Here is a 260,568-nt window from a genome sequence, read left to right on the forward strand (position 1 = left end):
GGAGTGAGTACAGCGAGGTTTTGGGTCGGGGGGAAGAAATCTGTTTGCTCTGATAATAAGGTAAGCCTGTAAATTGGAAGGAATGCCCAAGGGGTAGCTTTGATCTGCTTTCTGCTCTTGAACTAGGTGGGGTTGATGTGGGTTGTGCTCCTGAGCCCTGTACCTGCTGCTGCCCCGTCGCCTAAATCTAGTCTTTTTAAACCCATATTGTTCTGTGTGACAACTAAATGAGCCACTGTATTAACAGCAAGAGTTACATGGAGGCAGAGACTAACTTATTAGTTAATAGGATGGGAACAATGGTAGGTGTCAGACAGTTACCACCTTCTAGATCTTTCAGGTTTAATTGAACCATTAGTGATTGCCTCATTGGTTGCTTTAAAAGGGGGGGGGGGGAAATCCACCATTGTAAATGTGAAGTCACAATGTCACCTCCTGAAGTGTCAGTATGTAATATTTTATATGACAAACTTTCAATTATTCATCTAAAGAATGGCTACATTTCAAGCACTTTTGTTTTGGGGATGGATCACACCTTTTCGTGATGAAAGCCTTCCTGTTAAGTTTGACTTAGACTGGTAACAAACTCAGACTCACTGAGCTCCCTGCTACTGATAATGGTAGAAGGCAATCTGAACATCTCATGCTAGGTGACAAGGGAACCAGCCTGACTTAATACGGCGATCCCATATTAAAAGGATAGGCAATTGACTGTGTGTGTGTTTCCTATTCAAGTATGCCACGGTTAGCTTTTTTTTTTTTTCCCTGCTAATTTGTTACTGTTGTGTTTCTACACAAGGTTTGGTGTGAGAGCCTTCTTTATTCCGTGGGGGAAAACTGTAGCTGTTCATTTAACCTCTAAAAACAGAAATTTTACTTTTCAGGCTAAAGCTGAAAAGGGCAATGTTATTCCATTTCACTATTTCCTTTGGATTGATTGGCTCCCTTTCCTGCCTTTAGGGATCTGCCTGAAATCCAGGCAACTGTAATTATTACAAGGCTTTGGGGAGAAATCAGCAGTGGCAGTGGCGATAACCATAGAGAAAATAAAAAAGTACATTTTGCCTTTTATGTAGATTTTTGATTTGTTGTGTGTGAAGAAAGGTTTGAAGTAAGAGTCAGGATGGAAATCAGTTTCAAAGGTGACAGCAGCTGCTGGGTCTTTTTTATTGTTCTGGGGGTTGATTCCATGTCTTGTGTACCAAAATGTGTCTAAAATTAATTGAGAAAATACTACAAAAATGTACCTTTTTTAAGATTTTTTTTTTAAAATGTGGACCGTTTTTAAGTGTTTATTGATCTCCAACCAGGGATCAAATCCACACTCCCTGCAATGGAAGGTGAAGTCTTAACCACTAGACCACCAGGGAAGTCCCCTTATATGTGCCTTTGGGGGCAGAGGGGAATCTTCAGACTTAGAAGCTGTACTAGATCTTAAAGATTTCCTGATTCAACTACAAATGAGCTTAAAACGACACTCAAGATAGCTTCCCAGAGTTCCCCAGATTAGTGAGTGTCAGGCTACACTGGATGTCTTGACACCAAGTCCAGTTCTGTTTCCCCCAGATCATGTTTAGATACCCTGCTGTGCTTTGCCTCGAGGGGAAATACACAAGGTCCCAAAGTGGGCCGCCTTTGAATAAGCAACAGCTAATACAAGGCTGAAATGACCCATGCGATGCCGATGCCAGGAATCAAAGGGTGAGCTCAGTAGACCAACTGTGCACACAACCCCTGTCCTTTCCTCACCCCCGTCACTGCATCCACCAGCATTTACCACCTTTCTATAGGGAGGATTTTTTGCACGAGGGGATACGTCCCCATTCTCGTGAAGCTTCTCTTTAGGGAACTCTATCCTGAGGATGGAGATGAAAATCCCAGGGGTCTTGCCTTTCCCCAGGGGGAATAGAGACACTGCTGGCCTTTCACATCTTGGGGGGGGGGATCCTACATCTGCCCTTTCCGTGTCTGTATTTTCTGCTTTGCAATCTTCTATGCCTAAGGTATTAACATTTAAAAAAAAAATTCACTTCTAAGAGTTTTCGAGATAGAACCTGGAAGGTGTGCGAAACTTCTCCTTCTGGACTGCTTATTCTGCCAGCTTCCCTTACCTCTTATGGCTGCTGTAGCCATTTGACTTTTCTGCTGGGCAGGTAGTAGTAATTTGGGGGGTCCCTAATTAGATTCCAGCCGCTCAATTCCCTGGTTCATTTACCCTGAACCCCCTTCAAATTGAATTGGTTTTTTTCTTCCTCACTGCCAACCCAAGCAGGAGTGGATCCTGGGGAATTACAGAGAAATAACAGCCTTTTTCTCCCCTTCCCCAGCCTCTGACTCATGCGCCTGCCCTTTTGTGCCGCTCTTCCATTATGCCTTCCCAACCACATGCTCCGCGCCTTCTGCTTAAGCTGTCTGAACTCGTTTCCTCCATGAACCATCGTGATGTACAACACGTACAGTCCCAGGGCCAGATGAATGGTTTTCCATTAGAAGTACACTGTGCCATCTGGGGCACCTGGGAAGATAATGCCACAAAGACGCCCCCATCTTTCAAACACTCGGAGGGAAAGATTTCTACCGCTCTGCCCAGCTCGCTTTGACTACTGCAATAGAACGTGCTGCTGCTGGAAACCTGCGTTTTCTCTCCCTTCCTCTTTCCCTGCAGCATCTCAGGGCACTGTGTGACTTGGGTCGGGGGTTGAGGGGGGTGGGGAGGTTGGTCTTAAAATGCAATTCTGTGCACACCTAAAGGAAACACACAATGACAGTGTGAATTGTCAACACAGATAAAAAGGTTCTTCCATTAAAGCAATCAGGTGAAATACTTGCTTTTAAAAGGGGGCTTAAAGAACAAGAGGACTGTTTGGTTTTAAAAGAGCCAGGCCTTTTCCCTGGGCCACAAAATTAGCGTTTGTTGATTTTAGCACGTTTGTTATTTCTTCTGTGACTGAAAGTGATTGGTGGGGAGAAATCTCGGTTTCATCACAAGTCTCCTTAACTGATTTCTTGTGTGTGCGCGCGTGCCTGTGTGCACCTCTCTTTCTTTGAAAGCCTGTTAAGACAATGCAGTTGCCTGAAAAAAAAAAAAAATCCTGATTAGTATTCTGCATAAGGTACAGTCTTCATTGCAGTAGATATATAAAATCTATCTTCACTTTCACCACCTGTCACCTGAGAATTTTAGAATGATCTAGCTTTGAGATTGCAGGAAGCAGCCTTTTTGATTCTCATCTTTGCTCGCTCCCCCCACACCACCACCACCCCCCACCCCTGCCTTTTGTCATTGGCACTGCATCTACAGTGAACTCCAGTCCATTTTTATTCCTTTGTCAAATGCTTTTATTCACGGGAAACTGAAGGCACATGTTTACTATGGGATAGAAATAGAAACACAATAAAAAACCAGTTTGATAGATGATCTAGCCTATTCTTCACACTTCCCTGTTGTTTTATTGATTTACAGAACACAAAGACTAATCCAAATTTACATTGCTTGTATTTCCCCTGATCTCAGAGGACTTGTTCCCCTTTGCTCAGATAAACCAAGCCAATTTTGTCTTTGTATCCAGTAGCCTCTGTGACAGTCGAATAGCCTGTCAACTAATCAATGTATGCGGCAAAAACTAATTTTTACTTTAAACAAATATCCGAATATTGTGTTGACACAATTAAATGATTTCTGCGTTCTCCCATATATCTGACACACACCCCAGGGAGCAGGTAAGAGCTATGGCTGAAATCACGCACACGTGCTCCTGCATCAAATTAAATATTTTCCCCTTAATCCTACCACCAGCAGCTGTTAGGTACCGCGGCTTATTGCATATGGCCTACATAATGAGACCGATCCAGGCGGTTCCGGCTTCTCCACTGAATGCTGAGTAGCTGTCTTCCCCCCAAGGACATGAAGAGTTACTGCTATTGAAAGAAGTTCTCATGCCGGATGAAGTGTCTGGGCATACACGTTTGGAGATGAGGGAAGAAAGCATTTAAAGCCGGAGCTTCTCCCTTGATTAAAATGAAAGGGATTGGCACTCTGCAAAGACTTGAATGAAACTGGCAAAGTCCCCAGAGTTATGGCAGGATGAAGAGGGAGACAGGGTAGGTACGGCAAGCAAGGAAATCTTTGCTCTCCTCGAAACCTGTCAGAAAATTAGGTCAACATGATTTTGTGTTTTAATGAAATAACTTAAGGGTAAGCCTGAGACTTGGAGGCCGCTAAGACTTTTATGCTAGAGTGGCTTGTCATGCTTGACGTAATGTCTGGCTCCGTATGAGAGGGGTATCGAAGCTAATGTTCTCCATGGCTAATCGGCCTTTAGCTGCTCCTGTCCTTTTAAGTTCTCAGTAGCTGGAGCATCAATATGGATGTGCCTGTCTCTCACAGTCTAAACACGGGGCAGGCTGCACATCATCATTTCAATTGTCAAAACAGATGAAAGGATTTCTGATACTCCAATTAAACGAACTTGGAAAAATCATTTTAAAGTATGCTCCATAAAATAACCTGAATGTTAAAACACCAGAACCTTCCAACCGTTTCCTCCGGCTGTGTCATTAGCATCCCCTGCTGCCCTCCACCTCCCACCACACACATACACACAGCCCTTATCTGATTTGATTACTTTTAGAATGAATTTGGTTTTGAACATGAAAGCTGAGGAAGCTAAATTGGAAGAATAATGGCTTGGCATTTTATGTCATTTGGTTGAAATTGCAGGTGTGGGAGTCAGGCCTGCTTCTCCGACTCATGCTTGGCTATTTCCCCTTTAATTTACCGAATTTGAAATGGATTGCCGCTTCCAAATTACACTACGCTTAAGGGACTTGCAAAGAATGCTTGTGATTTAGGATCCTACAGTATTGCCTTGATGAAAAATTATGCAGGCACACTCACTGCCCTACAAGAAAACTACTTCTTGTAAAACAAGAGTATTTGACAAACACCAGGAAGCTGAAGATGATAAAACACATTCTAAGCCCCTTTTCTTATTAATCAAGAGGGGGGACTGTGTTAATGGCAGCCTGAGGGATTGAATAGAAAAGAATCAATGCAAGAGGGTATATGACAGAGGATCAAGGTGGTCAGAAAGAGTAATAATCATTGTATGGATGACTGTATTAAAATTCTCTCATTTGAAGCCACAGAGGTTAAGAGATAGTTTTTAAAAACCAGGATTGCAATTGCTTTCAAGTACCCAAAGTAATTTTCATTACAAACAACACTGGTATTTCCAAGTGGAAGGGGCATCTTTGATGAATGAGCAATACACATCTTTATCAGTATTACGTTCCTAAAGGAGATACATACTTTAATTCCAAAGTTTGGCTTTGTATTCTAGCTTTTGTTCATCTAGTTTAGTATTAATCTGTTTCTGTAAAGTTGATACTTGAGAAATAATGCATACTTTACATGGTCCAGAGACAAATGTGAGGTTGAATATTTCAGGTTTCAAATGACTACTTCAAGCCTGAGTATCCTCTTTAAGCAACTGTGTTCATCCCTCTGCCACTCATCATGTGCCCGAAACATTCCCAAGAGACAGGGAAATGAGGTGTGTGTTAAACATCCAAATATGGTCCAGAATATGGTCCATCTTACTGATATGCAAAGTACTGGTGAAAAGAGGGCATATTCTGCTCTTTGTGGGTAGAGTATTCCATAAAGGTCATTAGGTTAAGTTCAATAATATTTCTCAAGCCTCCTGTATCCTTGCTGGTTATTGACCTACTTGTAGTACCAGTGACTGTAAGAGGAGATTTTAGGTCTCTGAGAGTAATTGTGGACTTTATTTAATCCTTAGTTCTACCAGTTTCTGATTTCTATATTCTTCGGGGTCTGTGCTATGCATTTAGGAAATTTCCTTAGTGAACGGACCCTTTTGTCAACATGTAATGCGCTGCTTTATTCCTGGTTCTTAATTTTGAAATCTACATTTTTTCCATGTGGCTTTTTTAGATGAGGGTTTGCATGGAGTTTTTTCTATAGTTTCAGTTTCAATATAGCATTATAATTAAAGTGAATTTTTGTAGACAGCTTATACATAGTTTGATTTTATCTTTTAAATGCAATCTGACAATCTCTTTTAATTGGTGCCTTTAGACCATTTATATTCAAGCTGATGTATGTCGTTGATATATTTGTATTTGTCTATTCTTTCATCATTTTGTTTGTCTGTTCCCTCTGAATTTTTTTCTCTTCTTTCTCTTTCTTATCCTCTTTTAGGTTACTTAAATATTTTTAGTATCTCATTTAATTCCTCCATTAACATTTTGACTGTATCTTTTAATATTATTTTATTTGTTGCTCTATAATTCACATACTTAATTTTCTAGTCTACTTATAACTCACATTTTACCACTTCAAGTAAAATGTAGACAGTGCCTTACAACCATATATGTCCCATTCGCCCTTTCTTTGTTGTAGTTTTCGTATATATTATATCTGCATACATTAAACCTTCAGGTTTCAAATGACTAAGTCAAGCCTGAGCATCCTCTTTAAGCAACTGTGTTCATCCCTCTGCCAAGAATCACATATATTATAAAGAACATAATAGAAGAAAATAATCTTTTATATTTACCCACATATTAACACTTCTGTTGCTCTTCCTTTACTCCTAAAGCTCTGAGTTTTCCCTCTGATGCCACTTCTGTTCAGCCTGATAAACTCCCTGTAGCATTTCTTTTACAGCAGGTCTGATGGTGACAAATTCTATTAGTTTTCCTTCGTGTGATAATTTCTCCTTCATTCCTGGAGGATCCTTTTGCTGAATATGGAATTCTGGATTGATAGGCTTTTTTTGATCTGGTTGTTTGCCTTCTGTTTTCATCACTTAAAATATAATATTTCTACTGTTTTCTAGTGATTTCTGATGAGAAATCTGCAGCTATTTCTATCACTTCCTTGTACGTAATCTATTGTTTTTTCTGGCTACTTTCAGGACTTTTTCTTGATATTTGGTTTTGCCTCAGTTTGATTATGATGTCTCTGAGCATGATTTTCTTTGTGTTTATCCTGTTCAGGGTTCATCTTTGTGTTTACCCTGTTTCAGGTTCATTGAATTTCTTGAATCTGTAGGTTTGTGTCAGCAGTGTACTGTTCTATGATTCATTAGGAAAATTACCTTTATAGCTATTGTTGCTCTTCTAATTGGGAAGAAAACTGATAGTGTATTTCTGATACTAAATTTAAAAAATTGGCCCAGATGAAAGACATACTGAAGATGAGAAGTACAGTTTTTACTTTTTAAAAGATAAAGGACACAACCAAAGAATCCGTCTTCAGTCATGTGAATTTTAAAAACATGTTATTATGAAGACGTTAGGTACAGAGTTAAAAAGATCATCAGGAGTCAGCATGAATTCATTTCAGAAAAATCATATCAGATAAATGTAATTTCTTTTTTAGATAGACTTATTCGACTGTAAATTGGGAAATTGATTACAAGTAACATTTTTCAGCAGGGCAGAGGGTCAGATCTTCCATGCTATTCCTTTGGGCAAAAGGGAAACCTTTAGAGAGAGTATTACTGTTATTGGATGCATCATAACTGGTTTGACAACTACCAAAGTGTCCTAAATAGTCAATTGATTTCATACCTGGAAAGCTATTTCTTATGCATCCATCATGACTTCAATTTTAAAGCCATGATTGGGTGAAATTTTAAAGCTGAAAGTTGTAACAAATATTGTGGATGACTGAATCAAGATCTAAAGTAGTAACATTTACCACTTGATACCAAGATCTATAATAATAACATTTGGCAAAAACACACCAGGCAGTTTTCTAGAGCTGGGAACTGAAGCTAATGTGTAACTCCTCAAATTACCCAAACTCTTAGCAGGATTCAGTAGAATACAGTAGTGATCATTTACTCTTTCTTGGTACTCTCTTCCATCCCAGGATACCATTCTCTCATGGTTCCTCTCCTATCCCACTGATCTCTCATTTTTGGTCTCCACTGCTATTTCTTCCCAATTTTGGAGGGCCTGAATCCCAGGGAAGGGGGAGCCTGGTGGGCTGCAGTCCATGAGGTTGCTAAGAGTCAGACATGACTGAGCGACTTCACTTTGACTTTTCACTTTCATGCATTGGAGAAGGACATGGCAACCCAATCCAGTGTTCTTGCCTGGAGAATCCCAGGGACGGGGGAGCCTGGTGGGCTGCCGTCTCTGGGGTCGCACAGAGTTGGACACGACTGAAGTGACTTAGCAGCAGCAGCAGCAAGGAGACACTCTTTTTCTTCTCATTCTCTAGGAAACTTTCCGAGTTCCATAACTTATACACATCTGTAGTTTTGAGCATCCAGTGTCACACTTTCAGTCTAGACCTTTCTCCTGAACTCCTGGCATATGTATGTTTTGTTTTTGTTTGTTTTTACTGCCTACTTGACATTACCGTTCATTGTCTTAGTAGGCATTTCAACTTAACATATCTAAAACAGAATCCTGGATGCCAACCTTCTGCTTATTATCAGATTTCTCCTCCTGCAGCCTTCCTAATTCACTAAATGGTACCTCTGCTCTTTTAACTGTCCTTCAAAAGATAATTCCTAAATAATAGACATTTCATCCCCTATTAACAGAGGAAAGTGAGACTCAAGTGAAAGGTCTTTGTAAAAGATTACATAGGCATTAATAAGTAGTGTCAGGGTCAAACATGAACTCATCTGATGCTCATTCATCCCCAGATATTTCCCATTTTAATAAGATTACACTGAAGTTTTGTGCTCATGTCAACAAAATAAGTGTTTTTTAATCTGTGAATATAATTCATAATATAATTTAAAAATGCTTACTCCTTGAAAGAAAAGCTATGACAAACCTAGACAGCATATTAAAAAGCAGAGACATTACTTTGCTGACAAAGGTCTGTATAGTCAAAGCTATAGTTTTTCCAGTAGTCATGTATGGATGTGAGGGTTGAACCAAAAAGAAGGCTGAGCTCTGAAGAATCAATGCTTTCAAACTGTGGTGTTGGAGAAGATTCTTGAGAGTCCCTTGGACAGCAAGGAGATCAAATTAGTCAATCCTAAAGGAAATCAGTCCTGAATATTCATTGGAAGAACTGATGCTGAAGCTGAAACTCCAGTGCTTTGGCCACCGAATGTGAAGAGCTGACTCATTTAGAAAAGACCCTGAACTGGGAAGGGTTGAAGGCAGGAGGAGAAAGGGATGACAGAGGATGAGATGGTTGGAATGCAGGACAACAGAGTTTAAGCAAACTCTGGGAGATAGTGAAGGACAGGGAAGCCTGGTGTGTTGCAGTCCATGGGGTCACAAGGAGTCAGAACTGAGAGACTGAACAAAATGAATATAATTCAGGAAACCACTGGCCTGTAGCAGCAGCCTCTGATAAAGGACTTGGTTAAGTAACCATGTCTTCCCATAGGAGGTAGCTGCCGGCACAGGATACTTTAATTCTTGGCTGCATTATTTGAAGAGTAGTCTTTAGGTTGATGGGGTTGCCAGTTCACTATACTTTGTACTTGTGAGAACAGATTTGCAGTATTCAGTTTTATTCTGGGGACAGCATAACTAGAAAGAGATGACAAATAAAAGTCATTCAGTGAGAAGGCATCAGGATGATAAGTTCAAAGTCACAACTAAAGAGGAATTCTTCAAGGTCTGGAGATAATATGGCCTGGCAGATGCTCTTTTTAGCTCTGTATTTCAGTTCTATTTAATAAACAGAATGAAGTCCTACTATGTGTCAACTGGACACTGTCACAAGCACTGATAATACAAAGATTAAAAATCATGGTCCTTGCTTTCATTATCAATGAATAGGTATAGCAGTTACAGAGAGATAGAAAGATTTGTCCTTTACATTGAGCCAAAATCTAATGGAATTATTCAAGGATGAAATGAGGTAGCCTTTTGCCATCACTAAAGATATTCAAGCACATGCTGGAAGTCTACTTGGTGTAGGAAGAAGGCTGTGGAATTAAATTAACCATTGTATGAGTGATCGAACTGCAGGACCTTTAAGCACTTCCAACCCTGAGATGCTATGATTCTTTCATCTGTGCTATCTCTGTCCTTTAATACCATAAATAATTGAGACATAACTGCAAAAAATTGCATTTACATGGCAAATGTAAATCATCCACTTGCTTGGGCAAGACTTGTTCATTCTCTTTTAAGCTCACATCATTTTGTGTGTCTTTCTTCTGTCCTAGAGAAGATTATAGGAATCATAAGCTAAAACAGGTACACGTATGAAAGTTAGAAATGAAAGGGGTTCAAATTTATGAACATCTGTATATGTTTATTTTTGTATTCTAATTGCATCTTATAGAACCCACTTTAAAAATATATAGATAAAGGATAAACCTAAGCTTCTTGGAAAATATCATTTTAAGTTTATGTGACAATAAGCGAGGATCCAGTGTAATTTTAGCGTTTAATTTTATGCCACTGAATGATCACTGCGCTCTGATCATAGCCATCTCTAGTGGTGTTGTCATCATTCGAGCAGCAGGTGAGTCTGTTTCTTTGTATGCATTTTATAAGTTAAGACATTCCGTATGTTGATTTGATCAGGTGGGAAAGAAGCGTAAGAGCAAACTGACAGAAGAGTTTTGAAAAGAATGTGGCAGAATTTGATCAGTTTCCATGGTTTTGTAAGAACAAAGGAAAATGCTCAGATTTGAAGTTTTGAAAAAAAAAATGATAAAGGCAAGAAGAGAAGGGCCAGGGAACTTATTAATTCAAGATACATCTTCAACTGTTTTGAATATGATCATTCTAATAAGCCACATATGTAGTTTCAGATCCTGGTATGCATTATTTCACAAGGCGTTTTACAATGGCTGCATTACTTTTTAAATGGTCTCTTGGCTGAGAGAGGTGACAGAGCTTCGGAATAAATTCAGGCCAAGGTACTTGCACAATGATTCGAAACTGAGCAACAGCCAAGTGCAAATATATATGCATGACTGAGCAGCTTCTATATGCTGCTACTTACGATTTCATATAACTCCAAGAACAGTTCTTGGAAGTTGGTGTTGCTATGCAGTTTTACACATGAAAACATGTAATCAGCATGCCACGCCTATGTTGTTTGATTTCAGCTCTGCTGCTTTTTCTGTAGAATCCATGATGGCAAATCGTGGCATAGATTGAGAGTCAATTTAATTATTGGGGTATTTTACATCTCCTGATACATAGGCAAACAAAAGTAGCCATGTTGCTGCAAAGGTAGAAAACAAACAAAAAAGTGACCAACCAGTCAAACTGCCTGCCCCTGAAGAAAATGTAGAGTCCAGTTCTTAGTCTTCTCTCTAGGGTGTTCTGGGTTTTAGCCCACAGGCCAACATCGTTGCTGGGTTTCAGTGCGAAAGGTTGGTTATTAGGTTGTGAGCTAGGTTGAACTGGGCAGGAACACATCACACACCAAAAGCTCCTTTGAAGAATCTAAAATTGGATTTGGACTCAGGCCAAAAGTGACAGACAGGGATAGCTAAGCACTGTTTAATACAAAATGAAAATGCAGATCCCTTGTTAAGATGGCTCAGATGGTAAAGAACCTGCCTACAATGCAGGAGGCAAGCGTTCAATCCCTGGGTCTGGAAGAGCCCCTGGAAAAGGAAATGGCAACCCTCTCCTCTATTTGTGCCTGGAAAGTCCCATGGACAGAGGATCCTGGAGGGCTACAGCCCATGGGGTGGCAAAGAGTAGGGCATGGCTCAGTGACTGCCACTTTTCCTTTGTTAAAAAATTAGGAAAGAAGCGTCATTAAAAGAACTAAGTACAAAGATTTTTCTTTTCTTCTGTGGTCAGTCTCTTGTCATAGTATTTTTATTAACTATTTAGTGGTGTTCTAAGTTTAAAAAAATAAAATGTTAAATGTAAAATTTAAAAAATAAAATGTTAAATGTAAAATGTAAAATTCATACTGATAATGTATCTTTATATTGTACAATGGCAATTTAAATGCAAATATAAGGGCATTTAACTCTTATGCAGAATCACTGAAACTACACAGTTCATATATGCCTGTATATTTTGTTCTTACCAGAAGAGTAGAAACTAACTCAACTGTTCTTATTTCACTTCTTTCTTTACTCACATTTGACCCGTACTCCCTAGCTTGCCCCTCTTAATGAACAGAGGACTGATAGGCAAAGGGACTATTTCATAAAGGAATGTTTATCTTTTCCTTTTCTTCTAAGTCATCAGTTTCAGTGTAAATTGTTGGCTGAAATAGGGAAATAACATGAGTAAGGATTTGATAGGTCTCCTTGGTCATTTGTGTTTCTTATTAAATACCATTGTGTTCTTTCTGTGTTCAAAGCAAATTTTGATCCTAACAGAAAGTATGGTTTCTTGGGGGATGTTGGCATCCCTGCTTACTTAGCTACAGATATAACACAATTACCTTGTACTTGCTTTGAGATCCATTGAACTTCCATGCCTTGTGGGTCTACTGGAATTCTGCACTCATGAATGCTACATGCTGGTGGGGACAGCAAGGAAGAGTAGTGCGGGTGCGTATGGGATGGATTTCCTGTGTCCATAAACATGCTCCATTATCCCATCAAACTTCACTCACACAAGTTCAAAGATAAAATCACTAAGAATTTCAAGATGGCAATGATGGAGCACTAACCCAAATACACAGGACCCTTCCAAGCACTAGACTCCGTGTGACTTCTCTGACTGCACAGTTAGGAACCTGGCCTTCATAGCTGACAAATTTAGAAGAAAGCCTGAAGTTTTTAGTACTTGGTAAGATGGAGTTCTTGTTGTTGTTCAGTTGCTCAGTTGTGTCCAGTTCTTTGTGACCCTATGGACTGCAGCACACCAGGCTTCCCTGTCCTTCACTAACTCCTGGAGTTTGTTCAAACTCATGCCCATTGAGTCGATGATACCATCCAACCATCTCATCCTAGGTCACCCCCTTCTCCTCCTGCCCCCAGTCTTTCCCAGCAGCAGGGTTTTTTCCAATGAGTTGGCTCTTTGCATCAGACAGCCAAAGTATTGGAGCTTCAGCATCAGTCCTTCCAATGAATATTCAGGATTGATTTCCTTTAGGATTGACTGGTTTGATCTCCTTGCTGTCCAAGGAACTCCCAAGTGTATTCTCCAAAACCACAGTTTGAACGTATCAATCCTTTGGTGCTCAGCCTTCTTTATGATCCAACTATCACATCTGTACATAACTACTAGAAAAACTATAGCTTTGACTATACAGACCTTTGTTGGCAAAGATGGAGCTGTGTCTCTAAAGATTATCTCTACCCATGACTACAACTCTAGACTGGTTAAAATACCAACACCAGCTACCTAAGGACAGAAGTGTAAACAATAGCAGGTGGATGGAGGAGGAAAGTCTAACATGAAAAACAATTGCTAAGGCAGCTCTGAGTTGCCTTCCCCACCAACTCCTTTATTTTGCAGTTTTGCCCCAAGAGCAGGCCAAATCAGGGAACTGTGCAGTGGGTTTGGGCAGCAAAATCTTTGAGAGCAACCAGTCATTCTGACTAGAGGACAGAAACAAGGGGTTCTTGTCCTGCCAGCCTTAGAGAGTGGGTAAAATCTGGTTTTTCCTCTCTTTTTTTCTTGTCTCTCCTGAGCCTGCTCCAAGGTGAGCTCCAGCCACAGATCCGCACTGCGGCGGTAGCAGTGGCAGCCCCACTGGCGCCTAAAACCTGAAGGAAAACTCATCCTTCTGAACTGGAATAAGCAGGAGAATGTCCTTGTTTGTAGGAAATATATACTAAAGTGTTTGAGGGTGATAGGGCATCATGTTGGCAGTGACTCGGCCTGTATTTATTTTTGCATTTATCTATGTACATGGAAAATCTGAGTTCACCTGGATGCATCCAATTGCAATCCAGTACTACATGGCTTATTCTGGTGTTCTCTTTTTCTTTGTTACTTCCTTCTTCAATGGTGAGAAACATAGTTCCCATTGGCTTTGATACATTGACTCCTTTGATTAATCCCTCTGTAATGCCCTGCTCACCCTGTCCAGTTTATGATGTCTTCACCTGGAAGTCCTCCTCACCCATTCATCCTCCAACACTCCATGACAGTTATCGTTTCGAACCTTCCCTTTCTCATTCTCAAGGGCTACAACACCCAGCTCTAGGAAATTATGCATCCCCCCATGACTAGCAGCATGGCTAGTCCCACCTAACAGTTTTGGGTTAAATTTTCCAGGAAAGGAGAGAATAATTTTCAAACATCCTCTAGCTTTTTTTTTGTCTTCAGGATGTAGATATCTATGAAGGTGAAAGTCCCTCAGTCATGTCCGACTCTTTGCAACCCTATGGACTATACAAGTCCATGGAATTCTCTAGGCTAGAATACTGGAGTGGGTACCCTTTCCCTTCTCCAGGGGATCTTCCTGACCCAGGAATAGAACCTGGGTCTCCTGCATTGCAGGCAGATTCTTTACCGGCTGAGCTATATACAAGTACATAATTTCTCTGGTTGCTTTATACAGACTCACTGAATTTACCAAAATATTCCAAGAACCTAGGAAAGTGCCCCAAATGTAATACACACTCAAAAATAGTTGTTGATTCAATTAGTATTGCCATGACCTGACTTTCGTGTTAGCCTCTGCCTCATGTCTAGATTTTTAAGCTCTATGATCTATACTCGATAGCACACACATAGCTTGCTATGTGCCCCTTATTCTCTTAAGAGCTTTCCATGAGTTAATTTATTTAATCCACACAACAGCCTATGAGATATGGACCACTAACATTCCTATTTTACCAACAAATTTTCAAGGCAAAGAGAGGTTACATAAATTGCCCAGTATCGCTTAACTAGTAAATGGTGGGGTTAGGATTTGAACCCAGGCTGGAGTTAGAATCCATGTTCTTAACTACTACGTGAATAACTATGGCTTTATTTCTCTCTTCCATCCCAGGTTGCTCCACTACGCTTTCTATTCACGCAGTAGCTTTTGAATATTTATGTAAATCACATGGCTGTTGGACTTCAGTGCTGACACTGGATATGAATTTCATGTGGCTCCCGGGTTATGATCATCTTGTCTTGCTTAGTATCTGGTGGCACAATCTCTCTGGCTTAGTTAAAACTCAGAAACCACAAGTAAAACCACCACTGAAAGCACTGGGTTTGCTGGGATGGCAAATGCTTCTCAGTATGCTAGTACTTGCCCTGTCAACCCCTGTAGTAGCCCCAGGATGATACCCGCTTTGAGACAGGATTTAATAGGACTTGGGCTTCCCTCATAGCTCAGTTGGTAAAGAATCTGCCTGCAATGCAGGAGATCCCGGTTCAATTCCTGGGTCAGGAAGATCCCCTGGAGAAGGGATAGACTACCCATTCCAGTATTCTTCAGCTTCCCTTGTGGCTCAGCTGGTGAAGAATCCGCCCTCAATGCAGGAGACCGGGGTTCGATCCCTGGATTGGGAAGATCCCCTGGAGAAGGGAAAGGCTACCCACTCCAGTATTCTGGCTTACTAATGGGCTTATTTATAGCTAATAGGGTGTACATGTCAACTAGTGCTTTTGACATGAGTATCGGATCATCACTTCTTTGTGACACCTATTTATTCTTTTATATTTGCATCTCAATTTTGTCTTATGTGTCATTCATTAGGCCTTCAGTATTGGTTGCAACTCCCTTTCCAGTATTTTTTCATCTAAAATAACTGGATATTTTTAACCCTATTATTCTTTGGTGGGGGTATCATTCATAATTCCTTCCACAGTAATGGCTAACCACTTAATTCTGGGAGTGTTCCTCTATATCTTAAAGTTGTTTTGATGATCTCAACTAGGAATTCCCATTCTAATGATATATAACCAGTGTAGCCCCCAAACCTGTTATTTCTAATGTCTATATTCTTCTTTTAGTCAAAATCCCAGGCACCATTTGCAATTAGGAATGAATGGAACTCCTGTTTCCCTAAGACTTTCATTTTCATGCCCAGGACTTTCAAGTTCCTAGTAACTCATCCTACATCTTCTTTGGAAGCATTAGTTGATTTCTGTGTAGTATTTGGTACCAAACATACAGTGGGATGTGTTTCACAGAATTTTTTGTTATATGCCAGATGCATATATAGACCCTTAGCAAACCACCCTGTTCCTCAAAATGTGATTTTCTTTAATTACCCTAAGTCATTTCTGTCTAGAGCTAGGTGTAGTTTTGTCTAGTTACCCTTGAGAATTCTTATTGTTATGAACATCTTCCCTAACACGTGAACACATGCTTGGGGAGACATTATTTTCTGCCCTGGGGCCTGGTCTAGATACAGCGCATAGGAGTTCTCATCAAGCTTGGACACATTGGCTAGAGGAGGGTTGCTGAGAGGCAGCATCTTCCAGAGATGAAACAAAAAGCAAAGGAGACCAACAGACGAAATTTGTCAGCAGGAAAGGGACAGACAAGACCGGGGGAAAGCCAGATCACAGCTGAGATGAGCAGAGGGTGGGAGGAGTTGTCTGAGACCCCCCACAGTGGTGTTATCAGGAGCCCACAGGCTCTCCAGATGAAGACAGGATGGTTGCTGTTCAAGCTGCGGACCCAGTGTGGGCGCTGATCGTGTGGCTTCTAGGGTGCCGAGCTCTTCCCTTTTTGCTTTCTGTGGCCATGTCACTCTACTCTCCAGGCTCCGACTGATTTCTCTCCATTTCCTCACTGTGGTGTCATGGTACATGGGCACTTGAAGGAAACTTTAATATTTTCTTCTGCCTCGAAAAGAGTTCCTGTGGCTTAATCCCGACCAGCTCCTTTGAGAACACAGTGGCCCTCTGCACAGAATGCAGCTCGTGGAGGTCTGTCTGCCCTCTTCCTCCCTTGCTCACTTCATCCACAGCCTTCCTCTTGAAGCACGCCTCCTGACCCAGTTCACACTCACTCCCATCTTCTGATGTTATTACTTTCCATTTCTGACCTCTTTCCCTCCCTCGGGCCTCGGTACTGTCTTTCTAGCTACAAACTTTGGTTCTTTTCTTGACTCTAGTTTTTCTCCAGTGTCACTGCCTCCAGCAGTAAACAGTCATTCGGGTCAGCCCCACCCCAGAGACCATCCGCTGGCACAGCTCCTGTGGCCTGTTGTTCAGGGAACCTGCTTGAACCTTCCATATGGAATCCAGCTGCCACTTTCTTACTGAGAAATCTGTCATCTCACAGTGGTTGGAGAGAGGGACTCAGCTACAGCATTCACCATTCTCGTGGCAGCTGTTTGCCTCTGGCAAAAAAGAGACAAATTGAGCACACTTTCTGCAGGCCACTGAAATGGACCTCTTTGGCTTCTGCACCTTTGTGTTACCAAGTGGAATTATGTTTTTCTTTCCTGGTTCCTTTAATGGACTTACAGAAAACTAGCTGTATAGTACAATGCTCTTGTACCCTTGCTCCCTTAAAGAGTTAGCTTTAAAAATTTTCTTCTTCATAATGTCTCTCATTCCTTTTTCTCTTATACAGGGACAATTTAAGGTGGAAAATGTCAGCCAATTTCCAGTTATCTTTAGCCTGCTGGTGCATTTCAGCAGGCCCTATATTGTCTTTTATCAACAATGCAAAAAAAAAAAAAAATCTGAATGATCTTGGAACTGCATAGATAATCCACAGTATTTATTTTCCATTTAGTGTTTCATTTTTTTTTCCAACTCATTTTCCATCTAAATGGTGAACAAGAGACAAAGAGGAAGTACTTAGCTTTTACTTCACTTCCCATCTCATTTATAATAGTAGATAGCAAGAGAGATAAGCAGGATGTGTGAATTTATTCAAGGCTTCTCCTATGTATTAGAGACAAACCTAATAACCAGGTTCAGAGTTGAGAGAACAGTGTCTGATTTCTAGTTCATGGCCTGGTGGGGGATGGGGACCTACACACAATAAACCACAACATAAATATTGAGAGAGGAGCATTTTAAGGAGCATTCCATTTATGTGGAATATTTAAAGCTACCTAAGGGAGAAGAGGGCTTAGGGGAAGGGCTTCTCACAAGAGCCTGAGAAGCGATGATGCCTGTGCTGAGTCACTTAAGGATTAGGAGGGTTGACCAGATAGAGAAGGATGTTGATTTCAGGTAGAGGGACCAGCACTGAAAGGGTGGGAGGCAAGAAAAACTGAGAACCATGCTGCATTGAAGGAAATTGGATATGTCTGGAGTATGGGGGATGTGGAAGTGCTGAAAAGGAGTGAGGAAGGAAAGAAGAAAGTGTAGGGCTCGGTCACAGGAAGCCTTATATGTCTGCCTATGCAATCTGAGCTATAGGAGGTGGGCTGGAAAGCCACTGATGAAATTGAAGCCATAGAAGGGCATTGTGACATTTATGCTTTCAAAGAGAATTTTGGCTCCAGTGTAGCTGATGGTTTAGAATGGGACAAGACTAGAGGCAAGAATATGATCATTAAATTCATACAGGGAAAAGTACTAAGGGTCTGAATTAAGGCAGAAGCAATGAAAATTAAAAGGAAAGAACTGAGGAAGGTTAGGGGGCTATCGCTGAAAGAATATGGTCCTATTCTGCTTATGTAAGGGTGACAGAGATGAAGAAATATAGAATAATTACCAGGTTTATTTTTTCTGTTTAAGTAACTGGATGGACTTTGTAATAATAGAGGGATTGTATTGTGGAAAAAAAAAAAAAGCTGACATTTATTGAGCACTTCCTAAGAGCTAAGCAGTTTATGTATATTGCCTCACTTTATCTTTAACACTTTGGAGTAGGTACTATTACACATGTTTTACAAATGGGAAAATGCCACGGAAAAGGCAAGTTTCTTTTCCAGGATCACACAAATAGGTGGCCATATTGGGATTTGAATACAGGTATGAATGCCTCCAGAATTTGGGGTTGGTGCACTGTCATATTTTGTGCATAGGAGATGGATTCCATTCAGGGAAGAGGTGATGAGTCCTGTTTGGGATATGCAGGTGGATTTCTAGTAGGCAGTTGTGATGTGGGTCTGAAGGTCGAGTGAGTGATTTGAGCTGGAGATTGTTATCGAGGGAAGGAGACAGACAACAAGGAGTTCACTGAATTATCCAAACCATGACCCACCGTGCTCCTTGGATTCCTGTCTTCGTTACTCCATGAAAGAAGAAAGAGAGAATCATCTTGAGCGAGGTCAGACCAGGCTGCCACAGTCGGCCCTTTACCCTCAACCCAGCTCATCACTGTGCCTCAGTGACAGGAGCGGGTTAAATTTGCTCCACTTTCTCTTTTCCTTATGATGATTCTTATCATGAGAACATTAATCTTGTGCTATTTTCTGTTTTCATTACAATCTTTGTCACACAAGTGGAGCCTCAGAATGTTAATGCCTCATATCTTCTATGAAGGATAGTAGAATTCTCCATTGCTTTGACCTTTCCAATGTTCTGTATTTCGATTGGGTCTGGAAGTTGATGATTAATGATAATTACAATAATTACACCAAGGGACTCGAAATATAAATTACCAAATGTTCAAAGGAAGCCACTTGAAACCTTTAATAGAATCTTGAACAATCTCTGTCCAAATGTTCCCACTTCCTCTGTCAGACATCCCTCGGTGAGTAGGTTGGGAGAGATTCAGCCTAGGTTGCAGCCGGAAGAATAAAAGAGCTGTGATTTGTGAGCCGTGTTTTAGTTATATGAAGGGGGGGAAAAAGAAATCAATTTTTAAATCAATAGAATGGCCCTTCGCCCAAACAGCTTTGCTTAACAAAGAGTGAGCATTCCATAAAACAAGACGTCGCTTTTGATTCAGACCATTAACTACGATCCCCATTAGGCGGGAGGTGCCATGAGGAAAGGGGATATTTACTTGTCTCCTCTGCTCTGGTTTCTGGGCTTTAATTTTAGGGAGGTGTAGCTTTCCGGTATGGAGGGGTCAGGACTCCATGCAGCCTTTGCACGTTTGTCCACAGATGACACCCAAACTTAGCACCAGTGTTAGCACAATCATATTCTATGTGAGCCTTGGCAGTGGGCAAGATGCAGATTTCCTGAGGCTTTCATATTTTAAAACAAGTAGTACAAACACTCCACTCCAGTGTTCTTGCCTGGAGAATCCCAGGGACGGGGGAGCCTGGTGGGCTGCCGTCTATGGGGTCGCACAGAGTCAGACACGACTGAAGCGACTTAGCAGCAGCAGCAGCAGTAAGAACACTGGGATGAGGATTTCATTCTGAGACCTCTGGCTATTTTCTCCCTGCTGCAGTAAATTTTGCCTTATTTTGTGGTACCAGTGGGATCTATAGAGTATCTCAGTTTTTATCCAGAGGGTTGGAGGGGTTGCCATCATGCTAGGCTTCCAAAGGGAAGAATTTATGGTGACAAGACATCTGTGGGTAGGTTGCTATGGAGTGTATTCTTACATGATGATAGGATGGGAAGAACTGTCTCTTCCTGCAGCTTTGACACACTTACTTGAATACAGGTATCGTGACTGCTTTTGACTGTGTCAGTATTTGTGTTATAGCGTGTGTGTGCTCAGTCAGGTCTGACTCCTTGTGACCCCATGAATTGGGGCCCACCAAGCTCTTCCATCCATTGGATTTCCCAGGCAAGAATAGTGGAGTGGGTTGCCATTCCCTTCTCCAGGGTGTCTTCCTGACCCAGGGATTGAACTCAACATCTCTTGCATCTCCTGCATTGGCAGAAGGATTCTTTACCACTTGCGCCACCTGGGAAATCCAAGGTGTTACATTATACACTAGGTCTAATTAGCCTTAGCCAGATTCTTGGCATTTAGAAGTGTGTGTATTGAGAATGATGTAGGAGAGGAGAGGGATATCTCGGGGAGAGTGATGGGCAGTCCTTACAGCGTTGTTCTCCAGACATGTATTGGACACTGAAAGTTTTCATGGAGGTCAGAATTGACCGAAACTGAGTGCTAATGTGAGAGCATTTGCAACAGGCAAGGTGCAGATATCCTGAGTTCTGTTGAGTTTTTGAATAAAAATAGTAAAAGTTATATAGCCCCAGATGGACCTTCTGGCTAGTAGACAGCAGCCCTCCTCCTTCTTTTTGCTCTGGGATCTCCAGGGTCCTGAGAGCACCATGGGTATTGCCAGAAGCACACCATGATGGTCACTTGGAAGGTTCTCGGGTCCAGATAGGCAGACCCCTATTCAACTAATAGCTATGGTACCTTGGGGTGTTTCCTTTTTCCAGAAGATCCTATCAGATCCCCAAGGTTTTTAATGAATCAGCCTGGCGCACACGGAGGCAGTTTAAGGTAATACCTAACCTGTAAGAAGTAGTCATAAAAATCATGGTGCTGGACCTGTATGTGCACGTGTGCGTCCGTGTGTGATTGTATGCATATTTCTGCTTACCTTAAAATTTCCCCTTTGGGAGGTGCCATGCTTCTTTTCGGCTTACATTACACCCTAGAAGATATAGGTAGGAACAGGAGTTTTAATCCGGGATCTGAACTGGACTGTGTTATCTTTGTTATCACTTCTGTTCTGAGCTAGGCTTTAATTGCAGAAACAGAGTCTCAGAAGAATAACATGAACTCCATCTTGATGCCAATCAGTTAATAAATCAGTCCGGAAGCATTCGGTATGTTCTTCTCTTCAAGTGAGGTACGCTTTCTTGAGCTTTTTGTGCTGCAGAGATACTCAGAGCTTGTAGACATGAACTCAAGAAAATTCAAACTGCGACAAGCTGATCTTGTAACCTGGGCAGTTACTACTATATTAAAGTGCATCCTGATTGTTTGGAAAGCACAATGCTTTTGATCAGCGATTGAGGCCATGTTTTGGGGGTCAAGTATCTCATTACACTTGTATTTTCTTCCCAATGAATTTATACCTTTATTTTAGTCTGCTGGTTGTTTTTTCTGGCTTGTTATTATAGCCTATTATTGCAGCCTTAAAAATAACTCCTATTTCTACTCCCAGAAGTTAAAAGAAACATTCCTAAAAAAAAAAAAAATCTAATGAAAAAGTTAATATACTAGTTTCCCAATTTGTGTGAATGCAGAGTGTATATATGTGTGTGTTGAGAGAGTTAGTTAATATATATTTGTACCTGAACTGAAGAGTGACTGAAGCCATATTCTCTTGTCTTAGCAAAGTAGAGAAAGAGGATTCAGATGCACAACGTAAAAAGGATCAGTACCAGAAGGATTAAATGGCAATACTGAGCAGTATACAAGTATGAACCAGTGCAAGGGCCACAAGCCAATTATTGTTTGGAGGCCGCCTAATGAGTCTGGAAAACTACCCAACTTCTAAGGTTCTATAACTGCCTCACTTAGCTTTGATTTTTATAAATACTCACATTCGTTCCAACCCCTGTCTCCGCTCCCGTTAGTAATATCAGTCAATTTATATATGTGTTGTGGGAAGTAATTAATTTAGATTCCCTGAACATCTGCTGGTCTCTAGATGGACTTGAACTGAAATTAAAATCATTGAGTCATTCACCCCACAAATATTTACTGAGCATACTGGGGCCAGTGCAGGCTGTTAGAGGCTCCCTCAGCAACCAGAGGTTCTCTGAGAGACGAAACACTCAAGAGAATGGGAAAAGGAACGAAAAGCCATTTGAAGCAGGCCCCAGAGAATTCACTCGTCTCTTCCTTTGTGACTATTACTGTTCCTAAGACTCTGATCCACGAGGGCACCTACATTCCTAGCTTGAATTTGAGACTGGCTTCTCTGGGTTTGTCTCTCCTTTGCTTGTCCGCCTCTCGTTTCTGGATTCATTCCTCCTCCAGCTACTGTGTGTTTCTGTTTAGACCTATTTGATTTCCTGACTCGCTACTCTAGGCAGGCCAGCTTCAAGCCCTACCTTCCACGTCTTCATCTTAATATGTGGACATTGACCCGGAATTGGAAGGAAATAAGACAAAGTCTCCCATTATCAAGGAGCTCTAGACCAGGAACTTTTAATCATACAACGGGACGGACTCACATTCTAAGTGAGAGAGAAACAGCCTGGCCTGGATGTCCTTAGCTTGTTCAGAGGTCGTGTCAATTTCAGTGTTCCTGAAAGATTCAGTGGCTTCTTCCACTGTGCCCCTGTGACAGTCCGTGCTGATGGTGTTTGGGCGTGACCGCGGTCCCTTGCTGGGCATAGACTAAGCTAAATGGGGCAAGAGGATGAACTAGTTTCCAATTCTGGCTCTCCGCAACTCTGCTCTCACTCTTTCCTGTCCATATCCTGCAGGGTGTGATAATCACTTGCTGATCGATTTCAACATCTTTTGGTGCTGAGTGAAAGCACTTGTAATCCATTACAGTCACGAGGATTCTATTGGTGTTCCATTGCAGCAGACTCTGAATGATACCCTACCATGAAATAGTTAATCCAGCTGTCGAAATAGCCCCTCTTAGACTGAGATGAACTGACTCATTGTGTTTCCTGGTTTTTTCTTTCACATGCGCTGGTGCATCAATCACGCTGAAGTCCCTGTTTTAAATGATTACCACATGTCAGTGCCGGTGTCCTACTCGTATAAGTGATATCCACATTTACCTGTATTGGAATGTTTCAAATTTACAGAAGTTACGCCATGTGTGCATTTTGTGCGACAGTTGTGGTTTGTGGGCCCATAACAAATATGAAATAGTCACCGTCACCAGTGAATCCTCCAGACCTAAGTTTGTAAATGAAACATTGACCTTCCAGATTCACATATTTTATTCATTTCTGGAGCTCCTGATAACTTACTTCTTCCGTGGCATTCCTTAGTAAGTGCATTCACTTTGTGATTCCTCTGAAGGCTGAAAACTCAAAATATTGAGCAAACTGAGAAGTCAGAGCCCCTCGTTCTCTCGATCATTAATCACTGGCTGGGTGTGTGTGTCAGAACTCTGTGCTGCTCTGATTTCGCTCCTCTGCCCTTCGGGCAGAAACCTCGTCTTATTTGTGTCTCCTGGAGCACCCAGTACACTGCCGGAGCTCCATAAATAATTAATCTCGCCAATAATAATGGGAAGCAGAGGCTTCCAAGAGCCTTCCTCTTCCCCGTTCTGTGAAACTGGTGTTATGGTATTTTGACTATCAAAACAATGATTAAGCAGCTTTGGCACATTTTATGTTTGGGCTAAATGCGATTTTGCTAATGCACCATCTCATTGCTCCCTCCCCCAACACTCGTATTTTAATGATTCTAATTAATATTGTAATATTTCTTGAATAATTCATGTTTTTAAACAAGAAAGGCTGGCATAAATTTATGTCAATCTGTTTGTGTATTGCAGCGCTGTGCATAACAAACAAACACAGTCTGCTTCCCTCGGAGACTCGGAGACTCGCGGGGAGAGGCAACGGAAAAGCAGCATCTGAATAGGGGGCTGGAATTCAAGTTCATCCCCAGAAGGGAGAGGTGCCCCCAGGTGCCTTCTGAGGTTCCCAGACACCATGATCTTTGCTATCACCCCCTTATCAGGTCATCTTTTCTCCTGGCAGGTGCCCAAGGCCCATCACACAGAATCCTCCTCTCCTCCCTCCCTAGCTGTTCCCTGACCCCATGTCCCCTCTGTCTTCTCACTGCCTCTCTGGAGACTGCTCAGGGTAGGCACAGACGGTAATCTGATAGGCTAGTCAGGGCTAAGTGGCTAACAGTTGGGAGTCGGCTTATTCATTTAGCTGACAAGTATTTAATGGGCACCTGCTGCCTGCTTGGAACTGTACAAAGCCTGAGGGCACCATACAAGTTAGTTATTGGGTCATCTTGGCCAAGTAACCCAATGGTTCCTTTACTGGGGCTCCTGAAGAATCCACTAGGGATGCTCTGGAAGGCTAAGGGGGATTTTTTTTTTTAAGGCTTTAAAACCCACTTCTGTACAGCTGCTGGAAGGAAAGGTTTTAGCAGAAGAGCTGGGTGCCATACTGCCCCTGCCAGCCCTCCTCTGAACTTCACACGGTGGCGATTTCTTTTCCTTAGTCCTTCTTCAGGACTAAGTTTCACATTCTATTAAATTTCAGCATAAAATTGCTCAGAGATCTGGAAGCAGGAAGCCACTTTCGTACAGTACTTTCTCTCAGGTTTGGGGAAGCCTGCTGCTTTAGAGAGTTGTTTCCATTGGATATCAGCTGTCAAGTGATGTTTATTTCCCCCTTCTTCCTTGGGGCTGGAGAAAAGTGTTTAATATCTATCATTTCTGCCTGCAGTGTAGCACTACGATTGCTGTGCTGACCCTGTGGCTGGGGCCATTAATGCGTGCCATTGTTAATTAGCAGCCAGTGGAATACCCAAGCCAGTGACATGGTTCACTGAGATGGATGCAGTTGTTTTGATTGCATTGCTATTGTTAGGCAAACCATCATTTGTACTAATGATTTCCAAGTTGATAGCAAAAAGGTAGGTGGGAAGTGACTTAATTTGATGCCCCCCCTACACACACACACACACACACACACACACACACACACACACACACACACACACACACAGAGGCAATAGCACCTGAATTTAGTGAGGCTTTTATAAAGACCGATTGCCATTAACTGATCATATCAAGGTACGGAGTGTTGGTGCCGATGTATCCAGTATCATCCTCCACCAGTGGAGAGGATGTTATCTGCCCTCCGATGGCCTGCAGGTGGCGTCTATGGACACAGCCAGCCTGCAGACAGAGGAGGTGCCCAGTGACGCTGGAAAGGGGAGTTGAAAGTAAATGCAAAGTAGGAAGAAGATGCTGCTGGCAGGAAGAGAAGAAAGTTGGTTTGTCTCTGCCTGGAGGGCATAGGAAGTCAGGATGGAACTGAGAAGATGGTTAAATCTTCTGGAGGGAAGTTGAGTGTCTTAACAACTTTGAAAATTTTCAGAATGCACGCTGTCTTTCTTGTCTGCTTCATGTCCTCTTGACATTTGGGTAGAATGTTGCTGCATCCAACCCATAAGGCTAGGATTAAGAATGGACATCTCCCTAAAACTAGACTGGAGCCAGAAACCTACGCCTCTAAGCTCAGTTATCCATCAACATGAATGGACAGTTTTTATATGTGTCTTTATCCAGGTACTTCCTGTCCTCAGCCTTTACATTCAGGGATTCTTCCAAACTTGTGTCTTCAAACTCTGTTGCCCTTCTCTCTCACTTCTGGCATTCAGCAGTCTGAGAAGCTGTCACAGATCAACTTCACTGCTAGGAAACACCTAAATTTGCACCCATTTTCCTCCTGTTCCAGACCATTACTACCTCCAGGGTTTTGGAATCTTTGGGGCTATGCTCCTTTTGCCATTTTTTCTCTGTCCTGGATCTTTAGCCTTCCAGTTTCATTGGTCTCTCTCAAGTTTCTCTTATTATAATAGAAAAACCTTAATGTTACCTTCTGTGGTCTTTGAGCTAGAAGCCTATATCTTCCCTTCCCTTCATAGGTAAGTTCTTTGAAATACCAATCTAGAATGAATATCTCCACTAGAGATATTCTTACTTTACATCCTTTCCTCTGTTCCCGTCACTCCACTAACCTGCCAGCAAAGACCACAACCAGCCTTCTTGTAACCATAGTAGGTGATGGATGTTCAGTTCTCATCTGAACTGGCTTCTCAGTGAAATGTCACAGAGATCAGGTTCTTTCTTCATTTGGGTCGGTTTCCATGACAGTTCTCTCTCTTATCTTATGCCTCTGGTGATACCTTCTCAGGCTTGTTTGTGAGATGTCCATTCTATACCCATCACGTAGAGTTTGGAGTCCTCAGGGGCTCCTTCTGTCGCTCCCTTGTGTTTTTCATCCTTGTGGTCTTTCAGAGAAATCTTACCCAAGGTTTTCATTACCACATAAAAAGCTGGCATTGCACCCTCTGGCCGCCTCCCTACCCTCTTTTAAGACCTCTGATTCTCTTCGTAAGCACAAGACTTTTTCATCACAACTCCACATATTCTCCTCTGACTCAGTATATTCAAAACCAATCATTCTTTTCTCAGAGCCTAAAACCTGATCTTCCTTCTATATTGCCTGTCTAAGGACTGACAACCATCTGCCCAACTGTTCCAGCTAGAAACCTGGCCCTATCTTCTCTCTTACCCTCCCTCATCATCCCAGGATATATTAATAACTAAGTCCTCTGGACTCTGTAGTTCATCGTCGCCTTCACTGTCACTGCTCTAATTTGCATCCTCCTCATTGTAAAATGATTTTTCTAACTTGTACGCCATTTTCCTGCTCAGAATTCTTGAATTCTTTCCGATTTTCCCCAAGTTAATAGATGTTGGGTCCTTTTGACCTCTCCAGCCCCGCTCCCCACCATTCTGCCTCCCATATGGCACACCACACCAAGCTACTGGCTAAGATTCTGACTGATGCCAGAGTTTCATTTCTCCACACATCTGGGCCACGCTGGATCTACTGTCTGAATGCCCCGTTCCTGGTCAGCTCCTATCTTTCCATATTCCAGCTAAAATGCTACCTTCTCTATCAAGCTTTCCATGACCCCACAGGGAAGATGGAATGTTCTTTCTGTGTTTTATTCTCCTCAAACTCCGGGGTATGGTTTCCTTTTGTTTTATGCATCTTTCTACCTACTGGACTTAAAGCATCTTGAAGGAATGAATCTTTCTTTTTATATTTGTAACACCTGTTCACTGCCTAGCACAGTATAAATCCTAAGTAAATGTTTGTTGGAGTTATGTAACTATTCCACCCCTCCCTCCAAGTCACGCTGTGTTTTCATCAGACCTGAATTCACATTTTATTAAGATAAGAACAAAATCACCTATGATTCCCAGATATAGAATGCTGGGTTGTGGTTCTGTCCTTGTAACTTAAAAGGTATGTTAGCTGGGAGAGAATATTTGATCTTTCTGGTCCTCAGATAGGGGAGAGAGAGCATAAGATCAAGGTTTTCCTCCCAAGGAGACCAGGGTTTCTTGAAGGGAAGGAGGAGGTTGAGGATGAGGGACTCTGGGCCCTTCTTCCTTCTTTGTTTCAAAGAGCAGCTTCACTTTCATCAATTTTATATATTATGATCCCATGTAGAATTTTCTTTAAACCAAAGATTCTACTGCTAAAATACAATTTGGAAACCACTTCACAGGGTTATCTCTAATTCTCCTCTAGCTGAAAAAAATATATTTCTGTGGTTCTGTGAGCTGCATAGTAATATTGGCCTGACAAAGCACATCACCCAGCAGCACAATGGAAATGCATTACCTAATCTTTGTACAAACATTCTATTTTATAGGTTTCTACATAAAAGAGGAGGGGGGGAAGGGGCAAGGGTGTAAAGACAGAGAGGGGAGCAAAGAGGAGGGAAGGCGGACATGGGAGGAGGTCAGTGGAAGGAAGGGCAAAGAGAAAAGGTGAATTAAAGGCAGGCAGAGGAGTCCATCGCTCTTGCACTCCACGAGCATCTGCCGTGGAGACAGCATGCATCTCAGATCACAGATGAGCCACGAGAAGTGCGCCTGCTCCTTCAAAACGAAGCCTTCTCACAGTGCTGAGTGTCAGTCTCGGATTCAAAGGTGCACATTTTTATGCTGCACAGACCCCACAAAAGCCAACAGCGTCCTTTAGTGTTCAAAGGTGGTTCTCTTCCAGAGCTGGAAGGCAGACTGTGTTGGACTTCGAAAGACTGCTGGTCTCTAAAATGATGCCATGTGAACTGTGTTTTACGTGAAGTTTAAGGGGTGTTCAATTTCCTGCATAGAACTGAACAAAATACAACTCCATGGTATGACAGGTCTGATGGGAGTTGTATAGTTTTCTGTGTTATCATGAATCACCATGAATCTTTTCTATTCAGAAGCTGCTTTACATGTAAACTAGGACAATGTTTATTCACTTAGTGTAATAGTGATTGGGATAAACAATGCAGAATGTGGTGGAGGAGGTGCATAATATGGGACCAGAGCAGAAGCTGCAGATAGCTCTGAGTGTCTGCGCTGATTTACATCATTACACTGAAATGCAAGAAGGAATGTTGACTCTAAAGAAAATCAAGTATATTAAAATGCATTTTAGAGTCATAGACAAAATAAGCCTGAAATCTACATTATGTTTAAATGTCTTCGATAGAAAAGATAGAAATTCTGCCTAATCATAGATTTGAGGGGAAAAGAAATACATCTAGATACTGAACAACTGAAAAGGAAGCACTAAAGGATTTTATAATACAGAAGTATTTGTACTCAAGAAGTACATCCCATTGAAAATGTCATATTAAGTTGAATTGCCCTTAGACTTTTAAAAATAATGTGAAGGTTGGCTGTAATTTTGGTATGGGAAATAGCCTGTTTTTAGCAAACTTATTTTAAAGCCAAAGTCTATTGCACACCTTTCTGAGGTTTCTCTCAGTCTTTAAAGGACTTACACGCTGTCAGTTTCAGTCGAGGTGTGGACTTATTAACACTGACCTTGGAAAGAGCCAGAATAGTTAAACAAAAGCAGATTTGAAATTTACTATTTTGCTCTGTAAAAGCTGTCAACTAAGCAAGTGATTGGGTATCAAATTCCATTAGTGCATCTTATCACCTAAAGTCTTCAGAATGTTAACATACCCCAAGCCATAAGGTCAATCAAGGGAAGACTTTCCAGAAGCAGAAAACCAATGTAAATTTTGTGGTACATAAATCCAGCTTCTCTTGCAAACAGGACACTACGCCAGATACTCATTTCTCTTATTTTTTTTTTAATTGGCAAAAGCCACATTTCAGAACTTTGATTTGCACAAAGCTAATGTGACCCAAAAGGACTAAGCTGGGCAGCATAGGAGAACGCATGTAGGTGAAGTGGCGGGGTCGGGGGCGGGAGGGGGGGCGGGGTCCACATTGTACTTAACCCTCAACAAGTCCATCGCACTTGGTTTCTTATGGTGAAGAAGGCACGTCGGTTTCTCATGAGTACACAGACCCTGTCCTAAGCATTGTCTGTGTGGTTGCTCCTGGGGATTGAGGTCAGGACATGCCATCCTTCCTGTTTCCTGCCTTCAAGGCATTGTGTGTACCATCATTCAGTCCACTTCAAATATCATCTCTCTCTGTTTGCTCAAACCTTGCCTTTGCTTCCTTCAATATCTTAATAATGACCCAGGTTGCTGGAATATTTCCCAAATTATGCTTTAGATTATGTTACTTCTGTCTAGTCCAGTGTACACTTACCTGCTTTCTCAGCACATGAGTTTCTTTGTAAAATAATCACTATCAGATTGTCTGTCTCTGAAGGTTGAACATGGGTTGTTTTACACATTATATATATATATATATATGTTTGCTATTATGTTTGTGCTGCAAATTCCACTGTGTGAGGAACTTTTCTAGGACAGGCATCTTTTGTTTCTTTTAGCTAGGCAGAATGTACAATGGATAGAGCATGACATGGGGGTTCTAGCTACCCTAGATAACTCAGATCACAAATCTCTATGTCCTCAAATTAGTTCCAGTCTAGAAGAGGTCTCTTTGCCTTCTCAAAGTACTTGGTATTTTCTTTCAAAACATTTATCACTGGTGTGACTTTATATTTACTTGCATATTATTGAGCGATGTCTGTCTGTCTGATTATACTCATAGCACCATGAAAGCAAAGACCGCAATTGTTTTATTATTTTAATCCATTCTATATTACAGATCCTGGCACACAGTAAGTGTAAAATAAAATTAAAATTGAAAATGTAAAATAAAGATTTCCTTTACCATTTCATACTTTTCTATGAACTCATGGGGCAGTATGTAGTCAAGACTATTCGGTAAAATATTTCTGAACAAACATCAGCGCCTACTGAGTCATTCAGAAGTTTGGAGTTTGAAGATTACCACAGAGAAACAAATTTACAGAGTTTATTTTAAATTTTCAGATGGTTCCCAATATATGAAGCCCTCAGGGAAGTGGGACAGGGCCAAGGAGTGAGGTGCAGCAGTAAGAGAAAGTCATTAGGACCAGGAGGTGTGAAGAATGGGATGTGACATGCGGCGCGTCACTCTTGCTTGAGGGAGCCATCTCAGATCACATGTGCGACATGGTGTTTAATTGTGAGTGTTAAGTTTTAAAAGCGATGTTAAACTAGAATATGATATGAAGACAGTAAAATCTGCAAATGTCATTGAGGAATGTTTGGAAAAAATATTTTTAAAGAATTAGGGTTGGTGGACAGGTCTAATTGTCTCCAACTTGTAAAAGAGTTAATACAAAAGTAGGATTAGTCTTTTCTATGGTCCCTAAAGCAGAATGAGAAACAATCCATGGTAGTTAAACTGAGTAGCTAGAACTGGCTGAGGATTGAAGTGAACCTTATAACACAATGAACTTGTTTGGTTGGTGTTTCCCCAGGGTCTGGGCTGGCATCTCCTGTTGCACTGGGAGCAGTGCCAGCCTAGAAGGGAGACTGGGCTGGAGCCCTGTGGCACCTGGGTGGAGTCCTGCTTTTGGCACTCGACACCTTGGATGGCAGTCACTGAACCTGCCAATACTTAAATCATACTCATCTGTAAAATGGGGGAAAAAGTACCACCTCTGTCACAAGGTGCTGTGAAGATGTAATATGATAATTTACAGAAAGTGGAAAAGCATTTGATGAATTTATAAACTATCCTAGACTAAATGAGCATGAGACATTATTAAATGAAGATAAATCAGTATTTTCCCTTAGACTTCAAATTTTCATTGTTATATACATAAAACCCTGGTATTTCATTTTTCCCTTCTATAAGCCTTTGATTCAGTCCATTCCATCCCCAACCTAAGCCACCATATACACCCAGACACTTGGGGGAAATGTTTCTTTAAAATATCACATTCTGTATTCCAAATGCACAAAATATCAACCTGTGCTAGAAACAGTGTTATGTGTATTCCAAATTATTTCCTAGTGCCCACTCTGGGCATCGAGGTAGACTTGGGATTATGATTATATTTTGGTCAATGGAATATGAACAGTAGTAATGTGTGCCATTTCCGGACTTGTTTATACACTTGGCTCATTACCCGTGCTTTGTATCATTCTGTTTTGGGAATCTTGGAGGCTGGGTGTTAAGATGACAGTACAGCAATATAGAAAGGGACTAGATCCCTGAGTCTCTATTTGGAGGGCCGTCCCCACAGAGGGCCACCTGAGACACATCAGACTATGACTTGAAATAAGAATTAAAACTTTGTATTACATCTCTGAGATTTCAATTTTATTCATTTATTTGCCACAGAATAACCTACTTTATCTTGACTAATACAGAACTTAGTACCAAAAAAAAAAAAAAAAAGAACCCAAAGTGGCTAAAACAAAAACCTAAAACATAAGATACTGGTTTTAGTGTTCAAAGGGCTTGATGTGAGTATTTAGCATTCTTATGATCTACTCCATGCCTAGCCCCATCCTGGGTCACATAATCATTTTTAGCCCCTCAGTTATTGAGGTTAAAGGGAGACTATAATTAATGATAAATAGCATTTATTGAACCCATAGTTCAGGTTATGGACTGTATAGTACATGCATGACCTTAATTAATCCTCACAACTTGCAATGGAGACACTGTTATTTTGCCTAGTTACAGATAAAGAAATTGAAAACTAGAGGAAGTACAGCCTCCATGTTATTCAATCCACAATGGGGTACCTGGAAAGTTGAGTTTTATTCATTCTAAATTGTCTAGGAATAGGCAAGAAGAATATGTTAAGAGGAAGCATCTATTAACCCAGGCTACAACTTAATATAGTAAATTGGAAAGGGGTAGAACTCACCAGAAAGTTATTATCTCAGTTAAGTCATAGGTACAGTACTTGGACATGTTTCAAACTGGAGAAGAAAAAAAATCATAAACACACACACACATACAATTAAAACATAATAGAAGCCTCCAAATGATACATCAGAACACAGGTAGTTAAAGTATGGGCCCCAAAGTGGAACACACAGGATTTAGGGAGAATAGGCTTAGCTATAGTTCTGGTTTTGGGGCTAGAACTGTGCTGTCCAATATAGTAACCATTTGTACATATTTATCCAGAGAACTTGAAATGTGTCCAGTTTTAGTTGTGAGGTGCTGTAAGGGTAAAATACACACCAGATGTTGAAGACTTAGTACAAAAATATAAACTATATCATTAAATCTGTTTAACGTGGCCAATATAAAATTTAAAGTTACATCTATGGCTCACTCTTATGGTTCACATTTTATTTCTGTTGGACAGTAGTGAGCAAAAGTGTTAGGAATTGGGCAAGCCAAAGTAAACTGCAAAGAGTGTTCTAGAAATAGTTCAGATTTTAATGAAGGTGATACTTTGGATCAGTTACAGAGAAATTTTTCTGAAATCCTTATTTGATTTGCTCTCTTGGTGTATTCTTCTTGAGCACCTTTCCTGGTCTCTAGTTGTAGAAACTTTGTCAGATCTTCTTATAAATAATGCACTTGCCTAAAAAGGAGAGCTCCCTCAACCCCCGAAGTAGCTATGGCCAGACCAGTGCTTCTTAAATATAAAGTACAAAAAAATTATGAGAGTGGGAGGAGGTCTTGTTAAACCAACGCTGAGACTCAGATATTAAGTCTGGGAAGGGGCCTGAGATGATGCCAAGTGTTCAGGTCTGAGGTCCAGGCACAAAGAAGCAAGAGGCAAGGACGCATTAGACCTACCAGACTCAAAATTTGGGAACAAAAAAGAGAGGTGAAGTGATTGTCATAAAGTCAGAGAGATCCCACTATCCTCGATTAGCTTACTCCTCTTGATTGAGCTGTATCTAGAGAAGGTGAAATGAACAGGCCACAGCACAACTAATCTGCTCAATTCTACTGTTGCAAAGATTGATGGAGACCATTCTATGATCAATTTGGTCATGACACCAGGTATCAGTCATGAGCATGACTGAAATGAATGGAATCACTTTACTCCAATCTGCTTTGCTTTTATTGTGTAAATTTAGCTGATCCTGATGGCTTGGGGACAGGGAAATCAGTGATACACCTAAGTCTACTAACCTTGTTGAGATAATTTTTGAACAAAAAATCAGCATATACATGCATATTAGTTATTATAAGAGAATTTGCCAGGTTTACTCATGTTCTCTTCTCAGAGGATGTACTTCCTTTCTGTTGAGGTTAGAAAATATCATAGTATTTGCAAAAATGAAATTTTGTTATAGTGGAATTAGTCTTCTAATTTGTGAAATCAGCTCAAAAAATAATTTCTCAAGGAGAGTCAAGGAAAATGTTTGGAGCAATTATATAATATTCAGTATAAGTTTATAATCTCCCAAAATGGCTACTTGGAAAAAGAGTCCTATGTGATTTTGTAACTTTTTAAATATTTTAAAATCTCATTAATTAAGTCTTTATACTGCTTTGCAACATCAAGTGTGGATATAGAGGCATAGTCAATCATGTCATATCGAGAAAATAAATTTTGCATGACACTTTGGAGTTTTTGAAGTTCTCTGGATAGAAACTTTAAATTCCTGTGACCTTGAGTCTCATTTTCTGTCACTCATAACATGAAATTACTTCTCTGTTGATTCTTTTTCTTGTTATGCCTGCAGTGGCCTCCTTATTTGAATTCAGATCTGGTTCAAAACATTGGCTGCTACTTTGACCCACACTGACATTTCAAAGGCTGAAGAATAATTAGTGAAATAAAAACCTCATAATTACTTTCTAACACACACCCACACAAAGCCTTTTGTTGAGCTGGCAGAATGGATTGGGATTTTTGTTGTGTTGTGTTTTGTTCTAAATGATTGAGCATGGAACTAAAGTGAAGTGACAGACATTTCTTGAATGCACAAAATGATCTGAAAGCTTAAGATACTCAGTGTTTCACCTAACAGTGTTGAAATCTTACTCAAGAATCAACTTCATTTAATATCCAATTTTAAACTTGAACTTGAACAAGAAAGCTTTCTTTGGAAATAACTTTAGGATGGCATATGATATCACGTTAATACAATAGTCTGGTAAATTTTGTTTGTTGTCTTTTGTCTAGGTTGGAGATGACAAAAGAGTGAATTATTCTGATTCAGATAGTAAGATATGGCTCCAGCTTCTAGGAAAATGTTTCCTATGGTGTAAACATAATGCCTGTGTGTGTCCTGCACCTACTCTTTCCTTTCAATCTGATTTGTTGGTTGGGTTTAGGCTTGTGCACATGGATCTATCCATATTTGTTGTAAGAATGAGATCTTGCTTGTACCTCACTTCCTCAGCCCAAAGAAGAGAAAAATCAGATATTCATTGCCTACTGTGGGTTGGATCCCACATGAAAAGATTCATCATTGGGTCTTTGTGGTCCACATGCTATTCTATAGAAAAAAAAAATACTATTCTGAATGCTAGGGAATTATTAAAAAATCTCCTAGTACTGCTGTTCATCTCTTGGTCAAGCAGTCTGTTCTGTTATTCTTTGTAGTATAGGCTATGTGTTATTTTGTTTTAGATTATTTTTTATTGCTGTTGCTTATACTATTCTCAGAATCCTTGATTGGAGAATCCCAGGGACAAAGGAACCTGGAGGGCTGCAGTCCCTGGGGTCACACAGAGTGGGACATGACTGAAGCAGCTTAGCACATAAGCACACATTCTATTTTCAGAGCACCTTTATAATAATAGCTAATGTAACCAATATGTCGAACATACACATACTTCTGTAAGCAAAACACAATCTAAAGTGGTATTTCTCAAAGACTTTTCTCTTAGGACCCTTTATACTGTTACAATGACCCCAAATACTTTTTGTTTGTGTGTTATATATATATACTGATTCAGAAATTAAAATTGAGGAATTTAAAACAACACACATACATGGTAACAAAATGATATATTTTTATAAAAATATTTTTGAAAACAAAAGAAATAGAATGTAATTGTTTTACATGTTTGCAATTTTTTTTTTAATACTTGATAGAAGATGCCTGGAAGATATAATAGGTCTAGCCTCAGGAAAATTCTACTGCATGGGATAAGAAGACAGGAAAAACAAATCACGTCTTAGTGTTATTTTGAAAATAGTTTTGACCTCGTGGACTCTCTGTAAGTGTCTTGACTCCAGGTGTCCTCAGATCACACTTTGATAACTCCTGATCTGAAGAGGACACTGAGTGTGTGACTGAAAAACTGTATTAAAAGCTCAGGAAGATTTTAAGTGGTGCCTCAGGGGGAAAAAAAAATCCTTTAAGAATGTTAAGGCTGTGCTTCATGAATCCCCTCATTAAACAATAGGGCTGCCATGAATATTAAATATGTTGGTCTACAGGAACTTTCTAAGAATCTCAAGGTAGTGAAGGACTGATTATATGGATTTTGTCTAGCGGACTGAAGTCAATAGCTTTATAGGAAGCCCATAGGTTTTTTAAAGAGAATTATACCGTGATAAACAATGAGACATGGGTTTGGTCCCTGGGTTGGGAAGATCCCCTGGAAGCGGGCCTGGCAACCCATTCCAGTATTTTTGCCTGGAAAATCCCAAGGACAGAGGAATAGTGGGTTCACCCAGTCACAAAGAGTCAGATATGGCTGAAGCAACTTAGCAAGCACACAAACATTGTCATCTTGAAGTTAAAAGGATAGAGAATACAAAATGAAGAGAGGCCTTTGAACCTCTGAACTGCTATAGGTGGGAAGCAGACTGAGAAAAAATATTTGTTTACAAATACTGGCCATTTCTCAGGAAAAAAAAGAATACTCAGAGGGTAGAAAAACAGCCCAGAGGGCAGAGCTGTATCATTCCCTGGCCCACCCCTAACACAGAAACTGCCCAGACCTGCCTTGCTAGATTTCAGAATTGTTAAGAACCAGTGACTTCTGTGCATTTCCTGCTTTCTCCTCCTTGAGCGGTCCTACAGCAGTCCTCTTGTGCCTCCTGCGTTCGGGGTATGTGTGTGCGGATGCTTGCACATGTGCAGATATCTTGTGTCTTTAGTTCATAGATACTGAGATTGAGGAAGACTCCATTCAGGGAGCAAAAGAACCATAGTCAGTCAAGGAGCCCCATTTTTATCTAGATCTTATTTATATAATGAGAACTAGAAAGACTTGCTGTAACGGAATGAGACTTTTGTAGACTTCAGGAGTGGGTCAGTATGTTTGTGTGTGGGGGTGACATGAATCGTGAGACCATGAGACAGACTGTGGTAGGCAGCCTCCAAGTTTATTCTCATAAATCTTGCCTCTAGGTCTTCATTCTTCTGTGTCTGTCTTCTCACATTTGATTAGAACTAGTTCTGTTAATATAGGACCAATAGAATATGCTGGGAGAGTCAGTATGTTTTCTGAGGCTAGGATATAATAGGAGTTGAAGTTTCATCCTTGGTGATCTTAGAGCTCTCACTCTGGGTGAAGCCAGCTACTCTGTGGATAGGCTCTGAGCAATCTGCTAGTCCTGTGAGCAAAGTAGATCTGAAATGGAGATTATCCAGCTCAAACTTTCAGTTGATTGCAGCTCAAGCCGACATCTGACTGAGTGTCCTTAGATACCCTAACCCAAAACTTTCAGCTTAGCTACTCCCAAATTTCTTAAAGCCAATGAATATTTATCGTTATTTTGGACATTAAGTTGTGGTGTGGTTTTTTTTTTAAGTAGTAATAGGTAATTTGCACACAGATCAGACCCAAACACTTCTTCTGTAATGTGGAACATGAAGCAGGAATATTGACTGCAGTGGTTATAATTCCTGCAGCACAGCACAGAAATTTGAAGGGAATGCTTGTATCTTTCTCTGCAAAGAATCAAAGCCCCACCTCAATAATTGTACAAATATCCAGGGTTAGGAATCTTACCAAGCCTTTTGAATTTTGGGGGACTTAATTTATTCATCTTGAAAATTAAGAACAGTGATTACATGATTTCAAAAGATCCTTCAGAATCTGAAAATATTAGGTTATGTAAATCTACTTCAACACATCAAAAACCATTCTTAGAATATCTCTGGCATTTTTTCCCCTTGTGGGATTTGGTATTATTTTTTTTAAGTGTTAACTTTAATGAAATTTCTAACATTCTCTACAAGGTCATACTCAAACTATCATCTGTTAATGTGCCTTCTTTCTTCTCTAAGTGTCAAAAATATTACTGATGCAAAAGTCTCACTGTCCATTTGTGGTGTGTAAGAAACCTACATCTTCATTCATTTTATGAAATCCATGCTAAAGGAACCCTTCTTGGTTGTATATTATCACAGCACTCTTGTATTAATCCATCTTTCTCAGTTCCCCCTAGTGTACTGCCCTCTTGATTTCTCAGTGGTAGGGTCCATTTGAGACTCTTCAAGCTGACTGGCTATAAATGCTTCCACAAAGATCTATTTCTCTGTACAGGCCCCATAGATAATTCAGCTTCAGAATTCATACTTTTGCTATACAAAATACAGACTATCACAAAGATTTCCTTTATGCTTAAGGATAAAATGCTATGGTCTTAGTCTTCAAAATGGCATACCTCAAATAAAATGAATGTGCTTTCTCAGAACCATCCTCAACCAAATTTAATTTTAATCTTATAAGTTACCAGGACAGAGGGCTCTCCTTGCACGGGCCCCATCAGCCCGGGACCAGCTAGAGCAGTGTGTGGGGCTGCAGACGGAGAGCTGGCCCCTATAATTTCTACATGAGCTACCATATCTTATGTCAGCTTTTCATCTCTCATCAATTGAAACCTTATACTTATATCCAATATAAGTACAGATATCTTTCCACCAGTTAAGAACTGAAAATACAGTATGTCACCAAATATTTTAATTAAAAAAAAGACAGCTTGACATTTCAGTTGCATATTTCATCAGACCTGGAATTGTTATCTGTTTGAAAATATACTGCAAACCAGCTAAATGTTGTAGAGTAAGACATTATAAATTTAATAAGAACTTTTGGTTGGAAGAATATATGGTTAATTCCAGCATTGTTATATTAATATTTATAATTGATATATAACATTATAAGTTATTAATTTGAAATAAACCAGCTGGTTTATCCCAAATTATTCATGGCATTTATTATCTTTGTTAAACTTTTACTCAATGATTGGTAAATTGTGAAGGTAATTTGAGCATTTAAAAATTTTCTGCCTTTATATAGCAAGGAAAGGTAATGAAGAGAAACTACTGTCCTTTCATATTAGGATCTCTTTAATTCAGCAATAAATATTCACCAAAGTGCATGCTATCTTGAGATAAGGTCATTTTGACCATCTATTCCATTAAAAATATGTTTATTTTACTTACAGGTGTCATCCATTAGGACAGGCAATTGACGTTTCAGCTACTGGTCTTTGTCAAGGAAGTAGGACTTACTTTTAATGGAATGGAAGTTTCTAAATGACCCAATCTCAAGCAGCATGCACTCTGGTGAATTTTTATTTATTATAAACTAGTCAGCTGAAAATGCAATTTGTGCTGTAGGAGATGATCTGGTTATTTATGAATAGCATTATATCAGTTGTGTTCATCTAATTGGAAAAAAAATCTTTGAGGCACTTAGAAAATCATGCAGGCATTCAACAGTTTAAGTTTCTTTCTTATTTTTTTTCCTTTCGTAATGCTGTTTTTATCCTGCCCCATTCTGTCTTTGACCTCTTATTTTGCCTCTATTTTTTCACTCTTTCTTTATTAAATTTAAATTATTATTTTTTCTTTCTGTCCTGAAAAATTCAACAAGTTATAATATACACACATTTCCCTTGTACCTCTGTCTCTCCCTGTTTTCTCCTCCTTCCCCCAGTGTCTCCTTCCCTCTTCTCTCTCTATCACGTTGGACAAGCAACTTATCCAGTGGCTCCAGGGAGAAAGTGACAACACCTTTTAAAGAGTGAGCTGGCTCTCAGTCCAAAGAAATATAGAGGCAATATCTCTGCAAAAGAATGAGGAAAAGCTCTATTATTCTACAACCCTTAGAGCACTGAGTAATATTTTAATCTCAACATTTCACATTCCATTGATTTTGATGACAGTGTGACAATGTAATGTCCAGAGTTGAATTTTTCCATGCTACTTAAAATGAAACTAATAGCTGACTTTACCAACTTTTCCTCACACAATAGCAATTTGGTAGCAATCTTATCTCATGCGTCATAATGAATTGGCAGTCAATGGCTATTTTGAGTTCTGTAAAAACACTAAAATGAACTTTCTCTGTACTACGGTAACATAAAGTCGTGATACAAACAATTCCAAAATCTCAATGGCATAACACAATCAGAATCTATTTCTTTAGTAACACGACACATACCTTTTTCTTTCTCACTGTAGCTTGGCTGGGGGCTTTGGCCATTGTAATTACTCAGGGGCTCAGGCTAGGGGAAGCTCTTTGTCAACATGCTGCTGCTGCTAAGTTGCTTCGGTCATGTCCAACTCTGTGCGACCCTATAGATGGCAGCCCACCAGGCTCCGCCGTCAACATGCACTTCCATTATTTCTGTGGTGATACACAGTGTGCTCGCTCTTATATCTTTTATTTTTGTTCATGTTTCATGAGCCAAAGGGGATCACATGCCCTCACCAAACTTCACGTGGGTGGGGAAATATAGTCTTTCTAGGAGCCCCAGAAGAGGTAAGAACAGAAGCATTTATGCATTGGCCCCATTCACTACACAGGATTTGAACAAACTCATGGAGTCACTGGGATCAAGGATTGTAGGTTCAGATGTCACCGCCCCATTGGAAGGGTCCACTCTTACATGGCCGCACTTTGCGTTATGGGTGCTGGGTCACATGCTGTTAGGTAGCAGCAGTGGCTGGAGAGGAACACCTCGGAATGTCCAGAGTATTAGTTCAAAGTGAAACACATATCTGTGAAGTCATCACAAGCTGGCACCCATCTTTGCTTTGTTTTTAATGCTGTAACCTTTATGTTTTACATCAGATTAATATAGTTCCTTCTTTAAGTGCCAGGTCCTTTTGTTACTTGGAGAACGCAATGGCACCCCACTCCAGTACTCTTTTGCCTGGAAAATCCCATGGACGGAGGAGCCTGGCAGGCTTCAGTCAATGGGGTGGCTAAGAGTCGGACACAACTGAGCAACTTCACTTTCACTTTTCACTTTTCACTTTCATGCATTGGAGAAGGAAATGGCAACCCACTCCAGGGTTCTTGCCTGGAGGATCCCAGGGACAGGGGAGCCTAGTGGGCTGCCGTCTATGGGGTCGCACAGAGTCGGACACGACTGAAGCGACTTCGCAGCAGCAGCAGCCTTTTGTTATTTCTTTTGTTTTTGTTAATCCTGTGAGAAGAACAGCAAGTTCATATGGCATGAGAGAAATAGATAAGATAGAAACTTATCATTACCAGATGCAAAGGTATTGCATATTTACTGTTGAAATTACTTCCAACACTTTATATTTTAAACTATCATGAAAATTGATTTTTTTCTATTATCTATTTGGATTGGATAGTGCTGGCAGAAAGAGAGCATGTTTATGTATATTTACATTGTAGCAATCCAATCATGAGATACAAAGCTTTATCTCTCTAGGTTTTCAACACAGAAAATTATATCGCTTTAAATTTTCACACCTACTTTCTGATATCTATACTTACTGATTTTGTTTCATCTCATTACATCAGCCCAAATTTCCAAAACTAAGTTAAATAAAGATCAGCTACTGAACATATTTACCTTGTTCTTGCTTTTAATTAAAATGCTACTAGGACTTCTCCAAAATGAGTGCTGTAGGGTTTTTTCCTGTTTTCTCTCATTTTTGAATTCTTTAAAATATCATTAACTATACTAAATTTTTCAAGTGTTTTTGTAAGACATTTGATTTGTCTTATGTGGACCATAAATTTGATATATACCATTGATTTTTATTCCTTATCAAATATTTTTATTTTCCTTTCATTTCTTACAAAAATCTTATTTTTGCTTTCACCTAGTATTAGACTATTGGATACTTTGAATTGGAATTTTATGTGCTTGTGTTTAATCTGGGATATTTACTTATAAGTTATTTTTGTGATATTTTGGTAAGATTGTAGTATGGGAGAACTAGCCTTGGTAATTTGTGAGGAACAATATATTATGTAAAGCCAGTGAATTAGTACCATTTCTATCGCATACAGAAATCTAAAATAGATAAAGAAGGTTAAAGATAGTTCTCTAAAACCAATAGTTCTCAGAACCAAGAGCCTGCCAATGTCTTTTCAATTGAATGTAATATAATCCGAACACTAAGGGAAAATACATCTTCAACTTTAGATTTAACCCAAAGCCATGCTTTTAATTGAGTATGGAGATGCCTTTCAAAACATACATCTCACAACATTTCTCTTGAAAGGAAAATAAGCCACAGTTTTACTTTGCTTCTGATTCTTGTAGAACTAGAGTAAACTAATTCTGATGAGTATGTCTAATTAACAATCTGATTTTGACAATATTCCTGGCCAGAGTTTACTCAGTCACGATGCATTCAGTCAGCTTTAGATGCCAGCAGGGTGCTAGGTTGTAGGTAGAAGACTGAGGGGCCAGTGAAAGAAAGTTGTTCTTCACTCCAATCATGAAATTCCCCAATTATAGGGCCAGACCCTTCTGAGACATGCTCACCTGGGAGCTCAGTGGTAAAGAATCTGTCTGCCAATGAAGGAGACATGAGAGGTGTTGGTTCAATCCCTGGGTCAGGAAGATCCCCTGGAGGAGGGCATGACAACCTACTCCAGTATTCTTGCCTGGAGAATCCCATGGACAGAGAGGATCCTGGCAGACTAGAGTCCATGGGGTCACAAAGAGTTGGACACAACTGAAGTGACTTAGCACACACTTCTGAGAAAGAATAGGAGTAGTGTCAGTATTTTTAAAACAGCTCTAAAGTTATTAGAAAAATAACTGGTTTCAAAAGAGACCACTATACTGGGAATCCGTAGAAGTCAATTTCAGCTGACTCTCCATTTCAAATGATTGGAGGAGAGTCAGTGGGACCTCTGAATTGAAAGGACAGAGATTCTTCAGCTTCACTGTACAATAGAATCAGCTGAGGGCCTTATACAGTTTCAGATGCCCAGATCTCACCATGAATCAATTAATTTAGAGTATGTTGGAAAAGTACTTGCATGTCTTTATCTAGTGGCAGGAGAAGGGGGTAACAGAGAATAAGATGGTTGGATGGCATCACTGACTCAATGGGCATGAGTTTGAGCAAACTCCAAGAGCTAGAGAAGGACAGGGAAGCCTGGCATGCTGCAATCCATGGGGTGACAAAGAGTCAGATACAACTTAGCAACTGAACAACAACAAGGAGAAAGAAAACAGCCATGATCTTTGCATTATTCCAACTTCATGATCTGGGGGTCATGTCTTTTTATATAATTATGTGTTCTCACATAGAATGTGATACAGTAAACACTCAATAAGGCACTAGTTCCTCAGCTTTGATGCCTATCAGAATCATCTGGAAAGATAATACAGCATACAAAGCCCAGGCTTGCTGAAATAGGATGCAGTCAAGGTCTTTGTATTTTCATCAAATTCTTCAGGTGACTCTGCTACTCACCAGAGTTTAAGAACCACTATCATCAGATATTACTCATCACATCACGTATGCAAGTCTTACTAGTTTCAGAAAGCTATGCAAGATTGCAAGTAAAATAAATAGTGATAAATAAATAAATATAGATATGCATATTAAAATATTACACTAGGCTTTCTTAAATTGTGCTCTATGGGACACAAGTTTTGGGAGCAGTTAATATGGGAAAGAGTCGGACACAACTAAGTGACTGAACTGAATTGAATATGGAAAAAGCAAGAGAGTTCCAGAAAAACATCTATTTCTGCTTTATTGACTATGCCAAAGCCTTTGACTGTGTGGGTCACAATAAACTGTGGAAAATTCTGAGAGAGATGGGAATACCAGAGCACCTGACCTGCCTCTTGAGAAACCTGTATGCAGGTCAGGAAGCAACAGTTAGAACTGGACATGGAACAACAGACTAGTTCCAAATAGGAAAAGGAGTACGTCAAGGCTGTATATTGTCACCCTGCTTATTTAACTTCTATGCAGAGTACATCATGAGAAATGCTGGGCTGGAAGAAGCACAAGCTGGAATCAAGATTGCCGGTAGAAATATCAATAACCTCAGATATGCAGATGACACCACCCTTATGGCAGAAAGTGAAGAGGAGCTAAAAGCCTCTTGATGAAAGTGAAAGAGGAGAGTGAAAAAGCTGGCTTAAAGCTCCACATTCAGAAAACGAAGATCATGGCATCTGGTCCCATCACTTCATGGGAAATAGATGGGAAACAGTGGAAACAGTGTCAGACTTTATTATTGGGGGCTCCAAAATCACTGCAGATGGTGACTGTAGCCATGAAATTAAAAGACACTTACTCCTTGGAAGAAAAGTTATGACCAACCTAGATAGCATATTCAAAAGCAGAGACATTACTTTGCCGACTAAGGTCCATCTAGTCAAGGCTATGGTTTTTCCATTGGTTATGTATGGATGTGAGAGTTGGGAGTGTGAAGAAAGCTGAGCGCCGAAGAATAAGACTCTTGAGAGTCCCTTGGACTGCAAGGAGATCCAACCAGTCCATTCTGAAGGAGATCAGCCCTGGGTGTTCTTTGGAGGGAATAATGCTAAAGCTGAAACTCCAGTACTTTGGCCACCTCATGCGAAGAGTTGACTCATTGGAAAAGACTCTGATGCTGGGAGGGATTGAGGGCAGGAGGAGATGGGGATGACAGAGGATGAGATGGCTGGATGGCATCACCGACTCAATGGACGTGAGTTTGGGTGAACTCTGGGAGTTGGTGATGGACAGGGAGGCCTGGCATGCTGCAATTCATAGGGTCGCAAAGAGTTGGACACGACTGTGTGACTGAACTGAACTGAATATATGTTCTGTGGCTAAAATGCATGGCTGAAACATTTTAGAGATGCCACAGTCCAGACCTGTTTTTTGAATATTGGTAGTTCTCAATAGCATATAAAAAGCTTCAAGAAATCCTAAAATAATAAAAATTAACTAAATAATCTTACTTTCTTAACTTATGTAAACTTAAGTTTAAATAACTCTGGTTACTATTATCTTTACTGAAGGTCTATTAACATTCCCAGGACACGAGTTTGAGAAGCATCAGTGTAATAAAGACAAGTGAAATACTATTTAAGAATACCCCCCTTTTTTAAAGATATGTGGTCATTCTCATTATACATGGACATAAAAATGTAATGGAGTAATGAAATATTAGCAAATAGAAAGTTCATAATAAAGAGACATATTAAGAAGAATAAGGATTTTATTGAAATGCGTAGTCGTGATGCAGGGACAGAATACATAAGAGTGAAGAGGATAGTGAGATATGTACCTTCCAAGATTTTAATGAGATTCATGAAGTGTTCCATGTAATAAGACGTATATGTTAAAAATCTGTAATGAAGTGAATATGTGAGATAGTTTAATGAGCTGTCTCAGGAAGTGTCCTGTAAGATGGGCATCCTTCAGGGCTGAAATGAGATGGGTGAAAGGAAAAGTGTAATGAGCTGGTCACATAAAGGAGAGGCCGTATAATTAGATGTATAAAAGAAGGAAGGGAGAGTATATAAATTTTCCAAATATGTAAGATATAATGGGAACTAGGTTTTAATGTAATAAGATGCAGAAATGAAATGACAATGAAATACAAAAATGGAATGGTGTAATGAGATATGTAAGGACTGTGTAATGAGATGTGCATGTTTAAGGGGTATAATGAGATGCAAGATGGGAAAGGTGTAATGAGATGAGCGCGTTAAATAATCTAATGAGGGGCATGAAGGAAATGATGTCATGTCACATGAAAATTGAAGAAAGTAATGAGATGTGCATTTTAAGGACTGTAATAAAATGGATAAAAGAAACTAAGGAGAATGAAGAGATGGAGAAGTCAAATCCTATTATTATAATGTGAAAAAGGAACAAAAAGTAATGTGAGGAAGTGGGCACACCCACCATTTCTAAGACCATACTCTTCTGTGTACTTATTTTGAGCTGACAAGTATTTTGGCCAACCACATACTAAGCACTTTCTGTGGGAATGTAAATGTATATGTGATTCCTGCTCTCAAGGGCCCATGGAGACATACAGGTGTATACAAACCAAGCAGTATCTCATAATTATTAATTTGACATATTAATTTCATAATTTCAAATATTATGAAAGTTAATAAAAATTATTTTGGATCAGAATATTTTACATGTCTTCAGAATCAAATGTCCTCTTGTGGTCCTTCAAGTTTATAATTCTACTAGTATTCATTTCTCCCTTCCTTGATCCCTGGGTTTTCTCTCTACACTATTAATATCTATTCTTACCTAAATAGATCTTAACGTATTTTTGTCTCATTCATATATCCCATCCTCAAAGTAGACTATTCTATTCTAATCTCTCTTCAGCTTAAAAGCAAAACGGAACTTTTACAGTACTTTGGACTGTATCACTATACATCATAGTCTGGTGAGTAATGGATAGTAATTATCTTCCTGTGTGCTCCACCTTGTCAGTGCTAGATCTAATTCAACTTTCTTTTACCCACTGAGACTAAAACTTTTGCACAGTAGGTGCTTATTCAGTAAATCTTGAGTGAACGTATGATTAGGCAGACTCTATTCATGAAGATAAATAAGTAGATTCTTAAGATTGGTCCATTACATTACATTGAAGTTATAATCAACCCACTTGGAGAGAAGCCTCTCTCACAAAATCAGAATTACTCAACATGAAAGAAAGAAATACTTTCATATGAGTTTGCCGAGGGGATTTGGTTTTACCATAAAGACACTGACCCCTGTATGAGCATGCCTTGCCTTGTTTTTCACCAGACATCTGTTTGCTTCATTTACAAGCACTTCAGTGTTTTCAGGAACTCAAGTGCTGTTTTAATCAGTCTTGGAAGGAAATCACGGTGCGATTCATTACTGAACTCATCAACCTAAGGAACCATTGTTTCAGATGTCATCCTTGAGTGTTCTTCATTATAAGATGGCCTTCACATGATAACAAGCCCAGACAGAACTACATTGATCTAACTTTTTATTTTAGTATGTTCTATATCTAACTCACCTGGGAGGCTTGCAAGAAAATCCTGTTCAATTATTTACAAACTGCATGCAGCTGTGAGGTGCATATTGCAGTAATCCCGATCATTTATATAGGATTTCCACCCCCACAGACCATGTGTATGATGAAATAACATTCATAAGTGACCAAAGCCCCAGAAACAGCTACAGATCACAACACATGAAGCATATATTTGTTGTCAGCTGGATGAAAAAAATTCATCCTCACTCCATCAGTACGCAGATCTGTTTTCTCTCGCTGATTCTCTCAGCAGAAACATGCTGGCTAGCTTTGGTATTCATGACTTCAGAATTCCTCTAAAAATCTAGATACTGTTTTTCCAATTGTTCTCAGTTTTCCCTCTCTACCCTTATTCTCCTTGATCTTTCTGTTAATACTGATGACATTTGTCAAATGCTTCTCCAACCAACCTTTTCCTTTGCAGGCCATTTCTCTCTTGCTCTGGACAGATTGATCCTCTGTCCCTACCATAGAGTGGTTTATTTCCTCCCATCACATTGAAGAGCAGCTGCAGCATTGTAAATTCTGTGAACCATACGTTGATTCCCCTGCTCATTTTACTCTCCCTGTCTGACCTTGACCCACTGCATTATCCCAGGCATCCCTGGAGATGTACATTCTGACTACTGTGGTACTTCATGTAAATAGCGTTCTCTCCGCTGTGAGTATAGATGATATTCCATCCCTTCACTTGCAAACAATCAATGGGCCTGATCCACTTAAATAAGGAGCCATCTTGGCTGACCTGCCCTCCAAACCCTAAATCCATTAGCTTGTGTGTTTTAGAAAACAATTTCATTCTCGGAGCAAGCAGGGTCAGTTTAATTCTCAGACTCTTGCCACACCTAGATCTCTAGGTGCTTGTCATCTCACTCTTCATATAGGATAGTCATTTATGGAGCATCCTTTAGGTAGAACAAGTTTAGCTTTCTGACTGCCTAATTTCAAACTTTAACCCCTATAATAATGATAACACGTCTGCCAAATTTTCAATATACTATCATTACTTTTACTGTAGCTTTGGTTACTGATGTCTTATCACATGTCCCTTATACAAGCTCATTACTTAGTAATTTGCCTAATTTCCAGTTCCTCAAGGAATGGAACTCTGACCTTGAACCCTTAGAATCAGCTGAAAACACTTGTTAATGCTGTTTGCTATATATATATGTAAATATATATTTTAAAAATTTGTATTGGAGTATAGTTGATCTACAATGTTATGTTAGTTTCAGATGTACAAAAAAAGAATCAGTTATACATATATGTATCTCCACGCTTTTTCTAGATTATTTTCCCATATAGGCCATTGCAGAGTATTGAGTAGAGTTCCCTGTCCTATACAGTAGGTCCCTATTAGTTATCTATGTTATATATAGAAGTGTGTATGCTGCTAAGTCGCTTCAGTCGTGTCTGACTCTGTGCGACCCCATAGAAGGCAGCCCACCAGGCTCCCCTGTCTCTGGGATTCTCCAGGCAAGAATACTGGAGTGGGTTGCCATTTCCTCCTCCAATAGAAGTGTGTGTATGTTGCTATATATTTTAAATACCACAGTGTTATGTATCCCTGTGCTAACCCTTTGATAAGATACCTTGTTCTTCTTGGAAAGTTTTTAAAAACAATTTTAAAATATTTTCAGAGAAGTTTAGCTGGGGAAAATCACTGTTGCAACTTGAGTTAATGGCCTGAAAAATCAAGTGATGAAACACAAAAGGAAAAGACAAAGAATTATAAACCTTATGGGGAAAATAAGATGCCCTCAAAAGAGATACAGGACAATTACTATATCAACAATTGTGTCCCAGGAATAAATGGGGTAACAGATGGAAGGAATGGAATAATTAAATAATTATAGAAGAAAATTTCCCCTGAGCTAAATATAGAATTGAAATAATATATATTTTAAAGGTTAGAAAGTAGAGTTAAACTTCTATCTTCATTTAAATGTTTCAAATTCCTAGGAAATGGATAGAGCAGAGTATTTTAAACTGTTAAAGTACTGTGCTCAATATACTAGCAAATTTGGAAAACTCAGCAGTGACCGCAGGACTGGAAAAGGTCAGTTTTCATTCCAATCCCAAAGAAGGGCAATGCCAAAGAATGTTCAAACTACCACACAATTTCACTCATTTCACCTGCTAGCAATAATGCTCAAAATTCTTCAAGCTAGGATTCAACAGTACATGAACCGAGAACTTCCAGAGGTACAAGCTGGATTTAGAAAAGGTAGAGTAACCAGAGATCAGATTGCCAGCATCCACTGGATCACAGAAAAACAAAGAAATTACAGAAAAACATCTACTTCTGCTTCTTTGACTACACTAAAGCCTTTGACTATGTGGATCAAAACTATTGAAAATTCTTAAAGAGATGGGAATACCAGGCCACCTGACCTGCCTCCTGCGAAACCTGAATGCACATCAAGAAGCAACAGTTAGAACTGGACATGGAACAACAGACTGGTTCCAAACTGGGAAAGAAGTTATGTCAAGGCTGTATATTATCATCCTGCTTATGTAACTTATATGCAGAGCACATCATGCAAAATGCCAGGCTGGATGAAGCACAAGCTGGAATCAAGATTGCCGGGAGAAATATCAATAACCTCAGATATGCAGATGATACCACCATTATGGCAGAAAGCAAAGAGGAACTGAAGAGCCTCTTGATGAAAGTGAAAGAGGAGAGTTAAAAACCTGGCTTAAAACTCAACATTCGAAAAAGTAAAATCATGGCATCTGGTCCTATCACTTCATGGCAAATAGATAGGGAAACAATGGAAACAGTGACAGACTTTATTTTTGGGGCTCCAAAATCACTGCCGATGGTGACTGCAGTCATGAAATTAAAAGACACTTGCTCTTTGGAAGGAAAGCTATGACTAGCCTAGACAGCATATTAAAAAGCAGAGACTTTGCCGACTAAGGTCCATACAGTCAAAGCTATGGTTTTCCCAGTAGTCATGTATGGATGTGAGGATTGGACCATAAAGGCTGAGTAATGAAGAATTGATGCTTTTGAACTGTGGTGTTGGAGAAGACTCTTGAGAGTCCCTTGGACTTGCAAGGAGATCCAACCAGTTAATCCTAAAGGAAATCAGTCCTAAAAATTCATTGGAAGGACTGATGTTGAAGCTCCAATACTTTGCCACCTGATGCAAAAAGCTGACTCACTGGAAAAGACCCTGATGCTGGCAAAGATTTAAGGCAAGAGAAGAGGATGACAGAGGATGAGATGGTTGGATGGCATCACTGACTCAACGGTCATGAGTTTGAGCAAACACCGGGAGATGGCGAAGGACAGGAAGCCTGGCATGTTGCACTCCATGTGGTTGCAAAGAGTCGAACACAACTGAGTGACTGAGCAACAACAAAGCTTGCTAAAGATACTTAATATATACCAAAACACAAACGTTATAGACTGTGATCAGATGCCTATTTGCCGTGTGGACAAATTCCACTTTGCTCTTCCATCTGTGTTTCTAGGGATGTATACCTACACAGTGTACATACATTTTCACACTGCTTATGGGCAAATTTCTGTAGCTCAATATTATGATGCTCTCTTGCCCACAGATTTCAGCCATGTTCTTGAATACCAGTCATTTTTCCCCATATGCATAAATCTTTCTTGCTTATCTTTTAATTAGTTCATAGCCTGAACAGGTGTAGGAGATCTACTGTTTATCAAATCTTTTATTAGAGAAAGAAAATGTGAACAATTCTAAATCAATGTGAAGTATAACCAACAATAGTAGACAATATCTAATTTTTGCTACTTAGAAACGACAATTAAAATACTAGAAAAATAGCATGTACTTTATGAAGACAGTAATTGTTATTACTGTGCAATCTAGTTGCAGTATTTGGGAGGTGCGACACGCTCTTTGGCTTCCCTGGTAGCTCAGTGGTAAAGAACCCACCTGCCAGTGCAGGAGACATGGGTTCAATCTTTGAGTAGGGAAGATCCCGTGGAGAAGGAAATGGCAACCCACTCCAGTATTCTTGCCTGGGAAATCCCATGGACAGAGGAGCCTGTGGTCTGTAGTCCATAGGGTCACAAAAGCATCCAACATGACTTAGCAACTAAACAACAACAAACAATAAACTGTTTAAATCTAGAAATTGTTTACTTGGCATGTTAAAATGTAAAGGCAAATACCTTAAAAATAGAAGCAGAATATTTAACTTCCAAACTAGTATAGGAATATTTTAAGATGAAAACAACAAAGATATTAATTTATTGAAAAGAGTAAGAAGAGAAAAAGTATAGAAAACCTAAGACAATATGGTAGAAATTAATCCAAGCAAATAGGTCATCCTGGTCAATGTACAACTGTGAAAGTGAAAATGGCTCAGTAGTGTCCAACTCTTGTGACCCCGTGGGCTATACAGTCCATGGAATTCTCCAGACCAGAATACTGGAGTGGGTATCCTTTCCTTTCTCCAGGGGATCTTCCCAACCCAGGTATCGAACCCAGGTCTCCCACATTGCAGGCACATTCTTTACCAGCTAAGCGTCAAGGGAAGCCCAAACTTTCAGGTAAAAGATGATTTTCAAATTGAATAAAAATCCTATAAAATCTAGCTAATGCTGTTTATAAGGGATCAACTTCAGAACAATAAGAAAGATTGAACTAGATGAGATGAAATCAATATATGCCAGACACATACTATTCAAAGAAAACTGGTAATAGTAGTCTCAGACAAAGTAGATTCCATGGCAAAAAAAAAAAAAAGTATTATGAAGATAAATAGGATCACTGCATATTGGTGAAATATGGAAGATATAGTGACTCTAAAATTGTATATACTTCAGTTCAGTCGCTCAGTCGTGTCCGACTCTTTGCGACCCCTACTCAAGTATATAAAAATTTTACAAAATCACAAGAAAACAATAAATACACCATCATAGTAAATGATTAAAACATTTCTTTCATTAGTTGACGTATAGAGGAGCCCCAAATTAGTAAAAGTGAAGATGATTTAAACTATAAGATTAATACGCTTGACCTAAGGATATTTAGACCAGCTGGTATTGCCTCCTTTACAACTTTGATGACAAGGTTTCAGTGGAAACTAAACACAACTCTCTGAGCTCTACATACTCTTGTGACTCTGAATCATCTTGTAGGAGAGGTTACCTGTTGTTTAGTTGGTCTGCTGTGCTACATACTGCGGAGTTTCATCTCCTTTTGTGTGTGTGTGTGTTTTGCATGATTATTTGGTAGCCAGCATTCATCCCAACTCTTGTTTTTTCTCCTGGTTTTCAGGGAGAGGAAGTGTGGCAAGTGTATTAATTCCCTTGCCCTAATATTTCTAGCTTAGATTCTACCATGAGAAGCATTCTGTGACATTTTGAAAATATCTGAAGCAGAAGACTTTACTGCTTTGGAGATGGTGGTGTGTGGGCTTTAGCAGGTAGTAGAGGTGAAAGGGAAAAACACTCTGGTCTGGGAAAATGCCTCTATTACAAGATTACTGGTTCATTATAAAAGAGTGTAAGTTAGGAACGGCCATAGAGAAGAAATGCATAGAGCAAGATATAGGGAAATAGTAGCCCCTATGGAGTCTTCATGATGGGTTTCCTGGTGGCTCAGTGGTAAAGGATCTGCTTGCCAGTGCAGGAGATAAAGGTTTGACCCCTGGGTCTGGAAGGTCTGGCAGCCCATTCCAGGATTCTTGCCTGGGAAATCCCATAGACAGAGGACTCTGGTGGCCTCTAGTCCATAGGGTTGTAAAAAAAGAGTCAGATACAACTTAGTGCCTAAATAACAATGGAGTCTTCATTACTTAGACTCGATTGATGAAATTATTGGCCATTAGTGACTAAACTCAATCTTCAGCCTCTTTTCCCTCCTAGGAGATTGAGGCTGCTAAAAATTCCAACACTCTAACCAGGAGATTGGTTCTTCTGGCTTAGAGACTTTCCAAGAGTCCCTTCATTAACATATAAACTCAGGTCTGGTTGGAAAGAGCTTATTTTGAATAACAAAAGACATCTTTAACATTTATATCTCTTAGGAAATTTTAAAGGTTTTAGGAGCTCTGTGCCAGAAACTGGAACAAAGAACAAATATATATTTATTATTAAGAATTACAATATCATAAGAGATATCTGGGTCCTCTGTGAATCAGCTACCTCGGGGATGCAGAAAACTGATCAGTCATTCCTACAGTGTCCTGATTTCCTAAAACCTTGCCATTGTTTTCTTTGGCCTTTGATCTATCAAGCTTCTAGTTATTTTGGAAGTGCCCAATTCTCCATATTAGAGTTATTCATGCCTGCAATTTCTAGAAAATACCAAGAGGAGCAACTCCTTTAATTGATCCAGAGAAAGAGACCGCTTCAATGATCTGTCTTCCTTGAAATCCATGTTTTAATTTGTACTGCCAACTAAAGACTGTCACGTGCAATCCAGTGATGGCCATCTACAAGGATTAAGTCACTAGCCACTGGATTTGCTGACCTTCAACACACTGCAAGAATTCAGGTCAGAGATCAGGAATGAGGCACTCTGTGCTCTGGGAAAACTGGTAGAGTAGACCTTTAGATAGTTATATTTTTAAGAGATAATTTAATGAACCCCTACTCTTGCATCATCTCACACTTAGAAAAGCACTGAAACCTTTAACTAAGATATCTGTTCCTCGTGACTAGCAAAAACCAACAAACTTCTACCAAGATGTGTGCTTGGTTTCACGTACTTCCTTTGTCAAAAATCACATGGTTCTTGATCTCCCCCCTTACCTCCTTATAATAGTTTCTCAGAGCTCTCTGAGAGGCTATCTCCTGGGCTATATATAGTTCATTAAGGCACAGAATAAACGACTTACAAGTTTAATTTTGCACATTTGCTTTTCATGTTTGTTTATTGTTTTTGTCAACAGTTTTATTGACTGTGAAGGGACCCAGAGCAGACTTCTCTTCTTCGCCTGAACCCTATGGGGATCTGGAGCCTTGGTACCATCAGAGCCCCTTGTGCCCATCAGCCTCCTTGGTGAGGCTCTCCTGAAACTGGATCTCTTACTTTTGGTTGAAGATCCATCAGAGGTTGATAAACTCTTTCACTATGAAAAGTATGTTGTCCTTGCGCTTAGGTTAAAGAAGAGCTACCTGTATGTTACTCAGGTAAAAGACATTGAGGTTACCCCCAACTGAGAAATACTGGGATGATTTTGTTCAGTTGAGAGATCCTGAATGTTTCCTCTTGAGCTAATTGTTACATCAATTTAGTAAGGAAACTGAAACATTTATCATTTCTCTCCTACTTGATGCCTCTACAAATTGACAATAAGAATCAGATTCCCAGGAGCCTTATCAGGTGAATAAGGAAGGTTATCTTCTGATAAGTACAGGAATCTCATGATTTTGGGGACCTCAAGAAGAGAGGAATTCACCCAAATCTATAGATACTGCAGGTCAAATCTGATGGTAAATCCTTGATGTTACTTTCCTGGTTGTGAGAGACCTTTTAAAATTTTAATCTGAGATTTCTTATGAAAAGTTCCACCAAAGCCTATTTTTAAAAGCCCATATGATCAGTTATATAATCTGACTAAGCTTATTGCAACCAGACTTAAATTATACAAATTAGTCTTAATTTGGCTTTATCTGGTAGAATTGAGGATCATTTTAAGTTTTTCAGTGGATGCTGGGTTCTAGTGCTGTATTTACTGCCAAAGATTCATTTCCCAGATAGTTCCTTGTTGCTATGTTACATTATTGTAAAGTCTAATTGAGTTATTAAAAGGACATTCAACTTGTTTTCTCAAGCTTATCAAAATAATGTATCCTTAAATGAAGATCAGATGTCTCATGACCTACAATCAGAAAATCATGTAGGCTGGGAAAGACATTGTTTAAATAACTCACTCAAGCCTAGATGGAAAGACCCTTACTAGGTACTCTTAACTAGGTCCCGTACAGCAAAACCAAGAGGAACTGACTCTTGAATTTGTATTTGCCACTTATAAAGGGCCCCTATACCAGACCAGTCTACAGAGTGGACTGTTGACCTCAAAGTCACCTTAAACTACACCCACATCAAGATGAGATGGTGGGACCAGAGGCAGACAGCTATCCCAAGAAGCTAGACCTGACCCACATGATTATTTACAGTATTTTCCAGATTTCTTGGACTTTTGCATAAATCAAATGTTTTTCTGTCCTGAGTATGGTCCTATGCATAGTTTGGAAATCAGTACAATTGTTGGGTTTATAGTCAATCATCTAAGTCTGTCTCTTCTGGGTTACCTTGGTAGATTTCTCCATGCCAAGGCCCTAATTGGATGGCCCTTAGAAAATTTATTCTAAAAGAAAGAAGTTGTATTTGTGCTCAGGCCACAGTTGATAGTATTAGATGTGGTCCCCTCACTTGGCCAATCAATCACACTTGCTCTGACCATGACTGTAAATAAGAATTTTATTTAAAGTTATCAGAGCAATGAGCTAATAAAAATTTTAGTAAAAATATAACCTCCATCACCTATGGGATGGATTTATATGGCTTAACACTAGGCTATGATTATTTAAATTTAAAAGAACTTATGTTGGAAACAGTTAAGCCATGCTAAGAATAACTGGCTTAATAACACTAGGAACTTGGGCTGGTTTCCTTATGAACAATGCCATTATATCATTACCTTTTAAGATAGCAATTGGTACAGAACAGACTTGGTTAAATGACCTGAGGATATATACTGGGCCTAATGAAAGTCCTTGGCTAAATTCTTTCTTATGACCTTGCTAGATCTAGTAGGTATATTACTGTACTCTGCCTATTTTACAGGATTGTCGTTTCTTACCAAATGTGTGACTGAGTCTCCAATAAAAATCCTGATGACTGAGTGACATGAAATGATCCATTCAAATATATGGTTCTATGAGATCAATGATTTTTATAGTGTAATTCTAGGTAGGGGAAGACACAGCAAGAGGAGACTATTTTCTTGTACTATAACAGACTAATAAAACAGATAATCCAAAGAGTTTTGTCTACTATTAATAGGACCTAGTCCAGCAAAAGCACATTGAATAGCTCATCAATGATATTCTGGCCCAGGAATAAGCATTCCTAGCACTATGGGACAGCCGACTATGGGATCGCAGAGTTGGACATGACTGAAGTGACTTAGCAGCAGCAGTAGCACTATGGGACAAAATGGTCATGAAATGCCTCCCAAACCTTGGTTGAATTTATGACTATTAGGAGGCACTACCAATGAAAGACCACCTGACGTGCCTCTTGAGAAACCTGTATGCAGGTCAGGAAGCAACAGTTAGAACTGGACATGGAACAACAGACTGGTTCTAAATAGGAAAAGGAGTACGTCAAGGTCGTATATTGTCACCCTGCTTATTTAACTTTTATGCAGAGTACATCATGAGAAATGCTGGGCTGGAAGAAGCACAAGCTGGAATCAAGATTGCCGGGAGAAATATCAATCACCTCAGATATGCAGATGACACCACCCTTATGGCAGAAAGTGAAGAGGAGCTAAAAAGCCTCCTGATAAAAGTGAAACAGGAGAGTGAAAAAGTTGGCTTAAAGCTCAATATTCAGAAGACTAAGATCATGGCATCTGGTCCCATCACTTCATGGGAAATAGATGGGGAAACAGTGGAAACAGTGTCAGACCTTATTTTTTTGGACTCCAAAATCACTGCAGATGGTGATTGCAGCCATGAAATTAAAAGACACTTACTCCTTGGAAGGAAAGTTACGACCAACCTAGACAGCATATTAAAAAGCAGAGACATTACTTTGCCAACAAAGGTCCATCTAGTCAAGGCTATGATTTATTCTAGTGTATGTATTTATTCTAGTCATGTATGGATGTGAGAGTAGGATTATAAAGAAAGCTGAGCGCTGAAGAATTGATGCTTTTGAACTGTGGTGTTGGAGAAGACTCTTCCATCCTAAAGGAGACCAGTCCTGGGTGTTCACTGGAAGGACTGATGCTGAGGCTGAAATTCCAATACTTTGGCCACCTGATGAGAAGAGTTGACTCATTGGAAAAGACCCTGATGCTGGGAGGGATTGGAGGCAGGAGGAGAAAGGGACGCCAGAGGATGAGATGATTGGATGGCATCACTGACTCGGTGGACATGGGTTTGGGTGAACTCCGGGAGCTGGTGATGGACAGGGATGCCTGGCATGCTGCGATTCATGGGGCCTCAGTGTTGGACACGACTGAGCAACTGAACTGACCAGTGAAAGAATGTCACTTGCCACCTGGTTCTAGAAGAATTAAGTCATTAGCCACGGTGTGGCTAACCTTCAACATACCTTGAAAGGAATTTGGAGTGGAAATCAAGAATGAGGTACTCTGTGTTCTAGAAAAACTGTCAGGTCTTTAGAGACTTAAAGTTCCAGGAGAAAATTTAATGAATCCTAATTCTTACATCTTCCCAAACTTAATAGTTTTAGTGCTTTTCTAAAATATCTTTCCCTCATGACTAGCAGCAGCTTTTTACCAGGATGTGTGCTTGGTTGCACCTACCCCTGCCTGAGCCAGAAATCACATAGATACGGACCTCCCTCCTTACTTCTTCAGAACAGCTTCTCAGGGCTATCTGAGAGGATGCTTCCTGGGCCATCATCCTCAGTAAGACACAAACTCAACTCACAGCTTTTATGTTGTGTGGCTTTTCAGTCAACTGTACTTACAAATATACAACTGCGAATGATTTGACAATACATACACATCTCTACAAACATACCTGCATCATGTATGAAAAGTGAACATATACTAGGCCAAGAAATAAGTCTCAAAAATGTCAGTGTTAATATATATCAGCTCTCTGACCAAAATGAACCTCGTTAGAAATTAATAAAAATACTCAAAAAAGATTATAACTAGACACTTCAAATAATCTCTTTCCAAATATGAGGTCCAAGAAAAAATCATAATGGAACTTAATGAGTAAGTATGCACAGACTATATGTAAAAATATGTAGGATGAAGCCACAGTGTTATTGTGCTGGGGTCACCAAGACAACCCTCCAATTCAGTAATTTGCTAGGATGACTCAGCAGACTCACCATATATTTGCACCCATGGTGATGACTTATTACAGTAAAAATGTACTGAGCACAGTCAACAAAGGCAAAGAGCATATGGGGTAAAGTTTGGCAGAAGCCAAGAGTAAGTTTCTAATAGTCCTTTCTCAGTGGAATCACACAGGATATACTTAATTCACCCAGTGAGGACTTCTGACAACACAAAAGAAACGTTGCCATCTAGGGACAATTAGAGCCTCAGTGACCAACATTTTAATTAGGAACTGATCACATAGGTACCCTTTGCCTGGTAAGTATTCCAGGCAAATTCAAGATTCCAGACTTCCATGATGAAAGAAGGTGTTCCGAGTAAACCCACATTGGTTGTACAGTATAGGCACTCTTGTCAAATATTGTGGGAACCCTCCCAAAACCAAAGTCACTACATACCAGCAAAGGTCCTACCTTATAAGAAAGCCTTTCAAAGAACATTCGTCAGGTCTGCTCTGGTATTTTCTGTTTTCATTTACTTAACTGGAGAATAAATACATAATCTTAAATGCCTACATTAAAATAAAAGACATCCAAAAGAAGAAATTAGAATATGGTAGAATTATCCTTAAAAAATTACATAGAATGAAACAGTGAAAAAAAGATTAATCGTAAAATTGTGGGCAGAAGAGCCTGGAGGGCCACAGTCCATGGGGTTGCAAAGAATTGGACATGGCTGAGCACACACACAATGACAACAGAATTAACTAAGCTTAAATTTGATTCCATGAAGAGTATAGATAAAAATTAGCTGGAAAGATAGGAAAAAAGGGGTGGACAGAGAAAAAAATACGAGTAAGAATGAAAATGGAAATGCAACTATAGTTAGGATATGTAAATGGTAATAAAACCAAATGAATAATCTTATACAAGTAAATTGCAGTAATCAAATAACAATTCCTTGACTTGAGATCCATATCTGTTGTCCTTAACTCTGGAAGGGCTCTATGATGATTTGGCCAATAGAATATGGAGAAATGATGGCGTGCTGCTTTTCTGCACTCAGGCTTCAGGAGCCTGACAGTGGCCATTTCCTGTCTCTTGGAACATTCATACCTGGAACCAACCTATCTTGCTTTATTGAATCCAAGCAATTCTGTGGCAGTACCCACATAGAGAATAATCGTGGCCTAAATCCAACGGCCCCGGCTCAGGTTCCAGCAAAGAGCTTACCAGCCACATGAGTGAGCCATCTTGGAGGTGGTCCATTCAGCTTCAGTTAGCCTTCCCAGCTAATGTCATGCGGAGCAGGCATTTAACTAAATGCAACCCAAATTGCAGATTAGTGAGCACAATAAATTATTGTGTTATTTTAATCCATTAGGTTTTGGGATGGTTTGTTACACAGCAGTTATGGAAGATTACAGAATTTGATCAAGTTGACAACTCCATGGAAAAATAACAGAATTTTTCAAAAGTCATTCAAGATGAAGTAGGAAGCCAGAATAGTCCCAATATTATCAAATCAAATCAAGAGGATTAAAATGGCAGAGGAGGAGGAGGACATGGAATTCACTTCTCACCATAAATGTATCAAGAATACATCTTAAAGTTTAACAAATCTCACAAAGTAGCTGCTGAACTCTAGCAGAGGACCTCAGACACCTAAAAGGATAAGAAAGATTCCCAGAATAACCAGGTAGGACCAAAGTAGGAAGGGAAAAGGAAGAAGAAAGGATGCAAGAAGAGACTTGTGCCCCTGAGGGCAGCTAAAGGAGAGGAGAGGGTCCCACACCTGTGGAAGCTCCCTCACTGGCAGGGAGATAAGCTGGGACAGAAGCGGTGCTCATAGGCCCAGAGGAGAGTGCAGCAACCAGTTTGTGGCAGGCAAGACAGACTGAGACCTACACAGAGGGTCCATGTAATGCCCTGTGTACCCCACCCTGAGATGTGTGTCAGGGGCTGGGTGCTGGAATGCAGGGTTTGGAGAGAAAATTCAGGGAGAGGGTTGCTGTTGGCTATGAGGAGACACCCAGAGGGAAGAAGAATGAGGAGCTCTGCAATGGTAATGATTGTGGAGAAAGCTCCCTTTGTGCCCCTTCCCTGATGGGCCAGGCTCATGTGCTTCCGGGCAGCTTCAGGAACAGTGCCTGTGAGTGGTTCGCATGCAGAGGTAGGGTTGAAACCACAGCTGAGCCCCTGGGGCCATGCAACCTAAGGAAAAAAAGCTGAAATCTGTCCTCATGGCTGTGCAAACTACAGATTTTCATCCCCTCAACTGGCTTTTTCAAATCTGAGCCTGAAGAATGAACAAACACTCTGAATGAATGATCTGAATGAATAAGTGCTTCCACAGCCAAGATGGCTCAAGCTTTAGCAGCTGTGGACTTTGTGGGCACATACACATATGGCTTGGGTCAGGCCAGAGTCTGAGTTGCCCCCATGTACCTACAGTGGGTCCAAATCCATGATCAGTGTGATCCTGGGACCTGCCTTCAGTGGATCTATACTGGTGGCCTGATGAAAATAATGCCAGAAAGACACCAGGGCCAGCTGACTGTACACCCGCAGTTAAGGTGAGGCTGACAGCAGTGCCAACAGCTGTGTAGTCTGAAAGTTCACACAGTTGGTGGAAGGTGACACAACAGAGCACACCCCAGGTGAACAGCTCTGGAGGAGGAAGATTCAGTGACTTCTGTCCCAGTGGGAGAGCTCCAATCCCTCCTACCCACAGCACAGACCAGAAACACAGCCAAGAAACAATCTGGGTGCCTCTAATCCAACAGCCAGAGAGCAGACCTCACGCCTGACAGGGCAGTTCCAACCACAGAGCAAAGAGGAGGCTCTACTCAGTATCTAGTGCAGGCTCTGGTCACCACAACATCAGGTACACCTGTCAAGGGGATAATGGTCAGCATACATCGAGGAAAGAGGTGGCATGCATCTATGCTAAAAACAGCCCCCACGCTGAAAAGTATCAAACCCATGCAGGCTACTCAGGGCCATTTCCACATAAAAATAGCCATCTGAGCCAGTCTGAGGGACTGGCAGCAGGAGGAAGAACTCCCAGAGCATTTAGCTTTGAATGCCAGCAAGGCTTGAGTGCAGACGCTCTAAAGGGCTGGGGGCTGGGGGGAAACAGACTACACTCTTGGAGGACACACACACAGGGTCTCATGTGCGCTGGGACTGAGCACAAAACAGTGCCTCCATGGGAACCAGAGACAGACCCATGTAGGGTTCTTGGAGGGTCTCCTGGGGAGGAAACGGTAGCTCACTAGGGGGTCAAAGAATCTGGTAGCAGGGAATATTGATCAGCAAGAGCTCTCCTAGAGCTTCTCATTTAGGCACCAATGCTGGGCCCCACCCAACAACCTCCAGTGCTGGAAAGCCTCAGGCCAAACAACCAACAAGATAGGAACACAGCCCCATGCATCAGAAAACAGGCTGCCTAAAGTTATACTGAACTCACAGCCACCTCAAAACATAGCCTTTGATATAGCCCTGCACACTAGAGGAATAAGACCTAGCTCCACACACCAGAGGGTGGGCACCAGTCCCTCCTATACAGGTCCCTGGATTAACCTCACCCACCAGGGTGCAGAGGCCAGAAGCAAGAGGAACTATGATCCTGCAGCCTGTGGAGAGGAGAGACCAAAAACACAGGAAGTCAAAAGACAAAATGAGACATAAAAATACATTGCATAAAAATTGACAAGAACAGCTAAATGAAGAGGAGAGAGGCAATCTACCTGAAAAAGAATTCAGAATAATGCTAGTAAAGATGATTCAAAATCTTGGGAAAAGAATGGAGGCACAGACTGAGAATATACAAGAAATGATCTTAAGTTGATTAAATGCTCCAACCAGAAAACAAGATTGGATGAATGGATACAAAAACAACTCTAGCCATTTTTATTCAACATTGTTTTGGAAATTCTAGCCATGGGAATCAGGGAAGAAGAAGAAATAAAAGGAATCCAAATTGGAAAAGGAGTAGTAAAACCATCACTGTTTGTACATAACCTGATCGTATACATAGAAAATCCTAAAAATGCTACTAGAAAACTACTGAGCTCATCAGTGAATTCTGTAAAGTTTCAGGACACAAAATTAATACACAGAAATATCTTGCATTCCTATACACTAACAACAAAAGATTAAAAAGAAAAATTAAGGAAACAATCTCATTCACCATCACATCAAAAAGGATAAAATATCTAGGAATAAATCTACTTAAGGAGGCAAACTTCCTGGTGGTCCAGTGGCTAAGACACCATGTTCCCAATGCAGGGGACCCAGGTTTGATCCCTGGTCAGAGAACTAGATCCCACATGCCACAACTAAGTTCTGGAACTTCCCTGTAGCTCATACAGTAAAGAATCTGCTTGTAATGCAGGAGACCTGGGTTTGATACCTGGGTCAGGAAGATGCTCTGGAGAAGGGAAGGGAAACCCACTCTAGTATTCTTGCCTGGACAATCTCAGGGACAGAGGAGCCTGGTGGGGTACAGTCCATGGGGTTTGCAAAGAGTCAGACACAACTGAGTGACTAAGCACACACAAAGAGGCAACAGACCTGTACTCAGAAAACTGTAAGAGGCTGATGAAAGAAATCAAAGACGACAGAAACATTTGGAGAGATGCAACATGTTCTTGGATTGAAAGTTATGAATGTTTTCAAAATGCCTATACTATCCAAAGCAATCTACATATTCAAGCAACCTCTTTAAAATTACCAATGGCATTTTTCACAAAATCAGAATTAAAAATTTTTAAATTTGTATGGAAATACAAAAGATCTGAATAGCTAAAGGAATCTTGAGAAAGAAAAGCAGAGCTGGAGGAATCAGGCCCCCTGACTTCAGACTATACTACAAAGTTACAATAATCAAAACTGTTTGGTAATGGCACAAAAACACAAATATGTATCATTGGGACAGGATAGAAAGTCCAGAGATAAAACCACATACCTGTGGTCAGCTAATATTCGACAAAAGAGGGAAAAATATAAAATGGAGAAAAGACAGTCACTTCAATAAGCGGTCCTGGGAAAACAGGACAGCTACATGTAAAAGACTGAAACTAGATCTTTAGAGAGTGTCAAAACACTCTCTAACACCATCCACAAAAATAAACTCAAGATGGACTAAAGACCTAAATGTAAGTTTTAAATGTACTATAAAACTCTAAGAGAAAATTATAGACAGAGTGAAGTGACTGAAAGTTGTTCATCATGTCCTACTCTTTGCAACCCCATGAATTGTAGCCCACCAGTCTCTCTTCTGTCCATGGGATTCTCCAGGCAAGAATACTGGAGTGGGTTGCCATAGGCAGAACACTCTGGCATAAATCAGAGTAATATTCTTTTTTGATCTACCTCCAAAGAAAATAAAAACAAAAATTAAAGAGACCTAAAGAAACTTAAAGGCTTTTGCACAGCAAAGGAAACAATTAGCAAAACAAAAAGACAATCCACAGAATGGAGAAAATATTTGTGAGGGAAGCATACAAATAGGTTATGCAGCTCTACATAAAAAAACAAACAAACAACCCAGTTGAAAAATGGGTCAAAGACATCCAGATAGCCAAAATGCACATGAAAATATCCTCAACCTCAGTAATTATTAGAGAACTACAAATCAAAACTACAATGAAGTATCATCTCACACGTCAGAATGATCATCTTCAAAAAAACCTACAAATGATAAACGCTGGAGGTGGTGTAGTAGAAAAGGAAACCTCCAGTTGGATTATGTATACTGTTGTTGGGAATGTTCATTGGTAAGACCATTATGGAGAACAGTATGGAGGTTCCTTAAAAAACTAAATATAGGACTACCATACAACTCAAATTCCATTCAGCATATATCCAGAGAAAACAGCAATTTAAAAAGACACATGCACCACAGTGTTCACTGAAGGACTATTTACAGTAGCCAATGCATGGAAGTCACTAAATGTCCATCAATAGAAGACTGGACAAAGAGCAGGTGGCACACATAAGCATGGAATATTCAGTTCAGTTCAGTCGCTCAGTCGTGTCGACTCTTTGTGACCCCATGAATCGCAGCACGCCAGGCATCCCTGTCCATCACTAACTTGCAGAGTTCACTCAGACTCACATCCATCGAGTCAGTGATGCCATCAGCCATCTCATCTTCTGTCGTCCCCTTCTCCTCCTGCCCCCAATCCCTCCCAGCATCAGAGTCTTTTCCAATGAGTCAACTCTTTGCATGAGGTGGCCAAAGTACTGGAGTTTCAGCTTTAGCATCATTCCTTCCAAAGAAATCCCAGGGCTGATCCCCTTCAGAATGGACTGGTGGGATCTCCTTGCAGTCCAAGGGACTCTCAAGAGTCTTCTCCAACACCACAGTTCAAAAGCATCAATGCTTCAGCGCTCAGCCTTCTTCACAGTCCAACTCTCACATCCATACATGACTACTGGAAAACCATAGCCTTGACTAGACGGACCTTAGTCAACAAAGTAAAGTCTCTGGTTTTGAATATGCTATCTAGGATGATCATAGCTTTCCTTCCAAGGAGTAAGCATCTTTTAATTTCATGGCTGCAGTCACCATCTGCAGTGAGTTTGGAGCCCCCCAAAATAAAGTCTGACACTGTTTCCACTGTTTCCCCATCTATTTCCCATGAAGTGATGGGACCAGATGCCATGATCTTCATTTTCTGAATGTTGAGTTTAAGCCAACTTTTTCACTCTCCTCTTTCACTTTCCTCAAGAGGCTTTTTAGTTCCTCTTCACTTTCTGCCATAAGGGTGGTGTCATCTGCATATCTGAGGTGATTGATATTTTTCCCGGCAATCTTGATTCCAGCTTCTGCTTCTTCCAGCCCAGCGTTTCTCATGATGTACTCTGCATAGAAGTTAAATAAGCAGGGTGACAATATACAGCCTTGACGTACTTCTTTTCCTATTTGGAACCAGTCTGTTGTTCCATGTCCACTTCTAACTGTGGCTTCCTGACCTGCATACAGATTTCTCAAGAGGCAGGTTAGGTGGTCTGGTATTCCCATCTCTCTCAGACTTTTCCACAGTTTATTGTGATCCACACAGTCAAAGGCTTTGGCATAGTCAATAAAGCAGAAATAGATGTTTTTTCTGGAACTCTCTTGCTTTTTCAATGATCCAGCGGATGTTGGCAATTTGATCTCTGGTTCCTTTGCCTTTTCTAAAACCAGCTTGAACATCAGGAAGTTCAGGGTTCACGTATTGTTGAAGCCTGTCTTGGAGAATATTGAGCATTACTTTACTAGCATGTGAGATGAGTGCAATTGTGCAGTAGTTTGAGCATTCTTTGGCATTGCCTTTCTTTGGGATTGGAATGAAAACTGACCTTTCCCAGTCCTATGGCCACTGCTGAGTTTTCCAAATTTGCTGGCATATTGAATGCAATACTTTCACAGCATCATCTTTCAGGATTTGTAATAGCTCCACTGGAATTCCATCACCTCCACTAGCTTTGTTCGTAGTGATGCTTTCTAAGGCCCACTTGACTTCACATTCCAGGATGTCTGGCTCTAGGTGAGTGACCACACCATTGTGATTATCCAGGTCATGAAGATCTTTTTTTGTACAGTTCTTCTGTGTATTCTTGCCACCTCTTCTTAATATCTTCTGATTCTGTTAGATCCATATCATTTCTGTCCTTTCTCGAGCCCATCTTTGCATGAAATGTTCCCATGGTATCTCTAATTTTCTTGAAGAGATCTCTAGTCTTTCCCATTCTGTTGTTTTCCTCTATTTCTTTGTATTGATCGCTGAAGGCTTTCTTATCTCTTCTTGCTATTCTTTGGAACTCTGCATTCAGATGCTTATATCTTTCCTTTTCTCCTTTGCTTTTCGCCTCTCTTCTTTTCACTGCTATTTGTAAGGCCTCCCCAGACAGCCATTTTGCTTTTTTGCATTTCTTTTCCATGGGGATGGTCTTGATCCCTGTCTCCTGTACAATGTCACGAATCTCATTCCATAGTTCATCAGGCAGTCTATCTATCAGATCTGGGCCCTTAAATCTATTTCTCACTTCCACTGTATAATCACAAGGGATTTGATTTAGGTCATACCTGAATGGTCTAGAGGTTTTCTCTACTTTCTTCAATTTGAGTCTGAATTTGGCAATAAGGAGTTCATGATCTGAGCCACAGTCAGCTCCCGGTCTTGTTTTTGCTGACTGTATAGAGCTTCTCCATCTTTGGCTGCAAAGAATAAAATCAATCTGATTTCAGTGTTGACCATCTGGTGATGTCCATGTGTAGAGTACTCTCATGTGTTGTTGGAAGAGGGTGTTTGCTAAGACCAGTGCATTTTCTTGGCAAAACTCTATTAGTCTTTGCCCTGCTTCATTCCGCATTCCAAAGCCAAATTTGCCTGTTACTCCAGGTGTTTCTTGACTTCCTATTTTTGCATTCCAGTCCCCTATAATGAAAAGGACATCTTTTTTTGGATGTTAGTTCTACAAGGTCTTGTAGGTCTTCATAGGATCGTTCAACTTCAGCTTCTTCAGCATTACTGGCTGGTGCATAGACTTGGATTACTGTGATATTGAATGGTTTGCCTTGGAAATGAACAGAGATCATTCTGTCGTTTTTGAGATTGCATCCAAGTACTGCATTTCGGACTCTTCTGTTGACCATGCAGACTACTCCATTTCTTCTGAGGGATTCCTGCCCGCAGTAGTAGATATAATGGTCATCTGAGTTAAATGCACCCATTCCAGTCCATTTTAGTTCACTGATTCCTAGAATGTCGACATTCACTCTTGCCATCTCTTGTTTGACCACTTCCAATTTGCCTTGATTCATGGACCTGACATTCCAGGTTCCTATGCAATATTGCTCTTTACAGCATCGGACCTTGTTTCTATCACCAGTCACATCCACAGCTGGGTATTGTTTTTGCTTTGGCTCCATCCCTTCATTCTTTCTGGAGTTATTTCTCCACTGATCTCCAGTAGCATATTGGGCACCTAATGACCTGGGGAGTTCCTCTTTTGGTATCCTATCATTTTTCCTTTTCATACTGTTCATGGGGTTCTCAAGGCAAGAATACTGAAGTGGTTTGCCATTCCCTTCTCCAGTGGACCACATTCTGTCAGACCTCTCCACCATGACCTGCCCATCTTGGGTTGCCCCGCAGGCATGGCTTAGTTTCATTGAGTTAGACAAGACTGTGGTCCTAGTGTGATTAGATGGACTAGTTTTCTGTGAGTATGGTTTCAGTGTGTCTGCCCTCTGATGCCCTCTTGCAACACCTACCATCTTTCTTGGGTTTCTCTTACCTTGGGCGGGTGGTATCTCTTCATGGCTGCTCCAGCAAAGCACAGCCACTGCTCCTTATCTTGGACAAAGGGTATCTCCTCACTGCCGCCCTCCCTGACCTTCAATGTGGGATAGCTCCTCTAGGCCCTCCTGCACCAGTGCAGCCACCGCTCCTTGGATGTGGGTTGCTCTTCCCAGCCACCGCTCCTGGCCTCAGGTGCGGGGTGGCTCCTCTCGGCCATTCCTGCACCGTTGCAACCTGGCACTCTCGGCCATGGCCCCTGACCTCGGACGTGGGGTACCTCCTCTCGGCCGCGCTTAGTTCACCGGCCATTGCAGCTGCTTGTGCTTAGTGCGCCAGCCAATATTACTCAACCATAAAAAAGAAAAACATAATGCCCTTTGTAGCAATAGTGATGGACCTAGAGATTGTCATACTGAGTGAAGCAAGTCAGAGAAATACAAATATGATATGATACCATATATTTTAAATTTTAAAAAAATTTTTAAGGTACAAATGAACTCGTTTATAAAACAGAGACTCATGGATGTAGAAAACAATTTATGGTTTCCATGGAGGAAGGGACGCATAGACATGAATTGGTACATTGTGACTGACATATATACACTACTATGTAGAAAATGGATAACTAGTAAGGTCTCACTATATAGCACAGGGAATTCTACCTCAATACTCTGTAATGAATTCCATGGGAAAACAATCTACAAAAGAGTGGATGCATGTATATGTATAATTGATTCATTTTGCTGTATATCTGAAACTAACACAACATTGTAAATCAACTATACTCCAATAAGAATTTTATAAAGATTTAGAAGAAGGCATCATTGAGCAAGTTGAAATATATTTTCTAATTATATCATAATAAAAGACTGACTTAAGAAATCAAATCAGAAGTTTAAATTTTCTTATAAAGAGCAAATGAAATCCAGATAGTTGTATAGAAGACTTCTACCAATAGCAGACAAACTATTCATGTTTTATATAAACTCTCCCAGAAATGAGAAAAAGATTTTTTACTACTTATTTTATTAAGACAGTATAACTTTGGTACTAAGCCAAACTCACCATGAAAAAAAAAAAAATCAGACTAGTATCACACATGATCATTGATATAGTTTCAAAGAAAATATGTACAAACCAACTAACAAAGTTTATTAAAATATTGGTGAAAATTGACCAAGTTTTATTTATCCCAGAAATGTAATAATGTTTTAGAAAAGAAAATCTAGAAATACCATTCATCACATTCATATATATTAAAGTTGAAAAACCCTTCATGGATCACAGACTTGTCAGGGCAAAGGGGCTTGGATAACTCAATGAAGTTATGAGCCATGCCGTGCAGGGCCAGAGATGGATGGGTCATAGTGAAGAGTTTTGACAAAATGTGGTCAACTGGAGGAGGAAATGGCAGCCACGCCAGTATTCATGCCATGAGATCCATATGAACAGTATGAAAAGGTAAAACAATATGACATTGGAAGATTAAATGCCTAGGTTGGCAGGTGTCCAATATGCTACTGGAAAAGAGCAGAGGGCAATTACTAATACCTCCAGAAAGAATGAAGTGGCGGGGCCAAAGCAGAAATGATGCTCAGTTGTGGATGTGTCTAGTGGTGAAAGTAAAATCCCATGCTATAAAGAACAATATTGCATAGGAACCCGAGTGTTAGGCCCACAAATCAAGGTCAATCAGGAGATGGCAAGACTGAAAATCAACATTTTAGGAATCAGTGAACTAAAATGGACAGGAATAGGTGAACATAATTCAGATGACCATTATGTCTACTACTGTGGGCAAGAATCCCTTAGAAGAAATGGAGTAGCCCTCATAGTCAACAAAAGGGTCTGAAATGTAGTACTTGGGTGAAACCTCAAAAATGACAAAATGATCTGTTTGCTTCCAAGACAAACCGTTCAGCATCAAAGTAATTCTAGTCTAAGACCCAACCTCTGATGCCAAAGAATCTGAAGTTGACTGGTTATTTGAAGACCTACAAGACCTTCTAGAACTAACAGCAAAAAAAAAAAAAAAAAGAAAGAAAGAAAAGAAAAGAAAGCCATTTTCATCAAAGGGGACTGGAATGCAAAAGGAGAAATTCAAGATATACTTGCAATAACAGACAAGTTTGCCCTTGGAATACAAAATGAAGCAGGGCCAAGGCTAATAGTTTTGTGAAGAGAACATGTTGGTCATAGCAACCCTTTTCTGACAACCCAAGAGACAGCTCTATACATGGATATTAATAGATGGTCAATACTAAAATCAGATTGATTATATTCTTTGCATCAAAGATGGAGAAGCTCTATACAGTTAGCAAAAACAAGACCTCGATCTGACTGTGGCTCAGAACATGAGCTCCTTATTGTAAAACTCATACTTAAATTGAAGAAAGTAGGGAAAACCACTAGGCCATTCACCACTCAGTCATGTCTGATTCTTTGCAACCCCATGGTCTATTGCTCGCCAGGCTCCTCTGTCCAAGGGATTGTTCCAGAAAGAATACTGGAGTGGGGGGCTATTTCCTCCTCCAGGGGATCTTCCCCACCCAGGGATCAAATCCGTATCTCTTGCATTGGCAGGCAGATTCTTAACCACTAGTGGCACCTGGGAAGCTCCCACTAGGCCATTCAGGTTTGACTTATATCAAATTCCTTATTGATTATACTGTGGAGGTGATGAATAGATTCAAGGAATTAGTCTAGACAGACTACCTGAATAACTATGGATGGAGGTTCATAAAATTGTACAGCAGGCAGTGACCAAAAGCTTTCCAAAGAAAAAGAAATCCAAGAAGGCAAAGTGGTTGTCTGAGAAGGGTGTACAAATAGCTGAGGAAAGAAGAAAAGTGAAAGATATGAAATGGAAAAATATACCCAAGTGAATGCAGAATTCCAGAGGATAGCAAGGAGTGATAAAAGCCCTTCTTAGATGAATAATGCAAAGAAACGAGTAGAGATCTCTTCAAGAAAATTGAAGCTATCAAGGGGACATTCCATGCAAGGATGGGCAAGATAAAGAATAGAAGTGGCAAGGACCCAACAGAAGCAGAAGAGATTAAGAAGAGGTGGCAAGAATACACTGAAGAACTATACAAAAAAGGTCTTAATGACATGGATAACTGCAATGATGTGGTCACTCACTTAGAGCCAGACATCCTGGAATATGAAATCAAGTGGACCTTAGGAAGCATTACTATGGACAAAGCTAGTGGAGGTGATGGAATTCCAGCTGAGCTATTTAAAATGCTAAAAAATGATGCTATTAAAGAGCTAAACTCAATATCAGCAAATTTGGAAAATTCAAAAGTGGCCATAGGACTGGAAAAGGTCAGTTTTCATTCTAATTCCAAAGAAGGGAAATGCCAAAGACCGTTCAAACTACAGTGCAATTGTGCTCATCTCACATGCTAGCAAGGTTATGTTCAAAATCCTTCAAGCTAGGATTTAGCAGTACATGAATGGAGAACTCTTGATGAGGGTGAAGGAGGAGAGTGAAAGAGCTGGCTTAAGACTAAATATTAAAAAAACTAAGATCATGGCATCCAGCCCGGTTCAGTTCAGTTCAGTCACTCAGTCGTGTCCGACTCTTTGCGACCCCATGAATCGCAGCACACCAGGCCTCCCTGTCCATCATCAACTCCCAGAGTTCACTCAAACTCACATCCATCAAGTCGGTGATGCCTTCCAGCCATCTCATCCTCTGTCGTCCCCTTCTCCTCCTGCCCCCAATCCCTCCCAGCATCAGAGACTTTTTGAATGAGTCAACTCTTTGCATGATGTGGCCAAAGTACTGGAGTTTCAGCTTTTGCATCATTCCTTCCAAAGAACACCCAGGGCTGATCTCCTTTAGAATGGACTGGCTGGATTTCCTTGCAGTCCAAGGGACTCTCAAGAGTCTTCTCCAGCATCACAGTTCAAAAGCATCAATTCTTCGGTGCTCAGCTTTCTTCACAGTTACTGCATGCTAAATAGAAGGGGAAAGTTGGAAGTAATGACAAATTTCCTCTTCTTGGGCTCCAAAATCACTGTGGACAGTGACTGCAGCCATGAAATCAGAAGACAATTTCTTCTTAGCAGGAAGGGGATGACAAACCTAGACAGTGTGTTGAAAAGCAGAGACATTACTCTGCCAACAAAGATCCATATAGCCTAGGCTATGGTCTTCCCAGTGTTCAAGTATGGTTGTGAGAGCTGGACCATAAAGAAGGCTGAGCACTGAAGAATTGATGCCTTTGAACTATGGTGCTGGAGAAGACTCCTGAAAGTCCCTTGGACAAACCAGTCAATCTTAAGGGTGATGAACCCTGAATATTCACTGGAAAGACTCATGCTGAAGCTAAAGCTCCAGTATTTTGGTCATCTGATGTGAACAGATGACTCACTGGAAAAATTCCTGATGCTGGGAAAGATTGAGGGCAGATGGAGAAGAGGGTGTCAGAGGATGAGAGATGGCTCGATGGCACTGGTGATGCAATGAACATGAACTTAGGCAAGCTCTGGGAGATGGTGAGGGACAGGGAGGCCTGGTGTGCTGCAGTCCGTGGGATCACAAAGAGTCAGACACAATTGGGTGACTGAACAACAACAGAATAAAGAACGGGCTTCCCCAGTGGTTCAGGGGTAAAGAAACCACCTACAGCACGGGAGCTGCAGGGGACGTGGGTTGGATCTCTGGGTCAGGAAGATCCCCTGGATCGCAGGACTGGCACAGCAACCCAGTCCAGTGTTCTTGCCTGGAGAATCTCAAGGACAAAGGAGCCTGGAGGGCTGCAGCCCACAGGGTCACAGAGTCAGAAACTACTGAAGCGACTTAGCATGGAATAGAGAACTTCCAGATGTACAAGCTTGGTTTAGAAAAGGCAGAGGAACCAGAGATCAAATTGCCAACATTCGTTGGATCCTGGAGAAGGCAAGAGAATTCCAGAAAAAACATATACTTCTGCTTCACTATGCTAACGCCATTGACTATGTTCATCACAGAAAACTGGAAAATTCTTCTTAAAGAGATAGGAATACCAGACCACCTTACCTGTCTCCTGAGAAACATTTATGCAGGTCAAGAAGCAACAGTTAAAACATAGAACAAGTGACTGGTTCAAAATTGGGAAAAGATTACAAAAAGGCTATATATTGTCACCCTGCTTATTTAACTTGTTCACAGAGTACATCATGCAAAAGGCCAGGCTGGAGGAATCCCAATCTGAATCAAGATTGCCAGGAGAAATATCAACAACCTCAGATATGCAGATGATATCACTCTAATGGTAGAAAGGGAAAGGCATTAAAGAGCCTCTTGATAAGGGTGAAAGAGGAGAGTGAAAAAACTGGTTTAAAGCGCAACATTAAAAAAACTAAGATCATGGCATCTAGTCCTATCACTTCATGGCAAATAGATGGGGAAAAAATTGCAACAGAGGCAGATTTTATTTTTTTGTGCTCCAAAATCCCTGCAGATGGTGACTGCAGTCACAAAATTAAAAGGTGCTTGCTCCTTGAAAGAAAAGCTATAACAAACCTAGACAGTGTATTAAAAAGCAGAGACATTATTTTGCCAGCAAAGGTCCATATAGCCAAAGCTGTGGTTTTCCCAGTAGTCATGTATGGATGTGAGAGTTGAACCATAAAGAAGGCTGAGCACCAAAGAACTGATGCTTTCAAATCCTGGTGCTGAAGGAGACTCCTGAAAGTCCCTTGGACTGCAAGATGATCAAACCAGTCAATCCTAAAAGAAAAAGTGAAAGTGAAAGTTGCTCAGTCATGTTTGACTCTTTGTGACCCCATAGTCCATGGAATTTTCCAGGCCAGAATACTGGAGAGGGTAGCCTTTCCCTTCTCCAGGGGATCTTTCCAACCCAAGAATCAAACCCAGATCTCCCACCTTGCAGGTGGTTTCTTTACCAGCTGAGCCATAGGGGAAGCCCAGGAATACTGGAGTGGGCATCTTCCCAACCCAGGAATCAAACCAGGATCTCCTACATTGCAGGCAGATTCTTTACCAACTGAACTATCCGGGAAGCAACCCTACATATTTATTGGAAGGACTAACGCTGAAGCTCCAATATTTTGGCCCCCTGATGTGAAGGGTTGACTCAATGGGAAAGATCCTGTTTTTGCTGAAAGACTGAAGGCAACAGAAGGCAGCAGAGGATGAGACGGTTAGATAGCATCATCGACTCAGTGCATGAATTTTAACAAGAGATAGTGGAGGACAAGGGAACCTGGTGCGCTACAGTCCATGAGGTCACAAAGAGTCAGACACGACTCAGTGACTGAACAACAACAAAGCAGAAAAGTGAATTTCCTTGATCTTGAGCAAAGTCAAAACGATTCTAAGTATAATCCAGCATCCGTTATAAAACCAACCAAGCCCCAGGCAGAAAAAGGATTTGACTTGAGAAAGCCTATTTATAAGATATCTAATAATTTATAATTCCAGTTTTAATGTTTAAAACCTTATTACATTGATTTAAATGTAATTGGTACATTTGGGATCAAACTTTATAGTTTTCTAAATCATTTCTCTGTTCTTGAATGCCATTCATGAATAATTTTCCCCAGTAATTAGAAATTTTACCTTTATTATGTATGAAGTCTCTCTATGAGTTGCATATTTTTCAGCACTTTCTAAATTTTTAAGTTTATTAACAATTTTTTTACTTGTTAGAAACATACTTCTAAAATGATTGTCTTTTCATATATATATATGAACATTTTCGTACATATATGTGAATATTTTTATTTTACTGTACCAGGTCTTAGTCGCAGCATGCAGGATCTTTAGTTGCAGCATGTGGGATCTAATTCCCTGACCAGGGATCCAACAAGGGTCCTCTGTATTGGGAGTATGGAGTCTTAGCCTCTTGACCACCAGGAAGTCCCATCTTTTCATATATATATTAGGTTGTTGCAAAAGTAATTATGGTTTTGCATTGCTGAACTTTTCCGTTTGATATTTGTGGTTATGTCATATATCATATTAATGCACACTCCTTGCTTTAAGGGTTTTTTGCTCATGACTTATTACTTGCTGTTTATTTCATTTTTATTTTATAATAGGGAAATGATATTAGACACAAAGCACATTCTAGTGATCTTCTTATTCAAGTTCAAAATGGGTCATTAACCAGTGGAGACAACTTGCAACATCAACTATGCCTTTGGCCCAGGAACTGCTAATGTATGTACAGTGCAGTGGTGGTTCAAGAAGTTCTGCAAAAGAGATGAGAGCCTTGAAGATAAGGGGCACAGTGGTTGGCCATTGGAAGTTGACAAGGACCCATTGAGAAGACCATCGAAGCTGATCCACTTACAACTATGTGAGAAATTGCTAAAGAACTCAACACTGACCATTCTATCATCATTTGGCATTTGAAGCAAATTGGAAAGGTGAAAATGCTTGATAAGTGGGTGCCTCATGAACTGACCACAAATCAAAAAAATTGTCATTTTGAAGTGTCATCTATTATTCTAGCCAACAACAACGAACCATTTCTCCACTGCATTATGACATGTGATGGAAAGTAGATTTTATATTGCAACTGGCAATGAACCAGCTCAGTAGTTGGACTGAGAAGAAACTCCAAAGCACTTTCTTAAGCCAAACATGCACCCAAAAAAGGTCATGGTCACTGTTTGGTGGTCTGCAGCTGGTCTGAAAGCCACGAGAGCTTTCGGAATCCTGGGAAAACCATTACATCTGAGAAGTATGCTCAGCACACCAGTGAGATATACTGAAAACTTGAACACCTGCATCCGACACTGGTCAACAGAAAGGGCCCGGTTCTTCTCCACGGTGAACCCCGACTGCAGATTGCACAACCAGCGCTTCAAGAAGTTGAACAAGTTGGTCTGTGGAGTTTGGCCTCATCTGCTATATTCACCTGACCTCTCGCCAGCTGACTACCATTTCAAGGATCTCCACAACTTTTTGTAGGGCAAATGCTTCCACAGCCAGCAGGAGGCAGAAAATGCTTTCTAAGTGTCTGTCAAATCTCAAAGCATGGATTTTTATGCTACAGGAATAAACAAACTTGTTTCTCATTGGCAAAAATGTGTTGATTGTAATGGTTCCTATTTTGATTAATAAAGATGTGTTTGAGCCTAGTTGCAATGATTCAAAATTCATGGTCCAAAACTGCAATTACATTTGCACCGACCTAATAGTTTTAAATTTTCCTAGAAACATTAGAATTTATTTCCCAGTCCAACAAAACAATACAACCTTTATTGCTAATAGGTTACAAGAAAGTTTTACACTGAACTGGGAAACTTTTCGGATGTTGAGTCTATCAAATAACATTGCATGTTTTTTCATTCATTTATTTTTATACTTTTCAGAAGCAATGTAGAATTTCTTCATATACATCTTGCTTATCTTTTGGACCAAATTTTCTGATATTATTCTATCTCTAGTTTTCTCTGTCTACTTAGACTGGATAGAGAAAATGTATATCTATTTTCTCTATGCAAATATGTACTTAATGGAATAAACAGGAGGCCTGCACAAATCTATACTCCTCTCATTAAAACTAAATAAATTCATTCGTTCTTTTTACATTCACTTTTCTACTTTTCCAGTATCATTATAGATGGCTGTTTCAAACACGGCAGAATTTTACTTCCTTTTTGATACTTATGATGTTATAACTGGCCAATGCAAACCTCTTTAGATATTTCTTCGTGTTTTCAGCACTGCCTCTGGTATTTAAAAAATATCCTTGTTTTCTCACATAGCATTTTTCAAGCCTATCTTAATTTTTTTCCTGCTGTATAATAGAGAATTGCCTCTAATGAAAAGTACTATCAAAGATCAAAACCTAAGTGCTAGAGGAAGTAGCTTGATTCACATGAATATTTTGGTAGGTAGCATGATTTCCCTTGTAGACCACTTAGTAATAGATCATGAAATATCTTTAAGTGGTTTTTTTTTCAGGTTTTTTTTTTTTTAATCTATCATGATCCTCCTCAAACATGAAAGTCGCTCAGTCATGTCTGACTCTTTGCCAGCCCACGGATGGTAGCCCTTTAGGCTCCTCTGTCCATGGGGATTCTCCAGGCAAGAATATTGGCGTGGGTAGCCATTCCCTTCTCCAGGGGATATTCCCCAATCAGCGAGCGAACCCAGGTCTTCCACATTGCAGGTGGATTCTTTACCATCTGAGCCACCAGGGAAGCCCAGTCTATAAGGACATATACCATTTAGCCCTAGCATTACTAAATCATTTACATTTAATTCTAATGTAATAATGTGTGCTTCCTAGGTGGTGCTAGTGGTAAGAACCCTCCTGCCAGTGCAGGAGATGTAAGGAGATATGGGTTCGATCCCTGGGTTGGGAAGATCCCCTGGAGGAGGAAATGGCAACCCACTCTAGTATTCTTGTCTACGGAAGCCCAAGAACAGGGGAGCCTGGCAGGCTATTATAGTACATAGTGTCACAAAGAGTTAAACATGACTGAAGTAAATACACACACACAATGTAATAATGGATTTATATTCTCCATATCATTTCTGTTTATATCTTTAGCTCTCAAAGCAAGTTGCAATTCAGCTGTCCTCTATAATGCTCTCCATCAAGACTTTGCATTAGATTGACCACAATACAACAAAAAAGTAAAAGTAACATTCAAAATTACCATGAATAAGATAGCTATAATTACCTTTTATTCTACTAATATTATTGGATACCTAAAAAACTCAACACTCTAGTGAAAAAAAAAAGCGCTAGTATAATAATTGGGGAAATAATCCATTTCTAATAGACACAAACTGTGTGGTAAAATACTTCAAGAAAACTGTAAAATTACATTGCAGAACTTAGGAAAAATGATCTGAATAAAATGGAAAGTCATGACATAACTATAAATAGCAACAATTTAAGATTTTTCTTCTTTTATATGTGATATTAAACTTCCCATGAAACTTTACATATGTGAATACAGATGAAAATGAGTAAGTATGAGGTCCCTTGCTAGATTTTAAGTCATGTTACGTATACTGTGTTGTTGGTATTCTGTTGTTGGAATGAGGTATAACAAGCAGCATAGGACTGAGTGGCTTACAGCAGCGAGTTTTCTTTCTGTCCTGTGTTTGCAGCCCAGGTGGGATGGCTCTGCTTCATGCTTTGGATTTCCTGGGCTAGAAGCCAGCATTTCTGGGTTCAGCTCTGTTCTGTGTGCCTTCACATTCCCCTTGGACCACACGGGATGTGTTCTCTCAGTGGTTCACAGGATGACGAGGCTTGAAACCAGCACCCCGTCACTTCCACCCACATCCTGTTGGCCAGAACATGTCATAAGGCCAGCCCCAACATCAATGGGTTTTGGGAAATATACTCTACCCACTCCTCTGCACTTCAGGGTCACATGACAAGAGAGACGGACGAACTGAATACAATAGTCAAATCGCCTCCACTCACTATAATAAGACAGTACAGTATTAGTTCAAAATCACTGCAGATGGTGACTGCAACCATAACGTTAAAAGACACTTGCTCCTTGGAAGAAAAGCTATGACAAACCTAGACAGCATATTATAAAAGCAGAGACATCACTTTACCAACAAAGGTCTGTATAGTCAAAGCTATGGCTTGCCCAGTATTCATGTACGTATGTGAGAGGTGGAACATAAAGAAGGCTGAGTTACAAAGAACTTTTGAACTGTGGTGTTGGAGAAGACTCTTGAAAGTCTGTTGGACAGCAAGATCAAACCAGTTAATCCTAAAGGAAATCTACCCTGAATATTCATTGGGAGGACAGGTGCTGAAGCTAAAGTTCCAATACTTTGGCCGCCTGATGCACAGAGCCAACAGATTGGAAAAGACCCTGATGCTGGGAAAGATTGAGGGCAAGAGGAGAAGGGGATGACAGAAGATGAGATGTTTGGTTTTCATCATTGACTCAAGGGACATGGGTTTGAGAAAACTCTGGAAGATAGTGAAGGACAGGGAAACATGGCAGGCTGCAGTCCATAGAGCTGCAAAGAGTCTGACACAGCTGAGCAATTGAACAACAACAATATTAGCTTAGCCTTCTAGAAATCATGCAAATTTAATACACTAGAAATTAGGACAATTTGGTAAGAAGATAATGGTTCAATTTATAAATGGCTCACCAAAATAACTAGCCATCTGAAAAGAAACACACTTGAGTCCTATTTCACACTATAATCAAAGAAATTTTACTAATATTATACATTTAAATGTTAAAAATTGTTATAATGTTTCAAAAAATTTAGAGGATTTGGTGTAGAACTTTTAAAATAAAAATGTAATGTGGGGATTTCCCTGGGGGTACAGTAGATAGAAATCCATCTGCCAATTCAGGGGCATGAGTTTGATCCCTGGTCTGGGAAGATTCCACACACTGTGGAGAAATGGAGTCTGTGTACTGCAACTACTGAGCCTGTGTGCTGGAACTACTGAAACCTATGTGCCTAGAGCTTGTGCTCTGAAACAAGAGATGCCACTGCAGTGACAGCCCACATGCCACAACTAAAGAGTGGGCCCTGCTCTCTAACTAGAGAAAGCCCAGGCACAGCAACAAAGACCCAGTGCAACCAAAGATTAAATAAATAAAATGCAATGCTGACGCTTTAAAAGAAATAAAACCACATTTAAGTATATGAAGCTGAAATACTCTGTGCCAAAAAGCAAACTGAGTAGATAACCATTATTTGGGGAAAACATTTTCAAGGTATATATGGCAGTATACATAGTTTACAATAACCATCTATTGGCCAGAAAAAGTTCTTACAAATTGATAAGAAAGAAATAAACCACCCAATAGGAAAATAAACAAAAGTTTCAAAAAAGACTTTTCAGAAGACAGAAAATTTGTATCACATATACGTGTATAAAAATAAGTTGAGCCTGCCTATGTACCCAAGCTTCAGCAAAATCAAGATAATAGTGACCTTATTTTCCATTCATTGTATTGGCAAAAATTACCAAACCGCAACACCTAATACTGATGGGAATCATAGAAAAGGACATTTTCAGATATTAATGGTAGAAATTTGCATTGTTGCAGGCTCTTTTGGAAATCTATTTGGCAGCAGTTATTAAAATTGAAAGTACATTCTCCAGGACTTCCCCAATGGTGCAGTGGATGAGAATCTGCCTGCTGATGCAGGGGACACAGGTTTGATCCCTGGTCTGGGAAGATTCCACATGCTGCAGAAAAACTAAGCCTGTGCACCAGAACTGCTGAGGCCTGTGTGCTCTAGGGCCCACTTGCTGTAGCTACTGAGGCCTGTGCACCACCACAGAGAAGCCACTGTAATAATAAAAAAAGTAGTCTGTGCACCGCAACGAAGAGTAGCCCCTGCTCTCCGCAACTAGAGGAAGCCTGCCCGCAGCAAAGAAAACCCAGTGCAACCAAAAATAAATAAATTTTTTTTTAAACCTACATGATTCAACCAGAAATACTACACTATGGGATCCTACCCTATAGAAATTAAAGTATGATTACATAACCACATATGTAAGGTGCCTTTCTGGGAGGTGGCATTATTCATTGAAATGAAACTTGGAAGCCAGATAAAAGTTCATAAGTTTGCACAAATTATGGCATATTTGGATTTCACAGGATTTGTGTAACTGAGCTGGGCACTACAAGGCCTTTCCAGAATAAACCGCCACCCGAGTCCTCCGCCTGCCTTTTGTCTGTAGAACAAACTTCAGTCAAAGAATAAATTTAATTCACAGAAGTGAAAAAATGCAGAAACAAAGGAAAACAGGCAAGCAAGACAAAACAATGATACTTTAGCCATAAAACAAAGTTCAAAGATCTTTAGTTCTTCTTCAAGGACTATAGAAAATATTCTGAACCACGTCTTTTAAGATGTTTTACGGAGACTGAAACCCCCGTCAGTTGGAAGAAGTTGACTGACTGCTGCCCACAAGCATGTAGACCCCAGACCAGCTGGAACCCGAAGGTTGATGACGCTGACTCCCACTTACCTCACCACCAACCCATCAGAAGAACGTCCAGGAGTTGATCATGCCCTGTCCTTTGAACCATTACTATAAAACTCCTCACCATCCCCCCCTTAAGGTCAGTACACACACACTTGAGGACGTTAGCCCACTGTGGATCCCTTTGCCTGGCAAGGCAATAAAGCCATTTCTTTCTACTTCACTCAAACTCTGTCTCCAAGATAGAATCTGGCACTCATGTACAGAGTCCAATTTATGGCATCATTTGAGAGATGGAACAGGTCTTGGTTGAGTGTTTATCATAAGATGGGAAACTAAGTGACTGGGAAACCCATTTTAAGTCCACGTACCTTACTTGGGAGAAAACTCTTAGAGCCCTATGTTGTTGGAACCTGGCTGGCTGCAGGCTTAGTCCCTACTTGTAGGTTCCGTGAGACTTTACCAGGAGGGGTAGGGTGGGGAGCAAGATCAAGAAGCTGCAGAGATCATGTACTAATTACTCAACAGCTGAACTAACTCATGTATCTGGGGTTGACTCTGTTGTTCTAAAAATAATCACAGAAAAATCATATGATTTTAAAACTGAGTCCAAATATTTTATTTCAGTGAGGAAGTAACTAGTGTCCACATGTTACGTAATTTATGCGCACCTCCTAAATGGCAGATCCAGGAGTAAAATTCTCATCTCTCTATACCTTGACTCTGTATTTATATTTTTCTGACCAATTTTTCAGCATTCTTTACTTTCCCTTATTTTGAATTTTATTTTTCACTTTTATCTCACAATTATCTTCTTTTGCAGTTGCGTTAATGGTTACCATTTATTGAATAGCTATTATGTGCCAGATTCTTTGCATACATTGTTATTAATTCTTGGAAAAACACTTTCCACTTGGATAATATTCTGACCATTTTAACATTGACAAAACAGCCATGGAAAGATAAACAATTGGCTCACAGCTAGGACATGGTGCAGAGGGGATCTGAGCTGAGTTACCTCTGCTTTGTCACACTGCCTTCACCCCACCCCAGTCAAGTCTAGCTGCTTCCTCCTTGGGATGATTCTGTCTCTGTCTTTTCCTTTAAAGCAGTAGTTCTCACCCTATGTGATTAGTGTTAGAAAATATTCCCCATAAACATTTTCTCAGATCAATATTCCCTGGAGAAGCAAATGACAATCCACTCCAGGATCCTTGCCTGGAAAATCTCATGGGCACAGGAGCTTGGTGGGCTGCAGTCCATGGGGTCTAAAGAGTCGGGCACGACTAAGCGACTAACACTTACTCAGACCAATATCTGATAGTATTTATATTTTAGTATTTGCAATTATAGTATTTAGAAAATACAGAATGAAAATAAACTTCTATGGATTCAATAAAATGATATTTCTTAATTAATTTATATTTGATTAAACTTACGGTATCAGCAGACATTTGAAAAGAATAGTATATTATCTCATCATTTGAAAATGCCTGGAACACATAAGGATCTAAACGTTCCTCACCATAGTTCAGGGTCTCCCTGGGGATCCAGAATTCTGAGACTGGAAGACATTGCTCTGAAGGTTGTCAGCATCTGTTCTGCTCCCTTAAGTTATTAGCCTACAGTTTGCATAGGCTGGTTTTGATCTTATCTATAGTGATCTTTGACTTGTTAATTAGTTCAGTTCCTAAAATCCTTTTGCACTTATTGCATGATCAGAGGCCTGATAAGAAAAGTGGTCTGCCCAAGATGATAAAACACTGTGATATTAGACCCACTTCTCACTCATAAGCACTTCTTGGTCCCCTAGCAAGCACTGAGCATGGAACCTCCTTGCTTCTCTACCTCTCAGCTTTGAGGTAACATGCAACCTTTCTTTTACCTACCGAACCTCTTGTCAGTTCATTACAGAAAAGTGTTATCTCTCTGTGTCACTAACCCCTGACTTATTTACTTGGTCCATGCTATCTATCTGGGCTTCACTGACAGCTCAGCTGGTAAAGAATCTGCCTGCAATTCAGGAGACCCCGGTTTGATTCCTGGGTTGGGAAGATCCACTGGAGAAGCGATAGGCTACCCACTCCAGTATTCTTGGGTTTCCCTTGTGGCTCAGCTGGTAAAGAAACTGCCTGCAACGTGGGAGACCTGGGATCGATCTCTGGGTTGGGAAGATCCCCTGGAGAAGGGAAAGGCTGCCCACTCCAGTATTTTGACCTGGAGAATGCCATGGGCTCTGTCCAGTCCATGGGGTCACAGAGAGTCAGACACAACTGAGCGACTTTCACTTTCATGCTATCTACCTACCATCACTTCCTGCCCCATTCAATTCTAATCTAACTGGGCCTTTTGGTTATATTGAATATAATCTATGACCTACATAGCGTTTCTTGTTGGTGTAATTTGGGCTCCAGGAAGAGCAGAAACTGGTACAGAGTTCTGATCAAGTGTTTGCTAAGCTTTAGTATGGAGCCATGCTTCTTGTTTGTCTGATCTGTAATTCCAGCTCAAGTGATGACTTCTAGGTTCTTGCACAGTTAACAACTTCTATAGTTTTTAGACTTTCTCTGAGTCACAGAACATTCCTTTAGGGATCTCATGTCAGAACTCTTGAACCCAGGTACTATCATCTTCCCTATCTATGTAATCACATGGCAATGTGATCTAACTTGACAATAACCAGGATTTTGCTCCTGTCCCATTCTAATTTGGTTCCAGAAGTCAACCAATTTTATCTCCTCTTACTACCTAAACACCCACACACTTTAACAGCCTTGTTCTGCGATTGCTAGTCAGCAAATTTGAAAACTCAGCAGTGGCCAGAGGACTGGAAAAGGTCAGTTTTCATTCCAATCCCAAAGAAAGGCAATGCCAAAGAATACTCAAGCTACTGCTACTGGAGAGGTGAAAGATGACTACAATTGCACTCATCTCACACACTAGTAAAGTAATGCTCAAAATTCTCCAAGCCAGGCTTCAGCAATACATGAACCGTGAACTTCCAGATGTTCAAGCTGGTTTTACAAAAGGCAGAGGAACCAGAGGTCAAATTGCCAACATTCACTGGATCATCAAAAAAGCAAGAGAGTTCCAGAAAACATCTCTTTCTCCTTTATTGATTATGCCAAAGCCTTTGACTGTGTGGATCACAATAAACTGTGGAAAATTCTTCAAAAGATGGGAATACCAGATCACCTGACCTGCCTCTTGAGAAATCTGTATTTGGGTCAGGAAGCAACAGCTAGAACTGGACATGGAACAACAAACTGGTTCCAAATAGGAAAATGAGTACATTGAGGCTGTATATTGTCACCTTGCTTATTTAACTTATATACAGAGTATATCATGAGAAACGCTGGGCTGGATGAAGCACAAGTTGGAATCAAGATTGCCAGGAGAAATAAACCTCAGATATGCAGATGACACTACCCTTAAGGCACAAAGTGAAGAAGAACTGAAGAGCCTCTTGATAAAGTGAAAGAGGAGAGTGAAAAGGTTGGCTTAAAACTCAACATTCAGAAACCTAAGATCGTGGCATCCAGTTCCATCACTTCATGGCAAACAGATGGGAAAACAGTGGAAACAGTGGCTGACTTTATTTTTGTGGGGCTCCAGAATCACTCTAGATGGTGACTGCAGCCATTAAATAAAAAGACACTTACTCCTTGGAAGGAAAGTTATGACCAAACTAGACAGCATATTCAAAAGCAGAGACATGACTTTGCCAACAAAGGTCCGTCTAGTCAAGGCTATGGTTTTTCCAGTAGTCATGTATGGATATGAGAGTTGGACTATAAAGAAAGCTGAGTGCCGAAGAATTGAGGCATTTGAATTGTGATGTTGGCGAAGACTCTTGAGAGTCCCTTAGACTGCAAGGAGATCCAACCAGTCCATCCTAAAGGAGATCAGTCCTGAATATTCATTGGAAGGACTGATGCTGAAGCTGAAACTCCAATACTCTGGCCACCTGATGCGAAGAGCTGACTCATTGGAAAAGACCCTGATGCTGGGAAAGATTGAGGGCAGGAGAAGGGGACGACAGAGGATGAGATGGTTTGATGGCAGCAGTGACTCAATGAGTCACTCAATGAGTTTGGGTGAACTCCGGGAGTTGCTGATGGGCAGGGAGGCCTGGCATGCTGTGGTCCGTGGGGTCGCAAAGTCAGACACAACTGAGCGACTGAACTGAACCAAACTGAATCTACTCCAGCTGTTGGATTATAAGTTTGTAACATATATTTACTTATAAAGGAAAGTTGTGTTATTTGATTTCAGACCTCCATTCTACTTGCCCAGCCTATGACTGAAGTTGGCCACGATCTTGGAAAATCATGCCTAATGTTTCAATATGAGAGAGCAACTCTGTAAAGCAGCAATTTTCAACCACGAGTAAGGGTTGGATTTCCCCTACACAGACTATGTGGGTCACTGAAAGTTGATGAATACTGAATTCTTAAACGTGGATCTAAGCTAGGGAAATGGCCAAGATATAGTCAATAAGTCCAGAGCGGGTCAAAAGGTAAAATCAAATATAAACAAGCAATAAAAATCCAGATTGTTAGATCCAAGGGGGTCAGATAAAATGAATGAGATTTAGATATACATATAAATATGGAACAACAGGAAATGTTGATGCATAATGGCACAGCTACTTTGGAAGACAGTTTGGCAGTTTCCAGCAAACCTCAACATACTGTGACCATCCAACTCAACAATCTCACTCCTTGATATTTCCTCTGAGGGGCTGAACATTTATGTCTACACCAAAACCTGCACCCAAATGTTTCTAGCAGCTTTATCAACTACTGCCCCAAACTGGAAGCAGCCATGATGTTTTTCAGTACGTGAATAGATAAAACTACTATATATTCATTCAATGAATATTTTTCAGTGCTAAAAAGAAATTATCAAGCCATGAAATGACCTGTGGGAACTTTAAATGCAGTTTACTAAGTGAGAGCCCAAGCCCATCTGAGAAGTCTACATACTATATGATTCCAACTATCTGACATCCTGGGAAAGGCAAGACTCTGAAGACAAACAGATCCATGGTTTCCAAGAGTGGGATGAGAAAAAGACGAATAGGGAGAGTACAGAGGTTCTTTTAGAGTAGTGACAATACTTTGTAGGATATTACCGTGATGGACATATGTCATTACACATTTTCCCAAACCCATAGAATGTATGACACTAAGAGCGAACCCTAAGGTAAACAAACTACAGACTTTGAGTGATTATGATTCATTAATGCAAATTCATCTTCAGTAAAAAACGTAGCATTCTGGTGAGCAATATTGATAATCATGAAGGCTATACAGACGTGGGAGTTGGGGATTTACGGTAAATCTCTGTATCTTCCTCTCCATTTTATAGTACACTTAAAACTAAAATAGCCTTTTAAAAATTACATCAGTGGGCTCCTTTCCCAGAAATTTTGATATTAGTACTTTAAAAAATACAAATGTTTCAATCCCTCATGGACATCAAACCAAAGACTCGTGGGTAATGCAATATACAATCAGTGTTGAAAAACCTACATATACCCGTGGTGGATTCATGTCAATGTATGGCAAAACCAATACAGTATTGTAAAGTAAAATAAAGTAAAACTAAAAATTTTAAAAATAAATACATTAAAAAAAATAAACACAAAAAAAAATAAAAAAAATAAAAGCAAAATAAAAATGTGTTTATTTTGAAATAAAACTAAACCAAATTAAAAAAAAACTGGTGTATAACTTACTGGAACTAAAAGAAATACATTTGTACAAATGAAAAGTGTTTCTTTTCTTACCACCTTCTCACAGATACCACTTCCAGAGCATCTTACTTTCATGTGCTAATATCCTTTATTAGAATTTCTGTTATGTTTCAGACAGAAACCTGTATTTTCTTCAGTGACTTGTGCTTTCAAATTTAAGATGGATGTTTTAGCTATTCAGCTTGCAATGATTTTAAGTATTCTGAATAATGTACCACCACTTCTAAGCTACTAGTACAATTATTAAGAGTTATAATTGTAGCTTATAAGTTATCAACTTCAAAACAACTGACTGTTACTACTTTATGTGCTTTAGGGAAACTAAGCCAGCTTGTCATAATTACTCTAGCCCCCCTAACTCCCACTGATAATCTCTTTTGTAGGTGAAGAAGTGAGATGAGCATTAGTGAAGAATGATCTAACATCTATTTGAATATTTGCTTAAAAAGTGTTATTTGATGGAGCTATCAATTCAAGCAGATTTCTAATATTTCATTAGAAAAGTCTGCAGTTAACCACAGCCAGAATAACTTAGTCCTAGTTAACTTACTGATTGAATATACAGATGATATGCAAATCAAAGTATTAGATGAGACAGAACTGGCAATATTTTCTAATGCTTTGAATAACACAATAAATATTTCAAAGCCTGATCAGTGGACATAAAGCTTAAGAATGATGAAGTGCTATGTTTAGGTTTTAACAACTAAATCCTAAATATAGAATTTGATTTCCACTGGTGTCAATAGTTATGATGTAAGAGGTAGTGTCAACCTGTAACTAAGAAAAAAATATTCATAACATTTATATATTTACAGTCATAGAGCTTTAGAAGAAAAGAAATAAGCAGGTGAACTGAAGTTCTAGACACGGAGAGGCTTGATGAATCAGCTCATGAGGTACTTTCTCCTATGCTGGCATTTGTCATGCCTAGAGATGGACTGAGGATGGGCTTGCCACAGAGAGAAGGATACAATTGGAATGAAAGAGAAACCAGCAAAGCATTTGATGGCCACATGAGCTATGGTGAAAGGCTGGAATCTAGAAGGATCTCCTGGCTTGTGTTTTTCCACACGATATTTAAGTGATAGGGTAGTATGGGGATCTTGGAGGGCTGGACTAGAAAAATGAATCACTCACAGTCTCATGGTGCTTTGAAGGAAAAGTCGCCCTAGAGGGAGGGGCCTCTAGGCCTAGTAGGAGGGGCCTACTACATACAGATGGTACTAGAGGAGGAATAATTCTAATTAAAGCTAAAACCTGGCTTTGACTAAACTAAATTCCTGATAGTGTTGTTTTGATCAGACTCTCAACTCATCTGAACAACTCAGGAAAGGGTAAACCCTTTCTTGGAAAAAAATTAGATCAATTTTAGACTCCATTTATTTTACATGCGATGTCTAGTACATAATAAAAACTTACAAGATGTGTAAAGAAGCAAGAAAATGTGTCTAATAATTAGGGAAAAAAGTCATTGATAGAAGAGATACACAAATATGTTGAATTGATAAAGACTATAAAAACCTTTAAACAGATTAAAAAATAGAAGACTGACAAAAAGGATGAAGAGAGTATTTCATTAAATAATTGACAACTATGAAAAAGAATGAATATTCTAAAACTAAAATATTCAAGATTTTAAATGAATTTTACTTGAACAAAGCAAAGGACATGCTTATAGAACTCAGGGGCAGGTCAATAAAAATTCAAACTGAAGCACAGAGAGAAAACAACTAAGAACAATAGCAAATAATGCATAAAGGATATGAGAGATACAGGCACATGGCTTAATATGTATATAAATGGAGTATAAGAAAGAGACGAGAGAGGATGGGACAGATCAATATTCGAAAAGACAATGGCTAAGCATTTTCTAAAATAGATCACATACATCAGCCCACAGATTCAAGCATCACAGTGAACAGAACACAAACCAGATAAATACAAAGAACACTGCTAAGTACAGGTGGTGACAAGTGGATGTAAAATTCACCTTTCATTGTCCAGTGCTGATCGAATAATCACCCTTATATGTGGGGGTGTAAAAAGGAAGAAAAGGAGATCAATATACTGGTGACAACAGTGAACCTCGACATGCCTCAGTTCAGTTCAGTCACTCAGTTGTGTCCGAGTCTTTGTGACCCTGTGGACCACAGCACGCCAGGCCTCCCTGTCCATCACCAACTCCCGGAGTGCACCCAAACTCATGTCCATCGAGTCGGTGATGCCATCCAGCCATCTCATCCTCTGTCATCCCCTTCTTCTCCTGCCCTCAATCTTTGCCAGCATCAGAGTCTTTTCCAATGAGTCAGCTCTTCGCATCAGGTGGCCAAAATATTGGAGTTTCAGCTTCAACATCAGGCCTTCCAATGAACACTCAGGACTGATCTCCTTTAGGATGGACTGGTTGGATCTCCTTGCAGTCCAAGGGACTCTCAAGAGTCTTTTCCAACACCACAGTTCAAAAGCATGAGTTCTTCGGTGCTCAGCTTTCTTTATAGTCCAACTCTCACATCCATATATAACTACTGGAAAACCAATAGCTTTGACTAGATGGACCTTTGTTGGCAAAGTCATGTCTCTGCTTTTTAATATGCTGTCTAGTTTGGTCATAACTTGCCTTCCAAGGAGTAAGCATCTTTTTATTTCATGGATGCAGTCACCATCTGCAGTGATGAGCCCAGAAAAATAAAATCTGACAGTTTCCCCATCTATTTCCCATGAAGTGATGGGACCAGATACCATGATCTTCGTTTTCTGAATGTTGAGCTTTAAGCCAACTTTTTCACTCTCCTTTTCACTTTCTTCAAGAGGCTTTTTAGCTCTTCTTCACTTTCTGCCATAAGGGTGGTGTCATCTGCATATCTGAGGTGACTGATATTTCTCCCAGCAATCTTGATTCCAGCTTGTGCTTCATCCAGTACAGCATTTCTCATGATATACTGTGCATATAAGTTAAATAAGCAGGGTGACAATATACAGCCTTGATGCACTCCTTTCCCAATTTGGAATCAGTCTGTTGTTCCGTGTCTAGTCGTAAATTTTGCTTCCTGACCTGAATACAGATTTCTCAAGAGGCAGGTCTGGTGGTCTGATATTTCCATCTCTTTCAGAATTTTCCACAGTTTATTGTGATCCACACAGTCAAAGGCTTTGGCATAGTCAATAAAGCAGAAATAGATATTTTTTTCTGGAACTCTCTTGTGTTTTTTGATGATCCAGCAGATGTTGGCAATTTGATCTCTGGTTCCTCTGCCTTTTCTAAAACCAGCTTGAACATCAGGAAGTTCATGGTTCACGTATTGCTGAAGCCTGGCTTGGAGAATTTTGAGCACTACTTTACTAGCATGTGAGATGAGTGCAATTGTGTGGTAGTTTGAGCATTCTTCGGCATTGCCTTTCTTTGGGATTGGAATGAAAACTGACCTTTTCCAGTCCTGTGGCCACTGCTGAGCTTTCTAAATGTGCTGGCACATTGAGTGCAGCACTTTCACAGCATCATCTTTTAGGATTTGTAATAGATCAATTGGAATTCCATTACCTCCACTAGCTTTGTTCGTAGCGATGCTTCCTAAGGCCCACTTGACTTCACATTCCAGGATGTCTGGCTCTAGGTGAGTCAACATGCCTACACATATATATTTTACTACTCTACACTTTTAATTTAGTCTCCTTAAATTTCTCTGACCTAATTTGTCTCTTTAGGAATCTTTTTTATAGTCATCTGAGTTTGACCTGTGCTTGAGAATAAAAGAAATATAAATTTGGTAAATTTCACAAATGAGGACTCCTACTGCCTGTATTTCCCCAGCATATGCACTTTGCCATGTGGCTGCAAGCATTTGGTCAGTCACTTCCAGAATCACTGGAACCTTCTCTTCTTTCTGAAACTTCTGTGGGGCTGCCACTTGGAAATAGTCAAGGAAAAATCTTTGCCACTCTTGATGGATATTATGTGTTCTTTCAATTGTTTAAAATTTACATGTATGTGAACATATTGATTCAACAAATATTTTTCGAGCACTGACTAATTGTTAGGCTCTAGCTGAGGTTCTAGGGATAAAAGAGTTAACACAAAAAATGGTTTACCCATGTGGACCTTATGTTATTTTTGGGGGGAGATGAAAAGGAAACAAAAAGTAAGTAGAATATATTTTATATTATTGAGTAATAAGGCAGGAAAGGAAAATGGAGTGTTGTAGTTTGAAGATGATTGTCATGGAAGCATCATTGAGAAGGAAGTAGGGAGTTAATAGGGAGTTTTCTGGAGGAAAAAACACTTGCAGAGTAAGCAGAAAACCCCTGAGGTCAGTGCATGCCCAGGGGAAAATGAATCAGTAAATGTGGCAGAAGAAAAATGAACAGTGTGTGCTGGGGGCAGAGGTATCAGAGATGAGGTCAGAGAGGCAATCCAGGCCCGATGTCAGCAGGGGGTGCTGGTGTGATGTCACCATCCCTGACTTTCTCTGGTTTAGCCAGGAACCCACTGGGAGGTTTTCAAGAGACAGGTGAAATAATCCGACTTGAAGGTTAACAGGCTCATTCTGAATTATGTGGAAAACAGATTGAAGGGGGACCAGAAAAGAAGGAGATTCAACAGTTAGGAAGCAATTGAAATAATAGATGAATGATGGTTTTGCTTTGGATCAAGCATGAGTCGTAGAGGTAGTAAGACATTGTTGAATTCCTTCAACACCTGAAGGTTGTGCTGATGAATATGCTTATAGGTGAATATGGGGGTATGAGACAAAGAAGAAAGGCAAAGTTTTTCATCTGAATAATTAGAATGATGACTGAAGACAATGTTGGGCTTAGAGAAGTGACCGGATCTTAGTTTGGTCTTGTTAATTTTGAGATGTCTATTGAGTACCCAGAGGGAAATGACTGAGAGGCAGATGGATACAAGAGTTCATGGGTTAGGGCCTTCCAATGCTGATAGAGAGTTATTCATGTTTTAAATAAAAGGCTGCTGACTTGTAACATAAAAACATATGAAAATATACAAAACACCAGTAAAGGAAAACATATGTTAAAATTTAGAACACTAATACCATGTTTTAGCCACTTAATACACTTAATTTTTAGTTTAAAAATTAAAGGACAAAAGTATACAAATATAGCTACAACAGTTAATGGATATATAATACAAAAAGTAAATTGGGACATCAAAAACATAAAATGGCAGTGAGTAAAAGAGTAATTTTTGTATGAGATTAAAGCTAAGTCCATATCAACATAAAATAGACTACTGAATTTGTAAGATGTTTTATATATACCCCATGGTAACAACAGAACAAAAACCTACAGTATATACAAAAGATAAAGAAAAGGGAATCAAACTATATAAAGAAATCAGACAATTTAAAAACAACCTCAAATAATCCAATTAACAAATGGGCAGAGGAAGTGAGCAACATTTTCCAGAGACACACAAACAGCCAAAAGGTACTTAACATCACTAATTAAAGCCATAATGAGATGTCACCTCAGATGTATCAGAATACGCTATTATCAAAAGAAAAGAGATAAGTGTTGGTAAGCACTTGTGCACTGTTGGTACAGCTACTACGGAAAACAGTATGGAGGTTTCTCAAAAATTAAAAACTACCATATGATCCAGCAATTCCACTTCTGGGTATATTCATTAAGGAAATGAAACTGGTTTCTTGAAAAATATCTGTACTCCCTTATTTATTTCAGTATTACAATGGCCAAGACATGAAAACAACTTACATGTTCATTGACAGAAGAATGGATAAAAAAGATAGCATACGATACATATATACACACCACCTTTATGTAAAACAACAGAATGTTATTTATCCACGAGAAAGAATGAAATCCTGTCATGCAAAAAAAATAGTTGGACCTTGAGTGCGTTACACCAAGCAAAAGAAGTCAGAGAAAGACAAATACGTTTTTTGTTGTTGTTAAAATAATTCAAAATCACAATAATGTGTTATCAACTATAGTCACTATATTTTATATTAGATCCTCAGACCTTATTAATTTCATAACTGAAAGTTTGTACCTTTTTACCAACATCTCCCCATTTCCTCCTGCCCCTGACAATTAGTCCCTCTTCCACCCTGTTCCTATCAGTTTGATATTTTTGCTTTTATGTTTTTAGATTCCACATATAAGATACTGTGCAATATTTTACTCACAGAGTCAGATTAGAAAGGTGGTTGCCAGGGGCTGGAGGGAAGGAGAAATGGGGAGATGCTGGTTGAAGGTGCTGGAGATACTGGTTAAACTTCCAGTTATAAGATGTATAAGTTCTGGGGAGCTAATGTACAGTGTGTTAATTATAATTCCCAGTATTGTATTATAGTTGCTAGAAGAGAGGATCTTAGATGTCCTCACCAAACAGGCACATGAACACATACACACATATGGTACCTATGTGAGGTGGTGGAGGTGTTAATTATTGTGGTAATCACTGTACAGTATATATGTGTATGAAATCATCACATGGTATAACCTGAACTAATACAATGTTTTATTTCAGTTATATCTCAATAAAACTGGGGGTGGGGAAGAGAAGGCAGAAAGGAGAAAAAGAGTAAAAAAAAAAAAAAAAAGAATGTGCTGTAATGAAGGGGCTTCAAAGAGTAGGTAGGAGTCCACCCTGGCCTATGTTGCTGGCAACGCAGGTAACATCAGGGCTGAAAACTGATCGGTAGGCTTAACCACCGGCAGCCACAGAAGCAGCACCGTGGATGGGCTGGCATGTCTTGCACGATGGTGTCTGCTCAAGTGTGTGAGTGGTCATGAAGCTCTCCCCGCCTCTGCTCCATGCATGTGGAGGGCACAGCTATTTATAATGTACCCATGCAGGTGGGTGCCATTTTCTAGTTTGCACAAAGGCATAGTATTTACTAGCTGAATCCTGGGTGACAAAAGCAGGCTCTGGGCCAATCCCTTTTTGGAATGTGTTCAACATAGAATGGGAGGGGAGAAGTTGGAAACAGTGAGTATGGACAGCACTTAGCTTGAGGGTAGTCATGCAACAGTAGAGAAAAAGTAAATGGGTAACTGGGAGTGTAGAATCAAAGAAACTGGATGATTATTTTAAAAATGGGAGACTTACACTACGTTTGAATGCTGATGGGTAAGATTTAATACACAAGGATGCTGTGTGTTTACTTTCTTCTGGACACTATGTTATTTCATTTATTTCTTTCCATTGGACAGGTAAGAAAGATTACAAGACCACATCCAAAGCTACATATATGTCAACTGCTATTTTCCCCATGCCTAGAAAATGTACCAGCACATAGTAGGCAGTCAATTAATACTGCTAGAAATTAGTCAGCACTTGAATTGACATCATTTAATTCCCGATTCTGAACCTTTATGAGTTGGACTTTGCTAACTTTTTCATGCAGATCTATGTATGTAACTGCAGTTTACTTGCTTTAATGGAGAAATAGAAGAAAGGAGACATTCATAAGACTAATCTCCCTGCAGCCCAGGAGCATGCTTCCCTATTTCTGTATAAGGCTGAGGACAATGTTTGGCACAATATAATCAAGGATTTGTACATTCAAAAGCTACTTGATTATGTGAGTTGGATTAACATTGATTATTCTACCAAATAATTCATTTGATTAAATTTACATTTAAAATCTGTTTTAAAGGCTGATGTTTTACTGATGATAAAATAATGTATGCTCATTATAGAAAATACAGAAAATGCAGAAAAGTAGAAAGGAAAGTCAATTTACATCTCATTCCAGTATCAAGAGACAATAACCTTTGATCAATTTGGTGTTTGTTCTCCTGTCCAAAAATTTTAACTTCATGGAATTCGTTGCAATAATAGTAGCAACAAATTCATTCATTGTGCGTGAGCAAGGCCCATTACCTCACTGAAGCTTCACAACCTGCCTATGTAGAAGGAATTACTTCTGTAACATTGTACGAGTGAGAAAAATGAAGCTCAGAGAGATGGAGCCACATTGTCATGGCTGCCCTTTAATTTACCCCTCTGATTTTAAGTGCTGTTAAATCTAATTTTCTCTCAGGTTGATAAGGGTCTGTTCTACTTCTAACTGTCTGTCAGGGACCTTTAACAATTAGACATTCTCCTTGAAAGCCTTCATTGATTGAGGTCCCTTAAAGATTCCGGGCCTTGCTTTGCCTCTGCTCTCTGCTCTAAGCAGCCTGCTTTGTAAACATACAGTTGCTTCCTGGCCTATTGTCCTCTTCACCAATTCTCAAGCTCCAGAAAAACAATGTTTCCTCGGATTCTTTGTATATACATTTTCACTGGCACAGAACCTGATACAAAGTCTTGACACAATGGAGATACTGAATAACAAAAATGTTAATTGTTGAATCAAGAAGTTCTTCCAATTCCTGTGTACTAATCTTTAAACTACATGTTTGGGGTTTCTTTCTTTCTGGGACTCAGCATAGGATGAGATGAGAGAGGATAGTTGAAGACCTGCCACTCTGTTTTTTAATAACACATTTTATGATTTTATAGGGAAAAAGAAACAGCACTTTGAAGGCCAAGGAGGAAGACAAAGGCACAGTTTGGGTATCTGATGCATTGTGTGGATAATGACGACGGTCACTTCTTAACAGCATCAGTGCCTCCCGCATTAGAGCGTTGTTAGGCTTATTTGCTGTACGTGATCCCTGCTGTGTTAAAAAGGGAAATAAACATCCCAGTTTCATTTTCATAATTTTTGCAAGGGAAAAGAGAATCATTTTTTGTGATGCCCAGCTTTTTAGCAGCCTGCCAAAGTTACTATTACCATCATTTGTTACACTGGCTTCCAGAAACAAAACAAAACAAAAAATTCCTATATTCAGTATGTCTGTTCAGAACCTATTTTATTTTTAACATTCAGTCATGCCTCTTTGCTGATCTCTCGCACTGCTGCTGTGTTGGCATTAGCTTTGCTATTTATGATTCCTGCATTTCTATTACGACTCTCACATGTTCTTCATTTCAGTGCAAAAATATATTTGACCTCTCCAAAAACAAACAAACAAAAAACCCCTGCTAATCTAAACCCAGATCCCTCTGTAGTTCTGCATGTGTTTCCCAAATCTTGGTGACCAAATCCAGAACTGGGAAGAGAGGAGATTCTACCTTGTTTATATTCCATTGGAATGGAATGTTTATCATTGCTTCTCAGGTGTCTAGGAGGGCAGTGATCAATATGGAGGAGATATCTAACTGCTCACCTTCATGAACCAGTGAAATCCGTTTGCATTTCGGTGAGGATATTAGAGCACATTCCTGCCCGTTCTGGATATGCATGTAGACTGGCCTGCTTTGATCATGTTTATCTTGGAGAATCCACACAGTTCTCTTTTTGATTCAGGGTAAGGACCGGACTTCAAAGTTTGGCTCTATACTGACTAGCTTGGACTTCTCTTGTAAAGAGAAGAGAGGACACATTCATGTTTTGATCCACCTTTGATTGCACACAGAGCCCTTCCTTCCACCGCCACCCCCCCCCCCACCAACTCCCAAGACCAGGCTACTGTAGCTTTTTTCTTGGTCCTCTCTTTACCCACTGTATCCCTCTCTTCTCAAGCCTAAATGTGGGATAGGTTAAGTTCTACCTTTTCCTGCTTACTGTCTGCCAGTCCTGAAAAGCAATATATGATCTTATTCCACATGCTTTTATGTGCCCAGAACTTCAGTCACCTGATGTAAGGAGCCACTCACTGAAAAAGACCCTAATGCTGGGAAAGACCCTAATGATGGCAAAAGGAGAAGAGGGCAGCAGAAAATGAGATGACTGAATAGCCTCAATGACTCAATGGACATGAATCTGAGCAAATTTGGGGAGATAGTGAAGGACAGGGAAGCCTGGCATGCCATAGCCCATGGGGTTGCAAAGAGTCAGACACGACTTAGTGACTGAACAACAACAAAAATGTATTAGGCCAACGGTTCTCATTCAGAGTTATTTTTCCCATAGGGGGATGTTGGCCATGTCTGAAAGCATTTTTGATTGTCATGACTGAGGTGGAAGAGTGCAGCTAAACATCTGACAGTGCACAGGGTAGCCCCCACAACACAGAATTATCTGGTCTAAAATGTCATAGGACCAAGATTGAGATACCTGTGCTGGGTCCTGAGTATAGAGGTTGTGTAAACCACAAGGCATTTCTTCATACAAAGTAAAAACGCTTCATAGGTGCTATGGGGCTTCCCATGTGGCTCAGTGGTAGAGAATCCTTCTGCTGATGCAGGAGACCCAGGTTTGATCTCCGGCTGGGGAAGATCCCCTGGAGGAGGAAATGGCAACCCGCTCCAGTATTTTTGCCTGGAAAATTCCATGGACAAAGGAGCCTGACTGGCTTCAGTCCATGGGGTCGCAAAGAATTAAGATACAACTGAGCAGGCTCGCACACATAAAACAATAGCAGTTTGGCATAAATGACATGAGTTATACTATGATTAGAATAGGGAGAGATATCAGAACATTTTCATTGAGATAATGCTTTGTCTAAGACTTGAAAAATAATTGGGGATTTTTCTTGGTGTATAGAAATGGGGTGCAAGTGAAAGTGTTAGTCAGTCATATCCAATTCTTTGCGACTCCATGGACTGTAGCCCACCAGCCTCCTCTGTCGATGGAACTCTCCAGGTAAGCATACTGCAGTGGGTTGCCATTTCCTACTCCAGGGGATCTTCCCGACCAAGGGATCAAACCTAGGTCTCTTGCATTGTGGGCAGATTCTTTACCATCTGAACAAACAGAGAACCTCAGAAAAGGGGTAAAGAGTGCATTTTAGGCTGAAGAAATGAATGAAGCAAAAGCTGGAGGGCAAACCAACATATCAAGTTTAGAGAATAAGGTATGGCAAAGGCATGGGTAGATTAGATATGAGATACCCTATAGGCAGGATCTCACACAGCATCCTAAGTCACTGGTTCTTTTTTTTTTTTTTCTAGAAAATATACTTAGCAATGAGGAGAGAGGTGTCTACACTGAATATATAGAGACTGGAGCCAAGAAGCTGGTTAGGAAAGTATTTTAATAGTCTGGTAATAAATGGTGGGGCAAGAGGGAATGAGCCTTGAATGGTCAGCTGCTGGAAATCCAGGATGATCTTCCAAGGACATGGTGATTTTCGTGATGACCCTCCCTCCACAGTCTATGGTGGAAGACATGCTGAGGTTACTGCAGGTAAAATTAGGTCATCATCTCTTGAGTCAAAAAAATACAGGCTGTAGAGCATATTGTGAAGGCAGGGTCTGCTGTGAATCTGAAAGCTTATTGCTCTTAGCCCATTATTTTCTAGTTTCAAGCAAAAGGGTTAAGTTAATGAAAGAGTCATCTGACAGGGAAGTGAACACAGGCAAGGGGGCAGTTTGGGGGAAAGATGACACGTTCACTGAGATTCCTGTGGGGCATTTAGGAAGAGAAACTTATAGGAAGAGACAAATTCTAATTAGTCTGTTATTAATATAGCCACTCTTGCCTTATTTGGTGTCTGTGTGTTGTATTTTTATATTCCTTTACTTTTTATATTTCTATTTTTACAGAGTATAAAGTTGGGTCTTTTTTAAAAAAAATCAAATCTGAGAGATCTCTTCTTTTGATTAGAATATACAGACCATTTATATTTAATATGGTTAGTGATAAAGCTAGATTTAAATCTACCATTTTGCTCTCTTATTTCTATTTACTCCCTCTGTTCTTTTTCTCTGTTTCTATCTAATTTTGGAATAATTGAATATTTTAAAATTTCACCTTATCTTCTTTGTTTGGGTTATTACCTATAAAAATATACTTTGTTATTCTAGTGTTTTAGGTGTTAAGTATACATTTTAAATTTATCACAGTTTACCTTCAAGTGGTGTTATGCCACTTCACCTACAGTATAAGATACTTACAATAGTCCATTTCCATTTTTCCCCTCCAAGCCTCTATGCTACTGTTGTCTTATGTTTTACTTTTATACATATTATACATGTGTTTAAATAGTCAATTATATTTTAAAGATAATAAATAGTTAGAAGAGAATCTCATGCATTCGCCCATCTGCTGCTGTTCCCAGCCTCTTCATTACTTTGTGTAGGCCCACACATCTGTCTGGTATCACTTTACTTTCACCTGAAGAAGGTTTTAAAGATTTCTTATAAGTCCATGTCCTCTCATCATAAATTTTCTAAGGCTTTATATTTCTTAAAATTTCTTTAATTCACTTTCGGTTTGAAAGATATTTTTGCTGGGTATAGGATTCTAAGTTAGTGCGTATATTACTATTTTAAAATTTCAGTACTTTAAAGATGTAGCTCCGCTTTCTTCTTGAACTTATATTGTTTCCAACATGGAATCTACTGCTGTCTATGTCCACATGTCTGTTCTCTTGGGCAACTTGATTATTATATATCTTGGTGGAATTTTCTTCATGTTTCTTCTGCTGCAGATTCACTGAGCTTAGAACCATGGGTTTATAGTTTCCCTCAAAGGTGGACAAAAAAGTCAGCTATCACGTCTTTCAACATTTCTTCCTTTTCCTTTTGGGAATTCTAATCACACATATATTTGGTAACTTCAAGTTTTCTCATAGCTCATTGTTCATTTTAAACTGATTGTGTTTTATTTTGAATTAGTTCTCTTGGTATGTGTTCAAGCTAATTGATCTTTCAGTCTTCTCTTCAGCAATGTCTAAACTTCCACTAGTCCCACCCCAGGTAATTTTTAGCTCAGATGTTAAAGGTTTCACCTACAGAAGTTTTGTTTGAATCCTTTTTTATAGCTTTCATATCTCTACTTAACTTTCTGGACATATGAACTGCAGTTATAATAACATTTCAATGCCCTCTGCTAATTTCAACATATGTACCGATTCTGCCCATTTATTTTGATGAATGTTCTCTTCATTATGGGTCATACTTTAATGTTTCCTCACCTGTTTCATAGGCTTTGACTAGAAGGCAGTTGTGAATTTTACATTACTTGCTGTTGGAAGTGTGTGTCCAGTCTGGCTACTATGAACAGGCACTTTTATCAGCTCTGAGTGCCCTGCGCTGTTTACTCTTTTTGGGGTGGTGCAGCCCTGTGTCTTAGGTAGTTATTAATATCTCATACAAATGTACTGACAAGAACTATTCTAAATAGCTAAGTAGTGGTCAAATTTTTAAATTCCTTGGTCTTCTGCAAAGACTTTAGAAAACTTTAAAAATAATTTTTGATATGCAGTGAATAGAGACGTCTGGTATGGCCAGGATAAAGGGCTCAATTGCCACATCCTGTGCCCCATATCACTTGCATTCACTAATTTATATTGGGATGGGAGATCTCAGGAGATAAAATACTTTGACCTGACCCCTAGTGATGTTCAAGGATATAGTCACATATCGAGTGGACCACTGTAACTCTAATGGAGTCCTTTTCAGGAAAGAAAATAGGACCCCTGAGAGAGATTTCATGACAAAAGACATCTGAAATAGTGAGCCATGATGTTTCTCATAAATCATGAGAAATGCTGGGCTGGAAAAGCACAAGCTGGAATCAAGATTGCCAGGAGAAATATCAATAACCTCAGATATGCAGATAACACCATCCGTATGGCAGAAAGTGAAGAGGAACTGAAAAGCCTCTTGATGAAAGTGAAAGAGGAGAGTGAAAAAGTTGGCTTAAAGCTCAACATTCAGAAAACGAAGATCATGGCATCCGGTCCCATCACTTCATGGCAAATACATGGGGAAACAGTGGCTGACTTTATTTTTCTGGGCTCCAAAATCACTCCAGATGGTGACTGCAGCCATTAAATTAAAAGATGCTTGCTCCTTGGAAGGAAAGTTATGACCAACTTAGACAGCATATTAAAAAGCGGAGACATTACTTTGCTGACAAAGGTCCATCTAGTCAAGGCTATGGTTTTTCCAGTGGTCATGTATGGATGTGAGAGTTGGACTGTGAAGAAAGCTGAGTGCTGAAGAATTGATGCTTTTGAACTGTGGTGTTGGAGAAGACTCTTGAGAGTCCCTTGGATTGCAAGGAGATCCAACCAGTCCATCCTAAAGGAGATCAGTCCTGAGTGTTCATTGGAAGGGCTGATGTTGAAGCTGAAACTCCAGTACTTTGGCCACCTGATGCGAAGAGCTGACTCATTGGAAAAGACTCTGAGGCTGTGAAAGATTGCGGGCAGGAGGAGAAGGGGACAACAGAGGATGAGATGGTTGGATGGCATCACCGATTCAGTGGACATGAGTTTGGGTAAACTCTGGGAGTTGGTGATGGACAGGGAGGACTGTCGTGCTGTGGTTCATGGGGTTGCAAAGAGTTGGACAGGACTGAGTGACTGAACTGAACTGAACAGAGTGGGCTGAAGAGAGAAAGGCAGTACTGATTCTCATATAGCTACGTGGCTGTCACCAGAACTCATTCTAATCCAGCCATACACGTGGTGGGTGAGAGGTAGGAATGGAGTGGGGAAGACCTGAATGTAGCTACCTGCACACACTAATCGAAAAAGCTGAATGGATTTCAGATAACTTTGCTGGGGACACATTTTAAGGGAACATAATATTAACAAGGTTTCTTACTGTATTACCTTTGCCCAAGTGAATGAGTGGAGAGCTAAATAACAAAATATTTAGCAAAGGCAGTTTGATTTAAAATAGGCAGTTTGATTTAAAATAGGCAGTTTGATCAAGTAGCACCTTTTTTACTCAAATGACCACAGGGAGTCAGCAACACTAGCAGCAATGCTGGTGGTGTCATTGGTTCGCCAGCTCCAGCCACTGTGGTGGTGGCTGTGATGAGGACTAATGGAGGGAATAGTTGACAGCAGCAATGGTGCTAAGAGAGAAAGTGAAGCCACCCAGTCATGTCTGACTCTTTGTGACTCCATGGACTATAGCCTACCAGGCTTGTCCATCCATGGGATTTTCCAGGCAAAAGTACTAGAGTGGGTTGCCATTTCCTTCTCCAGGGGATCTTCCTGACCCAGGGATCAAACCTGGGTCTCCTGCATTGCAGGCAGACGCTTTACCCTCTGAGCCACCAGGGAAGCCCAACAATGGTGCTAAGTCGTAGGCAATCAAGCACCTGAAAGCAGGAGCAGGGCTAGATGGCTAGATATAAGTGGCATGTCTGTGGGACTAACAGAACCTGGACCGCTAAGCCACGGTCTTACTAGCTGTGACGGTGAGTGAAAGTTATTGATGGCTGCTATAAAACTTTGTGATTCTGTATTCTAATTAAAGGGCTCATGCCCACCTTGGCTTCACTCCTTCAGTTAAGCACAATGCAGAAGAAAGATTCTCCTTCCCACTTCAAAAACCAGTGGGAAGGAGTTCTGATCTCCCAATTATGGCAGTGGCAGCAATTGAATTAGGAACAGAATTCCGGCCTTGAAGGGCTCCTTAGTAGGATGGTGGTGTCTAGGCTGCGTGGTATTTACCAGGAAGCAGTTGCGTGCAGTGACCGTCATGGCAGATTCAGACATTTGTTGGCACTGTTGGAGACTCTCAGAAATAATGATGTAAGAGAATTCTACAAACTAGACTCCTACCTTCTTCAAGAGGTGAGACTTTTATATTTGGATCTTTGATATTTGAATGCAAACATGAATGGCAGCACATTTATATTCACTGTCTAGGGAATGCTCCATACTTGATCTACACAACGTAATATATAGTGAGATAATTCAATAAATTAGATGAACCTTGACTGAGGCCTGTTTTATATGAAGCATCATGATAGGACCCTTAAAGCATTAATCAGTGAATGCAATGCCCTCTGTCTGAAAAGATTTTTAATTTCATAGAAAGCACTAGATGAGAGTACCTGAACATGGTGTAATGTCCAGTACAAAAGGGAATCAGTGTATTTTTTCCAGATACTATGTGCAGACATTTAGTTAAATCCTTAGAATTTGGTTTCAACCAGGCATGCAGTATGAGAAATACAAAGTCCAAAGGAAGAAGCAATTCAATCAATCTGATTCAGAAAGACTTTTGGGAGGAGTTGGGATCTGAGCCAGCACTGAATGGCTGGCTAGTATGGGTAGTATTTTGAATAGCACACACCAGGAAGTAAGAGCATTTCAGGGAGAGGAAACCATGAATTAGAAAAGTGTGGCCATTTCAAGATTGGATGGATTACTAGGTATCCTTAGGAGAGCTGTCAAAGGCTGGGCTAGAAAGATAGGCTGAAGGACATAGTGAGGATTTCATTGATAATTAAAGACAATAAAAAGTAAGTGAATGTGTAGGGGGTAGAGAAATAGTACATTTATCAGTCTCTGAATTATTTCCCTAGTTCCAGAAAACTAGACCTATGTAACTTCCTCCCTCGAAACACATCCTGCTCAAGTTCTCATACCAGACTACATAAAAAACAAGTAATATTACAACAGTATCAGGGTGTCTACCCCTAAATTCAGTGAAGCTTAGCCTTGGCTACCCTCTATGACCCCTGGGAGTTACATATCACTCCCATTTTTATTTCTAATGAGAACCTAATTTTCCCTCCTGGAAATTCTGGTTCTGTCCATGCCTGAATCATGACTGAACTTGCCATCCTCTTGAAAAACAATGAACACCATAATTTTCTCCATATCTGTGGGGTTCTGTCTTGCTTTCAGTGACCAGCCTCATGGCAGTTTCCATTTTTCTCTTTTTTTTTCCCTATCTTATTTGCTAAAGAGTCATTCATCTTGGATTAGATTCACAAAATATAAAAATGATGAAAATACTAATTTGGCAGCAATGAGGGGATGGTCTAATAGAAAGCAAGACTGTGGGACGCAATATGGGCCTGAACTCAGCATTTAGGGGAAGAAACAGATAGGAAGGAATGGTCAGGGAGAGAATGGGGCACGTAAAGCACTTACTATTGCTGAATTACTGAAAAGCAATGAGATTTGTGAAATTAGAGTGATTCAGGACTTGGTAACAAGGCACAAGGGCTGATGGGAGAGGAAGTGACCTGAATGAAGTTCACACACATGGGTGACTAGGAGAGGAGTGATGTGAGCTGTCAGAGCACTCAGTGGGAGATGCCAAGCTCAGAAAAATGAACTTGGGAGCCATGTAATGGAGCTTGAATTAAACTACTCTCTTTTGAACAAGTGAGAAACTGGAGAGTTTGGAATGGGACATATTGGCCTTAGTGACATACATATACATATATATGTATATATATGTATGCATATTTAAGCTTGGAGGAATGTTTGAGGAAGAAAGGTCAGGCCTCATTTCAATCCCAAAGAAGGGCAATGCCCAAGAATGTTTACTGCACAATTGCACTCATTTCACATGCTAGCAAGGTAATGCTCTGAATCATTCAAGTTAGGCTCCAACAGTAATGTGAATTGAGAACTTTCAGATCTACAAGCTGGATTTAGAAAAGGCAGAGGAACCAGAGATCAAATTGCCAATATCCGTTGGATCATAGAAAAACCAAGGGAATTCCAGAAAACATCTACTTCTGCTTCACTGACTATGCTAAAGACTGTGTGGGTCACAACAAACTGTGGGAAATTTCTGAAAGAGATGGGAATACCAGATCACCTTACCTGCCTCCTGAGAAACCTGTATGCAGGTCAAGAAGCAACAGTTAGAACTGGACATAGAACAATGGACTGGTTCAAAATTGGGAAAGGAGTACATAAGGCTGTATATTATCACCCTGCTTATCTAACTTATATGCAGAGTACATCATGAGAAATGCTGGGCTCCAAAATCACTGCAGATGGTGCTTGCAGCCATGAAATTAAAAGATGCTTGCTCCTTGGAAGGAAAGCTATGACAAACCTAGACAGCATATTAGAAGCAGAGATATCACTTTGCCAACAAAGGTCTGTCTAGTCAAAGCTATGGGTTTTTCAGTAGTCATGTATGGATGTGAGAGCTGCACCATAAACAAGTTTGAGCACTGGAAAACTGATGCTTTTGAACTGTAGTGCTGGAGAAGACTCTTGGACAGTAAGATCTAACCAGTCAATCCTAAAGGAAATCAACCCTTGATATTCGTTGGAAGGACTGATGCTGAAGCTAAAGCTGCAATGGTTTGATCACTTGATGCTCAGAACCAACTAACTGGAAACTACCCTGATACTGGGAAAGATTGAGGGCAGGAAGAAAAGGGAGCAACAGAGGATGAGATGGTTGGATGACATCATTGACTCAGAGGGCATGAATCTGAGCAAACTCCAGGATAAAGTGAAGGACAGGGAAGCCTGGCATGCTCCATTCCATGGGGTTGCAGAGTCGGACACAACTGAGAGACTGACCAGCAGCATGGAACGTATATGTTGATTTGGGAATCTCATATCTTGGTGTGATAATGAAAGTCATTGTGGTACAGGAAGAGGTGAACTGAAAGAAAATAAAACCTCTACAGCAAAATCTTAAACACACACACACATATATATATTTTTCATTATGTATGTGATAGATGGAGTGACTGGGATCAAGTGGCAAGGATGGCTAGGTGAGAAGAGTGGGAGGGGAGCATTCCAAGTAAATGTGTGAACTAAGTAAAAACAGTATGTGTGCTAAGCAAATGAAGCTTCCCTGTAAGTTTCTTACATGTCTCCACCCTCCACCAAAATAACACTTCTAAGTCTTATATAGAAATTCTGTTGTCTTATACAGAAATTCCATTGCTAACTGGCTTCCCAAGTCCCCAGAGTCTATGACTGTGTTAGACAACATAAAATTGCCATTTTAGTAGACTAAAAATGGTGAAGCATTTGAAGATTTTATATGGCTTCACCCAATAGGGTCATATAAGTTTCCATATAAGTGAGTTTCCAGTGGAGGCATGCACAACAAATAAACATCGCCTGTTCTCAAACCCCAACTAGCTCTTCTGTCCTGACAAATGGGCTGAACTATTTGTGAAATTCAATAATTTATTTTCCTTGAGAGGCAAGATCATTGCCTTAGGCTCAAGTAGATTTCTGTTTGGTTCCATTCATTGCTGCCTTCCTGTATGTCATGACCCTGTGCTTCTTTGTCTTGAAACCTCAGGTGATCAGGGTCCTAGTGGTGCCTGTGGAGAACGGGGAGAGGGGTTGGTTCTCAAAGATTTATTTTAGTGGAGACCCAACATATCTGTGGACCTGGATGAGCATCACCCCAGCTGGGCTATCTCTGGGCAAGTTGTTGCTTAGAAGTAAAGAGCAATTCTCTCCAGAAATAACAGAAAGTACTCCAGTCTGACAGTTGGTGCATGGGATGGCTGAGTGGTCCACTGTGTTAATCTAGTTCCCAGACAGCTTCTGGATGCCCAGACCATGTCTGTCAGGAAGATACAAATGCTCCCTACCAGTCATGCTTGTAAAACGAGCATCCACTCAGGCATCCACCCTGGATTTTCTAGATCTATCATAACAGCTCTTCCTCATTCTCTCTCTTTTCCTTTTCCTCAGCCAGGCAGAATCTCTTTCTAGGTTGACAAGGAAGCTCCTTTCCTCTCTGCTTTTGTCTAAGATATTTTGTTTAAGTGCTTTGATCCTTTCTTTTTTGCCTTTCCCATAATACCTCACCATTCCTTTGCAACAGATTGTGCCGACACTTTGTAACCAAAGTGAATCAGAAAATAATTTCCTTCTCCTTGAAGGCAAAAAACACTAAATTTTAAACAAACTTCTGCTGCAAGAGGGAAGGAAAGAAAAAGTTTAATTTCTGAATCCAAACAAATTTTAATGTTCACAATAGGTTGTCCTAAAAATGGTTACTAGCAATAACTACTTCATACTGCTGTGGGCAAGGGTGCTTCTTCAAATACATTCTCTTGCACACATAAGAGCTAGAAGAGTGTAGCTAGAAAAGTTTTCTCTAAGAGTTTACTAAATAAGTAGGGAACACAAGGACAATGAAATCTTCCTTGTGGTCAACTGTATTTATCATGTAAAGTTTGGAGAGACTCTGTTCTGTTTATTGAAGAGCTTTGTCATTCTTCCTGCTTCCATTGTCTGATTGGCTCCTAGATGATGTCTTCTGGAAATTTTCAAAATTGCAGTACTTTAAGAAATTGCCGGGTATTTTTACAGCCAAACTGCCAAAACACGAGGCTATTGTGTAAGCACCGATCCTCTCAGGAAATGCACAGTCCTGAGGATTTGGGCTTCAAGGGCCGAGAGGCAAATTGTTTCCATCCATTGCCCTAAATTTAAACACACCTACTATGATATGTTTCCTTAGAGGAAAGAAAATATGGCATTTTAGTTCTAGCTGGTTATCTGAAAGGAAAGGCAGAATTTTTAATGGAGGGAGATAAGGTCTGCTTTATGTATTACGAAGAACTGAGACTTAAGCAGTTTAGCTACGCTGCTTTTTGTCTGGGGGCAAAGGAGAAGAGCCAGCTCAAGTTTTATGTGGAAGAAAGGTGGTCCCCATCTCCTTCCTACTCACTTGTTCCTCTAAAACACACACGTGTGTCACCAGGACACTTCTGTGGTTCTCTCAGCCTGGCAGTTGATTTTAGTGCCTTTTGTGTGAAGTCAGATATACAGTGTTCATTATTATTAGCTAAAACAATCGATTCTGATCCACTGGGGCAAACCTGAGGGTAATTGGTTGACTTCAGAGCAGCTGGTCACTGGACTAAGCCACTCATGCGGCACTATATTTTCCCCCTACCTTTTTATGACCGCTAGTCAGTGTGGTCCCATCCTGAGGGCCTCCTACATATTTCCTGTGGGACTTATAGTCCTTTTTCTCAATAGTGTTTCAGTTTCCCTTTGGTCCCGGGGAGTTGGGCTTTGGTCAGGGAAGACAGGATTCAGAATGGGATTTTACCACATCTGGAACTCAAAACTTTCCACCAAACCTACTGCAGTTACTGAAACCCCAGACAGGTTTTATCGCAGGAACAGGCCACAGAAATCCAGTAAACAATGTAGTCATCACAGGGACAATTTTCTGAAAAAGATGTTTTTGAAGAAGGTGAGATCTGTGATCAATCAGTTCTTTACCTCTCAAGCAAAACAATTGTTTTCTAAAGCAGGAACGTGGCTTCCCCAACCACAATATTCCCATATACTCATAAGTGGCTGAATTCCAAATATTCTGCCATTATCCTTGAGTTTAACAAATGGACCTTTCTGAAGGTCAACTAAATAATCCATCTGAAGCTAAAGAAACTAGCAAACTGTAGAATCATTTGCAGTAAAAGGTAGTATCAGCCAAATTAAATGAAGCTGCATAATGGAGGGATGACCCCATATGAGGGGATGACCCCACATGAGGGGAGATGTATTAGATTCGTTCAGCTTGTGCCACTGCCATGAAGCAATAGCGATCTGGCAGCATCTCAGATGATGCTCTACTTTGGCACATGTTTCTCTGCAGCCTCTGGATGTGCTCTCTCCTCCATATGGACTTTAGTAATTATTTGCAGAGTTAACTTTAATCTTAAAATGAAACAGGCATCTTAGGATACTCATATATTCCTAAGAATGCTCCTAAGTATTGCTGGCTTCTCTCTTGTCTCAAAATTTTCTCTTCCAAACAGAATGGTTGTGGGGAGGGAAGATGGGGCTTGCATGTGCATAGGTAAGCACTGGAGATGGGAAGGGTAACTGGGAAGACAGTCCTTTTCTTTTTCTCCCAAGATGCTGACAGTGACTGGATACGCTTCCCAACATAGTATGGTTCTGAGAAAGATACTGAAAATAGCAAAAGAGTTCTAGAAGGTACTATAGACAATTTCTAGTCCATACGGGCACGTGCGCTCAGTGGTGGCCTACTCTTTGAGGCCCCATGAGGACTCTAGCCTGCCAGGCTCTGTTCATGGAATTTTCCAGGCAAGAATACTAGAGTGGGTTTCCATACAGTTGAGTAAATCAAGGAAACCAAAGAAGCTAGGAGTCTTGTCTGGCGTCTTGTCTCTTGTTCATAGCTGAGTCACTACAAGAATAGCAGTCTGTTTTCTCCCAGGATGATTTTTTCCATTTTTTTTTTTTGTAACTATAGTAGCCTACTTGGAGAAAGGTAAAGAAAATGAGAGTTGGCTCCACTACTGTGAATGAAATGGTTTCAGGCAAAACAAGTGGCTTCTCTGAGCTTGCATTTTCCATTCCGAAGACAGAAATCATTAATGACCATATTAGTGATCTCTTGCTACTGCGGTGATGATAAAAAGACATGGTGTGAAAGAAGGCTTTTCTGAAGACTTTAAAATGCTGTATGGATATTAGAATCCCTTGCTTCAATTAAACCTTTTGGGTACTGAGTATTTTGGGGATCACCTAGAGACTGTGTTGAGTTTTTGAAACAGAATCCTTGACAATATGGGTAAGCAGCACCAATCTGCTGTCTGAGGCAGTATTTCGGGGTGTGTGTCTGTGTGTGTGTACAGGGATGAAAGTCTCAATCCAGCTCAGCTATCACACAGACATGGGCACTTAAGAGTAAGATGTGTCACTAAAGTGAAAGCCTTACTTAAAACCAGAGGATGAGGGGGAAATGCAGGCCTCTGTTCTTTCTTGGCTAAATGGGCTGATTGTTCTCTATGCCTGTGGGTTTCCTTGGAGCCATGCCTCTTGGTGGCCATCAGTGCAGCAGAAGCAGCTGGGAAATCAGACACTGGCCTGCTCCAGATGGGGGATGCTGGACAGAAGCATCAGAGGGCAAGTTTTAGGATAGCTAGAGAAACGGGTCTAGTTTAAAAAAAAAAGAAAGAAAGAAAAAAGATTTGCAAATCTTTTCATCTACTCAGTTTTTCCCAAGCATTCCAAAAGGTAGGGCTGTCTACTTGCATGTAGAGTCAAATCCTGGAAGAGAGCGCCATTCCCAACTCTAATATGAAGACACGAAATACAAGCAAATGCTCAGGCAGGCAGAGTTCACAGTGACTAAAAGAACAAAGGGAAAAAGGAGGAAGAGCAGGGCGTTTTGCAAGCAAACAGCGTTTATACCTTTCACAGCAACTATCTCGTAAGAAGATCTTGGGGTATATGCTATTTGTTTATACTGAAACAGGCAGTAGGGCATTTCATGCACAAAATGTTTTAGTGATGAATTATCAACAGGGAAGGAATGGAAAAGGCCAGCAGAACTCTTTTGTTGCCATCGGATGACATATAAAATATTCCCAGACATCAATTCTCTTGGAAAGTCTCCAATTTGGAAGATTATTTATTGGGGAGAGATGAATACTATTAGAAACAAATAGAGTCGGGAAAACGGTAGACTGGGAATGAATACTATTAGAGTCAAATGGAGTCAGGAAAACAGTATTGCCATACTTCTCCTCCTAAATTTAAACTACACTCTCTGAATATGAGCAGAAAATAGAAAAGATGGCATGCGGAGAGCAGGCATTCGCCCGACCATCCTGATCCATTCGCTGTAAGAAAGCACCGGCTACACGCCATAAGATCTAATTACCCAGAATTGCCTTTCCTGCCCCACAGCAATCATTTTGATGACAGGCTTCTCTGCACTGTAAAACAAGATGGGGAACCTGTGCTGTATAAACTGCCTCGCGCTTCCTTCCCTTCCTCTGCTATCAGCGTCCCCATCTCATTTATTTTCCACACATTAATGGTAGCAGTCACCTTGAGCCGGTGATGCAGAGTAATTTTCACAGAAACCTTGATCAGAAACCATAAATCAGCCTGATGTGCTTTTATGGTCTAATAACATTCCGGTTGCTCCTACAGGCCTGTATGTAAAACTGCATTGCAGTGAGTCCTTTAGTTGCCCAACCCCCTTTTAAACAGCGCATGCGCCTGCCCTCTCCAGCGCCCCGCCCCCACTACCCCTTCTCTTCTCACTCTTTTATCTCTCTAGGTATATACACGTGTGTGCATGTTCACTTAAGTCACGTGGATACAGTTCATTTGTGACAAAACCACATTTGAATGGCATTATACATACTCCTCACGGTGGCAGAAGAGGAAAATTCTTTCAGCAGCATAAAATGATGTATTCCTTGGATTTCTCAATGCTGAATCTTAACAAATGAAAGGTCTCTAACTCCAAAATAAAATGACGTAACATTCAGGGGCTACTGGGTCTGTGAAGTGATTCTATATGTATATATTTCTTATTAGAACACTGGATGCTGCATCCAGGTAGACTCTTGCCCCACTGTTGGCAGATAAGCTGAGGCCTGGCTGGCTTGAAGCTCAGTGGTATCTGACTCTGCACTATGGCCTGTGGTCTGCGGTGCCTCTGACCACCTAATGGACCTGTGCTCCCACTACTCCCTAGGAGGCTGAATTAATATGGAGCAGTGGGATTAGTGGAGAGGCAGGGAGCAGATTGGTGGGTTTGCGGTAGTGCATGTGGGGGCCTGGGGGAAATGTGGCAGGAAACCAGTGAAAAGGCAGTTGGGTTGGCAGCTCAGGGGCTCTGCTGGGCCTGGAGTGCTGGGCCTGTCGCTAGGGGATGATGGTGATACTGCAGCTGGTAAAGAAGCTCCAGTGTCTAACTGAACCAGTATGGGATTAGAGGTCGAATTAAGCAATGCATCTGAGTTCATCATCTGGGGTGACTTCACTCCCTCCAGCCTGCCTCGATAATCTAATCAGATCTGTGCACTTCTGTTCAGAACTAACAGCAGCAAACCAAACCCATCTCAGGTCCAATGCACACCTCCTTCACCTATCAAGAGCCTTCGAGCTAGACATCCCTTGGGTGTGTGTGCCCGTCTGGAGCACACAGAAATTTCTGGTTTACAATGGTTCAAAAATTCAGTTTCTCAGAACTGTGTTTTCCTCAGTATGGAAATACCTGCAACAGAAACCAATGTCACTCCTGCATTGCCACTTGGTGAATTAGTGCAAGAAATTAACAAAGACCATTTGACTCAGTCTGAGGGAATGTTTAGCCTTGCCTTGGAAGTGAGGAAAGCTGGCAGTGATCTCTGATTTTTCACTGCTAATGCATTGAGTGATAATTACTCCCCAGTAGACCTACATAAATTCCAACCTTCTTAACTGGTGCTTCATGAATATACCAAAGGGAAAAAAGAACCCTGGGGCATTAATCAAATTTGCCAAGATACTACTCCATGCTGGTTAAAAGATACATCTGCAATATTTATACATAAATCTATTTTTATATGTCCACTAACGTTGCTCATGCATGCACTCATACGCTCATTTGTCGTGACAACATGGCCAGCATTTGTAAGGATGCTCCAAACGTCAACACAGCGGTAACTGCAGAACCTGGCTCTCACCTTCACAAGACTCTTTGTTTTCAAGTGTAAATTGTGATGTCTAATTTCCTCACTTTATACATAATGGTGACCAGGTTAGGCAGTGGCCACAGTGTTTGTTAAAATTTGTTTATTGTAGACTTAATTTTTTAATTTTTTTGCTGCTAGTATTTCAAGAAGCTGCAACCAGTTCAGCACCCCAAATCTTCAGTGAAAGCTCAGTATTGAATTTTTCAGAAAGTGACAGGCAATTTCTCCTTTTGCAATGGCCTGAGGTTTTCAGGATTGCAGTGGCAAAGGCTAAATGTGAAAAGGAAATGGGGGTGAGCAAAAGCCCTTTCTCTCCACAGTGTCCACTGCCCTTTGATGCAGAGAACAGCATTTGTTGTCTGTTTAGTAGCCATTTCTAAACCCTCCTAGCTGGAGGCAATGTACACCAGACCAGTGGGGTGGGAGCAATAAAGGAGAAATGCAGTGGAGAACAAATTCTTTTCAGATTAGCTGATTGGCAGTTGTGAATAATGCAGCTCTAGCACTAAAGCAAGAAAGAGCAGCTTCAACCTTGGCACTCATTATTTTGCTGTAAGCCTTTTTTTGCTAGGAACATTTTTCTCTTTCAAGTCTTAAACTATGTTAACTCCTTATGATCCAGCCATTTGTCCAAAAGGGTGAACTATAAAGACCCTTTGTTGAAACCTCTAACTTGTGGATGTGAAATGATAGCAAGAAACACTGGCATTTTCAAACATTCTTCCTACCTGCACTGAAATTATAACAGAAAGAAATTCACCCTGTGGGTTAAATACCTTTTATTTTGCATCAGATCTGAAAAACATTTTTGAAAAAAAAAAAATTAAAGAAACGAGGTACATATGTGGTTTACGTATATGGCTACATAAAGAATTCAGATCATTGAAAATGGGTAGAAGGTGTATGAAATGATCATTTGGTGATTCTAAAGATACTTTCATTCTTGGCAGTCATGAGGATATAGCCTACCAGAGTGGTCTTTAAATCCTGTGACCTAGTTCTAAAAGTAAATTATCAAACCAATTATAGCCTGGATTTATTTCAAATTGTTAAAAAAGAAGCACAACGTAAATTAGTCTTTTTTCGTAATTATTTCTATGATTTAACAATAATACATTTGTGTTCAATTATGACATTTATTGAGAGAAGCAATTTTTTTAAACAAAATCATTTGTCTCTTCATGTATTCTCATTGATCATTTTACTAAAATATTTCTTTCCAAATTGTTAATTTTTATCCTTTAGGTCCAGTGATTATAATTTACAAATGCAGCTGTTTTCTTATTATAAAATCAATAAATATTTTGATAAAATACTAAATGGCAAATTTACTTGTCTAAAAGAAAATTTGAATTCTCAGGTCCTTCAATTGTTAAAAATAAGGGATTACCCAGTTTCAGTGCTGTTAGTGGCAGTATTTGTTGAAACAATTGATGTTTCCTTAGTAAAAAACTTCCATTGTGTTTGTTTTTTTTTCCCCCCCGCATCCTAAATTGTGAAGCTTTATAAGCAGGAATCCTATCTCAGTTATCTTCATAATCACCTCAACCTTGTTTAGAGCCTAACTGATATTTGGCATTCAATATGCCTGTTTTGAATAAACACATACATAAATAATAGTATAAGTAGTTAATTGCTAGGATAATATACTATGTATTCTTAAACTATGCCAGTTTTTAAAAAATTATACAATAAAATAACATATTTCTAGAGATCTCACATAAAAAGCAACTTGGGAAAAATATTAAACTTTTCTAAAACTATATTGTGATATTGTGATTTATAATAGGAAATATATATTTGACCACTGTACCAATTCTGGCACCGAACTCTCCAAACCCTTGGGATTTTATAAGTGTTGAGAGTAATAAAAGTATCTTTTGTTATATCAATGAACAGACTTTTGGAAAGCACCTACTTTCCAAAGTAGTTGGGGGTTGGCTGCCAGTGGAGCCAACCGTGTGACGTGAGGGTTAGAACTTTTGTTCCACCCTCTGACATCTGGGGAGAGGAGAGGGGTTGGAGGTTGAGCTGATTGCCAATTGCCAATGACTTAATCAATCCCACCTATGTAAGGAAGCATCTGTAACAACCCAAATGGACACTGTTCAAAGAGCTTCTGTGCTGATGAACACAAGGTGATATAGGAATAATGGTATGCTTCAAGAGGGCATGGAAGCTCCCTGCCTTTTCGCCATGCCTTACCCTCTGCATCTCTTCCATCTGACTGTTCCTGAGTTACATTCTTTTATAATAAACTGGTGATCTAGTAAGGAAAATATTTCTGAGTTATGTGAGCTGCATTAGCAAATTAATCTAATTTGAGAAGGGGGTCATGGGAACTTCTGATTTATAGCCAGTTGGTCAGAAGCACAGGTAAAATTTGGGCTTTTTACTGCCACCTGAAGGGAGGCTGGGTAAGAGGAAGGTGGCAGTTTTGTAAGGGCTGAGACCTTAACCTGTGAAATCTGATGCTATTTCCAGGTAGATAATGTCACAATTGAAGTTGAATTCTGGGACATTCTGCCAGTGTCCAAGAGTTGCTTATGGTGTGAAGAAGCTCTCCAACATACACATATTGGAACTGGATCCAAGAACCTAATTTATTTTTGATCAGGCTCCTGTCTGGTATGGTTGCTAAGGAGTTTCAAAGCTCTGGTTTCTGTGAGCTAATGTGCAAATATCAGAGAAGGCTCTGAACTTATTTTTAGTTTGTAGCTGATATTTAGTATAATTTATAAGGCTCACTAGTCTATCAATAAATAATTATTGAGCACTTGGTATATAACGTAAACTCAGTTTATGAAGAATGCAAGACATGGATACAACTGACTCAAACTCCTTCCTCCTAAAGAAACCCATTTGAGGTTTTAACCACCAGCTGGTGTCACACAGGGGCTTCTACAGAAAATCTAGGAAGAAGTATTCATTTCTTGAGGTTCAGTGGTGGTACAGCTTCTGGGATTCTAGCTTTGATAGAGTCCTATCAATTTTCCACTCCAGTCTCCTGGCCAAGCTAACAACTCAAAGGACTAAGCTCTTCCTTACATTCCCCTGCATGTCAAAACTTCTGATGGTCCTAGGGTTTTTTCCACCCCACCCCCCCATATGCAAGATTACATTTCTATCTTAATGACATTTCATTCATCCTTGCAGGATCATTAAAAATAATACCTCCTTAAAGGAATTCCCTGATACTCCTGTGATTAAAACGCCTTGTTAGCAATGCACGGTGGGGAGGCGGGTGGTAGAAGTGGGGTACAGGTTCAATCCCTTAGTTGGGAACTAAGACGCCACACAGTGTGGCCAAAACAAACAAAACAAGAAACCCTTCCCTCAGCCAAATACGCTTCATCTCTCCCTCTGAACTGTAAAAGCTAGTCACTGCATACTTACGGCTCATGTGTGTGGGGCTGTGGTGCAGTCACGGTAGATGTTTGTTTTCTTTGGAGTTGACTAATGTTGTCTTTTATGTATGTGCCCATGATTACACACACAGGAAAGTAAAGAATGACTCATAATATTCTTGAGTCTAATTCTTGTTCTAACTCTGTCCCCAAGCCAAAGCTTTCATCTTTATTACAGTTAGTGCACGTTCACTTTGTTTTTCCCTTTAGACCTTTCTAAAGACTGCTTTCTTTTTCTTTTTCTTTTCCTGGCGCATGTAGCACAGTGTCTGGTACCTGACTAGAGTCATGTACAAGAAATATAATAGAAATAGAAATATTTAAATCGGATACAGTTTTTGTAGAGGACATAAGGGAAGACACCAAAGACATCAGTTCTTCAACTTTAAGTTACTTTCCAAAGACCTACCATGGTGATCAGATGGTTAAAGGTACAGGAGCACATAGAATATAGTAAGGTCTTGATGGAAGGAGGCCAATCGAAGGAGGCATGCTGATGATTCTGCTGCTGCTGCTGCTGCTAAGTCGCTTCAGTCTTGTTTGACTCTGTGCGACCCCATAGGTGGCAGCCCACCAGTCTCCCCCATCCCTGGGATTCTCCAGGCAAGAACACTGGAGGGGGCTGCATGTTAAGATGCTGGGGACAAACTCAGTCTTTACTGCAACTCATAGGGGCACAAGTGTTGGAATTGTTTTTCATTTATTCTCCTCTCCTTTTCAAACCCTCTAAAGGTGCTTCAAGCTTGTGAAAAACAGAGCAGAAAAGAATTATGAAAAATATAAGAAAAAATAATAAAGGAAATAATAAAAGGATGAGTGGGCAAAACCAACCTTGGGAAGACCTGCACACACTAACTGTGTTCATGAGGGAGACAGTGAGCCCAAGTACCAAAAGCCAAGCCGCTAAGTCAGACTGTGCGGAAGCCATCCTAGGAAAAGGCTCACCCCCGAGAACTCAGCAAGAACAGCTAAGCAGAGCAGCTACTGCACTGTGATTTTGCATCCCTGGGGTCAATATTTCCTTCAGTTGCTGATAACAACTTGGAGCTGTGTGTATATTCCCCATGAAGGTTTGGTATGAAATTAAAGAGTACTGTTACCTTCCCAATGCCTTCAAATTGTATCCGAAAAAAAAAAAAAAAAAAAGTTCCCTTCATGCCTTGATGATTATCATCTTTCACGTGCGGTGTTTTGTTTAGGCTAGTTTCCAAGGAGCCACAGCAAATTCAGCCCCGTGCCGAATGCTTTGCTCATAGTGCCATTTAAGAAATACATGTTGAAAAAATAAATAAATGCATGTAAAGATGAGACATACCAGCCTATTTAAAGGGGTAATCCATACATTTTCCAACTCGGCATAGTTCAGGTTGTGGGAGAAAGGGATTCGGTGTTCTTTATATCTCACCTAGCAGTCATTATGATCGCAGGCAAGTGTGCATATGGCCATTTCTCAGGATGAATCAGGCCACGTTTTAATAGTTAGTTCCGGCAGTTCAAAGTGGAATGGATTTATTTCAAGAGGCTCAAGAAAACCTCATTTTGAAGGCGCTAATAAAAAGTAAGGATGATAAAGAACACTGTTTTTCATGATAAGGAAAATTCTGCCTTTCAAGAGAGACATCATAATTTCTTCTAATTATAAGAAAAATGTTGCTGCCTTGAGTGCTCTTATTCATGTGTACAGCCAAAGGGATTTTCTGCATAAAAGAATAATTAGGTTCTATCCCTTCATACTAAAAAAAAAAAAAAAAAAAATCAGCTATCTTTCTTTTCCTTTATACCTTTCCCCCCTCATATTCTTTGACCTCTACTCTGCTGAATCTTTTATATGTCATGGAAGGAAGATTTAGAAGGGCTTTGATTTCTCCCATTCCTTTGGTGGCTGGCAGTGTTTGCTGTGCTGAATTTGGAAGTGCCTAATTTGGGAGTTCTGTTCATGTTGGGCTGTAAACTGATCAGATTTCATTTTATGTGTGAAGATCATTTTCAGTCTGTGGATTTAAACATTTTTATTTGCCTGAAATACACAGTACATAATGCACTGTGGGCTTTTATTTAGGAAAGCTCTAAAGCAACTTCATTTTAAGAGACAAAGGACATTCTGGGAAGCTTTACCCTTTAACCATGTAAATAGTTAAGAGTCGGGGTCACCCCACTGTTCTGGGATGGTGGCTGCAATCACATCTGTTGTTACCACATTATAAAGGAAGGTATAGAAAGAAGACAGCTGAGCACAATTAGAACTTTTCATTGACCTGATTTGTGTGGTCCATAATTCTCAATTGCGTGGATAACTGCTGTGAGAGGAAAGATGCACAGCTGTAATGGAATTAATTCAACCCAAAATGTCAGCAAAGTAGAAAGACTGCTCAAACTCATAGTGAATGATAATATTGTTTGAACCTTCTGAGAGATTAGAATTTGTTAGACTTCAAAATGGAATATGATCTTTGGCTTTAAAATAGAAAAACCAATGCTAAATATAGACAGGAAAAGAAGTCTTAGGGATTAGATTTTTCTAAGAAAGTTTAGTGGCTTTTTGAAATCACTTTTGATAATAGCCACCGTTTCCTGACTGCTAATTCTGGAACAGACCTGGTTTGGGCATATTTATAACATTATCCAGCAACCATGGACAGTGGAGAAACTGAGAGGGAAACAACTGGTTGGCCAAGAGCACATGGTCAGACACTGGTGGGCAGACTTCACTTCTAAGTGGTTACACATCAATAGACTATCCAACCTGGCACCAAAAAAAAAGAAAAGAAAAGAAAGAAAGCTTGAGGTTTTTTTCTTATAAAGAGTTTTATCACATGAGCTAGATGCTACCATATACATAGGCAAAAACAAGTTTATTTTGGTTTTAGGCCTCTTTGAGATAATAACTGCCTAAGATCATTAATCGATCATTGAGTAAGATCCAGTTCAGTCATAAACACGACCCCCGCATGTGCTTGGAGAGGGGATGACTTCCAACCAATTGTAGAGGAGGGGAGATTCTTCCTTGGGTAGCTGCCCTTTAAAATTTTTTATTCTTCCATCTCACAAAATTTTCTCTTACTTATTAAGCTAACAGTTACCTGTAGTGTTTCAGGGGCTATTCCTCGCATATGAGAAAGGGAGATGAAATAATTTTGCCCACGAAAAGGACAAGACCCACTTGGGTGGCAAGGTGGCAGCCTTAACACACCTGTGCGCTATACTTGGTGTGGCAGCATAGCATGGCCGCTGACAGAGGGCTTAAGAGCCAGACCAGCCACAGCCGCCAGTGACATACATGTATGAATTTGTACAAGTTATTTAATCTCCTTGTGCCTCAGTGTCTTCACCTGTAAAATGACTATGATGACAAAAATAGGGTCTACATCATAACTTGTTGGGAGCATTAAATGAGTTCACACGTGTAAAGGGATGAGAGCATTGAAGGCATATAGCACGATGTCAGAGTAAGTAGGATATAAATATGGGCAGAGTATTTCAGGCACATTCTCTTCATTTAACCTTTACCATGTCCCTGTAATAAGGTTATATTACATTTATTTTACAGATTAGTAAGTGAGTCTAATAGAGATTAACTAACAGATTCATAGTTGCTCTATGGATGTGAAAGTGAAAGTCACTCAGTCGTGTCTGACTCTTTGCAACCCCATGGACTATACAGTCCATGGAATTCTATAGGCCAGAATACTGGAGTGGGTACCTGTTCCCTTCTCTAGAGGATCTTCCCAATGCAGGGATAGAACCCAGGTCTCCTACATTGCAGGCAGATTCTTTACTAGCTGAGCCACAAGCTCTATGGATAGGCAAAGGCTAAATGAATTCTGCCAAGAGAATGCATTGGTCGTAGCAAACACCATTTTCCGACAATACAAGAGACAACTTTACACACGGACATCACCAAATGGTCAATACTGAGATCAAACTGATTACATTCTTTGTAGCCAAAGATGAAGAAGCTATACACAGTCAGCAAAAAAAAAAAAAAAAAACAAAAAAAAACAGATCTGGAGCTGACTGTGGCTCAGATCATCGGCTTCACATAGCAAAATTCAGGCTTAAACTAAAGAAAGTAGAGAAAACCACTAGGCCAGCCAGGTATGACTTAAATCAAATCCCCTATGAATATGCAGTGGAGGTGATGAATAGATTCAAGGGATTCGATGTAGTAAACAACTATGGATGGAAGTCTGTAATATTGTATTGGAGGCAGTGAACAAAATCATCCCAAAGAAAAAGAAATGCAAGAAGGCAAAGGGCTTTTCTGAGGAGGCTCTACAAATAGTTAAAGAAAGAAGAGAAGCAAAAAGCAAGGGAGAAAGGGAAAGTTCAGTTTGGTTCAGTTCAGTCATTTGGTCGTGTCTGACTCTTTGCGACCCCATGAATTGCAGCATGCCAGACTGCCCTGTCCATAACCAACTCCCGGAGTTCACTCAAACTCACGTCCATCGAGTCATTGATGTCATCCAGCCATCTCATCCCCTGTCGTCCCCTTCTCCTCCTGCCCTCAATCCCTCCTAGCATCAGAGTCTTTACACCCAATTAAATGCAGAGTTCCAGAGAATAGCAAGGAGAGACAAGAAGGCATTCTTCAGTGAACAATGCAAAGAAATAGAGGAAAAAAACAAGGTGATAGACTAGAGATCTCTTCAAGAATACTGGAAATATCAAGGGAACATTTCATCCAAAGATGGGCACAATGAAGGGCTGAAATGGTAGAGACCTCATATATGCAAAAGAGATCAAGAAGAGATGGAAAGAATACACGGAAGAATTGTACAAAAAAGATATTAATAAACCAGATAACTATGATGGTGTGGCCGGTCACCCAGAGCCAGACATTCTAAAGTGTAAAGTCAAGTGGGCTTTCAGAAGCACTGCTGTCAATAAAGCTAGTGGATGTGATGGAATTCCAGTAGAGCCTTTCAAAACCCTAAAAGATGCTGCTATCAAAATGCTGCACTCAGCATGTCAGCAAATCTGGAAGACCCAGCAGTGGCCAGAGGACTAGAAAAGGTCAATCTTCATCCCAATTCCCAAGAAGGGCAGTACTAAAGAATGTTCAAACCACTGGGCAATTGCACTCATCTCGCATGCTAGGCTTCAGCATTATGTGAACCAAGAACTTCCAGACATCCAAGCTGGGTTTAGAAAAGGCAGAGAAACTAGAGATTAAATTGTTAACATTCTCTGGATCATAGAGAAAGCAACAGAATTCCAGAAAAACATCCACTTCTGTTTCATCGACTGCACTACAGCCTTTGACTGTGTGGATCATAACAAACTCTGGAAAGTTCTTAGAGAGAAGGGAATACCAGACCATCTTACCTGTCTCCTGAGAAACCTGTTTGTGGGTCAAGAAGCAACAGTTAGAACCCTGTATGGAACAACAGGTTGGTTCAGGATTAAGAAAGGAGTACAACTGGGCTGTCTACTGTCACATTGTTTATTTAACCTATGCACAGAGCGCATTATGAGAAATGCTGGGCTGGATGAGTTACAAGCTGTAATCAAGATAGGCAGGAGAATTATCAACAACCTCAGATATGCGGATGATACCACTCTAATGGCAGAAAGTGAAGAGGAACTAAAGAGCCTCTTGATGAAGGTGAAAAAGGAGACAGAAAGAGCCAGCTGAAAACTAAATATTAAAAAAAATTGAGATTATGGCATCCAGCCCCATTACTTCATGGCAAATAGAGTGGGGAAAGGTGGAAGTAGTGACAGATTTCCTTTTCTTGGGCTCTAAAACCACTGCAGATGGTGACTGCAGCCATGAAATCAGATGATTGCTTCTTGACAGGAAAGCTATGACAAACCTAGACAGTGTCTTGAGAAGCAGAAACATTTCTCTGCCAACAAAGGTCTGTATAGTCAAGGCTATGGTCTTCCCCCTGGTCATGTACGGTTGTGAGAGCTGGACTGGAAAGAAGACAGAACACCGAAGAACAGGTACCTGCAAACTGTGGTGCTTGAGAAGACCCCCAAGAGTCCCTTGGACTGCAAGGAGATCAAAGCAGTCAATCTTAAGGGAAATCATCCCTGAATACTCTCTGGAAGGACTGACGCTTAAGCTGAAACTCCAGTATTTTGGTTACCTGATGCGAAGAGCCCACTCATTGGAAAGGATGCTGATGCTGGGAAAGATTGAGGGCAGGAGGAGAAGGGGACAATAGAGGATGAGATGGCTGGATGGCATCACTGATGAAATGGATATGAACTTGGGCAAACTTCAGGAGATGGTGAGGGACAGAGAGGCCTGACACGTTGTAGTCCATGCGGCCATGAAGAGCTGGACATGACCGGGCGACTGAACACAACCATAGTCACTCAACTTGTAATAATTCAAACCTTGGTAAGTTGAGGTACTAAGCCAGACTGGGATATGAACCCAGGCTGTGTGATGTGTGATTTTATTCTTTATATTCCTGGTTGAGAATTTTGCCTTTGTGGTTTTAATATGCCCAGTATCAATGTTAATATATTCATATATGATTTGATATATACATATATGATACTGTATTCTGACCCCATAGAGAGCGAGAGTGCCAGCTTTACTAAATGTACAGAGTCCCTTGTCAAATTATCCGCTCCTTTAATAGTGGGGAGATGAAGTACAATCCCTCTGATTCCCAACTGCCTAAATTTGAATTCTTTCTCTTCTACTTACTATGTATATACTGGGAAAGTTATTAAATTTCCTGTTGCCTTAGTTCCTTTATATTAAAATAGAGATAGTGCTAATATTTCTAGTGTCATAGAAATAATCTTTGTGATCATGAGTTTATGTTTAAAGCAGTTGAACCTGACACAGCAAACAATGCAGACTTTGTATTATTATTTTTACTATCAGTATTCTTCAATGATTTCAGATTTGGATGGTTTTTAGAAGCCTTGGTTGACTGTGCTAAGACCGCTAAAGCAATAACAATAGGAATATGAGAGAATTAAACAATGTTCCACGGCTGGTAATCTGAAAGATTATGAAAGAGGGAGGCAGACTTAATTCAATAAAGTTAGAATCAGAAGCTTATTAATGGGGTTATTTTTTGGTTAAGAATTATCATTTTTTAAGAGTCTTGGGTCCCTTCCCTCTACCAGAATTTAAAATATCAAACAATTGAGTTAAATCAATATATTTTTCAGGGCATTTTCGTAGATTTTTATTAAGTATATTTAAAGGGAATTTCAAATTCTCTACAGCTAGCCAAAGAGATAGTATGAGTTAGGAGACAAGGGAGAGAAGGGATGATAGTGTATATAATGGGAAGGTATATAGCCTATTGAGGAGGGCCTGGCAACCCACTCCAGTATCATCACCTGGAGAATCCCATGGACAGAGGAGCCTGGCAGGCTATAGTCCATGGGGTCACAAAGAATCAGACATGAATGAAGTGACTTAGCATAGCATACATTATATCCTTGGAGTTTTCTAATAATGATAAAGATTGTCTTCTGGGCTTGACTACCTACCCGTATTTAGCTGTGAAAGTAAATATTCCATGCTCTTCTCTTCACCTCGTCCCCTGTCCAGCAGTACTGCCTATCTCTACCCTTTAGCTTTTTGTATAGCCTACACTGTCCTCCTGTACAAGTCAGAAAAATCAGAATATATTAATTTTTTCTTCCCCTTCACTTGCCATGTCAGCCCCAGTAATCAAGTCTTCTCCTTTAATGAAGTTTTACTTGGTATAGCTCTCCTTTCCCACCATCATTACTTTAGATTACAGCCTTGTTAGGTCTCACTGCAATAATTTCCCCTCCCCAGTACTCTCCCTGCCCCTAGAATTGCCCTATTCCAAAGGATATACACAGTAAATGTTATCCTCATCATGTGGAACCTAGTACTCAATATATTTCCATGGCAAGATTTCCATCTATGGCTCAATTTTGGACTTAAATCTTGTTTCTTCCTCTCTCTCGCCCACCTTTCTCCACTCCTGAACGAATGCAAATCAACTGTGTTAAAATACTCTTATCTTTGTCACTGCTGCTGCTCCTGCTGGAATACCCTCGAGAACTTCCATTTCTACTCATAAATGATCCCCTAACTCCTCTTACTCATCCTTCAAAATGCTGCATGCTATCAGTTCCTTTAAGAAGATATCCCCGATCCCTTCAGCTTTCAGCAGCTACATCTACTAAATCTTCGAACCTTGTAGGTCCATACAGTAATTATTTGACCATCTTCTTTCTAGGATCTGTGCATGCATGCTGTCACTTCAGCCGTGTTTGACTCTTTGCTACCCTTTGGACTTGAGCCCACCAGGCTCCACTGTCCATGGGAGTCTCCAGGCAAGAATACTGGAGCGGATTGCCGTGCCCTCCTCCAGGGGATCTTCTGGACCCAGGGATTGAACCTGGATCTCTTGAATCTCCTGCATTGGCAGGTGGGTTCTTTTTCAACAGCATGACCTCGGATGTAAACCTCTGAAACTCAGCTATTGGATATTTCCTCTCTGTTTCTTAGGACCTAGCTCAGTGTCTTTCACTGATACGTGCTCAATAAATGTTTGTAGACTAAGATCTATAGCAATAAAAAACATAATCTTGAGTCACCTTAAAGTGAGATTTTTGTAGGTAATTCAAATAATTTAATAGCAATACATTAACATTTTCTGGTCAAAAGTTTCGGATGTCCAGAGTGTTCATATACCTATATAAAAATAAGTTTGTTAATATCTCCTATGAGGGAGATGAAGTGCTTAATATTTTATATTTTAAAAGAACTTTCTAGTTATCAAAGTGCTGTAACATGCATTATCTTTGAGGCATATGACAACTGTGAAGTAAATAACACAGGTATTATCCTCATTTTACAAACAAGAAAACTGAAGCTCAGAAAGAACTGCCATATATAACATCACTCACACTGAAGTAAGGTAATTTGAAATCTATTTTAAGACTCTAAAAATAAGAACATTTAAGCCTTTACTACATGCATTTGTTATTCCCACTTTATCATACTGTTCTCACATTAGTTACAATCAAGCTGGGAAAATATAGAAAAAGCAATGTGTATTAATTTACAGAGCAGTGTCATGAACTTTTATATTCTAGCAGTAAAGTCAGATTTTAACCTGAGATTTGTCTAACCCCAAAATTCAAACATGCTTAATGCAAAAAGGGGCTGGCCAGTGGGCCAAGGAAGCCTGAGAGTCTTGAGTTCAATCTTGAATGGTATTCATAGCCATGGTTTGTGGAAGGGACCCAGCTCTATGAGTTTTCAGAAAGAACTTGAAGGTAGCTTCATCCCAGGAGAAAATGACTGGGTTGTAGCAGGACTCCAGTCATCAGCTGATGATAAAGGAAAAGTGTCCTCTTCTAAAGGACACTAAAAGTGTCCTCTTCTAAAAAGGGGCTTGTTTGGTATGGGCTTACTGACTTTTTGGGTACCAACAAGGTAATCTCAGGGCTTCGAGCAGGGCAACCATTCAAGCAGGGAACTGGAATGGGAAATGGGAACCAGGACAAGAGACCATTCTGCCAAGACACTAAGGAAGAGTGGAGAAGATGTACTTCCCAAGATAGACTTCTCTCTCTCTCTCCAAGGCTTCAAGTTTCCTTCTATCTTTATTTTCAATCCTCATGACTTCATTTACCATCTCTATGTTGACAGTCTCCAAATGTCATAGTTCAGACCTGAGTTCAGACTCCTAGAACCACAACCTATGGATAGCTCCACTTTGGGATGCCTGCAGATGCTTCAATGCTGCTGCTGCTAAGTCACTTCAGTCGTGTCTGACTCTGTGTGACCCCATGGAAGGCAGCCCACCAGGCTCCCCTGTCCCTGGGATTCTCCAGGCAAGAACACTGGAGTGGGTTGCCATTTCCTTCTCCAATGCATGAAAGTGAAAAGTGAAAGTGAAGCTGCTCAGTCGTGTCCGACTCACAGCGACCCCATGGGCTGCAGCCTACCAGGCTCCTCCATTCATGGGATTTTCCAGGCAAGAGTACTGGAGTGGGTTGCCATTGCCTTCTCCAACTTCAATGCTAAATGTCCCCAGATTGAACTTACTATATACTGTCTTCATAAAACCTACTGTTCATATAATATTTATTTCAGTAAAACATAGCACCATTTACCTATTTGCCCAGGAAAGAAACTTGGTGTTTTTTACTTATACATCTGGTTAATTTTCCCTCACCTTTATCTGATCAATCCCTTAATCTTACAATTCTGTTTCTTTAATAGCCCCTGAAACTGTCCCATCCCTTCTACTACTCCCAAGGCTTGGGCTCTTGATAGACTAGATGATTGCCTGCAGCCGTGCTCGTTTCCACACCATGCTCCACAGTGAACTCAGCCTTATTCCTAGCACGCCCATCTAGTCATGTCTTCCCTGTGCTTTAAACCTTCCGTGTATTCCCTGCTGCTCTTAGGATGAAGTCTGACCACTTTAGTGTGGGGTATAAAGGCTTTTCTGGTTTGGTCTCTGCCAACCTTTTCACCTCACAGCTTGCTTCCCAACCACAGAATTCAGACATATCCCTGATGCTTCAGTAAAATATTTTAAAGTCCTTGAAAGTCTTCCCTGACCATTCCTTCCCTACCCCTCAACTTGGTTGGGCATCCTTCATATTCCTACAGCATTCTTTGTCACATTTACCTGTAACATAGCACCTGCTATATTTTATTAGAACTGTTTAAATTTTATCTCCTTAGTGAAATGACAGTTCTTTAAAGGAAGGAATGATAAGTTTTTCACTGTTGTTTCCCCAGAACCTCTCAAGGCAGTTGGCCCATAAAGGTGGTCAACAAATATAAGTTGAATAAATGAGTCCCAGGGGGATCATCTGAGCAGGAGATGATGGGCCAATTCCAAAGTCACTGTTGGTGAGAGGATAATAAGTCTAATGACAGACATGGTTTTCCCTGGCTCAGGACCTTAGATTAAATCTGTAGCTAGAAGATATGCAATACCAGTGGCTGGCCAAAGATGCCCAGGCAGGCACAGCTGATTTTAGGCTCAAAGCTGGAATCTCTGACCTCACTTCAGACTTTTATTCACTTGTGTTTATCCCTAGGATGATGAACACAGTCTTGCCCGTTCTTGGGGCCCTAATCTGTGTGGAATCTAACAAGCTTCTTGGGACTACCTTCCTTTGGCTGTCTTATCCTTGGTAATGAAACAAGGCCTGGAGAATTCCATGGAATGCGTAGTCTATGGGGTCACAAAGAGTCAGACACGACTGAGTGATTTTCACTTCACTTACGGACCTCACAGGATTTACTTTATCTGGACAAGTTTTATTATTCTCTTCAGATTGATACTCAAATAGTAAATTAGTAGGCTCACTTAAAAATAACAGATTGGTATTTCTAGTTTATTAGTGGGCCATATATCCAAAATCTGACTTTGGTACACATAAAAGCATCATGGAGAAAATCCATCCATTGGCACTGGGTAGCTTATGAGTTGCCTTTTTTTTTTTTTTTTTTTTTTTGCCACATAATCCCTTGGCTGTCCCTTTGATCAGCAGCGCAAATCCTAATTAAGGTTTCATCTGATAATTTGATTTCACGATAAAGATCTATTCTCAGTCAGGAGCTTTGCCTCCTTAAATTCCCGAGGTTAATGAAAATCACTAATCCAATGGATAAACAGGCAATGGAAAAGTCAAATCATAACTTTCATGTTTTCAAAAATACTGTGACTTAAGGGTTTTTGGAGGCTCTTACAAGGAAGCGAGATTGAGATGCAAATTTCACCAAGAGGGAACAGAAAACTTCCTAAGTGGGAAAGGGAATTATGTAAATGACACTGCTGTTTTAAAAGTACAGAGTTTTCTAGTGCCACAGATCTCACAGGTGTTGAGGCAGTTCCCTTCCTAAATGACAGGAGAGGACAAGAAGGTGAAGTCGAACTTTGCAGAATAAAAACACGGCAACGGATTCTGAAAATGAAAACTAGATTCTTGCTTCAGATCTGTTTGTCGTGTGGCCCCTGACTTTCTGGGAAGGCCCCTCAACTCTGAGTCTAAGCAATGTCAAGTTCATCAAGAACAGGTCACTTTCTTTCATCAAGAAACCAACAACAAACAAACCTGGGAAGTAAATGGGTGGATTTTTCTTTTCAAATCCTATTAGTTCTGGGAAAATTCCACAAGATTTTGACAACATTCCCCAAATGGTCTAAGCTAATAGCAGAGTTCAGCATATTACCATTCAGCAGGATGAATCCATATTTATTTCATGAAATTTAATTATACACCAGAAGAAAAATGTAAAAAAAAGGAACCAAGAGGGACATAGAGGAGATAATACCAACGCACTGAGAAAATAGAGAAAGGAGAACAGTTATATATATATAGATGAGAGAAGGCAAGAAAGAATAAAACAGAAGCAGAATTTAAATGTGCCTGTGACCACTTATTCTGAACACTGCTTTGAAATACCGGAAATCATCTCTTGAATTTAAGGAGAATCTGTTCCATATTTGCTTTATGTCATCTAATTACAACAAACCATCTGTGCAGAAAACAACATATACAACACACACACACAAATGTGCCCTCAATGTCCAGATGGAAAGGAAACTAAGTCTGGTTTTGTACCCTTTACCCAGAAGGTCACTGGTTCTAATTTTTCTAACCCTCTCTTGTAGTAACAACGTCCATGCTGCTGCTGCTGCTGCTGCTAAGTTGCTTCAGTCGTGTCCGACTCTGTGCAACCCCACAGACTGCAGCCCATCAGGCTCCTCCGTCCATGGGATTTTCCAGGCAAGAGTACTGGAGTGGGGTGCCATTGCCTTCTCTGAAGAATGTCCATAGATAATTCCAAATCATTTATTAGAAAACTTTTTTTTTTAAACAGAGTGGATGGGAAATAGGATACCAAGTACAATTTCTATTTAGAATTATTGAAAGATCAGTAATGATGGCAAAGCTGCTGCCTACCGCCAACCCTCAGGTATGCTTTTTGAAAGAAGCTGGTGGCTCCGGGCTATTCTGAAGTGAAGGCAGATCATCAGTCATTGAAAAATCAAGTACTAATTGAGTCTCTAGTCAAAATACACAGTTAAGAATCTCACTGCTTTCTTATTTAAAACAGTGGCTCTCTCCTAGCAAGGTAAGGAGAAAGAATATCTGGAGTATTTGACCCAGTAATGAAAAGGAATTCTTTTTCATTGTTATCATTCATCAAGCTGAAAGATAGCCTTCACTGTGACCTTGAACCTGAAAATAATGTGTGAGAGGTGTAGTGCGTTTGGAGAGGGCAGAGGAAGGGGTATACATACACATCTTTCTGAGCCAAGGGCTTAGGGTCCTGTCTTTCATGAAAAGAAAGCCACAACAATTTCCTTCACACAGCACGTGCAGAAGTTTAGTGCTCTATTTTTAAAAAGGTGGTTTTATTTTTCTTTCTCTATCAGATGCAGTCCGGGGCCCATCTAAACCTAAATGACTTGAATCACATACAGTGGACCTAAATAGCACACATCTAAATGCAGAATGGTTATGGGAAGAGAACAGCTGGGTTGTATAATAGATTCTTCATTTCAACCTAGAAGTAAACAACTCCTATGTAAATATCAGCTCTGTGACAGCCATCCCCTGAACCACCCCCCACCCAAGGAAAAACTACTTACATTTTAGATGCAAGAATATTTTCAAACTGAAGAATTTTCATAAAGTTCGAATTATTGATACAATGACCTATGTATGAGTATGAGAATAAAGTGAAATAATCGACATTTACTGAGATTTTCCTATAGATGGAGCATGCTGCTGGCATGAGATAGGGTACAGTACAGTGTCAGCAACGTTCATCCTCTAATGAGACAAGTTTGTTCTAAGGCAAATGCTGTTCCCAGTTACTACAATGGCTATACAAATAAAAAGAAATACAGCAGTTAGTACACTTGTAAGAAGTATACACACACACATACATACATACATAAAAGCTACATAACCAAGAGGATATTTAGTAGAGGTCTGATAGAACATCCTTGAGACAACTGCCTTCATTTGAATCACAGCTCCACAGCTTTGTGATCTTTTGGTAAGTTATTTAACCTTTAAGCATCTCTATTTCTTCGTCTGTAAATCAGACACAATAATATTATCTATGAGATGAGAGTATTATGCATAAATAAGTTAACCCATGTGATGTGTTTCTCTCAGTGCCTGGCATATGTTAAGTGCTCATATTATTATAATCTCACTGCAAATACCATACACACAAACATACATGCCACACACAAGAGCATTTAGGACAGTATATCCATTTTACAGAGGGTAAATCAATTTAAAAAAGAGATGCTATAAAGACATAGGCATTAAAAGAACTCTAAATGTAAAAATGAAACCTAACAACAGTTAGAGATGGCAGGCTGAACTCCTGTATTTATTTCTGTGCCCTCCCCAAAATTCACTGAAAGGAGTGTAAAGTATTTCTAAAAAATATTAATCAACAAGGACAAAGAGAAATGGAAGAAGAGGCAAGGTATCTGTGTAAGTAGAAACCAACAAGAGCAAGCCAGCTAATGCTGCAGAACTCCAGCAAAACTCCAAAGCTGAGAAAACCAGGAATGCAAGAAATGCTAAAAGTATATATAAGGAAATTGAAGATAATGCTGTCAAGAAGGCCTCCAATGACATGGGCAAGTTCTGTTGGTAGAAAGCTCAGGGACTGACACACACCTTCCAACTAGCTTTTGAGTACTCCACTTTCAAATATAAATGGGGAGCTAGGTTTTACCAGGTAGTTGAAGAATAACTCTACTAGCTATGAGACAACCATAATAAAGAAACTTGGATAAAATAGAGCCAAGGAAAGGAGTAAGAAAAACCTTCAGGGAAGTACACATATTCTCAGAATGAAGAGAAAAGATATTTCATTTATGAAATAGTAACTGACAACTGGGTACCTGGAAGGCAAAAATAAAGCTCAACACAAAACAAGGCAATTATGGAATTAGAATCTGAGGATTAGTAGTAAATATACTCAGCTGGCACTTCCACTGGGATACCAGAATCACTGTTAACAAAATGCACAGCCTTTCCTTCTTCCTAACCCCAGTGCATACAGCCAAACAGAGTGAGCATGCAGAGATATAAATCACATCTGTCCTAAAGTTTCTCGAGAGCCAAAAACACTCTTATGTGTACTTTCAAACAGAAAATTTACTAAGACGGGGGTAAAAATACATTTTAAGTAATAAAAACATTAGTAGAACTCTTTACTTTGCAAGAGAGTTTTAAGAGAGGACTGTTTTAGAGATAAAGTAAGGAGATATTGCTGGTATGAACCTGGCAGCTCCCATTAGCCCATGTGAATAGCTGTCCCTAGAAAATGGGTAGCAGGCAATCTTAAGCATTTATTTCAGTGACAAGACAGGAAGGTGTACTTCTCTGTTTAAAACAAGACCATGGCTGTGTCAAAGTGAGAGCTATCACATCACAGTATGTGATATGCTGCTGCTGCTAAGTCACCTCAGTTGTGTCTGACTCTGTGCGACCCCATAGACGGCAGCCAACCAGGCTCCCCCATCCCTGGGATTCTCTAGGCAAGAACACTGGAGTGGGTTGTCATTTCCCTCTCCAATGCATGAAAGTGAAAAGTGAAAGTGAAGTTGCTCAGTCGTGTCCAACTCTTAGCGACCCCATGGACTGTAGCCCACCAGGCTCCTCTATCCATGGGGTTTTCCAGGCAAGAGTACTGGAGTGGGGTGCCATTGCCTTCTCTGACTATGTGATATAGGTGGCATTAAAAAAAATAAGAACTAAAACTGCTGTACTCGTCTTTGCCAAATTATACTTGTTGGGGAAAACTTGATTCAATCGATTAAAATAATTTCTTTTCCCATATAAACCTGTAAAAAAACAAAATATTGCCCTGGATAAGATTACTTTATTCAAGACTGTTGCAATAGGGGAGAGAGATTAATGTTACAAGGGAGAGACTGAACTCAACTCCATTGACACAAGGCAGATGGTGGTTTAGTCACTAAGTCATGTCCGACTCTTGAGACTCCATGAACTGTAGCCTGCCGGGCTCCTTTGTCCATAGTACTTCCCAGGCAAGAATGCTGGTGCGGGTAGCCATTTCCTTCTCCAGGGCATCTTCCCGACCCACAGATCGAACCTGGGTCTCCTGCACTGCAGGCGGATTCTTTACCGACTGAGCTACCGGTGAAGTTGTGACACCAGTCAAGAGGAGTTTTTAAGTGTAAGTGTGAGTTAGTGGACAACTGCTGGAGGAAGTTGACAGGGAAGTTGGCCCAGGTGTTTGCTAACTGGCACTTATTGAATTTAGGCTCCTAACCTCCCACAGAGAGTGGGCGGGGGCACTATCTTTCTTGATGACATTTTAAAGAGATGGTTCTCAGTCTTCGAGAAAGCCATTTCTGGATTGTAAAACCAGCAAGAGGTTGGAACAAGAGTTACATCTCAGGGAGTCAGAAAAAGAATTCACGATTTTAAGTTTTTGAAAGTAAATACTGGAAGAAAAGGAAGGTGGGGCCTAAAGTTAGGAAGAATCTATCTGAAACTATGTAAAATTGACCAAGGCTGTCTTGGTCAAGGCTTGTTTTCAGTACTTAAAAACTCCCTTTATTGTAAATAAAGTGAAAAAAGCATGGCATTTGGAACCAAAAAGACAAGGGGATTAAATTCCAGACTTTTATCTCACTAGATGTGTGACTCTCCATTCAGTTATAGTGAAAACAAATATGGAAAATTAAATTGGATAATATATGTAGAGTGTTTAGCTCAGATGCAGACATACAACAAGAATTCTTTAAATGTAAGAACTGATTATTAAAATGAGACTGAATTTAGATATAGAACATTTCTGGTGTTTCCTGATATGATGCACTGTAAAGAACACAGTTTCGTGTCTTTGATATTTCTGCCAAAAATGTATAATCTGAATATAATCATGAGAAAACAAATATACCCAAACTAAGAGACATTTTCCAAAATAACTGACCTATACTCTTAGAGTCATCCACATCACAGAAGAAAGAACAAGGAACCATTTCAGATCAAAGGAACCTAAAGAGACAAGTTAGACAACATGATCCGAGCCTATGATCTGGCATCTTTTATTGTAAAGGACATTATTATGACAACTGGCAAAATCTGAAACAGACCTTTAGACTAGCTAGTAGTGTTTTACCAATGTTAATTTTCTGATTTAACATAAATTTGGGGGTTGCATAAGAGAATAAACTTGTTTTTAGGAAATATACACTGAGTATTCAGGGGTAAAGTGGTATCATGTCTGCAACGTATTCTCTAAAGGTTCAGGAAAAAATAATATGTATATGGAAAGAGAGAAAGGAAGAGAAATATAGAGACTAATGTGGTAAAATTTTAACATCTGGGGACTCTAGGAAAAGAATATACAAGAATTCTTTATTCCATATGTGGTAGCAGAATAATGCCCAAGCCTCCCGAAAGATGTCCACATCTTAACCTTAACACATGGTTATGTTAACTAACTTGGCAGAGGGGACAAGGTAGATGTGAATAAGTTAAGATCTTGAGATAGGAAGATTATCCTGAATTATCCAGATAGCTCCAATGTAATCACAAACATCCACAAGCAAAAGAGGGATTTCAGAGGCCAGACAGAGTTAAAGACAGATTGGAAGATGCTGCAATGCAGGCTTTGAAGATGTAGGAGGGGGCCATGAGCCAAGTAATGCAGGTGACTTCCAGAAGCTGGAAAAAGCAAGAAAACAGATTCTCCTTTAGGTTCTTCAGAAGGAATGTAGCCCTGCTGACACCTTGGGCTTCACCCTGAGACAAAATATGTGTTGCTGTTGTTGTTGTTGTTTGGTAGGAAATGAATACACTATTCTTATAACTTTTCCAAAAGTCTGAGCTTATCTCAAAGTAAGTTTTTTAAAAAGCTAATGGCAGGTATTTTTTAAAGAGAGTATAATCTTTTAGCTGTTTTGGTCTAAACATTCCGAGGTGGAATTTGAGTTAAAAGTTATGGAATAGCCATAAAAACTAAAAAGTAATTACACCAGAATCTCAGTAGGCTAGTCAGTAAAAGTCTACATTGAGATGTAGCACTAGGCATGTTTTGCAGCTATTTTTAATTTATTTTAATATAAACCAGCATGCTGAGATTACGGACAATGGATACTGCCATTCTAATTAGTATATCAGAGGTATTTATAACCATCTTATTATATGTTTTCTATTTCTTTCAAAAGAGAAACCACTTGGGATAAAGTCCCATTTACTATTACCAATTTCTCTTTCTTCTCCCAACCAAACTTTTTTTTTTTTTAATCAAAGCTATTCTTTTCAGCACCAATTAAAACAAACAGCAATTTCTTACCCTCTCTTTTCAACCAAACAGGGGAGATGAGATAATCAAAACTACACATGTGAATACTAAAGAGATAAACAGACACAAGGGTAAAATAATTGTTTCAATATGTTAAAAAGAAGTTGGGAGCAAATTCTCAGTATTAACTGGGCAGGGTTTTTAAAAAATGTTAGCTTTGACCTATGACTTGAAACAGATTAAGAGTGTGGTTTAGCATCTAATAAGATGGTAAATTGGTGAATTTTATATAGGCTTGGAAAAATGCTGAGAGGTGGCTGAAAGAATTGAGTTTGGGAGAAGATAAGGTTAGCTGATTCTAGGGTTTTACAGGAGTATATCCAAAGATAAAAGCAAATACGGGGTGGGATTAATGCCAAAAGAGACTTAAAAGTTAGAAGTCAGGATTGATTTAGAGGTCAATGGGAATTTAAAACCTGGAGATTATTTCAGCTTCTGAAATCATATTGAAGTATTGACTGCATTGGGAGATTTCATTTGTACTAAAAGTCTAAATGGCTCTGTTGTCATTTTGCTGTTTTGTCCTAGAGTCACAGCTAATTACCTATTAATTACAGGGGACTGAAACAAAAGTATTTACCAAATTGGTTTGTGGAGAGTAGCAGGCAAGAGAACAGGCTGCTACTTCTTTAGCGCTCACCTCAGTTCTCTCTCCTTGAAACCTGGACAGGTTCTCAACAGTGCCTGTGACCTCCAAAAATAACCTTGGCCCCAAAGAACAAATGTGAGCAGGAACAGTTCCGCTTTCTATGGGGATGTTTGAGTCTTTGTTGGTTTAGGCTAGACCCTTGATATTATTTAACGTGGTTTATTGTACATAATTAGATTCTAATTTCTGGAGAGAGAGACATTTATTTTCAGCACTGAATTGGTAATTCGGGTGAGGGTAGTTTTAAATCCAGTGTGAGCGTTATTCATGCTGTATACTAACATACTTTAGAGGTAATTGTTTCTACTGCTTTTTAGGACACAGCTTGATGAATAAAATAAATTTGGAGAAGGAGAGACACAAAATGCAGAAATATAGACCATTAAAAAGCTTATAAACCCACAACAAATACTTTAATTACATTGGATGAATGTAAATCATGAATGCTGAGCAGCTGGATGCTATGAAAATGTAAATGCAAACTAATCAGTGGAAGTCGAATAAAGCTGGAAGCGGCATAAATCAAAATATCCACTGGGGAAAGCAGAGGGGCTGCCATCAGGCATTTTTATATAACCACGTACTGGACATTCCAGCACACATAGACACACACATATAAGGTAATGGAAAGATTCTGGATCTAGCATCAACTTTAAAATGGCTCTGTGGATTCCTTATTTCCATAATGAGCTTACTCAAAATGTGTGCCTGATTTAATTTTTATGAAGCCACTAAGCCACCCTAGCTATCTGAATGATTTGGCTGGACCTGAAATTTAAAAATTGACTTTTCCTTGTGGTACCTTCCTGAACTATGTGAAGTGACCAAAGGAAGAAAGCGGGGAGGGTTTTGGAACATTCTTTATCTCATCAGCACACCTTTGTAAATGCTAGTCAGAAGGGGAATCTAAATAAATATGAGGGTTAACAAAATTCTTGTTAGCCTCTCCTGTGTCATTTTAACCTCCAAAACAAATTCCAGTTCTTCAAAACCCAAATGAGATCTCTACATGAGCCCCTCTCTCCAAAACCTTGCTTCTCCTCTGCTTTTTAAGTTTAAACCTTCTCCCTTCCATCAGCACAGGAAGCTATTTCCTTCTTTTCCTTGTGCACCCAAAGTCTATCTTTCCTCCCCTTGTCCCTCAGCCCTGGCTGAAACATATAATGAGTGAGAATAAAAACAAACAGCAAAACCTATTAGATTTCTGCCTTACAACACTGAGCACACAAACATCTTTCCCTCTGCATTTCTGCAGTACTTAGTGACTAAGCAATGACAAGGCAGTCTAAGTTGTATCCGACTCTTTGCAACCCCGTGGACTGTAGCCCACCAGACTTCTGTGTCCCTAGGATTTTCCAGGCAAGAATAACTGGAGTGAGTTGTCATTTTCTCCTCCAGGGATCTCTCTGATCCAGGGGTCGAAGACTTGTCGCCTGTTTCTCCTGCATTAGCAGGCAGATTCTTCACTGCTGAGTCACCTGGGAAGCCATTTACACTGCCTAGTGATTCCCAAATCTGGCTGGACATTAGAATCATTTGGGAAACTTTTACAGTTACAGATGTTTGGACCCTTTCCATTAGAGACTTTGTTATCAATCAGTCTGTTGTAGGGCTTAGAAATCAGACATATTTTTTAAAACTCCCCATATGATTCTAATGTGCCCCAGAGTTGAGAAAACTACTTCAGGTCTTATGTCTTACAGGCACGTTTATGAAAAGTATGTTTGTAGTGCATTCCAGAGAAGAGAAACTTCATTTTCCTTCTGATTTCGTATTCCTAGGAAAGAAGTCTCTACCTCTGTCCAAGACATTTCAATCCTTTCTCTTTGTCTGTGATTCTGACAAGCAAACTTGGTTCCCTGTGCTTAAAATCACTGCTATTTTTATTTATTTAATCTTCATTTTTTGCTAAGCACATCAGTAACCCAGGATCTAGAGACCCAGCCATAGATACTTTAATATCTAACTATCACAAATTATACTTACTAAATACACTTCAGTACCAGCAAGCAACTATTACCATATTGGCTTTAGGGATCTTGCTCACCGGAGTCATTTGGTTCATAAATGCTGGTTTATAAGGATGCAAGATTTGAGGATGTCTTTCATTTCTCCTCCCTTCTAGAGCTCTGACCAGTAGGGTTTCAAAATTTTTATTAATAAGCAGGTGAATTCCTTGTAAGTCCTTAACTGCTGTGCTTCTGTTAAATTTTGCTGGACCAAGAAGCTTAATGAGGCCTTACCCTTATTATTTTGAATCTAAGAGTCCATTTAACACTGCTATTTGTTGTTCAGTCATTTAGTCATGTCCAGCCCAACCCTTTGCAACCCCATGGACTGAAGCATGCCAGGCTCCTCTGGACTCTACCATCTCCTGGAGTTTGCTCAGATTCATGTCTATTGAGCAGGTGATCTTATCTAACCATCTTATCCTCTGCTGCCTTATTCTCCTTTGCCTTTTATCTTTCCCAGCATCAGGGTCTTTTCTAATGAGTCAGTTCTTCCTGTCAGGTGGCCACAATATTGGAGCTTCAGCATTCGTCTTTCCAATGACTATTCAGGGTTGATTTCTTTAGGATTTACAGGTTTGGAATATGCAATAATATACACCACAGATCTCCAGAAGACAAACCCTGGGCCCTGTTTGGGCATGTGGACTCGGGAGGAAGAAAGTGGCCACAGGTACCTGGGCACAAGAGGTAAAAAAGAGCAGACAAATACTCCCATTGGGCTTTAAAGTGAGGGCCATGAGCTCTGGTAAAATATGGTTCAAACTGGTCAAAACTGGACTTTGACCAGTTAGACCAGTTGCTCCATCTACGGGAAGGGCTGGACTATTAGCAGAAATTTCCTGCTCTGTAAGATGAAAAAGTAGAGGAATGAGAAACCTTGCATCTAACATAGTGGACAGCCAGGATTTTGAAACATGATAAAACCCTTGACACATTTGAACATGCAATATGTATTTCTCTCAAAGAGCATAGAGGAGTTGATAGAGCAAGGAGAATAATCCTTTGAGCCCAGGATACAAGACTTAAAAGTTGTAATAAATTACAACTGAAGGAGACCTTAACGTTGACCTATTTCAGTGATACTTCAATCTGACCTACTGAGCTGTAGGATCTCCAGGAAACTCATTCTGGGAGACCCCAGAGAAGGAGTGGATGGGGTGCTAGGCCCCTTAACCCTCTGTTTTAAGTAGAGCCGTTCCAAAGTCAACTTCAAGAATCTCTCTTCTAAACAGGGATATGTCTTTTAAAAGGAATTTGAAAGACCTCCATTGAAGAATGCCAAGCTAACTACAAGAAAATTAGAAAATGAATTACTGTATCAGGAGCAATAGAAGACCTTGAGGGACTCTGCAGTGCATGCCAAACACAGTTCAACATTAAAATACCAGGCACCACTTGCCCACTTCAGTCAAGGAACAGTAAGGAGGCAAGAGATAAAGTCTCCTAGTTTGCCAGAATCCCATTACCTTTTAATTGAGGGAGAAAGAGGGACTTTTACCTAGATGAAATCACAGGAAGGTGTGAGGTATAGCTCTGCTAATATGAAGAAATCTTAGTGAACAAAGCTGTTTCCATCTAGAAACAGTTTCTTCCTTCGATTTACAGGAATTATACCATCTTGGCACTTATTCTTGCTACATAAGATGAGCTATGGCATATATTTAAGATATGAGTTTTCTAAATGATGCTTGTGGGGCACTGTCTATACTAGGAATTAGCAAACTTTTTTTTCTGAAAGGTCAAACAGAAAGCATTTCAGCTTTGCAGGCCAGATGGTCTACAGCAACTACTCAGTTTTGTGGCAGTAGAGAGATATGGAAGAGAGCAGGCATGGTTGTTCACATGGAAGAGTACGGACATGGCAGAACCTGACCATGATTTCTGCTGCTGCTAAGTCACCTCAGTTGTGTCCGACTCTGTGTGAGCCCATAGACGGCAGCACAACAGGCTCCGCTGTCCCTGGGATTCTCCAGGCAAGATGAATGGAGTGGGGTGCCATTGCCTTCTCCATGGCCAAGATTTCTGACCAGATTACTATTAGCGAACCTAGACACACCTGGCATGTGTTACTCACCACCTACTAATGATAAAGAGTCTCCATTAGTAAATACTATCAGAAAATCTGATTAGCATATTTGGGAAAAAAAAAAAATCTTGACCATATCACTTCTTTCTTTTCCTTCCTCCATTCTCCCCACTGGGCCCCAACTTGTCTCTAGGGTAAGAAGGGTGAATTACAGACCAGTTACTAACATTTGTCTTCCTATACTGCTAGGATGTGAGCTCTGTGAGGTTAGGCATTTTTCCCATATGGTGTTGTAGGTAGGAAATGTAAACTTTTACCTAGAATATGTGTCAATTCCACTCAGTATGTCTCGCTGCCTCTTTCAGAGTACAAGTGACTGCTTGGCCTCCTCAGTGGATGGTGGCAAGTTGTGATATCACTATCAGAGTCTGTTGCTGTAATGTTGGATATTTAACAGTGGCAACAGCTAAGTCATCCTTGGTTAGTGGGAGCCCTTGCTGGCTGGCCCATGGCGCCTCCATTCATACATCCAATTTTTTAGCACTGCAATGGCTAATAGGGTCTGGCTGACACCAACTGGTCAAGCCATTCTTTTGACTTCTTGGCTGTTTAGTGCCTCTTCCATGATGGTATTAAATTCTACACAGTGGAAGAGTGTTTTACTGTTGATAAACTCCCTTCTCTCCAATTTTATATTCTGCCCTTGTTGATATATCGATCCCAGGATTCAGTCCCATTATATGCTTCCTTAGCTTGTGTTGACACATGTTGCTGAGGTGCTGAAACTTCTTCAATTACAGTCTCTTTCTTACCTTAGCCAGCCCAGTGTTTCCCTGGCTAAGCATCCTTAGGACTTAATTCTAGTTACTGGTTTGGTCGCAAGAAGATATGAAGAGAGAGATCTTGGGTTGAGGGTGTATATATATATATTTTTTCATTAAAAATAGATGTCTCTGAATGATTTTCAAAGAAGAGAAGGAGAATGCTAGCCTATAGGGGGGAGGATGGGGCCACTGGAGCCTCAAAAGATTCAGAGAATCTGGGGGATTAAAGATTTGAGTACATTGATTAGATATGCCTATCCCAAGTCTCAAGGCCTCAGAGCTTCCCAACCAGTGCCTTGAAACCTGCATAGCAGAGTTACAATGGCTAGGAATTCAACGTTACCAAAGCATCACTATCTTTATAAGTGATTCTAATCTGGTCCAAAGATTATCTGCCTTTACTGAAATCAGATTGATTATATTCTTTGTAGCCAAAGATGAAGAAGCTCTATAAAGTCAGCAAAACAAGAGTGGAAGCTGACTGTGGCTCAGATCATGAACTCCTTTTGGCAAAATTCAAATTTAAATTAAAGAAAGTAGGAAAAACCAATAGAACATTCAGGTATGACCTAAAATAAATCCCCTATGATTATACAGTGGAAATGACAAATAGATTCAGGGGATTAGATCTGATAGACAGAGTGCCTGAAGAACTATGGATAGAGGTTTGTGACATTGTACAAGAGGCAGTGATCAAGACCATCCCCAAGAAGAAGAAATGCAGAAAGGCAAAATGGTTGTCTGAGGAGGTCTTACAAATAGGTGTGAAAAGAAGAGAAACTAAAGGCAAAGGAGAAAAGGAAAGATATAAGCATCTGAATTCCAAAGAATTCAGCAGAGTTCCAAAGAATAGCAAGGAGAGATAAGAAAGCCTTCCTCAGTGATCAATGCAAAGAAATAGAGGAAAACAACTAAATGGGAAAGACTAAAGATCTCTTCAAGAAAATTAGAGCTATCAAGGGAACATGTGATGCAAAGGTGGGCACAATAAAGGACAGAAATGGTATGGACCTAACAGAAGCAGAAGATATTAAGAAGAGGGGACAAGAATATACAGAAGAACTATACAGAAAAGATCTTCATGAGCCAGATAACCACGATTGTGTCACTCACCCAGAGCCAGACATCCTAGAATGTGAAGTCAAGTGGGCCTCAGGAAGCATCATTATGAACAAAGCTGGTGGAGGTGATGGAATTCCAGTTGAGCTATTTCAAATCCTAAAAGATGATGGTGTGAAAGTGCTGCACTCAATATACCAGCAAATATGGAAAACTCAGCAGTGGCCACAGGACTGGAAAAGGTCAGTTTTCATTCCAATCCAAAGAAAGGCAATGCCAAAGAATGCTCAAACTACCACACAATTTCACTCATCTCACGTTAGCAAAGTAATGCTCAAAATTCTCCAAGCCAGGCTCAACAGTATGTGAACCATGAATGTCCAGATATTCAAGCTGGGTTAGAAAAGGCAGAGAAGCCAGAGATCAAATTGCCAACATCTGCTGGATAATTGAAAAAGCAAGAGAGTTCCAGAAAAACATCTACTTCTGTTTGACTAGGCCAAAGCCTTTGACTGTGTGGATTAAAACAATCTGTGGAAAATTCTTCAAGAGATGGGAATACCAGACCCACCTTACCTTCCTCCTGAGAAACTTGAATGCAGGTCAAGAAGCAACACATAGGACCAGACATGGAACAACAGACTGACTGTTTCCAAATCAGGAAAGGAGTACATCAAAGCTGTATATTGTCACCCTGCTTATTTAACTTCTATGCAGAGTACATCATACAAAATGCTGGGCTGGATGAAGCACAAGCTGGAATCAAGATTGCCAGGAGAAATATCAATAACCTCAGATATGCAGATGATACCACCCTTATGGCAGATAGCAAAGAACTAAAGAGCCTCTTGATGAAAGTGAAAGAAGAGAGTGAAAAAGCTGGCTTAAGAATCCACATTCAGAAAACTAAGATCATGGCATCCAGTCCCATCACTTCATGGCAAATAGATGGGGAAACAAAGGAAACAGCAGACTTTATTTTTGGGGCTCCAAAATCACTGTAGATGTGACTGCAGCCATGAAATTAAAAGATGCTTGCTCCTTGGAAGAAAAACTATGACCAACCTAGACAGCATACTAAAAAACAGAGACATTGCTTTGCCAACAAAGGTCCATCTAGTCAAATCTATGGTTTTTCCAGTAGTTATGTATGGATGTAAGTGTTGGGCTATAAAAAAAGCTGAACACTGAAGAACTGATGCTTTTGACTTGTGGTGTGGAAAAGACCCTTGAGAGTCTCTAAGACAGCATGGAGATCCAATTGGTCAATCCTAAAGGAAATCAGTCCTGAATATTCATTGGAAGGACTGATGCTGAAGCTGAAACTCCAATACTTGGGCCACCTGGTGTGAAGAACTGACTCACTGGAAAAGACCGAGATGCTAGGAAAGATTGAAGGCGGGAGAAGGGAACAACAGAGGATGAGATGGTTGGATAGCATCACTGACTCAATGGACATGAGTTTGAGCAAGTTCCAGGATTTGGTGATGGACAGGGAAGCCTGGCATGCTGCAGTCCATGGGGTTGCAAAGAATCGAACACGACTGAGTGACTGAACTGAACTGAAGCTGCAAGAGCTGTGAATTCCTTTATCAGCTATCAAGGAGACTGATTTTAACACTTTGTTAACCATCCCCAAGCTTTGTTTTCTCCAGTGAATACCTAGCACCAGCAACAGTTATCCAACCCCACTGTCCTTATGACTACTCACTTTCAATCTCGCAAATTCTTGATGTACTGCAGTATCTATTGCATTCCCTGCCAGAACCATACAATATGAACTTCCCACTGGAGAGTCTGAACAATTGAATTCGTCCAGTATGTCAGAGATAAGCCTACTTTCAGACTTGCCAGTGGACTGGTAGGTAATCTGCTTTGTAGATTCTGTCTCCTTGGTCTACTCTAAGCATCAATTATCCTTATGTCTGCAATCAGATTTCCTAGGAAACAAACTGTGAGATGAAGAGTCACACACAGAGAGTTTGGGTATGCTTTCGGCAACACCTGTGAGGGCTTGAAGGACTCAGGAGTGGGAGACATTCAACTGCAATGGAATTACAACAAATTCCTGATCATTCCACAGGGAAACTTAGTCACTGGGATGGCTGTTCAAAGTTGTTGCAGATTGTGGAAGGAGGGTCAAGGTCTTTGTACATCTGCACCAACCAGTAGTCAGTGGATGTAAGTTGCTCCTGGGAAGGGGATGTAACCTTAGGTAAGGTAGCTAACTCCCTTTCTGGAAAATTCCTGATTGGAAGAGATTTTTTATCAGTGAGCCATCAGCAGGCAACATCCTAGCTATCAAAAGGAATGAGTTCCTTAAGTCTGAATGTGGATCAGAGATGTGAATCACAACATTTAATTAAGGCAATAATAGTGAAAATGAAAAGGAGAGGATATATTTGAGATTTACTTATGAAGTCAAAATGACAGGTCTTAGACATTGGGTTTGAGGAATCAGAGAGAGGAAACAGTATGGAGTAGTATAAGATTTTTAACTTGGATGGCCAGGAGAAGAGAGATACCATTCATAGAAAAGTGAAAAATGGTAGGATTAGTCAGGGTTGGGGGGAAAGACAGTAGTTAAATTTCAAACATTATTGGTCACCTGTGGAGCATTTAATGGGGATTATAAATTATTTGGAAATAAGGATCTGGTAATTATGGAAGATTTTAACTGGAAAATTATAGCTATCAATTTAAAGAACATAGTTTGTAAAAGATCTACAGAAAAAATATATACCAGAAGAAATAAAAACCAAGGTTGAAATCTGAAACATTTAAAAATGCAGATGAAGACAGCCAAATGGTTCTAACCAAGACCATAGACACTCTCCCAGTGACAAATCTAAACAAACATTTTGAAGTTTTCTGGCCAGCCAAACTGGCATATCACACTTTCTATCTTTGCCTGGATCCAGAAGTCCCCTCTAAGGAGAAATAGTTGCTGCCTGCTGGAGTATGTAGCCATCAGGGTCTTATCACAGACGCATTCAAATTATGTAAATTTGTTCTTTCTTTTTCTTTTTCCTTCCCTTCCATGGACAGTTTATTCCTAAAGGCATTAAAGTGGAGCAAAGCATTTCAGGTCTTCCCTTGCTCAAGGCAGGGAACAGTTGTGGTGGCCCAGAGTGTAGTACTGGGATCTGATCAAGGTGAGCAGGATGTTGTCCTAGGAAAGCAAGGAGGGGGGGATGGGGGACGGTCTTCTGGGGTGATGACTTGGCACAGGGAAGTAGAACCCAAGCAGGATAAGGAGAGTGTTCATGCACGGGGCTGAGTCTTACATGGAGTATTAGAGACCAAATGGGTGAATAGCGTATCCTTCCCCATGGAAAACACTTTTACTAATTATCAAATGCACAATAATATATTTGTATATTTGCAAGCTTTGATCATATTTCTCTTTCAGGTCACATTTGATACTACAGGTAACTGTCATACTTGAAACATTTTCTTTGCTAGGCTTCTAGGACAGCTTTCCTCCTAAATAATTTTCCTATTTCCTTCATATCCCCATGCAGACTTCCATTCTATCTACTCTTCTTTATATGATGGTTTCCTTCTCAGCCTTCTATTTTTCTCCTCTGCCTACCCTTCCTCAGTGACCTTATCAACTGCCACCAATATATCATTAGTATTTTGCAAGTCCTGTATATACTAATTAACACTTCCCTACAACAGTTTGGAACTAAGGGTTATTTAAAATTTAACACAAAAACCTTACAAAACCTTTCTTCCTGATTTCCCAGAACTAGTTATCTCAAACCACTATTTCAAGCATCTAGTTTGAAGAATGTTTCCAAGGTTCTCCAACTCATTGTCTCCTCCAAATCACAACTTCTTTATCACTACTGTTTTATTCTGTGAGATGGCACAAATCCTTATCCAACTCTCAAAGCCAGAAGCCATGAAAATAACAACTATGACCTCTCTTTTCCTCTCAGACTTAGTCACTCACTAAGTCCTAATGATTCTGCTTTGTATATCTCTCTTGAAGTTCTGTCTCTATTTCTCTTTCCCATTCTCATGGCCATACCTCAATGCAGACTCTTTTCTTCTCTAAGCAAGATTACTAAAAATGCTGTCTTGGTCTCCAGTCTTGTTTCCTCCAATTCTTTCTCCATACTACTTCTGGTGATCTTTTTAACTGAAACTATGGTTGTGCTATGCCCCTGCTTGAAACTGTTCAAAAAGTTCCCATTACCTAAGCAAAACATTCACGTTCCCTGGCATTGCCTGCATAATGCTTTATCAGCTCAACCCTGATGCTTTTACACTTAGCTCCAATAACAGTAACATTCTACACATTTGGGTTTGACTGTCATGACGTGAAACAGGTTTTTATTGAGGTACATCTGCATTCTGCCAGGAGTTTTTCAAGATAATGAACTGTTTTCATTTGTGTACAAGAAAATTTGCCCCTGAAACAAATGTGAAAAGTGTACGGAACATTTATATCCTACGGTCAATGAGCTTCTGAAATAATCAGAATTGCATTCTAGGAACAGGAGATGAAACACAGCACAATGACTGCAAACCTACCCATCTCCTGAAATTTGATTTTGTGAACTTGAGTCTATACATAAGAAAGCAAAAACCTTTCAAATCATTTTTACAAATGAAAAGAGACAGTTACTTACTTCTGCAGTTAAAACACACACACACACACACACACACACACACACAGTGGGGAGGAGTAGGAAGATATGATTGAGGCATTCCCCTGGTCCTCTTTATGGCCTACATGAATCTTGAAATCCAAAATATCTTCTTTTGAATATGATCTCCTCAGAGATGTGTTCTGCCTCTTAAGTTTATGAAATAGCTTTAAGTAGAAAAAATAAGTGAGCCCGTCACATGTCCTGTAGGCACGGCAGGTAGACAGGACATTGGAAGTTTGCAACCATTTTAGATTCTTAAAATTTCATTAAAATTTTTGGCCACTAGGTGACATTAGGAATATTCTAGTAAAAAGTACTAGGAAAATAAATTTATTTCTAAGGCTATTTTCACAGGCCTACATCCAGTGTTTCTCAAGGGACTGCTACCTAACCACTTCTGCTTAGCCAAACCGTAAGGCACAGGGAAGTTGAATTTGAGGGTCTAACTGTACTCCCCATGTTTCTGGGGACATCTTTACAATCTTTGAATCCATTGATATAAAATTATATTCATTTTCCTAAATGGTGAGATATTAACACACAATGAAATCTACTTGCTGATTAGGACTATAGGTTGATTGCACTGTGTCCTCTACAGAACGTATGCCATTGCCTTGGGCATCTTAGCTGTTCAATAAATAATAAATACTTGTGGATTCAAGTTTAATTATATTTCATGTCATTCTGTAGAAGAGATTTGACATTGGGAGATTTAGCTGTGCAAAGCTAATTCTTCTATCAGTGCATTTCTATTATTCCTATCTCTGTGGATGCACAAAAATATAACAGCATATTTGGTATTTTTACAAGTCTTCTTTAAAGCTAACATTAGAATTCACCAACTGTATTTCCAAAAAAAAGCTCTCTCTCTTTCAAAAAAGTAGTATTTCTGCTTTATTGATAACTTGACAAGCTGCATGAAATCAAAGAAATAGACCTAGGCAATGGGATTTGAAGGAGCCTACTCCAGGAAAATTTCTATTCAACAGAGCATCCAGATTACCTAAGCAAGGATACTGAAACAGTGCATACTCTTACATAACAAGCCACAGATGATGATAATTGAGGACCAGTGGTTCAGGAGAATGTGTCTGACCATTCTTGTGCCCATAGACACATCCAAGGTGCTGATTAGGCTTCATGAAAGACAGCCATTCTCATTGTATCTTTTTTTTTTAACCTTAATTATGCTCCTTCAACTTGCATTTTCACCGTATTTGACTAGACAATGACAATCTAAGTACATTTCTACAGAATGTGCAATTTCCATAGGAATGGAAAGTGCACTTGTAGATTTAAAGTTCAGCTTCTTACTGATCATTTGATACTTTATTTCCCACATGGACTTAAAGTGCCCCACTTGTTCATGGAACTGGGAATGAGTATATCAAGACCAAGATTCCCCTCTTATCATTAGAAGAAAGTGCCCAGTTACTGGGGAAGATGCCATTAAAACTTTTACATCTTTTTGTTCTTTTATTTAAATAACCTCTGTGAAAGTGAATTTTTCTTTTTAAGTTTTATGATCTGTAGTTTGAAGAGCTGTGTGTAATTATTTAAGACTAAATTAAAACATGACAGGATTTTTTAAAGAACATAGCTTATTAGGGTCAATTGTTTAAAAAATCATATTTTAGAGGAAATGGATTAATGCTGGGTTCTCTAGAAGGATTGTCCAACAAAAAATGAGTTCTTTTTAAGTTTTCAGTTTTTTTTTCTCTTATAAATTATTTTGCCTATAAACACAGACATTCTTTTCTACCATGACGCCACCATTCTCCGTTCTCCCATCCTCACCTTACTAGAACATATCTGGTTTAAGATAAACAACAATCTATTAAAAAATTAAAAAATGTATACCTTACCTTAGTAAAGTCAGTCTAAGGGAGTAATTGTCATTGCCTATAACATGGAACTTGAAATGCAGTTATCTTTGAAAGTATGCTGTAATTTTCAACATAAGATAGATGATTTCATCAAAATGTCCAAGGATCCTGGTTTCATCTGTGGGCACCTTTCTTCTAACATAGCTCCAAGAAGAACATTCAAGAAGGATTTACCACGTGTGTGTTCCATATTAGTACCATTTGTAGAAGTGGAGAGGACAGATAGGATACCACCTTTTAACTGAGGGTGGTAACTGGGAGAGCTTCCCTGTTGGCTCAATGGTAAAGAACTTGCCTTCAATGCAGTAGCTGCAGGAGACACAGGTTTTATCCCTGGGTCTGGAAAATGCCCTGGAGGAAGGCAGGGCAACCCACTCCAGTATTCTTGCCTGGAGAATCCCATGGACAGCGGAACTTGGTGGGCTAAAGTCCATAGGGTTGCAAAGAGTCGGACATGACTGAAATGACAGCACACACACACGCATGGTAACTGGGAGGAGAGAGGTGATAAATATGCCCCTTTCAGATTGAGATGTATTGTAACAAGCAAAAATCAACAGGATGATGTGTTAGAGAATATTCCAGCTCTATACTGCTGAACAACATCAAAAAAATCAACCTATACTGAGTGGGTTAGCACAACCTTTTATTTTGCCAACAAACTGCGATTTGGCCAGGTCTTAGCTGGGACAGTTCATTCTTATTCTTAATGGTAGTAGCTGACTTTACTTGCATGCATTCAATTTAGCACTGGCTGTGGGCTGTTCTCCATGTGGGCCTTTTCATAGTACTTCCTCACAGCATGGAAGCTGGGATCCATGAGCACATACCCCAGGAAACTCATTGGAAAAGACTTTAATGCTGGGAAAGATTGAGGGCAGGGAGAAGGGGGCAACAGAGGATGAGATGGTTGGATGGCATCAATGGACATGAGTTTGTACAAACTCCAGAAGATAGTGAAGGACAGGAAAGCCTGAAGTGCTGCAGTCCATGAGGTTATAAAGAGTCAGATACAACTTAGCAACTGAAAAACAACCACCTCAGCAGACAGGAAGAAGTAGTTGCCAGTCTCTGATAGCCTGAGCTGGACACCCAGAGAAGCATCATTTAGGCTATGTTCCACTGGTTAAGCAGTCATGATTCTGCTCAGACTCAAGGGAAAAGGTTTACACCCACTTCTTAATGGAAAGGATGGCAAATAATTTAGCAATCTTTAATTTACCTCAGAGGGCAAATGAAGGGAACGGTCATAAAAGAACTCACACAGGAACTGACATTTAGGTTGAGACCTCATGGGTGAAAAGGAGCCTGAGGAATAAGGCTCACTCAGCATTCACTCACCAATAGTTACTAAATGCCTCTCATTCACAAGGTGGGGCTCAGACAGTAAAGAATCTGCCTGCAATGCTGGAGACCTATGTTTGATCCCTTGGTCAGGAAGATCCCCTGGAGAAGGGAATGGCTACCCACTCCAATATTCTTGCCTGGAATATTTCAGGGCCAGAGGAGCCTGGCAGGCTATAGCTCATAGAGTGGCAGAGGCAAACAAGACTGAGCAGCTAACACTCACTCGTAAGGTACTTTTAAAGACACCAGGCATAAAAGCATGGATAAGGTATTGTATTGTCTCTGAATGGTTATATTCAAATGACAGAGTAAAATATGTAAAAGAATAGCGACAGGGCAATGCAGTAAGGTATCTAGGTGTTGTGGGATTACAGATGAAGGGATCCTTAAACCTGATGGAGAATTCAGATACGCCTTCTCAGAGGAGGCAAAGTCTCAGCTGCCATTCGAAAGGCAAATCTCTCAGATAAAGAAGAGAGAAAGTGAAGACTCTGGGAAACAGAAGCAAGGAATGAGTGTTTGCAGATATGAGGCAGCACAGGGGAAAAGAAAAACCCAGCTGCAAGTAAACTGAGATGGCTTGGTTGGAGGCCATTTAAGAGCAGAGACTGAAACAGGCTAGAAATGAGGCTGTGTCTGGACCACGGCAGACCTTCAACACACAGAGTTCAGCGGTGTGCCTGCTAAAGAGTCAGGAATTTATCTTGCAGGTAACGAAAAGCCGCATGAGGTTCTACTTATGTCACTGGCGTCAGTGTAGCTAATCGAATTACACCAAGTATGTAGCATGTCTGTCCTTTTTTAAATGTTGAATGTGCAGTTGAGACCACAGCTCCTGGAATTTAAAACGACTGAGCTAAAATTCTGGTATCATGACTTGCTTAGTGTGACCCTGGCTAAGTTACTTAGTCTCTCTGTGTCTCAATTTCCTCCTCTGTAAGAGAGAAAGAACAGTCCCCTTCTCACTGATTTGTTGTGAGAATTTACAGGAATGATTTCATGCAAAGCATTTAGAACTTGGCATGTAGTAAGCACTCAGTGCTTTTAGTATTATTTATTATATAGTCCCAGCCCATGCCCACCTTCTGACCCCTCCTCTTGAGTTAAGGCATAGCCTGATGAAGCTCCCACACTGCTGAAATGGTCACCCCATGCTCCTCGAATTAAAATTTGCCATTGTAAAGAGTCAATTATAAATATAAATTAGAACATTTATCTATCTCTACCACATTTAACATAAACAAAGATAGTGTTTTGCCCATTAGAAAAACCTTCTGGGATGAATTATATTCTTCCAAACACTAAGTCAGTTTAAGCAGAGCTGGTAAAATAGACAAAGAAGTAACCAAAAAAAAAAAAAAGGAAAAGTGTTTTCCCTTCCTCACCCTGCCCTCTGAATACTTCTCCTTAAACCTAAGTCACATCCTATCCTTCCTTCCCTTCCTCCTTTGCCCCCTCCCTAGACTCCTTCATTGCCTCCCTCCTACAGATGCATTTCCCTTTCTTATATAGCTGAAGAAAATCTATTAATATCTCCAATTAAAAAAAAACTGTCCACTAGCCTTGTAGTTAGCTTCTGATTGACAGCAACTATTTTAATTTGAAGCTAAACTGCTCTCTCTCAGTTGCCAGGCAGCGCTTCGAATAAGAAGAAATCTTTCTTATGAAAGAAAATGACCAACTTTACAGAAAAAAGGCATTCCACCAAATCCAATTCAACCCAACCATTTTAAGCAAATGCTGACCAGTAGGCAGAACTCCTGCCTCGCTTGCTGGACACTGTTGGTGACCAGAAAGAGCTGGGGAAGAATTCATGATTTTTCCATTCCAATGTCCTCCTGTACATGTCTGTGCTCAGGCAGTGGGCGCACATGCCAAAGGTGATGGTGTGCAGTTAGCAGCTGGATCCGAGCTGTTCTTCTGAGGGCAGTGGCTTCTTTTGTCATCCTGTGCACAGAGGAGTGTGTGCGCAGGCACGTGGAGAGAGCTGATGCATTCTGACCCTTGTGACAGCTGATCAGGATGATTGGCTAGTAGTGGCGGCTTTGTGAGCGTACAATGTGTAACAGCCAGCGGGAGACACACAGTGTTGGGAGAGGAAGAAGGCATCCAGAGCCAGTGCCATCAATACGGAGATTCAAAACAGCAATTTCGACCTCACTTTCTGAAATTAGAGGCTCTATATGGTGTTATTATTGTTATTTAACATGTATTGAATGCCAACTGTGAAGCAGGTTCTGAATGGAATATTAAGCAGCTACAATCTCTACTCAGTGGGTTGCAATGTACATAAGACAACACAATAAGAAATGGGAGGAGGGGACTGGCTCTCACCTACACAAGTTAAGGGTGCTGATTCCTCTTTTCTCCACGAGTCCTTGGATTTTTCTGACTATTCTCTTTCCAGCCTCCATCAGTCACCTTTGCGGTGCATGCACGCACCCCCAACCTCACTCTGAGTACATCAGCCATAATGAACAAGTGCTCCAGAGCAAAGTGGAACTATTCAGTGCTGCTGGGTCTGGAAGTGCTGACATTGGTTTTCTAGGGAACACATTCTGTATTGATAAATGTCAGGACCCAAAGAACAAATTTAATTCAAGGCAAGTCCAATTTGACTTCCCCAGATAATGGCACAACACCCAACCTCACTGAAGAGTGTGGATGGAGGAGTCTCATTGTAAGGATGTGGTGTTTAATCATCTTGAAAAGATTCAAAGGTCATCTACTCCTTGCTCCTCATTAGCCACTCTGGGAATTTTTACTGTTGTTTGTCTTGATTCTCCCTTCACGTTTGATTTATCTGCTTGAATTTGAGATACATGTTTAAGCAGAAATGGCACATTTATTTAATGCAAAGCAAACTGACTCCTCATATTTATTATTTAGATCAATAAATGGACATCCTAAACACTCTTTGCCAAAGGGCATAAGTACAAACTTTAAAACACCACAGTCAGCAGCATTTCAAAATCCCATTTTAAAAGCAATTTCCTCAAAATAGCCCCTTCTCAAGGATCACCAGGTTGGAAAGTTATGCTCTGGGCTTTGCAAGTCACTTGACTAAGGCTCCACCCATGAAAATTAAAAGGGAATTCCATAAACAAGTGAAAGTGTAAGATATAAAATAAAGGTGGTTGTTTGAAAGTGAATATTTAATACTTTCCAGAAATTTGGGAACTAGGTTATATTATGGCTAACCAACATGGCCATGAAACATGGCTTTCCAAACTGCTATCTGTAGAACTATTAATAAGTGAATTCTCAAAGCTGGTCTATAGTTCTGATGGTGGTGGTGATGGTCAGAATCTGTAGTTGTACTGAACAAGCTTTAAGAAATGTCTACTAGGTCAGATTAGAAACCTCTCCTGAACCAAGAAAAATTAACATAGAAAAACCATTGTATCAGAAACAAAATGTAGCCAGTCTTTGCAGATAGGGAGTAGAATACAGCAGGGACTCTACAGAGGATTCCCACAGGAAAGCTGAATTATGGTCATGGGTTTTTCTTCACTACCTCAGGCACAGAAGTCACACCTAGGAGTTATAAACAATGGCTTTGTAGGTGACGCACTCTGTCCCTCATATTTTCAGTCCCATACCCCTCACTGTCTTGGCTATACCATGAATCCTTCTTCTAACTTGACATAGAATTCCACAGAGCTAAACCTGCTTCATCCTTGAAACCATTGACTCTCATTTCTCTTTCAGCTCAGGAACCCTTTACTTCTTACTGGGATTCAGCTTCAGACTCACCAAGAGCTCCACTTCCTCCATTCTAGATTGTTCTTCCAAACTACTTGCCTGCAAAGTTGCTACTTGCTCTCTGTGGGTTTTTCTCTCACCACATTTAAACACACTTAAGCTTCTCTCGGGCTTCCCAGGTGGCTTGGTGGGTAAAGAACCTGCCTGCAATGCAGGAGATGCAGGAGATAGGGGTTCAATTCCTGGGTCAGGAAGATCCCCTGGAGGAGGGCACAGCAACCCACGCCAGTGTTCTTGCCTGGAGAATCCCATGGACAGAGGAGCCTGGTGGGCTACAGCCCATAACTTGCAAAGAGTCGGACGTGACTAAAGTGACTGAGCATGCATGCAAGCTTCTCTCATCTCATAAAAAGAAAACAAACAAACAAACAAACAAACAAATGCTTCTGTTAATCTTATGCCCCTCCAGTGCTGTTATCTACCCCTTTCCCTCTTCCCAATCTGATGCCATGCAAGGTCGCTGCATCGTTATCTCTTTAACCCACTGCCATGACCCCGCTGGAATTGTTCTGGTCAAAGACACTGATACCCTGTCTTGACTAAAAGTTACTAATCTGAAAGGCTTTTCCATTCCATTGATGGTTCTGTTGGTGCATTTAAAAAAAAAATTATTTTCTCTTGAAGTATAGCCGATTTATAGCATTGTGTTAGTTTCAGGTCCACAGCAAAGTGATTCAGCTATATACGTTCATTTATTGGTCAGAATAAATTATACATTCATTCACTGGTACTTTTTCCGATTTTTTTCCCATATAGGATATTAGAATTCCTTATACAACAGGTCCTGGTTGATTATCTATTTAATATATAGTAGTTCAGTTCACTTACTCAGTCGTGTCTGACTTTTTGTGACCCCATGAACTGCAGCACACCAGGCCTCCTTGTCCATCACCAACTCCTGGAGTCCACCCAAACCCATGCCCATTGTATCAGTGATGCCATCCAACCATCTCATCCTCTGTCGTCCCCTTCTCCTCCTGCCTTCAATCTTTCCCAGCATCAGGGTCTTTCCAAATGAGTCAGCTCTCCGCATCAGGTAGCCAAAGTACTGGAGTTTCAGCTTCAACATCAGTCCTTCCAATGAACATCCAGGACTGATCTCCTTTAGGATGGACTGGTTGGATCTCCTTGTAGTCCAAGGGACTCTCAAGAGTCTTCTCCAACACCACAGTTCAAAAGCATCAATTCTTCTGCACTCAGCTTTCTTCACAGTCCAACTCTCACATCCATACATGACTAGTAGAAAAACCATAGCCTTGACTAGACAGACCTTTGTTGGCAAAGTAATGTCTCTGCTTTTCAATACGCTATCTAGATTGGTCATAACTTCCCTTCCAAGGAGCAAGCGTCTTTTAATTTCATGGCTGCGGTCACCATCCGCAGTGATTTTGGAGCCCAGAAAATAAAGTCAGCCACTGTTTCCACTGTTTCCCCATCTATTTGCCATGAAGTGATGGGACCAGATGCCATGATCTTCGTTTTCTGAATGTTGAGCTTTAAGCCAACTTTTTCACTCTCTTTCATTTTCATCAAGAGGCTCTTTAGTTCTTCACTTTCTGCCTTACTAGTGGTGTCATCTGCATATCTGAGGATATTGGTATTTCTCCCGGCAATCTTGATCCAGCTTGTGCTTCCTCTAGCCCAGCGTTTCTCATGATGTACTCTGCATATAAGTTGTGTGTATATGTGAATCCCAAACACCTAAGCTGCTGCTGCATTTACCCAATCTCCTCACCATCCATGGAGGTGGCTGCGTGCATGCTCAGTCACTCAGTCATGTCTGACTATTTGCAACCCATGAACTGTAGCCTGCTAGGCTCCTCTGTCCATGGAATTTTTCCAGGCAAGATTTCTTGAGTGGGTTGCCATTTCCTTCTCCATGGCATCTTTTCAATCCAGGGATTGAACCCACGTCTCCTGCACTGGCAGGAGGATTTTTTGTTTTTTTACCACTGGGCCCCCTGGGAAACTCATGACAAGGAAGTAGTTAGCAGCCCCTAATAAAAGGAAACACAACTAGACATAGTGGGGACACTGGAAGTTTCTCCCCTTAATAGATGACCTTTCCTAAGGAGCTCAAGAATGAGCCAGCCCAGGTTTCAGACCAGCACGGCTCCAATGTTGTGCTGTGTCTCATTGCCCTAGGCTACCTTTAGCCTCCTCAGTACACATTCATCCTCTTAAGATTCCTTAAATTTCCATTGACATCATTTCGGTTTTCTTCATTCTTTCCTGGTTGCATCTCATTATGAGAATAACTTCTGAAGGCAATATGTAAAGAAAAACTTGCATATAGTTAAAAGAAATAAAATTACCCTTGATAATTACTGAAATTGCCAGTGAAATGTAAATGTGTCAAGATGTTCACACTGTAAGAGTCATATAGGAAGTGAAACCTACTGAGAGAATAATGTATTGAGGTTTCCTTGCTCATGCTCAGTTAAGATTAAGTCGACTTAGTGACAGCACCCACATTTTTTTTTGTCTTTTTAATTTTGAAATAATTTCAAATTTACAGAAATGTTGTCTCCGCAAAATGCCAATTACTCCAGTATTTCTTCATCCATTTTCTCTCTGTGTGTCTCTCCCTCTGTTCCTTTGTCCCTCTCTCCCTTCCTCTCTCTCTGAATATATATTTTCTGAATCATTTGACAGTTGTTTGGAGACATTGCGCTTCTTTACCCGTAAATATTACAGGTGTGCATTTCTTTTTTTTTTCCACCTTACATTTTTTTTCCTTTTTAAAAAATAATTTAATTAATTTATTTTAATTGGAGGCTAATTACTTTACAATATTGTATTGGTTTTGCCATACATTGACATGAATCAGCCATGGGTGTACATGTGTTCCCCATCCTGAATCCCTCTCCTCCCTCCCTCCCCATCCCATCCCTCAGGGTCATCCCATTGCACCAGCCCTGTGCACCCTGTCTCATGCATCGAACCTGGACTGGTGATTCGTTTCACATACGACATTATACATGTTTCAATGCCATTCTCCCAAATCATCCCACCCTCACCCTCTCCCACAGAGTCCAAAAGACTGTTCTATACATCTGTGTCTCTTTTGCTGTCTCGCATACAGGGTCATCATTACCATATTTCTAAATTCCATATATATGTGTTACTATACTGTATTGGTGTTTTTCTTTCTGACTTACTTCACTCTGTATAATAGGCTCCAGTTTCATCTACCTCATTAGAACTGATTCAAATGCATTCTTTTTAATGGCTGAGTAATATTCCATTGTGTATATGTACTACAGCTTGCTTATCCATTCATCTGATGGACATCTAGGTCAGCACCCACATTATATACGTTATCTTCCTCTACCTTTTTCTTCCTATGTACAGAGTGAAATTTTTATATTTTTAAAATACTCAAAATAATCTCAAAGTTACAGAGATGTTACAATATATAAATACAATATATACAAAATATAAAGAATTTTTTCCTCAATGATTATAGAGAAGTAAGTTGCCCATATAATCATGATAAGCAACCCTCACCATCCTAGTACTTTGGCATGTATCCAACAAACCAAGGCATTGTTCTATATAACCATAATGTGACCACCAATATTAAAAAATTATGGGAGTATCATACTTCAGTTAATTGAGTGTATCTCAGTTTCCTCATATGGTCAATTATATATAACTCCTGGTTGAAACCTAAAGTATGGCAGGATACAGAAAGCTACCGACCAGCTGGTAATAATCAACAGAATTCATCATAACTGGAACAACAAACAAGGCTTAGGCAAAGGACAAAAACTGACTCCACACGAACTCGTGGAAAATAAATTCATCTAAATATTTTATTTAATTGTCAACATGATTTTAGGCACTGGCTTGTCACCCATTGGTCTTTTTTTTTAAGTCCTCTATAAGCACAATAGAAGCTTTAATTGAGTGTTGGTATTTTGGGCTGTTTTCTAAGACTTAAGAAAATTTACGTTCTTATTCCTCTTTCCATCAATGCTTGGTTTGCATGTTTGGCTAATGACTCTACATCTAAAAATTAGAAAGTAACTTGGTACAGCAACTACGGAAAACAGTATGGAGGTTCCTGAAAAAATTATAAATAGAGCTATCCTATGATCTAGCAATCCTGCTTCTGTGTATTTATTTAAAGAAAATAAAACACTAACTTGGAAAAAATAAATTTCAATTCTCATTCATCTTTCCATCAATTATGCCTGGTTTGCTTGTTTGGCTAATAATTCTACATCTAAACATTTTTTTCTTTTAATTAAATCTATTAATAGTTTTCAACCAAGATCAGTCTTGTCCCCAAGGGTTCACAAACATTTGTCGATTTCTGAAGACATTTTTGGTTGTCATAACTAGGGAGTAGGCTCTTGCTCGCTTCTAGTGGGTAGACATAAGAGATGGATAAATAGTCTTCAGTGCCCAGGACAGCCCTCCACAATGAAGAGCTATCCAGCCAAAATGTTGAGTGCTGAGATTAAGAAATCTTGCTCTAAAGCCAATTGTTTCAAACTGAAGATCTTCGAACCTCAGTTTAACATGCTGATAACTTAAATGCCTCAACAGCACATTTTCAAATGAATTTTTCTGCTTTCTGAATTATTACTTTAAAAATTTTGTTTAGCGCTCATTCCCTATGGCTTATGTTGGCCACACCTGAGAACTCACAGGTCGGGTTTGTGTGGGAGGGCAGTCAATTCCAATAAGACTTGGTGAGACACCTGTTTTTGGTCTAGGTGAAAAGATAATTTATTCAAATCAGGGGGGAGGCCAATCCTAAAAAGTAAACTGTGCTTCTGTTTCTAAATGACACATTTCTAAGTTGTACATGCACAGGAGGCAAAAGAATGGAGTATGTTAGGTGATGAGACATTACCACTCATAAAGTCTATCAAAGTGCCATGTGTCTGTAAAGACAAAGACCCCAAACACCCAGAACAAATATTTCCCCATGGAATGGTTACCACTAGCAACAACATCCTGTTGCTAGGCAAATTCAGGTCAGCTCTGGGAGTAAACAAGCAGCCTCTAGTCGCGGAGGTATGGCAATGAATGATGTACAGCTCCCCGTGACCTATGGAGTGTATTTCAGCAGCCATGGGTCTGTTACTACATAGGTGAGTGGAATAGGTTTGTTAGAGGTCCTCACTTGATACCACGCACCCACACTTTCAATTATGAGCTGGTTTGGAGGGCATCAAAAGTTGTTTTGACACAATGTCTTTTATTGGATGAAACTAAGTCTGAGTTCTACATTTAAAGCTGTTATGAGAAATCATTTTTTCATTTATAAAACAGTTAAGATGTATTTTTAAAAAACATGGAAAAGCTTGAGAAGTCAGCGTGGAAAAAGGGTAGGAAACTTCAACCGTAGTATTCAAGTCCCTAAGGCAAACTGTGATTTAGACAATAATAGTTTAACTGGGGAAAAAGAATATTTTAGTAGTAGGGACCAAGCTAAGAATAGGCCTGTATATAATACTATCTATCTTCATATTACTAATGGGGATGCCACTTTGAAATAAGGTGGTGGGCTGGGCCAGACCATCGAAGGGCTAACATAACTTACTTCCACTATTACTCTCTCCCCCATAATATCTAGGCTTTAGCACAGCAGAGTATAAAAACTCCCAGGATATACCACACGCTCACACATCTCCATGGTTTTGCACATATTGTGCCTTCTCTTATTTGGTTGGCCAACAATTTATTCTTTACAGTACATTTTAGATCATTTAATAAGATAACTACAAAGAATCATGAAAGTGAAAAGTGAAGTCGCTCATTCGTGCCTGACTCTTTGCGACCCCATGGACAGTAGCCTGCACCAAGCTTCTCCATCCATGGGATTTTCCAGGCAAGAGTACTGAAGTGGGTTGCCATTGCCTTCTCCAGGGAATCTTCCCGACCCAGGGATCAAACCCAGGTCTCCCACATTGTAGACAGAGGCTTTACTGTCTGAGCCACCAAATAATCATGGTCACTTCCATAATGAAGCCCTCTCTGACTATCCCAGGTCGTCATTCCTTATGTTCCATTATAGCCGCCTCTAGTATAACTTCAATGATGATGTCTACCTCTAAATTTTCTCAAAATGTTCTAATTTTAAATAGCTGACCCTAGAAGTTATTATGGTCTTTGGTTTTATACTATTAGCCAAAATGTGGTCTCCTGTGCACAGTTGCGGTCCCTCTGGAATATGGGCTATAACTCTCTACCTTTTCATCATCAGTGCCTCAAATGTATCTGGATACAGATTTCTGGCTTAATATATGCTTGTTGGATGTATTCGTGAATAGGCAAATGTAAGAGTGTTCCAGAAAAACATCTATTTCTGCTTTACTGACTATGCCAAAGCCTTTGACTGTGTGGATCACCACAATCTGTAGAAAATTCTTAAAGAGATGGGAATACAAGATCATCTTCGCCAGCCTCCTGAGAAATCTGCATGCATGTTAAGAAGCAACAGTTCAAACCAGACATGGAACAACAGACTGGTTACAAATTGAGAAGGGAGTACATCAAGGCTGTATATTGTCACCCTGCTTATTTAACTTATACACACAGTACATAATGCAAAATGCTAGGCTGGATGAAGTACAAGCTGGAATCAAGATTTTCAGGAGAAATACCAATAACCTCAGATATGCAGATGACACCACCCTTATGGCAGAAAGTGAGGAAGAACTAAAGTGTCTATTGATGAAAGTGAAAGAGGAGAGTGAAAAAGTTGGCTTAAAGCTCAACATTCAAAAAACGAAGATTATGGCATCCGATCCCATCACTTCATGGCAAATAGATGGGGAAACAGTGAGAGACTATTTTTGGGCTCCAAAATCACTGCAGATGGTGGTTGCAGCCATGAAATTAACAGACGCTTGCTCCTTGGAAGAAACGTTATGACCAAGCTAGATAGCATATTAAAAAGCAGAGATATTACTTTGCTGACAAAGGTCTTTCTAGTCAAGGCTATGATTTTTCCAGTAGTCATGTATGGATATGAAAGTTGGACTGTGAAGAAAGCTGAGCGCTGATGAATTGATGCTTTTGAACCGTGATGTTGGAGAAGACTCTTGAGAGTTCCTTGAACTGCAAGGAGATCCAACCAGTCCATCCTAAAGGAGATCAGTCCTGGGTGTTCATTGGAAGGACTGATGCTGAGGCTGAAATTCCAATACTTCGGCCACCTCATGCTAAGAGTTGACTCATTGGAAAAGACCCTGTTGCTGGGAGGAATTGGGAGCAGGAGGAGAAGGGAATGACAGAGTATGAGATGGTTGGATGGCATCAGGTCAGTTCAGTTGTTCAGTCGTGTAGGACTCTTTGTGTCCCTACGGACTGCAGCACATCAGGCCTCTTTGTCCATCTCCAACTCCTGGAGTTTACTCAAACGTATATTCATTGGGTCGGTGATGCCATCCAACCATCTGATCCTCTGTCATCTCCTTCTCTTCCTGCCTTCAATCTTTTCCAGCATCAGGGTCTTTTCTGACTGGATTGACATGAGTTTGTGCAAGCTCTGGGAGTTGGTGATGGAGAAGGAAGCCTGGCGTGCTGCAGTCTGTGGGTTTGCAAAGAGTCAGACATGCTGAGTGACTGAACTGAATTGAAGCCAATGCATAATTATTTATAGTACCTTACAAAGTCTCTACTATTTGTCCTTCTAAAATGTTTCATATACTTTATTTATATACTGTTTGAGATAAGCACTAAGGGTTAGAGAGATTCGGCTAGCTATTTCACGTAGCACTGACGGGCAGTGCACTTATGCCTGCTGTGGTCATCAATATCCTGAGTGCTCTATGTAGGGTAAATACTAGGCAAACTGAATGAGAAAAGTTTGTTTTCAATGTCCCTCCCATTATCTGTGTCCTTTTGCTACCTCACCATTTTCTGGCACTCAAATAGCTAAAAATCTTACACATCTCTCCTTGAATATCAGTTACACAGAATTGGATTAATCATAAATTTATTATATACCCTCATCATTGACCCATATATGCTATGTTTTCAGTTATTTAGCTGCAATAATTATTTTCAATAATGTGATAAGCATCCATGAACCCACCACGCAAAAGAGGTAGGACATGAAAATACCATATAGCTCTCCAATCTTGTTTTGGAAGCTCTCCAATCTCTATCACCACCTGAATTTTATCATCCTGAATCTTATCTTTGTCATTTCCTTGTTTCCTTTTAAGTAGTGCTTTATTTCATTGCATTTACTTGATTTCTAAAAAACAGAATTTTACTGTTTTTATTTTCCTAGAAAGGATACCATGCTTTATTGCAATAGGTCATTCTTTTGGCTTCTATTGATTTGCATTTTTTTTTTTTTTACTTTATAATATTGTATTGGTTTTGCCTTTTTAAAAATTTGGCTGTACCAGGCCTTAGTTTAGCATGCAAACTCTGAGTTGCAGCATGTAGGATCTAACCCTGGCCCCCTGCACTGAGAGCCTGGAGTCTTAGCCACTGGACCACCAGGGAAGTCCCCTTCATATGCATTTGTATTTTTCCAGGTTCTTGCTACTGTAAACAGTGCTACTGTGAATACTCTAGGGCCTCTCTCCTGTGATGTTGAGCACGGCATCATCTGCATACCCAGGAGTAGAGCTGCTGGGTTCTAAGGTACATGAATATTCAACTTGGAGATAGAACATTCTATCTTCCAAAGTGCTTTCACTAACTTACAAGTCAATGATCAATGTATAAGAGATTGTGTGCATCCATAATGTATCATGGAATTATCAAACTTCATGTTTGTTGAATAAACAAGTTCAAAATGGAGCTTATTATCTTGAATAAAAATGGGGATAGTGGGCTTGTCTCTTTCCTGATTGTAAAGGCAATACTCCTGATATTTCCTTATTGAAGACGATGCTTGAAGAGTATCTGTTTAAAAAGACAAGACCTCTCTATCAGGTTAAAGGAATTTCTTCTAATTTACTAAGAGGTTAAGTGTTTAATTATATGAAATACCTGTCCTAGATAAGCAGATACATTGTACGACATCCCTTATATGCAGAATCTAAAAATATATGATACAAACTCATTTACAAAACAGAAACAGACTCACAGACTAGAGAATGACGTTATGGTTGCCAGCAGGGATGGGGGGGGGATAGGTAGAATTTGGGATGGACAGGTACATACCACTACATTTCAAATGGATAACCGATAAGGACCTACTGTGTAGCACATGAAACTGCTCATTGTTATGTGGAAGCCTGGATAGGAGAGAGTTTGGGGGAGAATGGATACATGTATATTTATGGCTGACTTGCTTTGCTGTTCACCTGAAGCTATCACAGCATTGCTAATGAGTTCTACTCCAATACAAAATAAAAAGTTTAATAAAAAATAAAACAGAATGCCTGTCCTACATCTATAACATGATCATATGTTTTTTTCTAATACTAATCCAGCCTTGCATGTCTGGGATACACCCCACTTGACTGAGGTATAGTAACTTTATTATTTATCAGCTACAACTTAATTATGTTTAGATTTTATTTTAAATATAAGTTTTAAAAACATTGGAATATGACTGTTGACAACACTCTATAATGCCAACTTTATCTGTAGTTATGGCAGTCAGCATCTCAATTTGGATTATAATACTTATGACTATACATTTCCCTTGAAATATCTTTTATTAGATTCTACAGATTGACACATGAAACATAAAATTGTTGTGCTTTTGTTTCTACTTATTCTTTTCATATTAACTTTAAACAATTAAGACTATATCGATCAACTAGATCTCTTTCCTACATACCCATTATATATATGAAATGTATCTATCAATATGTATCATATATATGATATATTTTGCACAGAACTTTTGCTATGTCAATTAGATCAAGTTTTAAAATGCGTTCAGATCTTCTATATTGGTAATGGTTTCATGCCTGTTTCAGTTCAGTCGCTCAGTCGTGTCCGACTCTGCGACCCCATGAATCGCAGCACGCCATGCCTCCCTGTCCATCACCAACTCCAGGAGTTCACCCAAACTCATGTGCATTGAGTCAGTGATGCCATTCAGCCATCTCATCCTCTGTCGTCCCCTTCTCCTCCTGCCCCCAATCCCTCCCAGCGTCAGGGTCTTTTCCAATGAGTCAGCTCTTCGCATGAGGTGGCCAAAGTATTGGAGTTTCAGCCTCAGCATCAGTCCTTCCAATGAACACCCAGGACTGATCTCCTTTAGGATGGACTGGTTGGATCTCCTTGCGGTCCAAGGGACGCTCAAGAGTCTTCTCCAACACCACAGTTCAAAAGCATCAATTCTTCAGTGCTCAGCTTTCTTCACAGTCCAACTCTCACATCATACATGACCACTGGAAAACCATAGCCTTGACTAGACAGATCTTTGTTGGCAAAGTAATATCTCTGCCTTTGAATATACTATCTAGGTTGGTCATAACTTTCCTTCCAAGGAGCAAGCGTCTTTTAATTTCATGGCTGCAGTCACCATCTGCAGTGATTTTGGAGCCCAAAAAAATAAAGTCTGACACTGTTTCCACTGTTTCCCATCTATTTCCCATGAAGTGATGGGACCAGATGCCATGATCTCAGTCTTCTGAAGACTGAGCGTTAAGCCAACTTTTTCACTCTCCTCTTTCACTTTCATCAAGAGGCCTTTAGTTCCTCTTCACTTTCTGCCTTAAGGGTAGTGTCATCTGCATATCTGAGGTTATTGATATTTCTCCCGGCAATCTTGATTTCAGCTTCTGCTTCTTCCAGCCCAGCATTTCTCATGATGTACTCTGCATAGAAGTTAAATAAGTGGGGTGACAATATACAGCCTTGACATATACAGCCTTTTCCTATTTGGAACCAGTCTGTTGTTCCATGTCCAGTTCTAACTGTAGCTTCCTGACCTGCATATAGGTTTCTCAAGAGGCAGGTCAGGTGGTCTGGTATTCCCATCTCCTTCAGAATTTTTCACAGTTTATTGTGATCCACACAGTCAAAGGCTTTGGCATGGTCAATAAAGCAGAAACAGATGTTTTTCTGGAACTCTCTTGCTTTTTCCATGATTATTTATTAACACTCTGCAAACATACAGAGTGTTAATGAATAACACTTATTTACAAAAAGATCAGGCTATTTTGTTGGCTGTAAAGATATTTAAAGTTGCTATATCTCTTTGGTAAATTGAAATATTACCACGATGCCATGCTCCTTCGCAAGTGTAATTTTTCTATTAAGCTTACTCATCTGATATTAGGTTGCAGTAGTTTTTAGGTTAGCATTTGACTGATATGTTGTTTTCTATCCTTCTCTTCATTTTTGTCTTTAGGTTTTATATATGCTTCATCTGCACAGCTGTATCAGTTAAGTTTAATTCCCTGATATTTATTATAGTTTATATAACATTTAACCAGCCTTTGGGGCATGAATGCCTGAGTTGGCCAATCCGCACTAGATTCTCTCAGCACCTTACACTTTGCCCTGATCTTATTTGTCATGGTAGAGATCAACAAGCACTTTTTTCTTGTCCTAAAGTAAGGATAAAGGAGAAGAAGCCAGGATGAATGACCTCTAACAATCCTTTTCTTAGTAACCCCCACAGCTTTGCCTTGCTGCCTCTTGCCTCAGGTCAAAGCTGTATTCCTCCAACACCAGCCAAAACAGCCTCTTCACCCATGGGTTTCTCAGAGGTGTTATGTGTGTACCTCAACTTAGTCTTGAAGGAGGGAAGCAGTCATTCTGCCACTTCACCATCACGGCATCTTATTAAAAAACATGTCAGTCTCATTAGCAATCAAAGAAACTGAATTTAAAAAAATGCAGAGTGCCACTTGTATTACCACCTTGGCAAGCATTGTTTTAAAATGAAAACTCCCCAAATTTAACAAAGATTTGACTAAATGGGCCTTTTCACACACTGCTGGTGAGTTCTAAGGAGACATCACCTATTATGTAATATGTATTAGGGATCTTATTGTGAATAAATTCTTTCACACAGCAATGCATTTATATTTAATGACAAAAGTATCGCTATTCTGTTTATGAGAATTAAAAACTGAAAGCAATATAAAGTTTTGTATAGGGATTGTTTACATACTTGTGGTATGTCTAGAAAGTGGAATATTCTGTAGCCATTCAGAAAAAATTTTAAAGACCAAATATGAACTATAAAATAAAGTATAAGTGCTTATATCTTGAGTGATGAAATTGTAAATGACTTAAGTTTTCCTCTTTTTACTTAACTGAGTTTTCTAAATATGCTCTAGTGAATACGCACTATTGTTCTAACAGATTATTTCCTTTACACCATTTATCCTGAAAGTCCCCCAACCACAGAAGACAGAACTAATATAATCGACTACTTGAAGTAAAAGACTACCACTAGTAGTAGCCCTCCAGCATCTTTCGCATTTTAACTGGTAACTTTGTCTTGCAAAAGAAGATCTGAAAATGGTGGACATACCAGGTACTTTCAGGCTTTCCAAGTGGCTCAGTGGATAAAGAATCTGTCTGCAATGCAGGAGATACATGTTAGATCCCTTGGTTGGGAACATCCCCTGGAGGAGGAAATGGCAACCCATCCCAGTATTCTTGCCTGGAGAATCCCATGGACAGAGGAGCCTAGCAGGTTACAGTCCATAGAGTTGCAAAGAGTCAGACATGACGGAAGCAACTAAGCACGCATGCACACACCAGGTACTGTCAGGATATAGAATAACCTTCACATCTCTAAATCATTTCACATGTCATACACCATCTTTCTATTCAGGAGAGAGCATATTCTCTCCCCTCTCTCAATTTCTCTCTCAAAATATGTGTATATAGACACACTTACATACATGAATCACATGTTTATCACACATATACACAATGGGAGACACAGAAGGGGAGAAAGAGAACAGATGAGACAGGGTGGTTCACCCTGAGATTCACTGGCTGTAAACTTGGCACCAGAGAGGGTGAGAAAGCAAGTACTGCTCAGATAAACATTGAAGTACACGTGCTATATGATTCCTATCATGACAGTCTTAACTGAAACACACCTACTCAGAACCAGGCATTCAATCACCACTACTCTTTTGGAGTAGAGGTTCTCTGGACCCTTTAGTAGGTCCATGGGGCATCAGAATGTTCACAAAATACTAAAATGATGTTAACTAATGACTTGGAACTATAATAACATTGTCTTATCTTCTACCTTAAATATATTCATCTTCTTCACTAGGAATTTCATTTTTAAAAGAGGTAATTTGGTATAATCTGGAAAGAAAGCATGAATTTCGATTAACTAATCCAGTTACTCAGTTGCTTGGCTTTGGCTATATCTACTACAGACAACTGCTAGGCATTTTCTTTCCTCTCGTGGCAATATAACTGAATCTAGAGAAGCAATACATTAAAAGGAAAGCGTGAGGGATGCAAAGAGGTAATCCATCCAGGGGCCTTCACCCCATGGCCACCAGCCTTAGGCCAGGATCATTTAAGATGGGACAACTGTAGTGAATGCTTGAGGACTTCTGCAAGGCTAGTCTTGGTACCCTACATCTTTCACATGCCAGCCAGATTTACTCTTTGCAAATGCACCTCTGATCCCATCACTCCTCAGTTTAAAATTCTTGAATGACCACTCATTGCCTTAGGATAAAATACAAATCACGGATTTGTCTTACGAAAAGATCTAACTTCTGCCTGCATCTCCACTGTCAAATTAACCCCATTCTGCCCATACCAGACTTACTAGTTAGCTCCCAAAGTGCACTTTGCTCTCTGGTGTCTTGATTCTTTTCCGACTGGTGATGGTTCGTGTGAGAAGAGCTATAATTGAGGTCTGTATTAGCTATGAGAGTACAGAGTCTGTGTGTGCAGAAGCTGAGAAAAGCATCGGAAAATAGGTAACCCTTGAGAGGCTCTTAAGGCTCCTGTAAACACTGTACTTAATTCAATGCCAACATTTATGCAAAGATCAGCAGACTGGAAATTAAATAACATGTATTTCAGTTTCCTTATTATATAACGTAAGGAGTTAAGGTCAGTGCTGTGCACATTTTCATCCAGTCAACATTTATTTAAGGAATATTTATCAAGTGCCGCTAAAACGCCAGATACTCTTGTAGGTCCTGGAGACATAATGAAATATTGAACAAGTAGTAGTCCCTGATTTCACATATCTAACATCCTCGAGTAGAGGCAACCAATCAACAAACAGGCAGCATAAGTCAAGTAGCAGATTATAAAGAAGAAAGACAAAACAGAGTACCAGAAGTATATATGTGTGGAGAGTTGCTGTTTTATATAGGATGTTAGGAAAGGTGCCTCTGAGAGGTCGCATTCAAAGAGACCTGAATGAAGAAAAGAAAGGACCCTGAAGCTCTCTGGGAGGAATGTTTACAGCCATGAAGACATCAGTTACTCTGAGCCTGAACATATTCAACAGGCTGAAGAGCAGCGGGGAGAACGGGGAGTGAGGAGGAGAGAGGCGGCTGGAGTCTGATTCACTCTAGGGCCATGCAGACCTTGGAAAGAATTTTAAATTCTATCCTAATGATGAAGGAAAGTCAGAGGAACATTTTAAGAAGTAGAGTATCTTGATCTGATTATTCACCCATGAATAGTTTATAAATGGCAGACCCTGGGGGGAGAACTAAGATGGGTGTATGTCCAGGTTTTCCAGGGACAGGCTTAGTTTATATGCATGTCCTTCACTCTCAAAAGTAGGAAGATAGCCTGTAATTCATAGAGAAATGTAGAGCTGTGAAAGTAAAATCTCCTTTATCGAGAAGAGAACTTAAAGGCTCACTTAGATGGAAAATTCCTCCTCTATATAGTGAGGGAGACTGACTGTACAGTGTGACTTCACATACCTCTTGGTCAGACACTCTACCTGCCATCAAGCCTTGAATAGAGGCTTAGGCCAGCTGAAACCAGTCTTAAAAAGACCATGGATGGTTACAATGTGCAGAAAGAATTAGCTGTTCCTGAATGCAGACACCACACTAATGCCTTGATTTTTCCCCAGAGCCAGGCACGTTGTTAGGCATATATCAGATCCTCACTCAGTATTTTCCAAAAAAGGTTAGAAACCTTGAATAATTTCAGATTCTGAAATTTAAAAATAGAAAAGTAGGGTTTTCTTCACTAATTTTATTAGGCGGATACTGTTTAATAACTGAGGGATAATATGTAACATAAAACATTTTACTGCATTCTATCATTTTAGTGAAGTGTGACTTATATTACATTGTTTTTGTACCTGGTATTTCTGTCTATAAATGTGCTTAATTTTTCAATGAATAATGAATTAATTAATGAACCACATTATTTTTTAAGACATAAAGCTAACTGCTATAGTCATAAAATTACTCAGATGACATTTTGTTATGGAAATTATTATAACACTGATTTCTCTCCTTACTGTTACATGTGTGAGGCCACATTCAATGGTTGTTCATAATAAGTGAAATAGTAGTATATAGAGACATCTGAACAGTAGTCTATGCTATATGTGGTCAAAGTTTAGTCAAATATTCAACTTAACAACAGTCATGGGTTTTTACCTATTGTCTCCATAATGTAATTATGTTTCCTTATGTTGTCAATCCCCATCTGTTCTTCGACTGTAAACTTTGATCTAAGTTAGAAGGTAAAGAAGCTCATCGGATAAAATGCTTAAGATATTACAGAACCAGTGACAACATACCATTGTAGTTTTCTTCTTCCACTAGTTTTTCTTAATTAATGTCATTGACACCTGTTCAGAGTGAACCATGTCTCTTTGCAAAGACTCTTGAGATGAATAGAAAAATCAACAAGAAGACCATGGGCTATTTAGCTTTTGTAACACCCCCAACTTAGGCTATTTATCCATTAACATTGGATTTAGAAAATTTGCTAGCGACTTTTCTTTTGATAAAACAAGACATTTTCCTCCTCATATTCTAAAGTCCAGTCCTCAGGTTCTTTGCAGGGGTCATTCTGTCCACCCCTCCACTGATGTGCTTTCACGTAGAAAAGTGCTCATCATCATTCAGGGCTGGCTATATGGTGGATAGAGTACAGACTATTTTTCTGAGCTTCTAAAAGTAATATGTTTGTTTTGAGAAAATGGATGAAACCCCTGGCGTCCATAGTGGATGCTCTGGTGCTGTTTCAGGGTATGGCAGGGCAGAACGAGAGCTGATCTGTTTGCTAAAGTGACAAACCTGAGATTCTAACTAGGTTCTCCCCCTGGCTGGCTATGGGACTTTGAGTTATCGGAGTCCCCAAATTTTGTCAGCTCCCTCATTTCTAAAATAAAAAGGATTGCAATGTATGATCTGTAAGGTCTTTCCTAGCTCTGAAAAAAAATTTTAATGCTCTATTTAGTTTAGAAATAGAGGCCTTTCTTGTGGCTTTCTTATGACCTGGTGCTTTAAACCCTTTTGCCTTGCAGCTGAGGCTCTATAAAGTTAAATGCTCATTCTCGCGCATGCCATGGTTTATTAGAAACGAGTGTCAGGAAATGTAGAGAATCCTATATTTAACATCTCAGAATTGGATACGAGTTTGGTATAAATAGCAAGTTGTTATCTGAGTAGATTACAATGGATTTACTATCACGCAAATTAAATCACTGGGGACAGATGTGTTTTTAGAATTGTCTGAGACAATCAATCTCTGAGGAGAAAATTTTTGGTAGCTGCCAAGCTGTCCTGTATAATTCAAAGATATGCCACCCAAGCACTTCCTTTTCGGTAGCCAATAGAGAGTCTTGGCAGGAAAGGAAGGATCAGAAAAGGGCAGGTGTATGCTATTCTAAATTGCATGCTACAGGCTTTTGGGAAATTGTGAAGCATTTGGAAGAATGAGCAAGAATCAGTAGAAAGCAAAACAGGAAGAAACATGATGGATAACAAAACGTGCAAGAAAGAGACAAAGGGGTGGGAAATAACTGAAAGTCATACTGCATGGTTAATGAAATATCTGACTTTTATGATAGAAGAACATGAAAGCAAATGGTAGGACGGGACTGACCAAGGTCATGAACAAGAAAGACGATCTGAATGCATTAGAATGGAAGAAAATGGTGGAGTTGGAGAACACCTGTGATGAGAATGCGGTAACTGCACAGATGTAAGAGGGACTAAGAATACGAATGTTAAAAAAAAAAAAGAATCTATATGCTGAAGAATCAATGGGAAAAAAAAATACTTCAAAATGATTTCCCAGCGAGACTGACAAAACTGGCATTTCGTATCAATACTGCAGTAACCAAAATTTAATGACTGTTCAGTTAATGAGAAAGTGTTATTTCAATAAAAGATGCTTTTCATTATTTTAAAGATCTAAACATGAAAAAGAAACATTTGAAAATACTAGAAGTAATTATAGGAACATATTATGGCCTTAGGAAGTGAAACAGTTTCCTAAAACACAAGACTGATATATTTTCCTTCATAATAAGTATAAACTTATCTATATAAAAATATACTGTTGAACATAGAAAGATGAGAAAATGTAAGTTATTTGCAACATGTGTAACAATTACTATTCAGAATATATACAAATATTTCCTACAAATCAATGGAATAGACAAATTTTTAAAGGTTCATATTAAATTAAATAGAAGATATGTATGAGTAAAAGGTTTTTTAAAAGTGCTTTTCCAGTGAGATTTGGGTAATTGCTACTAATGGTAACAGTCATGTCTTTAAATGAAAGACATGATAGTCTTTGCCCAATGAGAACCTTGTTTGTTCTCTGACCCAGATAATAAGATTCTATCACTAATCAGCATCATTTGTATTTGACAGAAGTGGAGTCAGCAAACTTATTCTGTAAGGACCAGATAGTAAATATTTCAGGCTTTACAGCCACTAGTTTCCTAGTGCTCCTATAATAAATTACCACAAACTTAGTGGCTGAAAACTACACAATACAGTTTTGGAGGTCACAAGTCCCAGAATCCCAGTGTTGGCAGGGCTGTGCTCCTCTTGGATGCTTCAGAGAATCCATTCCCTCACCTTTTCCAGCTCCAAGACCACCTGCATTCCTTAGATTACAGCCCCTTCTTCTCTCTTCAAAGCTAGTGGCATGACATCTTTATATCCCTCTCCTCTCCTGACCCTGATACTGGGCTCACCCAGATAACCCAGGATGATTTTTCCATCTCCAATACTTAATCACATCTGCAGAGTCTCTTTCACCATGTAAGTTACCATTCACAAATTCCTAGAATTAGGACAAGGGTATCTTTGGAGGCAATTATTCTGTCCACTAGATGGTCCTTTGTCTCCTGTTGCAATTTCTCTACTCTGATATTGCAGAGGTAAAACAGCCACAGGCCACACGTGATATCAGTTGGTGTGGCTGCTGCTGCTGCTGCTGCTAAGTCACTTCAGTCGTGTCCAACTCTGTGTGACCCCATAGACGGCAGCCCACCAGGCTCCTCTGTCGCTGGGATTCTGCAGGCAAGAACACTGGAGTGGGTTGCCATTTCCTTTCCAATGCATCAAAGTGAAAAGTGAAAGGGAAGTCGCTCAGTCGTGTCCGACTCTTAGCGACCCCATGGACTGCAGCCTACCAGACTCCTCTGTCCACGGGATTTTCCAGGCAAGAGTACTGGAGTGGGTTGCCAGTGGTGTGGCTGGGTCCTTCTAAATCTCATTTACAAAAACAGAATTCAGAATTGTCCCATGGGCTCTCATTTGCCGACCCCGGGAAGATCCTCTGGAGAAGGATTAGGCTACCCACTCCAGTATTCTTGGGCTTCCCTTATGGCTCAGCTAGTAAAGAATCTGCCTGCAATGCGGGAGACCTGGGTTTGAACCCTGGGTTGGGAAGATCCCCTGGAGAAGGGAAAGGCTACCCACTCCAGTATTCTGGCCTGGAGAATTCCATGGACTGTGTAGTCTATGGGGTAGCAAAGAGTCGGACACGACCAAGAGACGTTCACTTTCACTTTGCACTTTTGAGGTAGATTAACAAAGCAGCAACAAATCTAACATAAACAATTAGAGGCTTACACAAGCATTCAAAGAGCCAAAAGGAAGGACGGAAAACGAGGACTCTGGCTTTCAGAATATCTAGAAGGGCAGGAGTCCCAAGGAAAGAGATGATCTTGACTGTCTACCGTGTTGCTTTGGTTTGTATTTTGGAGGAAGCCTGGAAGCCATGCATGCTCAGCCTTCACTCACACCTGCCCTCAGTTATAGTGAGTTGGTGGAATATAATTCCCTGGATTTTAGCTCCTTCCTGAAAGAGCTTAGAATGGAGTGGGTGGTACTCAGTATCATTAGATAATACCTGACAAACATGGTGAGCTCTGGTTTAAAAAAAATTATAATTTCAAATAAGCATGGAGAGATGCCATGAAATGGCAGATGCATCAGAGAAAAACTTGTTGGGAAATGAATGGGATTTTAAGCCAGACTCGTTTCCCAGTTCCACAGTTTGGCTGATTATACGTTATAAGCATGTGACAGTGTCTGTCTTTGTTTTCACCAACTGGACATAAGCAGTCTGCTCTGACAGCTTTGAGATCAGCCACAACTGGACCTCAGTCCTGTCTCTACCTCTTTCTATGTGACCTAGGTAACTGCTTTGGTATCAGATTCATCAGTAAGATGTTTGTGACAGTATCTATCATATGATTTGGATAGGAAGAGAATAAGATAATATATGTAAAGTGCCTGGTATGAAATTGATGCTAAATAACTATTACTATTCACACTTCCTTTATAACTCATGGGACTGAATATCTTAGAGACTTTTAAATAAAGGATGGCTTCTCCATTAAATATTCTTACTAGAGAAAATTTCCCAATTTTTTCTTCCTTTTTCCTTCACTGACTCCCCTTGCCCTGACCTGTTCTTACCCCACCCATCCCTCAGGTACAGTGGCTCACCTATTTCTGATATCTGGGTGATAAGCCACTATCAGGTTGAGTGGACCAGGTCATCCTTGAAGGAGACGGAGGTCTCATTTTGGCCTCAAGTCTCTGACACATTGTCCAATAAAGTTTTACTATCAATCAAGCTTTACACTCAGTCTAGCTGAAGTCTGATCCACATTTGATTCAGCTTTCCTGTATAGACCCTGGGATGAAGACTTGGCCTACAGGGGAGTGGTGAGTGGTACAATTCATACACCAAACCCTACCTTGTACTTTAAACAACTGCCCTGAGACATGAGACATTTTCTTTCCATTTTTATCTTGGTTAATAATGACTTTCATTCAAAAGTTTATTAACATAAAGCTAAAAAAATGCTTTACTTTCTGATTATTCAAAGATATATAAAACTACACCAAAAATTATTGTTTGCTTATATGTTGTGCTACACTGATTTGTTAAGAAGGTGTGTGTCTTTATAACAATTTGATAGACAGTTGTAGTGTAGAGTTTCAATGGCTTACGATGTAGAAAGGAAAGCTACCATGTAAGAATATGTGTTTATGCATTTCACTTCTCTGGTACATTACATATTGTGTCAACTAAAGTTTCTACTTTTGTTATTTTCCTTATAGGTGAGAAAAACTGAAGATGCACAACTTGCCCAAGGGTCTTACAATTGATCCTAACAGTGTGCTAAGAACTAGCCAGAGAAAGAAACTGAAGAAATACTCAGCTTTGCTGTTTATGGCCCTCATCCTCCATCCAGCTCTTTATCATCATTTTTGGGCTGGGCCCAGCAAGGTCTCTCACATATCCATACCCAGGAGCTCCTGACAGTCTCATGCACAAAGGAGCCCTGTGGCGAGTTGGAAATCAGCAGCAAAGCTAAGCTGAGAAACCCCCCCACTGCCAATCAGCCCAGAGGCAAGGTTAAGTGAAGAACGTGCTGTCAGCCCCTGGCATTTCCCCTGTAGAGGAAACGAGTGCTGGCTAATAGAGGCCAGAGGTCTGCATGGCCTTAGGATGAATTCGAGGGGTTGATGATTGAGCAGTAGAAGGGAGAGGACCTAGCCTAAGGGAGGCTAGTAAACCTCTCCTATGAAGCAGAACATCAGCTGGAACAACCCACTCATAAGTAATAAACTGGCATTAATAACTTAGCCCAGCTGACTCTGCATTACCGTGTACATTCTCTTAAGCTAACAGAAAGATGAGCTTCAGTTCAGTTCAGTCGCTCAGTCGTGTCCGACTCTTTGCGACCCCATAAGTCGCAGCACACCAGGCCTCCCTGTCCATCACCAACTCCCAGAGTTCACTCAGACTCACATCCATCGAGTCCATGATGCCATCCAGCCATCTCATCCTGGGTCGTCCCCTTCTCCTCCTGCCCCCAATCCCTCCCAGCATCAGAGTCTTTTCCAATGAGTCAACTCTTCTCATGAGGTGTCCAAAGTACTGGAGCTTCAGCTTTTCTGTGGGCATATCTACAAGTATACACTGCCTACAAAAGAATATTTACAAGGTCTACCTTTTGGCATTCATTTGGCCTTAGTATGTAGCTACGAATCAGTAAGAAGCACCCCAAGAGTGTTGAGAAAAATTAAAACGTATGTTGCTGGGCCTTTATAAGATCTAAGTTTCTCTCCCAAACACTGAGTTGAAGCTATAGTAGCAGAAGTCCTTTCCCCAAATTTCTAACTTGAGGCAGTGTATTTCAACCAGTTAGCATACCAAATCAGGTATCAACCAGAATCCTAAAGCTGGAACTATCATTAGTTTTCCGTAAATTAATTTCAAGAGTCTCGAGCTCCTGATGAGAAATATAGAAATCTACCTGCTTTATAAGGTCACTGGTCATTGAAAAGGCCAAATTATAAAAGGAACTGTGAGGATATTTAAGAGAATTTCTAAAGTGTTAGAAAAGGGTAGGTTTCCTTATAATAGAAATCTACATTAAACTGACATGCACATGGACTGCTTAGGCTGAAAATGTGCAGGTAATGCAACCCACAGATGAGTTATTGCTTCTGAGGGAGACTCCCAATTTAGATTTACAAACCCAAATATGATGCAAGAACACTTTCTAGATGGACTGAGAATATCGTAAAAGGCCGTGAGCAGATATAAAAGCAAACTGCACTGGAGTTCATTTAGAGGGAAGTGGCTACAGGGTGCCAGGCATTATGGTATTAAGCTCTATTTTATTCAACATCTTTATTCATCATCCAGAAGATGAGCAAAACAGCACATTAATTAAATCTGCAGATGGTGCTAAACAGACATTTCAGAGTCCACTGTGGGCAAAGTAACAATATAAAAAGACTCGATTTAAAAGGATGCAGAGCAACACACTAATGAGTATTTGTGTTGCTACAATGAAGGTTCAAAGCACACCTAAAGTGGAATATGAAATGCTGCTAAAGGCCTGGAACAGGGTGATAACAATTAGCGATGATAAGGATACAAATTAAAATATTATTGGCAGTAAAAAAGAGCTGTATAACTCACTTTCTGGTTTTTTTCATGTCATGTTATCCCTTTGTTTGACATGCAGACAGAATTCATCTCACAGACGAGGCACGACAGATGAGACAGGGTGTACAGTCGTCATGTGGGACTAGGAGCATAAATGGACCTGCCTGGATAGCCCCTCAAATGTTCTCACACGATCTCACCAAGCCAGCTCCTACTGGCCTGCTAAGTCATGGTCTTCTTCCTTCTCGAACCTTGCTCCACAGTTTACCCTACATAAAGCTACCAGAATTGCCTTCCCCTAACATTGTTTGACATACCATGTCCCTGGTGAATAAGTGAACAAATAGCTCTTAATTAAGACCTCTATCACTCTTTTTCCCTCATTTAAAAAAAGTTAATATAGTTGTCAGAGTCTAAACAAAAACTATTCAATGCTCCTCCAAATACTTAAAATAAAAACTGTTATATGCCATTTCCTTTAATTTTCTTCCGATACCTCTTAATTTATACCAGGCAAGGTCCTAAAAAGAATTAGATGCTATGCTTAGAATACTTCAAGAGGGTTTAATTACAAAGGGGATTCTCATTGAGGTGCAGGTTTCAGGGAACCACATATTTGGCACAGTTACCCAACTGTTTAATATGAGGTTGACTATCAGGCTCTCTAGATCTGAAGGGATGAGAAACTTCTCAGAACCTAGAAGGAGAGGTCATGTAAGGCTGACAGCCTTGAGAGAAGCAGTGACATTTAGTTCCGAGCATCAGGCAGCTAGGGAATTCCCTGGTGGCTCAGATGGTAAAGAATTCACCTGCAATGCAGGAGACCTGGGTTCAGTTCCTGGGTTGGAAAGATCCCCTGGAGAAGCGAACAGCTACCCACTCCAGTATTCTTGCCTGAATTCCACAGACAGAGGAGTCTGGTAGGCTACAGTCCACGGGGTCACAAAGAGTTGGACACGACTGAACGACTTTCACATATATACATAACAGGCAACCAGAGACAATTCTGGTGGGAAAGAATGAAGGTGATGGATACCTTGATCTCACTGTTGTCCCTCCACCCAATCACCTTTTAGAGCTCTCCACTGACCCAAGCAAAACAGAAGCCAAAGAAAATAGAGGCCATTCACTTGGCCTTTATAGGTGACCCTCCCATGGCAGGGAAGCGAGCAGAGAAGGGTGGAGGGGGGCAAGTGGCAGGTACCTGGCATGAGATTCTCACCTAACACATTGAGAAGATAAGTTGGGAATGAGGATACAAGTAAGTGGGCCATCCTAACTATATCCTAGCTTCCTCCTGCCTGAGAATATAACTAACAGGACATATTATTAGTACTTGATTGTTTTAACAAAATGTAGTCAACTTCGGCCACATGTTCTAACATACATAAAATACACAGAACATATAAAAGTATATATGCAATGCTTGGGTAACTCATAAAGGGATACAAATGAACACCTGGAACCCGTAACATTTTACAGAGACCATCATCCTCACAGTGAAGTTTCTCTGTGTACCATCCCTGGAAACATCCTCCAATATTCACCAGAAACAAACACTACTCTGAACTGTTTCATTCTCTTGCTTTTCTTCATAGAGTTGATTTTAACCCGAACCAACATATATATATATTTTTAATATTGCCAATTTTTGAATTTGTTGTGGGTGGTATCATATTAACGGGACTTGTTTTACAATCACTCAGTGTTCTAAGATTCATCCATTTTCGTGCACAGAACTGTTTACTTTTACTGCGATAGAGTGTTTTATCATGTGAATATTTCATAACTATTTATCCTCCTTTGATGGACACATTTCACTTATAGTTTATTGCTGTTGAAAATTAAGTAATTACGATGGTTTTCATTCATGTCTCCTGGTACACATGTACAAAAGTTTCTCTAAGATGTACTACCTAGGATTGATAATACTGGGTGACAGAATATGTGTATTTTAAACTTTATTACATAATTCCATAATTTTGCCTCAATTTATTCCCCCAAGAGTCACATTTAAGAGTTTCTATTGAGCTTCTCGTCCCTACCAACTCTTAACTATGTTATATAATTTTTTGAGCCCAGTGTGGGATGGTAGCTCATTTTGTCTGTTTTTTTTTTTTTTTAAAGTTTTCAGGTGTGATTGCAAATGAGTTTGAGCATCTTTTTATTCTCGTATCTTCCTGTAAGAAATATTTTTTCCTGTGTGTTATTTGGGGGATATTATTTTCTTCTTAAATTGTAGAAGTTGTTTTTATGTTCTGTACATGAGTATTTCGGTGGTTATGTTGTAAATATCTCCTCCTTAGTTGTACGTTTAAAGCTTTAATACTACTTTTCAGAACCAGAAGTTCTTAATTTTATTATAGTTAATTTTATTGATTGTTTCTTTTCTGGTTTATTCTATAAATCTTGTCCTTTCTCAAAAGCATAAACAGAATATTCTATATTGTTTCAAAAATTTAAGTTTTGCCTTTATATGTAAGTCTTTAATCCATTATCTGCATTCTTTTCAATAATAATGTTTTTCTTGGCAATTCTTCCCTATAAATTTTAAAATTCTTGTTGAGATTATGACTAAAACTGCAATGAATACTTAGATAGAATTGGAAAGAACTAATATCATTAGGATATTTAGTCTGTTTAGTAAAATTATATTTTCTATCCCTATTCTGGCAGCTAGAAATGCAAATGGCTTTTTTGGACACATTGATCTTTCATGTAGTAAAATAGTCTCTTATTAATTCAGACAATTTATAGAAAATTTGGAGTTTTTAATGTAGGAGAAATCTTTGAAAAATAGTTTTATTTCACTCCAATCCTTATAATTTTGCTCCTTTTTCTTGTCTTATTATGCTATTCAGGAGTTCCAATATTTTGAATTAGATGAGACAGTCATAGACATGCTCATGTTCCTAAAGTGAAATTTAGAATGCTTTTAACTTTTCCTATATGCAGGGCAGGAAGCAACATTTAGAACTGGACATGGAACAACAGACTGGTTCCAAATAGGGAAAGGAATACGTCAAGGCTGTATACTGTCACCCTGCTTATTTAACTTCTATGCAGAGTACATCATGAGAAATGCTGGGCTGGAAGAAGCAGAAGCTGGAATCAAGATTGCCGGAAGAAATATCAATAACCTCGGATATGCAGATGACACCACCCTTATGGCAGAGAAAGAGAAGAGGGGCTAAAAGCCTCTTGATGAAAGTGAAGGAGGAGAGTGAAAAGTTGGCTTAAAGCTCAACATTCAGAAAACGAAGATCATGGCATCTGGTCCCATCACTTCATGGGAAATAGATGGGGAAACAGTGGAAACAGTGTCAGACTTTATTTTGGGGGCTCCAAAATCACTGCCGATGGTGATTGCAGCCATGATATTAAAAGATGCTTACTCTTTGGAAGGAAAGTTATGACCAACCTAGACAGCATATTCAAAAGCAGAGACATTACTTTGCCAACAAAGGTCCATCTAGTCACGGCTATGGTTTTTCCAGTGGTCATGTATGTATGTGAGAGTTGGACTGTGAAGAATGCTGAGCACAGAAGAATTGATGCTTTTGAACTGTAGTGTTGGAGAAGACTCTTGAGAGTCCCTTGGACTGCAAGGAGATCCAACCAGTCCATTCTGAAGGAGATCAGCCCTGGGTGTTCTTTGGAAGGAATGATGCTAAAGCTAAAACTCCAATACTTTGGCCACTTCATGCGAAGAGTTGACTCATTGGAAAAGACTCTGATGCTGGGAGGGATTGGGGACAGGAGGAGAAGGGGACGACAGAGGATGAGATGGCTGGATGGCATCACTGACTCAATGGACATGAGTTTGAGTGAACTCCGGGAATTGGTGATGGACAGGGTGGCCTGGCGTGCTGTGATTCATGGGGTTACAAAGAGTTGGACACAATTGAGTGACTGAATGGAACTTTTTACCATAGGGTAGAATTTTTACTCTAAATAAGCCTAATGTTTTGAGACTTGGATTTTTAAATTAATCTACATCACTTGTATGTCAATTCAGGAATTACTTTTTTGAGAAATATTGACAGTTAATATTGCAGACTTGTAGCTCAGTCAGTAAAGAATCTTCCTGCAGTGCAGGAGACCCAGATTCAATCCCTGGGTCAGGAAGATCTACTGGAGAAGGAAATGGCAAGCCATTCCAATATTCTTGCCTGGAGAATCTCATCAACAGAGGGGCCTGGCAGGCTACAGTTCATGGGATCATAAGAGTTGGTCATGACTTAGCGACTAAAAAGAGAGGGAAACTGCAGAAGTTGGTGCTACTGAAGCCTAAACTTAACCTCATGAATCAGTTCAGTTGCTCAGTCGTGTCCGACTCTTTGCGACCCGATGAACCACAGCACTCCAGGCCTCCCTGTCCATTACCAACTCCCAGAGTTTACCCAAACTCATGTCCATTGTGGAGAAGGTACTGGCAACCCACTCTAGTACTCTTGTCTGGAAAATCCCATGGATGGAGGAGCCTGGTGGGCTGCCATTTATGGGGTCACACCGAGTCAGACACGACTGACGCATATTAGCAGCAGCAGCAGCAACATGTCCATTGAGTCGGTGATGCCATCTAACTATCTCATCCTCTGTCATCCCCTTCTCCTCCTGCCTTCAATCTTTCCCAAAATCAGGGCCTTTTCTTATGTGTCAGCTGTTCACATCAAGTGGCCAAAATATTGGAATTTCAGCTTCAACATCAGTCCTTATAATGAACACCCAGGACTGATCTCCTTTAGGATGGACTGGTTGGATCTCCTTGCAGTCCAAGGGACTCTCAAGAGTCTTCTCCAACACTACAGTTCAAAAGCATCAATTCTTCTGTGCTCAGCTTTCTTTATAGTCCAACTCTCACATCCATACATGACTACTGGAAAAGCCTTAGACTTGAATAGATGGACCTTTCTTGACAAAGTAATGTCTCTGCTTTGAATATGCTGTCTAGGTTGGTCATAACTTTCCTTCCAAGGAGTAAGTGTCTTAATTTCACGGCTGCAATCACCATCTGCAGTGATTTTGGAGCCCAGAAAAATCACTGGGAAAAGTAGAAAAAAGTCAGTGAAAAAAGTCAGCCACTGTTTCCCCATCTATTTCCCATGAAGTGATGGGACCAGATGCCATGATCTTCGTTTTCTAAATGATAAGCTTTAAGCCAACTTTTCACTCTCCTCTTTCACTTTCATCAAGAGGCTTTTAGTTCCTCTTCTCTTTCTGCCATAAGGGTGGTGTCATCTGCATATCCGAGGTTATTGATATTTCTCCCGGCAATCTTGATTCCAGCTTCTGCTTCTTCCAGCCCAGCATTTCTCATGATGTACTCTGCATAGAAGTTAAATAAGCAGGGTGACAATATACAGCCTTGACGTACTTCTTTTCCTATTTGGAACCAGTCTGTTGTTCCATGTCCAGTTCTAACTGTTGCTTCCTGACCTGCACATAGGTTTCTCAAGAGGCAGGTCAGGTGGTCTGGTATTCCCATCTCTTTCAGGATTTTCCATAGTTTCTTGTGATCTACACAGTCAAAGGCTTTGGCATGATCAATAAAGCAGAAATAGATGTTTTTCTGGAACTCTCTTGCTTTTTCGATGATCCAACCAATGTTGGCCTATTCAAACAGATTTAGAAGAAAACTGGGAGAACTAAATATGTAAATCTTTTCTCTTCAACTCTCCTTCTCCCATCCCTGAGGGCCCTAATCCACTTCACTCTGTTATTATTATCACCACTTAATGTGAAGAATAGAGTTGCCTTTGTTTGATAAGGTAAGGATTGTGGGAGCAATAGGTTTGAAGATAAAACATCAGGAGTTCATCTTCTAAGTTTAATCAAAACTGCTTTTTAAATATTTAACTAGTAACATCAGATAGACAGCCAAGTGCCGAGTCTGGAGTTCAGACTAGAGGTCCAGGCTAGCACTGAAATTTGGCTAACAGCAGCTTTTACAGATGGCATTTAAAGCCGTAAGACTGAATGGAATCACCTAGGGGCAAGTAAAGACGAAGTGGAAAGAATCAAAGACTGAGGACTGGGAACTCATATTTTAAGATATGACATACAAAATGAACAACGGAGGCTGAGGAAGAGACGTCTTTGAAGAAAGAATGAAGAACACATGGTTCTGCTTAAGTCAAGTTCTGAGTCCATTCCGAGGAGGAGGGTGCAGTCATCTAGGTTAAATGATGCCAACAGGTCAAGTAAGAAGAGGATTGAGAACTGAGCACTGGACAGTTCACAGCACAGAAGTCATTAGTAACCTTCCTATCATTTGATAAAATCGCTGATGACACGTTCAAGAGAGAACAGGGAGACAGGATATTATTCTGTGTATAGCTGTGTGACCTGATGTTTTCACTTATTGAAAATAGTTTCTGTGTACTTAAACATTCTTTTATAACACCAGTTTCAAAGGCTGGATAGTACTCAAGTGTAGATGTTCTGCAGTATATTTAATTAATTCCCTATGTTTGAATATATGAATTTTTCCTTTTCTCCCCTGTTTGCTTGTTAACACACACTGGAATACTTAATTCATTGTCTATTTCTGGAATTCTATATTTATTTTCTCAGGTTAAATTACAAGCAGACTTGCTGGCTTACAGGATACATGGAACATATGTCATAACATATTAAAGCATATTATGCTATGATATTTCACAAAAGAATGAAAGTGAAAGAGAAGTTGCTCGGTCATATATAACTGTTTGCTACCCCCATGGACTATACAGTCCATGGAATTCTCCAGGCTAGAATACTTGAATGGGTAGCCTTTCCCTTCTCCAGGGGATCTTCCCAACCCAGGGATCAAATTCAGGTCTCCCACATTGCAGGCAGATTCTTTATCAGCTGAGCCACAAATGAAGCCCAAGAATACTGGAGTGGAGAATATGTGAAGGCTAATAATGAAATCAGAAACTTTGCTTATCTATTATCAATTCAATACATGCAAACTACACATTTTGAGAGGAAGTTTAATCAGAATTTTGAGAGCTGTTACAAGAAAGCGAAAGTAGCTGAGTGAAAAGTAAAAGTAGTTGAAAGTCAAATCTGGTTTATATGCATCTTTTCTTTCATTCAACTTTTTTTTTTTTTGAGTGATTACAGTATGCTTGACCTTGGGGAGACAATGACTATAAAATATAATCCTATTGAACTATATAGCCTATATCATCTGACATTTCCTTAGCTAGTAATCAGTGTATGAAATAATATTACATTTTCTTTTCTGCCAGTGGGTAAGTAGGATTGATGTAATTTTTGGTGTTTAACTGATCTTGATGCCAGACAAGGGCCACTGATAGTGATTCAAACAGAACCTTGACTGAGCTCAAAATTTTGAGGTTAAGTACTCTCATCCCTTCTATTACTCCTAATAATTATCATGGGATAAAGATTTTTATATTTTGAGGGCATGGTACAAGGGATGAATGTCAAGAAATCATAAAATGGCTTTTATATTTAGTTAGGGCTTTCCAGGTGGCGCTAGTGGTAAAGAACCCACCTGGCAATGCAGGAGACCTTGTTTTGATCCCTGGGTCAGGAATATCTCCTAGAGAAGGGAATGGAAACCCTCTCCAGTATTCTTGCCTGAAGAATCCCATTGACTGAGGAGCTTGGCAAGCTACAGTCTATGGGGTCGCAAAGAGTCCAACATGACTGAGCATGCAAAGTAACACGTTGGTTATTGGGGATTGGTAGGATTACCAATTGGGGATTGGTAGGGGTGATTAATTTAAGATGTGGTTAAATGAAGGTAAGACAACCTTTTGGACAAAGTTTGAAATCTACAGAGTCTATTCCCACGAGGCCAAAAGACAGGTCAATAAAACCTTCCAAGATTTTTCAAGGCAAATGGGTTTTGTTCCTGTTACTAAAAGAGCCTAGTGGATTAAATATGGAGGAGTGTTTGGTTGTAACAAAAATAAGTGAGATATCATTATACTAGTAAAGAGACTGAAAGAGAAGAAAGAATATACTATGTATATTTGAAAGGGTGCAAGTGAAAGAGCTCTCACACACTGCTAATGGCACCATCAATTGCTCTCTCTCTCGAAAGTAGTTTGACTAAGTTTCTAGAGTCTTAAAATGTTCTACTTCCAGTAATTTATCCTAGGAAAATATTTGGAAGTGTCCTCAAAGATTTATGTATGCTGATGTTTATTATAGTGTTATTTATAAAAGTAAAGAGTTGAAAACAATATAAATGTCTGCCGATAGGCACTTGGCATAATAAATTAAGGTATATCCATGTAATTTATTTCTATGCAGCAGTTTATAATCATATTTTCAAAGACCATTTGATAGCATGGAGAAATATTCACAATATAATGCTAAATTAAAACTGTCAGGTACAAGCAAACAGCATTAAACAGCTACCACTTACTGAACATTAATTTTGTACTAGGATATGTATTCAGGGCCTTAGAAACACCTCCCTTAATAATCTTCTAACAAATCTGTAAGATGGCTATTGCTATTCTTAATTTATATACTGTGAATCTAAGGTTAGCGAGTTAAGCTGCATTACAAATCCAAGTTGTCCTACGAAATAGAGTAGCTTCAAGTACGTAGAGGTACTGGAGGAAAAAGGTTTTTCAGAAATCCAGAGACATTTTATATGCTTCAAGTTCAAGGGAGAAAGAAAGTGGCAGGTTATGAAACAGTTACAATCTGAAGAGTGTTAAATCACTCATGATAGTTTAAATTAATCTGGTAGGTGACAAAAATACCGTCAAAGTTTAAAGAACTGAGTGAAATGACCTTATTTCTTGTTTTAGAATGGTAACTGAAGAACCTGTACCAGGGGTGGGATTGCCATTCGGCAATTGGCAGTTGTTCAGATACCAGTCAATAGAGGTTTTGTCTCTAAGGTGTGATAATGAAGACGGAGAACAAGAGACAGATTATAGAGGCACTGGGGGTAAAGAACTAACTAGACTCTGAGACGGAGAAGACATGAAGTTCTAAGACACAGGGAAGGGAAGAGACGATGATTTTAAGCTTCCAATAGCGGTAGTTATATACACAGAAATAACTAATGGAATAGAAACCAGGGGAAAATTGGATACATGGAGCAGCTGACCCTGAGTTTGATTTTGAGGAAGTTTTATGTGAGGAACCACTTTAAAGGAGGCAATCTAGGGGTATGTAGAAAGATGGCGGAGGAATAGGACGGGAAGATCACGTTCTCCCTCACAAATTCCTCAAAAGAACATTTCAACGCCGAGCAAAATCCACAAAACAACTTCTGTAGGCTGGCAGAGGACATCAGGCAACCAAAAAAGCAGACCATTGTCTTCAAAAACAGGTAGGAAAAAATATAAAAGACGAAAAAGGAGACAAAGGAGGTGGGGAGGGAGCTCCGTCCCGGAAGGGAAGCCCGTCCCGGGAAGGGAATTTAAGAAGAGAGGTTTCCAAACACCAGGAAACACTCTCCCTGCCGAGTCTGTGGCGAGCCTTGGAAACACAGAGGGCAACATAACAGGAAGGAAAAATAGATAAATAATTAAAACCAAGAGATTACAAGCCCACCAGTAACTCCCCCAGCGGAAAAGCAGCACAGACGCCTGCATCCGCCATTGGGAAGTGGGGGCAGGGCAGGGGACGCGCGGGAGGCGCGGGCTGCAGTGCTTTGTAAGAATCGGGCAGGAACGCCCCACGCTCCACCAGAACGATCTAACTTGGGCTAGCAAACCAGACTGTGGGATAGCTACCACGCGAAAAGCTCGAACATAAGACACCGCCAGGACCCAGCACAGAACAAAGGACGGAACGGAAAAAGCCGGCTGCAGACCATTCCCCGCCGGGGACAGGCAGCCAGAGCCGTAAGGACTGGAAAGGGGCAATTGCAGACCCGGAGAGACTTTACTTACCTAACTGCAAGCAGGCTCCTTTGCTAAGACTTCTGGGGGTGCTGGACAGTCACAGTCTGCCTCACGGGGTGCGCCAGCGGTCCACCCAGAGAGCTGAGCGGCAGCGGCGGAAAAGGTGACAAGCCGCAGCGATTGCGCTCGCCAAACTCCTGAGCTACTCGGACCTGGGAAGGGCACAAAGCGCAGTCCCAGCCGCATTTGTGCCTCTGAGGGCTGCCTGAGGGCCGAACCTGAGCGGCTTGGACCGGGGAAGTGCACGCAGCCCAGGGCCGGCCCCAGACGGTTCCCGGCTGAGCATCGTAGAGCCGGAGCGGTTTGTGCTGTGGCGAGGAAGGACAGGTCAAGCGGGGCAGAGATACTGTGTGCACACGACAGTGCTATTTGTTTGCAGCATCCCCCCTCCCCACAGCGCGACTGAACTAGTGAGCCTAAAACCAGCAAACAGAAGAAGTTAAACAGAGGAACCACCTTGGAAGTGAGCCCACACGGCCCATAACATCAGAGAAAAGCAAGATATATTTTAATTTTTAATATTTTTAAAATCATTCTTTTTTTTTTTTTTGCCTTTTGCTTTTTTTTCTTTTTTTCCGAGCTTTTTTTAATTGTTAAGTCTTCTATTTCTCCTCTAATTTTTATTTCTATAACCTAGTATTACTATTTAAAAAAAAAAAAGACTTTTTTTTTTTTTTTTAAGGCAAACACCATATATACTCTTTGGATGGTTGTTGGTGTTTTGTTTTGTTTTTTTTTTGTTTGTTTGTTTTTAATAATTCTTTTTTTCTTTCTTCCTTTTTCCTTCTGCTTTTCTTTAATATTGTATCTTTGAAAATCCAACCTCTACTCCAGATTTTTAATCTTTGTTGTTAATTTTGTACATTTAAAAACCCAAACTTCACTACCCAAGTTTACCTGAGAGCGAGATTACTGGCTTGTCCACTCTCTCCTCCTCTGGCCTCTCCTTTTTCTCCACCAGGTGGCCTCTGTCTCTTTTCTCCCCATCTCTTCTCTATCCAACTCTGTGAATCTCTGTGTGTTCCAGATGGTAGAGAACACCTAAGGAACTGGTTACTGGCAGGATTTGTCTCTCTCCTACTCATTCCTCTCTCTTATCCTCCTGGTCACCTCTGTCTACTTCCTCCCTCTCCTCTTCCCCGTATAACTCTGTAAATTCCTCTGAGCGGTCCAGACTATAGAGCGCACATAAGGAAGTGACTACTGGCTAGCTTGCTCTCTCCTCTCTTGATCTCACCGCATCTCATTCCAGTTACCTCTAACTACCCCTCCATCTTCTCTTCTCCTTGTAACTTAGTGAACCTCTCTGAGTGTCCCTCAAGGTGGAGAAACTTTTCATCTTTAACCTAGATGTTTTATCATCGGTGCTGTATAGATGGAGAAGTCTAGAGGCTACTGTAAAAATAAAACTGAAAACCAGAAGCAGGAAGCTTAAACCCAAAGCCTGAAAACATTAGAGAACTCTTGAATTCAGGGAACATTAAGCAATAGGAGCTCATCAAAGCCTTCATACCTACACTGAAACCAAGCTCCACCCAAGGGCCAACAAGTTCCAAAACAAGACATACCACGCAAATTCTCCAGCAACACAGGAACACTCCCTGAGCCTCAATATACAGGCAGCTCAAAATTATCCCAAAACCTTTGATGTCTCATAACCCATTACGGGTCACTCCACTGCACTCCAGAGAGAAGAAACCCAGCTCCACCCACCAAAACTCCAACACAAGCCTCCCTAACCAGGAAACCTTGACAAGCCACTGATAGAACCCCACCCAAAGTGAGGAAGCTCCATAATAAAGAGAACTCCACAAATTATCAGAATATAAAAAGGCCACCCCAAACGCAGCAATATAACCAAGATGAAGAGACAGAGGAATACTCAGCAGGTAAAGGAACAGGAGAGTTGCCCACCAAACCAAAACAAAAGAGGAAGAAGTAGGGAATCTACCGGAGAAGGAATTCCGAATATTGATAGTGAAAATGATCCAAAATCTTGAAATCAAAATGGAAACACAGATAAACAGCCTAGAGACAAGGATTGAGAAGATGCAAGAAAGGTTTAACAAGAACCTAGAAGAAATAAAAAGAGTCAAAATATAACGAATAACACAATAAATGAGATCAGAAACACTCTGGAGGCAACAAACAGTAGAATAACGGAGGCAGAAGATAGGATTAGTGAAATAGAAGATAGAATGGTAGAAATAAATGAATCAGAGAGGAAACAAGAAAAACGAATTAAAAGAAACGAGGACAATCTCAGAGACCTCCAGGACAATATGAAACGCTCCAACATTCGAATTATAGGAGTCCCAGAAGAAGAAGACAGAAAGAAAGATCATGAGAAAATCCTTGAGGAGATAATAGTTGAAAACTTCCCTAAAATGGGAAGGAAATAATCACCCAAGTCCAAGAAACACAGAGAGTCCCAAATAGGATAAACCCAAGGCGAAACACCCCAAGACACATATTAATCAAATTAACAAAGATCAAACACAAAGAACAAATATTAAAAGCAGCAAGGGAAAAACAACAAATAACACACAAGGGGATTCCCATAAGGATAACAGCTGATCTGTCAATAGAAACTCTTCAGGCCAGGAGGGAATGGCAAGACATACTTAAAGTGATGAAAGACAATAACCTACAGCCCAGATTACTGTACCCAGCAAGGATCTCATTCAAATACGAAGGAGAAATCAAAAGCTTTTCAGACAAGCAAAAGCTGAGAGAATTCAGCACCACCAAACCAGCTCTCCAACAAATTCTAAAGGATATCCTCTAGACAGGAAACACGAAAAGGGTGTATAAACCTGAACCCAAAACAATAAAGTAAATGGCAACGGGATCATACTTATCAATAATCACCATAAACGTAAATGGGTTGAACGCCCCAACCAAAAGACAAAGACTGGCCGAATGGATACAAAACAAGACCCCTCTATATGCTGCTTACAAGAGACCCACCTCAAAATAGGGGACACATACAGACTGAAAGTGAAGGGCTGGAAAAAGATATACCACGCGAATAGAGACCAAAAGAAAGCAGGAGTGGCAATACTCATATCCGATAAAATAGACTTTAAAACAAAGGCTGTGAAAAGAGACAAAGAAGGCCACTACATAATGATCAAAGGAACAATCCAAGAAGAAGATATAACAATTATAAATATATATGCACCCAATATAGGAGCACCACAATATGTAAGACAAATGCTAACAAGTATGAAAGGGAAATCAACAATAACACAATAATAGTGGGAGACTTTAATACCCCACTCACACCTATGGACAGATCAACTAAACAGAAAATTAACAAAGAAACGCAAACTTTAAATGATACATTAGATCAGTTAGACCTAATTGATATCTATAGGACATTTCACCCCAAAACAACGAATTTCACCTTTTTTCAAGTGCTCATGGAACCTTCTCCAGGATAGATCACATCCTGGGCCATAAATCTAAACTTGATAAATTCAAAAAATCGAAATCATTCCAAGCATCTTTTCTGACCATAATGCATTAAGATTAGATCTCAATTACAGGAGAAAAACTATTAAAAATTCCAACATATGGAGGTTGAACAACACACTTCTGAATAACCAACAAATCACAGAAGAAATCAAAAAGAAATCAAAATATGCATAGAAACTAATGAAAATGAAAACACAACAACCCAAAACCTGTGGGACACTATAAAAGCAGTGCTAAGAGGAAAGTTCATAGCAATACAGGCATACCTCAAGAAACAAGAAAAAGTCAAATAAATAACCTAACTCTACAACTAAAGCAACTAGAAAAGGAAGAGTTGGAGAACCCCAGAGTTAGTAGAAGGAAAGAAATCTTAAAAATTAGGGCAGAAATAAATGCAAAAGAAACAAAAGAGACCATAGCAAAAATCAACAAAGCCAAAAGCTGGTTCTTTGAAAGGATAAATAAAATTGACAAACCATTAGCCAGACTCATCAAGAAGCAAAGAGAGAAAAATCAAATCAATAAAATTAGAAATGAAAATGGAGAGATCACAACAGACAACACAGAAATACAAAGGATCATAAGAGACTACTATCAGCAGTTGTATGCCAATAAAATGGACAACGTGGAAGAAATGGACAAATTCTTAGAAAGTACAATTTTCCAAAACTGAACCAGGAAGAAATCGAAAATCTTAACAGACCCATCACAAGCACGGAAATTGATACTGTAATCAGAAATCTTCCAGCAAACAAAAGCCCAGGTCCAGATGGCTTCACAGCTGAATTCTACCAAAAATTTCGAGAAGAGCTAACACCTATCCTACTCAAACTCTTCCAGAAAATTGCAGAGGAAGGTAAACTTCCAAACTCATTCTATGAGGCCACCATCACCCTAATACCAAAACCTGACAAAGATGTCACAAAAAAGAAAACTACAGGCCAATATCTCTGATGAACATAGATGCAAAAATCCTCAACAAAATTCTAGCAATCAGAATCCAACAACACATTAAAAAGATCATACACCATGACCAAGTGGGCTTTATCCCAGGGATGCAAGGATTCTTCAATATCCGCAAATCAATCAATGTAATTCACCACATTAACAAATTGAAAAATAAAAACCATATGATTATCTCAATAGATGCAGAGAAGGCCTTTGACAAAATTCAACATCCATTTATGATAAAAACTCTCCAGAAAGCAGGAATAGAAGGAACATATCTCAACATAATAAAAGCTATCTATGACAAACCCACAGCAAACATTATCCTCAATGGTGAAAAATTGAAAGCATTTCCCTAAAGTCAGGAACAAGACAAGGGTGTCCACTTTCACCGCTGCTATTCAACATAGTTCTGGAAGTTTTGGCCACAGCAATCAGAGCAGAAAAAGAAATAAAAGGAATCCAAATTGGAAAAGAAGAAGTAAAACTCTCACTGTTTGCAGATGACATGATCCTCTACATGGAAAACCCTAAAGACTCCACCAGAAAATTGCTAGAACTAATCAATGAATATAGTAAAGTTGCAGGATATAAAATCAACACACAGAAATCCCTTGCATTCCTATACACGAATAATGAGAAAGTAGAAAAAGAAATTAAGGAAACAATTCCATTCACCATTGCAACGAAAAGAATAAAATACTTAGGAATATATCTACCTAAAGAAACTAAAGACCTATATATAGAAAACTATAAAACACTGATGAAAGAAATCAAAGAGGACACTAATAGATGGAGAAATATACCATGTTCATGGATTGGAAGAATCAATATAGTGAAAATGAGTATACTACCCAAAGCAATTTACAAATTCAATGCAATCCCTATCAAGCTACCAGCCACATTTTTCACAGAACTAGAACAAATAATTTCAAGCTTTGTATGGAAATACAAAAACCTCGAATAGCCAAAGCAATCTTGAGAAAGAAGAATGGAACTGGAGGAATCAACTTGCCTGACTTCAGGCTCTACTACAAAGCCACAGTCATCAAGACAGTATGGTACTGGCACAAAGACAGACATATAGATCAATGGAACAAAATAGAAAGCCCAGAGATAAATCCACACACATATGGACACCTTATCTTTGACAAAGGAGGCAAGAATATACAATGGAGTAAAGACAATCTCTTTAACAAGTGGTGCTGGGAAAACTGGTCAACCACTTGTAAAAGAATGAAACTAGATCACTTTCTAACACCGCACACAAAAATAAACTCAAAATGGATTAAAGATCTAAATGTAAGATCAGAAACTATAAAACTCCTAGAGGAGAACATAGGCAAAACACTCTCAGACATAAATCACAGTAGGATCCTCTATGATCCACCTCCCAGAATTCTGGAAATAAAAGCAAAAATAAACAAATGGGATCTAATTAAAATTAAAAGCTTCTGCACAACAAAGGAAAATATAAGCAAGGTGAAAAGACAGCCTTCTGAATGGGAGAAAATAATAGCAAATGAAGCAACTGACAAACAACTAATCTCAAAAATATACAAGCAACTTATGCAGCTCAACTCCAGAAAAATAAACGACCCAATCAAAAAATGGGCCAAAGAACTAAATCGACATTTCTCCAAAGAAGACATACGGATGGCTAACAAACACATGAAAAGATGCTCAACATCACTCATTATTAGAGAAATGCAAATCAAAACCACAATGAGGTACCACTTCACACCAGTCAGAATGGCTGCGATCCAAAAATCTGCAAGCAATAAATGCTGGAGAGGCTGTGGAGAAAAGGGAACCCTCCTACACTGTTGGTGGGAATGCAAACTAGTACAGCCACTATGGAGAACAGTGTGGAGATTCCTTAAAAATTGCAAATAGAACTACCTTATGACCCAGCAATCCCACTTCTGGGCATACACACCGAGAAACCAGAATTGAAAGAGACACATGTACCCCAATGTTCATCGCAGCACTGTTTATAATAGCCAGGACATGGAAACAACCTAGATGTCCATCAGCAGATGAATGGATAAGAAAGCTGTGGTACATATACACAATGGAGTATTACTCAGCAGTTAAAAAGAATTCATTTGAATCAGTTCTGATGAGATGGATGAAACTGGAGCCGATTATACAGAGTGAAGTAAGCCAAAAGAAAAACACCAATACAGTATACTAACACATATATATGGAATTTAGGAAGATGGCAATGACGACCCTGTATGCAAGACAGGGAAAGAGACACAGATGTGTATAACGGACTTTTGGACTCAGAGGGAGAGGGAGAGGGTGGGATGATTTGGGAGAATGACATTCTAACATGTATACTATCATGTGAATTGAATCGCCAGTCTATGTCTGACGCAGGATGCAGCATGCTTGGGGCTGGTGCATGGGGATGACCCAGAAAGATGTTATGGGGAGGGAGGTGGGAGGGGGGTTCATGTTTGGGAATGCATGTAAGAATTAAAGATTTTAAAATTTAAAAAATAAAAAAAAAAAAAAAAAAGAAAAAAAAAAAAAAAAATAAAATAAAATAAAATAAAATCAAGTTATTGGCAGGGCTGCCTTCCTTTCTGGAGTCTCTCGTGGAAAAACCTTTTTTTTTTTAAAAAAAAAAAAAAAAAAAAAAAAAAAAGGAGGCAATCTAGAGGCAGACGGTTGTGGAGTTCAGGGGAGAAAAACAATGTTCAAGTACAGACTTGAGGGTTGTTTGCATATTAAAGTTATTTGAAGCCATGGGAGTAAACGAGATTTCCAACAGAAAGAATATAGAGCAGGGCTTCTCAAACGAGTATGGATGAGTTTCTCAGAACTGCCTGAAGAGATTTCTAAATTACATATTCAGTCATTGTCCACTCAAAAAATCCTGTCTCCTTTTTCTGTAGGGGGTGGAGAGACCGTGGTTTGAAAAAGTCAGAAGAGCTGAGCTCAAGATTTTTGTTTTTAACTGTTAGCCATATTGATAGATGTTTAATAGATACTTTATAAAAGAAGAGTTGATGGATGCAATTCGAATTCTTGAGGCCACACTCCCTGCATGAAGAGCTGGGGTTAATATAACTCTGATTATGTCCCTAATCGGTGATGATATATACCAAGAGTGATAATATTTCCTTTGTAAGAGCAATAGGGCCTGAAAAAAAATCACTTGGCATGCCTGAACTTACATGTAGTTTACATTTCAACATTGAATTTGTAATTAGACATTGAATCTTTGAATTCATTTTCTCTCAGGAAGAGTTTCCAGGCAAACTCATAAGAGCCTGTTTCATACCAATATATTCTAAATGGTGTTTATTTTCCAAAGAAAACTGGTACCAAATCATATTTTTGTAATTTGGTCGAGTTTATTAAAACAGAGGAATCACAAAACAGAATGGACTGCATATGCAAGGTGATATCTAAGCCATGAAGAATAAAAAAAAAAAAAAGACGATTCATAATGAGTGAGCTATTAATTAAGAAAAAAGAGATGAGATTTCCAGCCTCACTCCCAAGTGGTTCACTAGGTAATGACTTCAGCCTACAGCACCACAGGTTTTTAGGTGCAAAGACATGTCAGCTATGAGTGTGAAGGAACTGGATGTTGGCCAGTCAACCAATCATCTCTTCATACTGAGCATTTGAAGATATGCTCCTTAATTCACAGAAGTTTTTTAACCTAAACTTTTATGTAGATACCAAGGGACCATAAGAGAAGGATCAGAGTTGAACAGTACACAATAGAATCTCACTATCCTCAGAGTCTTGCCCATTTAAGCTCTTCTTGGTTTTAATGTGACATGATATAAACAGTCATGCATTTTCTGTACTGTATGTGTATTGGAGAACAAGAGCTATATTCGCCTTGCTTTATAGTTCCAGTTATTCCTCCCAGGGAAGAAAGGAATTTGGATGGTAATTCAGTAAACTTTTGTGGTGTTACATTTGACTGGATTAGGCAAAAAAATGAGAGTTTTACCATTAAATTTTAAAAATCTGTATTAAATAAGTCAGACAAAAAAATCAGTAAAAGTACAATTAAATATGTAGTTGGTACTTGAGTCAGACAGGACACTATGTTAGTCCCACGCAGCACACAATCAGTTGAGAAAGTTAGATTCTAGAATAGGAAATGAACTGTTAAAGGCACTGCTACATTTCAAGTACCAGTGGGTGGATGAGAACCTGGACTTCCATCTCCATTATCACAGCAGAAGACAGACAGGGGTAGAATTAACTGGACTTACACACTCCTCCCACTCAGAAGTTTAGAAAAACACACACACCCACCACTCAGCCCACACTTTTCTTTCATATGTCCATCAGAACCCCATTTCCTTAGTTTTGCTGCATACATACATGGTCTTGTATGCCTAGACATGCGGCAGAGGTACTCAGCAGGTTCTCACAACTGGTCTTTCAAACTAAATTCTCCCATGAGGGCTCAGTTCTGAAACTGGATACCGCATACCTGATGACCTGTTACTGAGAAGAATCGAAAGCAAATCTCCTTTGTGTTAGATGGGACAAGAAATGTAAAGCCAGGATTCAGGTGGAATGAGAAAACTCATTCTGGAAAAATCTCTGGAATAGAGACTTTCGTCACTTTCCAAGGGTCCAGATAGACTTTAGCCTTTTATTTTCTGATAGGGGCAGGTGAACTTATGAGATTGAAGAGAATTCTTTGTGGCAGAGAGAGAGGAGGTAAGAGGGGTGGAGTGGAAGGTAGAGAAAAAGGAAATCTTCCAGGTGCTGCTTTAAGAAGGTAAGAAAGGTCCCTTTAAAGGTGCTGTGGACTTGGCCAAAATAAGAAAAAGTTGCTACAATACAGAGACAAGGCATACGACTTCAAGGAGAAAGCATAGTGGGGGGCTTAATTCTAGGTAGCAATACCACAGTATAAGGTTAAATAATGACTAAAAGTGATTTATTATAGATTTTCTTAAATCTCTCAAATGGAGAAGAAAAAAAATTCCTGGACTATACTCAAAAGAGAAATACTTTTAGAGGTATGGAGACTATCTAGGGGAAATACATAATTTAAGAAGTGTTTGCAAAGTACATATGTTGTTTTTCAGGCATGGCAGTATTGGAACAGGTTTGATAAAAAAAAAAAAAAAGAAGAGAATCAATACTTAGAAAATATCCTTGGGAATATAATTTCTAGGTGAGAATACACTTGTTGTCAATGTCATCTCCACAAAAACTCAAGTTTTTAAAGTGTAGTTTGAATCTTTCTGACCTGGCCTTTTGCTCTAGTTCTGAAAGCCAGCCTCCTACCCAGATGCTCGAATCCAAATTGACCTGGTCAATTACCAATGCTTTTAGCAGTCACTGGACATACAACCAAGCTCAGAGTAGCAAAAAATTAGGCTACTTTTGCTATAAAAATTATCCTCATATAAAGAGAAATATTCTGCAATATCATTATTCAATTGCTAAGTCATGTCCAATTCTTTGTGATTCCATGAACTGCAGCACACCACACTTCCCTGTCTTTCACTATCTCTGGGAGCTTGCCCAAACTTGAGTCAGAGATGCCATCCAACCATCTCTTTCTCTGTTGCCCTTAATTCTGCATTCTGTAATGTTACCAAAAAATAAACTCCAGTTCTTCTGCCCAGTCATTAATATGGTCTACATCTTATTTTTGTGAGTTTAAAAGGAAATCTGTGCTCATTAGAGAAAAGTGACTATAGCAGAAACCTTAAGTGGAGGTTTATAAGGAGCAGGGCAGCATGATTAGTTTCTTTCAATAAGAAAATTTTAGGATAAAGAGATTTTTTTTTTCTTTTGGTGGATTTGATCTTTAGAAACTCTGTAAAAGCTGTTATAGTCGTCAAGATGTTGTCCCACCTGCAGGGAAATAAAAGCACTTTCCTCATCTTCCAAGGCATAATATTACCACAGTTCTGAAGTATCTGAGAGTATCTTTGCATGAGGAAAAGATTGAGATTTCCCAGAGGCCTGTGCATTGCACTTCAGTGCCCTTCCTCTAAGAATGTCAATACCCTCGGCAAACCTTAGCTGAATCATCATTACAGCCCAGACAATAGGCATCGAACAACTCACTGCATTTTCTTCTCCGTGTATAAAGGAGACTATAAATTGGAATGGAGTGTGTCATGGCTAGGGGTCAAAGCATTTTCAAAAGGAATACTGAATCCAATATCTAACATAACACAGGAATTGGAAAGGAGTTTTCTGTTCAGCTTGTCCAAAAGTTCTTTACTGGTTGACAGAGGAAGTGAAAATTCCTACATGGCATTTTGCAAGCAAGACTCAACCCCACACGTTGCAGGAATTTATAGAAGAATTTTCTGGTTTTGCCATTTTGCTTCCCTTTTCTCCTTATTTTTACAAGAAAGTTGACCCCATCAGTTTGAAAATCACTGAGAGTCTGGAGTCTTGGGATAGGATGTACTTGTCTCCACTCTGTGATGAAGGTGCTACTGGTAAAGAACCTGCCTGTCAATGCAGGTAGATGTAGAAGACACAGGTTCAATCCCAGGGTCAGGAAGATCCCCTGGAGGAGGGCATGGCAACCCTCCAAATTCTTGCTGGAGAAGAATCTGAAGCCTGCTGGCTCAGTCCACAGTTCACCAGAGGGAAGGAAGCAGAGTCCACGGCAAAGTATAGTAAATTTGAAGATACCTATGAATTTAGTCATTTTCCCTAAGGAAATGACTCTAAGTCAAGTGTGAAGAGCTAATTTTACCACTGTATGAAACGTTACATTTTTATGGGGAACTGAGTCAAAAGTCAAGATCATTTCCAGCTCCTAGAACTTCTTCTTGAAGCTTCCTGGTACATTTGTAGAGGGACAAGGATTGAAAATAAAATAATTAAACATACCCTCTTAGATGTAAACTCCTAGTCAGTGTGCCTCTCTTCCAAAACTTAATAAAAGCCAATAGAAGTAAACAGGATTAGGTACACGCAAAAATGGTTTTAAATTGAGTGGCTCCAAGAACAAGACTTGGATAGGCAAGGTGATAATATCACATATCTAATGAGTATGTGAAAACTGCTACAAGTGCCCAGGTGTATTTGATATGTATACAGGGAAGAATGACAGTGACTCAGGCCTCAAGGGAGGAGTACTATGCAAGATAGGCTATTTGATTGTATGTGTGTTTGTAATAAAAATATCTATTAAAGTACTCTACCTCCTTGTGCTCTGATTTCAGCTACCATCAGTCAACCTACTGATTACTAAGAATCTCTTAGGAATAGGAGTGTTCTGGTTAATAATTTTGAAAAGATTTGATTAAGAATGAATTGAAATTCTAGCTTAAACTTCCATCTCTTAGAATACTGTTGACCTACTTCTGTTGAACGATGGTGACAACTATACATCAGGCATCTTTTCATTTGAAGAAATAACAACAATGAACGCGGTCGTGACTAATTTTCTCATGGATTATCATCTTTCTCTATGCCACCCTTGTCAACAGTTTGTCAAGAAGTCTGCTATCTCTGTTTGCACAAGGTATCCACAATCTCATTACATCTTCACCTCTCCCTGCTACCCATAGTCTTCTCGTGTGTGGATTTCAGCTATGGTCTCCTAACAGGTCTTCTGCTTTTTAAGTTATGTCACTCTCACACATGGGCTATTCTCAACAGAGAAAGAATGATGCTTTCATAACACAAGTCAGACTGTTATTTCTCTGCTCAAAATCCTGCAACATCTCCCATTTTACCGAGAGTAGGAGCCCTTACATTGGCCTAAAGGGCCTGGGCCACCAGCTCATTTCCTCATCCTTTCTCTTGCTCATTCTCCAGCCACATCGGCCTCCCTTTCCCTTCCACAGGCCACACACACCCAGACCTCCCTCAGAACCTTGGCATTTGTCCTGTCATGAGAACAATCTTCACCCAGAAATCTGCTCTGTTTTTGCTCCAATGTTACATTCTCTTAAGAGGCCTTCCATGGCCACTCACTTAAAGTTACAATCCATTTTCTAAGTACTCCCAATTCTCTTTACTTGGCTCTATTTTTTTCTATTTGTATTTATGTAAAAAAATTTTTTACTATGGTAAAAGTCACATAATATAAAACATACTATTATAACCATATTTAACTATACAATTTAGTGGCACTAAGAAGGCAATGGCACCCCACTCCAGTACTCTTGCCTGGAAAATCCCATGGGTGGAGGAGCCTGGTAGGCTGCAGTCCATGGGGTGCAAAGAGTCAGGCACGACGGAGTGACTTCACTTTCCCTTTGCACTTCCATGCATTGGAGAAGGAAATGGCAACCCACTCCAGTGTTCTTGCCTGGAGAATCCTAGGGATGGGGGAGCCTGGTGGGCTGCCATCTATGGGGTCGCACAGAGTCGGACACAACTGAAGCGACTTAGCGGCAGCGGCAGCAAGTACATTTACATTGTTGTACAACTCTCACCATCACCCATTGCCCTAATTTTTCACCTTCCTAAACTGAAACTCTACCCATTAGATACTAACTCCTCATTCTGCCTCCTCCCTCACCTCCAGTCCCTGGAACCTATATATATATATATTTAATTCCAGTATACTTTCTGACTATGAATTTGACTATTCTAGGTACCTTGTCTAAGTGGAATCAAACAGTATTTGTCTGCACCTAAAGTACACTGAAATGCATTTTTAAGTTTTAATATATGTTCTACAAACAGACTACCTTTTCTTCCTCTAGTGCTATAGAGTAGGTTCTCATTACCTATTTTATACATAGTAGTTATGTATATGTCAATTCCAATCTAATTTATTCAATCTCCCATTCTCCCCTTGGTTTTCATGTTTATTCTCTTCATCTGTCTATTTCTGCTTTGCAGATAGATTCATCTGTATACTGTTTTTCTAGATTCCACATATGTGTTAATACACATTTTTCAGACTTATCTCACTCTATGACAGCCTCTAGATCCATCCAATAGAATAAAAATTCTATTTTTAAGAATCACTTTCTCATATACTATATAATGTTCAAAGTTATTATTTGTGTTTTTATCTAGAACAGAAATCTTTAAGGCAGAGATTTTATTCACACACACACATTATATATATATATATATCTGACAGTGAGCTTGGCACATAGCAGGCATTTACTAAATTGAGTGTTTAATGGGTGAGCCAAGTACAAATAAATGAATAATCAAAAGCTGTGACAATAATTGACAACTAATGCCCATGATTTAAGTGCTTTACATATAAATTACATAAAATTACCTTGAAAACAACCCTAAGAGATAGATGCATTATCTCCATCTTAAATATGAAGCAACTGAGACACAGAGAAGTTAAAAACATGTTACCTGCTAATATAACTTGAGTTAGGGTTGAAAGGCAGGCAGTTGGGCTCCCAAGAAGGCCACACTCTTAATCGTGAAATGCTACCACTTTTCTGCTGTCAAGATGCTAGCAGTGTGACAAAAAGACAGATATAGCAGGAGAACTTGATCTGGTTTGGAGTCTCAGGGGAGGCCTCCCAATGAAATGGCTTTAAGTCGAGAAAAGACAAGTAGCACTTAGCTAGTTGGAAAGAAGGACCAGTCTAAGTCAGCTCAACTTTGGGGCGCTAAGAATTTGGGAACTTAGGAAGCTGAAAATGCAAATTCAGCTAATGACCAGAGTTGCTGGTCATACCTCCGCTTTTCCACACTATGGTGGCATCAGGAGAGATGAAATCCTCTTGCAGAAAGGTTAGTTACTAACCAGTTTGGGTGGAGAATTGCTCACACCAACCATGTAACTTAATTATAGAGTCACTCCACTTTTCCAAGGTATAGGACAATGCTTGGAGAAAGTAAAGATGAGGAAAATCATATCTGTTCTGTTAAGTGGACCAAGGAGGACCTGTAAATAGGGTTGATCATGATCCCTATGACTGAGTGGGTTTCACTAGTAGGACTGGGGTAATAGGAAGAGACTAATTGGTTCCTGGAGGTGGCTTTGACTGCTTTGCAAAAAGTCTCAGCTGCAACTATTTCAAAAATTAACAGCATGAGGCAATGGATAGACCACTCATTTATATGTTAGTGCTTAACTGCAAATGGGGGAAGTAACTGGAGCATGCATATACCAAAAGTCTCAGATGGGGATGGCATCTGGATTCCATTTTCCCAGTACCCACCCCAACTATGCTCTTTGTTTTCATGGAACCCTCATAAGCATTCACTTGTGGTTCCAAGGATTCTCCTTCAGGCATAAGAGGTGAATTACAAGTAGGTTTCCAGAACTGTATTATATCCCACACACTTAAGGATCCCATCTCCATGTCACGTCACACATCCTGTGGTTTATTTAATACTAACATGGCTATGAATCATGGGTAGAAAAGTTTATGCTTTATTGGGTCTGACAGAGCAGCTGATTTCTGGGTATCCTTCTCAACAAAACTGCATTTCAAATTGAGGCACTAAAATTCATGGGTGGGTATCAGTTTTTTCAGTCAATGTCTTCTTATGAAATTATTCACAGCAACTCCTATGTAATACTACCTTTTTAAAGATAAAATTAAATAGTTAAAATAAATATTAACATACAATTGGTAATATGCAGAGATTTATGCTTTACACATTGGTTTTTATTATGAAGATGGTAAGATTAGGACTCTCAACTCATTTGCCTTCCAAGTTTTATTTCTTTTTGTCATCCTAATGAATTCATTCTAATTAATTCTCTAGAAAAACAGGTCTAGAGAATTATGACTTTTGAATTATGAGTTTTATGTTTTAAACCCATGCATTATGACTTTTATGTTCTAAACCCATGCCAGCTTGTCTAGAAAGCCCCCTTTCCCATCTCTGACTCTTAAAATTCCATCTCTTAAGACCCTTTCTGATCTACCCAATGGGAAATGAATGTCAGAGAGAATATCAGTATTTTCCATGCTGATTATGATAATTATAATGCCTTCATTTTCCATTAAAGAAATATCTTATAGTCTTATTTTAATATTATTATACTATTACTTTAATACTGTGATAGGTCTAGGGATATAGTAGTAAAAAATTTACTTAGTCTTACATTTATGAAATACAGAAATAATCACATATATGTATAAGGAGAAATCGTGGTAAGAGTTGTATTGGGAAACTACAGGCTATTATGCGAAAGAATAAGGTTAAAGAAAATAATACAGAGGCAAAAGTCAGAGAAGACTTCCCAAGGAAGTGACATTTCAGCTGAGATCTGATGGATGAATAAAAGTTATTCAGGTTAAGGGAAGAGGGAAGTATTTGAGACACAGGGACTTGCTAAGTTATTAGGTGGAAAATGTCTTGGTGCATTCCAGGAACTTAAAAAAGTCACTTGTCTCATATTGTAGTTATATATGGACCCTTCTTACCTCTCAGATGGAAGAAAACTTTATTTCTGCCCCATAAATAATGTACACATTATTTTATACATAGAAGGAACTCAAAAAGTATGTTAGAGAACTGTGGCTTCCAGAAACTGTAACTAACTTGTTTTGAACTTACTCTCCTATGTAAATAATTATGAAAACAGGAAAAAATATGAGAATAACTTTCAAGCATTGGAAACTGAGCAGCCCTATTATCCTTGAGAGAAAGGAAAATCCATGAGGTAGGCTTATTATTCCCAAATGTCTATATGGGACAGTTTCCACAACTTTGCGGTAATGAGGAGAAAGCAGAAATCTCAGGGGAGGAGTTGTAGATTACATCTGAAGTGGCCAAGGCAGGTGGAACTGGAGGAACACAGGATGGAAAGTGAAGTATTCTTCTTGTATCCTGTATAGGGAGGGCACCCTGGAAGTTTGCATCAGGGTTCACTTTCTGTCCTTGGCTGAGTGTCAAGTGCTCATGAACAGGGCATTGTCCATGAGGCCTAGCAGATAGTGACTTTGAGGAGGCCAAGAGCAGAAGTGATATCAGATATTGCACAGGACTAAAAGAGGTCAGAATTTGGATCAGCTAGAGTAGACAGACCTCACTGAACAATCTAGATATCCAGTCAAGAGTCTGGAAGAATCATGACCCAGAGGAAAGGAAATACCCTAGATCTAATTGAGAAAAAAAAGTCCTGAAGTCAACGCTTCCTACAAAGCACAAAACCAAGGTTAAAGGATCAAAATAATCGATCAGTCAGTTGTCAGATAAAACTTGCTGCTGCTGCTGCTGCTAAGTCGCTTCAGTCATGTCCAGGACTAAAATGAAGATAACGTACATGAAACTCTCCACGAAATAACATATACAATGGAAAGTTATGAGACAAAAGCAGGAAAACATTGCCCATAATCAAGAAGAAAAGTAATTTTAAAAATAGATATGAGTAATAGCAGATATAGATTTTAAAACAGCTATTATAAACACATTCAAGGATGTAAATGAAAAGGTGGACAAATCTCAAAGAAATAGAAACTAAAAAGAAATGGAAATTCTAGAGTAAAAAATAAAGTGATATCAAATAAAAGGATTCTGGATGGTTTAAATTATCTATCTAATCTAACAAATTAGATAATATTAGACAATAGATTAGACACTATGTTAAGAAAGGATCAATATTATTCAAACTGAAGGGAAAGAAAAATATTGAAAACACCAGCAAAATCTCAATTACCCATGAGATGATATTGCACAAATATAATTACAGAGTACCAGGAAGGGAAAATTATCAAGAATGCATCAGACAAAAATATTGAGTAAACAACTGAAAACCCGAAGTTTGGTGGAAAATAGTACCACAAAGATCCAAGAGTTTCAATAAACCCTAAGTAAACCAAGTCTAAAAAATAGCATGTAAGCACATCATACTCAATTAAGGGAATATTACTATGTACAATTTAGCACAAATAAATTTGACAAGTTAGATGAAAAAGACAAAAATTCTAGAAAAAAAATTTTCTAAAACTGATAAACATAGAAAACCTGAATGCTTCTCAGGTTATTAAAGAAATGTAATTCATAGGTAAATATTTTCCCACAAAGAAAACATTAGGTCTAGATAACTTCACTGGTAAATTCTACCTGATATTTAATAATGATTAATATTTTACATGAATCATTTAGGGAAAGTGTGGCAGTATTTTCTATGTCTTTTTATGAAACCAGCATTAACTTTAAAAGCAGCCTAAACAAAGACATTAAAATAAAAATAAAATTACAGACCAATATTTCTTATCAACCTACTAATAAAAATTCTTAACCGAATAGTAACAGCAAATGGAATCTAGCATTATATGAAAAGCAGCAAATGGAGTTTATCCCCGGATTGTAAGGTTGTGACAAGATTAAAAAGAGAAAAGTCACATTAGCAGAGAATAAAAATCATAATTACCTTAATTGAAGCAAAAGAACAAGCAGATAACATTTAACACTCGTTCATGACAAATTCTTAAACTAAGCATAGACAAGCATTTTAATTATAAATGACATCTGTGAAAAACCATCCTTTAACATGATAGTTGAAACTGACATATACTCCACTTTTTCCCTACTATCAAAAACAATTTGAAGGTATTCACTTATACCATTCTATCCAAAGCTGTACTAAATCTCCTCAGTTCAGTTCAGTTGTTCATGTCCGACTCTTTGGGACCCCATGAACTGCAGCACGCCAGGCCTCCCTGTCCATCACCAAATCCCGGAGTCCACCCAAACCCATGTCCATTGAGCAGCGTAATAGAATAAATTTGCCTATGCATAGATGACATAGTTACATCATAATGTATGTACAAAATCCTATGAAACCCAGAAAGACACTATGACTAATGAGTAAGAAAGATCCTAGAATACAAGGTCAACATACAGAAATCAACTGATTTTAACACCAACAAAGAACTGGAAGATATTAATAAGCCACACAATTTAACAGCACCAAACAATCCCACAAAATATTTAGGAATACATTTAATGAAAGATATATTTGAGTCTTCTATATTAAAAATTATAAATCTTTAAGAGAAAATTTAAAGACCTAATTAAAGAAGAAACATGCCATATTAATGAGTTGAAAATTCAGTATTTTTAAGATTCCCATTCTTTCCAAACATAGAGATTCAAAGTAATTGAAGTAAAAGAGAATAAAGACATAGCATAGATACTGACAACCTGATTCTAAAACTTAAATAAAATCAAAAAATCTAGAATAGGTGAAGCAATCATCAAAAAAAGAGGGAAAGGTTTGGAGGCTTAATTAAGTAATTAATTAATACTACTTAATTTTAAGCATTACTATTAAGTGACAATAACCAGTGCAGCATTGAAACACAAATAGACAAATAGATCAATGGAAGCAAAGAGAACATGCAGAAATAAATACTTACATGGTCTAATGACGTCACTGCAGTTTAATGGGGAAAAGCAAGTCATTTCAACAGTTTGCAATGAAAGTAAGGAAAACAGTGATTGCCACTTCATGTCACATACAAAAATTAAAAACTAAAACTATAAAAGTGCTACCATACACAGAGTAATATTATGACCATGGGTTAGACAAAAAGGCTTTTTAGCCATGGAACAACAAACTCTAAATATTAAACTATAAGGATAGATTTGATTAAATTTAAAAGTATCTGCTCATCAACGATGCCCTAAAGAAAATGTTAAGACAAGACACAGGTGGAAGGAATGTACCGACAATACTTGTATGTGATAAAGGATTTATCTCTAGAACATACTAAAAGCTCTTACAAATAATAAGCAAACAACACAAACAGGTCAAGATCTTGAACAGGTATTTCCCAGAAGACTTAGAAATGGACTACAAGTACATGAAAATGTACCCAATATCATTAGTCATCAAATCAATACTACAATGTGATAATAATTTACTCCTAACAAAAAGGCTAAAATTTAAAAATGAACAACACTAAATGTTGGCAAGGTTTTAGAGCAACGAAACTCATGCATTTTTGATGGGAGAGAATGTAAATTACTATGCTTGAAAAAATCCAGCAGTTCCTTACGAAGTTAACTATAGGCCTACCCTATGACTCAGCATTTCATTTACTGATGTTAACTTTCTTGTTGGAACTATTACAAACTTAGTGGCTAAAGTCAAAACAAAGTTATTACCTTACCGTTCTGGAATTCAGAAGTCCAAAATGGGTCTCATTGGGCTAAAATCCAGGTGACGCCAGGGCTCCATTCCTTTCTAGAGGCTCAAAGAGAAAATTCACTTTCGTGCCTTGCCTTTTCCTTCTTCTAGAGATTGTCTGCATTTCTTGGCTTTACAGCTTCTTTCTACCTAAAGCCAGCAACATCCAGTCTCTTCTTTCACACCACATCTCTCTGGCACTGACTCTCCAGCGTTTCTCTACCTGATATAAGGATGCTAGTGATAATATTGGGCACACCTGGATATCCAGCGCATGCTCCTTTGCGCTCCCAATGCTCAGTCGTGTCTGACTCTGCAACCCCATGGACTGCAGCCTGCCAGATTCCTCTATCCATGGAATTCTCCAGGCAAGAATACTGGAGGTGGGTTGCCATTTCCTCCTCCAGGGGATCTTCCTGACCCAGGAATCAAACCTAGGTCTCCTGCATCTTCTCCATTGGCAGGCAGATTCTTTACCAATGAGCCACCTGGGAAGCCCTGCTCCCTTTAGGTCAGCTAATGATTAGTAACATTACTTCCATCTGCTACCAGAATTTCCCTCGCCTTGCAACTTATTCACTGGATCTGGGGATATGGATATACGAGGGGCTATTACTCTGCCTACCACAAGTATTTATCTAAAACAAATTAAAATATATGCTCACGATACACTTGCACAAGACTGTTTGAAACAGCTTCATTCAGAAGAGACCAAAACTAGAAACAACTATCATTGGAGGAGTGGATAAACCAATAGTAGTAAGTTATTAGAATGGAAAACTGTTAAAAATTTTTTAAAGAACATTTAATTGATGCACTACACAATCCCTAAAAGGTTACAGTGAGCAAAAGAAGGAAGGCATAAAAGTAAACACAGTATGTTTCCACTTTTATGACACTCGAGAACAGCAAAGCCAAACTATGGTGATAAAAATAAATATACTGGTGACTTTAGGGGCAAGATTGATGAGAAGAAGGAAGAGTGAAATTTCTGAGATAGGTGATGGAAATACTTTACATCTTGTTGCTTGATGCTGTGAAATTACACATTTACTTTTTCAAAGTATACTCTTCAAGTTCAAATTTAAAGTCTATGTAAATTTGGGGGACAAATTTTAACATGAAAACCCTACCTTTCACTTTGCTGGAGATAATTCAGAGATGTTTTTAAAAGTGCAAAGCAAACAGTGAGAGTTTTACTTTTTCTTTTCCAATTTGGATTCCTTTTATTTCTTTTTCTGCTCTGATTGCTGTGACCAAAACTTCCAAAACTATGTTGAATAGTAGTGGTGAAAGTGGGCACCCTTGCACACAATGGAGTATTACTCAGCCATTAAAAAGAATACATTTGAATCAGTTCTAATGAGGTGGATGAAACTGGAAAACACCAATACAGTACACTAACGAATACATATGGAATTTAGAAAGATGGTAACGATAACCCTGTATGTGAGACAGCGAAAGAGACACAGATGTATAGAACAGTCTTTTGGACTCTGTGGGAGAGGGAGAGGGTGGGATGATTTGGGAGAATGGCACTGAAACATGTATAATATCATATAAGAAACTAATCACTAGTCCAGGTTCGATGCAGGATACAGGATACTTGGGGCTGGTGCACTGGGATGACCCAGATGGATGGTATGGGGAGGGAGGTGGGAGGGGGGTTCGGGATGGGGAACACATGAACACCCGTGGTGGATTCATGTTGATGTATGGCAAAACCAATACAATATTGCAAAGTAAAAAAAATAAAAATAAAAAGTGCAAAGCAGATTTTTTTCAGTTTTATTGATGTGTAATTGACAAAGTTATAATATGTTTAAAGTGTACATGATGATTTGATAATGCATACATTGTAAAAAGATCCCAACAATAAAATAAGACATAATTTTTGAAAGTTAGGGAGAAAAACTTTATGAAGTTTTCCCCCATGCCACATGGGGTTACACTTACATATAAAATGAAGTCAGAGTTCTCAATGTGTACAGGCGTGCTCGGGTGTGTCTGATTCTTTGTGACCCCATGGACTATAGTCCACCAGGCTCCTCTGTCCATGGAATTCTCCAGGCAAGAACACTGGAGTGGGTTGCCATTCCCTTCTCCAGAGGATCTTCCCAACCCACGGATTGAACTCTCCTGCACTGGCAGGCGGGTTCTCTACTGTCTGAGCTACCAGGGGAACCCATATATGTGTATATATTACATATATATATATATATATATATATATATATATATATATATATAATATCAGCCAGGGTGCTGATGCAAAGCAGATGATAGAAATGATCCAGTAAAGGGGTATTCCTGGGATAACCTTCTTAAGCCAGTTTACTGAAGAGTCCATGATACTAGGGTGCTGGTTAGTCAGCACTGAAGGATCCCAAGGTAGAATCTTGGAAGAAACAGGTGGTTTGGATGAAGTGAGAAACGCTGAAAAAATAAAGTTTTTACAAAATTCAAGAGCAAGTATCATGCATCCAAGATAGTGAATCGTAACAGGTATAAAGGATTTGAAAGGTCTCAGGCATTCATCAGTGAATGGGCTGCTGATGCAAGATCAAAAGTGAGCTCTATGACTGCAGAGTAGAAACACAGAGGAAGCTGCAGTATTGAATTATCAACATAAGCAAAACGAAAGCATCTAAGAAATAAGGTAGAGATCAGAGGAGGAAAAATGATGGTGACACTGGCTGCCAGCAATGTACTGACACGATGTTAATCTTGGCAAGGCAGCAAAGGGAGTGTTGGTATAGAGGATGATTTATGTATTTTTTTAGGGCATTCGCTTCACCTCTTTACCAATCTTAGATATAAACATCCTTCAAAACTTAGCTCAAGTTACTTCTTTACGAGAAGTCTTTTATGGCTGGGACTCCGGTTAGTTTGTTAGCTTGTTCTTTTATTCAGTCACACATTTACTCTCTTAATGAGGGTGCGTCATGTGGCAGACACTGATGTCCAAACTCTTCTCCTAGACTACAAGAGGCAACACCTCTGAACTTGACTTAGGTTCCTGGAGGCCTGGGCAATTATGAACAGGGGCATATGGACCTATGAATGGGCAATTATGGACCTATGAATGCACAGCATGGGAGTGAGAAACCATCACAGAGCAAAGAGGAAACAGTATATACAACCATGAAAGGCCAGTGGGGAAACACTTGCAGTGCAGATTAAATTCGGGCATAACATTATCACACTACTGCACAAAGGGTCAGAACAAGTGAGCAGAAGTCAAAACTTGGAGACAACCTACACATTTTCCTAAAGCTTATACAAGTCTGTGTGTGTTAGTCACTCAGTCATGTCCCACTCTATGTGACCCCATGGGCTGCAACCCACCAGTCTCCTCTGTCCATGGAATTCTCCAGGCAAGACTATTTGAGTGGATTGGCATTCCCTTCTTCAGGGGATCTTCCTGATCCAGGGATCGACTTGTAATCTCCTGCATTGCAGGCAGACTCTACTGTCTACAGTATTTTTTGACTTATAAACCTTTCCACAGTTATATATACAGTCATGAGCTTCCTTAGAATATTTTGAAGTGATTTGATCACTTTTGAACAGTATCATCTGGCGGGATTCCAACGGAGAAAGGGCGGGAAGGAGAACTAGACAGCCACTCTTGTGTGGATTTCTAAGTGGAGACAAGGTGGCTCATGACAGAAAGTTAAAAACCAAACAAATCCAAAAATTGTCAACCATACCCTCAAGGCATGACAGGGACAGAGTTTCATTTTTTTGCTCCCATTGTTTAGAAAGTTCACTGTTTGACAAGACAAAGTGGTGCGACCCTGTTTTGGCCATTTTACTTCGGGTTATGGTGGAGAGAAAGACAGATGAAGAGATAACAGCAGAGACAGAAACTGCAAAAGGTGGGTGAGAGAGAAACGAAGATGGCCAGAATGAGGAAGTTAACAGCGTTTTGATCTGTAAGTGGCGTGGGTGCAGTGACCCAGCTGTGTAGAGTGATAGATAGCACAGGGTGGGAGGGACTTGTCAAGTCACCTTTTGGTTCCTATCAGCTGCTCCTCCTTCTCCCCATTTTGATTTGAGACAATTTCTTACTCATAAATAAAATCCTATACAGTCACAGCTTTAAGACAAGATCCACAGTTCCTGCTTCCAACCAGATTGTCCCTTAAAAGCTTCCTAAATGGCTCTGGTTTCTGCTCAAGGATGCGAGAGCATCTCTCTCACCCTGATAATTAAAAAAATAAATGAATAATTAAAAATCCAGAAAAAGTGCAAATGTATGACTTTTTAAAAAATCCACTGGAGAAAGGAGGCACAGGCAATACACGGGTCACAAATCCAAGGAGACACAGGCACCTAAGGGAGCAAAGAGATGTGAATGATTCCTTACGTGGAGTAGAGGGCCAGCGTAAGGAGAGTTCAGCTGGAGTAGATCACACGGTGGTAAAGGGTGTATGTGGCTGGCAGGAGAGCGTGAAGGACACTCAGGTTTCTTCTCCATTAACCTCATCATGCTTTCACAGAATAATGAGGAGAGAACACTTAAAAAGACTTTGTTGTGGCAGTGGTGGTAGACAGGGAGAACAGCAGCTTATGCAGGATAGGTATTTTAAGACTCCACCTAGATAATTTCCCTTATCTTCCCTATAAAGAAAGTCTTAATTTGTGGCATGAAGGTCAACAAACATTTTTACCCTAAGGACCTAGGTGAAAATTCACGGACTCTGGGAAAAGCAACAGGGAGAGAAATATCTCTATCATTCATGCTGCTGCTGCTGCTGCTGCTGCTAAGTCGCTTCAGTCGTGTCCGACTCTGTGTGACCCCATAGAAGGCAGCCCGCCAGGCTCCACCGTCCCTAGGATTCTCCAGGCAAGAACACTGGAGTCGGTTGCCATTTCCTTCTCCAATGCATCAAAGTGAAAAGTGAAAGGGAAGTCGTCCAGCTGTGTCTGACTCTTCGCGACCCCAGGGACTGCAGCCCACCAGGGTCCTCCATCCATGGGATTTTCCAGGCAAGAGTACTGGAGTGGGGGTGCCACTGCCTTCTCTGCTATCATTCATGAGGGACAGGAATACATGGAGGGCCCAGGACTAAGTGGTGGGATCAGGGAAAAGCACTAAAATGGCACCAGGAACAGGTACCTGCCTTAGAGTGGGAGTTAATCAGAACAACAGAAAATGCTCCCCACTCCCTCTGAACCATGGCTCTCCCTTCCCCCTATCCCACTGATGAGCTTGCAGGAGGAAATAACAGCTAGATACCGCTGATAGACCTAAAAGAGATCCTGTCTTGGAATAGTTGAAGGGAAAGACCTAAAAGGTAAAGTAGATATTGCTGTCAAATCAGCTCCTTGGCCTGTAAACACAGTCACTACAGGAATCTGATGCCTGTGGTTCCTAGGATAACTATAGCAATATAAGACCTTCAACCCACACCAACTCCTAAATATAATACACTCAAATCTGCACACTAAGGTCCTATCAGAGAAGAAGGAATGCTTATTTCTAGGCATAAACTATTTATGTCAATCTCCAGTGACTACATAAGACATCTGGCTTTCAAAAGAATATGGCAGATAAAGTATACAGGAAGTGAGTAAAGATACAGAAGTTATAAAGAACAATTAGACCTAATTCACATTTGTAGAAAACTCTACTGAATGGTTGCAGAATATATATTTTCACTAGAGCACTGGGAACAGTCTCCAAGATAGACCATATTGTGGCTGTAAAACAAACATCCACAAACTTAAAATACTAGAAAAAAAATGCCAAGTATATGCTTGATTATAACAGAGTCAAACTAGAAATATAAATAACAAAAAATTATCTGAAAAACCCCTAAATATTGTTGAAAACAAACAACATACTTCTAATGCCCCCATATGTCACTGAGGAAATTTCAATGGAAATTTTAAAATGTTTGACCTCAATGAAAATAAAAGTACCACATTTCAAAATTTGACAGATGCAATGTAGCAGTGCTTAGATAGAAACTGATAGCAATAAATTCTTCTCCTCACTTGAGCTTTGCTGCTGCTGCTGCTAAGTCACTCCAGTTGTGTCTGACTCCGTGTGACCCCATAGACAGCAGCCCACCAGGCTCCCCCATCCCTGGGATTCTCCAGGTAAGAACACTGGAGTGGGTTGCCATTTCCTTCTCCAAAGCATGAAAGTGAAAAGTGAAAGTGAAGTCGCTCAGTCGTGTCCAACCCTTGGCGACCCCATGGACTACAGCCTACCAGGCTCCTCCATCCATGGGATTTTCCAGGAAAGAGTACTGGAGTGGGTTGCCATATATAATTGGCATAAAACACTGTGTATCTTTAAAGTGTACAACATAATGATTTGATATATGTATATTCCATGCTCTTCTGTTGGGTGAACTCAATGGCCAGGTCAATGGCCCACTCCCAGAGTGGATGATGCTGGAGATGCTTCACTGTCAGGCTGGGTTACTGTCTGATCTCCTTGGTCAGGTGAGGCCACAGGCTATGTAGAGTCCCAAGCCTCTGAGGTTGAGCCTAGCAGTATCACTTGCTAGGCTCTGAAGCAGGATGGAGTTGTAGACTAGGTTCCAGAGCTCAAAGGTACCATAGGCTGCACTTCAAGGCTACTCAGGGTCACTGTTCAGATTTCCTGGTTATGTGGTGCCAGAGGCTATGTTCAATAGTTAACAGGGTTGCTGACTTGGCTTCTTGACACACAGGCCTTCAGATATGCTCCATGGCTGCCAGACCATGCTTCCTGCCAGGGCAGGACTGGAAGCCATGATCAGCATTGGAATAGGACTACAAATTTGCTCTTCTTACTGGTTAGGAACCTAGAATGGGTTCCATGGTTGATACGGCTCACTGTCTAGGGATCTAAATCAAGTAGAACTAACAACTGAGCTTCTGGGCCAGATGAGGTCACTGACTTGACTCTGCAGATGAGTAGAGCTGGTGGCTGGGATCTCTGCTCAGGCACCACTGCAAGCAGAAATACAGTCAGCAAAGACCCAAACTCTGATGATGGTAAGCTCTGCCTCTGTTCAAGTCTCTATGGGATCCCCAATGGCCAAGCTCTGTAGGTTCCTTCCTCCAGTGGTTCCCAAGAGGTGAAACAAATGAGCCTCCTGGGAAGTGTCCTACAACACTGAGGAAGCTGAGTGTCCACCTTGGGCTCTTTTTTCCCACTGGAGAAGCTGTGGCTTAGAGGAGCCCCCTTGGTGCAGTGGTGTGACGGCCTGGGAGAGATGGTTTCTCTTACCCTTCTGACACAGTCTGCCTTGGTCTGTGTTGTCTGGGAGGTATGTCTGCCTCATCTTTGGGTTCTGGGATTTTTGAAATGGTGTCTGGTCTATGAATAGTTGACAGGTGGTCTTTTCTGTGATGGGGACTGAAGTTGGGAGTGGCCTATGTCACCATCTTGATGACGTCACTTCTCTAACTTTTTATATTGGAAAAAAAGAAAGGTTTCAAATCAATAATCTAAGCTTCTATCTTAAGAAACAAACAAAAGGAGAGCAGAGTAAAACCAAAGGAGGAAGAAAACAACAAACATAAGAGTGAAAATTATTTATTAAAGAGAACTCATTATCATCTTCAGAAGACACATAGAATTTGATACGATTAAACATCAAAACTCATGATAAAAACTCTAAGGAAACTAGGAATAGAAGGGACGTTTCTTAATATGGTAAAGTATACCTGTAAGGTAGTTGCAGATAACATCAGACTGAATGGTGAAAGAGTGAAGGCACTATCTCCATCTGGAAACAAGACAGGAAATATTTTCTCAATGCTCCCATTCAACGTTGGACTGGAAGTTCTACCCAGTACAAAAATATAGTAAGAAGAAAGAAAAGGAAGGTGAAAAGATGAAATAAAACTGTCTTTATTCACAGATGACTATGTAAAGAATTCCAAAGAACTTATAAAAATGTGTTCAAATAAGCAAGTGTGTAAGCAAGATTTCAGGACACAAGATTGATATACAAAAATCAATATTATTTCTATAGATCAACCATGAATGACTGCAATTCAAAATTTTAAAAACTTGTTTAAATAAAATCCCCAAGTGTTATCTACACATCCAACAATGTGTGTGTTGAATTTTACATTGACGATATAATACATTGATAAAAGGTTTTTTTATGTCAATATAATACATTGATAAAAGGGTTTTTTCTGTCATTCTAAATTTTATTGATATTTATTATTTTTTAATTGGAGAATAATTGCTTTACAATATTGTATTGGTCTCTGCCATATATCAACATGAATCAGCCGTAGGTATACATATGTCCCCTCCCTCTTGAATCTCCCTTCCACCTCCCACCCCACCCCACACCTCTAGGTTATCACAGAGCACTGGTTTTGAGCTCCCTGAGTCACACAACAAATTCCCACTGGCTATATGTTTTACCTATGGTAATGTTTACATATGGTAATGTATATGGTTCCTCGCTACTCTCTCCATTCTTCCCACCCTCTCCTTCCCCGGCTGTGTCCATCAGCCTGTTCTCTATGTCTGCGTCTCCATTGCTGCCCTGAAGTCAGGTTCATCAAGACCATCCTTTTAGATTCCATATGCCTGAGTAAATATGTGACATATTTTTTCTTCTTCTGACCTGCTTCACTTTATATAATAGGCTCTATGTTCATTCACCTTATTAAAACTGATTCAAATGCATTTGATAAAAACAATTTTTTAAAGGCCTGTACGTCAATGAAACAGAAATAGATATACACAAATATAGTAGGTTATAGTTGTTGATTTTTGTCAAAAGCACAAATGCAATTCAATGGAGAAAGACTAGTCTCTTCAAAAGCTGTAGTGGGAAAAGTTGGACATTTGTATGCAAAACAAAAGTTTCAACCTATATGAAAACTAACTTAAAGTGAATTATTTCAGTCCAGTTCAGTTTACTTGCTCAGTCGTGTCCAACTCTTTGCGACCCCATGAATCGCAGCACACCAGGCCTCCCTGTCCATCACCAACTCCCGGAGTTTACCCAAGCTCATGTGCATTGAGTCAGTGATGCCATTCAGCCATCTCATCCTCTGTTGTCCCTTTCTTCTCCTGCCCCCAAACCTTCCCAGCATCAAAGTCTTTTCCAGTGAGCCAACTCTTCGCATGAGGTAGCCAAAGTACTGGAGTTTCAGCTTCAGCATCATTCCTTCCAAAGAAATCCCAGGGCTGATCTCCTTCAGCATGGACTGGTTGGATCTCCTTGCTGTCCAAGGGACTCTCAAGAGTCTTCTCCAACACCACAGTTCAAAAGCATCAATTCTTCGGCATTCAGCTTTCTTCACAGTCCAACTCTCACATCCACACATGACCACTGGAAAAACCATAGCCTTGACTAGATGGACCTTTGTTGGCAAAGTAATGTCTCTGCTTTTGAATATGCTATCTAGGTTGGTCATAACTTTTCTTCCAAGAAGTGTCTTTTAATTTCATGGCTGCAGTCACCATCTGCAGTGATTTTGGAGCCCAGAAAAATAAAGTCTGACACTGTTTCCACTGTTTCCCCATCTATTTCCCATGAAGTGATGGGACCAGATGCCATATCTTCATTTTCTGAATGTTGAGCTTTAAGCCAACTTTTCACTCTCCACTTTCACTTTCATCAAGAGGCTTTTTAGTTCCTCTTAGCCTAGAGTTAATATGTAAAATTATCAAACTCCCGGAAAATAGTCTAGAAGAAAATCCTGAGTTACAAATGAATAAAGAGGATGGGAAAGAAATGAACTCAGGTAAGTATGTTTGATAAAAAGTAATTTGATTAGATTCTATAAGGCTATATAGATAGAAATAATTTTATACTACCTTCACATTTTATTTGGTAAATGTTTTTCTCCCAGAAGTATGGTTTATCTTAAACTATAAATATACTAAGCAAGTAAGTAAATATGCCTTGATAATGTCAGCAAAGGTTCTCATCCTAGGAAAAAGAAGTTGTAGATAGGCAAAAAGGGGAGGCCCAAATGAATCATGTAGTTGATTTTAGACTGTAGTCAGAGGTATCAACATGAACTCATGATGGCCCAACTAGATACAACTTAAACAGCAAAATAAATAATAAGAGTATTGCCAGGGGGGTGGGAGGAGGGATAGTTAGAGAGTTTGGGTTGACACGTACACACTGCTAAATTTAAAATGCATAAGCAACCAGGACCTACTGTATAGCACAGAGAACTCTGTGCAATGTTATTTAATAACACAAATGGGAAAAGAATTTGAAAAAATAGTAGATACATATATCTGTATAACCAAATCACTTTGCTGTACACCTGAAACTAACTGAACATTGTTAATCAACTATTTTGTTGTTTAGTAGCTTAAGCTGTGTCTGACTCTTTGCGACCCCATGAACTAACTTGTTTAGCTTCTCTGCCCATAGGATTTCCCAGACAAAAATACTGGAGTGAGCTGCCGTTTCCTTCTCCATAATCAACTATACTCCAATACAAAATAAAGAGTTAAAAAAAAGAAAATTTAGCTTATTGCTGGTACTCAGTGAATATTAAATTATAATCATATTGCTATGGATATTCAGGTTCTCTGACATGGTTACAACTTTCTATTTGGTTTTTGAAGTGTGCAAGATCCTATAAAAAATGTTTTCTGGAAGTGAAAATAATAATAACAATGAATATTCCTATATAACCCCAAAGCATAACATAGGTACACATGAATCCAAAGAGATATACAAAGAAAGCTGAATACATAAATAAATGGGGAGTTAGGGATACCACAGTAGTAATTGCTGCAAGAAACATCCACCAAATGGCTTCTAAATACAGAGAGTGAAAATTTATACAGAAACAGGATAACTATTTTACCCCAAATATTTGTTATTTATGAAGTGTATCTTTTCCTACTAGAGTGGGTAGCCTTTCCCTTCTCCAGGTTTTTCCCAACCCAGGGATCAAACTCAGGCCTCACACATTGCAGGTGGATTCTTTACCAGCTGAGCTACCAGTGAAGCTGTATCTCTCCATAATACTTATTAACTGTAAATGGAAAAATAGTAATTTTACAGTGAAGAAACCTGACAGACACCACCTTATCTCTTGATCAAAGTTAATGTTACTGGAAATAGATATTGATATCATCTACTCCTGACAGGTACAAAGTACCTGTTATCCTTCCCAATATTACAGAGACTCAATCTAATAAAAAGAAAACATCAGGTCATGAAAGAAAAGCCTGATGAATCGTCACAAATTAGAGGAGACCAAGGACACATGGCAACTAAATTAAATGTGAGATCTTGGATTGGATCCTGGAACAAAAAAAAGGACATTTATGGAAAATTGGTGAAATGTGACGAAAGTCTCTAGTTTATAGTACTGTGCCAGTGTTGATTTCTTACCTTTGATAATTATTCTAAAGTTAGATAAGTGTAAGAGGATGGGTAAAGGGCATTCTGGGTAGTCTTGTGTACTACTTTGCATTTGCAAAGTTTCTTTAAGTCTAAAATTAGATCTAAATTAAACACTTAAAAAATGACCAAAAAGCTCTCTATACTTCAAGAGAGGCCATTAAACATATACAACATAAAAGTTTTCAAAGCTTTTCATGAACTTGCTTAGCATTCTACATTTTACACTTCAAAAATCAAGGGGCTTATAATTTCCACTCTTTAAAAATGATGAAACAAAAAAAAAATGAGAATTTTAAACTGTGATTTATAAGCTCTTCTCTTCAAGTAACAGATTGTGGGTGGGGAGAGTTTTTATTCCCTACAAATGAAAAGCCAAATTAGATATAATCATCACTAGAATTTATCTGTTTAATTTCCATAGTACTAGAGGCATCTTTCGATACTGAGCAGAATTTAGAACAGATAAATGTAACATATGGAAATGGATCCTGCGTAGAACCCACGAAGCAAATTTGTAGTTAGTATTGTTTTTATACTTCCCATCAACTTGTACTTTATTTAGCACTGGCATCCCTTATTTCTCTTTGATCTATCCAAATGCTCATTGTGGATATAAGTTAAAAATTAATATATTACTAAAAACAAATCATACAACTAAAAATTATCATGATGGCACTAAATTGGATGAGAGATCTACTATATAGTTAAATCATCAGCTACCTCATTTTATTTGGGCTTTACTAACTGGTGGAAATCCTCATCTCAAAAGTATTCAGAGGTTCTCCAGTTTCTTCATTTAAAATTTTTTTTAAATGTATTTTTACATTGTTTAATCTTAAAAACTAGCAACTGGAACTGATGACATTGCTGACTTTAACATCTCCCTGAATAATATTAAATCTCTGATATTTAGTGTTTGAAAAACATAGGCCTAGTAATTAACTGGGGAGTCAACTATTTTGAACCCTTAACTTGCTTATACAGAACAAAATAGGAAAAATGAAAGAGGCAGTTTTGTATCATTTTGGATACTTCCAGCTGCAGGTTACAAGATCCTCCTAGGAAGAGTGGCTCTAGAGTTTGTTATTCACCCAATTAATGAAGACTGAGAAAACCCAGCTTCTTTATATATTTCTGTTGCCACATTTTCCTACAGAAATTCCAGCCATAATGCAGTCCAAAGAAAGACTCTGTTCCTCTGTCACTTTTCAAAAGAGAAGAAATCTCTTCAGGAGTTTTTTGCCATCCAGTTGACAGTCTTTCATGTCTTGTTGGCCAGAATTGTGTTTCTTTTCCATCCCTAAACCAATTACTGGCAGTAAACCAATATACGAATCTAGGATTGACTCCTGAAATGAAAATACACTTTCCCTGAAAGATGAATACTTAGATAAAGCTAGTTTGTGTTGACAAGAAAGACTGAGTTAATGAGTATTGAGTGGGCAGCCTACTATGTCTACTAAAAAATGTCTCCTGGAAGAATCTGAGTTTACCAAATTGCACAGAGAAGGAGAGTGCATAAATAATGAGAAATGCTTAATTCAGTGTTGTCAGAGCTATGAGAGAAATGCAACCAAGATTCCATGAGTGCACTCAAACGAGGAAGAGTGGCTATTTATGTCACCAGAGACAGTTTCTTGGCAAAGGTAACATGTGGGCTGGATGAGGCCGGAGTAATACAGGGTTGGGTGGGGTATGGGAATGGCAACAGTAAAGACAGATGTGATCCAAAGGGGTTTCCTATTCTAAACCTAGTTTGTGGACCACCCTCTAATAAATTGAAAGCAGTTGAAGGACTTTAAACATTGAAGGAACATTATGAGATTTGCTTTTAAGAAAGATCGCAGGGACAGACATTTTACATTCTTTATTATCTGATCTTATTTAGCACTTTATCATTCATGTTCTGCTATGATTTAGTTTTCGTGTGTGAGAGAAAGAGCATCTCATCTCCTAAACTTCGTCATAAATGCGAGAAGGCAGAAATGAATGGCTGGTTGCTTCTCAATACACAGAACAGTGACTGGCATCTAGAAACCGCTCGTGTTGGTGCCGACTGTCAACTACTTCTGTCACATTCCATCGACAAAACTGCACTAGCCATAGCTCTGGATGTCAATGAAGGATGTAGAGAAAGGGTAGGGATGGACTCCGTTAGATTACAGTGTCTGCTGCAGTTTCCTCATCAGTAACACGATGACTATCTTTCTCTTTCAGAATTTTAAGGATTAAATATATTTCAGGTAGAACATCCACACACTGGGACTGGATGAATACAATTTTATCTTGTTTCTTTCTTTATTTTTCTCTCCCTCTATGCAACATGATAAAAAGAAAAGTTTTTGCTTATCTAGCACATCAGACTATCCAAGGGAAACACTCAGTAAGATACTAGAATAAATAAATGAATGACATTCTGCAAAAATGACTTTCCATACGATAGTTAAAGATAATGGCACACTGAAGAGAGCCTTGGGCAGAAAGACAATGATCTTAGGCCTTCAATTTGGTAAGCTTAGAAGAAATACAATTTTTTAAAGGGTGTTTTATTTTCATTTATTTAGGCAGGACAGAGCCGCAGGTGTCTACATTACATCCTAACCACCTCTGAATATTGATTGAATTTCCTCTCCCTACTCCCATGCTTTCCATACATCTTCCTCCCTCAGTCTTTTGCAGGGATCTTCAGGACCAGAGCCTGAGTTGCTCGCTGAGCTGTTTCCTATTGCCTGGTTTACCTATAAGTTAGAAGAATGCCCCATAGACCAGAGTGCTGCTGCTGCTGCTGCTAAGTTGCTTCAGTTGTCTCCGACTCTGTGCGACCCCAGAGACGGCAGCCCACCAGGCTCCCCCATCCCTGGCATTCTCCAGGCAAGAGTACCAGAGTGGGGTGCTATTGCCTTCTCCAATACACCAGAGTAGTGGTTCTTAATCCTGGATGCACCTGGTGAGAATTACCTGGTGAGCTTTTTAACTAAAGATTGCAAACCCCACTTAATAGTAGAATCTCTGGGAGTTCAGTTCAGTTCAGTTCAGTCGCTCAGTCATGTCTGACTCTTTGTGACCCCATGAATCGCAGCAGGCCAGGTCTCCCTGTCCATCACCAACTCCTGGAGTTCACTCAGACTCACGTCCATCAAGTCAGTGATGCCATCCAGCCATCTCATCCTCTTTCGTCCCCTTCTCCTCCTGCCCCCAATCCCTCCCAGCATCAAAGTCTTTTCCAATGAGTCAACTCTTCGCATGAGGTGGCCAAAGTACTGGAGTTTCAGCTTTAGCATCATTCCTTCCAAAGAAATCCCAGGACTGATCTCCTTTAGGATGGACTGGTTGGATCTCCTTGCAGTCCAAGGGACTCTCAAGAGTCTTCTCCAACACCACAGTTCAAAAGCATCAATTCTTCAGCTTTCAGCCTTCTTCACAGTCCAACTCTCACATCCATACATGACCACAGGAAAAACCATAGCCTTGACTAGACAGACTTTAGTCGGCAAAGTAATGTCTTGGCTTTTGAATATACTATCTAGGTTGGTCATAACTTTTCTTCCAAGGAGTAAGCGTCTTTTAATTTTATGGCTGCAGTAACTCTGGGAGTTAGACCTCTGATAATATTTTCATGTGATTTTTATGAGCATTAAGTGTTGAGAATTGCAGATATACATGATAAGTTGCTCTAGTCGTGTCCAACTCTTTGCGACCCTATAGACCATAGTCTGCCAGGCTTCTCTGTCCATGGGATTTCCCAGGCAAGAATACTTGAATGGGTTACCATGCTCTCCTCAAGGGAATCTTCCTGACCCAGGGATCAAACCTGAGTCTCCTGTGTCTCCTGCATTGGCAGGCAGGTTCTTTACCACTAGCAGAACCTGGGACACCCCCCCAACCACAGATATAGTACTTCCCAAAGTGTTTTGGTTAATCTATAAGTTCAATTGTGGAGAAAAATCCCTGTAACATGCCTATCACTATTCTATTCAACAATTTCATTAGCAATATGAAAGATGTTGAAGGCATAACAAATTCACCAATGGCAGCAGAAAAGACCCAGTGGATCAAAGCCAAACATAAGGTTTAAAAAAAATAAAACCATTGCTTAATTAGCATTTCATGTAAAATGGAACCAAGGATCTAGCTGCTAACATATTAATGTGACCCAACAATATGATAAAGGCTATCAACAAAGTAAGTGCTGTCTTCAGATACATGAATCAATGTGAAACATCTTTCTATTTGTCTGCTCAAGATTGGTTCAAGATGGTAGAGTAGAAAGTGTTCTCATCTTCTGTGAGAGCACTAAAATCGCAACTAGCTATTGAACAACCATCAACAGGAAGACACTAGAACCTAAGAAAAGATACTCCACATCCAAGAACTAAGGAGAAGCTTCAGGGAGATAGTAGGAGGGGTGCAATCATGGTAAAACCAAACCCTGTAACTGCTGGGTGGGCAACCCACAAACTGGAGAACAATAATATCAAAGAAGTTCTTGCACTGTTGAGAAGGTTCGAGGCCCCACATCAGGCTCCCAGCCTGGGGATCCGGAAAGGGAGTAGGAATCCCCAGGAAATCTGTCTACTCACAGTATAAGTTGGCAACTGGGTTAAATCACGTTGCTGCTTGTTTTTGCAAACAAAGTTTTCTTGGAGCACAACTACATTTATTTATGTATTGGCTATGACTGCGTTTGCGCTACAACAGCAGAGTTGAGTATTTGCATCTGAGATCATAGTGCCTGCAAAGCTGAAAGTATTTACTATCTAGTCTTTTGCAGTAAAGGCCTGTCTATCAACACCTATTCTACTCTAAGTCTCACCCTCCCCATCTTCCTTAGTAGTAGGACCTACAACTGTTATCTGCACATACGGCAGCTTAAAGACTGCATTTCTCAGTATCCTCTGCATCAGGTATTTCCTGTGACTGTATTCTGGCCAGTGAGACATGTATAGAAGAATTTTGTTCCAGCTTTCTGAAACCTTTCTTAAAGGATGGTCCCTTCACCCTTCATGCCAGTTGGAAATGAAACCTGAGAGCTGGAGCTCAAAGAGCCATCTGGGTCTGTGTAGATAAAGGCCGAGGTTTGGCAGCCTAGAACTGAAAGGGGCCTAAGATCCTGAGTCCCTGACGACTTTGTAGAATTTCCATAATAGCCCTCCACTGCCATCTGCCAAGCATTTTTTACATAAAATTAAAAGAAGTATTGGTGTGTTTAGGCTACTATTCTTTGGACTGGGATGCTCTGTCACCGACACATGAACCTGCCTGATAGATACAGATGTGTGATGTCCAGATTCTAGGACTGATTCTGCTAGTTCAACACATTTGGACCCTTCCTTTCCATGTGAAGTTACAGAACTCTCCATCTCGGGAAGGTTTTAAGTTGATCCTGAGTAACCACCTGTCAGACAAGTGACGCAGAGTTCCCTGAATTGGATGGAGGTTAAATTATAGGACCTCCAAGATTCTAAGTTGGTTATTCCTGGACCACATTTTTCTTTATTAATGGAAAGTGTTAAATGGGTTCTTAGTTCAAGCACTTAAAATGATTAAAGTAACCAGCCAGAAAGCCACGCTGCCAAAATGGAAAGAAAGTGCAGAAGGAGTAAAAAATCAGCACAATTTTAACTTTCTATTTGCAGTAAAGCAACGATTTGGATGGTACATTAGGCTCTCATTGAGGAGAGCACTGACACTACATCAGATGACAAAATCTCCTGTCCAATAAGCTAGAGCTATCCATTTCCACAGAAATGCTGGGACAAGGGAAATATCACTCCATATGGGTGATTCCTTTAGCATAAAATGTGTTTTGTTTTACACTTAATTTTTACAATGTAGTTAAATTGAGTCCAGCCTGAACACCAATACATACCTTTACATATCCTTTATTAAATAAACATGAAGGAACAGGAAATTCTTGAACTACCAGAGGATAATAGTCAGGGATTCTGTGACTCTGGCACAAACATACCTTCTCAGTGTTGATACATCTTTCTATTTTCACAGGATTCATTATAAATATAGTTCCTCAAGGATCGTGCCACGACCCAGCAAGACAAGCCATGTTTTCTCATTATTTTCTTTCATAGTGTCTTATATTTATCCTTCAAGACATTGCCACAAATGTAATTAATCAATCGTGAGATCCCCTCCCAGTAGACTGTAAGGTCCTCAAGCACAGGGGCCATGTCTGTCTTCCTGTGCTCTTGTCCTTAATGCAATGACTGGCAAGAGGCAAACGATAAAAACTTGTGAATGATGATGATGATGTAGTTAGGAAAGGTAATCCTGTTCTTTATTATACGCTACCTTCACACTGGGGTGTACTAAAGGTTTCCCAACTTTAAACAACCTGAGGCGGGATTATTCTTTTTGAAAGAAGTTATTGCATTTTAACCCAAAAGGACAGCCATATCAATGACAAGAAACTGGAAATCCTAGCAGTGGAAACTTGTTATCTTCTTTTTGGGTTGTGAACATGTGAGAATGCTTTCATGTTTGGGGAATTCCCAAACCAGTGGCACTGCTTTGGGTATCAGCTTTGGGATACAGCTGAAAGTAGCAGACACTTCTCTCCTGGGCTCTCATCCACCTTGGGAATAAGTAATTGATCTAGATTCTAGTCATTAACAAGCTTTTGACTTTGAGCCAGGAACTCTGACAGCTCTTGTGGCTTGAAAATAAGACCTATGTAAAATTCGGTACCATAAGTTGGTACTCCACAACAGAAAGAGAGAAAAGGTTTGAAGTGATGATGCTGGGAAGAATGAAGACTTGGCATGAGTTCAATAATATGGATTTCCTTTAGGAAATTTCCATTAGGTCAATCAAGCTGCTGCTATTGGTGAGTTACCATTTGTCAACAGCACCAACCCTAACTCTTGATGGGCATTTAGATGCCAGATGTCAGGCTGATTACATGTGATTTATTTAACCATGAAAGGAACTTCAATTTTTCCATACTCAGACAGATAGCTGATAGCTTAGGGTGAACGATGTTGGATTCATGATCTCCAAAGAAGAAGATTTAGCTTTGGGACCAGAGACCAGGCTTGACCACTCAGGGCTCTTCTTTGGCAGAAGTTTTATTACAGTGAAAAGGGACAGAGAAAGGGGGCAGAGAGTGCCCCCCTCGCTAGTCTTAGCAAGGGAGCTATATACTTTTTTAATTGGTTATTACAATAAATCAAAAGAATGTCTCAACGTTGTAAAGGTCTCACCAGACCCAACAATATACATTTTAAGATGACAGGATTAGTCAGAAGGTTCTCATGAAGGAGAAACATGTCCTCAAGCAGGACACATTGTTGTTATATAATCATAGGTACAGAGTTTAAGGGAAAATATATCCTTGAGCAAGATGAGTTGTTTTGTTGTGCAATCATCAGTTCTGGGCTTAAAGAAAAACAAACAAACAAACGTTTGTCCTTTTCTCCTCCTTGAGAATTCCAGACCCCTATCTCCTTTTCAAAAGCTCCAGACCCCTCTCCTCGTTGGGGAGCTGGGACTTCTTATCAACCTACCTTGAAATTGACTCTCTCATAGCTATTATTGGTTTGAGCTTTTTTCCCCCACCTACAATGTTTCTTTCAACAACCATCCATGAAATTACTGAATACCCTATACCACACAATAGTGTCTCATATAGCACTGGTGATTACTTAGACTTATGCTTAAAACATAATTAAGGCAATAAAATGGTAATTGTCATAATTTGCTGCTTGACCCAGAAACAACCAGTGGCATATACCAGTAGGATGTATTATTAAAGTATATTTGAGTGTCAGCTGCAAACAACTTGTGAGGCTGAGGTATCATCTTACAAAGTGATACATACTCTGAACCAGAAACGAATACACTTATTCCTTTAGTCAAGACACAGAGTTCCAAAAACCAAGGTATGGGAATATAAGTGATTTATATCTTAACTTGGGTATCCTTAAAAGCACAGCTTGTGGAGAAAGCTGTATATAGGCCGTTTGGTAAGTGAACTTGAGAGGAGGCGGTTAAATAGAAGGAATGAAGCGCAATAAATGTCACAGCTGATACAAGTTTGTATTTTCCAGTTCACCACCACATGGGGCAAATGGTACTAAGACTTGCATCTTATGAAAAGCATCTTATGGTGTTCCTTTTGGGGAAAATATTCCCTACCCCCCACCTCCACATGGACAAAGGTGGCTCATAAGCTTCTGGTCTGTACATGCATGAGTGCTGAGGAGGTTCCTGGACTGCTTGTGACACAGAATCAGAGGCTCTGGAGCAGGAAACCAGAGGGACACGACACAGACCCAGACGGCACCAGGCACAGAGCTTCTCAAAGCCCGCACGGGCCTGGTCATCACTGAGGTGGCTTGAGAAAGACATGGGGTTGAGAGGGTTTGAAGGGCACACAAATGAACTGTTTCAAACATTTCACTAATGTCTTTAATAGAGTTACTGTCGCTGATTAACATAAAAATCCATGAAGTGGAAGTGTTAGTTGCTGAGTCTTGTCAGACTCTGCGACCCCATGGACTGCAGCTTGCCAGGGTCCTCTGTCCATGGAATTCTCCAGGTAAGAATACTGGAGTGGGTTTCCACTTCCTTCTCTAGGAGATCATTCTGACCCCAGGATTGAACCCAGGTATCCCGCATTGCAGGCAGAGTCTTTACTATCTGAGCCACCAGGGAAGCCCTATAACAACACATAATCCTTAAAATGTTTTTGCTCTGAAGACTATGATTCTTGGTGTTAACAACTTAGAAATCTTAACATCAAAGAGGAAATTCTTCCATCTGGGGATGAAGAATAAAGTAAGAAATATATATATATGTGTGTGTGTGTCTGTGTGTGTGTGTCTGTGTGTGTGTGTCTATATATATATATATATATATATATATCTCCATCCTGTTGGTTCTGTTTCTCTGGATATCTCTGACTAATAAAGAGTACACTAATTAAAGTGTCATGAGCGTGATTTCACATAAAATTTAAATATATAGATATGTACTTTATTAATATACATATACACACATTAAACTTTAGTCATGATCATTACTGGTGATGGCCTACAGGTTCTGTTCAGCCCTCTCTCTAAGGAATATTTGCTGTTTTATTTCCTATTATGCCTTAGCTGAGGCTATCTGAGAAGGTAGCTAGCCAGTTCACAAGATTGGAGAGTAAATTAGATTTATAAATAAACAATTAAAAATGCCAGAGAAATGCTCTGCTATTCCCATGAAGCAATGACATGCTTATAAATTTAAAAGAAAGCAGGTTATTTGTGGTATGAACAATGCTAATTAGAAGAATCATGCACCAACTACATAGAAAAAATTTTGAAAGAAAACCTAAGGACAAACCATGCTCTGTCCCTCTCTTTGTAACAGCTTATAATACTGTTACTTTGACTTGCTTTTCCTAATTCTATGTACAACTAACTAACGAGTCTATGTATTTAAATGCTTAGTAATAATTCTCATTACAGTTATCACTTTACCCACTTTTTGTGGAAAGTAAAAACATCAGGATTATCTTCAGAAGAAAAAGGAAGAGGAAAGGGAATTACCCTGTAACAGTCATTAGGATACCCTCAGAAATGGAGCAACAGAAATAAAAAAACTGAATATGGCTTCCATTCAGGAAGGCACTGTGTGGTCAACGCTCACTGATATTTTCCAATTCATCCATAAATAATAATAATTTTGCCTTCTTCATTCAAATTCTGACCCCTATGCTTACAATTTCCTTCTTACCACGTTGGTTGTGCAAAACAGTTGGGGTGATAAAATCAGAATTGCTTTTTGACTAGCCATGACAAAGATGGATCAAAGAACTGATGGAGAGGAGGAGGCAGTTAGTTTAGGTGTGATGCGCTGATGAACTCTAGAAGGAAGATTAATGAAATGAGTAGGAAGGGACATGACTGAGAAACATTTTAGGTATTTCTCTGTGAAGAATTAAGGGGGAAAGAGGAAAAAAAAAATTCAAGCCTTCCCTGCAGTAATAAGGTCTAATTGTTATTATGTGCAACAGGGACTGAAATTGATTATAACTCATTCATCTAAAAAGATGTGAAAAAAAGTACATTAATTCAACTTTGTGGTATGTAGTTCTAAATAAGTGATTTCAAGATAAATTAAATATTTTCATTCTTATACATTAAATGATCTGACAATCTAGCTATATTTGAAATATGATAATTACATTAACAGTATTCTTCTACAATTTCCAGAGCAATTTTACATGGATTATTTCAGAAAGTTTGCATGAGATAGAAGTGTTTTTAGTTTATGTAGCTCTTAAGTTATTTAATACTCACATACCTATATGTTTTCTTTTAACTCACTGTATTCATTCACTAATGAAACCTTTGAACTTAAGTTTTGATAGAGACAACCTACTCTCTATTTCCTAGCCTATCTATCTAGAGGATATCTAACTAATCCTTTAAAACCTGGTTACTGCAGGAGAGGCTTTCCCCTGCTGGGTGTGTATGATTTTTTACATGTGTAGGGTAGATATAAGTTATCAAGAGGGCAGAAACCTGTAGTGTCTCATTTGCTTGGGTCCATGAAGTCAACCAGTCATCTTTGGCTTCTTTAGACTATCCCCTGCAATATCTAAGGTTATGATGAGTCAAACAAACACACACAGGTGGAAAATCACAGCTGAAAAAGAAGAGCAGCTTTATTAAGATACTCAGCTTTATTAAGATAGTTGAGAGGCCCAGTTTCGATAAGTTACACCACAGGTATGCAGACATGTGCCGGCCAATGAACTGAATTTTTTTTTTTATTTTCACAAAAATAAAATGTTTTTAATTTTATTAAGTTTGAAGTGAAGTCGCTCAGTCATGTCCAACTCTTTGCGACCCCATGGACTGTAGCCCACCAGGCTCCTCCATCCATGAGTTTCTCCAGGCAAGAATACTGGAGTGGGTTGCCATTTCCTTCTCCAGGGGATCTTCCCGACCCAGGGATTGAACCCAGGTCTCCTGCATTGTAGGCAAATGCTTTACCATCTGAGCTACCAGGGAAGCCCTGGGAAACTTTATTAAGTTTAGTTATAGCAAAAAACCTGTAGTAAGTTTGAAGAAGATGTCTGAACTTTGTTTCTTCAACACAATAGATATTAACTCTTAAAAATTTTTTCTTAAAGTTATGATCATAGTTTGAGTTCATTTTTGTTTAAACTGTGTATTTAATAGTTTAAGGTTCCAGGGAGTAAAACTGAGTCCATTATCACAAAGAAATCAGAAGAAAGTGCTTATGTGATGTAAATATCAAACAATTTGAAACCTCTGTTTGATTGTGATTGTTTTGAATCTGCCTGCAGTGCAGGAGACCCGGGTTTGATCCCTGGGTTGGGAATATCCCCTGGAGAAGGAAATAGCAACCCACTCCAGTATCCTTGCCTGGAAAATCTCATGGACAGAGGAGCCTGGAGGGCTGCAGTCCATGGGGTCGCGACTAACACTTACTTACTTACACTTTGATTGTAAAGAAAAGTTTTCAAAACTTACACTTACTTTCATGATGATTTTAAAAAAAGAAATTGATTAATATGTAGACAAAATATCCTATAAAAAAGATAAATGAGGTTCAGAGTACCAAAAAAATACATCATGGAGAACTGATAAATCCCAAACGACTACTCATTAACTCAGCTATTTGTCAGTCTTCTCTGAATTACCTAACCAATGGGGTTGGGTTCAGGACACTGAGTCAGACACTTCCCACACTTAGATTCAGACCATATTTTATCATGTTCATATCTGAAACATGACCTTGTACATTTTTTCTTCCTTCTTCTTAGAATTTTTAACTCCCTAGCTCTCTTCTTTTTCTCTACAGAAAAGGCATATGCCTTCTTCTCTTCATCATTAATCATAATCATCTGAATCAAAAAACCTATGCAAAGGTATCAATTTTATTGTCAAGAATATTATTCATATGGCTTACTGACTTTGGGTTCTAACATGTACCAGCTGAATTTTTTCCATCTGCACCAATTTCAATTGTAAATCATGTTTCTTAGTCTAACATCTATCCTTTTCTATGTTCCTTGAAGAAAAAGGTCATATTTGTTGCTGTTATTGTTTTGTTTTGTTTTAAGTAACAGGGACTTCCCTGGAGGTCCAATGGTTAGGAATCCACCTGCCAATGCAGGGGGCGCAGGTCAATCCCTGGTCCACAAAGATTCCACTTGCTGTGGGGCAACTAAGCCCATGCACAACAACTGCCAAGACCGTGTGCTGTAACTACTGCAACCCATGTGCCCTAGAGCCCGTTCCACAACAAGAGAAGCCACCACAATGAGACACCTGCAACCCACAATGAAGAGCAGTGCCCGGCTGTTACAACCAGAGAAAGCCCATGCACAGCAATGAAAAACTAACACAACCAAAAGAACTTTTTAAATAAAAAAATTCAAAATATTAACTACATTAAATTTTTAAAAGTAGCAGATTTATTAAGATATTATTGATGTAAAAATTGCACATATTGATTGTACACAGTTTGATGAACTTGGACCTGCTACATGCACAAACTTTCTGTTTTCTCTTAAACAATCATGATAATCCTATTCTCCTTGCTAGTGATTGGTTTAGGGATATACAAATACTCTATTCTGGCCAATGATAAATAAAAGTGAATACGTTAGAGGCTTCTGGGATATTTTATCTACTGAATAAAGGTGGAGAGAAGGGGTGAACACAGAGGAAGAGACTCCCTTTTCTCTCTCTCCCCTTCCCCTGCTGGACTTGCTCATACCTAAATGTGACATCTGAAATGCACTGGCCACCCTGTGATCCTAGTGGGGAAATTTTCAGAAGGTGGCAGAGTAGAAAATTGAAAAGAAATTGGATTCTTGGTGGCAAAATTGAACCAATGAATTAATCAACCTTGGAGGTTCACTAACTCATAATGTTCTCATTTTTGAAATAACAAATTTTCTTATTGTTTAAACCAGTTAGGACTTTCTGCTATATGTAACTTCTACTAACAAACTGTCAGTTCATAATATCCTCTCATGACAATCTAGGTTTATTCCTCAATTCTTCATCTCTTATATCTTGCTTTTATTTCAATTCCTTTTTTCTCTTTGCTTAAGCTTATCTTCAAAAAAATACATCTGAGTTGGGTGACGTACACTTCTTGAGTCATATGCCTGCAAATCTATATGTGTATGTGTGCGTGTGTTTGTGCGTATGTATATCTATTGCCATGTTTGATTGATATTTAGCTGGACATAGTATTTTTTTTCAAAGTCATTTACCTGAAAAACTTTGAAGGCAATGCATCACTGACCTCTGGCTTCCAATGTTGCTCATGAGAAGCCTCAAGCAAGTTCAATTTTCATTCATGTTTAGGTAAGCTGTTATTTTTCTTCTGAAAAAATTCAGAATTTTTTTTTTCCTCCTGATTCTTATACTTCTGAAATTTCATAAGACAGTTTGTGTTTCTTTTTAAAATTTTATTTCTTTGTACCCAGGAATCTCTTTTAATTTAATAGCAGATATTCAACTCAGGGACATTTTCTATTTCTTTCATAATTTTCTCACTTCCATTTGCTAGTGGAACTCTGACTACATAGATGAACCTATTTTCCACATCTTTTAACATTCTCAATTCTCTTTTCTTCTTTAATCTCTTCTATTTCATTATTTCTCTTTTATTTCATATTTTCTTACACTGTTTCTCAACTCTTCCTTTCAAATTAATAATCATAATTCCATTATAATAATAAAAAAACAAGCATGCAGTGCTTATCTATGTGCTGAGTACATATACTAGTTTATAAAATACAATAACCCTAGTAGTAGATACTAATATAAATCCATTTTACAGGAAAGGACACTGAAGTAAAGAGAGCTTAAGTAATCATGTAGTGTTGCACAGCTACTAAGTTGGCAATATTTAGATTAAATCCAGAGACTGTGACTCAGGACTTGGTCATTTTAGCAATTATTCTATCCTGGTTTACAATTGGATAGTAAAAATGTTGTGAAGAAGAGGTAGAGGTCATTGTTCAAGAGATGGAGAGGATAAGTGAAAGGACACAGCTCTGGATTGTATCACAAATTCCCCACTCAGGCTTCCTGAAGGTCAGTGGTCAGTGCAGCTCTCCAGAATGAGAGTACTGCTATGTAAGGAAAGCCCCAAGATGTAGCTTCTGCCTTTATACTATCATCACAGCACTCCAAAGTTTCCATACTAACAATATTTGAAACATGTTGTTCTATACCCCTGCTGCATTCTTCCAAATTCTTTTTCTTGCTATCACCAGGCTAGGGTATTGCTGACAACATGTTTACCTTGCCTTTTTCTTTATTTCCTTTTTATACCCTAATTAAGGCTTCCTAGGCTTCCCTGGTGGTTTAGTGGTAAAGAAACTACCAACCAACTCACGAGACCTAAGAGATGCAGGCTCAATCCCTGTCAGGAAGACCCCCTGGGGAAGTCAGTGGCAACCCACACCAGTATTCTTGCCTGGGAAATCCCATAGATAAGAGGAGCCTGGTGGGCTACAATCCATGGGGTCACAGAGGAGACAAAAATGACTGAGCAACTAAACAACAAGGAACCAGGCCTGTGCCCTGGGATAATTTTTTGCCATATGGATTTTGGGTCTCTTTCCAGTTTTCAGACATTGTTCAAACTGTCCTAGACATTTCAGGCAGTCTTTCTTATTGCCACAGATGTTATAGATTTATTAATTTCTTGTATAATTTTATTGTTATCATTTTAGTGGTAGGGGGAATGGATGTGTTCAGCCATTTATTTCCAATCAAGTGCGTGGTAGTCTGAATTCTTCCAGTTACCTGAAATACTCATCCTAATACTCACCTCAGTTCAGTTCAGTTCAGTTCAGTCGCTCAGTCATGTCCGATTCTTTGCGACCCCATGAATCGCAGCACACCAGGCTTCCCTGTCCATCACCAACTCCTGGAGTTCACTCAGACTCACGTCCATCGAGTCAGTGATGCCATCCAGCCATCTCATCCTCTGGCGTCCCATTCTCCTCCTGCCCCCAATCCCTCCCAGCATCAAAGTCTTTTCCAATGAGTCAACTCTTCGCATGATGTGGCCAAAGTACGGAGTTTCAGCTTTAGCATCATTCCTTCCAAAGAAATCCCAGGGCCGATCTCCCTCAGAATGGACTGGTTGGATCTCCTTGCAGTCCAAGGGACTCTCAAGAGTCTTGTCCGACACCACAGTTCAAAAGCATCAATTCTTCGGCGCTCAGCTTTCTTCACAGTCCAACTCTCACATCCATACATGACCATTGGAGAAACCATAGCCTTGACTAGACGGACATTTGCTGGCAAAGTAATGTCTCTACTTTTCAATATGCTATCTAGGTTGGTCATAACTTTTCTTCCAAGGAGTAAGCGTCTTCTAATTTCATGGCTGCAGTCACAATCTGCAGTGATTTTGGAGCCCCCCAAAATAAAGTCTGACACTGTTTCCATTGTTTCCCATCTATTTCCCATGAAGTGATGGGACCAGATGCCATGATTTTAGTTTTCTGAATGTTGAGCTTTAAGACAACTTTTTCTCTCTCCTTTTTCACTTTCATCAAGAGGCTTTTTAGCTCCTCTGCACTTTCTGCCATAAGGGTGGTGTCATCTGAAGTGATGGGACCAGATGCCATGATCTTCGTTTTCTGAATGTTGAGCTTTAAGCCAACTTTTTCACTCTCCTCTTTCACTTTCATCAAGAGGCTTTTTAGTTCCTCTTCTCTTTCTGCCATAAGGGTGGTGTCATCTGCATATCTGAGGTTATTGATATTTCTCCCAGAAATCTTGATTCCAGCTTGTGCTTCTTCCAGCCCAGCATTTATCATGATGTACTCTGCATAGAAGTTAAATAAGCAGGGTGACAGTATATAGCCTTGACGTACTCCTTTTCCTATTTGGAACCAGTCTGTTGTTCCATGTCCAGTTCTAACTGTTGCTTCCTGACCTGCATACAGGTTTCTCAAGAGGAAAGTCAGGTGGTCTGGTATTCCCATCTGTTTCAGAATTTTCCACAGTTTCTTGTGATCCACGCAGTCAAAGGCTTTGGCATAATCAATAAAGCAGAAATAGGTGTTTTTCTGGAACTCTCTTGCTTTTTTGATGATCCTGCTGATGTTGGCAATTTGATCTCTGGTTCCTCTGCTTTTTCTAAAACCAGCTTGAACACCTGGAAGTTCATGGTTCATGTATTGCTGAAGCCTGGCTTGGAGAATTTTGAGCATTACTTTACCAGCATGTGAGATGAGTGCAATTGTGCAGTAATTTGAGCATCCTTTGGCATTGCCTTTCTTTGGGATTGGAATGAAAACTGACCTTTCCCAGTCCTGTGGCCACTGCTGAGTTTTCCAAATTTGCTGGCATATTGAGTGCAGCACTTTCACAGCATCACCTTTTAGGATTTGAAATAGCTCAACTGGAATTCCATCACCTCCACTAGCTTTGTTTGTAGTGATGCTTTCTAAGGCCCACTTGACTTCACATTCCAGGATGTCTGGCTCTAGGTGAGTGATCACACCATTGTGATTATCTTGGTTGTGAAGATCTTTTTGTACAGGTCTTCTGTGTATTCTTGCCACCTCTTCTTAATATCTTCTACTTCTGTTAGGTCCATACCATTTCTATCCTTTATCGAGCACATCTTTGCATGAAATGTTCCCTTGGTATCTCTAATTTTCTAAGAAATAAGGAAAGTCTTTCCAGGAAGCCCACTTCTGGCAATTTTTTTGGGAGGTAGTAAGTAGGCACATTTATCAACCGTGCAGAAAACCAGTGCATCTGCTGGAGTGCAGATCCTGTTGAATGTGTCCAGTTCTACCAGATAGACTGTCCAATTTTCTGAGTGCACTTTGGAGTACAAAGATTTTTATCATTCTACTCTTGAGTGAAGAGAAGGCATGCCTAGTGCTTGCTTTGAAACATGATTGAATTTGGCAGCAGGCATATAAGATTAAAATCTTAAAAAAACAAAACTTTTGGCCATTTTGCAAATGGCATTATTAGTTTTTATTAGTTCAGGCAGCACTTGTAGAACTATGATTCATCTGTTCCTCATATAGGAAAAAAAGATAAATTCAGTAAATGAAAAATATGAACCCTCAACAAAAAAGGAAACAATATGTCATTTAAACCAACAGTGGCTTTGACTTATTATTACCAGAACTTTCACCACAATCTGTGGCACATATGTTATAAATTACATTTTTCTCCAGCATATGAAATACTTCAATTTAGTTTTGGCATTTGATCTACTGGAAAGGCCATTTATTTCTACTTCTATGTATGCCCCTGAAGTCATAGACATTGTTCTTTAAGTAACTTTCCTTTTGAATCCAAATTGAAGATACCATTAAGCATATTTAGACCACTCTGTTTGAAATGTTTCTACAAGTTGTGACAAGGGATCAGAATCAAACTTGATAGAAAAAGATCTTGGATAATAGACAAGGATGGTAGCAGGTTAGAAAGAGAGATTTTTTCTACCTGCCTCAAGAATGCTAAGGAAATTTTTCACTAGCAGTCCTGCTCAATGTAGACTATCCGTATTGGCAAAAGAGAGCTGTCACCCAAATTAATAGCTGGAACCCCCTAGACATGGAGCACATTACTGTTGTTGCCTGCTGCAAGAATGCAGCTACTGACACTCAGAACTCTGTTTGCCAGACCACATATTGTAGAATATACCATTCATTATATCTTTTAATTTTTGTCCTTGTGTTGACCCCAGGTAATTTAGCCAACTAGAAATGAGAATGAATTGTCTGCTCCATGAGTGGTCTCCCTGAGTTCAGTGCCAGTGATTTAGATTCAGGCACTGTTGTCTCTTTGTCTGCTGATTATACCATTTGTAGTGCTCAAAAAGAATGATGCTTCAGTATGAAGCAAAACAGTGAGTCAAGACATACAGCAACTATTGTAATAATCTTAATGACAAACAATAATAATGCTGTCACTTTGCTCTTAATCTGGTTGCCCTGTTCTTTAAAAATGAACTTCTCATGACTTTGTTTTCCCCAATACCACTTTTTAACCTTTATTTTACACATTTTAAAGTAATGTAAAACCCAGTATGACAATATTCATCACAGGATTAATTTTTATTATATTTTGCTGCTTTATCAAGACCATTTTCTCTGCAAAAACAATAGGTAGTGTAAGACCATAGAGATAGAGTTAATTTTAATAATTATGGACCCTCATTTATGGTTTTTCCTGTGGTCATGTATGGATGTGAGAGTTGGACTGTGAAGAAGGCTGAGCGCCGAAGAATTGATGCTTTTGAACTGTGGTGTTGGAGAAGACTCTGAGATGATGTTTGTGTTCTGTATGTATATTTCCTTTGCCTACTTCTTATCCATTGCTACCCTAGGCTTAGACTTCATTTTCTTTCAAAGTATATATGATATTTTGTACAGATGTTCATATCTATTTATTTTCCTCATAAATATTAATTATTTATATCCAAACAGAAAGAACCCATGAGGACTGGAGATTATTTTTTTCACTAATTCAACACCTGCTTTTATTGAAGTATTAAATATTTGGATAACCAAACTACTAGGAGTAAATTACCTGTCTGCCTATATTTTATTATAATTTTACTATATTTTTATATAGTACATATAATGTAGTATAATGTATACTATATACTATACCTAATAATCCCTATATTATAAGTATAATTTAGTACTATGAATAGGATTTCTGCCAGAAGACAGAAATTGGAAAAAAGGTTGGAGACACTTTTATCTTAAACTGTTAATACTGAAGTTGCCCCCTTCTCCTTGCTTGGCCCTGCAATAAACCTTTCTCTCTTCCAAAAGAAAAAGTTAATACTGAGCCAAATTACTGCCCAAAATACAAATATAATCATATTAATAATGACAATAAATAAATACACTGCAGCTTGGGCAACATAGGTGTTGGCTTTTATAGCAATGTTCGATTAGTCATTATTTTTACCCTTCCCACTAGAAAATCATTGTGGAATATATTTTTGTTCCATAATGAGCCAGTCTAAGAAATACAAATCTAAGAAAGCAAAATTACATTATTTCTACAGTTTATGAAATCTAGAACTAGAAGAGTACTTAAAGTCATCATTCTGTGCATACATATTCTTTCCTCCTTCTCGCCTGGGAGCTACAGCCCATTAACAGTCATTCATATCTAGCTTGTGCTTCCATGGTACAAATACATCTGTTGTTGGTTGGCTGGTTGAAACTTCATCCAAAAAAACATTTTTTAGAAACTTTAAAAGGCACAAAAAGGGGGGGTGGTCCTAAGATGGCAGAGGAATAGGACGGGAGACCACTTTCTCCCCACAAATTCATCAAAAGAACATTTCAACGCTGAGTAAATTCTACAAAACAACTTCTGAATGCTGGCAGAGGAATCAGGCACCCAGAAAAGCAGATCATTGTCTTCAAAAACAGGTAGGAAAAATATAAAAGATGAAAAAAGAGATAAAGGAGGTAGGGAGGGAGCTCCGTCCCAGGAAGGGAGTCCTGGCCTGGGAAGGGAGTCTTAAAAAGAGAGGTTTCCAAACACCAGGAAACACTCTCACTGCCAAGTCTGTGGCGAGCCTTGGAAGCACAGAGGGCAACATAACAGGGAAGAAAAATAAATATATAATTAAAACCAACAGATGATGAGCCCAACAGTGACTCCCCCAGCGGAGAAGCACCGCAGACGCCTGCATCTGACACTAGCAAGTGGGGGCTGGGCAGGGAGGCGCAGGCTGCAGTGCTTTTTAAGAATTGGGCCGGAATGCCGCAAGTGTAACCAGAGCAAACTAAGTTGGGCTAGCATACCAGCCGGTGGGATAGCTACCACACGAAAAGCTCTAACATAACACACCACCAGGACCGTGCACAGAACAAAGGACGAAACAGAAATAGCTGGCTGCAGACCATCCCCCTCCAGTGACAGGCAGCCAGAGCCGTAAGGGCTGGAAGGGGGCAATCACAGCCCCGGAGAGACTTTACCTACCAAACTGCAAGCAGGCTTCTTTGCTAAGACGTCTTAGGGTCCTGGACAGTCACCATCCGCCTCACAAGGGGCGCCAGTGGTATACCCAGAAAACTGAGTAGCAGGGATGGGAAAGGCAATAAGTCGCAGTGACTGCGCTTGCCAAACACCTGAGCTACTCGGTCCTGGGAAGGACACAAAACGCAGGCCCAACCGAATCTGCCTCTGAGGGCTACCTGAGAGCGAGCCTGAGCGGCTTAGACCGGGGAGGTGCATGCAGCCTAGGGCTGGCCTCAGACGGTTCCCGGAGGAGCAATGTGGAGCCTGAGCAGTGTGTGCCGTGTGCAGGGGCATGCCCAGTAAGGCTGAGACACTGCGAGCACACGCCAGTGTTATTTGTTTGCAGCATCCCTCCCTCCCCAAAGTGTGACTGAACAAGTGAGCCTAAAAAAAAAAAAAAAAAGTGTCCACCACTGCCCCCCTTGTGTCAGGGCAGAAATCAGACACTGAAGAGACCAGCAAACAGAAGAAGCTAAACAGAGGGAACCGCCTTGGAAGTGACCCCACACTGCCCACAACATCAGAGAAAGTCACAGAAATATCTTTACTATTTTTACGACCATTCTCTTTTTTTGTTGTTGTTGTTGATGTTGCTTTGTTTTTTCTTCTTTTTTTAAAACTTTTGTAAAATTTTAAGTCCTCTATTTCTCCTTTAATTTTAATTTTTATAACCTATTATTACTTAAAAAAAGAGACCCTATTTTTAAAGCAAACGCCATATATATATATTTTTTGTGGTTGTTGTTGTTGTTGTTTAATAATTCTCATGACTTTTTTCTTCTTCTTCTTCTTTTCTTTAATATTGTATTTTTGAAAATCCAACCTTACTCTAGATTTTTAATCTTTGCTTTTTGGTATTTGTTATCAATTTTGTACATTTAAAAACCCAATCTTCAGTACCCAATTTTACCTGAGAGCGAGATAACTGGCTTGACCACTCCTTCTCTGGACTCTCCTTTTTCTCCACCAGGTTGTCTCTGCCTCCTCCCTCCCCCTTCTCTTCTCTACCCAACTCTGAATCTCTGTGTGTTCCAGATGGTGGAGAACGCTTAGGGAAGTGGTTACCGGCTGGATCTGTCTCTCTCCTTTTCATTTCCCTCTTTTATCCTTCTGGCCACCTCTGTCTACTTCCTCCCTCTCCTCTTCCCTGTATAATTCCCTGAACATCTCTGAGGGGTCCAGATTGTGGAGCACAAATAAGGACGTGATTACTGGCTAGCTTTCTCTCTCCTCTTTTGATCCCACCTCATCTCATTCCAGTCACCTCTAACTACCCCCTCCCTCTCCTCTTCTCCATGTAACTCAGTGAACCTCTCTGGATGTCCCTCAATGTGGAGAAACTTTTCATCTTTAACCTAGATGTTTTATCATCAGTGCTGCATAGATGGAGAAGTCTTGAGACTACTGTAAAAATAAAACTGAAAACCAGAAGCAGGAGGCTTAAATCCAAATCCTGAGAACATCAGAGAACTCCTGAATCCAGGGAACATTAATCAACAGGAGCTCATCAAATGCCTCCATACCTACACTGAAACCAAGCACCACTCAAGGGCCAACAAGTTCCAGAGCAAGACATACCATGCAAATTCTCCAGCAACACAGGAACACACCCCTGAGCTTCAATATACAGGCAGCTCAAAGTTACTCCAAAACCATAGACATCTCATAACTCATTACTGGACACTTCATTGCACTCCAGAGAGAAGAAATCCAGCTCCACCCACCAGAACTCTGACACAAGCTTCCCTAAACAAGAAACCTTGACAAGCCACTGATACAACCCCACCCACAGCGAGGAAACTCCATAATAAAGAGAACTCCACAAATTGCCAGAATACAGAAAGGCCACCCCAAACACAGCAATATAACCAAGATGAAGAGACAGAGGAACACCCAGCAGGTAAAGGAACAGGAGAAATGCCCACCAAACCAAACAAAAGAGGAAGAGGTAGGGAATCTACCTGAGAAAGAATTCCAAATAATGATAGTGAAAATGATCCAAAATCTTGAAATCAAAATGGAATCACATATAAATAGCCTGGAGAAGATGCAAGAAAGGTTTAACAAGGACCTAGAAGAAATAAAAAAGAGTCAATATATAATGAGATCAGAAACACTCTGGAGGCAACAAATAGTAGAATAATGGAGGCAGAAGATAGGATTAGTGAAATAGAAGATAGAATGGTAGAAATAAATGAATCAGAGAGGAAAAAAGAAAAACGAAATAAAAGAAATGAGGACAATCTCAGAGACCTCCAGGACAATATGAAACGCTCCAACATTCGAATCATAGGAGTCCCAGAAGAAGAAGACAAAAAGAAAGACCATGAGAAAATACTTGAGGAGATAATAGTTGAAAACTTCCCTAAAATGAGGAAGGAAATAATCACCCCAGTCCAAGAAACCCAGAGAGTTCCAAACAGGATAAACTCAAGGTGAAACAACCCAAGACACATATTAATCAAATTAACAAAGATCAAACACAAAGAACAAATATTAAAAGCAGCAAGGGAAAAACAACAAATAACACACAAGGGGATTCCCATAAGGATAACTGCAGATCTTTCAATAGAAACTCTTCAGGCCAGGAGGGAATGGCAAGACATACTTAAAGTGATTAAAGAAAATAACCTACAGCCCAGATTACTGTACCCAGCAAGGATCTCACTCAAATATGAAGGAGAAATCAAAAGCTTTACAGACAAGCAAAAGCTGAGAGAATTCAGCACCACCAAACCAGCTCTCCAACAAATGCTAAAGGATATTCTCTAGACAGGAAACACAAAAGGGTGTATAAACCCGAACCCCAGACAATAAAGTAAATGGCAATGGAATCATACTTATCAATAATTACCTTAAACGTAAATGGGTTGAATGCCCCAACCAAAAGGCAAACACTGGCTGAATGGATACAAAACAAGACCCCTATATATGCTGCCTACAAGAGACCCACCTCAAAACAAGGGACACATACAGACTGAAAGTGAAGGGCTGGAAAAGATATTCCACACAAATAGAGACCAAAAGAAAGCAGGAGTAGCAATACTCATATTCAATAAAATAGACTTTAAAACAAAGGCTGTGAAAAGTCAAAGAAGGCCACTACATAATGATTAAAGGATCAATCCAAGAAGAAGATATAACAATTATAAATATATATGCACCCAACATAGGAGCACCGCAATATGTAAGACAAATGCTAACAACTATGAAAGAGGAAATTAACAATAACACAATAATAGTGGGAGACTTTAATACCCCACTCACACCTATGGACAGATCAACTAAACAGAAAATTAACAAAGAAACACAAACTTTAAATGATACAATAGACCAGTTAGACCTAATTGACATCTATAGGACATTTCACCCCAAAACAATGAATTTCACCTTTTTCTCAAGTGCTCATGGAGGCTTCTCCAGGATAGATCACATCCTGGGCCATAAATCTAACCTTGATAAATTCAAAAAAATTGAAATTATTCCGTGCATCTTTTCTGATCATAATGCATTAAGATTAGATCTCAATTACAGGAGAAAAACTATTAAAAATTCCAACATATGGAGGCTGAATAACACGCTTCTGAATAACCAACAAATCATAGAAGAAATCAAAAAAGAAATAAAAATATGCATAGAAACTAATGAAAATGAAAACACAACAACCCAAATGTGGAACACTATAAAAGCAGTGCTAAGAGGAAAGTTCATAGCAATACAGGCATACCTCAAGAAACAAGAAAAAAGTCAAATAAATAACCTAACTCTACACCTAAAGCAACTAGAAAAGGAAGAAATGGAGAACCCCAGAGTTAGTAGAAGGAAAGAAATCTTAAAAATTAGGGCAGAAATAAATGCAAAAGAAACAAAAGAGACCATAGCAAAAATCAACAAAGCCGAAAGCTGGTTCTTTGAAAGGATAAATAAAATTGACAAACCATTAGCCAGACTCATCAAGAAGCAAAGAGAGAAAAATCAAATCAATAAAATTAGAAATGAAAATGGAGAGATCACAACAGACAACACAGAAATACAAAGGATCATAAGAGACTACTATCAGCAATTATATGCCAATAAAATGGACAACGTAGAAGAATTGGACAAATTCTTAGAAAAGTACAACTTTCCAAAACTGAACCAGGAAGAAATAGAAAATCTTAACAGACCCATCACAAGCACGGAAATTGAAACTATAATCAGAAATCTTCCAGCAAACAAAAGTCCAGGTCCAGACGGCTTCACAGCTGAATTCTACCAAAAATTTAGAGAAGAGCTAACACCTATCCTATTCAAACTCTTCCAGAAAATTACAGAGGAAGGTAAACTTCCAAACTCATTCTATGAAGCCACCATCACCCTAATACCAAAACCTGACAAAGATGCCACAAAAAAGAAAACTACAGGCCAATATCACTGATGAACATAGATGCCAAAATCCTAGCAATCAGAATCCAAGAACACATTAAAAAAGATCATACACCATGACCAAGTGGGCTTTATCCCAGGGATGCAAGGATTCTTCAATATCCGCAAATCAATCAATGTAATTCACCACATTAACAAATTGAAAAATAAAAGCCATATGATTATTTCAATAGATGCAGAGAAGGCCTTTGACAAAATTCAACATCCTTTTATGATAAAAACTCTCCAGAAAGCAGGAATAGAAGGAACATACCTCAACATAATAAAAGCTATATATGACAAACCCACAGCCAATATTATCCTCAATGGTGAAAAATTGAAAGCATTTCCCCTAAAGTCAGGAACAAGACAAGGGTGCCCACTTTCACTGCTACTATTCAACATAGTTCTGGAAGTTTTGGCCACAGCAATCAGAGCAGAAAAAGAAATAAAAGGAATCCAAATTGGAAAAGAAGAAGTAAAACTCTCACTGTTTGCAGATGACATGATCCTCTACATAGAAAACCCTGAAGACTCCACCAGAAAATTACTAGAGCTAATCAATGAATATAGTAAAGTTGCAGGATATAAAATCAACACACAGAAATCCCTTGCATTCCTATACACTAATAAGGAGAAAGTAGAAAAAGAAATTAAGGAAACAATTCCATTCGCCATTGCAACAAAAAGAATAAAATACTTAGGAATATATCTACCTAAAGAAACTAAAGACCTATATATAAAAAACTATAAAACACTGATGAAAGAAATCAAAGACGACACTAATAGATGGAGAAATATACCATGTTCATGGATCGGAAGAATCAATATAGTGAAAATGAGTACACTACCCAAAGCAATCTACAGATTCAACGCAATCCCTATCAAGCTACCAGCGGTATGTTTCACAAAGCTAGAACAAATAATTTCACAATTTGTATGGAAATACAAAAAACCTCGAATAGCCAAAGCAATCTTGAGAAAGAAGAATGGAACTGGAGGAATCAACCTGCCTGACTTCAGGCTCTACTACAAAGCCACAGTCATCAAGACAGTATGGTACTGGCACAAAGACAGAAATATAGATCAATGGAACAAAATGGAAAGCCCAGGGATAAATCCACGCACCTATGGACACCTTATCTTCAACAAAGGAGGCAAGAATATACAATGGAGTAAAGACAATCTCTTTAACAAGTGGTGCTGGGAAAACTGGTCAACCACTTGTAAAAGAGTGAAACTAGATCAATTTCTAACACCATACACAAAAATAAACTCAAAATGGATTAAAGATCTAAATGTAAGACCAGAAACTATAAAACTCCTAGAGGAGAACATAGGCAAAACACTCTCCGACATAAATCGCAGCAGGATCCTCTATGATCCACCTCCCAGAATACTGGAAATAAAAGCAAAAATAAACAAATGGGATCTAATTAAAATTAAAAGCTTCTGCACAACAAAGGAAACTATAAACAAGGTGAAAAGACAGCCTTCTGAATGGGAGAAAATAATTGCAAATGAAGCAACTGAAAAACAACTAATCTCAAAAATACACAAGCAACTTATGCAGCTCAATTCCAGAAAAATAAACAACCCAATCAAACAATGGGCCAAAGAACTAAACAGACATTTCTCCAAAGAAGACATAAGGATGGCTAACAAACACATGAAAAGATGCTCAACATCACTCATTATCAGAAAAATGCAAATCAAAACCACAATGAGGTAACATTTCACACCAGTCAGAATGGCAGTGATCCAAAAGTCTACAAGCAATAAATGCTGGAGAGGGTGTGGAGAAAAGGGAACTCTCTTAAATTATTGGTGGGAATGCAAACTAGTACAGCCACTATGGAGAACAGTGTGGAGATTCCTTTAAAAATTGCAAATAGAACTGCCTTATGACCCAGCAATCCCACTGCTGGGCATACACACCAAGGAAACCAGAATTGAAAGAGACACGTGTACCCCAATGTTCATCGCAGCACTGTTTATAATAGCCAGGACATGGAAGCAACCTAGATGTCCATCAGCAGATGAATGGATAAGAAAGCTGTGGTACATATACACAATGGAGTATTACTCAGCCATTAAAAAGAATACATTTGAATCAGTTCTAATGAGGTGGATGAAACTGGAGCCTATTATACAGAGTGAAATAAGCCAGAAAGGAAAACACCAATACAGTATACTAACACATATATATGGAATTTAGAAAGATGGTAATGATAACCCTCTATGTGAGACAGCAAAAGGGACACAGATGTTTAGAATGGACTTTTGGACTCTGTGGGAGAGGGAAAGGGTGGGATGATTTGGGATAATGGCATTGAAACATGTATACTATCATGTAAGAAACAAATCACCAGTCTATGTTCGATACAGGATACAGAATGCTTGGGGCTGGTGCACAGGGATGATCCAGAGAGATGATATGGGGTGGGAGGTGGGAGGGGGATTCAGGATTGGGAACTCATGTACACCCGTGGCTGATTCATGTCAATGTATGGCAAAACCAATACAGTATTGTAAAGTAAAATAAAGTAAAAATAAAAAATTTTTAAAAAGGCACAAAAAATGCAATTAGGTAGTATAGGAAAAAAGAAAAATAAGAATTGACATATAAAATAGAGTGAGGAGTGAGGTTAAAAATTCCTGACAAAAACAATCACACAGCTGAATCAGTATGTATGTAGCAATTACTGAGAGACCTTTAGCATAGGTTTTGGGGGGAAAACAGCTATTTTTTTTTTTCAATATTGAAGATATGATATCAAGAAAGACTGTGACTTCAAAATCTTAGATTTACATTTTGGTGTGACTAACCAAGGGAACAAAAAAAGTTGTAAAGAAATCAGGAAAGTATGTATTTCTGTATGTCTCCTTTAAACAGGTCTATCCTTTGAAAACCTGAAATATATATTTTAATTCAATAGAGTAAATATTTTTTAAAATGTTAGTGTAAAAGATTATAATATTAACAAATATCATGAGAGAGGAATACACTCAAAGTAAGAAACACCAAGAAATACTCAAGTAAAGTTCAAAGATATACCAAAATATTATCAGTTTTTATCTTCAAGTGATGTGATGACAGGTAGTTATTCTTAACTTGCTTTTTTATGATTATTGCTATTTTTTACATTTTCATTTTTCTATTGAGGTGTAATTGACATAATATATTAGCTTCAGGTACAAAAGTTACTGATTTGATATTTGCTTATATTGAAAAATGATCACCACAGTAAGTTTGGTTAACACCTGTCACTATCTTCACTACACCAGTGAAGTTGTATTTTTTATAAAAAGAGACAAACAATACATGTTTTTTTTAAAATGAATGATAAATAAAATGATCATAGGTTTGGCTTCAAGAAGATTCAGAATATATATCAGACATAAATTATATACAAAAAGACTAAATAATAATAGAAAGGAAACACAGGATAGCATATGTAAATAATATAAAATTTACATGCATAATCTCATCATATTTCATCTTTAGGTCTACTGTGTTTGTTGAATATCATAAGATTTACTATTTCCATTTCATAGCTGTATACCTCCAACTGCCTACATTTTTTTTTTTTTTAGCTTGGATGCCTAAATGAAATCTCAAAGTCCAAGTAGGTTCAAAACTGAACCCCTGATGTTTGCCTTCATTTCGAAACTGCTTTACCCACTCTTCCCCATCTCAATTGATGGTGACTCCATTATGCCATTTTGCCAGAAATCTTGCAATCATTCTTGACTCCTCTCTTTATTTCCATATCACATTCAGTCCATAAGGAAACCTTGAAATTACATCCAGATTTTGTCTACTTCTCTTTACTTCCATTGTTATTGTTCTCACTTAAACCATCATCATGTCTTGCCATATTCATATATACACTCCTGACTAGTCTCCTTGCTTTCACTTTTTCCACCACAGTCACAACAGAGAAGTCAGAGTGACCCTTCTAAAATGCACATCAGATTACTTGGATATGCCAGAAACCTGAAGTGGCTCCCATTTCACAAACAGTATAAAATAAAAAGCCTTGCAATGGACTACAAGGCCTTCAAATCTCTTCTCTGTTCTCATTATCTCTTTAAATTTTTCCTTCATTAGTCTCTTCCTTACTCATTCCACTCCAGACACTCCTAATTTTTTGCACTGGCTGTTTTCTTTGCTGGGATTGCATTTTCCCCAGATAGACATGTGGTGAACTCCTTTACCTCCTTTAAGACCATTTGCTTCAATACTATTTTTGTAATAAGGCCTACCCTGATAACCCAAATTAAAATTTCAACCTGTCTCTGCCTCTCCCATCTTCTGTGTTCTTTTTAAAAATCGTGCTAATGATCATCTTACAACATGCCATACCAGTTATTTACTTACTTTGTACATTTTGAAATGCCTGTGGGTTTGTCTCCTCCTCCCATAATGTAAGGTATTTGTTTTGTTCATTGACACATTCCAAACATAGGGTTGATTCTTAATAAATATTTGTTGAATTTGACTATCTAAACTGAGATTTTTAAAAGCTTCCATGTCTTGCCCCAATTCATAAGAGACAAAAGTAGAATAGATCTTCTTATTCTAAGTCCTTGCAATCTTTTAACTGTTCCATGGGGTTATGATCTGTGCCAAAAGAGAGGTATAAATAACAGAGATAAATTATGTTCAGTAGAGGAAAGTCAGGGAGTGCTCTATGAAGCGTTTCATGACTGACCTTGGAGAATGGGTTGGATTCTGAGCTAAAGGAAGGGAAAAGGACATCCCAAGAAGGAAAAGAATGAGCAGAAACACAAATGCAGCTACTCAGGAAAAGTGGCTTAGGACTGACTCACAGTCTGGACTGATCAGAGCAAAAGGGGCATGGAAGACTAATGGGACAGGCACAAATAAGCAGCTAAGGCTTACCCTTGGGAGCGTTGAATGCAAGGGTGAAGACTTAGTACTAATTTAGTAGTCATTGAGATGCCATCTGACATTTTAGAGCAAGAGGTTGACATGATTAAAGAAAGACTTTAGCAGGATTAATATGTCAGTTGTGAGTAGACTGCACTGGTGTTTGGAAAGGGTAGGTGAGGAGACAGTTAAAAAGCCATTACAGTTGTCCAAGTGAGGAGTTAATAAGGGCTTCTGTGAGGAATGTGTAAGTGGGAGTGGAAAGAAAGGAAGAGATGAAGACACTGTGAACTCACTGGAAGCAGAATGAATATAAACTGGCAAGTAATTTAAGGGGTCCTAGATGACCAGATTAACATGATGATGAAGGTTTTAAGCTGGAGTGATTGAGCAAACAGAAAATCAGAAGGAGCTGGTTTAGGAGGATCTGCTATATTCTCTTTCGAGATGTGGCATTTAAACTACTGAGAAGTTTGGACTGGCAGAAAATCAGCCCTCTGACATGGGAAGGTGCCAATCTTGCAGCATTTTTATACCCCCTCAGTCACTTCTATACTGTCCCCTATGAATAGCAAAATGTCTCTTACAGGACTGTTTTCAAGCCCTGGTGTAGATCACTGGCTACCCAAAATGCAAATTCACTTTCTGACATACAGGGAAATGTTTCTGGGGGTTGTCTTTTATTTCTGCTCTTTTTTTCTTAGTCACTTGCAGTTGAATGCCTAAATTCCAAACTCTGTTCCAAACGGCATTTATTTCTAAGGATTTTTAACTTAGCCATAGTTGCCTTCCTGCCTGGTACTGTTGTTTATTACCTGGTTCCTCAACTAGGTCAGGACAGCATACAAAAGTGCCTTAATTGCCACAATATTGGGAACTGAATTAATCCATAGCAGATGAACGAGGATAATGAAATCAATTTCTTTTCTCTCAATGGTGTGTGCAGCATCATCTCTTCTGATACACTTCAGTGTCTGACCTTTTAAACTGACAGGATGTTCACTGCTGAGGCTTTTTAAAGACATCTATCTCTCCTCAGAAAAATGGAAGCCAGACATCCAAGACCGACTTATATTTGTCTGTGAATCAAGCTGTCATTTTTGTTCTGCCAGAGTCTGTTATCACGTCTGGACAAGTAATTATTCTCTAGGTTAGGTTCTTACAACCTTGAATTTTTAGGAAAGTCCTTGAGACTGAAAGCAGTCGCTTTCTTGCTGCTACAGTTCATGCATATTAGTGAGTTATGTAGTGACTTGGCAGCTATTACTGCTATTAAGCATTTAGTCTATTAAGCACACCATTCTTTTAACTTTGCAAAAGCTTCTAGCCTCCATCTGTTTCCCCTATTTATTAAGATCCTATTTAGTTCTCTGACCGCATTTAGGTAACTGGCAGCATATTCCTTGTAGAGCAGGTGTGAGCTGGGACACAGAAGGACGAGATGGAGCGAAGACAAACGACTAGCTTCTATAGGTACGTGTATCTTCTGGCAGGAATCATGGAAGTAGGGAAGAGAGGGCTTCCTACTCAGTACTCATTTCCGTTGGAAACAGGGCACCCATTTCATACTGATGAGCAAAGCGCAGCCACGGCACAGTGAGGTGGGGCTGGCAGAGAACAGAAGGTCCCAGATTTTTCTGGCAGACACTGGAAACACACTTTAGTACATGGAACACGAACTCTAACTCAAACTGATGCAGCTCATCTAAGTTGCTAGGCACTCCAAATCAACTCAGAATTCAATAGTTTCCAATGAAAACCTTAGGTCAGATTCCAGGGGAAAAAAATCCTCAGTGAGAGATTTAATAATGTATAAACAGACCGGCACCTCCTACAGAATTCTGTTTGAAATAGAGAATTGCTGGAATAAAATTCTCATTACCTACTTCTGCTTGGAGGAGAAACCATTTGCAAGCAGTTAGACAGTAGGTCAGTCACAGATATTACACAGTGTAAATTTAAGCTTGGTAGTTTGACAACAGTATTTCGACTCTATTTTGAAAAGGTGTTTCTGCTTTTACATGCTCATTTACCCATAGGAAGTCACATCCATGGGCAAAAACTCACTCAGCCCTCTCTGCCTCCCCACTCCCAATTACCCTGCTTCCGGGGCTGTCATGATGAGTAAGATATGGCATGTTGTCCAGAGTCTTAATCTTTAAAACATCATTCATAATATAAAAGCACAGCCTAGCACACACAATAAAGACTGTAAGGAACCAAAGGAATCAGAGAGCAGGCTCTCAAGTCTACACTGCAGATTTATAGGAATGAAGAGAAAAGCATGTTTTCCTTCTCTGAAGAAGAACAAAACAGGTGAAGGGGCTACCCACATCGCATTACACATTTTTGTTTCCAAATGACATGTGATCCTGACCATGGGCTCCCAATTCATTAAAAAATTGGCATAAACCTGAATACTACCGTGGGTATCCTCATAAACATACAAACCACCGCTGAGTGACATCAGTGTGACACAGTTTCATGCTTATCATTTCTTTGTGATCTTCATGGAGGCATCTCTTGTGTGGCATTTGGAGTATGGGGCACCTGTTTACCTTGGCTATGCTCTCGCTCCTACCTCTTTCATTTAGGACTGCAACAAGGATAACTGCCCTTCTCAGCGGTTTTATACTTAGTCATCGGATGTGCAGAACAGTGATTATTAACACTCTGTTGTTGATGCCAAATCATCTGTTGAGTTTATAATGTTGAGAGACCCATGGTAGTTCTCATGGGTAGTTACTGTCTACCAATATGTCCAGCTGAAACAAACAAGAAATTCTAAGAGCAAAACTATTTATGTACCATGTGATCTAAATAATTTGATGACTGCACCAATATGAGAAGGGAGACTACTTTCCATTGTCTTTTAGGCTTAACTTGGGTGACATCAAAAAATAAAATGTTTCTATTTAATCTTCCTATTTTGGTTGGAGCTTTCCTAAATATTGGACTCTCAAGGCCTTAATTATCAGAAAGAAAATTCAATTTCTTTAGGAAATTATCTCCCTCTTGCTTTTAAGAATCTGAGCTCTGCCAAACAGAAACAATAAATAGGAAATAGTGAGTCTTTTAGAACCGATTGGAAAAGCCAGGATGCCATCTTTCAACTTGCAGTGTACATTACCAAATGGGGACTGTTTTCTACAAAACATTAAAGGCTCTTTTCCATGTGTTACTTGGCTCAGTGCTTGGGAAAAAAAAAATTCCCGCATTTAGAAAAAATGCATTAACTGAATCTGCAGTGCGTCTCATCCAATCCTTAGGAAAATGCTCTATCTTTGCAGTAAGGGCTGGAAGTGCAGCAGTTATATATAAGGTGGGCTAAACAAAGGAACGTGCATCATGAGATACCATATACTGGTTGGCACTGCAGCAAGAGGAAACTGAAATAAGCTTCAGGACAGATTTCTCTAATCGGCAACTTCAAAAAATATTTTTGCAGTTGAAAGCTGCTTTCAGAAAACTGGAGGCACAGACCAAATGCTTTTCCAAGGTCATTATGCTCGAGTTCTGTCCTCAGTTTTGCTGTTGCTTTCTTTCTTCTTAAATTCTTTCCCTGAAATATGGAAACGCCTAGAATGCATTACCTTAGAACACAGACAAAGCTGACACACCCATTCTGTTCTTGAAGTGTAAACTGGGTATCCCATGCTTGTAGTGGGACTCAAGCCTGGTGTCCTCAAAAGAGATTTTTCCTTGAGCTGTCCAGATTCAAAGAGGTTCTTTTAATACACATAACTGAGTTTTACCTAAAGCTACCTCCTCTAGCGGCTGTTACCTAAGCCTATTGTGTAACCATTACCCTTGGTTTGTGGAAGGACATGTCTGTCTCTGCTCTTGATCATACCATCTGCCACAGAAGGAACATTTCCAGGCCAGTAATTATGTTTTGCAATATCCACATTTTTACCATTCCCACTATGTAGCAGGCAGAGAACGATTGTTACAGCAGAGATTACCATTTACAAATCTGTTCTGTCTGTTAGGGCTTGTTCCCTTAGCAGGTGGTGGCTATATGGAGAGGCTGCCATTTGGAATTCCCTACTTGCTAAGGCAGAGGCAGGTTCAGAGAGGCCAGAGCTGTTTCTGACTTTGAACCCTGGTTGACTGGTCCAATCGGGATGGACATTCCAGGAGTGTAAGTAACTGGTACAGAGAAACCCTTCTGATCTTTTACAACACTGCCCACTGTGCTGAAGTCAGAGCACAATGGGCTCCTGAGGGGAGCCAACGACATTTTCTGGACAGTGCTCCCCTATGTGCAGAAATCCTTCAGAATGCCACCCCTGTGACTTAAAACTAGCTTCAAATAAATAACTGCACTCCAATCAAGTCAGAGGAAGTTAGTCAACATCTCTCTCTCTCTCTCTCCAAGACACTGGGGATTTTCTCGTAAGTCATAATTCAATCCTTCATTAGAAGGAGGAAAAAATGTAAATTAAAAATATCTCAGCCAAGCCATTCCCAGAAGCAATAACTGAAATCTCTGCTGGCTAAACAAGAGGCCGCCAGGCTGCTATCAGAACCTCTCTGTTTGCTATCAGTTTAGGCCACAATTAATTTAAAAAATTTTACTTTCAATGTAAAGTGAGGGAATACAATAATCCCAATTTACTTTTTTAATAAAAAGCTTAAGTGGAAAGGGTCCTTTGGGAAGGCTCAGCCCAGGCCAAGGTAATTCTCATCATGAGGAAAGGCCCCTGTTTAAGATGCAGAATCACAGGACTGCCTGCATTCTCTTCCCAGAATGCTTCCTCTGAGCTGAAGCCGATTCCTTTATTTTATTTATTTTTTTTTTCCTTTTTGGTTTCAAAAAAAAGTAAAGATGAACTTGCAAACACCAGCAGTAACTGCCTTATAAAAGCAATTCTAAGGAATCAGAAGGCTCTGCTGAAAGAATACTCTACAAAGTTGATAGGGAACAGAGGAATGATGCAGCAGGTCATGAAACAGAATGTATGAAACATACAAAGCATCCAGAAAGGAGCAGGGATCTCCTTCTAGAAGTAGTAGGATAAGATGCACAAGGGACAGCACTGGGGAATCAGAGAAAAAGGGGCAGTAAGCAGAAGGTCACAGGAGGTTTGTTCAAAAAAGTGGTCTGGATTAGAGAAAATCAACCTCAGGTTACAGAGGGCATCTGAAAAAGTACTGATTTAGCATGAGATTCTACTATCTGGGCTAACCATTAAGAGCAAACAAGGCCCTTCTCTGCACTATCAGAACTAGGGTAGCAGGCGGACTATTCTGGGTCATGCTTAGGCACAGTGGAAAAAAGGATGTGTGTTTGTACTAAGTCATTTCAATTGTGTCCAACTCTTTGTGACGCCATGGACTGTAGCCTACCAGGCTTCTCTGTCCATGGGATTCTCCAGGCAAGAATACTGGAGAAGGTTGCCATGCCCTCCTCCAGGGGATCTTCCCGAGCAGGGATCTAACCCATGAGCCTTTTGTGTCCTGCATTGGCAGGTGGGTTCTTACCACTAGCACCACCTAGGAAGCCTGGAGCAAGAGATGGGCATAACTAAATCAATGAAAGTTAATTTAAGATGGAGATACTGTCCTAGGAATAATTCCCCAATAACATTCTAATGCCCAAATCAGATTAATACAATCTTTATTTCAACATTCTATGGCTGATAACAATCACGTTTTTTGTTTCTATGACAACACAGATTTGTTTCTCTTCCCATCCCTCAGCCTCTTCCCAGTCTCCTTCACTCTCTCTCTATGTATGGGCCACATCTCAGTGTTCCCATGGGATCCATCTGCGGCCCTCTTTTTATCACACTTGTTCCTTTATATGTATATAAGCAATAAATAAATACTTCCAAATCACATCTCACCCCTCACTCTATCACTTTCTGAAAATTCTAGTTACACAACCAGCTGTCTGCCAGAAATCTTCACCTGCATTTCCTAAAAGCACTCAAAATTAAACACCATCCAAAACTAAACTGATACTCTTTAGCCTTACCCCCTATTCCTCCTGGGCAAATTGTCTTCCTCTTTTATTTCTCTTCACATTTTCATATTAACATCTGCTAAGGAGTGAACTGTGTCCTAAAAATTCATATGTTGAACCTCTAACTCTAAAGTGATAGTATTTGGAGGTAGAGCCTTTGGTAGATAAATAGGGTTAAATGAGGTCATGACAGTATGGCCCTCGTGGTGGGTTTAATGCCTCTAAAAGAGACTCCAGGGAGTTTGCTTTCTTCTCTCTCTCCTTCAGGCAAACAAAAGAAAATGCCATGTGAGCATGTAGCAACCACCAATAAGCCAAGAGAAGAGACCTCTGAAAGAATCCTACCATGCTGGCACCTTGCTCTTAGACTTCCCAGCCTCCAGAAGTGTGAAATAAATGTCTGTTTAAGTCATCCTGTGTATGGTATTTTATTAGGGCAACCTGAGAAGACTTATCTATCATTTAACAAACCACCCAAGGCAGAGACCAAACATTAATTCCAGGCCCTTTCTTCTCATCTACTTTCCATATTTAATCAACTGTGATGTTCTCGTTCACTGTCATTTCTCTCTGACTTTCAAATGTGTCCTTTCTCTAATTCGACTGTCTCTCTTTTAATGCAGGACATATAATATCATATCCAGATAATTTCAATAGCCTCATTCTTGATCACGGTGCTTTAGACTGGTCACCTCCTTAACATGCTCATCTCTGCAACTATGACTCCTTCATGATGGTTCCATAATGATCCTTCCAAATGCAAAACTGACCCTGTCATGTACCTGTTTAAAATTCTAATGTGTTATCAACAACTTTAGGGTAAAAATCTGAGAAATTCAGTATTTTCTAAAAGAAAAATCTTCAATGTCTGATTGAACAAGCAGAACCCTGGTTGGGGGTGGGGGTGGGGGGGCTTTCCCATGTTCCCCATCTATTATTGGCAAGAAAAAGGCTGCTGCTGCTGCTGCTGCTAAGTCGCTTTAGTCGTGTCCGACTCTGTGCGACCCCATGGACGGCAACCCACCAGGCTCCCCTGTCCCTGGGATTCTCCAGGCAAGAACACTGGAGTGGGTTGCCATTTCCTTCTCCAGTGTATGAAAGTGAAAAGTGAAAGTAAAGTTGCTCAGTCGTGTCCGACTCTTAGTGATCCCATGGACTGCAGCCTGCCAGGCTCCTCCCATGGGATTTTCCAGGCAAGAGTACTGGAGTGGGGTGCCACTGCCTTCTCTGAAGTCTCTTAAACCTTCTCTCTGAATTGCAAAGGGTAGATTCAAAGGGTTACTGCTTAGGGAGGTGAAGGAATGCAGAAACAAAGGAAATGTAGTTAAGAAACAATAGTTTAGCAGTAAAGCAGAGCCCTAGTTCCCCCTCAAGGAATATACTTAATATGTATCTCTGAGTTCTTCTAAAGGAACTAAGCCCCCACCCAGGAGGCAGGATGAGAACTTCAGGCTGAGCACAAGGTCCCTGGAATACTACCCTCCCTGCAGCCCTAACCCCACCTTCTCCCTTTGAAAATCTTCCTTAAATAAATAAATAATCTCCCTTAAAAACCATCAGGGAGTTTAAGTATTTTGAGCACAAGTCCATGCTTTCCTTGCTAGGCCCTGCAATAAACCTTTCTCTGCTCCAAACGCCAATGTTTCAGTTTGCTTGGCCTTACTGCATGTCAGACACATAAACTTAGGTTAGACAACATGATCACCACTTATTTTCCAATTTTATCCCCTGACACAACGTCTCATAATACTAGATTACTTGTGCTTCCCCAAACACATCATGTTCTTTAATATTTTGCTGACTACTTATGTTGCTCCCTTCACTTCAAATGCTGTCCTCCCCAAAATTATCCTGACAAATTTCTATTTATTCTTCAAAATGCAGCTCAAGTGTCAATTTCTCTTTAAAGCATTTTTCTAATCCTTACTTTTTCTCACTATACTTTTCCACCTTTACAAAACTTCTTTTATTTCCAGTAAGTATTTCCCTATATTGGAATTCTTTTAAATAAACTTTAATAGATGCTTCCCACAAGTTTTGATTTGTAAATATTTTATTGTTGCAAAGTTTCAAATATGTAATTTTATTATGGTTTCCTCCTTAGTTGCTTTTTAGAAGATCACTTTTAATTTTTAAACATAAAAATGTTACCACCTTCGAATTGTTGATTCCAAATTTAATTGTGATAAATATGTCCTGTATATTATTTACTCTTGAAATATGCTAAGAGTTCTTTTTCTGAGCTACTACTTGGTGAAATTTGTAAATATTTTATGTGAGTTTCAAAATGTTTGTGTGTCCTATTGAGTCAATAAAAAATTATTAGCTTAAGTTCACTGATGCTGTTTTATATACTTGATTTATAAGTTTCTGATAGCAATGTGTTAAACTCTCCTTTTAGTTTCAATAGAACTGACTCTGTACTTTTTGAGGCAGTATTATTAGGTGTATACAAATTTGTGATATTGATATCCTGGGAACTGTTTATTATGCAATACACTTTTTTTTCTATTAATTCCTTTATACCTTGGTGCATTTTGCAGTAAAATTTGAGTATTTTTTTTCTGATATATTTATTTTTTCAACCTCAGTGCATATGTTATCTATTTTTTTCTGATTAGTATATTATGGTATATGTTAACTCTTAATTTTCAAATCTTGTGTATGAAGAATAATTGGAAGTAGATACCTGGTAACATTTTTTACCTTTGAATAGGAAAATTTTTTCCATTTCCATTTCTTTTTTACTGTACTGTGGTTTACTCATATATACTCGATGGTTTCAGGATCCAGTGTGTACCACAGCACAAAAACTGACTGTGCACATCTCTCTGCTTTTAGTGACATCACAGTAGTACTGGAAATAGGCCATGGCAGCATAGTAGAATTATTTACAACACAGAAATTCACAAATTCTACAAACCAGGGCTTTTTACTCTTCCAAAGAAAACAGCTGTTAAACATATTTTAGCATACCACTAGGAGAAGGAAACGGCAACCCACTCCAGTATTCTTGCCTAGACAATCCTGTGAACGGAGGAGCCTGGTGGGCTGCTGTCCATAGGGTCGCACAGGGTCGGACAAGACTGAAGCGACTTAGCATGCATGCATGCATTGGAGAAGGAAATGGCAACCCACTCCAGTATTCTTGCCTGGAGAATCCCAGGGACGGAGGAGCCTGGTGGGCTGCCATCCATGAGGTTACACAGAGTTGGACACGACTGAAGTGACTTGGTAGCAACAGCAGCAGCAGCATACCATTGGGACATATTTGTTATTACTATCATTATATTTTGTGTTTTTTATATACCATTCTTTTTCTGCTTCTTTTTACTTTTGCATTCTGTTCAATTGAGAAGAGTTTTCAATATTTCCTTTGAAGGCATTTTGTTTCACCTCTCTAGATTGGACGTTCATTATTTTTAAATTCATTTTTAATGGAAGTTTTTAATCATGTATGGGTATCGATGCTGTTGTTTTGGTATTTGGTTTCTGATTTTTGCCTACCCTCTTTCATATCTATCCACATCCAGAAATCCTGTGGTTGCCTTCAATTTGATGTGGCATGCCTGTAGTTCATGACCAGGTCTTAAAAGATTTTCAGAGTTCCTTACTTGCAATGATATTTATGTTATCACAGATGAGATTTGAAAGGAAGGGAAAATACATGCATACTCAGTAGTGTCCAACTCTTTCCGTCCCCATGGACTGTAGCCCTCTAGGCTCCTCTGTCCATGAAATTTTCCAGGCAAGAATACTAGAGTGGGTTGCCATTTCCTACTTTAGGGGATCTTCCCGACCCAGAGGATGAACTCACTTCTCTTGTGTCTCCAGATGTATTCTTTACCACTGGGCCAACAAGTGAGATTACTTGCTTATTATTCTATTTGATGGAGGAAATATTTTTAAATAAGTGTTTTTTCTGACCAGAAACTAATACATGTTCATTGCCAAACTCTAGAAACATGTTAAGAAGAAACAAGAGCCCAAATCCCACCCTACAGATTTAGCTACTTCTAACAATATTTTTATAAATTTATAATTATACCCTATTGTTTAATTTTGTGTTTGGTGTTTCAACTTCTATCACTCTATAAATATTATTCAACATATCTAATCTTTTTTGAAAAATAATTGTAAGTTATGTATAACATTATCAGATAGAAACACCATAATTTAAAAAGCTATTTCACCATTGCTGAATTTTTGGGACACTTTATTTTTTGTTTGGCTACTAAAAAATGTTTTCAACTATAGCTCAGACTTGTATATCTTTAGAAATTATTTTTTCCAGTGAAATAACTATTTCAAAAATGTGACCTTTTTAGAGAGTATATTTTCATATTTCCCCAGTGAAAAATTATATTAATATATACTCCCATCAATATTATAGGCATATGCCAAGACCAATATATTTTATAATTTATCTCTAATACTACTGAATTCAAGACTGTTCACCCTGTCCTATTATTTCTTCTTATGTGGCTTAGAAGAGGCAATGTAAAGAAACTGAGTTGCTCAGTAAATGTATTGAAATATTGAAATGGTTAGGTAGATATTCTTTGGATTTTATCTTAAAGAAAATTAATTCCTCAAACTCTGTTACTCTCTGTCTTCTCCTATAAGATGTAAAGAAACATATTAGATAATATTAGAGGAAAGGTGGGTATACACCATTTCCTAAGAGCTAGGAACACTGGATACCACATTTTATTTATAGCTTCTTTTTTTCTTTTCTGCTTTTCCCTCAGGGAGTATATGGACTGCTGTCTATCAAAACCAAGCATTTCCTAGACCTGTGAACATTATCAATACACCATGTCAAATACTGTAATGGATATTTTTATCTCTATAACAATAAGAAGAGTTAATGATATAAATAACTATTGTCTGATTTTTTAATCAAGGATTTTAACAAAAATGAGACATTCTTTTTTTCCCTTACAGATACTCTCCTTTTTCTTTTACAAACAAAGTGAAATCTTGAATAATTTATCCTGTGCGATTTTCCATACTACTACCGTAAACTTAGTGTCCCACCTTCTGTTTTCAGTGTAAATAGTAATCTTATTTCATTGTCCTCTGAGCCATTTTAAGATTATCTGTGTATAGTTGCTAGACTAATGATATGTATTAACCTGACTCAGTGACAAAATTTATTTAGCGTGATTGTATTTCACAGACTGGACACATTTTTTTTCAATTGTTTTAGAATAGTGAAAAGACATTAAATCTCCCTTAGATATTTACTTTCAAGATTAAGAGATGCAGGTTACCCTATGTTTCTTTAAAATCTTATTAACAAACTCTTTATATCTTCTCCTGTTTCTGCTTTGAGTTATTTAAAAATTGTCACCAAAAATGTTTAGTCTGAAACATAAACTTGACCAATATATTGCAGTGAGTATCTGACTAGCTCTGAATATAATGGAATCATTGCTTTCTGGAAAAAGCTAGTAAAAAAAAATTAATCAAAATGTGCATTTTTTGAAATTTGCACTATTAATAAAAGAAAAAAGTCATACCATAGACTTCAGTAATCAATCTCCTTCTACATTAAAGATAAAAGAAATAAGAATAAGTTAAGAAAAATATGGTACAATGGTTCACGATTAAGAATGCAATAAAGATGTTAATGCATATATGAAGATTTTTACAATATATTTAATATTTATAACTCATGGCATGAAAGTTGTTCACTAAGTCTGGGCCTGTCTATTTCCTTGGTAAGGAAAAATTGAAGAGATTATTTTTTTCCTCCATTTCCATGAAACTCCTCCTCACTACAACAAGATAAAGAAATGAAGAGACAAATGTTTCTTGATTACTTGTTTGGTTGGAAGAGAAGGGCTTTAGGGTGTTCAAGAATGTCCTAAGTAAAAGACAGCACTATGAGATGAAAAGAGTAACTTCTTTATGAAAATATTAATAGCTCAAAAGGAAGATTATATAATTACTAAGAATAAGATTCACCTCCCTAGAAAGACTTCTGTTTTGATTTTGGTTTTTAAGAAAAGACGTTCATTAACTGTGTAAGAGATACTTCATGGTCTTTATAGGACACCTATCATTATGTTTCTATGAATGCATGATTTCTAAAAATAATTTATTGCTTCCGTATCTATGCAGAGTACATCATGTGAAATGCCAGGCTGGATGAATCACAAGCTGGAATCAAGATTATTGGGAGCAATATCAACAACCTCACTCTAATGACAAAAAGCATAGAGGAACTAAAGAGCCTCTTGATGAGAGTGAAAGAGGAGAGTGAAAAAGCTGGCTTAAAACTCAACATTCAGAAAACTAAGATCATGGCATCCAGTCCCATCACTTCACGGCAAATAGATGGGGAAAAAGTAGAAACAGTGACAGATTTCATTGTCTTCAGCTCCAAAATCACTGTGGACTGTGATTGTAGCCATGAAATTAAAAGATGCTTGTTCCTTGGAAGTAAAGCTGTGACAAACCTAGACAGTGCATTACAAAGCAGAGACATCACTTTGCTGACAAAGGTCCATACAGTCATAGCTATGCTTTTTCCAGTAGTCATGGATGGATATGAGAGTTGGACCATAAAGAAGGCTGAGAGTCAAAGAACAGAAGCTTTCAAATTATGGTACTGGAGAAGACTCCTGAGAGTCCCTTGGACAGCAGGGTGATCAAATCAGTCAATCCTAAAGGAAATCAACCCTGAATATTCATTGGAACGACTGATGCTGAAGCTGAAGCTCAAATACTCTGGCCACCTGATGCAAACAGTCAGCTCACTGGAAAAGATCCTTATACTCGGAAAGATTAAGGGAAGGAAGAGAAGGGGGTGACAGAGGATGAGACAGTTGGATGGCATCATCGAGTCAATGGACATGAGTTTGAGTAAGTTCGAGGAGATCATAAAGGACAGGAAGCCTAGCCTGTTGTAGTTCATGGGGTCACAGAGAACTGGACAGGACTGAGTGAGTGAACAATGAACAACCATATCTAGCCAACCTCAGACTTCATCTGTTTTAAGATTTAAAGTATGTTCATTCATTTTCAAATTACAAACACAGTGAGGAAATATTTCAGTTCACTTCAGTTGCTCAGTCATGTCCGACTCTTTGTGACCCCTTGGGCTGCAGCACACCAGGCTTCCCTGTCTATCACCAACTCCCGGAGCTTGCTCAAACTCATATCCATCCAGTCCGTGATGTCATCCAACCACCTCATCCTCTGTCACCCCCTTCCCTTCCTGTCTTCAGTCCTCCCAGCATCAGGGTCTTTTCCAATGAGTCAGTTCTTCGCATCAGGTGGCCAAAGTATCGAAGCTTCAGCCTCTCTCTTTAAAAAAATAACCCACCTCCTATGTGCTAGTTTAGCACAAATATGACAATTTTAACACTTATGATAACAGTATCATCTTATCGTAAGCAAAGCAGGCAAGTGAACTTGCATTTAAGGCTTTAACTTCTTCCTGGGTTGTCAAAACCTCAGTAGGAGCTGTTCTCTCCTCTAATTCAGTCAAGGAAAAGCATAGCTACTCCAAAAGCTACCCTCTTGTTTTCACCTTTTATATGACCGTCAGGGAAGCACAAGGCCAGATCATTACAACTTGCCACAATCTTCACAGCCTCTACCCCTCTTGGGACCTATCTTGCGTATTAACATTTACAGATTGAGGGATAATAGTAGAAGAGAAGAATAAAGGGTAGGATACAGGGTGGATTGAAGCCTTTGTTTTTCACTAGAGTACAAATTAGGATGACAGACCAAAGATTAGGCACCTTCAATTTTAGGTGGCCTCCATCAACACACTCAAAATCCACATTTCCAAACGTGAGTGGAGAGCTGGAAATTTTCACATTAGCCCTCTCCACATGCCTGGAAAGCAAATGCTACTTCTGCATGTCTTACTTTCACACTTTACTGCTGATTCTTTTTTAAAAAATTCTATATTATAGCAGGAAATAACAAATGAATAAACAAACTACTTCACTCAAACAGGCCAAAGGGTCCTTATTGGGAACCATGTAAATGCCATATTCTCTACTATTCTCAACTCTTTGTCAACTGAGACCTGTCAAAGATGGCCTCAAATATAGTCTGAGTTGATGAGCCTAATTAAAAGAGCTAAATTTTTACAATGTTCTCATGTTTACTCACAGCGAGACTTCATATTATCATGAAATCCCTATTCGATTTGTGTTGCTTTTCTCAGTCTTTACATTTCCTTAAAGGAACTCTTTTAATGTTCAAAATCACAGTTAGAGAGCAGGATTAGCCTGCTATAGCTTTGATTCCCCAAGGGACATGAAATGGGTCTTCTGATTAATGTTTTGTTTGGGTGTATATCACTTACCCGCAGCAGAAAGGCTTGTTGCGGAACTGAAATGCCTTTGATGTAGACTGTTTACTGTCGTGTTTACACTCTCCTGGGAGAAGTGGGTCTACTGCTGATGGTTGCCTTGTGCACTAGGGAGAGACCTGTTAATCAGGCATCAGGATCAGTCTTATTGCTGAGTTTTTGTTAGACTGTAAGTTGGTAGGACAGTTGTCAGCAACATGCATTTGTATGAATCTGTTGCCTGACACCCCAAAATAAGTACCTCTATTTTGGCAAGAAAAAAAAAAAAACGTAGAAATTTTAAAGAAACAGAACACCAGGAAACAGAGAACAGAACTCTCAAAATTAAATTTACATGAGAAGATAATGCTGAAGGAGACAAAGATCAACTGAAACGATATGGGGAAACTAGCTGACAAAGAAGATGAATGTTGACCAAGAATCCCTGATATTCCATGAAAATATATCATAATAAGCAAAAAACTGAAAGCACGCTAATTCATGTATTAATATCTAAGCTTGAACGGGATGGCATACAGGAAGGTTTGCAGCCAGAATTCGGACTGCCAACATCACTATCATTCAGAGACTTGACCTGAATGAAATATTACTTAAATTCTTATTTATTTCAAAACATTTATCAAATGCCTCATTTTTAAAGAAAGATTTTATGAGGTTTGTGGACTTGGTTCTGACTTGGTCTGCTTCATTTGTTTATGGGATTAGGAATAGTCCATGGTTAAAACATTGAATAAGTTTTGGATTTTATTTTACTTTGGTTTCAAAAAGTCTTTCAGACTGATCCCATTTAGAGTTCAAGTTTTCTCTAGGTGAAGTATTGCTCCAATATACTGTTTCCAAGTTGGTGCATAGCATACCCCACAAGGACTGCAAGGACCTAACACACTACTCTGAATGTAACAACTGAATCTTTTAGTTATATTCCATTAGGTTAAGTTCATAAAGTTTGATCAGCAATAGTTTACTATCAGTCAGATATAGTAATACTGAAATGGATCAGGAATTCTGTGTTCTAAGGTACATAATACACATTAAGGGTGGTTACTATTTTAATAAACTTAGGAGAAAGTGACAAGTATTAGTGAGGATATAGGCAAATTGGAATTCTTGTGCACTGATGATGGGACTACAGAATGCTGTAGCCACTATGGAGAATATTATGGTAGCTTTTCAAAAAATTAAGAATAGAACTACCATATGATTCAGTAATTCCATTTCTGGGTATATACCCAAAAGAATTGAAAGAGATATTGGTATAGCCTTGTTCATAGCAGCGTTATTCACAATAACCAAAAGGTACAAGCAATCCAAGCACCGATTGACAGATCAATGGGTAAAGAAAGTGTGGTAAATACACACAATGGAATATTATTCGGCCTTTAAAAGGAAGAAAATTCTGACATTTGCTACAACACAGAGGAACCCTGAAGACATTATGCTAAGTGAAATAAGCCAGTCACAAAAAGACCAATACTGTATGATCTAACTTATATGAGATAACTAGAGCAATCAAATCCATGGAAATAGAAAATAGAATGGTGGTTACCGGCACTGGAGGAGGTGGGAATTTACAGCTATTGTCTAAAAGGTACAGAGCTTCAGTTTTGCATGATGAACAAGTTCTATGAATGAATATTGCCGATGGTAGCATAGTACCATGAATATCCTTGATATCCCTGAATAACACAGGTATAAAAGCACTAAGAGGGCAAATTTTATGTTGTGGGCATTGTACTACAACTAAAATTAAAATGGATAAAATGCCCTTCTGGTGAGATAATGGAAGAAATTTTAGTAACATATTTTATTTGCATTTATCATTATCTTAAAATACTAAGATAGCATGAAGAAAGGAATTTTCTGAGAAAATATTAAGGCTTTGTGTATTTGACTCAAGCAACTGGTTACTTCATTTAAAAAAAAGTAATTCATTTTTAACATCATAGATGGTGATGTCATGTAAAAAATACTTGATTAACTAGCTTTCATGAGCTATTTAAAATATTCAATCACATATTTATTTGTCAAAATATAAAAAAACACTATGTCTTTTAATTATTGATGTAGGTTTTTCAACTCTCATTGTAAAGAAGGGAGTAAAAAATTTATTTTTAACAAGGCACTGCAAAGCAAAATCTCCTTAGGTACCATAACTCTGGGGTGAATTAAAGTTGTATTTCAAATACTCTGACCATGCATGTGAATACTGATGTATTGCCCTTTGTTGAAAATCTACTTGAATTTTAAGCAGATTTACTGAGATGTAATTTGCATACCAAATATTCAAGAACTGTAAGTGCGCAATTTAATAATTTTTTAGTAAATTAAACAGTTCTGCTGTCAACACAACCTTGTTTTTGAACGTTTCATCAAATCATAATTGTCCTTTGGGTCAATTTACAGACGTTCTTTGCAATCACCCTTAAGCCCACGCAATTACTGTTCTTTCTTTATAGTTTGGCCTTATCTAGAAATTCCACATGACCAAAATTTTCTAGAAATTTCACGTGAACATTATGGTCTGGCTTCTTTCACTTAGTGCAATGATTTGAGGTCCATCTGTGTTGTAGCATGTATCAGCAAATCATTTCTTTTTGTTCCTACATAATATTGCATTGTGTGAACATACACACTGTGTTTATGAATTCACAAGCTGATGGGCACTTGGTGTTTGTCCTTTGGGCTCTTATGAAGAACACAGTTATGAATATTTACATTCAGGTTGTTGAATGGACAAACGTTTTCACTTTGGGTAGATACTGGAATTGAGAGGAGAGGAACTTATGAGTAATGTGGTAAATTTGTGTTTAATTTATTAAGAAACTTCCAAACAGTCTTCTAAAATGTCAATACCATTTTACATTCCCATTTCAACATGTGAGAGTTCCAGTTTCTCCAAGTTCCTTAATAACTCCTAGGTATTGTCCAGTTTCTTGATTATAGCTCTTC

General features: G+C 39.5%; 1 long non-coding RNA gene across 1 annotated transcript; it reads right to left on the reverse strand.

Moving 5' to 3' along the window:
- Positions 1-36,944: 36,944 nt before the first annotated feature.
- LOC132658088 (uncharacterized) lies at positions 36,945-202,816 on the reverse strand. Its single transcript, XR_009597100.1, has 3 exons — positions 202,598-202,816; positions 39,490-39,653; positions 36,945-37,208 (listed from the first exon to the last, which is right to left on the reverse strand). It is a non-coding gene; the product is annotated as an uncharacterized LOC132658088 (long non-coding RNA).
- Positions 202,817-260,568: the final 57,752 nt, after the last annotated feature.

The sequence above is a fragment of the Ovis aries genome, chromosome 18 (genome assembly GCF_016772045.2).
Source record: "Ovis aries strain OAR_USU_Benz2616 breed Rambouillet chromosome 18, ARS-UI_Ramb_v3.0, whole genome shotgun sequence".
NCBI lineage: Eukaryota > Metazoa > Chordata > Mammalia > Artiodactyla > Bovidae > Ovis > Ovis aries.